At 41.9% G+C, this 270,602-nt stretch overlaps 9 protein-coding genes across 16 annotated transcripts; 4 read left to right on the top strand and 5 right to left on the bottom strand.

The window, feature by feature from the left end:
* Positions 1 to 5,802: 5,802 nt before the first annotated feature.
* On the bottom strand, positions 5,803 to 81,312 carry LOC144605913 (TBC1 domain family member 10A-like). Its single transcript, XM_078421575.1, has 9 exons — positions 80,803 to 81,312; positions 49,354 to 49,453; positions 30,964 to 31,071; positions 30,545 to 30,651; positions 29,411 to 29,525; positions 27,218 to 27,283; positions 24,723 to 24,912; positions 23,241 to 23,395; positions 5,803 to 9,569 (listed from the first exon to the last, which is right to left on the bottom strand). The coding sequence occupies exons 1-9, from the start codon at positions 81,018 to 81,020 to the stop codon at positions 9,078 to 9,080; spliced, it is 1,551 nt and encodes a 516-aa protein (XP_078277701.1). The 5' UTR covers positions 81,021 to 81,312; the 3' UTR covers positions 5,803 to 9,077.
* A 10,723-nt stretch (positions 81,313 to 92,035) lies between these two features.
* sf3a1 (splicing factor 3a, subunit 1) lies at positions 92,036 to 114,137 on the bottom strand. Its single transcript, XM_078421573.1, has 16 exons — positions 113,807 to 114,137; positions 109,390 to 109,502; positions 109,107 to 109,296; positions 106,632 to 106,889; positions 106,326 to 106,400; positions 105,004 to 105,154; positions 104,208 to 104,404; positions 103,306 to 103,423; positions 101,516 to 101,701; positions 100,097 to 100,218; positions 99,315 to 99,554; positions 98,912 to 99,116; positions 95,624 to 95,772; positions 94,644 to 94,745; positions 94,101 to 94,172; positions 92,036 to 92,853 (listed from the first exon to the last, which is right to left on the bottom strand). Exons 1-16 carry the CDS (start codon positions 113,861 to 113,863, stop codon positions 92,752 to 92,754), a joined length of 2,337 nt encoding a protein of 778 aa, XP_078277699.1. The 5' UTR covers positions 113,864 to 114,137; the 3' UTR covers positions 92,036 to 92,751.
* Positions 114,138 to 114,240: 103 nt separating this feature from the next.
* On the top strand, positions 114,241 to 117,321 carry LOC144605910 (coiled-coil domain-containing protein 157-like). The gene is made up of 2 exons (XM_078421571.1): positions 114,241 to 114,308; positions 116,977 to 117,321. Exon 2 carries the CDS (start codon positions 117,070 to 117,072, stop codon positions 117,319 to 117,321), a length of 252 nt encoding a protein of 83 aa, XP_078277697.1. The 5' UTR covers positions 114,241 to 114,308; positions 116,977 to 117,069.
* A 613-nt stretch (positions 117,322 to 117,934) lies between these two features.
* Positions 117,935 to 139,800, top strand: ccdc157 (coiled-coil domain containing 157). The gene is made up of 9 exons (XM_078421884.1): positions 117,935 to 118,045; positions 118,993 to 119,133; positions 121,732 to 122,428; positions 125,188 to 125,378; positions 126,029 to 126,205; positions 128,436 to 128,604; positions 130,020 to 130,159; positions 133,199 to 133,293; positions 135,744 to 139,800. Exons 1-9 carry the CDS (start codon positions 117,935 to 117,937, stop codon positions 135,988 to 135,990), a joined length of 1,968 nt encoding a protein of 655 aa, XP_078278010.1. The 3' UTR covers positions 135,991 to 139,800.
* Positions 139,801 to 140,331: 531 nt separating this feature from the next.
* On the bottom strand, positions 140,332 to 159,590 carry LOC144605908 (RING finger protein 215-like). 6 transcript variants are annotated; one of them, XR_013548897.1, is made up of 11 exons: positions 159,125 to 159,585; positions 154,244 to 154,378; positions 153,222 to 153,293; positions 152,839 to 152,924; positions 150,203 to 150,257; positions 147,532 to 147,636; positions 147,002 to 147,121; positions 145,309 to 145,446; positions 144,711 to 144,813; positions 143,781 to 143,861; positions 140,337 to 143,297 (listed from the first exon to the last, which is right to left on the bottom strand). XR_013548897.1 is itself a non-coding variant. In XM_078421569.1 (10 exons), exons 1-10 carry the CDS (start codon positions 159,280 to 159,282, stop codon positions 143,836 to 143,838), a joined length of 933 nt encoding a protein of 310 aa, XP_078277695.1. In that variant the 5' UTR covers positions 159,283 to 159,589; the 3' UTR covers positions 140,333 to 143,835. The 6 variants fall into 6 exon arrangements, 5 of the variants coding, with proteins under 5 accessions (XP_078277693.1, XP_078277695.1, XP_078277694.1 ...); XM_078421569.1 differs by having other exon boundaries at positions 140,333 to 143,861; positions 159,190 to 159,589; XM_078421565.1 differs by having other exon boundaries at positions 140,334 to 143,861; positions 159,125 to 159,584.
* Positions 159,591 to 162,260: 2,670 nt separating this feature from the next.
* Positions 162,261 to 209,169, top strand: LOC144605907 (SEC14-like protein 2). 2 transcript variants are annotated; one of them, XM_078421564.1, is made up of 13 exons: positions 162,261 to 162,400; positions 167,148 to 167,223; positions 175,203 to 175,246; positions 177,789 to 177,851; positions 178,656 to 178,844; positions 180,848 to 180,943; positions 183,070 to 183,130; positions 187,815 to 187,898; positions 189,817 to 189,923; positions 198,401 to 198,540; positions 201,954 to 202,123; positions 204,036 to 204,207; positions 206,201 to 209,169. In XM_078421564.1, the coding sequence occupies exons 1-12, from the start codon at positions 162,347 to 162,349 to the stop codon at positions 204,182 to 204,184; spliced, it is 1,233 nt and encodes a 410-aa protein (XP_078277690.1). In that variant the 5' UTR covers positions 162,261 to 162,346; the 3' UTR covers positions 204,185 to 204,207; positions 206,201 to 209,169. The 2 variants fall into 2 exon arrangements, with proteins under 2 accessions (XP_078277690.1, XP_078277689.1); XM_078421563.1 differs by having other exon boundaries at positions 204,036 to 209,169.
* Positions 209,170 to 210,406: 1,237 nt separating this feature from the next.
* On the top strand, positions 210,407 to 223,436 carry mtfp1 (mitochondrial fission process 1). Its single transcript, XM_078421562.1, has 4 exons — positions 210,407 to 210,629; positions 215,277 to 215,404; positions 217,718 to 217,950; positions 221,141 to 223,436. Exons 1-4 carry the CDS (start codon positions 210,557 to 210,559, stop codon positions 221,208 to 221,210), a joined length of 504 nt encoding a protein of 167 aa, XP_078277688.1. The 5' UTR covers positions 210,407 to 210,556; the 3' UTR covers positions 221,211 to 223,436.
* A 2,911-nt stretch (positions 223,437 to 226,347) lies between these two features.
* LOC144605905 (zona pellucida sperm-binding protein 3-like) lies at positions 226,348 to 240,312 on the bottom strand. Its single transcript, XM_078421561.1, has 10 exons — positions 240,210 to 240,312; positions 232,323 to 232,507; positions 232,073 to 232,164; positions 231,621 to 231,712; positions 228,678 to 228,858; positions 228,493 to 228,604; positions 227,901 to 227,989; positions 227,568 to 227,653; positions 227,404 to 227,484; positions 226,348 to 226,500 (listed from the first exon to the last, which is right to left on the bottom strand). Exons 3-10 carry the CDS (start codon positions 232,111 to 232,113, stop codon positions 226,391 to 226,393), a joined length of 792 nt encoding a protein of 263 aa, XP_078277687.1. The 5' UTR covers positions 232,114 to 232,164; positions 232,323 to 232,507; positions 240,210 to 240,312; the 3' UTR covers positions 226,348 to 226,390.
* Positions 239,064 to 261,097, bottom strand: gal3st1a (galactose-3-O-sulfotransferase 1a). 2 transcript variants are annotated; one of them, XM_078421559.1, is made up of 5 exons: positions 260,871 to 261,097; positions 255,304 to 255,378; positions 253,529 to 253,692; positions 252,893 to 253,044; positions 239,064 to 247,478 (listed from the first exon to the last, which is right to left on the bottom strand). In XM_078421559.1, exons 3-5 carry the CDS (start codon positions 253,556 to 253,558, stop codon positions 246,323 to 246,325), a joined length of 1,338 nt encoding a protein of 445 aa, XP_078277685.1. In that variant the 5' UTR covers positions 253,559 to 253,692; positions 255,304 to 255,378; positions 260,871 to 261,097; the 3' UTR covers positions 239,064 to 246,322. The 2 variants fall into 2 exon arrangements, with proteins under 2 accessions (XP_078277685.1, XP_078277686.1); XM_078421560.1 differs by lacking the exon at positions 260,871 to 261,097 and adding an exon at positions 260,692 to 260,719.
* Positions 261,098 to 270,602: the final 9,505 nt, after the last annotated feature.

The following is a 270,602-nucleotide window of genomic DNA, read 5'->3' as shown; positions in this document are numbered from 1 at the left end:
ATTTGTAAAGATGTTATCGCAGCGCATTTGGAAAGCAGTGACTGGATCGGTCAAAGTCAGCATGGATTTATGAAGGGAAAATCATGTTTGACTAATCCTTTGGATTTTTTTGAGGATGTAACAAGTAGAATGGATAAGGGAGAGGTAGTGGATGTGGTGTATCTGGACTTTCAAAAAGCCTTTGACAAGGTCGCATACAAGAGATTAGTGTGCAAAATTAGAGCACATGGTATTGGAGTTAGGGTATTGACATGGATAGAGGACTGGTTGGCAGGCAGGAAGCAAAGAGTAGGTATTAAAGCGTCTTTTTCAGAATGGCAGGCAGTGACTAGTGGGGTGTCACAAAGCTCGGTGCTTAGACCCCAGTTGTTTACAATATATATAGACGATTTAGATGAGGGAATTAAATGTAACATCTCTAAGTTTGTGAATGACTCAAAGCTTGGTGGCAGAGTGAGCTGCGAGGAGGATGCTGTGAGGCTGCAGGGTGACTTGGATGGGTTGGGTGAGTGGTCAGAAGCATGGCAGATGCAGTAAATGTGGATAAATGTGAGGTTTCCACTTTGGTGGCAAGAACAGGAAGGCAGATTATTATCTGAATGATGTCAGATTAGGAAAAGGGGAGATGCAACGAGACCTGGATGTGCTTGTACATCAGTCACTGAACGTAAGTATGCAGATACAGCAGGCAGCGAAGAAAGCTAATGGCATGCTGGCCTTCATTGCGAGAGGATTTGAGTTTAGGGGCAAGGAGGTCCTTCTGCAGTCGTGCAGGGCCCTGGTGAGATCGCACCTGGAGTACTGTGTGCAATTTTGGTCTCCTAATTTGAGGAAGCACATTATTGCTATTGAGGGAGTGCAGCCTAGGTTCACCAGGTTAATTTCCGGGGTGGCAGGACTGACATATGATGAAAGAAAGGGTCGATTGGGCTTGTATTCGCTGGAATTTAGAAAGAAGAGAGGGAATCTTATAGAAACATATAAAGTTCTTAGAGGATTGGATAGAGTAGATGCAGGAAAAATGTTCCCGATGTTGGGGGAGTCCAGAACCATGGGTCACAATTTAAGAATAAGCGGTAGGCCATTTAGGACTGAGATGAGGACAAACTTTTTCACTCAGAGAGTTGTAAATCTGTGGCATTCTCTGCCACAGAAGACCGTGGAGGCCAATTCACTGGATGTTTTCAAGAGAGAGTTAGATTTAGCTCTTAGGGCTAAGGGAATCAAGGGATATGGGGAGAAAGCAGGAATGGGATGCTGATTTTAGATGATCAGCCATGATCACATATCTGGCGAAGGGCCGGCAGTTCAATACTCCTGCACCTATTTTCTATGTTTCTATGTTACACAAAAGTGCTAAAGAGACTCAGTGGGTCAGGCAGCATCTCTGGAGAATGTGAACAAGTGACGTTTCAGATCACTTATGTCTTCTATTGTCTATGTTATCATCTCTTTTATTATATGTTCTGTCTTTTAGGTGTTGTTTGGAATTGTTGTAGTTGTACAACTTCCCAGAAGAGGTCACTGTTGGACCTTTTGGATAGCTTGCAACCCAACTGTCTGAACATTAAATTAACCAATTTTAGGTAACTAACCCACAACAATCCTTTCCCCTTCCCCATCCCCTTCCACTAACTCCTCCACCTATATCCTTTCCCGTGGTTTCACATTTCTGGCCTCTTCTCTCCGTATCTCACATCCTTTTGTCTTCTTCCCATCTCTAACCTTTGTCCACCCATCTGCCAAACAAAACCCCCCTCCCTGTATCACCTATCACTTGCCAGGCTTGGTCCAGCCCCACCTCTCTTCCAGCTTTCAAACCCCCACCCCCCACCACAATTCTTCTGAAGAAGAGTCCCGACCCGAAACAGCACCTATCCATGTTCTCCAAGGATACTGTCTGACCCGCTGAGTTACCCCAGCACTTTGTTTCATTGTTGGACCACTGTTGGCCATTTCACCAAACGGTTATGAAAAGTAATGGTTGAAACACCGATTACAACAGGAATTATATTTGAATAATTGAATGCAAACTTTCATTAATTCTTACCTTTAATCAAACCTGAAGGTGAACTTGGGTAGTTTTTTTAATTGTTTCATTGAGCGTTTCCTTCCTTGGTGGTAAATCTGTTATACAGGAGCTCCACGTCTGCAGTGATGATGTCACACGGTTACGTATTACATTTACATAGTGACGTCATAATGAAGAAAGATTACTGCATTTTGATTGGCTTAAAGTTCACTCTTCATACAAACTGCTAAAAGTTACTAGTAATTTTATCGAGGTTTTACCCTGGGATGGCTTTACTCAAACGTTTATTGTTGCATGCTATCCAATCAAGTCAGATAATACTATACATGAATACAATCAAGCCAAACTAAAGTACAATAAGTAGACTGAAGGGAAAGATACCACGTGCAGAATATAGTTCTTAGCATTGTAGCGTGACAATTCCCGAAAGTCCAATATCCACAATAAGTTGAGGTGAATCAGACAGCACCCTGGCTTATGAAAGGACCATTCAGAAACCTGATTACAGAAGGGAAGAAGATGTTCCCAAGTCTGATGGTGCACGTTTTCAAGCTTCTGTAACTTCTGCCCGATGGGAGGGGGGAGAAGAAGGAATGATCGAGGCGGGAAGGGTCCTTGATTATATTGGCTGCTGTCCCGAGATAGTGTGAAATGCAGATGAACTTTACAAACTTTGCAAACTAAGAAAAACGTAACAAATTTTATATTGGGTTTTCTTCACGGAATGGTTTATAAACCAGGAATGGTTAATAGGAATTGATTTGAAGGTTGTCATGTTGTACTGATGACATTTGTCCACCATTCTTTCAGCTTTTTACTGATTTCAATTATTCCACATTCTTATGGGTATAATCTTTCACCTACATTACATAAAACTATGTGGAATGCAGCAGTTCAAGAAGGTGCCTCACCATTGCTTTCTCAATGTCAGTTAAGGATGGGCAATAAATGCGATCTTGCCGCTGGCATCCACATACCAAAGAATTAATATTTTAATAAAGAAAGGTTTCCTATCACACTTGCTCCATGCAGACGTTTGCTGAAATGGTACCCATCCTTTATCTGCAATTTCCTCGATACCCAAGAATAGTCAACTGAAGTCATTTTAAGAAAACTACTCGGGAATTTCTTCTCTGCCTCCTTTAAGGTGGCACCAATGAAGGCTTCAAAATATTGGGCGGCAGGGTGGTACTGCGTGTAGGGCCACTATAGACCTAGGTTCAACCTTGACCTCGGGTGCTGTCACTGCAGAGTTTGCTTGACCTCCCTGCTCGTTCTCCTTGGGTGCTCCAGTTTCCTCTCGCTTCCTAATGACGTGTGGATCAGTGGGTTAATTAACCACGGTAAATTGCCCCTAGTATGCGAGTGAGTGGTAGAATCTGAGGGGAGTTGATGCTGAACATGGCAAGGTTAGTATAGGATTAGTGTGAGAGGGTGCTTGATGATCAGCAGGAACTTAGTGGGCCGAGGGTCTGTTTCCATTCTATATCTTTCTGTCCATACATAAAAGCACATTACTCATCTTCGGTCAGAGTCATACAGCATGGAAACAGGCCCTTTGGCCCAACTTCATGCTAACCAAGATGCCCCATCTGCACTAGTCCCACCTGCCCGCGTTTGGCCCACATCCCTCTAAACCTTTCCTATCCACGTACCTAAGTGTCTTTTAAATGTTGTTATTGTAGCGGCCTCAAATACCTCCTCTGGCAGCTCATTCCATTTTACCCTCCACCCTTCGTGTAAACAAGCTGCCCCTCAGGTTCCTATTAAATCTTTCCCATCACCTTAAAAACGTTGTCCGCTGGTTCTTGATTACTCAATTCTCAGTAATACTCAGAGCATCTACCCCATCTATTCCATTAAATAAATGAGAATCTACAATTGCTTATTTCTGTATGAGATACCCTTCAATAATAACATAATATCAATAAACAAGGGATGGCAGTGGTAGAGTTGCTGCTTTACAGTATCTGGGGTGGAAATGACTAGGGTGCTGTCTGTACAGAGTTTGTACGTTCTCCATGCTCCAGGCCAATAATTTCTAACCAAATCAAATAACTGACATAACTGGACTGCATCGATTAAAAAATAATTCTAAACACATTAATCATGTCCTTTGCAAATTGTATTTCTCATATTGTTTGGGGGTATTTTGAGCCAATAATGGTAACTAACAGCTCCAACCCCCGGTTTTATTCTGGTCATCATGCAAGATATCATCTCCAGAATTATTTTTTTCTTCACCAGGTAGAATGCCCCTTGTCCTAAAGTTGCATTTGTCATTTCTACAGAGCTCACTTTTTTTATGCATGTATCTGGCTCTCAATATTATTATCCATGCTCAGCTTAAAATCTTTCATAGGTTTCCACATCCCCGTTGTTATCAGATTCTTGGATCGACTTCTCATAAGTACTCACAAGACTTCTCATAAGTATGTATTCCTGATCTTCCAATCTACCTCATTGTGGCCCTTGCACTTTTCTTTTATCTTGCTCTGTAGCTCTAACACTACTGTACACTTTGCATATTGTTTCCTTCCTTTTTTGCACTGCCTAGTGTTCCCATTTAGGGAATGATCTGGCTGGATAACACCACAATATTGGTGCAAAAAAAAACCCCAAAGTCCTTCTGCAACCAAAGTCAGTCGATCAAAGTTCATAGTCATGGTCACTCTTTTGTAATGTTCTGAAGGTTGTTGAGAAGAAACTGTTCTTGAACCTGGTGGTCACAGTTTTCTGACTCCTGCACCATCTTCCCGATGGTAGTAGTGAAATAAGAGCACACTGGGTTGGTGTGGGTCTTTGATGATATTGGCTGCCTTGTTGAGACAGTGCCTCCTGTAGATCTTTTTGGTGTTTTAGTTTAGAGACATAGCGTGGAAACTGGCCCTTCGCCCCACGCCGATCAGCGATTACCCCATACTCTAACAGGTTTGGGTAGCAACATGTTGGGTAGCAACCATCTCACATTTACTGTTTGGTATCCTTACTATTATTTTTTATCAAAGCTCCAACCGGACATTGTACCCAGTGTTCATGCAATTAAATTGAAAATGCTGCCGTTTTCACCCTTATGCCAAGATTCAGTGATTCTTTCTGGAAAAAAAAACTTGTCTCACACACATTACTTGATGATTCGAATCTGTGGGGACTTCATTGAATGCATATAATTATCCATAGAAACTTGTACAAACATAAACCAGAGATGCAACTACATAGTCTGGAATATATAATCACAGGTTTGAAGCAAAGTTCATCAGACTAATGTTGCCATGCCCATTGGCTGGCATCTATTAAAACAAACCTTGTTTCTAAATGGTTATGCTCGTGCTGTGGAATTTCCTTTTGGCAGCATTCAGTAGTGGGTTATGTGGCTGAATAATAATTTGTTCATCTCTATTTCTAAAAGTCAGCATGCACAATTTTTTTTTTTTTTGGTGGTCTGTTCCTGACTTTCACTGCTCCGCTGCCGATTTCTATATTGTCAGTTACCATCATTATGTACATTCACCTGTCTGCCATTTTCATTTCCCCAGTGAATCGCCTTGTCAGTTTTTATTTTCACATGTACTGTAGACTCTGACCTGCTTGATAGAAATCTCTGCCATTCAGTAATTGCTGTTCAAATGTTTTAATTCCATGGATTTTTCCCAAGTGCATTTCTCTAAGTTCTTGAATTACACGTGTACAAAAATTTGTTTCCACAATCTTAGTATCATTGCTGTGTGCATTAACGAGAACCAGTGGCACAGTTGTAGTACAAGTGTTTATTCATTTGATAGTTTAGTTGTCACATGTACTGAGGTACAGTGAAAAACATTTGTTGCATGCTATCCAGTCAGCAGAAATACTATATATGATTATAATCAAGCCATCCACTGTGTACAGATATAGAATAAAGGGAATAATATTTACCACAAGGTAAAGTCCGATTAAAGATAATCCAGAGTTTTCAATGAGGCTCATGACCGCTAGAATCCGGTTTGAAATGAACTAATTTTTACAGCTATTAAATGAAATAATCGGTCGCATGATAATACTTTATACACGTTGAATAAGATTCTCACTATTTTTTCCTCAGCAAAAGAACAAAGATTAAAAATATTCTTTAATGCAGGTGCAGAAAGTTACTGCAAGAAAACTGAGAAAACTTTAAAAATACACAGATAACAGTCTTACAACAGAGGTGATGCAATTTAGTTCAGTAATTCTTGCTCTATATGCAAGCCATTCTATGCAATTTTGTTTTCTAATGGTTTAGCCGTTTTATTTTTAATTCCTCTATGGCTATTTGTGAAGATCATGAAGATTTGATAATCCAAAGTCTAGATTTGATTATGAGGTCTACAAAGTTTTCACTGGGTCAGTATATGATAGGCGGGAAAATTGTAAGGATGCAGAGTTTGCACAATTTCAAAAAGGAACGGTTGTTAGGTAGAACAAGACAAAAATCATTGGAACAGATTACACAGGTTCATGGGTGGTAAGTGTTGCCAAAAATAAAAAAGGGCAAATGGAGTGTAATGTGGGGACACGCAAGGCTAAGGACTTTGATAATGGAGAAAACCAGAGGATTGTTTAGTTGGAGTATGAAGAATGTTTACATGGAGAAGGACCTGGGTGTCCTAGTACTTAAAATGTTAGCATACATATAGAACTGATAACTGGAATAAAAAATTAAACTTTGGTCTTTATTAAAGTGGATGCAGTAGGAATGTTTTGATACACAGTGAAACCACATCTGGGGTACCATGTGGTTTAAAGGATGGGCATTCATTTTTTTTGTTTTGAAGCGAACCAATTCTACTTTGTTTAAAGAATAAATCAAATTTCACATGTATCCTTTTGATAGATTTCATCTCCTACACCACGCATGATGCAGAATAAAAAAGACAAAGACCTTCTCAATTTTTGTCTCACAACGTAATCAACTCCATTGAGAACCTCATTGCAAATACTCTGTAATCCCAAGGCTGGTGGAAAGATATTCAACAACAACTTTCAGTCGCAAATTGAATAAGTGCGTGAAGATCCACACCATCCCAGCCACACTCATTTCACTTCTATCAGGAAGAAGGTCCAGGACTCTGAAAACTATGATTACCAGGTTCAAGAACAGATTCTTCCCGACAACCATCAGGCTCTTGAACACCACACAACACCAACTAAACTATGAACAATGTTGGTTGCTCTAAGTACTTAAGGCTTTTTGCATTGGTATTGAGGTTTTTAATTTATTGACAATTTTTGTTTGTTATCTCTCACTACCGTGTTTACAATCTTGTTATGCTGCTACAAGCGAGAATCTCATTGTTCTGTTGTTGGTACATAAAACAATGAAACACTCTTGACTCAAAAAATGCAGAGTTATGGGAAAGAGAAGGAAAAAAATGAATGGTAGTTAGAACTTGTACAAATAGTCCTGATGTACGAATGCAGAGAACCCAAATAAAACCCAAAGAAAAATGTTTTCCAGATTATTTTATTGGATTTAATTATGAATCCATGGTATAAGCACGATAAAATAAACCTGTGTTGCTTCGATTAACTTATTAACACACGTAACAGTTTGAAGGTCAGCTCAGCAACCAGTTATGGTATGTTAAGCTTGTGGTGCTCACACCGGCTGCACAGATTCAGACAACAGTCTATAATGTCCAACCTTGTTCATGGTCCATTGCATGTCACAAAGCAAATTGACACATAATTTATCAGTCTTCAAAAACAGAAAAGCATATCAACTAAATGCCAAGCCCGATAAATTAACCTTATGTTTGTACACCAATAAATGGTGATTTTAATTAACTCAAGGAATGTAGAGCAATAAAACACCATTCAAAACTAGGCTTGATAGGGTATTATGTTCTTATATTCTACACAAACTTGCTTAATCCAAGTGGGTTTACTTCAGAACTTAAATACCTCAACGATAACCTCAAATCCATTGTGCATTGGTAATTATTATTTTTTAAAAGCTGGATTATATCAAGAGCAGCAAACATCCATACCGTTGTTTGTGGTCAGTTTATCAAACCTCCTGTAAGCCAGCTTCAGAAATTTACATTCCTCAAAATTAAGGAAAAAGTGCTAGAAAATTAAATTAGAAAATACATTGCTTCTGTAATGTCTTGTGGTTATTTATCCTTCCCTGTCCTGTACATATGGCATTCTCAACATTATATGGAAAACATTTATTAAAGTGGCATTTTTTAAACTTAGTCAACAAGCTTTGTTCATCAATATTTTAACTGTACATTAGTAATGTTACAAGTAAGTGAATGTAGATGTTGAGTGTTTTGACCACACAACATTAGGGCAACACATCCTTCAAACCAGTCAGAAACACAATTTGACTTGATGATCAGAAAAGGGTACATTTCTCTTCCCATATTTCCCTCCCCCCCCCCCCAGTTCATGCACCTGAACACATACATACATAGGCACGTACACTTAAATTAATTCAAATGATTGTAATTAACACTTTGTGTCAAAGCTAGTCTGAACAAAAGCACAGTCTCTTCCTTGCTAAAGGAAATCATTGATATTTCACAATGGGAATGGATGCAGTACAGGATCTGACCAAAGAATAAATCGAGGCAAAAAGTCCTATAAATTCATCTTAACTTGGAATGAACCCCAAGAGGAAATCTTTACTGCAGAATCTCCACTCAAGTTGTGCAGACTGAAAAATACAATATAAAACTATTTACACTTTCCCCTAAAAAACACTTGACAGCTTACAATATTCACTTAGAGTTTTTAGAGTTGAACAGTAACCCACTTAAAGGTAAACTTATTAACCAGATTACTCCTAAATCACTAGCTGATAAATTACGTTCTTGGTACTGACTCGTGAACTTAAATTTTATAAATTTGATACTGAAGATTTCTTTTGCAAACTCCTTATATTTAAATGCACTGTTAAGTCACATGGGTCACTACATCTTGTTGGTGATATGAAGTATAAACATGCTAGAACAATAGATCCATTTTATGGAATGATTTGACATAAAATTATGCTTTCTTTAGCTACCAGTGATACACTTCACAAGTATGTGTCCTGCTCTGTTCCCTCTGAACTAAGGCTCTGTTCAGACTGTTGGAGTTGAGTGTCCTTTATCAACATTGATTGCTTTATATCCTCTGCAATATCTACAGGTTGTGTTGCATACTGTTTATCTTTCAAAATTCCTTTGGTCTCATCGGGAGCCGATCCATTGGCCATTGGTTCTACTTTCCCTGCCTTTTTCTCCAGTTTCTTCTTTTCCTTCTTTTGCTCCTTCATACTTTTCTTATCCTTCTTCTTTGAATTGCTGCTGGAATCTGAAGAGGGAGAGACAGGTGGCGAATGTATCACAATGGAGGGCATCTGCACCAAGGCCTTGTGAGAATGTGGCTCTGCCTCATTGACGGCTTTGGCACCGTGCAGTCTCGGAGGAGGCTGGTACTTGAGGTCACCGTGCGTATCCTTCCACTTCTTTAACTGAATTAAATGTTCTTTTTCAATCTCTCTTTCTGTGACAGGAAGCTCAATTACCTGTTAAAACACAGTAAAGGCATTTAATTTAATTTTGTATATTCATTTTTTAAATTCACGAGAATGCTGGGAACCATCTCTCTACAAATGTTGTCTGATCTGTTGATCACTTCATCATTGTGTTTTTGTGCTGGGAACAATTTTTGTTCCCTCCATTTTTCAGATCAGCACTTAAACTGGAACCTTGTCTGGCAGCTAATGTAGTTACAAGTGTCACTGCATCATATTGAAAACCATTAGTTCTGACCAATGTACTGGCCAACATTCATCAATAGCACAAAAACAGATGGGGAGACAAGAAACTGCAGATGCTGGAATATTGAGCAGAACACAATGCTGGGGAACTCAGTGGGGCAGGCAGCATCTATGGAGGGAATAGGCAGGTATTTCAATCGTCCCTTCAAGATAAGTCTGAAGAAGTGTCTCAACCCAAAACATTATCTATCCCTTCCCCCCTATAGATGCTGCCTGACCTGCTGAGTTCCTCAAGCACCGTGTTTTCATTAAAACAGATGGTCACTTTGTTGTACAAATGTTCTTTGCTGCATTTCCCATGTTTAAATTGAAGTACTTCAAAAACAACACAAAGTCATGATGTGTGTCATACAGGTGCTTTTTCTTTAATAGGGACATAAAGATACTGAAGATGCTCTACAGGTCATAATTGTGTCATTTTTTTGGTAAACCAGCATCTGCAATTTATTGTTTCTACGGAATAAATAATTAATTTAGTTTAGAGATACAGCATGGAAACATGGAAACAGCCCGCACTGACCATCAATCATTAGTTCTATGTTATCCCACTTTCTCATCTACTCCCTGCACACTGGAGGCAATTTTACAGAGGCCAATTAACCTAAAAACCCACAAGTCTATGGGATGTTGGAAAAAAACAGAATGCCCAGAGGAAATCCACAAACTCCACACAGACAGTACCCGAGATCAGGATCAAACCCGGATCTCAAGAGCTTTGAGACAGCAGTTCTACCACCTGTGCCACCCTAATCGTGGGGTGGTAGTGTGTGACATTCAAATCTAGTGTACTGCATTGCGTTCAGTGTGGTCTCCTATATTGGAGACATTAAACAAAGATTGGGTGATCACTTCCCATTGAATCAGTAAGGGTGATCTTAAGCTTCCTGTTGCCTGCCATTTTAATTCTCAATCCCACACCAACCTATCTGTGGATGCTCCCACCGGTATGGTATCAAACACAAACCAGAACATCAAACGCCATTTCTTCAAAATGGCTTGCTAATGGTCAATACTCAGGCTCCCCATCATCCGATCTGTGTTAACGCGTCAGCATTATAGGCTTTGTCTTGCACCTCACTCCTCCTCCTGATTTTTTCCCCCCAATTGTAAACCCTTCATTCATCCACCCACCTCCCCCAACCAAATTGAGAATGCCTCGCTAACCAAAAGAGTTGTCTGATTTCTCTTTCCACAGATGCTGCTTGGCAGGCAGAGTTCTTGCATCATTTCTGTTTTTGTTTCAAATTGAACAGTAATTTTGAGTTCACACCCACCACATGAAGACAAAATATAATCCTCAGACCCAAACTGTTAGAGACTCCTCCACACTCACCACATTCAAAACATCGCTGAAGTCTCACCTGTTCAGTACTGCCTTCAACCACTGAAGGTCACCTCACCTTCTGTCTCCTTTCTCTGTTCGTTTATTTATTTACTTATTTATCTATTTATTCATTTCCCTATGTTCTCTAAATCTCTGTAAAGCGTCTTTGAGTATATGAAAAGCGCTATATAAATAAAATACATTATTATTATTATTATTATTATTATAAGGATGTTAAAATGCAACCAGGCAAAAAGAGGAAGCAAGTTTCTAATATAAAATTCAAGCTGTTGAAAATGTTCCATCTCCTTGAGAGTTGGTCATTTTTGCCCAGCCACATCTTAGATTTCCATTAAAGACTCCAGATGGCTGTGGTATGTGCTGGGAAGGTGCCAATAAAACAGCAAAGGCTCCAGACATTTCCATACGGCTATGGTGTGTACTGTACAAAAGATTATATTGTGTAATGGATAAATTACAGTTTTTCTAATCGTTACCATACGGTAAGTAGGTAACAGAGACAACATTTAGCTTGGAGTAAATGTAACTGCTTTCTGCAGAGAGAAAAGGTGCTTGTTCAGACTGAGGCAAATACAAAAGGATAATTCTATTCCTGCAGATTTCTAATCTGATTAGCTTTTAAAACAATTAAATTGTGACCTTGGTGTTGGAAAGACTTTGCTCTGAGCCATTAAAGTTAGCAGTGCTCTTTTCTAGACAGAAAGGTGCCTGTGTGTGTGTATATATATATATATATATATATTAACAGTATAACAGTATAACAAAACTTTATTGTCATTCGGTATAAATACCGAACGAAATTTCAGCAGTCACAAGACACAGCAAAAAAGAAAAGAACACAGGACACACGACCCCAACACAAACATCCATCACAGTGACTCCAAACACCCCTCACTGTGATGGAGGCAACAAAACTTCCCCTCTCTTCCCCCCGCACCCACGGACAGGCAGCTACATTTATCAACAATTTTTTCCCCATCAATATTGTTGATTTGTTTTGTTTTGTTTTGTGACCGATCGACTTCTAATTTAATAAACTAATAATCCAAAAATATAAAACTATTTAAAATGGTAATTTGAAAATCTAGTTTTTAAACTAGATGCTGCTGGTACGCCATATGTATACTGTCTCAAACAAAAGTCCTGGTTTAAAGTACTGCGTGTAAATAATGGAAGCTAGAATTAATTTGCCAGTTACAAAATGGAAAAAATACTAAAAGCCTAACCTTCAATCCTTATCACATGATTTTTCGGCAGCACTTTTGGAAGAAAACACTCCCAAAATGATGACTGGCATATTCAGTCTCCAGTCCTCTACCAGAGTTGCCCATTATTGGACTGTCATCTAGAGGTGATTGCCAAGAGGTATTTTGGATTGATCCAGCTTTTGTCATTGCATTCAATCAGAAGCAAATTCAATCAGGCAAGATCCCAAATCTTACCAGGCTACATTGGTGGTTTATTTTTAAATACTTTATGCTTTAAAGTGACAATGAATTCTGGAAGGATTAAAAGATGAAATGTTGAGCCATAGAGCACAATACTCTGTAACTTTCAGACCTGGTGCTTTGCTGGACACCAGGCCTAAAAGACGATTAGTTTAGTTTAGAGAGGTGTGGAAACAGAATCTTCGGACCAGTCCTCGCCAACCAATGATTACCTGTACACTAGTTCTATCCAACACACCAAGAACAATTTACAGAAACCAATTAGTCCACAAGCCTGCATGTCTTTAGAATGTGGGAGGAAACCATAACACTCTGGAGAGAAAACCCACACGGTCACAGGGAGAACATACAAACAGGGTACAGACAGCACCCACAGACAGGATCAAACCCAGATTCTCTGGCGCTGTAAGGCAGCAACTCTACCATGCGCCACTGCCCCACTGTGGTGCTGAACATTTTAATTCCACAAAACAAAGACAAACCAAAAACATCTAATTCATTATCATATTGTAATCTGTAGAATCCCACTGTGCACAAAAATTGTCTGCCACATTTCTGATATTGCAATAATAGTTCTTCAAAAAAACACACTAATTCTTTGAAGAATTGCATTGGCTGTAAACTACTTTGGGATGTTCTGTGGATGAGAAAAACTAATCATATTTTTTGAGATTTCACCTGCACGTGCAGATCGGATAGTAACCCCTATCCTTCCAAGTTGCAGGATGCGTCATAAAACACAAACATGCCTTTTGTCCACCATGCCCACATCTATTTTAATCCTATCTTGCAGTACATGGCCCACAGCCTTCAATGCCGTGGCATTTCAAGTGCTCATCTAGATACTTAAATGTGGTGGGAGTCTCTGCCTCCATCAACATCTCCAGCAGCGGGTTCCAAATTCCAAATGTCCTTCAGCTGCAAAACAATTCTTTTCGACCTCTTTTCTCCTTTACCTAAAAATCGGTGCCCCCTCATTTTAAACATTACTGCCGTGAGGAACATATTGAACAATTTGAAGCTCCTCAAGTTCAAATAGCAATGGCCAAAAATTACATAAGTAGCTCAGTTAGGATGTTGCGGCAGCTGTCTGATAAAGATTTGCCGTGGGAAGTGCTCAGAGAATCTAAATTATGATCTCTGAGACAACACAATTTGAGTAGGTCACACTGTGGATGCAGAGATGGTTCTAACATTTGAAACAAGGAACTGCAGATGCTGGCTTATACAAAAAAAAATGTTAGGAGTAATTCAGCAGGCCGGCAGCATCTCTGGAGAACATGTTTTTGGTCAGGATCATTCTTCAGTCTCAGAAGGGTCCCGACCCAAAATGTCACCAGTCCATTTTCTCCAGAGATGCTGCCTGACCTGCTGAGTTACTCCAATGCTTCGTTTCTTTAGTTCTAACATTAGTTAAGTAGTGGTTAATACCCGATCACAGATAACGACAGAATGCATGGTATGACAGGTCTGCACCCACACCCAATGGGATTGTTTCATAGAAAATAGGTGCAGGAGTAGGCCATTCGGCCCTTCGAGCCTGCACCGCCATTCAATATGATCATGGCTTATCATCCAACTCAGTATCCCGTACCTGCCTTCTCTCCATACCCCCTGATCCCTTTAGCCACAAGGGCCACATCTAACTCCCTCTTAAATATAGCCAATGAACTGGCCTCAACTACCTTCTGTGGCAGAGAATTCCACAGATTCACCACTCTGTGTGAAAAAAAACTTTCTCATCTCGGTCCTTATCCTTAAACTGTGACCCCTTGTTCTGGACTTCCCCAACATCGGGAACAATCTTCCTGCATCTAGCCTGTCCAACCCCTTAAGAATTTTGTAAGTTTCTATAAGATCCCCCCATAATCTTCTAAATTCCAGCGAGTACAAGCCGAGTCTATCCAGTCTTTCTTCATATGAAAGTCCTGCCATCCCAGGAATCAATCTGGTGAACCTTCTCTGTACTCCCTCTATGGCAAGAATGTATTTCCTCAGATTAGGAGACCAAAACTGTACGCAATACTCCAGGTGTGGTCTTACCAATGCCCTGTACAACTGCAGCAGAACCTCCCTGCTCCTATACTCAAATCCCCTCACTATGAATGCCAACATACCATTCGCTTTCTTCACTGCCTGCTGCACCTGCATGCCTACTTTCAATGACTGGTGTACCACGACACCCAGGTCTCGTTGCGTCTCCCCTTCTAATCGGCCACCAATCAGATAATAGTCTGCTTTCCTGTTCTTGCCACCAAAGTGGATAACCTCACATTTATCCACATTATACTGCATCTGCCATGCATTTGCCCACTCACTTAACCTATCCAAGTCACGTTGTAGCCTCCTAGCATCCTCCTCACAGCTAACACTGCCCCCCCAGCTTCGTGTCATCCGCAAACTTGGAGATGTTGCATTCAATTCCCTCGTCCAAATCATTAATATATATTGTAAATAGCTGGGGTCCCAGCACTGAGCCTTGCGGTACCCCACTAGTCACTGCCTACCATTCTGAAAAGGACCCGTTTATTCCTACTCTTTGCTTCCTGTCTGCCAGCCAGTTCTCTATCCACATCAATACTGAACCCACAATACCGTGTGCTTTAAGTTTGCATACTAATCTCTTATGTGGGACCTTGTCGAAAGCCTTCTGGAAGTCCAGATATAACACATCCACTGGTTCTCCCTTATCCACTCTACTAGTTACATCCTCGAAAAATTCTATAAGATTCGTCAGACATGATTTACCTTTCATAAATCCTAAAGATAACAGAGTACACTGCAGCATTTGGATAGATTATTGGAGGCAAAGTCCTTCCCAATTGCATGAAAGGCCTGGCATTCAACCAAAATGCCTAAACCTCAACTCTGGTGAACCATCACGATCATCTGCCTAGAACTGGCAGGAAATGTGTCGATACGTACACTGAGAACAGCTGTGAAAGCACAAAAATGGGAAATGTGGGGGAGTGCAAACTTCCTTAGAACCCGTTCTACAGCACACTGGAACAACTGTTTGATGGAAGAGTTTTAAGACAATTAGAATTATGTACACTCACTAGTGAAATGAGCAACACAAATTAGTTACCAACCATGCACTCATACAAGTTCACTTTCAATCATTGGATGTGGAGTTTAGTGACAATGCCAACATTTATCTCCTCGCTTGACCTAGTTAGGATATATTAAACAGCAATTTAGAGTCAACCAGACTGATGGATTTGGAGTCATATATTAAGGCTCACTAAGGACTGGAAGATTTCTTCCCTGAAGGACATTAGGTGGATTTCTACAGCAATCTGATCAATAACTTTATATTGATCTGATAATGTAAAGGTTATGTGGCTATGAGGGAGGATGAGGTTTATGTATGGAAAGAATGACGGATATATTTGTTTGGAATTGATAAATCTCCTGTACTTAGAACATAGAAAAAAGTGCAGGACAAGAACAGTACCTTCAGCCCAGAATATCTGTGCCAAACATGATGCAAAATTAAACTAATCTCACCTGCCTGCACGTGATCCACATTCCTCCATATCATGGGCCTATCGAAAAGCTTCAATGCCTTTATCGTAGCTGCTTCCCCCATCAACCCTGGCACCGCGTTCCACATCTCCTTTGAACTTTGCCCCTCTTACTTGGCCATCAGTTTGTTTTAAATTTAAAATTAACCAGTTTCCTCACTTTTGTGCTTTGACTTTTAAGAAGACGTGCCTACTCGCCCATGCCAACCAAGGTACCCCATCTAAGCTATTCCCACTATCCCATATTTGGCCCATATATATACCTCTAAATCTTTCCTGTTCATATACCTATCCATGTGTTCTAAATGTTTTTATAGTACCTGCCTCAATTAAGTCCACAGGCAGCACATTCCATATGCCTACCACCCTGTGTGAAACATTTACTGACACCTCTTGGTGCTCCTTTGGTGGCACAGTGGCGCAGCGGTGGAGTTGCTGCCTTACAGCGCCAGAGACCTGGGTTTAACCCTGACTACGGGTGCTATCTGTACGGAGTTTGCACGTTCTCCCTGTGACCACATGGGTTTTGTCCGGGTGCTCCGGTTCCCTCCACGTTCCAAAGACATGTGGGCTTGTAGATTTGTTGACTTTTTGTAAATTACCCCTAGTGTGTAGGATAGAACTAGTGTACGGGGATCATTGGTCGACGTAGACTCGGTGGGCCAAAGGGCCAGTTTCTATGCTGTAAAACTAAAACATTTATACCTCTAAATACCTAAAAGTCAGCATGGATTTAGGAAGGGGAAATCATGCTCGACTAATCTTCTGGAATTCTTTGAGGATGTAACCAGGAAAATTGACAGGGGAGAGCCGGTGGATGTGGTGCACCTTGACTTTCAGAAAGCCTTTGACAAGGTTCCACATAGGAGATTAGTGGGCAAAATTAGAGCACATGGTATTGGAGGTAGGGTACTGACATGGATAGAAAATTGGTTGACAGACAGAAAGCAAAGAAAGTGGGGATAAATGGGTCCCTTTCAGAATGGCAGGCAGTAACTAGTGGGGTACCGCAAGGCTCGGTGCTGGGACCACAGCTATTTACAATATACATTAATGACTTGGATGAAGGGATTAAAAGTACCATTAGCAAATTTGCAGATGATACAAAGCTGGGTGGTAGTGTGAACTGTGAGGAAGATGCTATGAGGTTGCAGGGTGACTTGGACAGGTTGTGTGAGTGGGCGGATGCATGGCAGATGCAGTTTAATGTGGATAAGTGTGAGGTTATCCAGTTTGGTGGTAAGAATAGGAAGGCAGAGTATTATCTGAATGGTGTCAAGTTAGGAACAGGGGACGTACAACGAGATCTGGGTGTCCGAGTGCATCAGTCACTGAAAGAAAGCATACAGGTACAGCAGGCAGTGAAGAAAGCCAATGGAATGTTGGCCTTCATAACAAGAGGAGTTGAGTATAGGAGCAAAGAGGTCCTTCTGCAGTTGTACAGGGCCCTAGTGAGACCGCACATGGAGTACTGTGTGCAGTTTTGGTCTCCAAATTTGAGGAAGGATATTCTTGCTATTGAGGGCGTGCAGCATAGGTTTACTAGGTTAATTCCCGGAATGGCGGAACTGTCATGTTGAAAGACTGGAGCGACTAGGCTTGTATACACTGGAATTTAGAAGGATTAGAGGAGATCTTATCGAAACGTATAAGATTATTAAGGGGTTGGACACGTTGGAGGCAGGAAACATGTTCCCAATGTTGGGGGAGTCCAGAACAAGGGGCCACAGAAAAACTTTTTCAATCAGAGAGTTGTGAATCTGTAGAATTCTCTGCCTCAGAAGGCAGTGGAGGCCAATTCTCTGAATGCATTCAAGAGAGAGCTGGATAGAGCTCTTAAGGATAGCGGAGTCAGGGGGTATGGGGAGAAGGCAGGAACGGGGTACTGATTGAGAATGATCAGCCATGATCACATTGAATGGCGGTGCTGGCTCGAAGGGCCGAATGGCCTCCTCCTGCACCTATTGTCTATTGTCTATTTCTCCATTAATTAATTTTGCAGCTCCGATGAAAATATTTACTAATAGCACAGGTGCTGAGGGTTTTCTTCTGAGCTCAGCAGTTTTGTCTCATAAGTTCGGCAAAGTTTTAACCTTGATTTTAATCTTTTTTGTGGAGTCATGCAAATTCATCATTGACTGAACCCCACTCCTCATTTTAAATATGAGGATGTGGCTTGATACAGTCACTCCAGACAAAGATGAAACTAGTATTTCCATTTGAGATTGCCCTGGCTTCCCACCCTAGTTTCTATCACGTCATTACTAGGTGTGCCTGCAGTTAGTGCATTTTGTAATTAGATATTGCTTTTTGGAATGTTGCACATCAACTTGTTCGACATGCTCACCATTCATTCCTGAACAAAGTTGACAAACGAAAGAAAAATGTTTGCAGAACAAAATGGCTGTATGTTTACCCAAAGTGAGGGACCTATTTAAAAAGCATTTTTTTCAGCAGGTCATGTTCAAAAATATACAGAACTCCACTCTAGCCTATGGACTGATTGAGTTTAGTTTAAAGGCACAGCATGGAAATAGGCCCTTCAGTCCTCCAAGTCCATGCCAAGCATCAATCACGTTGCGTGACGCGAGTCTGAAGAAGGGTCGACCCGAAACATCACCTATCCTTGTTCTCCAGAGATGCTGCCTGACCCGCTGAGTTACTCCAATACTTTGTGGGGGGGGGTTTTCTGCAATTCCACTTTCTCATCCACTCCCTACACACAAGGGGCAATTTACAAAGGCCAATTAACCTGCAAACCCACACGTCTTTGGTATGTGGGGGCAAACCCGAGCACCTGGAAGAAACCCAAGGCATCCACAGAGAGAACGTGCAAACTCCGCACAGACAGCACCCAAGCTTAGGATTGAACCCTGGTCTCTGGTACTGTGAGGCAGCAACTTTACCAGCCAAAGACACTTTATATTACTCTCAAGCAATGAGTCCATAAGTCTAGACACAAAATGCTGTAGAAACTTAGCGGGACAGGCAGCATCTCTGGAGAGAAGGAATGGGTGACATTTCGGGTCGAGACCCTTCTTCAGACTTTAAGTCTGACAGTTCAGACAAGCAATGAGTCTAAGTGCACACAGGAATCACCAACCTTTTAAGAACAGAATATAAAAGCTTTGGCAATAGTTGTTCTAAAGTAACAGTAGAAATAAACATCACCAGAACTTGTCTTTTTAATATTTAAGTACAATTTTTGAATGCACATCACAGAAACTTTATAAAAATTTGATACTGGGTCATTTTGAGAGAATTTGTGATAAGTGAAGAGAAGGCTCAAGGAATACCTTGAAAAGAGGAAGGTAATCCAACCAAAAGAAAGGTGTTGAACTGAAGATCCCGACACACAGAGAACAGAGGAACTCAGGCGAGTAAGATTTTGTTTAAATTAAGATATTGGGATTTTGATAACCCAAGTTTACAAAGGTGAAAGGTGGGATAAAATAATGAAATACTTGACTAACACAACAGGGGCAAAGGCAGACAACTTGGCAGAGGTGGGGATTTATAGTTTTGATAAAGAAGTACAGCACCAGAGAACAGGGCAAAAACGACACCAAGGTTGCAAATAGAACAAAATGGCTGTATGTTTACCCAAAGTGAGGGACCTATTTAAAAAGCATCCTCAGACAGCGGCCAGGGACAAGAATGGAGCTAGGTAGCTGGGAAAAAAAAAATCTGGTGGTGACTGAATACAATAGCCTTAATAGTTATTTGGAGAAAATTTGTGCTCAATACTTATATGTCAGACAAGCTTTGTGATAAGAGGTGATGTGGATATGATCAATGCGATGCAAAATCAGAATTGGAATCAAGTCTTATTAACAAAGACAAAGACAAACAATGATGAAAGGACAGAGGGCAGTGCAGAAATAGAAGCGAGTCTCAAAGATCCCTTGGGACTTAGGACAGAATTAGAAAGAAATGCCAATGTACAGTTTTCTGGCTACAACAGCATAGGTAGAAATTGTTCTGTTTAGCTGGCCAATAGAAACACATAGCAAAATGGTACCAAATACAAATTTGCCAACTAGAAACAAACATTCATTTTATTTCAAGTGATTGTGACCTCTTTCATAAAACAAACCAATTCCTCATCCTAACTTTTGAGCGTTTTCTTGTAAACCTAGAATCTAGCAGTTTATCTTTAAAATGGACTGATTAAACAGTAATTTTTAACACATAATACATCAATCTAACACTACATATGGTTTAGTTAGAGATACAGCATGAAAACAGGCCCATCGGCCCACCCACACTGACTATCGATCATCCGTTCACACCATTCCTACATTTAGGGGCAATTTACAGAAGCCAATTAACCTACAAACCCACACGTCTTTGGGATAAGCACCCAGAGTAAACCCACGCAGTCATAGGGAGACCATGCAAACTCCACACAGGCAGCACCTGAGCTCGGGATCAAATCCAGGAATCTTGCACAAGTTGTTGCCTTGTAAACATTACCTTGTAATCTCATTTTTAAAATATAAATGGAGATATACAGAACAATAAACACTAAATTGTAAATTATTTAGGCATATCTACAGAAACAAATTCCTATGAAAGTTATCCCAGCACTAGCACAATTTAGATTAACTTAAATTTGGATATAATATAAAGAATTAACCTGTGAGTAATTGCTGATTCTGTTGTGAACCCCAAATAGATCTGTGACAAATGAAATGTTACTCTACGGTTAAGTTGTTTTAAATCAAAACAAAACCCTCTGCACAGAAATAGGCTACATCAGCAACAATCAACAGCTTTCTGAAAGACAGTAACATTTAAAGGACTTCCTATACAAGATAAAATTAATAAAAGTAATTTCCTTTTCTGATTATACAAGGGAAATTTACAAACCAAGGAAATATACAAGTGCTACATTAAATCTATTGCAAAAAGTCCATTATTATTGACCCTCAAAACAATTTGGCACAATTAGCTTGCATCAGCATGGCAAATTTTACCAGAAAAAGTTGCCAAGGTCTAGAAGCAAATCCAAACTTCCTTTACTGGAATGCCAGAGCTTCATAAGTTCAAAAAGAGAATTAGGCCATTCGGCCCATGAAGTCTATTCTGCAATTCAATCATGGTTGATCTTTCTCTCTCAACCCCATTCTCCTGCCTTCGCGCCATAGCCCCCCAACTCCCTTACTACCCTCCATGTCCGGACTTCCAGTCCAAGGTGAAGCCTAGATCTACTGGGATCCCTCAGATCTTTGCCAGTTCAGTGGAAATGTGGTGAATAGAGGAATTGAGGGGAGGGGTTAGGTGAACCCACAGCAAGCCAGTGGCTTTAATTTTTAAGGCCCATAGGGTAGTGGAAGAGGGACTAACATGCCAGCCAGCAAGAAAAATCAGGCATACACGATAATTTTCTGGCTTTAGACTTTAGAGATATAGCACAGAAACATGCCCTTTGACCCACTAGTGATCACCCCATACACTAGTTCGATCCTAGACATGAGGGACAACTTTACAGAAACACTCTCTTTGGAGTGTGGGAAGAAACCCGAGCACCTGGGAAAAATCCCAGACGGTCACAGGGAGAACGTACAAACTCCATTCAGACAGCACCCGTAGTCAGGACCCGTAGTCTCTGGTGCTGTAAGGCAGCAACTCCATCCCTGCGCCACCTTGCCGCCCACTGGCAAGGTGTAGTAAGTGGTGGTCCACAGGGCTGATATATTAAATGCCACAGCAGGCAACTCCTTGTCCTGTTCCTAATGTACATTTGTATAATCTTTCCCTGCACTCTGTGGCCTCATGTGCTGCTTGCATTGTTCTTGCATAAATTTCTTTCAACACAATAATTTTGGTCTTCCTGACAATGTCAGCACCTACCCCTCCATCCCTCTTGTTGTTGTCCAAATCAGAGCAAGACGATGTACAACCTCGAGTGTCTGACTTATCTTTAAATGGAAAGCCCAACGTCATATCTTCTCTCCACAGGACATCCTCCTTCCAAAGATAGACAATCTGAAGAAAGGTCTCGACCAGAAACGTTACCTATCCTTTCTCTCCAGAGATGACCCACTGTCACTCCAGCACCTTGTGTCTATCTTTGGTATAAACCAACATCTTCAGTTCTTTGTTTCTACATCCTCCTTCCAGCTCCCTAACAATGATCTTCAATGGCCTTCAGTACAACGGTTGCTGAACTCATCCTTGTTCCCATTGCCTCCAGACAAGACCATTTCCAGCCTCTCCTGGGAATGCCTCCCACCTCGTCCCCTCTGAAAACTCAAGCTCATCCTGTACCAACTTTCAACATGCACCTTCCTTTTAAGATGCTCCTTAATTCTCCTCCTTTGACAAGTCTACAGACATTATTCCCAATACTTCCTTTAATGGTGGTCACATTACTTCCTCCTGTATTGTACCGTCTCAGAATGCAACAAAACGGCAGGTGCTGGAAACATTCAGGATGTTAACAGTTCCCAATGACAGGTTCTTGATCTGAAATGTTGATAGTTTCTCTCTCCAGTGATGCTGCCTAAATCCAACTTTTTCTGTATTAAAATGAACTTCTGTTTTGTGATATTAAGCATCTATATACTAAAACTTGTTTGTTTGTTCCTGAACTACAGCCAAAACTGTACACTATAGCACAACAATTGTAGGCCCACCTTACTCACCGTCATGCCTTTGGTGCTAATGGAAGTTTCATTGAAATGGGTGTTATATTTTTTAAGTTATTCACATTTTAAAGTTTAAATCTATCTCCTAGGGAGGGAGGGAGGCAGGGGAGGCAAGGCGGGGGGTAGGGGAGGATGCTGCACCAATGCAGGAGAGGTTTGGGGCCAACGGGTCCACTTGCTCTCGTACTATCTAAGAGCAAGTCCCTGATATAAAATATTGGACCAATATCTTCCCCATACTAATCAATAGGTGGTGCCTTAAATTTCAGTAGCTTAGCTATCTCTCTTCCCCCACCCCACCAAAAATATCTGATGAGATGTCATAAATTTTCAACACACTTGCATCAAGACTGTTTCAGCGTGGATTGCAATCGATATTACAATGTACGAGTTATTCCATCATGTAACATTTAGATATAAAAAAGTAATGATCAGTTTCTTACCTCTCGAACAAGAAAAGCTTCTTGCATATATCTGGGATCAATGCCGCGAAGTTTTTCCATCGTCTCATATTGGCCCTGACATTTCTTCAGTTTGTCTGATGAGCCAAGAGTGTACTTCAGCAGAATGAGGCCAACACGAAATATCACTTTTACACCTGGATAGAACAAAGACAAAAGAAAGTGGCAATTGACAGAATTCATAGCATCCGGAACATTAGGCTGTATTGAGCTAACAATCTGCATTATATTAGGCGTCTAACAAACGATGCAAGGAACAGAATTGTTCTCAAACCTGGAACTTCTGCCCAGTGATTTCATTTTTTGCAAAGTTACTGCACTGACTAACCTCAAGCAGATTTTAAGAGTATATAGAAAATAAGGTAAAGTAACATTATTAAACTTTAAACATTACACCCTTTATCCCGTATCTGTAAACTATGGATAGCTTGTTTGTAATCATGTAAAGTCTTTTAGCTGACTGGCATAGCACACAACAAAAAGCTTTTCACTGTACCTCGGTACATGAGACAATAAACTAAACTAAAGGAACAAAGATTGTGCTCTTTCCATCAAATGATTAAGGGACGTGTCTTTGTATTCATTATTTTGAACGAGACTTCAAAATAGTCTGCAAAAAGCATTTGCAGAAGTGTAGAAAAGTAATCTGTTCTTGCTAAATGCTTACAAAGCAAACAATCATGATTTCAGGAAAATAATCAAATTCATATCTTATTAGAGAAGGAAAGGATTTCAGTGATTTCAACAATTAAAAGATATTCATTAAATAAACTCTGCTCTAAGTTATCAACAACCATCAAAACTAATCAAAATTAATCACTAAATGTTTTGAGAAATATCCTCTTGGAAAGCACTATTATTCCTATTTAAAAGGAAATCTAATTTTATCCTTATAGGTCTTTCAACGAGACAAGTGCTGCACTTAGCATTATCACCCGCAGTTCTTGGTCAATTTTAGCGTATCAATTTCAGAGTAAAGCAAACCCCAAGAATCATCCTGGGCCCAGCCCCAAAATACCAGTAATGCAATAATTATACTTTCCTTTCCTCAAAAGAAGGGCGAGAACACAATCATTTTTAGTGTCGATTCAAAACAAATTTTATTTAAGACCTAACATTTTCTACAAATTCTGCTAAGATACACACATTCATCTCATTTGTGCAGGTCATGGTTGGTAGTAGCAGCCACAAAAAGTGGACAATACATTTACATACACATTGTTATGGGGAAAGTATTAAATCCTTTGATGAATTCTGAAACCAAGTAGTGCAATTGTAATGGAGCCGAACAAAAAAAACTAAATAAGGGAGAGGAGAGGACAAATCAAGTTAGCAGCCAAACGTTTAAATGCACTCAAGAATTACTGAGCCCCAGCCATCTTACATTGCATCAAGAATTAAGTGTCAAATGTGTTAGAGGCATTAATATATACCAAATAATGCAAAATTGTATTAATTACCTACCTTCACAAAGGAACATGTCCCAAATTCTTAGCACCGACACCCATGGTAAAGTTCTTGAAAAAGCACACATGAACCACTCGGTCATGTAGAGGATGGGGTCAATCTTGTACTTGTTAAGGTGCTTATACGCCGCTGTTGAAACCTTGCGCAACAAGGCAAAGAAGATCTCCCCATCCAACTGAACTGCTTCCTGAAAACACATCACAAAATGCATGAAGTAGCCCATTTCTCTATAGCATTTGCACTAAAACCTTTCATCCATTGCCTTAATTTGATCAGTGTCAAGAAGGGTCCCGACCCAGAAATGTCACCCATCTATGTTCTCCAGGGATACTGCCTGACCCGTTGAGTTACCCCAGCACTGTGCCTTTTATTCCCTAATTTGAACCACTTATATAACTAATCCTTAGAATACTGTACAAACTGCACACTCAACTCAATTTGCATGTTGTTAATGGAGCAATTATGAATATGGAACAAGTGTATCCCGAGCTAGACATCAAATATCTCAATGGTTAATCATATAATAGGTTTACTTGAAAGCCAAAATTGGTGAGTAACTGGCAATGCATTCTTTAACTCAATTCTCAACTCGTTCTAAGGCAGCCCCAGCCTTACAACCAGAGCCAGAAAGTAAAAGAAAAGAGAATTTCAGCTAGAAACTACATCGTGAATAACATCAGGCTCATTTAGCACCTTGGAGTCAAGTCACCCAATTACATTTACTGCCAAGTTCATGCATTAGTAAAGCTGCTTGTGTGACATAGCAAAGGACTTCCAGCAAGTGTGGAATTGCACTGCACAGAGGCAACGTCTTTAGGACAAGTATGCAGAAAATGGAATGCAGCACTTAAATGTGAGTTGTCCTTCTGCAGTGTTGCAGAAGTAGAACTGTGATGAAGTACATTTGAGAGCCAAAATCCAACAAACAGCCAAATGAACAAAGTGGCACTTTTATGTGAGTAGCAACTAGATCCTTCAAGAATAAAATGATGTTAATATCAGTGGAATTTGCAAGTATTTGAGGCACTAAGACAACCTCTTGACACTCAGACATTTCATCTCATTTATTGGGGTTTTATGGCAATCCAGGCAAGGTATTAGTTTCACACAGAGGATTTCTACACAATGCCACTACTGTATTCAACATAATACATTCTAGCTGAAAGAAAAGTTTTAGCAACAGGGGCTGGAATGGCACTGTCTGAGAGCAAAGCTAAGGTCCTTCATGATGGAAAACAGCAGAACTGTGTTGCTGCCAAATTAATAGATAAAGGCAACTGTATCTAGCAACTAGTCCTGGGAAGCAAAATCTAAACTGAACAGTAAAAACTTAAAGGTCAAGAAATGTGCAACAGCTAAGTGCTTGCACAAATGAAGGTTTAAGGATTGAATTCCACCCTTAGGTCTGTCTGGGGGATTGGGAAGATAAAATAAGCAGAAAATAAACACTCTGCTAAACTTACAATAGACAAAAGATATTTCAGCAATATTCTTAAAAATATAAATTAAAAGTACAGGCTGTCAATGTGAAATCAATATTACACAAACTTAACTTTTTACCTGCAGCATCACACAAGGTTTTTAAATCCATTTTTAGATCTGTCAGTTTGCAGCTTTCTTTTAAAAAAAGGGAGTACAATTCTCAAATACACCTCAAGTCACATGAATAAAAGCTTCACTTTTTCTTAATAAAAGATGTACAGATTGTCATATTTCTATGACGTGCAAATTTCTGATTAGTCAAATTAAAGCAATCTGATCTACACCAAAGGGCCACTTTGCTAAAACTCCCCTCACTGTGAAGTGCATCGCTACGGTCACCGACTACCAGGGGTTAATGTCTGGAGAAAATCCATACCCTGATCCACTGATGTTCAAATGGAGACGGGCAATGGAGAGCAGATACACAAACCCAATCCCAAGATTGAACTGCAGTACTTCATTTACAAAGCAACCTTTTACTGATTTTAATAAAATTAGCGCCAAGAAGCTACCATCGATGCACTACAACTTCTTCCCCACTGTTAACAGACTCTTGAATGGACCTCTCATTTGACAACGTTGAATTTCCAATCTCCCTATCCACCTCGTTGAAGCCCTTGCACTTTTTAAAATCTGCACTCTGTGGCTTTACCACGATATTCTGCATTCTGTTTCCATTTTCTCGTGCAATGCTTGTTGTACTCGTGTATGGTATAATCTGCCTGGATAACATGCAAAAAGTTTTATTGTATCACAGTAGATGTGACAATAATAAACCAATGCATCAAATAGGGTATGCAAAGGGTCCATATTTTGATTATATTTCTTTATGATACATGTATTCAGTTACATTGAAATAGCACATCTTGTTATTGTGCATGGCTACAAAACAAATCCTCACGATTTGTCTTCTGTCCTTCACTCCTCCGTGTGTGCCTACTAATAAGGTAATCTCCTTCTACTGTTTCTAAAATTCTATACTGCCATCTGGAAGTTTAAAAAAAACTCACCAATCCAGCACTGTAATATCCCGGAAGGTATTTCTCACAGATCTGAACGAGGCACCAAAAAGCTTGCTGCATGGCAGAGCGAAAAGATAAATCAGATATGTTAATGCAGAGAACAGCAGCAGTACTGAAATAAGTGCAAGATTAGGAAATACTGGCCTATGTTGGTATAATTATTATATAGTCAAATTTATCATATTTAGAGTAGTGCAGTAGTTGACTCGTATCAGTGAGCCTCAAGATACAGACAAACTGGAGAAATGAGGACTTGGACTGTTGAAAGAAGAGCCAAAATGACAAGTCTCTACGTCAGGTTAAATATGCTAATAGTTGAGAGGGAAAAAAACCCCATTCCTAACTCACTTTTCAGAAACACATTAACAATTAGCCCCTCCAGCCTATTCCACCATGCAATAAAATCATGACTGATCTGTCACCCAACTTCACAATGCAACTTTTACATAATTTCATGTAATACCTCCTTAACAACGATCTAACTTTAGTTAGAAGTTAACAAGCGATCCAACATCAGTTTTATTTGCGGAAGAGAGATCCAAATCTTCTTTTAGATTTGTTTCTTAATCTTACCTGGCCTGGGTCTCATTTGTAAATAATTGATTTCCTAATTCTAGATTTTCGTATCAGCAGAAATAATTTCCTTTCCAAAAATGAGCACAACTTCATATCATATCATATCATATACATACAGCCGGAAACAGGCCTTTTCGGCCCTCCAAGTCCGTGCCGCCCAGTGATCCCCGTACATTAACATTATCCTACACCCACTAGGGACAATTTTTACATTTACCCAGCCAATTAACCTACATACCTGTACGTCTTTGGAGTGTGGGAGGAAACTGAAGATCTCGGAGTAAACCCACGCAGGTCACGGGGAGAACGTACAAACTCCTTACAGTGCAGCACCCGTAGTCAGGATCGAACCTGAGTCTCCGGCGCTGCATTCGCTGTAAAGCAGCAACTCTACCGCTGTGCTACCGTACCGTACTTCTTTGCCATTATTTTCCAAACTTTGATTAATCACCTCTTTTACCCCTCCACATATATAATTTCTGCTTGTATTAACTTAGCGATATCATTATAGCAAATAAAGATTATACTAATTCTAGTCACTATATTTTTCCCAAGGTATGGTGTCCAGAACTGACCCCACATTCCAGTTAAGCCAGGGGTTTATTTAACTGTTCATGTTGAATGATCATGTTTCTTAGAAACCCGTTTACAAGAGAAAGTAAAGTTTGACTATTGCAATGAAGGAATCATGTTGATGCACTGTCATTTTGGGGACAAGGAAATGAAAATACAAAGCAGACAGCTCAACTGCAGATCTCAATTTTTTTGCAAGCAGAGAGATTAAGAGAGCAAGACTACCAAAAATAAATACCTTAATGAATTAGTTACAAAAAAATTAAAGGCATGTTTCAAATTGCTATACAAGAGCCATTGTGGGAAGGCTGAAATATTAGAAACCAAAGCAAAAAATTAAAGTTGTAGATGAATAATGGTTCGGAAAAATTGATGTGGCGCTTTGCATAGGTCTGAGATAAGTTTTATACAGTAACTGATTGGTGGCTGCTGAATAGTTTTATTAGATGGTTCTGAACTAATTCACTTCCTCAATTCATCAATTTATTCATCAAAGTTATATTATGATTTGTTAACTTGAAATGTGAACAAATTTGCGATAGATAGCAATGAACACCCGAAATGTTCCTTCCAGGTCATTAACGTTCCATACATTCATTAAAGTTGAATCCCATGTGCATCTTTATACGAGAGAAACAATGCTTCTGCATATTGTACAAGCCAGCTACCAGCTTTGAAACATCAGACAAGTTTCAAACCATCTACAAAAAAGAAAGGGAACTGGCACCATAAACACACCTCTCAGTGTATTAAATGTTCACTTCTCTTTCCATGGCACCATTTCCAGTTAGGTCATGCACTCAGAGTTGGTATTTCTCTGCAAGCAGACACCAAAACTCTGGTGTAAGGGAGAGATCAACTCCACTTCTGATTTTGCCTTCCTGTGAGGAAGTGTTGACCTCCATTGAGTGAAAACAAGCTTGCGGAGCTTCCCCATTTTGCGTACATTTTTAAACACTCAAGACATAATTTTCTCCAAATAGACATTCCACGTTCAATTTGAACAATGAGAAAAACAGGAAGATCAATTACCTCAGCAGGCATGTGCATTAGAAGAACGGCAGCTATTGGAGCCTGTGCCTGACAGTACCCCTCCTCCGGTCTGTAAATAGTGTACGCTTTTAGAATTCTATATAGATCTTGTTGCCTTTAATAAAAACAGAAGACAAAAATAAAACTCTACTGGATCTTGAGTAAAAAGAAAAATGAGCACAACTTCTTTGCCATTATTGTATACGCAAGGAACTGCAGATGCTGGTTTACAAAAAAAAGACACCAGTGCTGGAATAGCTCGACAGGTCAAGCAGCATTTCTGGAGAACATGGATAGGCGACATATTTGGTTGGGTCTGAAGAAGGGTCCTGGCCCAAAACATCACTTATCTGTGCTCTCCAGAGATGCTGCCTGACCCACTGAGTTACTCCACCACTGTCCTTTTTTTTTTGCCATTTTGTATGGCGTTTCAAGCTTGACATCGTGTTTTACTCTTTCTTTCACCTTACTATGAACATCCACAAATTCAATTTGCATTTTGAACACATGAATATCGTTAATAATTGAACGTACATGGTATTGCTATTGCTGAGTTTAACTGGGAGCTCATTTAATTTATGGACACATTCTACATATAGATTCTCACATTTAGCTCACGTTTTAAGCCTTACTTTTGTAAATCAAAAATGGAGAGCTTAAGAGAACTTATGTTCTCAAGAACACTTAAGAATTTACAAGTTATGAATAGTTTTATTTAGCAATTTTCAATGCTGATCAATTATATTAATAATGCAAAGAACTAACTGAGATACTGAAACTTAAAACACGTGATTAAGGTAAATTAATACGATGCCCCAGGTCTCTGAAAGGTCCATCATAAATGGCACCATGGAAGTATATTTTTTTGGGAAAGGACAGTGCATCTCAAATCCTTAAAAAGCACACTCTTGTTCTTCACTGTGGGATTTTTAAAAATTCTGTTGCAAGTTCAAACTGTACTGCCCCATCTCTTAGAGTTGTTACACGAAATGCACCATTTCAGGATGGATTCAAGGTTAATTTCAGATAATTTTAGCACAAATTTAAAAAAGTGCTCAACAGGTAAAAATAATCTTGAACATTGTGCTAAATTTTTTTTAAAAAAGGATCGAATGCAAAAATTATTGCACATACCCATGGCCTCCTCGGGCAATAAACATCTCATGAAAAGGAAACTGGCGATGTAGGTCCCTCTCTATTACATCAAGCCATGTTGGATCTCCGGGTGACTGGTCCATCTCCTAAAAAAACAACCACCTTTATATCACCGGACTTCATATGTTCATTAGTTTGATACAGCAGCAAAATGGTTAAAGTTTTCCAACCGCATTAAATACAACACAACAACTCAAAATATTTTAGTCGAGCTGCACCGAAGGAACAGAATACCATAGAAGGTTATAGGAAATAGAGAGCAAGCTTTTACAAGTGATGGTTTTGTTGTATGTTATCTGGTGCCTTGAAACAGACATTGATATGAAGTCAAACCATTCTAAATAATATAATGGCTATTAATACCAATGACCAATAAAGCATGTTCTCTTGATACTCACATCAAACTTCCCTGGGTTATGTTCCATTTTTACTTTGCTCCCTGACAAATACTGCCAAGCTCGTCCACGTAGTGAAGGTGGAATTCCTTTCTGACATCGCAGTCTTACCTGTGCCACAGAAACATGAAACAAAATCAGTACACACTCAGCTTTCTTTACTGGTTTCTAATTGTGCAAAGTTTTTGTCTTGTATTTTAACTCAAGCGCATGCTTTTAAATGAGTAATTGCATTCGATATTTTTTTACTTTACCTCAAAATCGTCTATCATGTCACAAAAAAGGCTACTCTTTCATTCAAATCCATTTGGGTGGATACCATTCCCCAATTTCAAACCTTTTACTACCCTTAAAAAAAACCACTCAAGTCCCCTTTTAAGTTTACTTTCCAGTACTTTTTAAAAATAAATCCTGGTGATCCTGGTAACATAACTTCCAATTAAGTAGATTTGTGCATTCATCTCAAAAAGCAGCACTTACAACATCTTTAATAAAACAAGATGTTCAAAAGAACTTCAGCAACTAGATGTAAGAAAATAACTGCAGATGCTGGTACAAATCGAAGGTATTTATTCACAAAATGCTGGAGTAACTCAGCAGGTCAGGCAGCATCTCAGGAGAGAAGGAATGGGTGACGTTTCGGGTCGAGACCCTTCTTCAGGCTGCATTTAAATGCAAACTATTGTCACAAAACACAGGAGGGTTATCAAAGAAATTTTGACACAGACTTGGCGCATGGAAGCGAAACATTTGTCAAGGTAGTAGGCGTTATTATTTTTTATTTGCTGCCATTTTTTAAAATACACTCAATGTATTGCATCTGAGCTAAATTTACAATACACACAATGTGCATTGTTAGCATTACATTTCAATCTTTGCCTAATTACTTAACTGATTGAATTCCCCTGATAACAGTTGGCGGCTCCACTCATATTTTAGTACTGCCTGCAAATTTAACTAGCTTGCAGGCAAGAAAGATGTAAATCAACTGAACCGCACAAAAGACTTCATAGTTTACACAAGATTACTTTGCCTCTGGTACAAATGACTTGCTAGATGTAACAAGAATCATTTGTAGCAAAATTATGATCTTGAAAACAAGCAAAAGAAATAACTGACCTTTGCTATTTATTTCACATTGCAGACATTTAAAAAGAGTCTGTTTTCAATTAGTTTCCTAGTGAACTCATAGGTTAGCAAGAGTCCAGTAAAATCACAATGCAAGGATGTAGCAGATTAATTCAGATGATTTTCATTAAACACAAGGGAAGAAATAAAGTCTGATGATATTGCCACGTTTCTGCAACTGATGAGCATCTTTGGAAAATTGCATGCAAAATGAAAAGGACCAAGGAACACATTCAGTATTCTCCCGTGGCACTCCATATCCAAATAAATAAGATAGACCAAGTAATTTAAATTCCAAGAACTACCACAAGTGCCCCAAAACCTTTATTTTTAATATTCCTAAAAAGGGCCAGGGTTTTGTATTTTAAAGTGAACTGTTGTAATATACCAGCTTCAGATTAACAATAAAACTTTCCATCTTTTTTACATAAACCTTAAAATTATTTTTTACATCCTTATCATTTTGTATTGGATTGGACCTACGGAAATCATTTGGGGTACTTCAAAGTTATAGCAGGCTGCAAAATTTTCAGATTCTTTAAGATGAGTTGAATGCATTTAACCCAGCCCACATGGGTAATTGGGTGCTAAAACAAATTATTTTCCTTGGTCACAAGTTCAACAATTAGAGCAACGGTACTATTGTCTGGGTGATGTACATTGTTGTACATGTAATTTTAATAACAAAGTGTAATATTAGACCATTTTAGATATACAGCGTGGAAACAGACCCTTTATTCTGCACCGACCAGCAATCACTCCATACACTAGCATTATCTTGCACACTTGGGACAATTTACCCAGAGAAAATCCACGTGGACACAAGGATAATGCACAAACTCCATGCAGACAGCATCCGTAGCTGGATTAAACCTGGGCCTCTAGTGCTGCAAGGTAGCAACTCTACTGCTACGCCCTGTGGTAGGTGAATGTAGAATGGGTTTATAACAGACTGCTGTTGGTTGAGAGTTAGTGCCTACAATAGACAATATCTTCCCGTTAGTTTATACAAGCAGCAACAGAAGGGAGCCTATATGCACCATTTTGGTGACGTCGTGGATGCAGCTGCCAGAGAGAGAATCAGAACAGTGATCTCACACAGAGAAGATTGAAAACATGATGTTCTAATTAGAGCAGCAACGATGCCTAGTAGCTCAGAGATACAAGTGGACCCAACCATTCGCTCTGCACTAGAACGATGTAAAAATAGTTTTGAGTATGAGAATATTTGTTATCATCATGCACATGAGGTTTAGACTCCCCTGGAGGCCAGATGTCAATGCCACTAAATGGTCAACATCAACAGCAATACACTCGCCAATCCAACAGCCAGAGACAACTTCACCTATGAAAGCTGTGGGGTGGGGGGGGGGGGGGGGGGGGGGGGTGCCTGTCAAGGATAGGACTAGTCAGCCCCAGCAGGAAATCCAACCACAGATGAAACATTCCCCTCTCCAATGCACCATCATCCAGCTCAGGCGAACAGAAGCCAACCAACCATTTTTCCCAAAGTGGAATTTACATTAGGAATTCCTTATTTCAATACACACATAGCTTTGATAAATACTGAGAGTCAAGGTGTCCGCAAGCCGTTCTCCAACTCACTTCCAAAATAGGAACAATCTTGGAAAATGCCAAGCCATGCGTTAGTTTTTTCTGACTTATTCCAAAATGGTGCTACCTAATTGAAATCAATGTTACTCTGCACTAACATATGCTCACCCGGCTGATGTAGGTTATCACAAACTACAAATTCAACTCTGAAATCTTTGTGGAAGTGATAATTATGAGACTGTTACAAATTTATATGCATGTCTTGTAGCAGTACTTCAGATTCAACAGTCAGCATTTCGTGTTATTTTGAGATGCACAAGGTCAAACGTTATGTTTCCATGTTTCAAGGACCAAAAGAAACCTGGAAGGAAATGTCGATAAGATGGCAAGATGGACAGAGAGTGACAGATGGAATCCAGCTACAAACATAGGAGGCATCACATGTTGGGAAATAACAAAAACAACAATGGAGGGAAAATGGGGCAATGGGCAAAAGTCAAGGGGTCTGATGCTCAGCTGCAAAATATTTCAACAATATCCATGATGTATGCAAAGCTCTGAACACTTTAGCTACACAGAGAAAATGAAAGTTTAAATGAAATGTACATCTACGAGCAGAGATGAAAACAATCACAGGAGTCATGTGGACATTTTGAGGATTCAACAGAATAGAAAGCAGCACAAGAAGCAGCCTACATTCAATAAGATGCTGACTGGTGTGAAGGAGATCGGACAAATCGCTGATAATGTAGCACTGCTGTGTGGTCTAAAAAAAAGCAATTGACGCACATTTAACCATCTTAAAGCTTTGCACCAATGCCTGATATTTGGCCAGTTTTGTCAACTTTAGTTTCTCACCTCAGCACTTTGGCCTTCCTGTCCCTTTCCCAACAAATCAATCATTACTCCTCGGTATTCCAACTGCCCTCCGACAATCCCTTGCTCAATGTCCCTTGAATAATGACACATACACCTTCTTATCAATCTCTTAGCATGCTCTGAGGGGCCAATGCTGATTAGTGCTTCCTCATGCAATACTTAGCCTCGAGGATAACCATATCCCCACCTTCTTCTTTGCCATTTCATTCCAATTTATGACTCTTTATGGCCAGCACATATTTCCTTCAGATTAATCAAAACGATTCTTGCCATTTACAATTTTTTTCTGGATAATTGCATTGTTTAAATTTTTTTTAAATTGACACAGCTGGTGCCTTTACTGAACGTTTCCTGGCTGGTGATACTCTCAGACAGAAGCACAGCAGGTGGAGCTGCTGCTCATTGCATTAGAGACACGGGTTCATTCCGAACCACTGGTGCTGTCTTTGTGGAGTTCGCACGTTCTCCATGGCCACATGCGTTTCATCCAGGTGCTCCAGGTTTCCTCCCACATCCTAAAAATGTGCAGGTTTGTTGGTTCATGGCCTTCTGGAATAGTTCAGCGGGCCCAGGCAGCAATTCTGGTGGACATGGATTGACAATGTTTATGTTGCCTCCATCAACTCATACTGGTTGTTCCCTCAACCAATCTCTTCCCTTCTGAAGAAAGGTCCCGGCCAGAAACATCACCCATCCATCTCTCCCGAGATGCTGCCTGACCTGCTGAGTTACTCCAGCACTTTGTGAATAAATCGATTTGTACCAGCATCTGCAGTTATTTTCTTATATTCCCTTTCATTGTCTTGCTTTTCCTTGCGAATTCTCATCCACCATGCACCGCCCAACAAACCATGATTCACCAAGCATCTAGTCACACAAACCTGTTAAGTGTTTAGACTAATAATGCCTGCAGTCATTTCCAGGCATTAGTGCACATCTATTCTGAAAAATCAAATCTTAAAAAAAAAGGTCAACCAATCAATAAGTGAAAAATTATTTTGTAATGACTTGTTCAGTTTCAAATTCAAGCATAGTTTAAGGCGGTGCTTCTTGCATTTAACCATAAGTAGACAATTACTCAGGAAGGAAAACTATTTAGAAACTATGTGCTGAAAGTTTATTTGAACAACACTGTACCAGTCTGCACATTTCCCAAATGCTCAGCAGCAATTTATCCAGAGATTCCTATCTCTCCTTAAGCAATGTGCAGAACACTGGTTCCAAGTCTAGATTAGATGAAGTGAAAAATACCAATAAAAAAGAGGCACCGCCCACCATTAGATAACATAAAAACATTGTTCCTTGCTGAAAATTTAGATGATAAGAATTCTTGTAAGCAAGTGTCATTGAGCGAGAATGGGTGTGATAAGTATGGTTTCAGTCAGCCAGTTATCATAATAATGAACGTTAATACGTAGTTACATTGACATTTTTCAAAGTTCAAAAATAGATTTTGTGAAAATAATGCACACAAGGACCTGAACACTTTTTCTTCTGAACCTTGCACATGAGAAATTAACCCTTTTAATACTGAAACATTTCAAAATCTGGACCTATTCTCTTATTTTAAAGTAGACCATTGGACCTGGAAATCGTTCATGCTCTAAATCACGAGGGATGGCAGTGGCACAGCTGGTGGAGCTGCTGTCTCACAGCCCCAGAGACCAATGTTTGATCCTGACCTCGGATGCAGTCTGTGTGGAGTTTGCACGTTGTCCCTGTGACCGCATGGGTTTCCTCTGTGCTCGGTTTTAATTCCATATCCGAAAAATGTGTGGGTCTGTAGGTTAATTGGCCCTTTGTAAATTGCCCCTCGTGTGTAGTGAATGGATGAGAAAGTGGGATAACATAGAACTAGTATGAATGGGTGATCTATAGCAAGTGTGGACTCGGTGGGCTGAAGGACCTGCTTCCATGCTGTGTCTTTCAATCAAATTTCAGAATAATTCATATTTCCATTTCCAAAATAGTATGGAAATCTACACTGCCAAAATGTGTTTCCTGCCATGATGGTTTTGATTATAAAATTGAAAGGTTTTTAAAATATATACTCTCATTTCTGAGAGTTGAGATCTGATTACAGATTACACAAAATTAAACAATGTCAATTCATGGTTTAAATAACTATTCAATGCTGCTAAAATAATAATAATCGAGAAACGTTAATAAGATATTCAAAATCTTGAAAGAGGGCAAGCATTTAGAAACTAGGGAAAAATGCTGAAGATGGTTAGAATGCAGAATTTCCTCCCACAACCAATTGCTTGAAAGTCCACAACAGTTTACACTAATATACACCATCTTATTGGTACTGAAAGGGTGCAGGTCCATTTGTAAAGCTTAACTATGCTTTTACTGAGGCATTACAACATTCTCAGAGGTGGTGGTCAATGGAAGCTCAAATATAGAGAAAACTATTCATACACCACAAAAGAGCGGCACAGTGGCACAGCTGGTAGAGCTCCTGCCTCGCAGCACCAGAGACTCAGATTTGATCCAGCCCTCAAGGGGCTGTCTGTGTGGAGTTTGCAAATTATCCCCGAGACCCCGTGGGTTTCCTCCCATATCCCAATGATGTGTGCATTTGTAGATTAATTGGCCTCTGTAAATTGCCACTAGTGTGTGGGGAATGGGTGCGAAGATGGGATAACATGAATTAGCGCGAATGAGTGATTGATGGTCAACGTGGACTCGGTGGGCCTGTTTCCATGCTGTATCTCTAAACTAAACAGGATATTATTTCACTGTAGCAAACAGCACAAAGGTCATTCTAACATGGAAAAGGCAACAAAAATTTGACTTGGTTGACGAAACATTACGGACCAAAAATTCAATTTTATCACAGATCTAGGAGTCAGTCATCGTAACGTTCTTCACTAAAACTCTGGTAAATCTTCAAATGCCAACAGTAACTACTACTGAAACTCAGAATTAAAAAAATTAGTTCCAGTCCTTTTTTATTTCATACTTGGGCTTGACTCAGGAAACAAGTCTTGTTGGAATGTATCTAAGTGCAGGAGGAAGAAACCACCAAGAAAAAGCTACTCATTCCTTGTGACGTGTATCCAGGCAGCATGATACCAATGTAGGCCTACAAGTTTGTCTTTAGGAGAAAGGAGTGACTGGAATAACAATATGGAGGTATGAATGCTTCTTCCAGAATGCCTTTCAGAAATCAGCGAACAGGCTACTTGAGACAATGTTCTGGTTTAAATGCAAGTAGAGGATGAGTAGCAGACAAGGCTCTTTTAACACAGTGAAATTATATATAAAGATTATATGGAAGTAAAGGCAAAGTCTAAAGGAAACCAAAAGCATGGAAAGGAATTAGGGGCCCAGGTTCGATCCTCACTAGGGGCACTGCCTGTACAGAATTTCCACATTCACCTTAAGTCATATAGGATTGTAGGTTAATTGGCTTCTGTAAATTGTCCCTTGTGTGTAGGATAGTGTTGGTATACAGGATGATCACTGGTCGGGGCGTACTCGGTGCGCCGAATGGGCTATTTCCCCACAGTATCTCTAATGTCTAAAGAATTCCATGGACACAAAGAAAGGAAGCAGTTTTCATGGTTTTCAAAATATGCAATCAAAAGAACATGCTGTGTTGTGGACAAATATTCACTACAAAGTATGTTCTGTAACTTTGCATTTTTAATGGGATATTAAACATTCTACTGGCCTCAAGCACAATAATACACACTGCATCAGCTCATTATACCATATCTACAGTTTCCAAGAAACAGTGCTGGGTATGAGGCAGTTTGCCCAGTTTTTTTTTTTGAAAAGAAGAAAATTTTCCAAAGAGAGGAGGGGAAATTCAATGATATTAAACTCCCTCCAGCACAGACCTAAAGGAAAATATCTCATCATCAGAGCAGATGTTCTTCACACAATCAGTGCTACCCTGAAGACTTTGAGACAACACTGTTAGCTCCAACTTCCCTTAAATCAGTCACAAATCATCCATTCTTGGAAATTCCTTCTTTGTTGTCAGATTACAATAATGAAGTCCCCAGCCAGATAGCAACAACTATTGAGTACGGGCATCCTCACCACATGAACTTAGTTTAGTTTAGAGATACAGCGTGGAGACTGGCCCTTCAGCCCATGCCGACCAGCCATACACTAGTTGTATCCTACACACCAGGAACAATTTACAGAAGCCAATTAACTACAAACCTGCATGATTTTGCACTGATGGAGACCATCCCCCACCAAACATTGATTAACTGAAGATTCATTGGGTTCTTTTCAAGTATTTCAGTGCTGCTAATTCATTCTACGCCACTTAGGCGGGGAAACCAGAGCACCCGGAGAAAACACGTGGTCACGGGGAGAACGTACAAACTCCATACAGACAGCACCTGTAGTCAAGATCGGACCCAGGTCTCTGGCGCTGCAAGGCAGCAATTCTACTGCTGCGCCACCTATAATTATTTTTACAAAACCAACTCCAGAGTTGTACATTAATTGCTAGCTTTGTTAGTGACAGTCATATCCATACAGAATTGAAAAATGCAACTCGAGCAAGCAGTATTAATTCATCTCTTTCCTTAATGGAAAACAGAAGCAAGTGAAAAATGAAACTAAATTATATGGTTTGCAAAAAAAAATTTGGATACTTTTATCATCGGTAAATGCAGGAAAATTGCTTGTAGATAAATGGACATCACAATAAAAAGGAGAGCAAATATCCAAAAGCAGCTCTCCCATTTTTATTCAAACAGGAGACCTGGTCTCCACCAATGCATTTGAACTATGTCCTTAAATGGAATGCTTCACTCAAACAAAAACACAAGCTAGTTGTACATTATATAACATATAACATATAACAACTACAGCATGGAAACAGGCCTGTCCGGCCCAACCAGTCCACGCCGACCATTCTCCCTGACCTAGTCTCATCTACCTGCACTCAGACCATAACCCTCTAATCCCCTCCTATCCATATACCTATCCAATTTACTCTTAAATAATAAAATCGAGCCAGCCTCCACCACTTCCACCGGAAGCCCATTCCATACAGCCACCACCCTCTGAGTAAAGAAGTCCCCCCTCATGTTACCCCTAAACCTTTGTCCCTCAATTCTGAAGCTATGTCCCCTTGTTGGAATCTTCCCCACTCTCAAAGGGAAAAGCCTACCCACGTCAACTCTGTCCGTCCCTCTCAAAATTTTAAAAACCTCTATCAAGTCCCCCCTCAACCTTCTACGCTCCAAAGAATAAAGACCCAACCTGTTCAACCTCTCTCTGTAGCCTAAGTGCTGAAACCCAGGCAACATTCTAGTAAATCTCCTCTGTACCCTCTCCATTTTGTCGACATCCTTCCTATAATTTGGCGACCAGAACTGCACACCATACTCCAGATTCGGCCTCACCAATGCCCTGTACAATTTTAACATTACATCCCAACTTCTATACTCGATGCTCTGATTTATAAAGGCAAGCATACCAAACGCCTTCTTCACCACCCTATCCACATGAGATTCCACCTTCAGGGAACAATGCACAGTTATTCCCAGATCCCTCTGTTCCACTGCATTCCTCAATTCCCTACCATTTACCCTGTACGTCCTATTTTGATTTGTCCTACCAAAATGCAGCACCTCACACTTATCAGCATTAAACTCCATCTGCCATCTTTCAGCCCACCCTTCCAAAAGGCCCAAGTCTCTCTGTAGACTTTGAAAATCTACCTCACTATCAACTACTCCACCTATCTTAGTATCATCTGCATATTTACTAATCCAATTTGCCACACCATCATCCAGATCATTAATGTAAATGACAAACAACAGTGGACCCAACACAGATCCTTGGGGTACTCCACTAGACACTGGCCTCCAACCTGACATACAATTGTCAACCGTTACCCTCTGGTATCTCCCATTCAGCCATTGTTGACTCCATCTTACAACCTCACTATTAATACCCAACGATTTAACCTTCTTAATCAACCTTCCATGTGGAACCTTGTCAAATGCCTTACTGAAGTCCATATAGACAACATCCACAGCCTTGCCCTTATCAATTTCCCTGGTAACCTCTTCAAAAAATGTAAGAGGATTAGTCAAACATGACCTTCCAGGCACAAATCCATGTTGACTGTTTCTAATCAGGCCTTGATTATCCAAATAATTATATATATTGTCCCTAAGTATCTTTTCCATTAATTTTCCCACCACAGACGTCAAACTAATAGGTCTATAATTGCTAGGTTTACTTTTAGAACCTTTTTTAAACAAGGGCACAACATGCGCAATGCGCCAATCTTCCGGCACCATCCCCGTTTCTAATGACCAGCCCCTGCTATTTCTGCACTAACTTCCCTCAATGTCCTAGGGAATATCCTATCAGGACCTGGAGACTTATCCACTTTTATATTTTTCAAAAGTGTCCGTACCTCCTCTTCTTTAATCCTCCTAATTTCCATCACTACTCTACTTGTTTCGCTTACCTCACATAATTCAATATCCTTCTCCTCGGTAAATACCGAAGAAAAGAAATTGTTTAATATCTCCCCCATTTCTTCCGGCTCAGCACATAGCTGACCACTCTGACTCTCTAATGGACCAATTTTATCCCTCACTATCCTTTTGCTATTGACATATCTGTAGAACCCCTTGGGGTTTACTTTTACATTACTTGCCAAAGCAGCCTCATATCTTTTTTTCGCTTTTCTAATTTCCTTCTTAAGATTCCTTTTACATTCTTTATATTCCTCAAGAACCTCATTTACTCCCTGCCGCTTATATTTATTGTATATTCCCTCTTTTTCCGAACCAAGTGTCCAATTTCCCTGGAAAACCACGGCTCTTTCAAATTATTATTCTTTCCTTTCCACCGAACAGGGACATAGACTCTGTACTCTCAAAATTTCACCTTTAAATATCCTCCATTTCTCTATTATATCCTTTTCATAAAACAAAAATTTCCATTTCACTCCTTTTAAATCCTTTCTCATCTCCTCAAAATTAGCCTTTCTCCAATCCAAAATTTCAACCATTGGTCCAGATTTGACCTTCTCCATAATGATATTAAAACTAATGGCATTGTGATCACTAGACCCAAAGTGCTCCTCAACACATACCTCCGTCACCTGACCCATCTCATTTCCTAACAGGAGGTCCAACACTGCCCCTTCTCTGGTAGGCACCTCTACGTATTGCTGCAAAAAACTATCCTGCACACATTTTACAAACTCCAAACCATCCAGCCCTTTAACAGAATGCGATTCCCAGTCTATATATGGAAAATTGAAATCACCCACAATCACCACTCTGTGCTTACTACTAATATCTGCTATCTCCTTACATATTTGCTCTTCCAATTCTCGTTCCCTATTTGGCGGTCTATAATACACCCCTATAAGTGTTGCTAAACCTTTCTCATTTCTGAGTTCCACCCAAACAGCCTCCCTAATCGAGCCTTCTAGTCTGTCCTGCCAAAGCACTGCTGTGATATCCTCCCTGACAAGCAATGCAACACCCCCACCTCTTGCCCCTCCGATTCTATCACATCTGAAACAATGAAATCCTGGAATATTTAATTGCCAATCGCAACCCTCCTGCAACCATGTTTCACTGATCGCCACAACATCATACTTCCAGATGTCAATCCAGGCTCTAAGCTCATCCACCTTTCTTACAATGCTCCTAGCATTAAAATATACGCATTTAAGGGACCCATCATTTCTTATTCTCAGTTTATTTCTTTTCCCTTCTTTCTCTCCTACATATTGGGTCTGAGTGTTTCCCTTTTCTGCCTCCTGCCTCACACACTGCCTGTTAGCTATCTGTGTTTGAGTCCCTCCCCCCAACCGTACTAGTTTAAAGTCTCCGCAATTATTTTAGCAAATCTCCCCGCCAGGATATTGGTTCCCCTCAGGTTCAGATGCAACCCGTCCTTTTTGTACAGGTCATACTTCCCCCAGAAGAGGTCCCAATGATCCAGAAACTTGAAACCCTGCTCCCTGCACCAGTTCCTCAGCCACTTATTTATCCTCCACCTCACTCCATTCCTGTTCTCACTATCGCATGGCACAGGCAGTAAGCCTGAGATTATTACTTTGGAAGTCCTTTTTTTTAAACTCTCTTCCTAGCCCCCTAAATTCTCCTTTCAGGACCTCTTCCCTTATCCTACCTATATTGTTGGTACCTATATGTACCACGACCTCTGGCTCCTCTCCCTCCCCGTTCAGGATATCCTGGACACGCTCAGACACATCCCGGACACCGGCACCAGGGAGGCAAACCACCATCCGGGTCTCCCGACTGCGTCCACAGAAACGCCTATCTGACCCCCTCACTATAGAGTCCCCTATTACTATCGCTCTCCTCTTCCTTTCCCTACCCTTCTGAGCAACAGGGCCGGACTCCTTGCCAGAGGCCCGGGCACCGTCGCTGCCCCCAGGTAGACTATCCCCCCCAACAGTACTTAAACAGGAGTACTTATTTCCAAGGGGTACAGCCACCGGGGTACTCCCTAGTCCCTGCCTCTGCTCCTTGCCCCCCCTAACAGTGACCCACTTGTCTACCTCCCGTGGTCTAGGAGTGACCACCTCTCTGTAACTCCTATCTATAACCTCCTCACTCTCCCTGACCAGACGGAGGTCATCAATCTGCCGCTCCAGGTTCCTAATACGGTCCCTTAGGAGCCCCATCTCGTCGCACCTGGCGCAGATGTGGATGTCTGGAAGACTATCAGACTCCCAGATTCCCCACATCCGACACCCAGAACAAAAAACTGCCCTGGCACTCATACTCTCCAAACAAAGCCCCGTGCTCGGTTACTAAACCTACCGCCCGGCCGCTACTCCAACCGCTCCAACCGCCCACCCAAAAGAACTGAGTGATCTCCTGGGAGAGGCGAAAAACCGGATAAAAAACCCAGGCCAATTTGGGAAAAAATCCGGGAAATTCCTCTCCGACCCCAAGCTAGGCGATCGAACTTGTCCGGGAGATCACACAGGTCTTACTCCTTACAATCCCCACACAATCCCCACACTACTTCCCAAGCAACACAGCTTGGTGCTGCTTGCTGCTTGCTGCTGCTACTGCTGCTGCTGCTGATTGCTGCTGCTACTGCTGCTGATGATGATTGCTGCTGCTACTGCTGCTGCTGATTACTAAAATCAGCTGCATCATTCCAAGTGCAGATATCTAGAGTTGGACTTTAATAGTTTTTATCTGAAGGTGCTAGCTCGTGCAAAAGTATGATTTAACAGTCCGCTTGCCCTACCTTTGTTTGAGTGAGTCTACCGTCTGACCTTGCATCGCTGTCAGCATAATTCTAAAAAGAATTGCAGTGGAACAGGCACTTTAGGTTATTTCCCAATGCTATATTTTGTATCGACCAAGGCTAGTCTCCTACATTACTAATCCTGCTGAGATGTATTAATGCACTTGTGGCCAATTAATGAACCTAGCATATTTTTCTTTGGAGGTAACTTCCCTCTGAATCCTGGAAATATTCTACTATATTGGATGTGGCAACCTGATAAATTTAAGGACATAAAGTGGCACAGAATGAATAAGCAGCACTGGAATACTTCAAACGAACCCAATGAATCTTCATTTAATCAATGTTTGGTGTGGGGTGCAGCAGGGGAAAGGAGAGCAAAAGGTGGGACACTGGGGCAAAAGAGGCAGGAAAATGTCAGCAAATTATGCATTACTAAATGCATAAGGGTTTGAAGAAGGGTCTCGACCCGAAACGTCACCCATTCCTTCTCTCCCGAGATGCTGCCCGACCTGCTGAGTTACTCCAGCATTTTGTGAATAAATGCATTACTAAATAATGTCTATAAGGAGAAGCTCCAGAGCACAATCTTGTGACTAAGACAGATACGTTTAAGAAACATTACTGAATTCCTTTAGTGATAAAGGGAGATTAGAGAAATTGAGCATTTGAAATGTACAAAAATTATCATAGGCTGTTAACAGATTTTCTGTACAATTACATACAAATACTATAACTTTAACTTGTTCAATGTACCAATTGTGTATACTAATATTCTTTAAGGTGAAATCATTGTTAAAATTGTTTGACAAGACAGAAATTCATATACAGCAGCTCACATCAAGTGTATCATTACATGTCTCTGAAACCATGGCATGGATAAGCAATAAAAGTTAAGAGAAATTACTTTGAAAACCTTGAACAATAAAAGAACGGTCACCACGGGTCAATGCAGCCTACATAAAGGTCATTTATTGGCTGAAGCAGGTCTGGGTTTCAAATGCAACAAATAGTTTAAGACAGAGAAACTTTATAAGGCTAATTCACAAAGCAGTAAGACGACTGCCCACTAAACCTTCTTTCATATGTCCTTGGCCAAGTGTTTAGTGCTACAGCCAATGTTTAGTGCCAACCATTCAATGGAAAATACCAAACGCCAAGTTTAGTTTAGACAATAGACAATAGACGCGGGAAGAGGCCATTCGGCCCTTCGAGCCAGCACCGCCATTCAATGTGATCATGGCTGATCATTCTCAATCAGTACCCTGTTCCTGCCTTCTCCCCATACCCCCTGACTCCGCTATCCTTAAGAGCTCTATCTAGCTCTCACTTGAATGCATTCAGAGAATTGGCCTCCACTGCCTTCTGAGGCAGAGAATTCCACAGATTCACAACTCTCTGACTGAAAAAGTTTTTCCTCATCTCAGTTCTAAATGGCCTACCCCTTATTCTTAAACTGTGGCCCCTTGTTCTGGAACTGTGGCCCTTTGTTTAATATTGTTGTGTGTACAGGGGTACAGTTTGTATGCTATCTAGTCAGAGAAAAGAGTATGTGAAGAGACGGCATGATGTGTTCATGTAAAGGATAAAGGAAAGAGTACACAGCAATGCAAAATAATTATAAAACATGCTAACTTTGCAACAGTTTCCAGATAGTGAATGATTATTGTGAAATGAAAATTTAAAAAATGACTGAATGCTGGAAATTTAAAATAAAAACAGAAAATGTTAGTGTCATTCAGCATATCAGACAACATCTATGGAAAGAGTTAATGCTTCAGGTCAAAGAACTTGGAATGAGAAAACATGTTGGCCTTAAGGTTCAGAGTGGGTGGGGAAAGGAAGGCCAGATAGGATAAAGAGAATTGCTCTGCCAGGGCGAGGCCACATTACCAGGCTGTTGAAGTGACCTGGTTGATATACAAGAAACAAGCACAGACAAGCACAGAGAACATGGATAAGGGAAGGTAAAAAGCTGCAAAATACAGAGTTGCAAGAAATGCCCAGTAGGTTAGCCCATGCTGGTGGAGTCCAACATTCCTGATCAATCTCCTCAAGATTCCTCAGCATTATGCTGGAGAAGTGCCCCTCTTCTATGTCAGTCAGGCCTGGAATAGAATAACAGAGCTTTATTTGTCGTTCGGTACCGAAGTACCGAACGAAACTACCTAGCAGTCATAGAAAAAAAAAAGAACACAAGACACATAACCCCAACACAAACGTCCATCACAGTGACTCCAAACACCCCCTCACTGTGATGGAGGCAACAAAACTTCCCCTCTCTTCCCCACGCCCACGGACAGACAGCTCGTCCCCGACCGACCCGCACAGTCCCTGCACCGGGCACTGAAACGTCTCGCGGCCGAACCGGGCGATGAAAGGCCCGCGACCAAGCCTTGCGCAGCTAAGTCCCGCAGCCGAGCCGCACCAGCGGTGAAAAGTCCCGCAGCCGAGCCGCACCGGGCGGTGTTAAGTCCCGCAGCCGAGCCGCACCAGCGGTGAAAAGTCCCGCAGCCGAGCCGCACCGGGCGGTGTTAAGTCCCGCAGCCGAGTTGCACCGGGCGGTGTTAAGCCCCGCAGCCGAGCCGCACCGGGCGGTGTTAAGCCCCGCAGCCGAGCTGCACCGGGCGGTGTTAAGCCCCGCAGCCGAGCTGCACCGGGCGATGTAAAGTCCCGCAGCCGAGTTGCACCGGGCGGTGTTAAGCCCCGCAGCCGAGCTGCACCGGGCGATGTAAGTCCAGCGGCCAAGGCGCACCGGGATGTAAAGTCCAGCGGCCAAGCCGCACCGGGATGTAAAGTCCAGCGGCCGAGCCGCACCGGGGGATGTTAGGCCCCGCAGCCGAGCCGCACCCCGCGCCGTGAGGAAGAGAAAAGTTCCCCACCCACACCCAGGAATGACTATTCATTTAAATAAAGATTTCCAGCCTAGAATTCAGATGGAATTTGATTTGTGTTTTATTTCAATGCTTTAAATCATTAATATATTCATGCTTTAATGATTTTGCATTTTTAAATGTTTAATAATAAGCCTTGCTGGATAGCAGCCGTCCTGGGCGAGAGGGGGTCAACCTCGCTCTGTCCTCATCGTGCCCATAGCAGGGGCCTTGGCAAAAAAGAGGCACAGACAGGACTGGCAACTCAAACCAGCTTGATTTCACTGTTGTAGATCTCCCAATCCTTTACAGCATTTAAAGACATAGTAGTTCTCTAGGAGAATTATTTGTATATTTGGTGCTTAACCAACTTGCTGACAATACAAATGCTGAACACTCGAGATCCAACTGACCCAGCCCTTGATAAAAACAGACGTCAATAAAGGATCAGTTTCTCCCACAAGGATGACTAAATCTTTGATCAGTGAAAAGAATTGGTGCTTTGCTGTTGATTGCAAAATCTGAGCTACTGTCATTGGATATTGAACATTAAAAATTGATAAATCAAAGGCATCAAGTAATTGATTTTCCATTCTCTGTTTTATACGCTTGCTCAATGTTGATGACAAAAATATCGCCCAACTTGCATTTATTAGTTTATCAACCCATCACTTCTCCATTTTTGCATATTAGCACACAATTAATCCCCAACATTGAGCTATTTGAAGAAAAAAAATTAGACAAACGTCTCATAACAGATCAAATTGTAAAGCCATATTAGATCCATCAAGAATTTGGATTACTGAAAATGGCTCTACGATCTTTAAAAACAGATTGAGCTATGCAACTGGGGATAGTTCTATTCCTTCAGTTCTGCTTAGTAACCATGGCTACAAATGTCTAAATTCTGGCCAAGTTACACATCTGGTGAAAATAAATTACACTCATTCCATATTTAACTTTTCCTAGATGGTGATTTGGGTGGCAGTTGTTCCCTCCTCACAGTATGGAGAGTTCCTTTAGTTTCCAGTTGAAGCATATTGTACTTCCCTTAGAACACTTCAAAGTACAATTCCAAATAGCACTAAATTTGCCCCGTATATCTGATTCGGAAAATTGATAAACAGGATAAATGCAAACTCATCATGCCAGAAACAAATTATTCACTAATGCCAGAAACTCCTGTGGTACATTTAGCAGCAGCCACCATGAAGAGAATGATATCATACAAATGTGCGAGGAAAACATTAAAAGTTATGATCAATTAATTGTGCCGAGTCATTTCCCCATAGCGACTTGTGTGTCGGTGAAGGCACAAGAATCCAATTGCCAGACATCCTACAAAGTTATCCACCATGTAATTAGACAAAGAGACTACAAGTAGTTTGTGATGATTTAGCACATATCAGCCAAACAGTCACGGCTCCACTGTCTCACTGTCAGAACGAGGCCGCACACAAATTGGAGGAACAGCATCGTATATGTCGCTTGGGCAGCTTACAAGTATGAACTTTGATTTCCTTAATTTCAAGTAACACAGCATTCCCTCGCTTCCCCCTCCCCCACCCTAGTTGTTCTACTAGTTCCACTGTTTGCATCCTTGTATCCATTTGTTATCACCTCTTCCCCAGCCAACAATGGGCCATGATGGGTTCTACCCTTCCTTGGTCATTGTTGCCGGCCTGCTTTGTTGTGGCCTTTTCTTGCCTCTAGTTCCCTCCCCTCTACTTTCAGTCTGAAGAAGGGTCCCGACCCAAAACACCACCCACCCTTTTTCTCGAGAGATGCCACCGAGTTACTCCAGCACTTTGTGTCTATCTCAGTTGTGCTCCAATTACCACTTCATGAACAAGGGGAAGGAGAAGAACCATTATAATTTCCACTCCAAATTGACATTAACAACTCCAATTCTAAAATAAATAGAGGAATGACTATTCTTCCAAGTCCCTGCCCATTCTTGTTGAGTAGCACAGAAATCCAAAGGCCAAGTAACCACTGATACTAATGGAAACGTAACGAATGACGTGCAAGCAAATTCAGGAAATTAACAACTCTAAATATGAAGAGGAAGAACAACTATTAATGAAAAATAGGAAGATAAAAATAAATTATATTGCTCATGGGGTCAGAGACAACACCCAATTACAGTGCAGCACAAATATAGACATGGAAAATCAATTACACGACAACTCAACAGGTTAGAATGGAAAAAGATCTCAGAAGTGAGAACATCCTCAGGCTTTCAGATTTTTGTTGATCAATATCCCAACATTGTAATGTGACTCCACAGATTTTTAAGTGCCCATTTCATAAAACTTGAATCCCTAGTAGTATTATGGGAACAAAAGGCAAGACAGATAGGTCCGTTTTCATTTCTTGCCTTCTTTCACAAAAATGTGTATACATTTCTGAAATACTCATACCAGTTTGCATTAATGGCATGTGTCTAAAGTAGGAAAGCATAATTTCTTATTCATCCATGTAGCAGACTTATTTTAACACACACTTAAAAAATATTAATGCCCAGCTAAATAAAGACAATTAAAAAGCCCAAATTGGACTGAAAAAGGAGACATAACTGATAGTTTAAGAAGAATGTAGAAATTATAATGTATTTTTGTAAATTTGTATAAAAAATATAGCAAATTTTGCAACTTTTTAAAAATCCTACTCAGTGTCAGCAAAGGTACAGTATTCACCCCAAAACCAGTTTTACCTTCTTGTGCTTTTTAGCCATCCATTTGTCCCAGTTGTTCAACATGTCCAGCCATTTGGATTCCCGTTGCCGAAGTACCTCAGGTGGTATTTCAGGTTGCCTGGAAAAGATTTGCATATTACTCTTCAGACCGGAAGTTCATTTAAAGTTAAGAACGGTGGCACAGTCACAGACTCACTTTCAAAGATTGTGACGAGTGAGTAAATATCTAGAACTGCTTATTCAAATATTGCCAGAAGAGACTAAAGCACATCCAAAATGAGAGAGAGAAAAAAATGATGAAGACTTTAAAGATGCAATATTTAATGTGTTGACATGAAAGCTTAAACTAAAATATTATTTTAGGCACTGGAGCAAGGATTGCACTACGTAGAATTACGATTAAATTTAAAATGATAAATTTTGAAAGCATGTTCAATAGAAAAATTAAGCACTTATCCCATCTCTCAAATGTCAAAATATTGCACATTATCAAAGCAGCACTGGTACAAGATCTTACGCAGGCAAATACAGCAGCTATTTTATACAGCAAGATCTATGAATGAGCAGTTTATGGTGGCATTGGTGGAACGCTCTGGTACATTAGCTGGGCTTCAGAGTCTACAGATCTATTAATAGTTTCTCACATATTCCCACGATCCCTACAAAGAACAGCAGCTCCAACATTCAAAGGCAGTCCTCCTTCAGTACAGAAATACTTTAAAAGATTTAAGGAAAAAATTACGCACACAAGCACTATTTTTTTCAATGAGTATTCAGATGAATACAGATTTAAAATATCTAATCTACTTGCCAAAATAATGAAATTTCGCTCCAAGTGCCTAGACATATATTGGTAGCTAATTTCACCTTGCAAGTGATTCCATTCTACTTCATCTATTAATCTGGGCCATCCCAGATCTGATGAAATGTTACTGACAGTTCTGCCCGTCATATACCACTGTGAACAAAAAGACAGACACAGAAAGCTGGAGTAACTCAGTGGGTCAGGCAGCATCTCTGGAGAAAAGGAATAGGTGCCGTTTTGGGTCGAGACCTTTCTTCAGACTGAGAGTCAGGGAAAAGGGAAAAGAGGGATAGAGGGCAAAGGAATGGAAGATGGGGAAAAAAGCAATGATAATTAAGGAAAGATGGAGCCCATTGTTGGCTGTGGGATAGGTGATAATGAGTTGCACAGGCACTGAAAAACAACAGGATGACAGTGAAACTAGTACGATGACTAGGGTGGGGGAGGAACAGAGAGAGAGAGAGAGAGAGAGAGAGGGAATCCAATGTTCACATGAAGTTAGAGAAATTAATATTCATACCGCTGGGTTACAAACTGCCCAAACGAAATATGAGGTGCTTTTCCCCCAATTTACATTTGACCTCACTCTGACAATGGAGGTCATCTGCCGTTTCTTCCTACACATTGCACGCAAGATGTTTGGGAACTGTGTCCAGGTGATCTAGAGAATGGTCCAAGCTCAAAAGATGACATTTACTTTTTGATCTTAACGCACTTGTTTCAAATACGTTCTCTCAGTTGTTGCTTGTGGTGTATTGGTCTCGAACAAATAATAGATTATCTGGGCTATGTAAAAGTGGAGTGAGGAATTGTAGCTGCTGGACGCATCCACCACTGCTCCTGAACTAGTCATGACTTCTACTGACCATTTCTAACAGGAGCACATACAATCTGTTTCTTGCCTGCTTTGTTAGACTTTATATTCTACTCCTAATGCTACTAGATAACACACATCTACTTTTCCAACACAGTCCCATTTTCATATGCAGAAATATCTCTATTTTGCGATTGCTTCCTACTTTAGTGATTGTTAGCCCCATTGTTTCAAAGTGGGTTTGCATTAGTCAATACCAATACTAGGTGCATTTTAAAAGCTGAATTTGTCAAAGTATGATCTTTTTATTTTAAACTATAGAAAAAGGAACATTTTTTTCCTTGGTTTCCTACTGAATCAGAAGCCATATTAATTTACTTTATTAAAAACACATTTGAGAGTTTACATCGTTTATCACTTAACTTAACTGAAAGCAAGGATGTTTTACAGTCAAACAGGATGCCATGGCCGACAGAGAAAATACTAGCCATTTCCTTTTGCAGCATTATAAACACCATTTAACACAAATGAACTTTAAACAGAGTGCGAATTAAAACCCATTACTATTTTACTGAAATGTATGATCGTTCTGACTTAATGTTTATAGCAGGACTATAACTGTAATTCCCTTGGCTGGATAACTGACTCACATGAAAGGCATCCTGCTCTCCTCACAACAAAACAAAATGTCGGCGATTTAAATCAATCCAACACCTGCATTATGGTAAACTTGGCACTGGATTATTTGATCTTCTCCAGCTTTGAAATAAGTTCATAAATCATAGGACCAGAATTGGGCCACTCAGCCCATCGAGTGGACTCCGCCATTCAATTATGGCTGATCTATCTTTCCCACCCAACCCGATTCTCCTCCCTTCTCCCCATAACCTTTGACACCCTTACCAATAAGCTTATGATTGTGCCTGGGAGACAGTGTCTCCTGAATTTGAGTCTCATGAATGGGCGGCACAGAGGTAGTTACTGCCTCACAACATCAGAGGCCCGGGTTTGATCATGACTACAGGTGCTGTCTGTACGGAGTTTGTACGTTATCCTCGTGACCTCTTGGGTTTTCAGAAGGAAGCAGAGGGTAACAATAGCAGCTTTATTTTCCAGTCTGAAGGCCCGTGATCAGTGGTGTGCTTTCAGAGCAGGTGCTCGAACCATTTTGTTTGTCATGTATATCATTAGATGAGAATGTATAAGGCATTGTTAGTAATTTTGTAGATGACACGAATATGTGGTATCATAGACAGTGGGGAAGGTTATCAAGATTTATAGAGGGATCTTAATCATCTGGGTAAGTTGGCCGAAGAATGGCAAATGGAGTTTAATTTAAATAACAGGTATAACAGAGCTTTATTTGTCGTTCGGTACCGAAGTACCGAACGAAACTACATAGCAGTCATAGAAAAAAAAAGAACACAAGACACATAACCCCAACACAAACGTCCATCACAGTGACTCCAAACACCCCCTCACTGTGATGGAGGCAACAAAACTTCCACTCTCTTCCCCACGCCCACGGACAGACAGCTCGTCCCCGACCGACCCGCACAGTCCCCGCACCGGGCGCTGAAACGTCTCGCGGCCGAACCGGGCGATGAAAGGCCCGCAACCAAGCCTTGCGCAGCTAAGTCCCGTGGTCGAGCCGCACCGGGCGATGTCAAGTCTGCAGTCGAGCCGCACCAGCGATGAAAAGCCCCGCAGTCGAGCTGCACCGGGCGATGTTAAGCCCCGCAGCCGAGCTGCACCGGGCGATGTTAAGCCCCGCAGCCGAGCTGCACCGGGCACTGTTAAGTCCAGCGGCCAAGCCGCACCGGGATGTAAAGTCCAGCGGCCAAGCCGCACCGGGATGTAAAGTCCAGCGGCCGAGCCGCACCGGGATGTAAAGTCCAGCGGCCGAGCCGCAGCGGGCGATGTTAGGCCCCGCAGCCGAGCCGCACCCCGCGCCGTGAGGAAGAGAAAAGTCTCCCCCCCCCCCCCACACCCACCCCCACCCACCCACACCACCACCCCCTCCCACACATACACAACCAAAAAATATATATAAAAACCATCCCAGTGAGAATTGTTGCATTCTTGGAAGTTAAACAGTAGGGCTCGAGAATGTTGTAAAACAAAATGACTGTGGAGTACAAATACATACATAGTTTCCTGAAAGTGGTGTCACAGGTGGACAGGGTGATGAAGGTGGCTTTTGGCTAGTTGCTTTTCGTCAGTAAGTACACAGAGTATACAATTTGGGTGTTACTTGCAGTTGTACAAGATGTTGGTGCGGCCGCATTTGAAGAATACTGGTCAGTTTTGCAGGAAAGATGCCTTTGAGTTGGAAAGAGTGCAGAGAAGGTTTAAGAGGTCGCTGCCAGGATTCGAGGGACTGGGTTATACAGGGAGGTTGGGCAGACAAGGACTTTATTCTTTGGAATAAGACTGATCCTATCAGGGTGCATAAAATCATGGGAGTGAATGCAATCTCATTTCCAAGGTGAGAGAATCAAATAGTTGAGGACATACGTTTAAGGTGAGACGGGAGATTTAATAGGAATTCAAGGGACACCTTTTTCTACACAGAAGGTGTTGGGTATATGGAATAAGCTGTCAAAGGAAGTGTTTGAAGCAAGTACAATAACAGTATTTAAAAAGACACCTGGACAGGTACATGGAGAGGAAAGATTTAGAGGGATATGGGTCAATCACAGGCAATTGGAGCTAGCTTGTATCGCATCTTGGTCGATGTGGACATGTTGGACCAGAATCCTGTTTCCTGTATTTTTCTAAGTCAGCAGTCAACTGATGAGCACAGCTACATTGATAAAATGTGAATGGTATATCCATCAGATTACTAGCTTGTAGAATTAGCTGCAGTGTTTTCAGTCATTATGCTGAAAAGTGTTGAGGTTCAGTCAATGGTATTCCCTTGCCTTGAATTACTAGAATGACTCAACCTTGTTAAGCATCGGGTAAATGTAAATGACAAACTCCAGGCATTCCCAGGAACAAACCCACTAATGGAGTCAAGATGGATTACAGACAATGCAGCCATGCTGTAATCCCCACCCTCCTGATGCTCAGAACCTAGTTGAGGATTCAGCCCTCAACTGTTGCTCAGTGTTTAAGTGATCTCATTGCCACATGGTTCAGTGCAGAACCAATGAAGCGATGTGCAAATACTGCCTGAGGACCGGGGGGGGGGGGGGGGGGGAGAGCAAGACACGCACCCTATACAGCACAGCGAGTGCGACTAGCACCACCTGCCTCTTGTTGTTTGGACCTCCAACATCATATTCATCACCCCCTGTGAGATGTGATGGATGCTACCCTCTCCTTTTCTCTTTGTTTGGCTACACAGTTCAATGGTGATCACTGGCCCCAGGAAAGTCTAAAAATAAAATCCTAAAAATATTAGAATATAGAAATATCAAATGCTTCTTTTGTTACACTTGGAACACACAATTTTGTCAAATTCTTTGAGATTTAAATACATGTTAATAAATTAAAAGCAAAAGACTCCAAGCTCCAACCAATTGTAACAGCTCATCTTTACTAAAGAGGTACCAAAGATTTTAAGTAAATACTTTTGTATGATATGGAGAAGAGCTTATTTCTGATATTCAGAACTTATAACCAGAGTGAGAAGTGCTCTTGAGATTGTGCAGTAGATACTGGAAATAAAAATATTTAAGTTAAAACATAGAACAAATTCAGATGAAATATATAGGATGGAACTGCAGATGCGGGTTAATACCAAAGATAGACACAAAATGCTGGAGTAACTTAGTGGGTCAGTCAGCATCTCTGGAGAAAAGGAATATATGCTATATTCAGTTGCTTCTTAAAGTGACAAAATAGAACTTAAGACAAGAATATTTTCAGTCGTTTAAAATAATTGAAACCATTTGCCTTAGCACACTGCAAAACAAGCAATTGCAATGGCCAACAATATTATTAGCTCGTCGCAAGCTACCACTAACTACCAAAGCAAAAGCTTAATTCGGGACCTTTTGACATAAGGCCAAGATAGGCAATGGCTAAATGCTGGACTTAAGGGCCTGTCCCACTTAGGCGATTTTTTTGGCGACTGTCAAAGTCGTAGAGATCGCCAAACTTTTCTTTTTCCCGACGACAATGACCACGACAATGCCAAGTCAGGTCGAGATTACAGCGTCTTCTAAAACATCACGAAAATTCCCACGCTGTCAATGCTTCTCCGGCGTCCTGGTTTTCACTGAAATCACTGACAAGTCGGTAAGTACTTGAGAGTTTTGAACTATAACACCTTGTATGGGTTACTTAAAAACCAAGCTTCACTGTAACAAGGAATAAACTGGATTTACTTCCAGTTTACTAAGAGCTGTATTAAAAAAAATTAAAAAAATTAAGTGGTTAAGTGAATTTTTGTGAAATGTGTGTGGGCATTCTTTGAAAATGTAAGGGAGATGTATATCTGGTTTATTCACAAAATGCTGGAGTAACTCTGCAGGTCAGGCAGCATCTCGGGAGAGAAGGAATGGGTGACGTTTCGTATATCTGGTTTCTGGGTTCCATATCTGGGTGTGGAGCTCACTTTAAATGTAATGGCTGAGGCCAAAAACATTGCGAAAATTCCCAAGCTTACCTGACCGTCAAACTGTCGCCTCCAATCTACCTGTCAGATGTCCTGACGATAAGTAAATTAGTTAAACACAAGCATTTTATGGTATTTTGAAATGACTTTACTTATTTTAATATTATGTGCTTCTAAATGCATCTTAAGAGAACCTATCAAACCCGGGGACAGCGTGCGACAGCGACCGCAATAAGCAACGATACCTGGCGACAAGCCAGCTGTCGCCGAGAAATTTCAAACCGTTTGATTTCTCAGCGACGCGCCGAGATCCACTACGATCTTTGGAAGACTCCTCACGATCATGCCTGCGACACCCCGGCGAACTGTCGGCGACAGCCTAGTTGCCGGCAGTCGCCTTAAAATCGCCTAAGTGGGACAGGCCCTTTACTTACAAATTTACAATTCAGACATATTTTCTACCCTTTTAGACCAAGATACTACTACCAGGCAAAGATCTTTATGGGCAGCTTCCACTTAAATCCCCACAAGGTACACGTTATATTCTTCGCACTTTAAAGTGTACAACTACAAAGAGCAACTTATAACAAGCTCCAGTCTTTTGTGAAAACGTCACTTATTCCTTCTCTCCTGAGATGGTGCCTGACCCGCTAGAGTTACTCCAGCCTTTTGTAATACCCTCGATTTGTACCAGCATCTGCAGTTAGTTTCCTACACAACAAATAACAAGCAGTCATTTCCTCAAACAGCATCCCCTACATTCACGAGGGTGACTGCCAACAAATAAAGTGCATTATTTAATATTTGACCACTTCTGTTCCAGAAACAAGCATCAGCTTGCAAAATCCACTGAATTTGATCATACTGAAGTTCTCAACCTCATTTTTCTATTTAATTAAATAATACAAGCTCATGAATAAAGGTAACCCTCTCAATGAAAGGTTTAGAACATTTAAAGATTAAATTGTCTTAATTGAAAATAACTGGACACATTAAGATAGCACCAAGCTTACGATGTCCAACCTGACAGAACTAAATGTGATAAAAAGAGACTGCAGATGCTGGTTTATACCAAAGATAGATACAAAATGCTGGAGTAACTCAACGGATCAGGCAGCATCTCTGCAGAAAATGGATAGGTGTCATTTCAGGTAGGGACACTTCTTCAGACTCACATCTGAAGGAGGGTTTCGACTTGAAACAGGGTGATACAATTGATGGTGATACAATTTCTGGATATTATTTTCCAATATTGTGAACTGCAAAGATTCCTAACTTTCAGCCAACAATTCCTACATCGCTTGTTGGTCAGATCATCCAAACAAATTTCCACCATCAATGTGTGCCGCTAGGAAAATTGGGCAACCTTGCCAGGCATTGAACAGGACATTGATGCCACTCAACAGCAATACATGGGGAGGTGATGTGACTGGATCTCAGGCAAGCGCACCGACAATGCAACTTCCTGTGTTTCACATAACATTGGCGTGGAAATCCATGGAGAAGTTTTCTGTCAGTGTTTTTATGGAGTGGAGCAAGATTGAATACACAGGCAATCCAAAAAGGAAAGCTGAGAAACCTCAGATTTCTACAATCATCTGAATGGAAGCAAAAGTTTAATAAAGTTTATATACTTTTTTTTAAAGTTAGTAGCAGCTTGTAACAATTTACTTGCACAAAATACATCTGTCTTTCTGGAAACTGGGTAAATTACATAGATTAATAGTAGCTTATTTATATTCCACAACTATCTCTGCAACATCACAATCAGGACTAAAGACCGAGAGATTCCAATTCCTGGCATGGCTCATACAATCAACCTACAAGTCAGAAGGCAATCTGACTTGCTACCTTAAAACCAGAAGGAAGCCATGTATTGTCGTTTGTTCCAGCTAATGTGAAGACTGGCCAATCCAACCCATTCCTGTTTGCATGTTGCAATTAAAAATAAAAATACGCATTCTCTTTTTCCATCTCTTCTCCTTCAAAAGAAGATTTTTAAACTAAATGTGATGACTAAGCTTTGTTAAAATCAAGGGACATAACAGGCCAAAGCTGCTGGAAACTGGAGCAAAGAACAAACTGCTGGAGGAACTCAACGGGTCAGGAAGCATCTGTGAATGCAAAGGGATAGTCAACGATTCGGGTCAAGATCCTACATCAGTCCCAGCACTCATTCTAAATCTCACGTTCCTTAGGAGTGAAGGATAAATTAATCTAAAATAAGTATCTCAGGGAGATAGCCTCAGTCGCTATTTTTAAAAGAAAAGGGAATGGTATGGGTGGAGATTTTAGTAACAAGTAGGGTTGGAAGCAGTTCAAATGAAGCATCATACATGTTCAACAGTAAACTCTTGGTTACTGTTATCAAGTTTATCAGTATTATCAAGTTTAGTGTGAAATAATGGCCAGGAGATGGTGATAGATATGGTCAGTACTTTCAATTAACAAAACTACTACTTATTTGGAACTGGATATTGGAACCAATAATAACGTTCATCTCTTCAGACTATTTTCCATTCTTGCCAGAACTTCGTACTTATCAATGAAGTTCTGGCAAGAATGGAAAATAGTCTGAAGAGATGAACGTTATTATTGGTTCCAATATCCAGTTCCAAATAAGTAGTAGTTTTGTTAATTGAAAGTACTGACCATATCTATCACCATCTCCTGGCCATTATTTCACACTAAACTTGATAATACTGATAAACTTGATAACAGTAACCAAGAGTTTACTGTTGAACATGTATGATGCTTCATTTGAACTGCTTCCAACCCTACTTGTTACTAAAATCTCCACCCATACCATTCCCTTTTCTTACCCAAAATGGCGGCGCTGCCCTAGCAGCTGCGGCTTACCTGCGGTCCGTTTGTCTCTGTGTTTTGTTGTGTTTTTTTGGTCTTAATTGTAGTTGTGATGTCGTGTTTTTGTGTTTGTGTATTATGTGTGTATGTGGGGGGGAGGGGGGGGAACTGTTTAATTGTAAATGTGTCCCTTCCGAACGGAGACCCGACCTTTGTTTTCTGGGTCGGGTCTCCGTTCCTGCCGCGGCCTACCATCGGCCCAACTCCTGGAGCTGGCAACCTCCAGGGCTCCGGTTCGCAGAGCCCGCGGACCCGACTCACCATCAGCGGAGCTGGCCGTCCTCGGAGGCTGCGGGAGCGGCTGCGACTCGCCATAGGCTCGGGCCGCGTGGATGCCGACATCGGGAGCTCCGACAGCGTATTCGCCCGCCCCGGATCGCGGGGCTTGGGTCGGCCCGCCGCGGACATTTCACCGTCTGGCGCGGCCTGAAATAGGCCGCGGGATTTTTCTCTGCTCGGCGGGGGCTTCAATGTCGGGAGCCACGACTGCCCCGACGTGCAGCAACAGCGGCAGCGTGTTCGACCGCACTGGATCGCGGGGCTTGGGTCGGCCCGCTGCGGACCTTCCACCGGCTGGCGCGGCCTGGAACGTGGCAACGACACCAGCCTGACCGCGGGGGAAGACGGCAGAGGAAGGGAAAAGACATTCTGGCCTTCCACCACAGTGAGGAGGGGACTGGAGGAGACTCACTGTGATGGATGTTTCTTTTTTTGTGCGTTGGGTGGGGTTGTGTAATTTGCTTGTTTTGTTGCTTTTATTATTGGACTGTGGGTGACTAAATTTCGTCCAAAAAACTTGTGGCACCGTGCTGGTGTCTGGCCTGCAGAGACAGATGCTGGTGAGCTGGGATGAGCAGGGATATTAAGGGGAGATAAAGATGAATCTGAGGTTCCAAAGTCTCAACTAGAAAACTTGCAAATATTTGCATATATGAGCAACTACCTGAAACATAGAAACATAGAAAATAGGTGCAGGAGTAGGCCATTCGGCCCTTCGAGCCTGCACCGCCATTCAATATGATCATGGCTGATCATCCAGCTCAGTAGCCTGTACCTGCCTTCTCTCCATACCCCCTGATCCCTTTAGCAAAAAGGGCCACATCTAACTCCTCTTACCTCAACTACCTTACTGGCCTCAACTACCTTCTGTGGCAGAGAATTCCACAGACTCACCACTCTCTGTGTGAAGAAATGTTTTCTCATCTCGGTCCTAAAAGACTTCCCCCTTATCCTTAAGCTGTGACCCCTGGTTCTGGACTCCCCCAACATCGGGAACAATCTTCCCGCATCTAGCTTCTCCAACCCCTTAAGAATTTTATATGTTTCTATAAGATCCCCCCTCAGTCTTCTAAATTCCAGCGAGTACAAGCCCAGTCTATCCAGTCTTTCCTCATATGAAAGTCCCGCCATCCCAGGGATCAATCTGGTGAACCTTCTCTGTACTCCCTCTAAGGCAAGAACGTCTTTCCTCAGGTTAGGAGACCAAAACTGCACACAATACTCCAGGTGCGGTCTCACCAACTGCAGCAGAACCTCCCTGCTCCTAAACTCAAATCCTCTTGCTATGAATGCCAACATACCATTCGCTTTCTTCACTGCCTGCTGCACCTGCATGCTTGCTTTCATGACTGGTGCACCATGACACCCAGGTCACGTTGCATCTCCCCTTCTCCCAATCGGTCACCATTCAGGTAATACTCTGCTTTCCTGTTCTTGCCGCCAAAGTGGATAACCTCACATTTATCCACATCCAAAGTGGATAACCTCACATTTATCCACATAACCTCACATTTATCCACATGAAGTGACCTGTGCACATAATGAAATGAAATTGGCCATGCTTTTTCATTTGTACTGCCTACAGTCACTACAATGCTTTATCAGAAGGCACCTGCCAAAACATGAACACATTTACCTCCGTAAAACAAGGAAAAGTGTTCAACTCAACGTCCTATCACACCATATAACCTATTTTAAGTCTATTATTAAAAACTTAATAAATCTGCCATCTTTACTGAGTTTGGTACTGTACTGTCTTCAGACTCACCAAGGTGGTCAACTTTTAATTATGTCGGGGAAATTAAGGATGGACAATGAATGCCAGGATTTCCAGTGACATCCACATATCATGAATGAATTTTCTTTTAAACCGGAGATCTGAAATTTTCCAATTTAACATGAAGTATCAGAAACAAACTATAAATATCTCTATGTGTATCTCTAAGGAACTGCAGATGCTGGTTTAAACCAAAGATAGACACAAAATCCTCGAGTAACTCAGCAGGACAGGCAGCATCTTTGGAGAGAAGGAATGGGTGATGTTTTGGGTCGAGACCCTTCTTCAGGCTCTCTATATCTCTATACTGGATTTTAATTGCATTTGTAAAACAGAATCATTTTATCAGAAGGTGCCTTTAAAGTTTTGGAAATTAACTCTTGAAGTGCAAATCAGCCAATGAAGCCTTAACCACTTTCTGAGAAGCAGATTGTTTCAATGCATATCTGAGAAAATGTAACCTATCATGCCACCTTTGAGTCCTTCAATCCCTTACTTTCATATCCGTTATAATCTCATACTATATCTCGCACTCCGATACCTTACTCTCATAAATCTGTCTTTTTATCCTCGTGTTTAGTATTAAAAAAATTTAAGGAACTGTCTGATAGTACAAACTAGCTCATTACTGTCAAGCTCAAAATGACTTAGAAATTTCTCATATCCATTCCCGATTTCATGGCAAAAAACTATAACCTCAATGACTGTACCATACCTAAAATCATCCTGATGAACTTTAACTGTAATCTTTCCAAGGGCTTAACCTTTTCAAAAGATTGTGCACAAAAATGGAATAGCACAGCAGAGGGTTTTCCACAGGTATGCAAAGGTTCACCATTATATGCACCCCCTCTTCAATTCTCCCATCTCAAGTTAAGCATCCTTAATAATCGCCTCAATTTTTCCTATCAGTTAAGGACACAAATGTGCATTTAACTTCCACTCAAAATATTGTTGAGATTATATTACCGGTCACCGTGACGTTTCCAGAGAGTTCAGCACCTTATCAGAACTTAGTAAATGCAGTTTGATGCAGGTATCCATCCATCTCACCAAGCCGTCTGTTTCCCTGAAGCATGTTACCATCACATTCATTGTAACAGGTTTCATCTGCACAATGAATTTCAGCTTTATTTACATTTGAATCACAACACTGTTTCAAAGAATAACAAATGCACAACAGAAGGGTTGGGAAATGAGTGCACATACCATCTAAATGGCAAACCAAACTTCCAAAATTATCAAAAAGACCCAAGGAAATATTACATAACTAGAATAATCAGTCAATAATATTAAATCACAGCTACTACTGGACTTCCTGCAGAGGCCATCCACACTTCTAATTAAGGAGGCCATGCGCAGTTGCAAGTCTTCCGACAAAGACAGGTACAAGAACCTACAGATGCTGCAATCTGGACCAAAACACAAACTATTGACCCACTGAGTTCCTCCAACCGTTTTTAAAAATGAAAATAGTACGTGTAGCTCCACCCCCAGAAGTGCTTGGACAACACATATTCTATCATCAACCGTCACATCAAAACATTGTCAACCTCTCTCACAAATAAAATTAATCAAAATCATCATTATTATGAGTGCGACTTAGGGAAGTTTAAATGTCAAGTGAGGGGGGGGGGGGGGGGGGGGAGACAAAGCAGGAGTGTGGCTGATGGGAAAGTCAAGGTAAATATAAATGTTAAAACAAGCAAGTTTAGCTTGCCAGTACAACAGGAGCAAGACAGTGAATGAGGGAGGTCTGATAGACCAGACTATTTATTTTAATACCCTGATGGGTATGGCAACTAACTCAGACCCACCATGAAGATTCATTTCCTTTCAACATCTAACCATTAACGTCAAGAACGCCTCACCTAGTCCAAGTGACATTAAGGAGGCTTGCACATCATTTAGAAATGCTAACCTTAAACTTCCAAATACACATAATTGGTTAATTGAATGTCAATATTTGTCTTTTCCCATCCTTAGGACCACACCTCACATTAAGGTGTGCCTGGCATTTAAAAAATCTAAGTTAGATGTTACATCCTCAGTTTCAAAATAATGGGAATAGGCTTATTTTAGAATGCACAGAAATGCTCTCTCTTATCTCTGACAGTAACAGAAAGAATCAATTCAGAATATGAACCAACTAAACTTCAATGAAAGCAGTCATCAACTGCATACACATACATTCAGTAGGAAGGAACAACGTAGGAAGAATACATTGTTTCTTCCCCATTTCCTCAACCACTATAAGCCTGTTGGTAAAATTAGTCAAGTCAAGTCAAGTCAAATTTATTTGTCACATCCACGATGTGCAGTGAAATGAAAGTGGCAATGCCTGCGGGTTGTGCACAAAAAGAATTACAGTTACAGCATATAAATAAAGTTAATAAGTTACTATTATTGTCGACAAAAATTTAGTCTCTGGGGTTATAAAAGTTGACAGTCCTGATGGCCTGTGGGAAGAAGCTCCGTCTCATCCTCTCCGTTTTCACAGCGTGACAGCGGAGGCGTTTGCCTAATCGTAGCATCTGGAACAGTCCGTTACTGGGGTGGCAGGGGTCCCTCATGATCTTGCTTGCTCTGGATCTGCACCTCCTGATGTATAGGTCCTGCAGGGGGACGAGTGTAGTTCCCATGGTGCTTTCTGCCGAACGCACTACTCTCTGCAGGGCTATCCTGTCCTGGGCAGAGCTGTTCCCAAACCAGACTGTAATGTTGCCGGACAGGATGCTCTCTACAGCCCCAGAGTAGAAGCAATGAAGGATCCTCTGAGACACTCTGAATTTCCTCAGTTGTCTAAGGTGGTAAAGGCGCTGCTTAGCCTTACCCACCAGTGCGGCAATGTGCGTTGCCCACGTCAGATCCTCTGCGATGCGGACTCCCAAGTATTTGAAACTGCTCACCCTATCCACAATAGACCCATTTATCTCCAGTGGCGTGTACGTCCTTGGATGTTTAGCCCTTCTGAAGTCCACAATCAGCTCCTTTGTTTTAGTGACATTCAAGAGGAGGCTATTGTCCTGACACCAGAGTGCCAGATCAGCCACCTCCTCCCGGTAGGCCTTCTCATCGTTGTTGGAGATCCGGCCCACCACCACAGTGTCATCAGCAAACTTGATGATGGAGTTTGAGCTGAACCTGGCCCCACAGTCATGTGTGTACAGGGAGTACAGTAGGGGGCTAAGGACGCAGCCCTGGGGGGATCCTATGTTCAGGGTGAGGGAGCTAGATGTGTGTTCCCCCATCCTGACCACTTGGGGCCTGGCAGTGAGAAAGTCCAGGACCCAGGCACACAGAGGGGTGCTAAGCCCCAGTTCCAGCAGCTTCTCAACCAGTCTGCTGGGGACTATTGTGTTGAATGCTGAACTAAAGTCAATGAACAGCATCCTCACATAGCCCCCCTATCACATAGCCCATTATCCAACTAATAAGAATGTTGGTAGGGAAAAAAAATGTTGGTAGGGGTTCGATCCAAAACCAGAGCAAGAAAGGGGACTGGCTTAAATTCAATTCTGCACACAGGTCACGCTCACCAAAGTGGCAACACAGCCACAAGGAGACGTTGGACAAACTTGAATTATTTTCTTCGAAACAGAGGAGGCTGAGGGGAGACATGAGAAATATATAGAATTATAAGAGGCAGTCTTTTATAGTGTCTTTTATGCAGAGCCAATTAGAGAGCACAGACAGACAGAACCCTTTTCTCAGGATTGAAATACCAAAGACTAAAGGGCACAGCTATAGGTGGACAGGTAGTTTCTCACTTACACAGAGTGGTGGGTGCCTGGAACTCGCTGCCAGGGCCACGCTAGATTAGGATAAGTGGCTTTTAGATAGCCACGTGGATATGCAGGAAATGGAGGGATATCAATCATATGAAGGCAGATGAGATTTTTGTGGCATCGTGTTTGGCACAAACATTGTGGGCTGAATGGCTTGTTCCTGTGTTACATTTTTCTATGCGCAGGAAAGAATTGCAGATGCTGGTTTAAATCAAAGGCAGACACAAAATGCTGGAGTAACTCAGCTGGACAGGCAGCATCTCAGGACAGAAGGAATGGGTGACGTTTCGGGTCGAGACCCTTCTTCAGACTGATGTCAGGGGAGTTGGCGGGATTCTTCTATGCTCTATCTTATAAAAGAATCCAACAAATATCTTAATACCACAGCTTGAAGTTCCAGAACTTGAAAAATACTATTTTGATCTCGAACTCAAAGCAGAGACAACACACAATTAAGACTTAATCCATTCATGTTTTAAAGTATTCATTTCTGCCCCACCCATTAATTTTGTGGGTTTTGCCACAACATGCAACATGGAAGAAAGTCAGACACCCAGATTCGATTACTACATTTTGTTCTGTTGAAGGGTTACTGACTGAAATATTAGTTCCATTTCTCTCTCTGCCGTTGCTGCCAACATTTGCGTCATGTTTTATTTCAGCTCATTCCCAAGGTTTGCGACAAGTTGGTCCACATTAAGTGAATATATTTTAGTTAAGTGTACTACAGTTATAAGTGCATTTAACAGGCAACTTCAACGGAGCCATGAAAACAGATGAAAATGCAAACACACTGTCACAGAAACCACATGGCCACCAACTACCCACGTCACAAAAGGATTTAGTCTTGATTCCAAATCTTTCCATTTTAATGCAACGCAGCTGGGAATAATATCAGTGATATTACTTCACCAAATCATTCCAAGTAATTGGGGTTAGCAAAAGTTACTAAAAGGGAAGGAGAAAAACAGTACTTTGATTCAATTTATCACAGAAATTCCAGTTAATCACAAAAGTGCAAAGGTAGTGTAGGAAAATAACTGCAGATGCTGGTACAAATCGAAGGTATCACAAAACGCTGGAGAAACTCAGCAGGTCTGGCAGCATTTCAGGATAGAAGGAATGGGTGACGTTTTGGGTCGAGACCCTTCTTCAGACTGATGTCAGGGGGGTGGGACAAAGGAAGGATATAGTCAAGTCAAGTCAAGTCAATTTATTTGTATAGCACATTTAAAAACAACCCACGTTGACCAAAGTGCTGCACATCTGACTAGGAAAAAAAACAAAACATACAGTGGCATGCAGCCAAACACAACGGCGCGGCCATCTTGAACAAAATGTTAATTCAATCACCCACAGTCCAACAACAAAAGCATTAAATAAGCATCAAAATTACACCCCCAAAAAACCCCCATATAGGTGGAGACAGGAAGATAGAGGGAGAACTGGGAAGGGGGAGGGGAAGAGAGGGACTTCACTCAGTCCGCCTTAACCAACCTGACCTTCGCTCAGTCCGCTTTAACCAACCTGACCTTCGCTCAGTCCGCCTTAACCAACCTGATCTCCCGGTGGCTGAGCAATTCAACTCCCCCTCCCATTCCCAGTCTGACCTTTCTGTCATGGGCCTCCTCCAGTGCCATAGTGAGGCCCACCGGAAATTGGAGGAACAGCACCTCATATTTCGCCTGGGCAGTTTGCAGCCCAGTGGTATGAACATCGACTTCTCCAACTTCAGATAGTTGCTCTGTCCCTCTTTTCCCCTCCCCTTCTCCCTCTATCTTCCTGTCTCCACCTATATCCTTCCTTTGCCCCACCCCGACATCAGTCTGAAGAAGGGTCTCGACCCGAAACGTCACCCATTCCGTCTCTCCTGAGATGCTGCCTGACCTGCTGAGTTACTCCAGCATTTTGTCATACCTTCGAAAGTGCAAAGGTAATTCAACCAACTGGCTGCAGGACCTTAACCATAAGGTGGGAATTCATAATTGTTTGGGGTAGCTGTGAGATAGCATAATGGGGTTAAGAGAGCAATAGAGGAAATTACTGATGCATGATTTCCACTGAAACTCAAAAGCTAGGATTCATAATCATCTCATTTTTTCTCTCAATTTCAGCATTTCTATTATATTAATATCCATAAATTCCATCCTCTCCCAAGCATCATTAATAACAAAAATGGAGTACAGGTCCGGGCTAGTTATATATCTAGAGTAGTTTGGGTTCCAGAAATTTTAGGAAGATTTGGCTCTGACAAAGTCAGAGTCATACAGCTGGTTGCAGGTCTTTCAGCTCAACTCAACCATGCCTATCAAGATACCACATCTAAGCGAGTCCCATTTCCCCACATTTGGCTTAAATCCATCCAAACCTTTCCTACCCATGAACATTTCCAAGTACCTATAGCAACTACCTCCTCTGGCACCTCATTCCGCTTACCCATCACCCGCTGAGTGATAAAAAGTTATTTTCCATACTTGCCTTAAACTAATGTCCTCTGGTTCTTGATTGCCCTACCCTGGGTAAAAGGCTGTGTGTTCACCTTTATCTATTCCCCTCGTGATTTATCACATAATTCTACAATTACACACAAAAATAAAAATCCAAATTAAAATAACTACAACCCAAAACAAAATCCAAGCCACCACTATATCACTTCCTTTTAAAAATCTGTATGAAGTAGGTTGTACCAGTTGAAGACAAAATGAAGAAATGCATTTACTATTAACAGACCAAAGTTCAGAATTTCTCTTCAACTACCCACTGTGAAGTTTTACATTATAATTATTGTACCACTGTTTGCACCACAAGATGTTGACAATACATTAAATAATTTCTTCTTCTACCAACAGAAGTACAATATAAAGTGGAAGTATCAATAAGAACAGGTTGAAACTCAGTTCTGTTAGTCCACAATGTTTTTTTCATAATGCTTCAGATGGATTAAAAAGCGATCCAATATTTGGTTTTTAACTTGCTACACAATTCATTGCTATGGTGAACTAAAGATTCTATGTTGGGAAAATGTGACCATTTGGAAAGTTATATGCCAAAATCAGCATGAGGTCTGGCAACATGAAACTCATGGCACATGATGATCACATTCTGTGTCAATTATAATGGGTCTAATTCATCACTAACCCTCCTCTTTCAAGGTTAAAGTTACATTAGTGATTTTGTGACTAACATGCTTTAGTCAAGTCGAGAATCAAGAGTGTTTTATTGTCATATGTCCCGAAACTGAAAAAAATAGCAAAAGTAGATAAATGTAGATCTAGCTTATAGCTAACTAACTTGTACAAAGGTGACTAATGTGCCGGATGTTTGGTTGGAATCTATTGTTCCAAATTTCTCAGCAATCCAATACCTTACATTGTAATGCAATTAAGACGATTATATGGGAGCCTTTAAAAAGGCAAAATTTATTCTGATATACTTCACAATTGAGAATAATGTGAACTACAAAAGTTGGGAAATTAAGAAATTATAACCAAATATGCCATTCAATAATCGAATGATATACCAAGATTGAAGGAATTTCAGTGGAAGAATGTTGGTAGGGAAGATATTTGTCCATACAGCCACGAACATAATGCTCATTGGTTAGATGCCAACAGGAACTAACAGTGGCAAGGGTGGTAAATTAATAGGACTTAGTGAAGATATTGCATAATGCTTATCATATGAAGAATTGGCATGCTTCAGAATGTTCAGGAAGGCTGGTAATTGGAGAGGAAGAACTAGCTGAGACAGTAGTCCTAATAATGGGCGGCACGGTAGCGCAGCGGTAGAGTTGCTGCTTTACAGCGAATGCAGCGCCGGAGACTCAGGTTCGATCCTGACTACGGGTGCTGCACTGTAAGGAGTTTGTACGTTCTCCCCGTGACCTGCGTGGGTTTTCTCCGAGATCTTCGGTTTCCTCCCACACTCCAAAGACGTACAGGTATGTAGGTTAATTGGCTGGGTAAATGTAAAAATTGTCCCTAGTGGGTGTAGGATAGTGTTAATGTACGGGGATCGCTGGGCGGCACGGACTTGGTGGGCCGAAAAAGGCCTGTTTCCGGCTGTATATATATATGATATGATATGATATGATAAGCAATACAAAGCTAATAGTAAAAGTGCCCATTGGTTCCTACCTAGTTGAACTTTCTCAACAGTTTTGTATCTGTATCTAAACCAGCATGTAACAATGATATAAAGATTTAATATCTGTAAAAAGTTCCTGGCATTTTTAATATAAAACATTTATGGCACAGGAGGTAGCAAATAGCATATTGTGCCTGAGCTAGTCAAAAAAGTTACAATGTTTAGTCCAATCCCAACTTCCTGCATTTGTCCTAGAAACATAGAAAATAGGAGCAGGAGTAGGCCATTTGGCCCTTCGATCCAGCACCGCCATTCAATATGATCATGGCTGATCATCCAAAATCAGTACCCCGTTCCTGCTTTTTCCCCCATATTCCTTGATTCTTTTAGCCCTAAGAGCTAAATCTAACTCTCTCTTGAAAACTAGTCCTCCAAACTTGCAAGTCACTGTCCTTCGAATGACCATTCAAGTACTGTTTAAATGTGACCAGGATTTCCAAGCAAGCTCCAGACCCCTTCCACCGCGGGTGAAAAAATAAGGTCCTCTCTACTACTCCTGGTGTCTAGCCCTCTTATCGTTTTATAGACATCATGTCTCCTCTCAGCATCCTCTGTTCCAACATAAAAATAACCACAGCACATGTAATCTTTCCTCATAGCTCTGGACAATCATGAATAAGCAACAAAAAAAACCCCGGTTTTGGTAACACCCCCATAAATCTCGGCACCATCCAGAACATTCTCATCTTTCCTGTAATATGATGTCCAGAATCTCATACAGTACTCAAGCTGTGGTCTAGCTAGCATTATATGCAGCCTTGGCATAACCTCATCATGCTCTTGTACCTTAGCGAAGCAAAGAAAACATCTCGCATGCCTTTATAACACACCAAACCGACCAGTATTATGAGCTCTAAGGATTTGTACACATGCATTACTTCCGTTCCTTCAATATACTGTATGTTCCCTCACTTTTTTGCACTTATCCAAATGTATAACCTCATCTCTCGACTGAATTCCACGAGAATTTTTTCCATCAATCGCCTCTATATAGCAATATACTAAAGTGTTCCTCCTCACTGTCAACCACAGGACCAACCTTTGCATCATCTGCACACTTCATCATGTCCTTAAAGTATGAAAGAAAATCATTAATATAAAGAAAATACAGGTAGAAAACGAGATAGGAATAAACAGGTTTTTCTCAAGGTGATTGGCATCAGCTTACACATTCTACTTTGATGATTTAGCCAAGGGATCAAATAAACATTTCCAAAATTGCTGGTAACACAAAATAAAAAGAGAATGTAAAGGGTGTCAAGGGAATACAAACAGACTAAGTGAATGAGCAATGGCATGGCAGATAGAGAACGATCTGGAAAAACAGAAAGCAGAAATAGAGTATTTTTCCCCCCACAAAGGCCTTGTATACAAGTCACTACAAGTCAATATAGAGGTGTGGCAGGCAATTAGGAAGACAAATTGTATGATGGCATTTCTTGCTTGTAGATTTGAGTACCAGAGTAAAGCTCTGCAAGTACATGTATGCAGACTTGGTGTATTGTAAGCAATTTTGTGGAGGAGGATGTATTCCAATGGGGGGGCAGTGAGAATTCACCAAACTAGTGACACGAGCCTTCAGATGATGAAATCTGGAGCACAAAACAAATTGCTGGAGAAAATCTGTGGTCAAAAAGTATCAGTGGGGGGAAAGGAATTGTCAACATCTAGCATCAAGACCATTCTTTCAAAACCAAAATGGGTTCTGGGATGATGGGTCCATCATTTGAAGTTGAGTATGTTAATCCTCAGTTGCAACAACAGTTGAGAACCATTACCCTCTGCTTCCTGCCACTGAGCCAACTTTGGCCAAGATGCCTGCTGCCTGGCTTTTTTTTTAAAAACCACGTAGCGTAGCAGTAGAGCTGCTGTCTTACAGCGCCAGAGACCTGGGTTCAATCCTGACTACGGGTGCTGTCTGTATGGACTTTGTACCCTGTGACCTGCGTGAGTTTTCTTCGGGATTTCTGGTTTCCTCCCACACTCCAAAGACGTACAGGTTGGCAGGTTAATTGGCTTCAGTAAAATATTTAATTGCCCCTAGTGTGTGTAGGATAGTGTTAGTATGTGGGGATCGCTGGTCGGCAGGACCTAGTGGGCCGGAGTGCCTGCTTCCGCACTGTATCTCTAAAATAAACTAGTCGTGACAAAAGCCTTGTTAAAATCCATGCAAAATGCATCAAATGCAATGCTCTCATCGACCCTCCTGGCCACCTCAAAAATAATTCCAACCAAACTCAGTTTGAAACAAGACCTGCTTTTATACCAAGCTTCAAAATCAATTTATTTAAAAAATTACCCATTCCCAAACTTAAACAAATTGATCTATAATTACCTGGTTTATGCATTCTTCCCATTTAAAATAAAACAATGTAATCACCAGCCACAAGCCCTACAGCCTGGGATGACCGACAAAATTATGATCAATGCCTATAATTTTCTCCAGTGTTTCTTCACACTTCAACCGGGCTTGGAAATGTATCAATTTTTAAAAGATATTAAATGCTTTAATACATTGTCTTATGATTATCGCATAGATGCAACATTAGCATCTATCCATCTTTTGTAAAGACAATTTAACCACGTCCACTGCGTCCAAACATTAGTTAACTTTCTAGTCTGCAATAGCTCTTCCCTTTCCTTTGCTATCCTCTTGTTCTTTATGCACTAGAAAATCTTTTTTTAAACTTACCGTTTTTTCCCTCCCAAACCCTGTTTTCCCAATTTCTCCCACAGGCTCTCTGCAGCATTATGCAAGTTTCCCTTTCCTGCCCCGAAGCCTCATCTCACCTTTACACAACCTGTTATCCAGGTGACTGTGGATTTGGTAATCCCACCTTTTGCCTCTGTGGAAAACAAAATATTCCAAATTTCTCAAATCTTTTTTTAATGCCTCTTCTTGCTCCAAGACAGATAAAGTACTTCATGCAGCCATTTCCAATCTACTTCATGTCAGTAAAACTGAGCCTAATCTATTTTTGAACATTTACTCCCATATTAACTTATCTTTTTTTGTAACCCTGCCAAACCTGAATTATGATCTCAAAGACAAAATGCCCTTGTGGCGCCGATGACTGGTGACTCTTTGCGGCTGGTCCCAGAGGAGGATCTACCATTATCCGATACAATCATCCCACTCTTTTAAATCTCTTTTCCACTTGTAATTCTACTACTATTTCTAGCTGTCGTAACAACATTCTCTCTGGAATTGTTACGCTATAATGTTGAGAACCATATTCTGCACTGGTATCTTTCTCTTCACTAACTTTTGTACTTGTGTATGGCTTGACTGTATCCATGTATTGCAAATGATTTGATTGAAGAGCATGCAAAAAACTTTTCATTGTACCGCAGTACATATGACAATTATAAAACAAAATCTTTCCAACAATCCACTTTCCACCAGCCAGTCAGCAAAGCAATAATTACCAGCGCCAAAAAATTTGCATAGTGACATTAGTGGTCTCCTGTGTAAATATATCACTGCACACTCTTGGCTCACTTTTGTTATACAAATATTATCTAATTGGCAGCCACACTGAATGGGCGGCATGGTGGCGCAGCGGTAGAGTTGCTGTCTTACCACGCCAGAGACCCAGATTTGATCCCGACTACAGATGCTGTTTGTAGGTTAACTGGCTTCAGTAAAAATTGTAAATTGTTCCGAGGGTGGAGGATAGTGCGAGTATAAGGGGATTGCTGGTCGGCGTGGACTCGGGGCCTATTTCCACGCTGTATCTCTAAACTAAACCAAATGGCCAAGATTACAAAAGCTCCAGGATAAATCTACAACATTTTTATAAGGCACAGATCAAAGAGTTAAATATGACATTTACATGAAACCGGAATGTCCAATAGAAAGTGATGACCAGCTTCAACAGTTTCGATAGCAACATGTAGTCCACGTGCATATTGTATTTACTTATCAAGCATCTACCACTATTTAGTAGTAACCAAGGAAGCAAAGAACAACAAACATTTTTTATGTCCTAGCACACAAAAAAGTTGAAGACACAAATCCTGCACCAATACGAAAACTTCATAGCCCCAAAGACAGCAGCTCAGGCTCGATTTATAAGATTATGTTCACTTTACAACCTAGGATTAGATCATGCCTCAGTGGGGATAGAGGAAGAGCCAAAGTGTTTTAGATGAGGTGCTCCCAGATGCCTTCAGCTCTATTTTATGTACTTCATAAATATCCCTCAGCCTCTAGCGCTCTATCGAGGTACAGACCTATCTAACACTGAAGCTCGATATTGGGTTCATTTTTAAAAGACTTTCATTATCTCCTCAACAGCAAGCCCAAGGTCACATTAATGGCTTTCTAGGTAAATATTGATGTTCGCTTAAAGCCTCCAACAGTCAAAGACATAGCCAAAACAAGTAATTTATTGCACATAAAACAGTTTAAAAATTGCAGGGAGACCTGGCACTCGTTAACATAAATTCCTTATTAAATGCAAAAGCTTTTCTATCAGGTCATAAGCGTTCCACCTATTAGGCTCTATGACGAGGAAAAAGGGGGAACATCATGGTTATGTTCCAAAAAATACTCTAGATTCTGGATCTTTTAGGCAACGTTCACAAATAATACATCCTTACTGGATCTGCGTGAACACAAAGCACAGAGGGGAAACAATGAAAAATGAACAGAGCATGAGGATAAGTTACAAAGATAAGATTACAGATGCTGGAAATTTGAAATAAAGCAGAAAATACCATAAATATTTAAGTCAGGCAGCCTTAAACAAGCTGTCTATGAAATGTATGATAAATCCAAGTTAGTCATGAACTAAAAAGACAAAACTCAGTCAGGCAGCATTTTTGGAGAACACGGATGGGCGATGTTTCGTCCGGGTCCCTTCTTCAGACTGGCTAACCACTGAATTACTTCAGCACTCTGGATATTTTTTTGTAAACCAGCATCTGCAGTTTCTATGTCACCACCTCAGTCATTACCAAACTGATGTACTCTCAAGCATCAGCAAAACGTCTCGGTCCAAACCTGGTCAAGAGATGAACTCGAATCGAGCTCGGAGAACATGATGTGCATTCAATTGAGTGTGGTTTTAAGAAGCCCGAATAAAATGGAAGTCAAAGATACTAGAGAGTTATACATGGATTAAAAGTTGTGATTGTTAACAGGCCAACATACTGCAGGGTGGGTTTTCTAGGACAGTGACTTCTACCTGTCATGGCTCCTTCTCTCCACAGTAAGTAGGAAGCATGGCTAATAACTACAAGGTGTTCAGCACCATTCATAATTCCTCATGTAACAAACCAGTCTGGCACACTGGAGAAGGTATCTGGGTCATCATTAATGACACACATTTCTCATCTTCAAAAATAATCTATTCACTTCTTTTCCCAAAAGCATTACAACTGTCAAATTCTCACCACTTTAATGAGATCACGTGATCAGAAACTTAACTTGCAACAGCTACATTGATACTATCACTGTAAGAGGTCAGAGGCTGAATATTCACTGGAGTGACTCAGTATCCAACTCCCAAAAATAATACACCAATGTTTAACAATAGTTTGTAAAACCTTGAACCCCTCTAACAATATTCAGATTTATAAAGAGGTAGCATTTGTCCTCAAGTTTTTTCTTCTGAAACAACACCAGCACATAACACTACCCCAAAGTTGGCTGGTCAAAAGCTTGAATCTCTAAGTGTAATACTGCACAAGAAGAAACAAGGAACTGCAGATGCTAGATTACACAAAAAACAGGGCAAAGTGCGAGAGTAACTCAGCAGGTTAGACAACATCTCTGGAGAATAGAACATGGAAAAGTGTTATTTGTTTCGGGACAGGACCCTTCATCAGGGTGGCGCAGCGGTAGACTTGCTGCCTTACAGCGCCAGAGACCCAGTTTCAATCCTGACTACAGGTGCTGTCTGTACAGTTTGCACGTTCTCCTTGTGACATTGTGGATTTTCACCAATGTGTCCATGATTTCTTGAGCCACCTCCTTGAGTACCCTGGGATGCAGACCAACAGGCCCTGATGATTTATCAGCCTTCAGTCCCATCCGTCTACCCAACACCATTTCCTGACTAATGTGAATTTCCTTCAGTTCCTCCGTCACCCTAAGTCCTCTGTCCCCTAGTACATCTGGGAGATTGTTTGTGTCTTCCTTAGTGAAAACAGAACTAAAGTACCTGACCAACTCGTCTGCTATTTCCTTGTTCCCCATAATATATTCACCTGTTTCTGTCTTCAAGGAACCCACATTTGTCTTAATTAATCTTTTCCTTTTCACATACCTAAAGAAGCTTTTACTATCCTCCTTTATATTCTTGGCTAGCTTACCTTCGTACTTCATCTTCTCTCCCCGTATTGCCATTGTTGTTACCTTCTGTTGTTCTTTAAACGTTTCCCAATCCTCGGTCTTCCCGCTCATCTTTGCTATGTTATACATCTTCTCTTTTCATTTTATACTGTTCTTGACTTCTCTTGTCCAGCAGTTAGCTCTTACTCCCCTTAGAATCTTTCTTCCTCTTTGGAATGAAATGATCCGGCATCTTCTAGATTATTCCCAGAAATTCTTGCCTTTGGTGTTCCACCGTCATCCCTGCTAGGGTCCGTTTCCAGTCAACTTTGGCCAGCTCCTCCCTCATGCCTCCATAGTCCCCTTTGTTTAACTGCAACACTGACGCTTCTGATTTTACCATCTCCCTCTCAAATTGCAGATTAAAAGGTATCATATTATGGTCACCACCTCCAAATGGTTCCTTTACCTTGAGTTCCCTTATCAAATCTGGTTCATTGCACAACACTAAATCCAGAATTGCCTTCTCCCTGGTAGGCTCAGTGCAAGCTGCTCTAAGAATTAATCTCGGAGGCACTCCACAAACTCCGTTTCTTGGGGTGCAGTACCAACCCGATTTTCCCAATTTACCTTGCATATTGAAATCTCCCATAACCACCGTAGCATTACCTTTGTTTCATGCCAATTTTAACTCCTGATGAAACTTGCACCCTATATCCAGGCTACTGTTTGGGGGCCTGTAGATAACTCCCATTCGGGTCTTTTTGACCTTACAATTTATCAGTTCTATCCACAATAACTCTACATCTTCTGATTTTTTGTCACCCCTCGCAAAGGACTGAATTTCATTCCTTACCAACAGAGCTGCCCCACCCCCTCTCTCCACCTGTCTGTCTTTTCGATAGGACGTATAACCTGAATATTCAGTTCCCAGCTCCGATCCTCTTGCAGCTATGTCTCTGAAATTCCCACATTATAGCTACCAATCTCCAAGCTCATCCACATTATTCCTTGTACTTCGCGCAGTTATATATAACTCTTTTAATTCAATGTTCACCTCCCCTCTCACATCGGTTCCTATTTCACCTGACCTTACTCTCTTATCCCTTCATGAACTTTCTGTCCCATTAATTCAGGTGTCTTTCGTAACGTTACCTGTACTCTCTTTCCCCGGATGATCCTGAGGTCATCCAGCTGCTGCTTCAGTTTCCGAACACAGTCCTTCAGGAGCTGCACCTGGACACAATTTCCACAGGTGTAGTTGTCAGAGGCACAAGCAGTGTCCCTGACATCCCACAAGAGTCACACTGCAGCAACTTGCATGCCATTATTTCAGTAGACAAATCCCAATTGGTTGTGCCTCTCACTTTTTTCACTTTTGAGCATAGTTTCCTCACCGAAGACTCTCGAGCCAAAATCTCGCACTTTACTCACCAAGACACTTCACCTCAACAAGGCCACTCCGATACAGCTGCACTTATTTATATCTGTCACCTACTTTAGGGCTAATTTGTATATTACTTGAATCTGGGCCTTTGGCGCTCTTTTAAAATCTTCTTTCCCTCTGACTCACCTACTTTCAACCAATACTCGCTCTCGCTGCTTCTGGCTACTGCTTCTCTCCGACCTTCATGGTAAACACTTGAACCAAGCTCTCTTTCACTCTGACACAGCATATGGAATGTTTCTCGTCATCCATATCAAGATTTTGTGAGAATATGCAAAGTATGGCTAGTAAATATGTAGGTGACATTAAAATATGTGGTATCTTTGACAGTAAAGACGACAACCAAAAATTGCCGGGGGGTCTTAATCAGCTGAGTAAGTTGTCCGAGGAGTGGCAAATGGTGTTTAATTTAGACAAATGTGAGGTGTTGCATTTTGAGGCATCAAACCCGAGCAGGACTTTCATAGTGAACAGTAGGGCCCAGAGGTGTGTTACAAACAGTAAACCCAAGAGTACAAGTACATATTTCTGAAAGTTGTGATAAAGTGAACAGGGTGGTGAATAATACTTTTTGCATGTTAGCCCTCATAAGTAACAGCAAAGAATGTAATGCTAAGATGTTACGTTGCAGTCGTATAAAACGTTGATGAGATTGCATTTGGAATATTGCATTCGCTTTTGGTCATCCTGCTATAGAAAAGATGTTGTTAAGCTGGAAAGAAAGCAGAAAAAATAGGCAAGGGTGTTGCCAGGACTCAAGCGACAGAGTTATAGGGAGAGGTTGGGCAGGCTAGGAAACAGAGAGGTGAACTTATAGAGGTGTATAAAATCATGAGGGGCATAGGTTTCAGGTGAGATGGGAAAGATTTAACAGGAACCAGAGGAGCAACTTTTTCCACAAAGTGAGGTAGGCATATGGAACAAGCTGCCAGAGGAATTGGTTGAGGTAGGTATTTGGACAGCAGCATAAATAGGAAAGATTTAGAGGAACATGCATAATATGCAAGCAAATGGCACCAGTATACTTGGGCATCCTGGTCAGCATGGATGAGTTGGGCTGAAGGGCCTGGTTTCCTGCTGTTTGATTATAACTCCAAGGATACGCAATACAAACAAAAAGGGAAATTTCCACTATAATAGAGCAGAGACCAACCAGAGCGAATACATGTGTAGGAAAATAACTGCAGATGCTGGTTCAAATTGAAGATAGACACAAAATGCTGGAGTAACTCAGCGGGTCAGGCAGCATCTCAGTAGAGAAGGAATGGGTGACGTTTCGGGTCGTGACCCTTCTTCAGACTGATGTCAGGGGAGGGGGCGGGACAAAGATCGGATGGAGTAGGAGACAGTAAGACAGAGGGAGAACTGGGAAGGGGGAGGGGAAAGAGAGGGACAGAGGAACTATCTGAAGTTGGAGAAGTCAATATTCGTACCTCTGGGGTGTAAACTGCCCAAGCGAAATATGAGATGCTGTTCCTCCAATTTGTGCTGGGCCTCACTATGACAATGGAGGAGGCCCATGACAGAAAGGTCAGACTGGGAGTGGGAGGGGGAGTTGAAGTGCTGAGCCACCGGGAGATCAGATTGGTTAAGGCGGACTGAGCGAAGGTGTTGAGCGAAACGATCGCTGAGCCTGCATTTGGTCTCGCCGATGTAGAGAAGTTGACATCTCGCTGTTCCAGGTGTCAACTTCTCTACATCAGCGAGACCAAACGCAGGCTCGGCGATCGTTTCGCTGAGCCCCCTCGACTCAGTGCAGGTGGTGGGAGAGAGGAGGATGATGGCAAAGCTAAGATCGCTGCTGGACAACAACTCCCACCCCATGCAGGACACTGTCACTTCAGTGACAGACTCCTTCACCCCAAGTGCATGAAGGAGAGATATAGGTCCTTCCTTCCCGCTGCTGTGAGACTGCACAACCAGCACTGCTCCCAGCAGACGAGTCAACAATAACAGCTAAGAACACACAGAAAACTGATGAATCTTTTACTTATAATGAATGATCTCTTGCTATCCACTTTGCTGCTGTAACACTGTAAATTTCCCCGGTGTGGGACGAATAAAGGAATATATTATGTTACATGCTGTGATGCAAGGCAGTCGACAGAAGGTTCAGCCAATACACATTTATAAACTCAGGGTATATAATCACTAAATATATTCAAGGACAAGCTTGATAAGTTCTTAATCAATAGGAGAGTCAAGGGTTTATGGGATAAAGTTATCAAACAGAGTCAAGGTCAACATCACCAGTAATGGTCTTACAAACTAGCAGAGCAGGCTGAAGAGTTCATTGGACCTTCATGTACTTATATTTTGAAATATTACATTTTTTGGATTAATTTCCTGACATTATAGGCCTAACTACTACATGGGCAACTGATTAGCTTCAGAAATAAATCTGCAAAGGGTGCATTCAATGCCTTAAACATTCCGACCACAAAAACATGAATGGCTACAATAAAACTCAACCTAGCACAATAGCATTTCTGCAAATTCTTTTAACAATCGATTTTGGTCCCACCCTTCTGTTTCCAAATTGCTCATGAAATGTCACAAGTGTGTTTTAAATAACCCCATGGTGCAGGATGGCACAGACAAACCTACATTTACCCACACTGACAATGCAAGTTCCAGGCAATACAACTTGCACCAGTGGCATATTGAGAGTAAAGGACTTTCAGGTTACTGAGATACTCAGACAACATTTTAGATTTAATTTTCTTTTCTTTTAGCCGACACCCTTGTCTCCTTTTGTTACCTTTTCATATCTAGGCTTTGACGCCAATAAACCACACCCCCCTCCCCCTCCCTCTAATCTGTCCTTTGTCCTACCCCTACGACTTTTTCTGCTTTCTCCCCCTTACTGCAATCAGACTGAAGGGTCCTGACCCAAAATGTTGCCTGTCCATGTCCTCCGGAGATGCTGGCTGTGGTCATGTTCCTTTAGCACTTTGTGTTCTACTTCGATAGTATCATTTGCAAAATCAATTAATGGTTGCAATCTCAACAGCAGCACTAACTCAAAAAATCTGTTCTACTATTCTGGTTTTCCAGCTATTGGTGCAGCACCATCATAAGCAATGTCAAGGGATTTGTGAGTGAGTGGAATATGATACTGTGATAGGGTATCAGCCACAATCATCATCGTACAGTAACACAGAAGGTTCAAAGGCCAAAAGATATTGGTGTTATTTTTTCCCACAGGGCAACTTTTTATCCTTCACCTTTTTTTGTTCAATGTTATTTCCTTAAATCCTCACTCAAATTACAACAAAACCTAGTTTCCATCCCATATGCCAAAGATTTATATTCATTCACAAGACTCCCTTTTACAATACTATTAATAGCTGTTAATAATTGGTCAATAAATGTACATTCAGGAAGGTATTGATTACTGTTTCCTAACACCATTTGCAAGAACAGGATGCATTTTCCAGACTTTCTGACTGAAGTGCCATTTATTCCCAGATCACCACTAAGCAATGATAAATGGCTGTGTTTACACTTGGCTCAAAATGTCCCATTATTTTTGCCCTTATCTCTTTTCTACCCAGTGACTTTGATTTGGGTTTTTGTTTTTTGCAAGAAAGTGGCATTACCTTTCAGCAGTCACTCCATCTAAATCACCGCTGATTCAACAAACATCCTCAATTCCAGCTTTAGGGATAGTTGCGATTGATATTTACTTCACCCCATCATCTGTCAAAAGTTTGGACTACACCATATCTCGTCAGCACTTATTTCAGGAAAATAATATTTAAGACCTTTTATAAATTCCCTCCAGGGAAGAAAAAGTTGAAGACTGGGAGACAAAAAGCATGAAATTTGAATCAAGAACACCAAGTCTTTGGCGATAGGGGAGACAGTCATAAACTCCCCCCCTCCTCCCTCCCTCCTTCCCTCCTTCCCTCCTTCCCTCCTCCCCTCCTCCCTCCTCCCTCCTCCCTCCTCCCTCCCTCCCTCCCCCCCCCCCCCCCCCCCCCCGTAAGAATGTCAAAGATTAAAGGTACCACACAGGTGAGAAGGATAAGTTTAAAGGAGATGCACAGGGCAAGTTTTTCTTAAAACAACACAGATCTGGAACACTCTGCCATGAGTAGTGGTGGAGGCAGATACAAGTGGTGTTTGGATGATTTTAATAGGCACATAGATATGCAGCGAATTGGGGATTATGGATTATGGGTGGGTAGATGAGATTAGTTTAATTTGGCGTCGTGTTTAGCACAGACACTGTGGGCCGAAAAGCACACGAAGTACTGGAGTAACTCACCAGGTCAGGCAGCGTCTCTGGAGAACATGGACAGGTGACTTTTCGGGTCGGGACCCTTCTCCCGAGATGCTGCCTGACCGACCCACTGAGCTACTACAACACTTTGTGTCCTTTTGTCCTGCTGTACTGTTCTGAAGAAGGGTCCCGGCCCTGTCTGTCCACTCCCTCCACCGATGCTACCTGGCTCGCTGAGTTCCTATATGACACTTTGTGTTTTACATTATGTTCCTCTGTGTACTTCCCCAATGTTCTGAAGCGCAGAGGAAGGCGAATGTTGGGAAGAAAGTTCCTCAAAACTTCCAAAGCTGCTGTCTGCCACGGCGCTGGGGCTGACAGAGGGCGGTGAGGGGCGGGGGAGGGTGGGCATGGAGGTCGGTCGGTCGGTCGGTCGGTCGGCCTGACATCGGGCGAAGCCTGGCTACTTACAGCTCGCCAGTGTACTGCGCGCCGCCCACGAAGCCGTACTTGTCGATCTTCTGGTCGCCGTTGCCGAAGCCATTGACCTCGGAGTCGGAACCCAAGGAGCTGACATCGCCACGAAGGCCGGCGTCGGAGTCGAGGTCGGCCAGGTTCTCGGTGGTGCCTCGCGGGTTCATCGCCGCCTCGGGTGTCGCGTTCATTTCGTCCTCCCGGCTCTTCTTCATGGTCTGGGAGGTCGAGGAGGGGGCGGAACCAATCTCTGTGCCCCTGCGACCACCCGGGAACTTTTCCCCAAAACCTTCCTCCCTGTCTCCCTCCGTCCCTCCCTCCGTCAGCCGCCGCGCTTTCAGGGGCTTTCGACGTCGCTCGCCCTTTCCAGGGTCACCTCACGTCGAGATTCAGGTCGCATGGTTCGCTTTAATGGAAGAGGAGCCGACAGACGACGCTGTGGCGGCCGTGAGCAAACCCCGATGACAGTTTCCCCGTCGCCTACTCGCTCGAGCGCCGAGAAAACCCCTCCCCCTGCCAGCGAGCTGCTGCGCGTGCGCGGTCCAGACCTCAGCTGAAGCGCCCCAGGGCAATGCCACAAGAATAACAAATAGCAGATAAGATTATTTCCACTTTTAACAATAAAAAGGCGAAAACCCAGAGGATCTGAGGCAGAAAATAGCATCCTGACTGCCCGATGTGGAATAAACAGGCAGCAATTACAGAGATAAACAGAAAAGCTGTGTAGAATCATTATCCTAAACCAATTATTTTAAATCAAGAATGTTTTATTGCCGTACGTCCGGAAACGGAACAATGAAATTGAAATAAATGAAGCTCTTACTTGCAGTGGCACAACAGATATATAAACATAGTACTCTGTAAACACCATAATAAAAAAACAAAAAATAAGTTCAGTGATATAAAAAAACAAACACGAATAGTGCAAAGACAAATACAATGCCCCCAAGTTAATGCCAAGCTCAGAGCTTAGGTGGAGGTTGCATTGTTTAATACCCTGATGGGTGATAGGAGGACGCTGTTCTTGAACCTGGCTAGTATGCATAAGCTTTTTCACACCTTACCCTTCCATATCTCTGTGTCTCGCTTTCCCCTTCTATCCAGAGATGTTGCCTGTCCCGCTGAGTTACTCCAGCATTTTGTGTCTATCTTATGCATAAGAATAGTGTGTACCAGAAGGAAGAAAAACATGGATGAGGTTCCAAGATGGGAGGAACTAATCAGGTCCTGCAGGATCTGAGGAGGGAATGGACAGTTGACATTTCGGTTCAGGACCCTTCATGTTTGGGTAGAAAGCTGGAAAAGAGGGGTAGGGATGCAACAAAGCCTGGCAAGTGATAGATGGATACAGATGATGGGGAAGATGGGTGGAGTAAATGACAAAGGCTGAAACGGAAACAGATAATGAGAGAAGAATGAAACGTAAAACCAAGCTTGAAAACAGTCTGGTTCTGCCTTGGAGTTGTACCATTGAAAGGATTGGAGTTAGTGGCTAGCAAATTATGGCAAGGAATAAAGACAATGGAAATGGTCAAGACCAGAAGAGGACAACTGTCTTCTCTTTTTCTATTTGGAGTATTTGAATTATTTACTGATAATCATGCAACAATGAAGGGGTCAAGTGAAATAAGATTGTGCCAGCTGTCAAAAGCCATCCTGGAGATGATTTCAGAGGAATGGTCTTTTGGATAACTGCCTGCATGGCATCCTCTGAAGATTTGATTTGCCCAAGGGTAAATCATAGACTCAATGAAAAATTGTATGTCACTAGTTATTCTGCCAAAAATCATGCACTAGATTTTTGGATGAATTCGGTCAGTTTCAATCTCTTGCTCGTCCCTTGTATATCCTGACCAGGATTTATTCCCCATAACCCATTTATGTAATTTCACTATCTCATTTATCTCACTGTCATATGTGAGACCATTAACATCTGCTTATCCCAACAATGTATTCATGTACAGTCTTTTCGCTGACTGGTTAGCAGGCAACAAAAGCTTTTCACTGTACTCGGTACAGGTGACAATAAACTCAACCAACTAACTAATTATAACAGTGACTGCGCTTCAGAAATATTTTGTTAGCCTTGATGAGGTCTGTTCAGAGAGAGTAATATGTGCTATAAAGCTTCTGCAAATTTCTTTGCATTTTTCTTGTATTTTTAGAATTCATATTTAAATATTCAGCGAAACGTTTGGAATGCAAGAGCATCTTGCAACAGCCCTTTGGAAAACCTTGGGGAGCCAAGTCAGAGCATAAGACACAACACCACTGTACCCTGTGTAGGAAGGAACTGCAGATGATGGTTAAAACCGAAGATAGACACAAAAAGCTGGAGTAACTCAGTAGGACAGGCATCAACTCTGGAGAGAAGGAATGGGTGACGTTTTGAGTCGAGACCCTTCTTCGTCACCCATTCCTTCTCTCTAGAGATGCTGCCTGTCCCGCTGAGTTAGTCCAGCTTTTTGTGTCTAACCACTGTACCCTGTTGTGGACTTTCACATGAAATGTATTCTCTTCATTGTTTTTTTCTTTAAATGATTCACAAAATATGCAGGAGCATCAGAGAGAGAGTTTTGAGAAAGGTTTTTATAAATTATTGCAGCAATAACTGATTTCTGGATTCTATGCAATGTATGAATGAAATATTTCTATAGAGCTACCCTTAACCACACATCTAATTTAAGAACAATATGTAATTGGACAGAGGATACCAGTTAATGATATTTTAATGTAATTAATTTCCTGCAGCTAGGTATTAATAGTAATCTTAAGACATGCTGTCTATATTGAACAGAATACCTCTGAAGAGTTGATAATTACCAACGATATACATAATGAAGAAACAATTAACTCAGTTATTATTGTACACATTTGATTTATTCTTGATATTAGCAAGGACACATTTATTATTCGTCCCTAGTTCATATGAGAAGATTTTGTTGAATTTCTGTGTTACCTCTACCTTTGGGTAGTTGTTAAGAATGTTGGAAAAATAATAACAGAATCACTGCTGGAGTAATACTGATGGCTGCTTAATGGTTGGCGTGGTCTTGGTGGGCCAAATAAGCTGCTTCCATGCTGTGTCGCTCAGTGGCTCTACATTGTTGTGTGACTAAGAAGGGGACTAAGACATAGTTTCTAGGATATTGCCATTCGTTCTTCTTGTAATGTAAAGTCGTGTTGCGAAAGTAACCTTGCTAAGTTTTCAAATGTATCTGTTTATTTGTGAAGCAAAACAATCTAACTCCGGGCTGACTTGTTTAGATTATGAGATAAAGCTTCTCATTGCAACAATTTAGCATTATTTTCAAATTGTATGTGGAATTCAAATTGTTCTAGTGATCCCAGTAGTTATTTTAAAAGCACTAAAAATCTTCAGAAAATTACTTGCATCTAACCATAATAAACTTATGATCTTAACAACAGAAAACTCCAAAGGTCGATTGAAAGCAGTGCTAGGATCATTAGACCTATAACTGCAACTACATGTTACGTTTAATGTAAATAGTGTTGTAAGTGCTTCACAAATACATTTGAGAAATAAGCACTGTCAGAGAATGACAAATATAGATGGATGACCAAAAGCTTTGTTAATGAAATACATTTTGAGGTGGTTTTTAAGCTGAGGAGAAACCAATAGCGTCGACAGAGGATATACCGATAATAAGAACACATGAGAGATTTGCTACTTTTAGTGGAATAAAAGGGATACATAAGATGTTAGTGACGCAGGAAGTTTCAGTGTTGGAGAGTTATCGATAGAAATGTGATTGCAGATGAAATTATAAACAAAGATGAACATTTTAAAATTGAGACTTTTGGCCAATGTCTCTGAGTTTAATGTAAGACAAGATACATTGAGAAAAATTATGATAAATTGGTGTTGATGTGAAGTTTATGGAGTTGGAGAAGCGGAAGCCAGGACATCATTCAGGAGCAAGCAGCCTATTTCATTGACACCCCATAACTAATATAAACATTCATTGAGACAAGTACAAAGTGCTGAAGGAACCTAGCGGCTCAGGTAGCATCTGTGGAAGGAAAGTATATACCCTCCACAGATGCTGCCTGACTTGCTGAATGTTTTGTGCTTTGCTCAAGAATCCAGCAATTGCAGTTCCTTGTGTCATTTGTTGCCTTTACAGATGGTGCACTGCAGCATTCAGGGTATATACCATCACAAAATTCTTAAGCTCATCGCTCAGCTCGTCCCACACCTAAGACTTCTACCCCCAAGAAATCTAGGATACGGGAACTGCACCTCTTGTGGAATAGTTCCAAGTGATTCATGAGATAATTAGACCAAAGTAGAATTGCAGAAGTGTATTGGTAACATTGAATGCTATCACCCATTATAGTTCTTTCCAAACACAGTTGCCAAATACTCAGTTTACTTTTCATGACACTCCATATTTTGTAATAACCTTCACAAGTATTGGTATCATTTGCAAAACAAATGTCAGTCACCAAAAACAATTGGGTTGTGTTAAAAATAATTATTCTATTGATTTTCCTTTGCACCTGGTGGAGAAAGGCCAGCAATTAATTCTTGGAAATAAAGTAGCCAGCTTTGCATATTTAGGAATGGTCCATTAATGGGTTAAAATTAAAAATAATTAATTTTATGATGTAGCATTGACAAAATAAAGATCAATAGACAATAGGTGCAGGAGGAGGCCATTCGGCCCTTCGAGCCAGTGGAGCACATTGACCGCCATTCAATGTGATCATGGCTGATCATTCTCAATCAGTACCCCGTTCCTGCCTTCTCCCCATACCCCCTGACTCCGCTATCCTTAAGAGCTCTATCTAGCTCTCTCTCGAATGCATTCAGAGAATTGGCTTCCACTGCCTTCTGAGGCAGTGAATTCCACAGATTCACAACTCTCTGACTGAAAAAGTTTTTCCTCATCTAAGTTCTAAATGGCCTACCCCTTATTCTTAAACTGTGGCCCCTTGTTCTGGACTCCCCCAACATTGGGAACATGTTCCCTGCCTCTAACGTGTCCAACCCCTTAATAATCTTATACGTTTCGATAATATCCTTAATAATCTTATACGTTTCGATAAGATCATTGCATATCGAGTTATGGAAAGACATAAAAACATTGTTAAGCATTTTAGCATGGGAATCTAGGATAGCCTGCTGCTAAATTAAATATCTGTCAATAGTCTATGGCACTCAGATTTCTTCGTTTGACATAACGAAAGGAACTATGTAATCAGTTGAAATAATTTTTTCAGTGTGCTTTGTTTACTTTTTGCTTTAGTTTTAGAGATACAGTGTGGAAACAGGCCCACCGACCCAACGATCACTCATACACTAGTTCTATTCTACGCATTAGGGACAATTTACAGAGGTCAATTAACCTACAAACCTGCACATCTTTGGGATGTAGGAGGAAACTGGAACACCCGAAGAAAAACCATGCGGTCAGAGGGAGAATGAACAAACTCCACACAGACAAGACCTGCAGTCAGGATCGAACTCGGGTCTCTGGCGCTGTGAGGCAGCAGTTCTACTCCTGTGCACTGTGCATTTGTTGAACCATAATTGGAATGGTTTATAGATATACATTTGTTTAGACTCACATCAGAGAAATTGCCACTTATGTGTGTCATTGGCAGCTACTGGCACTGAATCGGTGAAGTAATATTTGTTTGACATGAAGATTATACCTTTGGCATAGATCAGTGAAAATCAGAGTAATTGGCAATTTTGATTCAGTGAGGGCAGAATAGAGATCTGGACAAATTGGGAGCTTATGGAAGGTCGGGATACTGATTGAGAATTGAATGTAAAATTTATAAATGTGAATGAGGATCTGCTTTGTATGAGGCATGAAGAGTGGTGCAATATTGAAAAGGTGCAAGATGAACAGATAGCTAGGCTGTAACAGAGGAATGTTTTTTGGTTTATGTGACCGACACCAACCGGTTTTAAGCTTTGCAAAATGTAATTGTAGAAACTTTTGAACGTCTGAGGTAGGCAGTGGTAATTATTGGTGTGCTGTGAAGATTAAAGCAAGATGTTATTACAGAATTTATGACGATGCCAAGGTCCAGGTTGTGGATAAAGAGAACGACCAGAAAGGTCCGAAATAAAGTGATTTTGAATCAAGCATCCAAGAAATAGAATTGCTTAAAATTGTATGGATTATTTTCATGAATAAATTATTCATTGGTTTATGAAGTAGGGGGAATCTTTTTAGAATGTCACTGAAACAGTGGGCATTTTGGCAAATTATATTTTACTTTTGGTTAGACATTTAGCTCCTCCTACAGTATGTTCCAACAATAACAGCCATAATGATATTTTACAAAAGTACAAAGTCTATTTTGGGAAATACTATGCATAATTGGTATCAGGAATCCACAGTCTACTTTCTCATCTAGGGCTAATTATGCACGTATCCACTTCTTGCCAAAAAGTATTAAAAAAAAATCAGGAAGAATAAAGGATCCACCTTTTTTTTTCTCTCACATTGCTAGAGGACAGGAGGATTTAAAAAAAAAAACTCATTACATGTTCAGGAATGTTATACAGCTGTGTCTCCTCATTGAAACCAAACCTTCCTATCAGCAGTTCATATTATATGCCTGGTTTTGTGTTTTTGTTCTAAAATAACCTCTCTTAAATTGCACAATGTAAAGCTTGGCAACCATAATGGAAAAAATGAAGTCTGCTTGTAAAATACCAGCACAAACTCTTCAAAAAGGCATATATTAAAAGCAAAAAGAAAATAATTTGCCATTGCATTCAAAGTACATATTAGACAATAGACAATTGGTACAGGAGTAGGCCATTCGGCCCTTCGAGCCAGCACCACCATTCAATGTGATCATGGCTGATCATTCCCAATCAGTACCCCGTTCCTGCCTTCTCCCCAAACCCCATGACTCCACTATCCTTAAGAGCTCTATCTAGCTCTCTCTTGAATGCATTCAGAGAATTGGCCTCTACTGCCATCTGAGGCAGTGAATTCCACAGATTTACAACTCTCTGACTGAAAAAGTTTTTCCTCATCTCCGTTCTAATTGGCCGACCTCTTATTCTTAAACTGTGGCCCTTGGTTCTGGACTCCCCCAACATTGGGAACATGTTTCCTGCCTCTAACGTGTCCAACCCCTTAATAATCTTATATGTTTCGATAAGATCCCCTCTCATCCTTCTAAATTCCAGTGTATACAAGCCTAGTCGCTCCGGTCTTTCAATATATGACAGTCCCGCCATTCCGGGAATTAATCTAGTAAATCTACACTGCACGCCCTCAATAGCAAGAATATCCTTCCTCAAATTTGGAGACCAAAACTGCACACAGTACTCCAGATGCGGTCTCACTAGGGCCCTGAAGGGATTAAAAGTACCATTAGCAAATTTGAAGATGATACAAAGCTGGGTGGTAGTGTGAACAGTGAGGAAGATGCTATGAGGTTGCAGGGTGACTTGGACAGGTTGTGTGAGTGGGCGGATGCATGGCAGATGCAGTTTAATGTGGATAAGTGTGAGGTTATCCACTTTGGTGGTAAGAATAGGAAGGCAGAGTATTATCTGAATGGTGTCAAGTTAGGAACAGGGAGCGTACAACGAGATCTGGGTGTCCTAGTGCATCAGTCACTGAAAGGAAGCATGCAGGTACAGCAGGCAGTGAAGAAAACCAATGGAATGTTGGCCTTCATAACAAGAGGAGTTGAGTATAGGTGCAGTTGTACAGGGCCCTAGTGAGACCGCACCTGGAATACTGTGTGCAGTTTTGGTCTCCAAATTTGAGGAAGGATATTCTTGCTATTGAGGGCGTGCAGCGTAGGTTTACTAGGTTAATTCCCGGAATGGCGGGACTTTCATATGTTGAAAGACTGGAGCGACTAGGCTTGTATACACTGGAATTTAGAAGGATGAGAGGAGATCTTATCGAAACATATAAGATTATTAAGGGGTTGGACACGTTAGAGGCTGGAAACATGTTCCCAATGTTGGGGGAGTCCAGAACAAGGGGCCACAGTTTAAGAATAAGGGGTATGCCATTTAGAACTGAGATGAGGAAAAACTTTTTCAGTCAGAGTTGTGAATCTGTGGAATTCTCTGTCTCAGAAGGCAGTGGAGGACAATTCTCTGAATGCATTCAAGAGAGAGCTGGATAGAGCTCTTAAGGATAGCGGAGTCAGGGGTTATGGGGAGAAGGCAGGAACGGGGTACTGATTGAGAATGATCAGCCATGATCACATTGAATGGCGGTGCTGGCTCGAAGGGCCGAATGGCCTCCTCCTGCACCTATTGTCTATTGCCTACCCCCAATACCATGTGCTCTAATTTTGCCCACTAATCTCCAATGTGGGACCTTGTCGAAGGCTTTCTGAAAGTCGAGGTACACCACATCCATCGGCTCTCCCCTGTCAATTTTCCTAGTTACATCCTCAAAAAATTCCAGAAGATTAGTCAAGCATGATTTCCCCTTCGTAAATCCATGCTGACTCGGAACAATCCTGTTACTGCTATCCAAATGCTGTGCAATTTCGTCTTTTATAATTGACTCCAGCATCTTCCCCACCACTGATGTCAGACTAACTGGTCTATAATTTCCCGTTTTCTCTCTCCCTCCTTTCTTAAAAAGTGGGATAACATTAGCTACCCTCCAATCCACAGGAACTAATCCTGAATCTTTAGAACATTGGAAAATGATCACCAATGCGTCCACAATTTCTAGAGCCACCTCCTTAAGTACCCTAGGATGCAGACCATCAGGCCCTGGGGATTTATCAGCCTTCAGTCCCATCAGTCTACCCAACACCATTTCCTGCCTAATGTGAATCTCCTTCAGTTCCTCCATCACCCTAGGATTTCTGGCCACTAGAACATCTGGGAGATTGTTTGTATCTTCCTTAGTGAAGACAGATCCAAAGTACCAGTTCAACTCATCTGCCATTTAGTTCCCCATAATAAATTCCCCTGCTTCTGACTTCAAGGGACCCACATTTGCCTTGCCTATTTTTTTCCTCTTCACATACCTAAAAAAGCTTTTACTATCCTCCTTTATATTATTGGCTAACTTACCCTCGTATCTCATCTTTTCTCATCTTGCCTTTTTAGTTATCTTCTGTTGCTCTTTAAAAGATTCCCAATCCTCTAGCTTCCCACTCTTCTTTGCTATGATATACTTCTCTTTTATTTTTATGCTATCCTTGACTGCCCTTGTCAGCCACGGGTGCCTCTTACTCCCCTTAGAATCTTTCCTCCTCTTTGGGATAAATTGATCCTGCAACTTCTGCATTGTTCCCAGGAATACCTGCCATTGCTGTTCCACCGTCTTCCCTGCTAGGGCCTCCTTCCAGTCAAATCTGGCCAGCTCCTGCCTCGTGCCTCTGTAATCCCCTTTGCTATACTGTAATACTGACACTTCCGATTTTCCTTTCTTGTGAAGGAGATTCACATATTCTCTTGGTATTTAGAATTTTCTTGTTCACTTTAGTGGTATCTTGGTACATAATATAATTCCAAGCACTGTGCATACTATTTGATTCTAATGCATGTATGGTCATCATTTATACTCTATTTAATATATACTAGTATTGTTAACCACTATATAATGCAACATTGTCAAAACTTCAGTGACATACCATTTGCTGTTGATCTGTTGTAGTGTAAGACATTTCATTAGGGTGGGTGTAAGTGCGACTAGATGACAGTCATTGAGGCAAGTCACCATGCTCCTTATGGTCACGTAGGACAAAGGCCCCTTTGAAGCTAGTGGGAACTTCAGAAACAAGAGGTTGAAGATGTCCTTGAATACTCTAGCCCTTTGGTGTTCCCAGAACATGAGACATAGGTACAGAATTAGGCCATTTAGCCTAGTCTACTCCACCATTTGATCGTGACTGATCTATATTTCCCTCTCGACCCCATTCTCCTGCCTTCCCCCGTAACCTGACGCCCAGGTCTTTACACCCAGCCAGGTTCACTGTCTGAGGCGGCTTTATGCCCCCCAGCTTTAGCTGCACTTTCAATTTATGTCACTTTCTTTGTTCATCAATTGCTGCTTTTTAAAATGATTGTTATTGTGCCAACTTTGGTCTGCACCATACTGCAGGCATTTCTCTCCATCCCTCCCACTGAAAGTTAGACCCAGTTGCAATAAAAAATTATTTCCCTGAATGTTGACTATTTCTCACCCCATTGATGCTGCCTTGCCTGCTCAATGCTTTCAGTATTTTTTTTTCAGATTTCTATAATTCAGTAAAAAAAAAATCTAATTATGAGGGCAGAGCTATATTTAAAGTGGCAACAAAAAGGCAGATTCTCTGGGGTGCTGACTGGATAGTTTACAACTTAATCCCATAAGTACGACTGAGACAATGCAGGTTGTGACCTTGATTTGGAGTTTGCATGTAACTTAATCTGAAATGAGGCCATTGCGTAACACGGTGGATTTAATAAGAGACAGGCTGTTTGACTCAAGATATTTACTTCATCCCATTTCCTCTATCCATTTAATTTGTTGTTAAATTATCATTTTGTATTACATTCATCTAATTATTTGTGGATTTGGAAACAACGAGGCAGGAGACTGGAGTTATGCAGGAACTGTGGAATAGGTCTATTAATAGCTGGCACTGACTGTTAGGGAGTAGAGAAATATGGTCAGAAGATATGTGGTTATTGTAAGAATCTTCAAACCATTTCCATTGAATGTATTGAAACTTACAAGGAGTGATAGTCACACCTTATGAAGTCGAAACCCATGTAAACAAAGACTCCTATTGGAACAGCAATGGTTACATAAGTGGGAATGGGCTAGAAATTAAATCACCAGTCATACAGCATGGAAACAGGCCCTTCAGCCCAACTTGCCTATGCTAACCAAGATGCCCCGTCTACACCAGTCTCACCTGCCTGCATCTGGCCTATATCTCTCTTAACCTTTCCTATCCATGGACCTGGTCATTTTAGTATGGACAATGATGACAAGTGGAATCTTTTGTGAAATGTCAAAAATGTACTCATAAATTCACAAATGAGGGATGGCTGTGTTGTATTTTATATTGATCCAATAAAATTGGTAGTTGAATCTATTATGTGGTACGAAGGAGGACTGGAATATACTTAATAATTTCACCGCTTCTGTAGTTTAAGGTAATTAATGAAAATTAAAACTTTGTATATAAAGAGAGAAAGCTATTCACATTTGTATTACACAAGAGACATAATCAAATGGCCACTGAACATTATATATATTTAATAGAAGATCATGCAAGGGCATAAATAAACTTAATTCAAAGAATTTACTTAAATGGCAGAATAAGGAGTATAGAACCAAAAATGATTTTTTGACATGACAGAAAATTCATTTTCACATTTAAAATGTGGAAGCTTTAGTGAGAGTTTAAGGAAAAAGGCTCCACAAACATTCCATAATGGAAGGGCATTAGGATCACAGAATGAATGTGTACAGCAAAGAAAAATACTTTTAAAAATTGTAATGTTCACAAATTATAATCCAGTCACGAGAACTGATATATTTTATTTAAAATATTCAGAGCTAAACACCACACAATAATCCTACATAGGAGCAGGAAAGATAAACTTAACCAAGAAGGCTTTTGTCCACAGAGTTCCACCAAAAGTGAAAATGAAACTTTAGTTTGATCGACACATTTTTTCAGACTTTCTGATCACAGACTATTATAGTGAAAATACTATTCTGTGACCGTCTAATCACAAAGTATAATATTGAAGAAACTACTTTTAACATAACATTTAGAATTAACTTTAAAAAAACTTGAATTATTTATTATTACTGCTCTAGTTTCATTTTTTAAATTGAGAAGCTGCAACTGAATTGCCTATTACATGAGTTAACATTTTAATCCACTGTAGTTTAAGAATGGATAGCTTCGATTCACATTTCCATAATGTGTAGAAAGACGGTGATAATTTGAAGCAACACGCTACTTCTTTCGACCTCCGCGTTCTTTTAAGGCAAGGTGGATAACTGAGCCACTGGTCACATTGTAGTAGGCCAGAGAGTTAGAATCTTTAATAAAGATGCCCTGGAACAAAAATGGAGTTAGAGTTTAAACAGAGTTTAGCAAATTGGAAATGATTTTTAAAATGCAGATACTATAAAGGTGAAATGAAGACACAAAATACAGGAAACACTCAACAAATCATGCTGCATTCATGGAATTACTTAATATTTCAAGATCTCCGTGTTTCCAACATTTTCTGTTCAACTGAAATTTAGTAACTTTACCAACTAGGAGGGTTATTTATAATCTTCTGATGAATGCTCTTCATAGCAAAACAAAGCATTATTTCCATGATTCAAATCAGAATGAAAAGCAATGGTAACATTGAAAAACAGATTCTTTTTAAGAATGTAAAATCCCATGTCTTAACCTTCTGCAAAGAAAGCCAAGTGCATATCACACAACATTATGAACCAATTAAATAATTTCTTACATGTTAACAGTTAGGTTTTTATTGTTCATTGCGCAAAGACCAAGAATTACTGATAGATAATAGACAATAGACAATAGGTGCAGGAGTAGGCCATTCAGCCCTTCGAGCCAGCACCGCCATTCAATGCGATCATGGCTGATCACTATCAATCAGTACCCCGTTCCTGCCTTCTCCCCATACCCCCTCACTCCGCTATCCTTAAGAGCTCTATCCAGCTCTCTCTTGAAAGCATCCAACGAACTGGCCTCCACTGCCTTCTGAGGCAGAGAATTCCACACCTTCACCACCCTCTAACTACCTAACCATAGCTGGATCTACGTGATTATCACTTACTGCTGACCTCAATCAAAGTTGCTCACAAGGATCTAGAAATCATTGTGGGTAGATTTGCCCTCGTTGCTGATAACTTTATCTGAACTCAGCTATGGAGGACCCATGATGCCAGGCACCATTCATTGATCAGTGAAGAATTCTCACAACCAAGAAACTCTTTTGAACAGAATGAAATACTGATTTTAATTTTGTTTAGTAATTCATAAAATGTACAATGAATATAAGCAATTAGAAAATAAAATGACCATTTTAATAACTAAAAAAGTTGCAGTTAAACTACAATCACTAAATTTGCTTTTCAGTAATAGAGATGGTGTGCAGCTTGAATGACTCATGTACCTCCATTTAACAGGCCAATTTATTTTGATAATTTTTAAGTGAGAACGCTTTGCACAGTTGATATTCTCATCATCGATTACAACACCTGTTTTCGTGTTTGGCAAATGCAGAATCCAGAGGTTGCAAGTAGGCTCACAGTCAAACAACACCGTGCAATGCCTACCTCATACTGAAGCTTCTGTTTACCAGCGGGCATTCCTGTAGCCTCGTGGATTTTCACCTTGACAACAGACACCTGAAAGATGCAAAAATTAAAGTAAAATTATATGCATTTCAGAGGGGGGACCACTGGGAGGGAGAGGGAAGAACAATGGAAGAACCAGCATGGGGGGACTGCTGTCAGGGAGGGGAAGGGGGAAAGAACAAAGGTACACCTGGCAGGGAACACTTTTTAACTTTGTATGCAAAAACAAAGAATTTCACTGTACCTAGCTAGGTACAAGTGACAATAAAGTATCATCACCATCAAGTATAATAGGTTAGAGTCAAGGGAAAGATACAGAGCATAGAATATAGTTCTTGCCATTGTAGTGAAGCAGTTCCAGAGATAAAGTCCAATATCCTCAATAAGGTAGAAGCGAATTAGGCTTACGGATGGCAATACATAAAACCAGGAGGTGGTAATCTCAAAGTTTTCATTATTGTTTCAAGTATTATAACCCATATAACAGTTAATGCATCTCACATTTCCAAAATGAATACATACCTGATCTGTAAGAGGGAGTGTGAAAACGAGGACCTGGCCATTCAGCTTCCATTCCGACTTATCCTGCATGTTAGGTACCTGTATCTTGACTGAGACTGGGCCCTGAAAGAAAAACAAGGGGGCACATTGGGAGTTATAACCAATTTTTAAGATAAAAATTTACATTGTATGCATCAAAAACAGTTACTTTCTGAAATAGATCTGTGTCACATCCCTACAAATTTTCAACTGATTCAAAACGGCAAAACCAATGGTTGTATAAAGTGATCTACAAAAGGTTTGATGAAACATTAAAAAATTTATATTCGGCTGTTTACTTAGACATTTTGGCAATTTATATGGTGCAATCAAACAATCCAAAATCAAACAAAAGTATTATTGCCGTTAAATGGTAATACTTTGAATCCCCTCATTTTGGACTGTACAGTTCCATCACTTTTTATTAAAATTAAGGTAAATGAAACTAATTTAGATATGATCAGTCCAATACCTCTCTGTATCCTGGTAATGCACGTTCTATATGTAAATAAACATAGCACAAAAAGTAGGGAAATTTGTGTTTGGTAGATCATTTCTTTGTTGTAACAATGCTTCTTGGCAATAAATCTTATACCGTTGGAAAGCCTGTTTATTTCCTTTTTAAATGGTGCCACATTTGTAAGGAACATGCATTTGTGGGATGAGCAGCAGAGCTGAGTAGGTGGGTTGCGCCCATGAAAAATCTGCCATCGGGTTAAAAATAATATTTAACCGGCAACCATCAAATCTAGCACTATGGCATCGTCTTTCAAAAATCCTCAAAAATTAGTTAATAAATTAAGTGACATATTTTCAAATAATTACACAACAGGTACATGATTTTTTACTGAAATGTCACTAGATACATTTAAACACAACTGATCAAGCAACGGTCATTATAAATGTTACACAAATAACATTAATGTCAAGTTTAAGGACATTGGTTTCTCATAGACACATACCTTGCTTCTTCGTAGAAATTCTTCCTCTGGGATAAGATTTTCCTCGTTTTTCATCTTCTTGGTTGCTGGTTCATCATCTAGTGGGGGAGGGGGTCGTGGAAGTGAAGAAGGCATTGGGGCAGGAACGGCTGGAGGTGCAGGTACGAAGGCTGGACATCCAAGCGGAAAAAAAATCCTGTTAGAACTTCACAATTGTTATTTTTAACCACAATTCCTTTTCTATTGGTATTTTTTTTTTTTAAATCAAGGTCACATCTTTCATAAATTCAAGGAGCAGAATTAGGCCATTCGGCCCATCAAGTTTACTCTGCCATTCAATCATGGCTGATCTATCTTTCCCTCACAACCCTATTCACCTGCCTTCGCTCCATAACCCCCGACACCCTTACTAATCAAGAAACTGTCAATCTCCGCCTTAAATCTATCCATTGACGGCCTCCACAGCCCTGTGTGGCACAGAATTCCACAGATTCACCACCCTCTGACTTAAGAAATTCCTCATCTCCTTCCTTAAAGAACATCCTTTAACTTTGAGACGATGACCTTTTTTTCTAAAGGCCTCTGGACCTAGACTCTCCCACTAGTGGAAATCTTCTCCACATTCACTCTATCCAGCCAATGTTTCAATGAGCTCATCCTTCAGAACTCCAGCGAGTACAGGCCCAGTGCCATCAACACTCGTCATATGTTTAGCCAATCATTCCTGGGATCATTCTCGTAAACATCCTCTGAAACCTCTCCAATGCCAGCACATCCTTCCTCGGGTATGGAGCCCAAAACAGCTTACAATACTCCAAATACATTCTGACCAGTGCCTTATAAAACCTCAGCATTACATCGCTATTTCTGTATTCTAGCCCTCTTGAAATAAATGGTAGCATTACATTTGCCTTCCTTACTACCGATTCGATTTGCAATCCCAAGACCCTTTGCACCTCCGATTTCTGAATTCTCTCCCCATTTCGAAATAGTCTATGCCTTTGATTCCTACTACCAAAATGCATGACTCCATACATTGCTATGCTGTATTCCATCTGCCACTTCTCAGCCCATTCTCCCAACCTGTCCAAGCCCTTCTGCAGAATCCCTGCTTTCTCTACACTACCTACCCCACCACTTATTTTCAAATCATCTGCAAACATGGCCACAAAGTTTTCTTATCCAATTCATTGATATACACTGTGAAGAGAAGCCAGCCCCAGCACTGACCACTGCAGAACACTGCTGGTCACTGGCAGCCAACCAGAAAAAGCCCCCTTTATTGCCACTCTTTGCCTTCTGCCATCCAACCAACCTGCTATCCATGCTAGTATCTTCCCTCTGATACCATGGGCTTTCATCTTCTTTAGCAGCGTCACGTGCGGTATCAAATGACTTCTGAAAATCCAGGTAAACCACATCCACTGACTCTCCTTTGTCTATCCTGCTATTTACTTCCTCAAAGAATTCCAACTGGTTTGTCAAGCAAGATCTTCCTTTCACAAAACACTGTTAACTTTGGCCTATTCTATCGTGCGCTTCTAAGTACTCGGAAACCTCATCTTTTATAATGGACTCTAGACTCTTACCAACCACTGAAGTCTGGCTAACCGGGCTATAGTTTCCACTCTTCTGCCTCATTCCCTTCTTGAACAGCAGTGTAATATTTGCAATTATCCAATTGTCTGGAACCACCCGACTCTAGTGATTCTTGAAAGATCACAACTAATGCCTCCTCAATCTCTAAAGCCATCTCTTTCAGAACCCTGGGGTGCAGTCCATCCGGTCCAGGTGACTTATTCACCTTCAGACCTTTCAGTTTCCGAAGTACCTTCTCCATAGTGATAGTTATTGCATTAACTTCCACCCCCTGAATTTCCGGCACGTTGCTGGTGTTTTCCACAGTGCTAACTAATGCAAAAAAACATTCATTTCATCTGCCATTTCTTTATTCCCCATTATCACTTCTCCAGCATAATTTTCTAGCGGTCCAATGTCCACTCTTGCCTCTTTCTTACTCTTTATATATCTAAAAAACATTTGTTATCCTCTTTTATATTATTGGTTAGCTTACTTTCGTATTTCATCTTTTCTCTTTGTATTGCTTTTTTAGTTATCTTGTTTTTATAAAAGCTTCCCAATCTTCCAAATTCCCACTAATCTTTGCAATGTAATACGCCTTCTCTTTTAGTTTTATGCAGTCTTTGACTTCGCTTGTCAACCACGGTCGCCTCATTCTCCTATTAGAATCTTCCTTCCTCTTTGGAATGAAAAAATCCTGCATCTTCCAAATTATTCCCAGAAATTCCTGCCATTGCTGTTCCACCGTCATTCCAGCTAGGGTCCCTTTCCAATCAACTTTAGACAGCTCCTCCCTCATGCCTCTGTGCTCACCTTTGCTCAACAGCAATACCGACACATCCGATTTCTAACTACACTTAAAGCTCATCCACTTTGTTCCATAAACAAATTCAAATGCATTCAAATATAACGCCTTTAATTCCGTATTCACCACCCCTCTTCTCACATTGGTCCCGACTTTACCTGACCTCAGTCTCTTATCTTTTCTTAAACTTTCTGTCCTATTACTTCTGGAGACTTCCGTAACCTCTCCTGCACTCTCCTTCCCTTTAACTTCCTCCGTACATTTCCAATTTGTTGACCCCACCACCCCACTATTTAGTTTAAAGCCCTATCTACGGCCCTGGTTATGCGGTTTGCCGAGCCCCATGTCCTATCTGGGTTCAAGTGAAATCCATCCCTTCGGAACAGCTCCCTCCTTCCCCAATACTGGTGCCAATGTCCCACAAATTCAAATTTCCTTGTGAATTTGTATGCATTGGAGGTGAGGAAATTAATATCCAATCTGGCAACCATATTTCCAAGTGTGCTTGCAATAGAGTTGGTCAAAGATAAAATGTTGGGGTCAGAACACAAACTTATTCTTTTATCGACACCAGGGAGCACAGACGAGACAATCTAGTATTCCAAAGCTACGCGTGTACTAGCCTGGATTATAGGATCAAGTCCCTGTTTCTAAACTTGCATGTCAGACTGCTTTCCTATTTCCACTGCCATCCAACCCCATTTTCTCAACCATCCCTCTTTATACTATCCCCTATCTTAAAGCAGATGGAAAGATTTTTATTTCTTAAAAATAAAGCATTTGTATTAGTCAATTTCCCGTCACTGCTTAGGACCAAACAGCCTTTTCCTATGTCTTTATGCCTTTCCAAAATTCTCAACAAGGATGCAATGAGAACGACAGATGTCAGATACACATCCAGCTGATATTGTAAATAGCTTTACCAGATGGCACCACCATGGGTGGTCGGGGGGTTAAAATCGGCGGTGCTGAAGAAGACATTTGTACTACATTAATTCGTGGTCCAGGAATCATTCCTGACATGGAAGCTGATAAAACTGATCCTGGCGCTAAGCGAATAATAGGAGACATCGGTGGCCTGGGAATAACAGGCATCGATGACATAATGCTCCGCACACTGGGTGGCATCTGGATAATAAAAAAAAACAATCACAATTTTACTTTCACTAATAGTCCAAAAAATAAAATACTTTAGTGTCAACTTTTCTCATTTTCAGCTTCCATAAAGAATTATGCTCTTAATAAAATGGCCATGCTCAATTACATCGTACCATTAATGGTCTCAGACATACAATCAATCATTCTCAAAATATTTGCCAAACTTACAGAAGGTGGTCTGGGCAGTGATGTGATTGGAGGAGCATTCATTGAAGAATTTGTTGCAGATGAAAGAGATGACAGTTGTGATAATTCAGGTTTGCTGGGTCCAATTTTGTCCTTGGTATCGTCCTCGGGAACCAGTCCTTTGGCCTTGTGGATTGCTTCAATCTGCTCCTGCAGTGTAATGTTGGCTTGCGCAGCCTGTTGTGTACGTGCCATGCTACCAGAATGCCCATCCCAAGTAACCTTTACCATAAGGTAGGAGAAATATAAGCAAAGATTAATGGCTTACTTACATGTTTTAAAGGTTATAGCCAAAATAAGCACATCTACAAATTTTGCAAAATCACTTCACCGGATGTTTTTATACCTTCACTTTGCATAAATTTATCCAGACAAACTGATATAGCTGTCTGCTTTAACGAAGGCAATTAACATTTACTGTTTGATCTTTAAATGACTTTGTAGACTGAACAAGCAAACTGTATATCTGTCAACAGCACTTCCCGTAGTTTCATTTCCGTTACACGCTACTTGAAATACAATATGACTTTCCTACAATCTGGAAAAAGGTATTCGATTACAATATTGTTACTCATTTCCTTTACTATTTTTGTGAAAGGAAACACTTTACTGCCAATTATATATTTTTGTAAAATTATGCAAGGGAAAGATCACATTATTATTTTGAAGCTACAGTACTAATATTCCATAGTAAATCTGCCACAAAATACGATTTGAGCAGTGACTAACTTGTCTAAAATTTGTAAAGTAATGGGCGTACATACCTTTTCTTCTGGCTTCTGTATTTCCTCCTCACCAATCTTCTTTCCAATAGCGGTTTCTTCCACACCAAAGATATCAGTACGTCGTTCCGCCAGCTGCTTCAAGCTACTTTCAATGTCCAGACCTGTTAATAAAAACGGCTCGGATCAAAAGATAGTTGGATACTTTCCCTGTCCTAACTAATAATTGCTTTTGGGACTGAAAGCTCAAAGAAAGGTGTCTCTGTGTTCCTGTAAGGGCAGTTCAGCAGTTAGTGCTACTACCTCAGTGGTACCCAACTTTGATTCTGACCTTGGATGCTGTCTGTGTGAAGTGTGCATATTGCAACTGGGATTGTAAGTGTTAAGGCGTGTTAATAATTTAAATTTCTTCTGTAAATTACCCCCGGGTGAAGTTATTGGCAAAATAATCAAAATGAGAGATGTGGGCACATGGGACAGAATAATTTGAAAGGTTACAAGAAAATAGGAGGATTATGACAAACAGAATTACTCTACTTGGAGCTGGTATGGATTCAATGGGCCAAATGACCACCTTCATTGCCATTAAGTCTGCAAGCAATACTCAATATCTCAATTGTCACATGCACCTAGGTACAGTGATATTCCTTTTTGGCATCCAATTCAGTAAAAATCTTAGTATACATAGGCACAATCATACTTAAGTATAAGAGTGCAAGAATAGTAGTTTACACTACTTATGAAATATTGTTTACTTAAATAAAATGAGCTATTAAATATTAATAAATTAAAATATTAGTGTCAATTACTCCCATTAATTAATCAATAAAACAAAATATCATTTCAGGCTATACAGAATGTATGTTTCTATGCTGCCAATGACTGGCTTGGTTCAAAGCATAGTACACAAGAAGTAATGTATGCCGAGGTAAAGAAAGTGTTGGAGGAACTCAGCGGGTCAAGCAGCATCTGTGGATGGAGTTGATGGAGTGAATGGAGAAACAATGTTTCAGGTCAGGGCTCCACTTGAAACTCAAAATAGAGTTGAAATTGTAGAACTACATTGGATTATTCAGCAAGATACGCTATCATTGAGGATTAAAGTGCAAAGTTCCCATGAACCCAACAATTACAGTTTGATATCTATAGTGACAGTGTGAGGTGGTCCAGACAGGACAAAACAAAAGATGACAAGGTGCCCACGAATAACCCTAGAAGCTATGTATACAGCATGACTGGCAGAAATTTTGGTCCGTTTAAATGCGAGTGTTTGGGTGACTTGACAGCATCAAAAGGGGAAAATAGATTTTTATCCATGATTGCATATGTCCATTATTTTTTAACAGACTGGATAAGTAAGCTTAACCACAAGCATGTAGGAGGGAAAGGACCACCCCCCGCAAAAAACACAAATTCCAATGTTAACAAAGTACTCCGCACATCATAATGAACCCTACTTGCCTGGAGCATATACTTCATCTTCACTCTGCTTCTCTCTGATGGAACGTTCACGCTGCTCCAGCCAACGTGGATCCAACAGCCCAATCCGCATGTGCTCTTGCATTTTGCTCGCTGGGATCTTTTCTCCAGTGATTGGAGAGATGAGATACTCGTCAGGTGCTGGCGTACCAGCCACTGGTTTCGAAGCTAGATGAATCAAATGTAAGAAAACAAGCTCATTAACTCCAAATCCAACCTACACAACAACTTAGTAAAATATACAGAAAAGGAAACTTAAATGAAAATACATGTTCACAATAAAATCACTTTTAAGAAAGGAAACCTGCCACTTGTGAATGTTCTGGCACATCTCTGACATCAGTCCTGCTAAACACAGTTTACCTGTAATGCTCTACCAGCATCTTCAGTACTAAGAACAACTATGTTTTTAAATGGTAGAAACTAAAGGGTAAAGAGATAAATGGTTTGTGTTTCTGATAGTGGTGGTTAGTTTCAGAAATATTGATGAACATATTGGGAGATCACCCTCCTCTTCCCCCCATAGTGCCCTCGTGCTTATTTTTTCACAAAATGCTGGAGTAACTCAGCAGGTCAGGCAGCATCTCAGGAGAAGGAATGGGTGACGTTTTGGGTCGAGACCTTTCTTCAGTCTGAAGAAGGGTCTCGACCCGAAACGTCACCCATTCCTTCTCTCCTGAGATGCTGCCCGACCTGCTGAGTTACTCCAGCATTTTGTGAATACCTTCAATTTGTACCAGCATCTGCAGTTATTTTCCATTACTACCTCATGCTTATTTTAGTATGCGTTTATGCATTGGAAACCCTAGAAATAAATTAGGAGAGTGCAAAAACAGCTCTAAAGAAGTAGCCAAGAGTAGAGCTGTCCGATGTAATAATCACTATTCATACATGTGACTATTTGGAATATTTTGAAATTCTTTCCTGGTTTCTAAATACAATGGCTAAGTGTACAAAATGAAGTGCGTTTACCTACACACAGCACATGTGGCATTCTCTATCAAAATTGGTGCATATGTTCAAAAGGGCAATTCCATGGCTATTCCTATGACTAGGATATATTTTCTCCAGGAAATACTGAGTTATGATGTCATCTTGAATTACTGCCTGAACTCATTATCTGCTGGTTCAAAATGAAAGCTTTATAAACCAAAGTGAACAAGTGTTGCCTGTTCATACACAATCTACTTTTTCTAGCTACAGCAACTTGTTAGTATCGAGATAAACAGAATTAGTAGCAGGAGAAAGCTACATAATTTTGGGGGGAAATTCTGTACAAAAATAATTAAGATATAATTAAAATTATAAACCAATTCAAATCTGTTTGGCTTGAAGTTTAGATTGTACAGTACAAATTAACTGCCAGCTAGTAATGATTTCTGCGTTTACAGATTCCTTCATTGAATTTTGATATATCCCAGTGATCACCAATTTTCTTTTTTTTTTTAATTTCATGGTTCCAAAATCATTTAGATACAAAAAATATAAATTACATGGCCACAGGAGAATTTGGCAGTTGGGTAAATCAAGTTGGCAGAATCGTAAAGACTAAAATTAAATTATATGTTTAGAATGGAAACTCAAGTATACTCCAAATTAATTCAGAAAAATGGTTCGTTCTGTTACACTAATAAATTGTGTCCCATGTTCCCGTCCTTTAATGTCTACCAGGCTACCAGTCCATTCACATGATTATAATCATACCAGATGAATCAACACCCTTTAGACCATTACAACTTAAGTTTACCTCCAGTCAGTGTTTGCAAACTCACCTTTGGGATCATAGTCTTTCCTGATGATAACCTGATCTGGGGTAGGAGGAAGAGGTGGAGGCATTGGATTATCAGGAGGCGGTGGCACTTTCTGGCTTTCGTCTTCTTCATCTGATCCCTAACGTAAAACATTCATAGTTTAAAAAATGGGAAAATATTTCACAAATCAAATATTTGCAATTTTCACCATTTAATATCCTCTACCTATTTTGAAAGCTTACAGCATATCTCTAATGAATTCCGAATCTAGACGACCCACACGCTAGCAGCATTCTTTCCCCGATTGCTTCTGGGGAAATATTCTATCTAAATAGAACTAGACTAAACTGAACAACACACTATTAGGTATTCCACACGCACAAAATGCGACGAGCCGTTTCGTTCATTTTAAACTCTGAGTGTGATTGTATCTTGCAAACAATAAAATAAATGACTCCAAGGAACCTTGCATCCACCTTTATGCCAAATCGCAAATAACAACAAAGAGATTACAAAATCAAATGGTTCCTGCCATTTGGCTGTTTGATGTCATTTGAAGAGTCAGTATGAAGTCAAAAGTAGTTGATAAAAAATGTTCACCTGCAAGTAAAAGCAGTCAATTTTGTAAACTTTTATAAAGGAATTTATGAACGTGGACCAAAAAAATGCTTACTTGCTTTGTATTTGAACTATTGTCCAAGTTTACTTACCCACTTAGTTTGTAAGTAAGTTCGTATGTAACTAAATAAATTTCCATCAGCCATAATCAGATTTTCAACAATAAGCTCAGTTATTCCATAAGTAGTCTCCAATACTGTTGGCTAACTTGCTAGCACCCCTTTCTTAGAGAATCAAACTGAATGAGAAAATATTTAATCAAAGAGATTCTTTAACAATTAGCAGGATCAATTTTACCAGTATACCTCATCCATATCTTGTACTTGCGTATCTTGGTCTAACTGTGTTGGGGTCTCTTCTGGTTTGTCCTCAGATTCTTCAACTTCATCATCAGATTCAACCTCCATTTCAACCTCCTCACTCTCACCAAATTTCTCATATCTCTCCTGCATCAAAATACGAGCTCCAAGTTCTTCTGGGGTAGTTGGTGGAGGGAAATGTCCTTTAAGTAGAAGGGTTATTATTAAGATACACATATTAAAAAATAAAATAACCTTGCTTTTTCCCAGAATTATACTGACTGCAATATATTAAACAACTTGTGTAGACTATAAGAACTGTATTTATATGACACTGGAAAAATATCAAGTATCCTTAAATGTGCAAAAAAGGTTTGATTTTGTTTTGAAAGAACCAAGGCAAGGATTAAATGGATGGATGTGTTTTGGACAATGATACATTATATATCGGCTAAACTGAATTTTAGTATATCTGGCAAATTTCAGACAATCTAAGTTAAATAAATAATTACACAATTTTTTAATATCAATTTTCAAATCATCACTGATGACAAGAGCTTGTATTCGAATTCTTAAAGCAAGCAATCTCAAATGTCTAGAATCTCATCGTTATTTTTTCATTGATCTTTCAAACCAATTTAATGCAACAGCAAAGCAAGTTTAAAAACAAGATGTGCAATTATAGGATGCCAGAAATACAGTGAATGTAAAGCAAAATGTTGGTAATTTTAGAATATTGCGTATTTATTGGTCGTTAAATACAAAATCAAATGACGGCCTAAAGTATGGTATTAGTATTTACCTTGCTCACTTGGCTGGAAGTCAACAGTTTCCACCACCACAAAGTCATGCCAATCAATCTGTGCATAGGCTACTCTCTCCCTTTCCCGTTCTTCCTCCTCTTTCCTCCTTTCACGCTCCTGAAATTTGGCCCATTCCACTCGATATCTCACCTGCCATTAAAAAAACCCACAATACATGCACTATTGAAACACATGGCCTTCCATTCTAATGAAAATAAAATATTTTATTTCACAAAAAAATATTTCCTACGTAACACAGATGCTATTGGTGGAGGGTATGGGTGTTTGGGAGCAGAGAGATAGCAAAATGATGGGGCAGAGTATCTTTGCATTCAGGTAGAATGGCTGGTATAGTAAATGATAAATGGCACTCATACATCCCCTGATGAAAGATTACTGCAAAATGCTGAAACTCAAATTACTGCAAAATGCTGAAACTCAACAGTAAGGCCTTCTGCCATGGCAGGTCCTTCTGCTAACAAATCTCACCATGGCCAGAACAAGTAAAGAGCACTTCAGGAAATGTATTTTGATCCAGAAGTTGATCATAAGTTGAACAGTTGGTCCTGAGAATAAGGTAAAGTTTAAGATGATGGTGATTTTTTCTATTACAAATCTCAAATTGTGGAGTAGAGAGGCAAATAAATAAATGGGTCTTTGTCCAAAACATTATGGAGGGCACTATAGTTGGAGATTAACTTTTTGTCCTCAAATAGATTATTACTTGGTCTCATTTGGATATTTTAGATTAAAATTTAGATTAGGTCGATGGAGAGAAATTGTTTCCACTGTTGAGGAAATCTTGAAAAAGGGTAAATTAGAAACTTTCAAATTAAAAGTTGTTTGCTTACAAGAAAAGCTAGGAAGTAATTCTTCGCAGAACAGGTGACAGAACTTGGAATATACATTCCAAAAACACCTGCCTAGTCTAGGTCAAAACCAAGCATATAAATAATACGAAACAAAGGTGGGTAGATGAAAAGAAGATAAAATCAATAGTGGTCAAAAGTGAATGCCAGAACTGGCCTGAGAGAACAAATGGCCTGCTCCTGGTGCTTTGTTCCATTTCTGATTAAATCTAAAAGTGTTGTGTGCAGATGAGAAAAAGCTTGGGAACCTCTGCATGGGAATTCGACAAAAACAAATTTTCACACTTTTTGCATTAAGAATTTTTTTAAAAAGGAGCATTAATCCCCAAAGGGTTTACGTTAAGATATTTTAGCTTACTATCGATTATAAATATACATTACAGATGCACCAAATGTTCAAGCAAGCATTATGGTTAGTCAAATACCAGTCACGAAAAACACAAATATCTAACCTGATCCAAAACGTCTTTTGGGTTTTCTGCTTCCTTTTTCAATTTCAGAAGCAATCCCTTTGGCGGTATTAAGATCTGTGAAAAGAACAAAAAATAACTCTGGCATTTCAGTTTAAGTCAGGAAAAGTTACCTCGCAGTCAAATACCCAAATCACCAATTCATTAACAATTTATCAAGATCAACTGCATAAATCTACACCCTTCAAGCTGCAACCATTGAATTTCAAATGAAATGATTCAGTACTGTGGCTTAGTTCATTGCAATTGGTTTTATTCACATATAATAAATTGCATTTTAACTTTTACCTTTGTATACTGCTCCACTAGTTTGGTGAAATAGTTGAACAAACTGTGCTGGGGTCGCAGAAAGTCAAACTGATAGTTACGTTGTTCTTTCTGCATCAGCTGAGTCAAAAACTGACGACCATTTCTTGCAACAAATTGAGCAGTTAGCTTCACGACATCCAAATCAAAGGCTGAGATAGACGGAGGATCAGCAACAAATTCATATTCAGGTGGGGGTTCCTTGGGAACAACCGTTTCCTGAATCACTTGAGCTTGTACCTGAGAGAAAATATATATCAGAATTTGTAAGATCACTAATATTTATAGAATATAGAACAGTACAGAGCAGGAACAAGCCCACAATATTTGTGTCAAACCTACTGCCAAGATATACTACTCTCATCTGCCTGCACACGATCCACATTCGTCTGCAACATCAGTAAACATCTCTTCACCCAAGCTTTCCATAAGCAAGGACTCCAGACAGATCCCCGCAGGACATCTCTCGTAGCTTCCTGGCCAATCTGTGTGCCTGAACATTATCCTTGCTCTTTGCATCCCGTGGCTGTTATTACGAACTGAATGAATAATGTTCGTTGGTTTCAACAAACTTCAACTTTAGGCAAGCCTGTCATAAGGAGCTTTATCAAATGCCTTTTAAGTTCATATATATAAATAACATTCACAGATATGTCCTACATATACACTTAACCACTGCAGTCGTCTATTCAAAAAAATTTGACATGCATGATATAACCTGGATCTACATAACCAGCTGAAAATGTTCAACATGTTAACCCAGTCTATCCCAAGTTACAGATTATAGTAAATTCCTGACAAGAGACTAACCAGCCTATAAATCTTTGATTCTCCTCTCATGTTGCTTAAATAAAAGAGTAACATGCTAAATTTTCCAATGGCAAGAAGTATGGAAAATCAAATTTAGGACATCAATATTCTCTCTCACTCTTTTTCAAACCATGAACTGAAACCATTTTTCACTCCTTAATGCTGTGATTTTTCCCGCATTAATTTTGCAAATCCCCATTCCCACAGTAATATTAATTTCCTTGGAAAGGCATACCTCATTAAATATTGACATTATTGTTATTCAACATACCAGTAATTTTTCAAGACAACCATATTCTATCTGACTATCCATTTTGCCCTAATACAGCGATTTTTTTCTTGCAGTTTTGGTATCCTTGCAACTAATTTATCTATCTAATCCTTCCAGAGTAGAAAAGCATCCATACATCAATGTACAACAATATCTAATTTTCCAACACGACCTGATCTGATTATTTCAAACTAAAAATGTTAAAATCCTCCATAAATGGATGATTTAAACCCCCCCCCCACCATTAAAACTGCTCTGCTATTACTACATGCATGCCTTCTTTCTGCATTTAGACAATAGACAATAGGTGCAGGAGTAGGCCATTCAGCCCTTCGAGCCAGCACCGCCATTCAATGCGATCATGGCTGATCACTCTCAATCAGTACCACGTTCCTGCCTTCTCCCCATACCCCCTCACTCCGCTATCCTTAAGAGCTCTATCCAGCTCTCTCTTGAAAGCATCCAACGAACTGGCCTCCACTGCCTTCTGAGGCAAAGAATTCCACACCTTCACCACTCTCTGACTGAAAAAGTTCTTCCTCATTTCCGTTCTAAATGGCCTACCCCTTATTCTTAAACTGTGGCCCCTTGTTCTGGACTCCCCCAACATTGGGAACATGTTTCCTGCCTCTAATGTGTCCAATCCCCTAATTATCTTATATGTTTCAATAAGATCCCCCCTCATCCTTCTAAATTCCAGTGTATACAAGCCTAATTGCTCCAGCCTTTCAACATACGACAGTCCCGCCATTCCGGGAATCAACCTAGTGAACCTACGCTGCACGCCCTCAATAGCAAGAATATCCTTCCTCAAATTTGGAGACCAAAACTGCACACAGTACTCCAGGTGCGGTCTCACCAGGGCCCGGTACAACTGTAGAAGGACCTCTGTGCTCCTATACTCAACTCCTCTTGTTACGAACTTCCTTTCAGTGACTGATGCACTAGGACACCCAGATCTCGTTGAACATCCCCTCTTCCTAACTTGACACCATTCAGATAATAATCTGCCTTTCTATTCTTACTTCCAAAGTGAATAACCTCACACTTATCTACATTAAACTGCATCTGCCATGTATCCGCCCACTCACACAACCTGTCCAAGTCACCCTGCAGCCTTATTGCATCTTCCTCACAATTCACACTAACCCCCAGCTTAGTATCATCTGCAAATTTGCTAATGGTACTTTTAATCCCTTCATCTAAGTCATTAATGTATATCGTAAATATACAATATACAATATACATTTATACATTTTTAACCACATCAGCCATGGGGAGCTATCTGGCCACAACTTTGTTTAATGTTTCTTAATTTTTAACCCGTTAAATAGGAAGTTAGTTGTACATCTTCCTCTTGCAGTGAAATTACTTACTTTCTGTGGCAGCTGCTGTTGTTGCATAACCTTTGGAATAGCAGCTGAAGGTTCTTGGCCTTTTCCCTCCTTGAACTCATTAACTTTATGTCGATAATATGCATGGTAAGGATCATTTGGATTCAAGAAGTTAAACTTGGAATTGTTGATTTCATTCTGACGAATGCGGGCTTCAAATTCAGGGCCATTTCTAATCAACGCAAAATAATATACCCATTTAAAGTTGGACCATCACTGTACGACAGTAAACACACATTCACATTTGACTCAGTGTAGTGCCTACCTGGCTACAAAACTGGCAGTTTTGTCAACAATGTTCCTGACCTCAGGAGGAGGGTAGATAATGCCAACAATGGGTTTGGAAGATAAGGTTTCTTCTTTTGGTTCTTCTGGTACCTGTAAAATAAAGATATGCAAGACATACATTATATGTTAAAAAAATAAATCTTTTTACTAACCCAGGTACTTGTGGTATGAATGAATGAATGATTGTCACAGTGAAATTCTTTGCTTGCATACCCAAGGTATGCAAATAGTCGACACATAAAGGACGCTAACTGAGTTACAAAGTATCCCACGCCAGGGCCTCCTTTGTTGTCCCCCCTTCCCCTCGCTCCAGGTCCATCTTTGTTCTCTTCCTCCCTCCCTCCCAGCCATTTCCCCATGCTGGGTCCTCCTTTACGCTTACCCCCCTCCCTCCCAAGGCGGTGGTCCACCTTCATCAACCTACAAATAGGAGGAACGGCTTATACGTCCCTCCCAGCCCAACCCAGTAGGTAAGATTTGATGTAACCTCGGCCTCAACTCCACTTTCCGACCTGTTTTCCATAATCATTGACCATCCAAAGTTAAAAAAACTGCCCAACTCAACCTTAATATGATTCTATTTACAATAGAGTATTTATTGATCTAATCCTACCCAGGTCCTATCCTTCACCTATTTCTGCACCAGTAATAGCTTCAATTTCCATCTTCCCAACTTCATTTTCCAATCTACCTCTTTCTTGTCAACCCCATCTCAAATAAGCCATTTCAAAACAGGACCACAACTCTCAACTTTGATTCCCTCTTCATCTGTATTTCAAAAGCCATTCTTCTCCTCCAACCGTTCTAATAATGCTACTTCTTGTATCAATGTTCTGATCGCTTTCTTTTATTTCAAAAGTTGATTCCTCTCCATTGTGTCCATTTCATCTTTCTTCCCTCACCTTTTCCATACCCTCAGCTGCATAAAGACATCCTGCTCGTTATTGCTGCAATAGCTTCACGTTCATCATTTCACCTTTTATCATTTCCCATCAATTTACAGCGCAAGGCTACCACATTTTACACGGAACTGCTAAAGTCTTGAGCAGAACATGGAGTGCGTTGTTTCAGATCAGGACCCTTCTTCAGACTTAGATATATTAGGTTGGGACCCCTCTTCAATCTAAGTCTAGAGGAATGTCACGATCCGAAGCGTGGCCTATCCAATCCCTCCACAGATGCTGCCTGACCCGCTGATTTGTGTCTTTTGTGTCTATATTTGGTATAAACCAGCATCTGCAGTTCCTTTTTATTACACAGAAAATGATTGTTGTTCCATCTTATCAATGATGGTTTGTGTGCTCAGAATCTGCTCCAATCCAATGCAGAAATCCTTCCTCATGAGTCTCATAGAAACGGAGCTGTCTATTCTCTCCACAAATGCCTAACCCCCTGTATTTGCCAGCATTTTGTGTTGCACCATAACAAGTATACTGTCAGGTTGCATCACAGATTGCTTTGGGAATAACTCTGCCCAAGACCACAAGAAACTGCAGAGAATTGTAGATATAGCCCAGCCCATCACACAGACCAGACTTCCCTCGACTGACACCATCTAGGGTTCTGAAAGAGGTGGCTTTAGAGATCGTGGAGGCATTTATAGTGACATTTTAAGAATCACGAGAGACAGGAGCGGTCCCAGGTGACTGGAAAATTTGCCAATATTACCCCGCTGCAGAAGGGAGCAAATCAGAATAGTGGGAACTATAGGGTGGTTAGTCTGACTTTGGTGGTTGGTAAGATTTGAGAGTCCATTACAAAGGATGAGGTTACAGAGCACTTAGTTCACGATAAAATAGACCAAAATCAGCATGGCTTTGTGATGGGGAGGTCTTGCTTGACAAATTTGCTGGAATTCTTTGATGAAGTAAATAACAGGACAGACAAAAGAGAGTCAGTAGATGTTGTTTACTTAGATTTTCAGAAAGCCGGAGGTTTTCGGAGGTGCAAAGGGTCTTGGGAGTGCTGGTGCAGGATTCCCAAAAAATTAATCTGCAAGTCGAATCCATAGTAAAGAAAGCAAACTCAATGCAAGCATTTATTTCAAGAGGGCTTGTATGCAAAAACAGGGATGTAATGCTGAGGCTCTATAAGGCACTGGTAAGGCAGCATTTGGAATATTGTGAGCAATTTTGGGCACCATATCTGAGGAAGAATGTGCTGGCTCTGGAGAGGATCCAAAGGAGGCTTACACGAATAATCCCAGGAATTAGTAGGTTAATCTATGATGAGCGTTTGTCAGCACTAGGCCTGTACTCACTGGAGTTTAGAAGAATGAGGGGGAGGGACCTAATTGAAACATACCGAAAAGTGAAAGGCTTGGATAGAGTGGATGTGGAGAGGATATTTCCAATAGTGGGAGAGTCTAGGACTAGATGAGGAGAAATAGGCAGAAGTCAGCATAGCTTTGTGAAGGGGAGGTCTTGCGACTAGGAAGATGAGGATAAATTTCTGAATCTGTGGAATTATTTGCCACAGAAAGCTGTGGAGGTCGTCAGTGGATATTTTTAAGGCAGAGATAGGTAGATTCCTGATTAGCACAGGCAGGAGAATGGGGTTAGGAGGGAGATCGATTAGCCATATTTGAATGGTGGAGTTGACTTGATGAGCCAAATGGCATAATTCTACTCCCATCACTTATGGCCTTAGGATCTACATTTTATGCTGCCTTGGAAAAACAGCCAACAATCGAAGATATGTCCTACCCCAGTCATTCCTGCATCTCCCCACTCCTATCCCGTAGAAGGTACAGAAGCTTGAAAGTGTGCACCATCAGACTCAGGGACATCTGTTATCAGGCTTCAGAACAGATTTTCCATAAGCTAGGGTATTGTCCAATTCACTATTTTGTGAACATTGGACTTTGTCTATGAAACCAATGCGCTCTGTATCTTGCTCTTCGCTTCATCTTTTATGCTTATGACTGACTTGATTGTATTTATGAATGATATCTGATTTGATTGAATAACATGCAAAAAAAAGTTTTTTACTGTACCTCTGTAGATGTGACAATAATAAACCCATACCCAAGCTCAATCGACAAGCATTGTTTTGCACAAGTTGCCATCAATTCATATTGTAGACCCAAGGAAATGCAGATGCTAGTTTACAAAAAAAGACACAAAGTGTTTCTATTCCTTGGAGCACCGGAGGCAGACGAGTGATCTTATAGAGGTGTATCAAATCACAAAGGGGATAGATAGGGCGAATGCGCAGGTCTTTTACCCAGAATAGGGAAATCAAGAAAAAAAATTGATGGGCAAGTTTTTCCAACAGAGAATGGTGGGTAAATGAAACAAGCTGTCAGAGGAGGTAGTTGAGGCAAGTAATATAACAACATTTGGACTGGTAAACAAGTAGGAAAGGTTTAGAGGGAGAAAGGTCAAATGCCAGCATCTTGGTTGGCATGGACGAGTTGATCTGAAGGACATGTTTCTGTGCTGCATGACTCCAAGTGCTGGAGTAACAGCGGGTCAGGCAGCATCTCTGGAGAACATGGACATTTCAGGTTGGGACCCTTCTTCAGAGATACTACCTGCCTGACCTGTTGAATTATTCCAGCACTTTGCATCGATTTTTGTAAACCAGCATCTGTAGTTTCTTGTGCCTATATCTCAATGCACAACCGCTGCCTTGCTAACTGTAATAACCGATGGAGTATGCTTTAAGAAAGTCAACCCAACAACGTTTAACTGTCAAAAGGACACAACGTGCTGTTCAGGCGACGGTTAAGGTGACGTTTTCGGTTGAGACCCTTTTTCATATGTACCGAAAACAGAATGAAATTCTTACATGCAGCAGCATGACTGGTCTCGAAACAATGTACCCATAGATAAAATAAACGCAAAAACTAATAAATGTTTTTTTTTTAAAATACATTGGTGCAAAACAAAAGCATGTACTCCCTTGTGCAAGCATGTCGTAGTTTGTTGTGTTCAAGAGTCAGATGGTTGTTTTGGAGGGGAAGTTGCGCTGCGTCTTCGAGATTCAGGAACAGCTTCTGCCCAACAACCACCAGCAGAACTGAAGATAGACACAGAATGCTGGAGTAAATCAAAGGGACAGGCAACGTCTCTGGAAAGAAGGAATCGCCAGAGATGCAAACTGACCCGCTGAGTTCCTCCAGCATTTTATGTCTATCCTCGGTGTAAACCAGCATCTGCAGTTCCTTCCTACACATCAGAACTGGGTGGGCTTCTCGCTGTGATAAAGAGGTGGGTATTGGCGCGATGTTGCTGCACATTAACATTGGACTGCTCCCGGTCTCGGGCCGGGCGAGACAGCGGGGCCTGGGCCGCGGCCACGACCTGCCAGCCTGGCGGAGGCCGGAGGCGGCGTCAACACTGGAATCACGCATTTTAATTTTTCCCCCCTTTTTTGTTCTCACAACACACCTGATTTTCGGTCTGAGGTGGCTGCGGCGGCAGCACCTGCACCGGCCCGGCAGGCATGGTTACTGCTTCACGGCGGCCTCAAAACAACAGCTCGACTGCCAGCCGCCAACCTCCCTGGCAACAAGATGGCGGCAGCCGGCCCCAGCACCCGCACCCACAAGGAAGGGGGGGGAGAATCGGAGGAATTCTTCCCAGGTCCGTTTTTCATGCGCATTTACGTCCATCAGCACCTCCAATGTGGATTATATATTAAATATTGTGAGGATTCACTCGTGTCTTGTCCTTCTAATGTCACTTCTGCTCACATACTGAAGTTAGAATGGTACGTCCGCACCTTTCGAAGTGAATGTGGGTTTCAATGGTACAGCCATGGACGTCAACACGCACGACGCGGACGTCATCCCGCATTGCGTGCCGGCGTGCATCCATGGCAACGCGCCGAAAACAGCGAGAGGGAAGGCGACGGTGGGCCTCAGGAGGTGATGAATAGTCCTGATCACAGGTACATGTCATGGTGGTCGGATAGTCGCTCAATGTGTCAGTGTCTCGCTGATTTAGAGGAGAAAACAGTTTTCTCCATCTTGGGGATCGAGGGGAACTTGCTTTCACAGCGGTTTGAATTAGTTTAGTCTATTATCACGTGTACTGAGGTACAGTGAAAAGCTTTTGTTGGATGCCTACCAGAGCAACATAGCAAAAATAGGTGCAGGAGGAGGCCATTCGGCCCTTCGAGACAGCACTGCCATTCAATAAGACCATGGCTGATCATCTAAAATCAGTACCTAGTTCCTGCTTTTTCCCCATATCCCTTGATTCCTTTAGCCTTAAGAGCTAAATCTAACTCTCTCTTGAAAATATCCAGTGAATTGGCCTCCAATGCCTTCTGTGGCAGAGAATTCCACAGATTCACAACTCTCTGGTTAAAAACGTTTTTCCTCTTCTCAGTCCTAAATGGCCTACAGTTTATTCTTAAACTGTGACTCCTGGTTCTGGATTCCCCAACATTGGGAATTGTTTTCCTGCATCTGGCCTGTCCAATCCTTTAAGAATTTTATATGTTTCTATAAGATCCCCTCTCATCCTTCCAGTGAATACAACCCAGTCGACCTATTCTTTCATCATATGTTAGTCCCGCTATCCCGGGAATTAACTTGGTGAACCTACACTGCATGCCCTCAATCGCAATAATGTCCTTCCTCAAATTAGGAGACCAAAATTGCACACACTACTCCAGGTGCGGTCTCACCAGGGCCCTGTATAACTGCAGTAAGACCTCTTTGCTCCTAAACTCAAATCCTCTCGCAATGAAGGCCAACATGCCATTAGCTTTCTTCGCTGCCTGCTGTACCTGCATGCTTATTTTCAATGACTGATGTACAAGCACACCCAGGTCTCATTGCACATCTCCTTTTCCGAATCTGACATCATTCAGATAATAATCTGCCTTCCTGTTCTTGCCACCAAAGTGGATAACCACAATAGACAATAGGTGCAGGAGTAGGCCATTCGGCTCTTCGAGCCAGCACCACCATTCAATGTGATCATGGCTGATTATTCTCAATCAGTACCCCGTTCCTGCCTTCTCCCCATACCCCCTGACTCCACTATCCTTAAGAGCTCTATCTAGCTCTGTCTTGAATGCATTCAGAGAATTGACCTCCACTGCCTTCTGAGGAGGCACAAAATGCCTCACATTTATCCACATTATACTGCATCTGCCATGCATCTGCCCACTCACCCAACTATCCAAGTCACCCGGCAGCCTCATAGCATCCTCCTCGCAGCTCACACTGCCACCCAGCTTTGTGTCGTCCGCAAACTTGGAGATGTTACATTTAATTCCCTCGTCTAAATCGTTAATATCAACGTTATTAAATAATCGTTAACCAGTCAGCGAAAAGTCTGCACATAATTACAATCAAGCCATCCAGTGTACATATACAGGATAAACGGAATAACGTTTAGTGCAATGTCCAGTAGAATCTGATTAAAGATAGTCCAGGGGACTCCAATGAGGTAGATGGTAGCTCAGGACCTTGCTCTCGTTGATAGGATGGTTCAGCTGCCTGATAACAGCTGGGAAGAATCGGTCCCTGAATCTAGAGGTGTGCATTTTTACACTTCCATGCCTCTTGCCAGATGAGAGATCGGAGAAGAGGGAGTGTCCAGAGTGAGACTGCTCCTTGATTATGCTGGTGACCTTGCCAAGGCAGAATGTTTTGTGGGTTCTTGAGCAAAATACTAAGTGCTGGAGGAACTCAGTGGGTCAGACAGCATGCATGGAGGGAATGGACAGGCAATGTTTCAGGGCTGGACCCTTCAGACTTACAACTAAATGCAATATTAACTCCGAATACCATTTGAAGTACTAATATTTGATGGTGTTACAGGTTACTATATAACAATGCTTTTCCCCCTACCCATGCAATCAGCATTTTCAGTTCCTTGTTTCTATATTTTACCTATTCCAACTTAAAATCTCCACAAGGTATGCCTCTTTTGAAGAAGTTCCCCTCCTCTCTCTGACAGTTCCCCTCTCCCTCCCCCCCCCCCCCCCCAACCCCTGCATCAGTCTGAAGAAGGGTCCTGACCCACACCTCTGTCTACACAATCTCCTGGTTGCTAAATACTTTAACTCCCTCTCCCATTCCCACACTGACCTTTCTGTCCTGTGCCTCCTCCACTGTCAGAGTAAGGCCCAACGCAATTGGAACAGCACTTCATATTTCGCTTGGGCAGCTTATAACTCAGTGGTATGATATTGATTTCATGATATTGAAAATTGATTTCTCTAACAAGTAACCCTTGCTTTCCCTCTTTCTCCATCCTTCCCCCACCCTAGTTCCCCAACTAGTTTCACTGTCCTAATTAATTTAACTGATTGTCACCTAACAATTCCGTAGCATTATCTGCTTTGATTTGTTGTTTTCATACCTTACCCTTCCATTTCTCCCTCTCCCCTGGCTCTGTCTGAAGAAGGGTCTCGACCCAAAACATCACCCATTCCTTCTCTCCAAAGATGCTGCCTGTCCCGCTGAGTTACTCCAGCATTTTGTGTCTATCTTCCAAAACATCACCCATCCTTTTTCTCCAGAGATTCTGCCTGACCCGCTGAGTTACTCCAGCGCTTTGTGTCTATTCTTGACCTAAATACTTTCTCATTCTTACAGGTGAATTGTGCTTGATCAACAGTGGCAGAGGAGTTATTGTATGGTCGGAGAATCTAAATTTGCAGTGAAATAGCTCGCAGAAGAGCATTTAAAATGACACTACTTCTTGGAAATCAAAACTGTTTGGATGGTTTGCGTAAGGATGTCACAGATGTACAAGGGGTAATCATCGATGTGTTTTCGCGGGTTGGTGCAGTTCGTTATCCATCGTGGAAGTTTCCAGATAAAACTTCATGTGATTTGGATCTTGTTACATTATTGGAGCGTTTTGATTATATGGAAGATGACCCAGAATTCACACAACACTCCCATGTTGTGCTGTTTGAACTCGTGATTGACAGGTAAAATACAATTAATTCCTTGGCCCTTCCCCCGTAGAATGCACTGATTCTCAGTGGAATTCCAACCAATGTACATGCAGTGACTATTCATCGAGGACTTATTTCTAACCATTTCATAGGTAAAAATAATTGTAAAGGACTAAAATCTTAAAAGGAGAAGTGGAGAATGAGGTCAAAAGTTAACAAGACATTTGTTTAGCTGCCATAGGGGTGGTTTTGAAGGAAAGCCGATCATAGGGATGTGTCTGTCGGAGGTGCATGATTTATAGCTATTGTTAGAGCATGCTCGTCAACTCCTATACAGAGTTCTGTCACAGGGTGAGAGGAACCCAAGGTCTCCAAAGAAACTCTTCAAAGACTGCATCAAGGACCACCTCCAGCACGCAGGCCTATCCCCAAAAGAACTGGAAACCCATGCCCGTGACAGGCCTGGCTGGCATACAACCACTGGCATTCAGCAGTTTTGAAGATAATCGCCGAAGCCGACTCGTTAGTGCCAGAGACAGGAGGAAGGCTGCAGCCCTAAATCCCCCCACAGCGGCCTTCGTGGGCCTCCACTGCTCCCGCGTGTGTGGCTAGCGCATTGGACGCGGGAGCCGCACCCGATCCCACAAGAGATGAGACTGCACAACCGTGCTAACGTCATCTACGACGGGCCACTATCACCAGAGCATTCTGAGAATGAGGAATGCTGCAGTGCCTGTGTGAAAGCTGTTATGGTTAATAGTGTAAATAAATACTAGAGAGAAGAAAATTGTACAATAGATCATAGGAATCTTTGTTCGGCGAGCAGTCTAGTTTGACTGTTCCCAATGGCCGTTCTATTTGATGCTCTTACATAAAGTATAGCTCTGATTGCCTTACTGATCCTTGCGTGTTTTAAAGTTTTCTTTAACACAAACACACACCACTCCTCTATTTTCCAATAAGTTGCAGAACATATTTTGCATTGAATAAGATTGTACTTACCGATGACGTATCTTTTATTTGGTCAATAACTAGGGAAAATTGCATTACTTTGATAATTTTTCAATACGCCATTAACGTATATTTCCATATCTGCGTGTTTTGCTCTGGTCTCCAGTAACAGGACGGCACAGTGGCGCAGCTCATAGTGCCGCTGCCTCACAGCGCCAGAGACCTGGGTTCGATCCTGACCTCTGGTCCATCCTCCCCATTTGAGGATTCTGCATGGACATGATCTACAATTCTTTGAAATGTTTCGTCTTCTACACTACCCCCTATAAATATTCAAATGATTCTAAAAACTAATTTGCCTGTTGTAGAAAGGATGTGTAAACCTATGACGGACCAAAGAAGCCCGCGCAAGAGATCGCAGGAATACTCAAAAATTGATTAGTTTAATTAGATGGTTCCATCTTATTTTTTAAAATAATCAAAGTAATGTAATTTTTTCCGTTATTAACCAAATAAAACTATTTTTCCATTATTAACCAAATAAAACTATTTTGTGATATATAACATAGCTTATTTAGTTCCCAGTCTTATACATACATTGCATAGAATCCGGCATTATTTGCAAATAGCTGGATTAAACAGATAAACGTAATAAATTTGAATAAAATATTATTGGAATAGACATTTACAGTTAAAAGTGGTCACCATACCATGCAAACCTTGTACTTCTTTCTGTAGGCTGGTGCTATTGCTTCAGAGTTTCACGCAGTACGTTGATGCTCTGATAAAGGATCAGGGTATCCCTGTTTCCAAGACAGTAGGTCCATCCATGTCCGTGGGCCTGGTAGTGAAGAAATACTGGAATTGCCTGCTTAAACTTGGCTCCCTCCACCTGCAGGTAAGCACTGGCTTCTTATAATTTAAGATTTACAGTCACATTATTGCTTTACTTTCAATTCATTGTTTATAATCATAACAATAAAAAATGAATAGTGATTAAAAATACCAATTCAAATGCTCAATATTACAATATTTATTTGCTTTATAACCTATCCCTGTTTTTCCTTGGGCATTCGATTTCTCTTGAAAGGTATAATGTTAAGATCAAAGTATTGAACCTGGATTGTCCTCTCTTGTTTGCCTCAGTCATTGCCAATTGCTCTCATCATCAGCTTAATCTATTGCACCAAACTTTTAATTCAATTTCAGGATCATTGGCACGGTGAAAATGTATTGCCCATTATAAATTACCCTTAAGAAAGTGGTAATGAGGTACCAAACAATGCTAACCAGAGATCATAAAAATAACAATATAGAAAAGTAATAACAACATTTAAAAGATATGAAAGGTTTAGAGGGATGTAAGCTAACTTGGACAAATGGGACTTAGATGGGGCATGTTGGTTGGCATGGGCGAGTTGGGCAGAATGGCCTTTTTCCATGCTCTATGTCTGTTGCCTTTTTTTCCCAAATTCATCAAACTGGGCCTTAAAGTGAGAAATATAAGAAATTGCCTATCTCCTTAGGCCAAAGATAGGAACAGATAAGGTAAATGCACAATGTATTTTACCCAGAGTAGAGGAATCAGGAACCAGAGGACATAGTTTTAAGGAGAGGAGGGAAAGATTTAATAGGAACCTGAAGGGGAACTTTTTTTACACAAAGGGTGGTGGGTGTAAGGAACAAATTGCCAGAGGAGGTAGTTAAGGCATGTATTATCACAACATTTACGAAACATTTGGACTGGTACATGGATAGGATAGTTTTAGAGGGAAATGGGCCAAACGCAGGCAGGTGGGACTAGTGTAGATGGGGCATGTTGGTTGGCGTGGGCAAGTTGGGCCGAATGGCCTGTTTCCACACTGTGTGACTATATGACTCTAAGATCGGACTTTTCAGAGACTTGAAAGATGTAAGATGGCACCAGAACAAGGCAAATCTCTGCGTGCTGTTCCAGAAGAAAATTTATTGTACTCATGTATAGTATAATTTGTTTGGCTAGCACGCAGAACAAGCATTTCACTGTACCTCTGTACATGTGGCAATAAATAACCATTAAACCATTGAAACTGGATCTACTATAAAATAAATGTCCTCTTTCCCATGGCTCTCGGTCCGAAGAAGGGTCTCGACCCAAAAGGTCACCTATTAAATTTCTCCAGAGATGCTATCTGACCTGCTGACTTGCAGGGCCTATTCCTGGGCTGTACTGTTCAGTGTTTTATGTCAAACTTCTATGTACATTGGTGCTGTCTTGGTTTTGGCTAAGACATAATATTAGCTAGCGATACAGGGGAATCTCCCTCTGCTCTTTGAAACAATGTCATAAAATCTATTGTATCTATGTGGGAGACATTTAAGGCCGCTGCTATTTTTATCAAAGACAGCACCTAAAATATGCAGCACCTCAATAGTGCACCGTGACAGTCTAAACTATGTGAAATGTCTGGAATTTGCCCAAGGTCCTCCAGAAATGTTGTACCCCAACTTAACCAACCTTTGTCCATCATCTGCGTATCTAAAGCTCCCATCCCCCCACCTGTTTCAACCTATTACCTGCCAGACTTTATCCTCCCCCTCCTCTCACCCAGCTTTCTTCCTCCTATAAATTATTATGAGGAAGGTTCCTGAACCGAAATGTCACCGATCCATGTTCTCCAGAGATGCTGCCTGACCCGCTGAGTTACTCCAGCACTTTGTGTCTTTTTTAGACAACCTCTCCCTCATTAGAAACTCAGCTGCCATTTCCCATTTCACATCAAATTCCAGATGCCAGTCATCCCAAGATGTCTTGCGAATCAGGCTTTCATCCTGTTTCTAGTAATCCATGCCAATGGTATGACACTTAACTCAATGGCAGCAAGAAAAGACTCAAAGTGCTGGAATAACTCAACGGGTCAGGCAGTCTCCCTGGAGAACATGGATAGGTGACATTTCGGGTCGGGACCCTTCTTCAGACAGATTGTAGGGATGGGCGGAAAGAAAGCTGGAAGAACATTTCAAACTTTCTAGCGTTCTTCCCTCCCCCGCATCCCTGCAATAAATCTGAAGAAGGGTCCCGACCCGAAACAGCACCAATCCATTTGGGAGGCTGCCTGAGCCGCTGAGTTATTCCAGCACTTTGTGTCTTTCCTTGATAAGCATCTGCATTTCCTTGTTTCAACACCAGGTAGCTTAAGATGAGTTGCACATTTGAATTTGGTGTGGGCATTGGAAGTGGTACCAAACATCAGCCGAGGCTTTTATTCAAAGCGGAATTACCAAGGTGGGGTTACGTGGCAGTCTTCACAGTAACACAGGAAGGTGCGAATGCTACATTCAGAAGTTCATCCTACCAGTGAAAAACAATGGTCTTAAAACTTGAAGTTTAGTTTGTTTCATTTTTACATAAGTAATGAAACATCACTCACCTTGTCAAAGTCCTACAATTTGCACTTGTTACCGTTCAATGGGCTGGACTCACTAAATCGGTTGGATTGTGTTTTTATATTAATAGAAAAAATTAATGGTGGATGACCTTGCTAAACTACAAAGTGATCTGATGAATTCCAAGGCAGAGATTGAAAAGCTGAAGAATTGTTCACCTGCAGCTTCCAACTATTCAACCCCCAGCAACATTACATCTACTGTGCCACAATCAGCAACACCTACCCTTCATTCTACGCTGAATGGAACGCCAAGAAACCCTACATCTGGTGTAGCCACAGACACCAGGAACATCGGCTCACAGACGGTGGAATCCGCCCTGGTGCCGTGCGATGCCTGTGCACGCACACAAGCCACTCTGAAAAATGTCAGCAATTCCATTGTCACTATTTGCCACAGTCAGAATATTCCATCGGCAGTGAGCCACTTTCAGGAAGTGGTAAAGGAAACCCTTGGGGATGGAACAATGACAGCGACTGATGTGGCTTACTGGGCCTCTGAGCAGAACAAAGATTTAGCACGAATCAACAAACACCTTAGTGAACTCATGGACAGCATTAACCCACTCAAGGCGGAGCTGCAAGCCACAGAAGAGCAGCGAAGCACAATGAAGATAAAAATCGATAATTTTAACAAAGAACTTGAAAAGGAGAAAGAGCAGCAACTCTTAAAGATAAAAGTGCTTAATGACCAAATGGAGGAGATTAAACAGAATAACTCTCAAACAGTAGCAAAACTTGAGAGTGATAAAGAGACACTCAGAAAAGGTAATCCCAACTTTGACATATTTATTAGATGGTGAGAAAGTAAAATACATTTTTTACTGCAAGCAAACCTTGTGCCTCTTGCATGCGGGTTCAATGGACTATTTTTGTACACTTTGCTAATTGGGGATTGTGCTTAGGTATGGCAATATACTGGACACTATGTGAGAAAATAATTTCACTGTGTATTTGCACATGTGGCAATAAACAACCATTGAACCATTTAACATTGAACACTGAATTTGGCATTCATGCCAAGGATACATTTTATTCAATTAAATGTGATGGCAATTCAACATGATTTAAAGCAGTTGTAATTTTATAACTGCAATCCTGTTTATAATTTGCTTGCCAAAATCTCCATTCCCACCTTGAAATGACTAGCTCCTTCCTGGTATGAATATTGAAGTCTCCAATTTTAGGTAACGTACATACAAACAACCCCCCCCCCCCGTCCCACTTTTCTTACCCCCTCTCTTCCCTGGATACCACCCATTTCACCCTTTCACCTTCCTCCTCTACCTGTATTCTTCGCTCCGGCTCACATTTCACACTCCTTCTATCCTTATCTTACTCTTTTTATCTTTTCATCTCTTGACCTTTGTCCAATCATCCACCAATCAAACTCCCCCCCCCTCACCTATCATTTACCATGCTTTATCCCACCTCACCTCTCTTCCAGTTTCTCCCCCCTACTACAATCAGTCTAAAGAAGGATCACTGCCTGCAATGTTCTCCAGAGATGCTGCCTGACCCACTGAGTTCAGGACTTTGTGTCTTTTCTTGTAAACCAGCATCTACAGTTCCTTATGTCTATCTCCTTCCCCTGATGGAGTGATAAAGAGACACTCATAAAGAGTATGCAATAATCTATATCTCAGGTGAAACCTATGAGCTATTCTCTTTATCTTCCGCTGATGTTAATTCTATAACTCCATTTTAGGTAGTTCTACATTGGAAGAGAAGCTATCAATTCTGAAGGAGAAACTCCAGGGGCAAAACATGCTCATTGGAGAGCTTGGTAAGTCTGCAGTACACCTTTCCTGATATTCCCCACATCTTTTGGGACTGAGGAATAATTTAGTTGAGGTTCATGGGGAAGGAGCAGTTGTAAATGAAATTTAAGAAAAATATCTTGCAATTTAAAATTCTAGGTCCAAATTGCTTTCTAGTTGTTGAACTATCCGATCAACAACTAGAGAGTAGTCCTGAGCTAACAACTACCACATTGGAGACCCTCGGACTATCTTTAATCGGACTTTACTGGACTTTACCTTGCACTAAACATTATTCCCTTTATCCTGTACCTGTACACTGTGGACGACTCGAGTGTAAACATGTATAGCCTTTCCGCTGACTGTTTAACACGCAACAAAAGCTTTTCACTGTACCTCGGTAGACATGAAAATAAACTAAACGAAATGAAATTTGAGATAAATATCTAGTGATTTCAAATTTTAGGTCCAAATTAGATTTTGTGGAACGTGCGTATTTGGATGTGCGGGTCTCAGGATTATCAGGTCTCATTAATTCCCTCGGTGGCATTTTGGTATCACTTTATGTATATCTGCAGTTCCTTGTGACTACACGTACTTTGGGGCACTTGAAAAACAGGACAGTGTTAACTTTCAATGTCTGTAAAGGCACCCTGACTTCATCATCATTGATAGAAACACTGGCGTATTGCTGACCTCATTCACTGATCCCCCACACTATAAAGGTTGGCAGGTTCTCACAATGCCTTTAAATGTGGTTCATCAATCCTCTCTGCGGGGTGGGAGCTGCTTTACGTCCTCGTCATCCACCCTGGGTAGTGCTACAGAACTGGCAAAATGTGCAGCAGAGCGCCAACTACGGTTCTCTGAAGCACCAATTGCCACTTTCGATTGTTGAAGTTGACATACGAAAGAAGAATCCTCTCTGCGAATGATCAAACCAATGACTAATAACGTTGGCATTGGTATTGATTTATTATTTTGTGTCATGTGTCAAATGCGTTTGTTTACGTGCTATCCCATTAAATCAGATCATACTGTACAAGAGTATAATTAAGCCAGAGACAAATAAAACAGGTTTTAATAGAATCGTACAGTGTGGAAACAGGCCCAACTTGCCAACACCGACCAGGCGTGTCCCATCTACACTAGTCCCACCTGCCTGCATTTGGCCTATATCTCTCTAAACCTATCTTATCCATATACCTGTCTAAATGTTTCTTAAAATTTGCAATAGTACCTGCTTTGACTACCTCCTGTGGCAGCTTGTTCCCACCACCTCCCTTTTTGTAAAAATGTAACCCCTCAAGTTCCTATTAAATCTTTCCCCCCTCACCTTAAACCTATGTCATCTGGTACTCGATTCCCCCACGCTGGGCAAGAGACTCTGTGCTTTTACCCGACTTATTCCTCTCATGATTTGGTACACTTCTTTAAGATCACCCATCCTCTTGTGCTCCAAGGAAGAGAGTTCCAGTCTGTTCAACCACTTCCTATAGCTCAGGCCCTTGAGTCTTGGCAACGTCCTTGGAAATCTCTGCACCATTTTCATAATATTTAGTTTAGTTTGTGGAAGACTGGCATCCAAATGTCTTGCATTTGCATTGTCAAGTAGGATAAAATCTTAGATCTAGCTTATCGTGATTGTGCTTCAAATAAAGCATTCAGTAACAGATGTCGGAAGTGTATTCATCAATCCTGGGCTCCGAGAAATACAAGAGGAAAGGGAGCCAAAGTGTTCTTATTGCTGCTGTTATTCCTGGACAGAGGATTCTAAGCAGAGGCTGCTGGAAGAAATGAAAACTAAGATGGCAGACAGAAATGAAGTGCGGACTCTTGAGGAACAACTTAAACTAATCACGCACCAATTGGAGAGTACAATGGGGCAGCTCAAAATGATCAGCGGTGAACTGGAAAAAGAAAAAATGAAGATCAACAACATGCTGAGACATGAAGAGGTAAATGGCGATGTACAAATCCCAACACCTTTGTGTTGCTTAGAGTTTACACTCACATTTATTGATTTGATCATACAAATTTCCTGATATTGCACAAGAACTGCTTTGTTTACAATAAGGCCGATTCCTGTAACATATTTCATGAAGCAAAAGTTCATAAATCAAAAAGATAAGATGAAATCCAATAAGTCTGAAGAAGGGTCCCAACCTATCCTTTATCTCCAGAGATGCTGCCTGTTCCGCTGAGTGACTCCAGCAATTAGTGTCTGTCTTTGGTATAAACCAGCATCTGCAGTTAAAATGCAATATGGATATCTTGGTACTTTGTATTATTGTCTACTATTTGTTTAAAATATATATATATATACTGAAGTATTTTTTGGTTGTTTATTGTGGGTTTTACAGAGTACTTTGTTTACATATCTGTTGCGCTGCTGAAAGTAAGAATTTCATTGTTCTGTTTCAGGATATATGACAATAAAACATTCTTCACTCTCTTAACTCTTAACCAAAGCTTTTGGTATCAGTGAAAAATAGCTTGTAAATTGAAGACAAACAGAATAAATTACGGTACAAATTGTATAAATAAGACATTGAGGATGCACGGGGAAAGATTTCTATCTTGAACTGTTTTCTTTAACTTAATGAAGTCTCTGAAAGCGAAGATTAAAGCTCTGCTTCAACAAGTGGATGGATTGGATGAAGAACGTGAAGGGCTGAACACAAAGTTAGCTGAGTCAGAGGCTGGAATCGACCAGCTGGAAGAGCAGCTGACGACAGTCAATGCCGAGAGGAGCAACCTCCAGTGGCAGCTCCAGGGGCAACTGGTGAGTGCTCGGCTGGGCGGTTATTTCTAATGACATTAAATGACTCCATGTTGCAAACTCCTTTATTTGGATTATGTACATATTCCCCTACAGTCTTCTGAGTCATTTTCCCCTGGAACTACTAAAAACAATCCATCTGAAGAAGATCCCGACCCGAAACGTCGCCTATCAGTGTACTCCAGATGCTGCCTGACCCGTTGATTCACTCCAGCATTTTGTATCTTTCTCTGAATGTGAAGGTTGTCCTTAGTTAAACAGATTACCACACCACAGCTAAACATAACACTAATCCTACCCTTACCCATTTTATTCTCCCCATGTTCCCATCAATTCTACCACACACCTATACTAGGGGTGAATTACAGTGGGCAATTACCCTGCAAGGTGCACATTTTTGGGATGTGAGAGGAAAACGATGCACCCAGGGGAAACCACAGATCATTCCTAGCAACCGTGCGTCACCAGTGGGTCGGCGTGGACTCGGTGGGCCAAAGTGTCCATTTCTACACCGTATCACCAAAATAAATTAAACTAAACTTAACTAAACCTAACGGAAGTGTAGAGTCATTGAGAAACACAGCAAAGAAACAGATAACTACTTTTACTTTAATCCTACCCTAACTCGTGTTATTCTCCCCACATTCTCATCAACTCTTCCCCCTCCCCCCACTCTGCCGCCAGCTGCCCCCACTCCCACCCTGTGGCCCTCTCTCTAAATTCCAACACTCGAATTTACTAGTGGACAATTAGCCTACCAAGCTGCATACCTTTGGAATGTGAGAGGAAATCGGAGTATCTGGAAGGAACCTAAATTATCACTGGGGACAATGCAAACTCCACACAGCAGCAGTCAGGGAGGGGGGGGGGGGACAGTTGGGGTTAATGGAACTATAGGGCAGCAGATGTGTCACTGAGCTGCCCCACTGTATTACCCATGTCCTTGGGTCAATGTTACTGTATATGTAATGCAATTGTCAGTGAAGAGAGAACCAAGTAACAGTTCTAATACTTCATTTAATATACTGTAGAATGTAGAACATAGAACAGTACAACCCACAATGTCTATGCCAAACCTGATACCAAGTTAAACTAATCTCCTCTGCCTGCACATGATCCATACCCCTCCATTTTCTACATTTCCATATGCCTATTTAAGTGTCTCTTAAACGCCACTATTGTATGTGGCTCAAACGGCCCTGGCAGTTGCAGGCACCCACCATGGTGACACAATGCGTTGGAGTTGCAGGATATTGTTACCATAAAGTAGCACCTGGGATGATCTTTATCCCACACTTTTGTATCCGTTCCCTACACACGAGGCAATTTACAGAGGGCCAATTAACCTACAAATCCGCATGTTTTTGGGGTGTGGGAGGAAACCGGAGCACTGGAGGTAACCCAAGCGGTCATGAGGAGAATGTGCGAACAGACTGCACCCGAGGTCAGGATCGAGTGCAGGTCACTGGTGTGTGAAACAATAGGTTTATCAACTGCACCACTGCACTGCCCTGTGCTGCAACAGCATTACAACAATTCAGACAATGCTGCAGCTAAAATATATTCTCACACAGGGTGGATTAAAGGTTTAGGCAAAATGCAACCTCTGAGTCAATATCTATTGAATCTATTGAGTGCCAGCTAGTATCCATCATCATCTCTGGGAAAGGTGAGAGCCTCATTTATGCCTCAGTGTTGGCCCAACTATAAACAAGCACAGCCCTTGTGTTGCGGAACACCTTATGACCTTCACGTCATCTGGACTATGTACCGCATTAGGGTGGCACAGTAGTGCTGCGGTAGAGTTACTGTCTTACAGCACCAGAGATCCAGGTTTGATCTTGACTATACTGTCTGTACCAAGTTTGTATTCTCCTTATGACCGCATGGGTTTACTCCAGGTGTTCTGGTTTCCTCCCACATTCCAAAGATGTACAGGTTTGTAGGTTAATTGGCTTCAGTGAGGATTGTAAATTTTCCCTTGTGTGTAGAATAGTGTTAGTGTGCGGGGATTGCTGGTCGGCACAAACTCGGTGGGCCGAAGGGCCTGTTTCCACACTGAGTCTCTAAACTATACTAAACTACAGCAGACATTCAAACTCTGAGCATTCATACAGTCCTTGGGTTATTTCATCCACCTGCCAATATTATATGGAGGAAATCCAGATCTAGAAATGGCAAAGATGCACTTTGCAGATTGATTGCTTTTTCTTTATCTCCTTTCGTATTGCAGCAACACACAGAGCAACTACAGGAAGAAAAGCATGGTCTGGAGAAAACCGTGTTGGAGCTGAAACAAAACCTGACCCAGCTGGAAGGCCTGGTTCAAGAATATAAGGAGCAGCAGAGGCTTCTCGTAACTTTCCCTGACTTAAACATGCCTCCTGAAGCTCAGTGTGAGAGTAAGAAATCATTTTAAATGGTTTAACAGCAGCACAAGATAATCATCTACAGAACATGGAGGAAGGGATACATTACAGAATTAGTGTAAATGGGTGGTGATCAGTGCAGCCTCAGTGGGATGAAGGGCCTTTGACCTATATGTCCCTCCAATAATACTCTTCTAAATGAAACATGAATTACTTGTTATTTTGGTTTGTTCTTGCAGTAAAACCTTTTGCCGTGTTAGTTAAAATTGCAACAAAAAAAACAAAGTGCTGGAGCACAATGGCACAGCGGTAGAGTACTGCCTCACAACACCAGAAACCCGGGTTCGATCCTGACTACAGGTGCTGTCTGTACTGAGTTTGTACATTCTCCCAGTGACCACGTGGGTTTCCTCCCATATTCCAAAGACATGTAGGTTTGTAGTTTAATTTGCTTCTGTAAATTGTCCCTATTGTGTAGGATAGAATTAGTAAATGGGTGATCGCTGTTCAACACGGACTCGGTGGGCTGAAGGGTTTGTTTGCAGGCTGTTTCTCTAAACTAAACTAAACCAAACTCAGTGGGCCAGGCAGCATCTGTGAAGGGAATGGAGAGATGATGTTTTGGATTGGGAGCTTTCGTCAGACTGTCCATTTCCCCCGACAAATGTTGCTTGACCTGCTGAGTCCAGCCTTTTGTGTTTTGCTCAAGATTCCAACATCTGCATTTTCTTGTGTTTATTTTGAAATGGATATTATGGAGTTTAGGGCACAATTAACAATTTGCAGTGTGGAAACAGGCCCTTCGGCCCACCGAGTACACACTGACCAGCAATACCCTGTACACTTGTTCACATTAGGGACAATTTACAGAAGCCAATTAACCTACAAACCTGCACATCTTTGGAATGTGGGAGGAAACCGGAGCACCCCTAGGAAACCCACGCGGTCGCAGGGAGAAGGTGCAAACTCCGTACTGACAGCATCCGTAGAGTCAGGATCGAACCATGGTCTCTGGCGCTGTAAGGCAAGAACTCTCCCGCTGCACCACTATACTGGCACTTTGTTTGAGGGGGATATTTTTTGTACAGGGTGGTTGGAACCTGGAATGCACTCCTTGAGGAAGTAATGGAGGCAGGTACTCTTGCAAGCATCGAAACAACCACCACAAGTAATAATCAACTCATTGAAGCTGTGCACAAGCATGATTGAGGTTCGACCCTTATGGACATTTATATGTTCCACTGATACGCGGGGGAAAGCTCACATATTGAAACAGGCATCTGGGTGAGGTAATGGAGGATGATTGACCAACATAACCCATACTCCATTAAGTGAGCCAAGGTTTTCAGGAGAATGGAGTGGTAAATATTGAGAGAGAAAAAACTGAAGTTGTGTTGTAAGTTTAGAAGGTAAATGCAGTTGATCAGTTGTGATTTTATTCCTGTTAGGTACAGGTGATGTTGCACTGGACATGGGGAAACAGTTGCAAGCCAACAGTTTACGTATAAGTATCCTGGAAGAAGAGAACTCTCGATTGAGAAACACTCTCACAATGCTGCAGAAAACTGCCCCACAAGAAGTTATGAAGGTGAAATTCAACGGATGTACTTCAGCTAAATTCTTAATTTCCTTACATACTGCTGTCAATTCTTGTTAACCCGGCACAATTATGTCTTGTGCATGTCGGATTGTTGAGTATGTGGGATTATCAAGCTTTTTGCCGGGGGTTGAGGGAGATTTGATAGGTATAGAAAATTATGAGAGGCATAGACAGGGTAGACAGTCAGAACCTTTCTCCCAGCGTGGAAATGTCCAACACTAGGCGGCATAGCTATAAGGTAAGAGGGGTTGAGCTTAAAAGAGATGTGCGGGGCAGTTTTTTTTACACAGAGAGTGGTGAGGGCCTGGAACGCATTGCCAGGGGTGGTGGTTGAGGCCGATACGATAGTGGCGTTGAAGCAGCTTTTAGATGGGCACATGGAAGTGCAAAGAATAGAGGGATATGGATCATGTACAGGCAGATGAGACCATTTTAACTTGGCATCATGTTCGGCACAAACATTGTGGGCTGGAGGGCCCATCCCTGTGCTGTACTGTTCTATTTTTTATATTCTTTACAATCTCCATGGTAACTGACAATGCCGACTGACAATAATAGAGATCTCTTAGCTACATTTTAAATGTTATTTTTACTCAGAAAGATGTCCAATTTATGATAGAAACAGCAAAATGGGCTCTAAATATACCCTGCTCATCTCCATAAAATATGCAGAATAGTTCACTCAGGGTTAACTATAACCAGGGAAAACATTGGCCAGTGTCCTGAAAAAATAGAAATACACACTATAAATCTCCAGAGTATGGTGCTTTAGTTTCAAAATGATTTTAAAAATTGTCATTGTTAGCCTCTGTACTTTGGAAAATGCAGAAAGAGGCTTGGAAAACCAAAATGCTGCCGGAGTGTTCCATTCTTCAGACTCTTTAGATTCTTCAGACAACCAGTATGAGCGTTCCGACCCGAAACATCAACTAGTCCTTTTCTCCCGAGATGCTGCCTGATCCACTGAGTTACTCCATCAATTTGTGTCTACATTCGCCCCACAATACCCCCCTCTTTCCTGTAGCTCCCAACTCCAGTACGCATACATTTCTCCCACCAACGCCCCCAACTTAATCCTTTCCCTTCCTTCCCACACCTTCCATCCGAGTCCAGCACTCCCCTTCCAACCACCTTCTTTCCTACCCCCCCCCCCCCCCTTCACCTCTCCCCTCCACCCATATTTCCCGCTCTGGTTTTACATTTCCCTGCTCCTCTTCTTTCCTTATGTGACACCCTTTTGTCCCCTTTTCTCCTCAAGCCTTAGTCACTTACTCCACCCGTCTGCCAATCAATCCCCCTTGACCTGCATCCACTATCACTGACCAGGCTTTGTGTCTCCCCTACCTCTCGTTTCTAGTTTTCTCTCTGTTCAGTCTGAAGAAGGATCCCAACCAGAAACAGCGTCTGTCCATTTCCTCCACAGATGCTGCCTCCAGCGAATTATGCTTTGCGCAAGCATCCAGCATTTGCAGTTTGCTGTGCCATAAATATATTTGATTGCCTATGAGTTGAATGAAGAGTTCACAGCCTGAACTGGTTATTTGTGCATTATTTTCCAAAACCAATTTAGCATTATATTTCAAATGGTTAAATTATTGTAATATAATGCTGAATTGGTTTTGGAAAATAATGTACCACTGTTCTGAATATAAATTTGTTGAATTAACATACGTTTATACTGCATTAAGATCTGTTACGCACACATTAGTGCCAGTGAATATTCTGACGTAACGAATGTCGGATTAACGAAATTTAATTTTTAAATTTCTTTAAAAATTCTGGTTCTTTATAATTTCTGGTTCTATTAATAGTTCAACAGTGCTTTATTGTCATATGTGTGAAGTGCAAAGGCACAGTGAAATTATTTTCTTACAAACAGTCCAGTAGTTTTGCCATACCACCCCCGATTAGCAATTGTACAGAAATAGTCTATTGAGCCCGCATGCAAGAGGTGCCATGTTTAGGCAACATCTACCAAGTCCAGTCCACGCTCCGAAGATAGATGAAAATGCTGGAGTAACTGAGTGGGTCAGACAGCATTTCTGGAGAAAAGGACATTTCGGGTCGAGACCCTTCTTCAGACTGAGAGTCAGAGGAAAAGGAAACGAGAGATATAAATGGTGGGATATAGAGAGATATAGAACAAATGAATGAATGATATGCAAAAAAGTAACGATGATAAAGGAAACAGTCCATTGTTAGCTGGGGCTAGGTGAAAACGAGTTACAGGCAATGAGACTCAACAAGACATCTCGCCTTCATTTGCCCCCTCCCCCCATCCGCACTCCCCATCTTTCAGTCTGAAGAAGCGTTCTGACCTGAAATGTCATCTATTCCTTTTCTCCAGAGGTGCTGTTTGAGCCACTGAGTTACATCTGCTTTTTGTGTCTCTATTCAGTTTAAACCAGCATCTACAGTTCCTTTCTACCCAGTCCACGCTCCAGTTGTTATGAGCAGTGCCCGATTCAGGCAAGCTCCAGGCTGCCACGGGCTTTCAGTCATCGCCTTCCCTTGGTCGACCAGCAACCGATGTCATCTCCCCATCCATCCAACTTTGTTCCCCGAGAACCGCAGCTGACCTTGAGTGCGTGGTCGGTCAGACCTCAGTTCCCTCTCCTCTCCTACTGGCCTCCTTAGAATCTTTAACTTCAATAGGAAAGCAGCAGAACCAAACTGCAGAAAAGCCTCCTCCTGCTTTTTGAGCTGATGTTCTATCTTTATTGGAAATATTTATTTCAAGCAGACAATATTCCTCAGCATGATATTGGCAATATTTGTGCAGTATGAATAATACAATACAATGTGGGTGGAAGTTGCTTTACGTCCTCGTCGCCCACCCTGGGTAGTTCTACGGAATGGGCAACATTTGCAGCAAAGCGTCAACTACGGTACTCTGAAGCACCAATTGCCACTTTTGATTGTTGTAGTTGACATACGAAAGAAGAAAGAAGAAGAATACAATGTACACAACATAAAGTTGTTCATTTTAATACAAACATTTGTGTTTTTTCTCCATCACGGTTTAAGGTCTTTCCACAGACACAACTTTGGTCATTCACAAGGCTGTCAGAAAATGGACTGAACCCAGATGGGAGTGCAGAGAGCAACAATCATAAAACAGTGTAAGAGAACCACATCCGTCTCTGGGGCAGGGGAGAGGAACGGCTTGTCACTGACTAGCATGATTCCATTAAAATATGCAGAAAAAATGTATACTCCTTTAAGATACAAACCCAATGGGAAAAGTGCCCCAATCGTGGCTGATAGGAAAAATTAAGGATCATATTATATCTCAGGCGAATTTGGATATTAAAGATAATATTAAATCCAAATATCAACCAAAATCAAATGTTTACATTATATCCAAAAGTTACCAGAAATAGCAGTAACTGGAAGCCATGTAGAACTCAGCAAAGCAGGACTAATAAATTCATAAAGATCATCAAGTTAGAATACAAGAGTAGGCTGGTAAGAAATATAAAAATGGATTGCAAGAACTTCTATGGGTATTTATAATGGGAGATAAGAAGTGGGAGAGGAACCAATCAATTACTTTGTATTTGTGTTCATGCACAATTGGATCACATATTTTGAATGTATGAGAAAATAAGTTCTAAAAAAACATAGGAAACACTTGTATACCAATTTATATACTTTAAGAATGCATTTTCTATTCATATTTGTTTTTTACTTTCATGATTTAACAACAGAAATGTGACATAGTGGTGCAGTTGGTAGAGCTGCTGCCTCACAGCGCTAGAGACCCAGATTCGATCCTGACCTTGGGTGCTGTCTGTGTGCAGTTTGCACGTTCTCCCTGTGACCATGGGTTTCCTCATGGTGCTTTGGCTTTCTTCCACATCCCAAAGACGTGCAAGTTTGCAGGTTAATTGGCTTCTGTAAATTGCACTTAGTGTGTAGGGAGTGGATGAGAAAGTGGGATAACATAGGACTAGTGTGAATGGGTGATTGATGGTTGGGATAGACACGGTGGGTCGAAGGCGTGTTTCCACACTGTGTCTGTCAACTAAACTAAAGGCATTGTAGTGGATGGTCTTTCTGATGGACTGGACAGAGGGAAGTTTCTACAAGAAACATGCAAAATTTAAGGGAGGTGTGCAGGGTAAGTGTTTTACAAAGAGAGTGATGGGTGCCTGAATTATACTGCCAGGGATGGTGGTGAGGCAGATACATTATTGGTAGTTAAGACAGTATTGGATAGATACATGACTATGCAGGGAATAGAGCGATATGGATCACGTGCAGAGGACATTTGTTTAACACATCATGTTTGGCATCATGTTTGGCATGGCCAATCTGGGCCAAAGGGCCTGTTCCTGTGCTATACAGTGTTCTATGCAGGACACATGTTAATTTCTTCTTCTGCAGACTTTCATGCTCTCGTTTATTCATTGCTTTTGAAAAATCTTTCATTCCTGAGCTTATTTTTTTTTAAAGGAAATGCGTTAATGTTTCATTACCTCCCTTGCAAAGATTTCAACTCATCCAGATATTTCCTGGATGCCTTTGTAATATATATAAATGCACTAGACAACACGGAGGCAGTGCTGTAGGGAAGATGCTGTGAAATACTGCTGGAACAGGGGTATTACTGCAGAGAAAGGGAGTTGGAGCAGAGAAAGAATTTACCAGCTGAAATGTTAAGAGAAAGGGGTACTGGACAAATAGGACTCCTACAGGATGTTGAGAACGTGTGTTAGTTGGAGGTCAGGTTCAAAGCAAGAATAGTACTGGGGAAATGGAACCTGCAAGTCAAGAAAGTGGGTATATTGGTGTCAGATCTAGGAGTGAAGGAATGCTAGGGGCAGGCATAAATGATTCTACTGACCGAGAAAATATGGGATTTAAAATGCAGGTTTGAAGGAACATGACAAAGTGGTTGTAAACCATATGATTCGACTTAACAAACAGAAAGGATTTACTGATGAGAAACAAACCTGATGTCTCTTAGTCTTCCTCTTGTTCAATGTTTAGTTATGAACATTGTTCAGTTATGTTCAGGACGGCACAGTGGTACAGTGGTAGAGTTGCTGCCTTACCGTTCCAGAGCCCCGGGTTCGATCTTGATTACGGGTGCTGTCTGTACGGAGTTTGTACGTTCTCCGTGACCATGTGGGTTTTCTCTGGGTGCTCCGGTTTCCTCCCACATTCCAAAGACGTAAAGGTTTGTAGGTTAATTGGCTTTGGTAAAATTGTAAATTGTTCCTAGTGTACGGTGATCGCTGGTCGGTGCATACTCGATGGGTCAAAGGGCCTGTTTCCGCACTGTATCTCTAACATTTGAAATGTCATTAAACAAATATGTTCTTCAAATTTATGTCGATAGCCTTATATATAACCAGTATAGAACATTGAATACGACAAATTGCAAACTGTATCTGTATCAATGATTTTTTTGGGATAAGATGCATATAGAATTTTATTTTAATACCTATGGTATATATGGTGCTTAAAGTATTGCAGTATGACTTTAGATGTGCTTTCTTCACCAAATAACTCTTTTCACTTTTCTGGTATCATTGTAATGACAAATATAAACTCTTGTTTGCAGAGGGTCAATAAGAGCGACAAGAAACGAAGATCGAAATACCAGGCCACTCTCTAACCAGAGATCGGAGAATGGGCAAAGGGAAATTTCCCCTTCTATTGAAGAACGAAAAGAAACGGCGGCCAATGTCTTTTATCCTCTAGAAACAACTGCCATTGGTGTTTATGCAAGACTTAAGAAGACCGGAGCGTTAATGGGTAACAAAGCCATATCTGAGAATATAAGGAAGAACTACAAAAAATCCCATTAGAGTTATGTAATTATGTGAACGGCTCTATACAATGGAGGATAGAGACCTTGAAGTGGTGCAGTGGAGATTTTTGTATTGTTATAAAGAAAACGTAGCAAAATTTCACGAATTGCAATCTAAGTATTACATTCTTAGGACAAAAGTTTGGAATGAAGTTAAAAATGAGTGAGGGCAGGAAATTCCCCAAATTGGATCCTTGCTAATTGTTTCTTTACATTGCAAATGAACACAGAATATTCACATCAGAAAGTAAAAGTGGGAAATTATTCTTCTGCAGTTAATGAAATCTACTGCCTTTACTCTTGGACCATTTTATCTCTGTGCCTCACAATCGCTGCTTCTAATGCAATCAGAAACCAGATTCAAAGGGGAAAACACACAAACAGTATGACCCGTGGTCCACAACAGGATTCAAAGTGACAGGGACATAAAACTGACCTGGAATTGAATAATAACAACTATTTGAATGATCTAAATTTAATATGCTAATCTTGTTCCAAACACAAATCCAAGCAATTACTTGGCCCCTGTAAAGAATTCATAAGTTAAACACTAGTTTGTTTTCTGTTTCTCAATTAAAATAAAGAACTCAGCTGCATAGTTAAGTAAAAACTGTCTAAATAATTAACTTTGTTTCACAAAATCTCAGATCTATAATGGAGCAGTCAAACCAAATCTGAAGCAGCAATAATCTCATAAAAGAGACAAATCACTGATGAGTTCTCCTAATGCATATTTAGAGTTATACAGCACGGAAAAAGGCCTGTTGGCTCATCTCGTCCACACCGACCAAGATGCCCTGTCTAAGTTAGTCCCTTTTGCCCGCGTTTGGCTCATATCCTTCTAAATCTTTCCTAGTCAATCTGCAGCCAGAAATAAAATGCATCAAAATTAACGCAAATGTCACAAAGTATTTACAGCAGAGAAACAGGACATTCATCTTAATTGATTAATGCTGAAGCATTAATGCTCATAGGGATACTCTGCCACCCTCTAACCACATTAATATATTTTTCTATTACTTCCCAAATTCCTCCTCACCTCACCTTCGTCTGCTGCAATAACTGGGGTAGCACAATGACAGGTTTGAAGGTTAATTTGGCTTCGGTAAAAATTGTAAATTGTCCCTAGTGTGTAGGATAGTGCTAGTGTATGGGGATCGCTGGTCGGTACGGACTTGGTGGGCTGAAGGGCCTGTTTCCAAACTGTATCTCTAAACTAAAACTAAACTAAACTAAACGGGTCTGGTAACATCTCTGGAGAAAAGGAATAAATGACATTTCGGGTCGAGACCCTTCTTCAGACGTACTTAACACAGGTTGACAACCCTGGAAACTAGGGTCCCATCCCTGGAATGAAGTGTCCTGACCCAAAACAACACCTATCGATGTCTCCAGAGATGCTCTTGACCAATTGAGTTACTCCAGCACTTTGTGTTCTATGGAAAATGTCAGCATCTGCAGTTACTAGTGTTTCTGAAAGTTATGTACTTTGCATCATATATGTATAATAACAGTGAAACAATGTTACTATAAAATACAAGAAATTTCCACACTATTTGAAAGAATGGGACAAACGTATTTTAATCATGGATGTTACTGATTACCCATTCATGTACATACTCCATCAAGAACCATGTGCAGTAAAATGAACATTGTAATCAGGCATATGTTTATTTATTGGAAGAGTTGTAGTGTTCCAATGTAGCCCAGGGATCAATGTTGGGACCTCTTGTTTGTGACATGAACTGGATGAATTGTAAATAGATTGATTATTAAGTTTGCAGATGACACAAAAATTGGTGGAGTTGCATACAGTGAAGAAAGCTGCCAAAGGATACAGCAGGGTGTAGATCAGGTACATCTATTGGTGGAGATAATGCCGATGGAATTTAATCTGACAAAGCGTAAGTGGAAAGTATGCAGTTAATGGCAGGACCCTTAGCAACATTGATGTACAGTGGGATGTTGGGGTCCAAGTCCTCAGCTGCCTTAAAGTAGCACCAAGTAAATAAAAGTGATAAAGAAAGCACATGGAATGTTTGCTTTCAATTGTTAGTTGCAACTTTATAAAACTTTGGTTGGTTACATTTGAAGTATTGTGTGCAGTTCTGCTCAACCCATTACAGGAAGGATGTAGGACCTGTGAGAGGATTCAGATTTTTTTTTAACCTGATAAAAGAGAACCTGACAAAAGTGTAAGCGATAAGAGAAGTTAGACAGACTTGGATTTCTTTCTCTGGCACGTTGGGAGGCTGAGGAACAACCTGATAGAAGTTTATAAAATTATGAGAGCCGTAGATAGGGTAGACAGTCATAATGTTTTTCCCCAGGGTGGAAACGTCGAATAACAGAGTTTAATGCGATCGGGGGAAACTTTAAAAGGAGATGTGCAGGGCAAGTTTTTGTTTTAAACGCAGAGTATGATGCTTGCTTGGAATGCACTGCTAGGGATGGTGGTGTAAACTGATACGATAGTACCATTAACAAAGGGTTTTAGATAGCCACATGAATATGCAGGGGATGAAAGTTATATGGATTGCTTGCAGGCTGAAGGGATTAATTTAATTTGGCATGATTGTCAAGACAGACATTGTGGGCCAAAGAGCCTGTTGTTATGTGTTCTGCTTTATACTGTTTTGAAAGTTGTTACCTTGTGGAAGGTATTGAAAAAACCAATACTGCTCAAAATCTGCTTAACCTCTTACCAGCCAATTGGTGTTGCAAATGTATCTGCCCATGGCAGTTATAAGTAAAAGAGCTTATGGCATCGGGGCTCTCCTCTCAATGACAGACACAGCCGTGTAGAGTCTGCAACCTTGTTGCCCTCAGTGCTTCCTCCAAGCCTTGGTATGATGGAAGAATATTGATTTTTCAACTGAGAGAGGGTGGTTGGTGGTAATCCAGTGGTTTGCTGATTCCACAGCTGCCAAATGTACACCAGTATTGCACTCTCTTAGGTCAGTTGCCTTGCATCGATGACTAGAAATGGGCATGTATGATAAAAGAATTTGTGCTAATTGCTGAAAGGTTCACTATGGGATCATGACCATGTAAGGATTTTGTTCGCCCTGCAGCTCTCTCAATTTTGGCACACCCAGATGTTTACAAGGAGTGCAGGATAGAGCAGCCATGTACTTGCAAATATCCATATTTGATCTTGGTTTATTTGTCCAGTTTCATTCTTATATTGGCTACAGCCGTCTGGTACAACAAAGTGGTTTACTACCACTCCGGCATGGTGGGGCAGTGGTAGAATTGCTGCCTTACAGCGAATGCAGCGCTAGAGACCCGGGTTTGATCCTGACTACGGGTGCTGTCTGTATGGAGTTTGTACGTTCTCCCTGTGACCTGCGTGGGTTTTCTCCGAGATCTTTGGTTTCCTCCCACACTCCAAAGACGTGCAGGTTAATTGGCTTAGTAAATGTAAAAAATTGTCCCCAGTGGGCGTAGGATAATATTAATGTGTGGGGATCGCTGGTCGGCGCGGACCCGGTGGGCTGAAGAGCCTGTTTCCGCGCTGTATCTCCAAACTAAACCTTTTCAGCAAAGAACAATCGTAATAAATTGAGCCTGAAGTCACATACAGGTCAGGCAGGGCAGCAGTTCTCCCTCCCTCTCTAACAGGAGGATAGAGAACTAAAAAAGATCTTTGATTCACATTTCATGAACACTAGCTTTTTACTTGAGGGATACAAGGAATTGGAGGTGCTGGTTTAGACAAAAAAGATACAAAGTGCTGGAGTAACTCAGTGGGTTAGGCAGCAACTCTGGAGGGACCCTTCTTCAGACTTTTAAAATCTAGCTGTTTTTTGTGGTAGTTACAAGCTCTCCCTGTGGGTGCTCCAGTTTATTCCCATATCCCCAAAATGTATAGTTTAGTAGGTTATTTTCCTCCTGTAAATTATGCATGGTCTGTGGACTGGCAGAATCTGGGGAGAATGTGGATAGAATAAAATGGGGATTAGTGTCGGATGAATGTACTTGATGTCAGAACAGACGTGGTGGGCTGAAGGGCCTGTTCAACGCTACGTGGCTCTGTAGCATTGGTGCAAGAAATGATTTTGGGGAGAAAAGAGGGATGGGAACTCTATCTTCTGAAAGGTATCTTAGTATGTGCAACAAAACACTGATCTTGTCATCATTACACATTCCAAGAACAAATAGAATCAAAGTCATTCCATAAAAAAATTAAGAGATCCTAATGTATATTGAGTTCATATGGATTAGTTGTGCTGTGGATAGTTGTGCTGTGGATAAAGAAATTAATTGAAATTAGGTCCAACATGTGTTGCAATAGAAGATTGGAAAATAATTGATTCTCTCTATATATTTTATGTGTAATGACAACAAATGAAAAGGTAAAGAAGAAACTTTATTTTAGACTATTACACAGAGCAGGGATATTTTGAAGAATACCAAAGACATGAAGGCGATAACACAAATAGTCAGCAGAGCAGTACCAGAAATAAAACATTTTCAGAAAAAGTTGCAAAATCTAGTGACTGTTCTTGTGATGATCTGATGGAGTTTTGTAAAATTATGAATTGTTTTCAGGGTCTATAATCAAACACCATCTATTGATTTCTATAAATCCAACAAAGAAAGTCATACAATCTATGGATTTATCTCCATGCACAATGGCTATTGATGCAGATACATTGGGCTGAAGCACACTTGTGGCTAGCCAGCATTGCCATGGGGAACTATTGCACAGTACAGCTACAGTATATATGTGAACACTTTACTTCTGCTGGTTGATCTGACATCCCTGCTGTACCCATGGTCTCAGCACTATGCTATTGGCAGCTCTGCAAGGTTCCAAGCTGAGAAGTGTTTGTATCTGCTTCCTCAGCTTCATACTAGACAAAACTGATAAGATCTTCCCAATCTCATGCAATCCTCCAATCTGGACAATTGAGCATTTTGGCTTTTTCTTCTTTGTTTTAATGCATGTTAATGTCATAGAGCCGTACAGCATGGAAACAAGCCGTTTGGCTCACTATGTCTGGACTGACCATCCATCACTCGTCCACCTCAATCCTGCACTAATCCCATTTTGCCTCCTTCATCCCCATCAACTTCTATCCTCCCCAATTCTCCGTCTAACCAACGACACCGGGGCAATTTACGTTGCCCCTTTACCAACCAGCATGTCCTTGATATACGGGATGACAAAAACTCCTGGTCACAGGGAGAACACACAAACTCCACAAACGGAGCCCCAAGGTAAGGATGGAACCCAGATCTGTGCAGCCATGAGGCAGCAGTGTCACCTGCTGCTCCACAGTTCATTCAGTTCAGTGCATTATTCAATTATTTTTTGACATTGTAATTTATTCATGATGATTTTAGTGAACTGCATTTCAATAAATGTCTGATCAGTAAGCATGGAAAGCAGACGTGGCCAGGTTGCTTTGTGGTGATCCCGTTTGATTCTCAGTGTTTGGTGCCCGACACCCATTTGCCATTCAGACGTCTCCACTTTAATAACATTGGAAACTACCTGCAGGTAATAGACTCAAAACAAGGGCCTAGTCATGCATTATCTTCATAACTTCTCTTAATTGTGAACTGGGTAAATATTTTGCGGCATGGTGACGCAGCAGTAGAGTTCTTGCCTTACGGCGTCAGAGACCCAGGATTGATGCTGTATAAGGGTACTGTCTGTACAGAGTTTCTATGTTCTCGCCGTGACCATGTGGTTTTTCCCTGGGTGCTCCGGTTTCTTCCAACATTCCAGAGACAAGGTTAATTTGGCTTTGGTTAAAAATTGTAAATTGCCCCTAGTGTGTCCCTGTGCTAATGTACATGGATCGCTGATCAGCGCAGACTCGGTGGACCGAAGGGCCTGTTTTCTGCGCTGTATCTCTAACCTAAACTAAATTTTAAAAGGAAGAATATAAATGGAAAGACAGTGAAATAGTATGAGAAAAGAACGAGAACTGATAGATGGCAGTTATCATCTTTTTAATTTATTTAGAGGTATTTGCATCAGTCTGAAGAAGGGTCTCAACCTGAAACGTTACCCATTCCTTCTCTCCAGAAACGCTGCCTGTCCCGCTAAGTTACTCCAGCATTTTGTGACTACCTTCGATTTAAACTGGCATCTGCAGTTCTTTCCTACACATAATCAATAATCCTTATGCTCTTTCGTGTTTACCGATTGATTCTGTATTCCTATACTTTGCCATATTATCCATGCCTTTTGACATTAAATATTTGAACTTCAACTCTTCAATCTCGTCTATTCCACTAAAAATTATTTAAATGATCTATACCCCAAGTTTGTGGTAAGGGCATGAATACGTTAAGCCATTCTTCTCTGGCCTCCCCACTGCATTAAGGTTGTTGGAGGGTCGTGTACCACAAAATATAAAGGATATGAACAATGTGGAGAATCAGCAGTACGTCACACCAAATGAGCAAGTGGGAGAAAAATACAGGCAGAACAAACATGCAACAGATTGAGAGGCCCTGAATGCTTCAGATACAAGTATAGTTTTAAGTAACAAAAAAAATTAACAGTGTTATTGCAGTTCTTGGCTTTTCCTCCATATTAGAATGCAATGCACTACAAAATGCACACTCTGGGAATTTGACCCTTTGTATTTTCTGATCAAAATACATGCTTTTAATATAACTGAACCCTTTTTTAACCTTTCTGGAAAACAGTTGGGCAGATTTGGAACCTCCATTTTATCAGCTGTTGGGTACAGCTCTGGGGCAGGGAACCTGGGTTTCTGAATAAACACAGAAAGGTAAGAAAGGTCGTACAGCCAGCTCCCTCCCTGGATTTGTACAATACCAGCAGCTGATCACTTTGCAGCAGTAAAATGCCATGTATTCGAATGAGGAAGATTAGCAAACAAAATTTTGGATGATAACATTTAAGAACTACAAGCCTCTCAGTAATTTGAATTTTCTTGAAGATTGCAAATTAAGAATACAATATTTAAAGGGGAAACTAAACTAGTTATTTAGAATTAATTCTTGAACACACCAACAGTTAAATCACAAATGGAGGTGCAAGGAACTGCAAGTGATGGACTCATGAGCAAGTGCTGGAGGAACTCAACGGGTCAGGCAGCACCTGTGGAGGGAATGGACAGGCAAAATTTTGGGTCAGAACCCTTCTGTAAGTTCCAATCCAAAACATTGCCTGTCTATTCTCTCCACAGAGGCTGCCTGACCCGCTGAGTTCCTCCAACACTCAGATGAACTACAAAGTTCCACTACAAACTACTAATAGTTCAAAAGCTTTGGAAGGTTTTAGCGTTCCAGGTGCAGATGTGTCCCATCATTTACCTGTAAGGAACACAGGTAGACTGTTATTTTCTTCACCATCGTTACCCACTAATGATTTCTAGGTCAGAAGTAGTAATAATACTAAGCACATTTCAGCAATGTTTTTTTTACAATATGAAAATAACTACAAGAATACATATACAAAATAAAGGGCAGAATGAGCATCACTACTTTTAGCATAAATAAATTGCAAGCCATTGAAGATTTTCAGTCCCCTGTTAAATGTTTTACCACAAAACGCAAAGTACACACTCAAATTTCCTGAATAACCCAAAACAGTTCACTTTGCATCACAGATTTATTATAGCCGGTATACTTCACATCATGTTTGTGCAAGTCAATAAACCAAGAATTCCAAACATGATTACAGGAAATACCTTGCTCTGAAATTTTAAATTCAAGCATTGACTTGATCCCCACAAATGTAATTGGGTGTGCAGAATAATATAAATAAAGTGCAATGTAAAAAGTCATATAATTTACATAAATGGAGTCAAGGTAGCTTCATGCTTTTCCTTCTCTTGAACGAAGAATGAAGTCAGCTGTGGCCACATGGATCACCTTCTTTAAAATAAAGTACAAGATAATAAGTGAAGTTTAGAACATAGAGCAGTAAAGCACAGGAACAGACTCATGCTCCAGGCACCTGTCACCTGTGTAAATAACTTGCCCCGTATTTTCAAATTTTGCTTCTCACCTTATTTTGTGTATTTTCACTTTTTTCATATCTACGCTGAATACAGTAACGTACAGTAACAATATAGGCCCAGATTTTTTTTTTAAACTGCAATATTGGTAAACAGCATAAACAGTGTAATAATTTACTGCATTCATTGGTAATTATAGAACCAAGGTCCTTTTTTAAAATTATCTTTATAATCCGACACACTACTCTCAAGTACTTTGTTAATATGGTTCCTCCCCATCTCTATCATATCATATCATATCATATATATACAGCCGGAAACAGGCCTTTTCGGCCCTCCAAGTCCGTGCCGCCCAGTGATCCCCGTACATTAACACTATCCTACACCCACTAGGGACAATTTTTACATTTACCCAGCCAATTAACCTACATACCTGTACGTCTTTGGAGTGTGGGAGGAAACCGAAGATCTCGGAGAAAACCCACGCAGGTCACGGGGAGAACGTACAAACTCCTTACAGTGCAGCACCCGTAGTCAGGATCGAACCTGAGTCTCCGGCGCTGCATTCGCTGTAAAGCAGCAACTCTACCGCTGCGCTACCGTGCCGCTCTATCTCTCAGTCTGAAGAAGGGTTCTGACCCAAAACGTCACCTATTCCTTTTCTCCAGAGATTCTGCCTGACTCGCTGAGTTACTCCAGCATTTTGTGTCTATCTTTGTTAATATTAATTTGGTCACTTTTTTTTGTGCAAGTTAAGGACACTTACCAAGTACATTTCGCTTACACAGGGGGCAAGTCTGTTGAAGCAGCAACCAAGGATCAACACAATCCCTGTGAAACTCGTGTAGACAAGGCAACACACGTAAACACTGGGGATAAAACAAAAATCAAACTAGCTTCACTTCTCTTCAACAAACAGGGCTTAATCCAATATTCTTAATTTTTTTCTCATAACAATGTCACTCAATTGACATGCTCAATAGAAGCACACTAATAAATAACCCTCAAACACATTTTAGTCTGGCTTGATGGCATTATAAGCTTCTAGCATAAATTCATTCAGTTAAGGGAAGTCAAATCAATGAATAAAGTGTTTAAAAGAAAACTTAAAACGATGCAAATTTGAAACAGAGATAAATGACAATTTGAAAAATTCTGACATTTTTGGTATTCAAACAGAAACCTGATCCAAAAATTTCCTAACTTCACTAATTACCACTGAAACACAGCAGAACCACAGCTAATGTTTTAACTCATGTCTATATCAAGTCATTAGATGATTAAGATGTTAACAGCAAAACACAACCCAAGCAAAAATAAGTAAAAGAGTGAGAGAGACTCGACTTCTAATCAAAACCACACACCTGATTTTTGTGGAATTCTTCCAAGCACACCGCACAACTTTCATGCTCTTGTGACTGTGTTTTGTGTCTTTTATTTGGAAAATATTTTCTAGTTTTCATTGCCGATAACTGCTTTAAAACTTGTTGTTTTAAGTTCATCTATGAATAAATATTTTAAACAAATCAATATTCTCATAAAGATGGAATTTTAAATTGGAGATTTTGTTGGCCTGAAACATTCTTCCTTCCTACCCTTCCGCAGGGAACTACTTACTGTCGAGAGCTTTTTTTGTCAGGTCAACACATCTCCAACTTCTATACCTGGGCATTGTGGCTTGGAAGTTGGAGACTGCCTGGAGGTCAGATGTCAGCACACCCCATTTCCTACGTCACTTCACAACTCTGCAGTGAGACAAGGGGTGGATCACAATTGGACTGAGCTGAGGGAGCAGGATATCTGTTGCATCTAGCTTCTCGGTTTTCAAAGAGCCATGCCTGGATTATATGGCATTAACCCATTCATTTGAATGGTCTTGTCAATCATGACTGTAAAGATAAGCCCAAATAAAAGGGTTTTTGTATTTTAAATTTTACTTTAGTTATTTTTAAATATACCTATAATTTCTTTCCTTTAGCTTGTGTTTTAATTATTGTAATCTATTTGATTATCAAAGAAAAGTTAAAACAGTTAGGGTGACATAATGGCACAGCTGGTAGAGCTGCTGCCTCACAGAGCCAGAGACCCGGGTTTGATCTTGACCTGAGGTATTGTCTATGTGGTGTCTATGTGGAGTTTGCACGTTCTCCCTGTGACCGCATGGGTTTCCCCCGAGTGCTCTGGTTTCCTCCCTCATCACAAAAACGTGTAGGTTTGTAGATTAATTGGCCGTCTGTAAATTACCTATAGTGCGGAGGGAGCGGATGAGAAAGTGGGATAACATGGAACTAGTGTGAAGGGATAACTGATGGTCAGCGAGGACTCCGTGGCCAGTTTCCATGCTGTATCTGTCAATCAATCAGTTCTTTGATTGCAGCGAGCCACCGGGAAGTTCATCAAAACAGTCAGCGGCGAGGATTCATGGCTGGGCTGTGGCAGATAGCACTTCAGCTCAATCAGAACGGCAGGGAGCATTGAGGAAAAACCTGGTAGTGTTGAATATGAGAGGCAGGCATGATCAATGCCATCTGGTCCCGAAACATTATTTCACATAAAGTCTATAAAATTACCTAATACCAAATGTGGCTTCTGATTTAATTTTAATTTAGAGATACAGCACTGAAACCAGCCCTTTGGACGACTGTGTGCGCAGGTGAATGATCATCCATTCCCACTAGTTTTATGTTATCCCACTTTCTCATACACTCCCTGCATACTAGGGGCAATTTACAGAAGTACCCTGCATTAATTAACCTACAATTAACTGACCAACCTGCATGTCTTTGAAATGTGGGAGGAAACCAGAGCACATGGAGAAATCCCACGCAGTCACAGGGAGAATGTACAAACTCCACACAGACAGCAAGCACCCAAAGTCAGGATTGAATCCAGGTCTCTGGGACTCTGATCTCTACTTTAAAAAAAGTAGTCCCATATTTTCTTAAATAGCTAAAACAAAAATTACAAGAATACATTATATAAATACATGTTATAAATATATTTCCTTAAATACATTTTCAGCATGTTTGACTGCTTACACAAGGATGGGACACAAACCTCCAAATCTTCAGAACTAGATTCGTAGTGTCTATATTGCCACTGGGCCTGTACAATGACTCCAGTACACAGGATTAAGCCCACCAGTAGAACAGTGTTCCACAGCTGATGCAGATATTTCTGCAAAGGATAATGGAATTCATTTCAAATGGAATTCATTCATTCAAACCATAAATGAGACAACATGGATGACTCTAATTTAATAAAGTATCATCTTTGATTCCAATGCCTTGTGCAGTTTTCTAATTTATAAAGCCTCAAGTTTTCTTCATTCCATTCTTTGTTCTTGTTTTGCAAATATATTTCTCAATTAATTCCAAAGTCTTTTGGCTTTCCTACTGAAAACTTCAACCAACGCAATGTACCAGTCAGATTTAAGGCCTAGGCAAATAATAAATCAGAGATAATACCAATTGTACAATAGCCTCAAATAATCTCAACTTTCCTTTGTTTTACTGAAACAGTTGTTAAAGAGAAATTAATGATGTCCAAGGGAAGCTGAATGGAAGCTGCATTGTACCATTGCTTACCTGAACCTGAGAGCTGTTCTCTCCTGTACAAATCACTCCCTGCCATTCCCCATACAGCCCACCTCGTGAGCGCCCACAGGTTGACCACAGCGTTAATGTTGCTCCCTGGTATTAATGAAAAAGATGTTGGTTGTAATCGGTTTACACGATGGGCATCTCAGCAAGGCTAACATTTGTTGTCCAACAATAAATGCCTTTCATCTGCATCAGCTGAACTCAGGGTGGCACAGTGGCGTAGCAGTGGAGTTGCTGCCATACAGCGCCAGAGACCTGGGTTCAATCCTGACGACGGGTGTTGTCTGTATGGAGTTTGTACATTCTCCCTGTGACCGCGTGAGTTTTCTCTGGGAGGAAAACCGGATGATGTAGGTAAATTGCTAATTGTCCCTACGTGTAGGGTAGTGTTAGTGAACAATGTGATTGTTGGTCGGTTCGGTGGGCAGAAGAGCTTATTTCCATGTTGTATCTCTAAACTCTAAAAGTGAAGACTCAGTGAATTGCTATAGTCCTCTAGTTATAGTCCCGCCACAATTGGGAAGGTAGTTCGTGAGCTTCAGTAACAACGAAGGACAGCGATATATCTCCAGATCAGGAGAGCTTGTAGGGGTTCCTAGCTGCCCTTTGTCTACTTGGTGGGAGATGTAGACCATTCTCTGCATGTTTGTAGTGAACTTTGCAGAAGTGAATATGGTTTGCCATGTCCTAATTCAGGATTGATGAATTTTATGTTTCACCACAGAATACACTATCCACTGAGTGCAGTGTCTACAGGATGTGAAGTTCAGTAAGCCGAGGGCAACGGTGTACTTTTACATTTAAATAATTAAATAAATCAAACTAAGACAGATAAAGACAAAATGCTGGAGTAACTTAACATCTCCAGGTTGCACAGGTCATCTCTGAGCCAGCATCTCTGAAGAACATAGATAGGACACATTTCAAGCCGGGATCCTTCTCCACAGATGCTGCCTGACCCGTTGAGTTACTCCAGCATAAGTGTCCAACATCTGCAGATACTAGTTTCTAAACTATGATAGATAAGGAAGTGAAAAGGAATGTGGTGATGATATATTCATCGGTGGATAAATACTGGTGCCTGTTGAACTGACTGCGAGTTTGGAAGACCACGCTGTCAACAGTTAAGGACATCTCCTCAGGGCTGGAGTGGAAGGAGGATCCAGTAACAAAGATTCAACATAGGGTCAACCATATCAGTGAGAGAAATGTGTGGCTCAAGGATTGCGATGGGGTTTCAATTCCTGGGGCACTAACACCAGGAGAGAAAAGAAGAAGCTGTTCCTTTGGGGGTTCAAGCTGTAAATATATTTCAAGAGACAGCATTTTATTTTAAGGGTGGCATGGTGTCGCAATGGTAGAGTTCCTGCCTTACAGCGCTGGAGACCTGGGTTCGATCCTGACTATGGGTCTGTATGGAGTTTATACGTTCTCCCTCTGACCATGTGTGTTTTTTCCGGGTGCTTCGGTTTCCTCTCACATTCCAAAGACGTACAGGTTTTTAGGTTAATTGGCTTCAGTAAAATTGTAAATTGTTCCTAGTGATAGAGCTAGGAACATTGATCGGCACAGACTCGGTGTGGCAAAGGACTTGTTTCTGCGCTGTATCTTTAAAGTAAACTACGCATTTTAGAGGGGGAAATTTTGGAAAGCGGAAAGATAGGGTGAGGCAAAGGGTAATGATAACCATGACCAATACCCGGAATCTGTCAGCAGAGGTCAGTATATACAAGCATACACCTCCAATTTGAGAGAGAAAATTAACATGAAATCAAAATTAAAGACTTTTCATCTGAAGGCATGCAGCAATTGTAACAGCATAATTAATGACACAAGGAGAAATAAATGGGTACAGTCAATATGCATTTTGGTTGCAAAGTGACAAAAGTTAGAAATTCTTGCATATAAGCTAACTGGAAAAGATGGCGCTATCGTCTTGATAGAAAAGGGTGGGATAAATGCAGTAGAGAGAAAGACTCTTAGGTTGGGGGGGAAAAAGAAAATCAGGAAATAGAATCTGTTTAGGCAGAGCTAAGAAACAGCAAAGAACATTAAGCATTGGAGTTGCATATAGACCCCTACTGTGATTGCATCCTGAGGCTTTGTGCAAATCAGAAAATAGTGGCCTTCCTTCTGACAGTCTTCTTCACTGTCGACAATGACACCTAACAAAACAACATTAAAGCAAACTAAAAGCTAATATATTTGCAAAAAGAAAAGATGAACTAAGATCGATACAGACACCTTACAGAATAGATAGCCTTTGACAAGTTATAGTGAGGAATAGGCAATCGACAAAAAAAAAATTTAGGTTTCAAATAAATCAGAATTAGTAAAATAAATGTATTGGGGAAAAGCAATGGGACCCTGCTTGATGGATGGCATGGACATGATGGGCCAAAGGGCCAGTGTCTGCGTTGTATGATTCTACAACCGTTGTATTATTGAAAACCGATACATCCCAAGGACGTGATGAAATGAATACCAAGCTTTTAAATGAGGTGGTGAAGGAGACATTGGATCCAAAGGTTCCCATTTCACACTGTATATTGGCCACTCAGTATCAAGTTTTATAGTTGCCTCATCTCAAAGACATGGATATATTTTATGATTATTCAGATCTGAAACAAGTGAAATAAAATACATTATCACATACCAGATCATTCTGAATTATGCTTTTAAAAGTTATTTTGGCAGATGCACGAAGCCCACTGCAATTGAAACATAATTTGAAGGAAAAATTACTTTTAGCATGCTCAAAATTCTCATCATTATGGTTATAGTTTATCCGAGTAAGATTAAGACATTTTACTTACCATCAATTGCCCAGTCCTTCTTTTAAGATTTGCTACATCATTAAAGAAGGCCAGCAAGAATGTTATTGATGGCTATGCTTCTTCAGTGATGTAATAATCCACTCCCAGGTTTAAAACAAATAGTCACTTCATAACCTCCCGATACCATTGGAGTACGACAGCATCCTAAAGAAATTTAGTACTTGTACACCATGACGCAAACAAATTTGGCAATGCTATAAACTGCAAATTCTTTCCCTTGTTTGGAAGATATATTTGTTGGGCTAAAAGCGCAAAGTGCTGGAGTAACTCAGCGGGTCAGGCAGCATCTCTGGAAAACAGGGATAGGCAATGTTTCAAGTCAGGGTCTTTCTTCAGACTGATTGTAATGGGCAGGGGGCGGCGGAAGAAAGCTGGAAGAAGAGTGGGATCTGGCAAGTGATAGGTGCATACCGGTGGGGGAAGGGGGGGGTTGATAAGCAGATGGTTGGACAAAGGAAAGATGAAAAACCAAAAAGTGTGAGACCCATTGAGTTACTCCAGCTCTTTGTCTTTTTTTTTGTCAACCAGCATCTGCAGTTCCTTGTGTCTGCTTAAAACCTAAAGGCCTTGCTTCAAGGCTTGCACTGAAGGCCTTGATGCAAAATTTAGGGACTACATATCCAAAAATTAATCAATGACCCAATATTACCTGACATATGGGAAGAGAGAAGATGAAAACACAAGTTCTTCCTTCATACGTGGCAAATGAGTTGCTCGAAAGCCTCTCGTAGTATGATTTTCGTTAATGCAAACCCTTAGCAAAATCTATTGGTTTTTTTTCACATTTCTTGTTTATTTAGTTATTCTTTGTCCAGGAGCAAATCTTTGTTCTGTATCTCAAGTTTTCTGATGGTGACTTGTGATTTCCGCCAGGATGAACTTCCTGAAATGTGATGATGTGGGGGGGTGGGGGGTACACTGTAGTTAACTTTCTCTGCCATTTCCCATTTTACAGTATTTTGTCATATCTGGACTTCAAGGAAGAACAAAAGAACAAGATATGTAGGAAGGAACTGCAGATTCTGGTATATACCCAAGAAAGACGCAAAATGCTGGAGTAACTCAACTTGTCACGCAGCATCGCTGGAGAAAAGGAATAGCAGGTATTTCAGGTCGGAACCCTTCTTCAGATTGAAGGGGGGGGGGGGGGAAAGAGAAAAATAGAGGCATGAAAAGGCTAGAATCATCTGTTGCCAGCACTGATTTGTACTGGCCTTTTCTCACCTCCAGATCCCCCACCCTCAGTCTGAAGAAGGGTTCAGACCCGAAACGTCACCTATTCATTTTCTCCAGAGATGCCGTCAGACCCGCTGAGTTACTCCAGCATTTTATGTCTATCAAAGGAACGACCTGCTGTCGTGTGTACCTCACTTTACAATAGGGATAAATCCCTTTCCCCCCTCGTTCTCCACAAGACAAACACCACACAATAGCTAACCTCAGAGGAAGGTACAGAGCAGCAAGCAGGGTTATATATTTACAGAAAGAAGAAGTGAGAAAAAATATTCTCTCGCCATTCTTATAGTTTCCAGTTAAGTCCCCGATTGTGGGATGGCAATTGCCACCGGTGAGAAGGGACTGGGGAATATAATAGTATAGTACCAATAAACAATACCATTAGGTGACACAAAAAAATGATGCAAGCAATTCTGCTATAATGCAATAGTCGTGTTCCTAGGTAAACGTTGTGTCCTTAAAAAAAATCGCATTAGAAAAACTATTCGGCCTAAGGGATAAAGAGGTTAGTGGCTAGAGAATTTCAGACTTCCAATAACCAAGATATTTTTCCTGGAGAATTTTCAAAAATGAAGATCTTTAATAACTACAAGTTTATTTTTGTTACTGCAAGCTAAAAAACGATTGTATGCTGTATTATTTAATCATTGCAAAAGTATTACTAAAAGTGATTACTTGGCAATTTTAATGGCCACCATTAATGTGTTGGCAACCAGAATGCGTTCTCAAGAGGTAATGGTCTCTTATTATTGGGCGGTGGTGTGCGGGGGGGAGTGAGGTTACAGGTTACATGGGATTTTTTTTTCAAAGACATCTTTTTTCTGTTTGCCAATTTCCAAAATGTTTAAATAGTTCTTCAATTCCTTATTGGAATTGGATTATAACCAATTAGACCCAAGTAATATAAATAGTGTTCCCCAATTCATCGATTACGTTATATCTAATTCAAACTGTGAAAACACATAGCAAAACTACCTATATTAATGTGGTATTTTGTTAACTTTGCAAGATTAACTATCAAAGTCATAAAGGTCCATTCTATTTTTTTTAATGATTCATTATCTTGATTAGTTATTTAGTGTTTATGTAAATGGATTGATTTGGAAAAAGCATATTTCCTACATAATATAAAAATATTTCAAACTGACTGTAATCTGTGATATATAAATGTAAATGGGATCCACTCAACAAAACTGAATACAGTTATGTGCTTGCTCACCTTAACAAGGCTCCCAGAAGTTTTGTCACATTTTCGGAGCTCTGCATTACAACTACAGGTTTAGAAAGTACTTGAGAGATGTCCATCTAATATAATAATTTTAAAAGAATCTTTCATTATGGCAATAATCATTTGCATCATAATATGCTCAAAAAACATTAAAGCTGTTTAGAATACATTTCACAACTACCATCTCATTAAGTAATTGCTACAGCTTCTTAACGCTCCACACATGAAGGGCTGAATTGGCATTACTTTGTTTCAGACTTTACCAAGTTATGGTAAAATAAAATGGTGTCATGCTAAACAGCACATTTAAACAATTCACCACAAATATGCAAATCATTGTGAATAGAATCTGTAGCACAAGACGAAAAATTTACCTCAGTGAAGGCATTTTGATTCAAAACCAAAATTAACAGAGCTGATGCTCCTAGAACAAGTGCTCTTTTCATCTGTAAGAATAAAACAACCATCTTTTACTTGAGGGATGAGAAAGCATGGCACTAAGAATGACTTAACAACAAAACATCAGATCAACATTCTGTAATGTCTTGCCATTAATGAGAAAGATATCTTTACCGTTCTCTTAAAATTCCAAGCCAGATTTACTTTAAATTTTAATCTGAAGTAGTATTTGAAATTTCTACCGATTTATTCATCAAAATTGAAATTCACCTTGGAAGAGGTTGTGCTAATTCCCTGTGGACAATGATTGTAGACAATGTTTACTGGCCACAGAAAGCTGGGGATAGATGGTGTTTATCTATTACCTTACTCCAGAAAAGTATATATGATTTAAATTGAATGTGTATAACTTATGGTAATTTATCCAAACAATGTTTGTAATGAAACTATCTTATAAATAATCTATAGTATTCATTTCTTAGAATATATCATAAAAGTATAAACAAAAGGCAAGGATACTCGTGTAGCATCTACTTTGCTTATAATCTTTCTGATCTCCTCCCAAGTATAAAGTGACTGGAGGATTAGTTTAGGGATACAGCATGGAAACACAGGTCCTTCGAGTTAGAGTCCACACTGACCATAAATCATCAGTTCTCACTATGTTTTCCCACTTTCTCATCCATTCCCTACACACTAGGGGGCATTTATAGGGACCAACTAAACTACAACCCCACACTTCTTTGGAATGTGGGGGAAAAAAAGGAGCATGCAGAGGAAACCCATGCAGTCACTGGGAGGACTTGCCAAGACAGACAGCACCCAAGGTCAGGATTGCATCCGGGCCTCTGTGCGGCAGCAGCTCTACCAACTGCGCCACAGTGCCACCCTTAATTTCTACACAGCAAAACATAATGCACAAAATATGGTTTAGCAATCTTGTTTAATCTGGTTTTAAAACAGACTTTCAAAATTCTAAGCACCATATGATACTTGCCTTATTAATAACTGCAGCAGCAAACCATTCCTGCTTGCTGCTTCCTTTTTTTTCAACCTGGTCATCATCAACAGAAACGACTCCAATCCATTTCTCTCCCTTGCTTGGCTGAATGTCCAATGGTTCATCTTTAACCTTAAAAATAACGAATAACCACGGCTTTATTTTTTGTTTAAACACACCAAAAAGCCAAGAAAATTGTATTGAAAATAATGATTCAGCAAATTTGTAATGCAAAGATACTTTTCCGTATAATATTAGTCTGGTGGATTAAAACCATAACTCAAGACATTTTCACATCATTTTCTGGAAAATAACTTTCTGACGTATCTACACAAGGCGGCTTTATGAACCTTAAAACACAAATATATTATATGGAAATGTCAAGCCACTTTATAACTTAACTGTCTTAATACAAATGAGTTTAGTCATTTTGATGCTTTAATTTGATTTATATCTAATCTAAATATTGAATTAAAATAATTGAACTTTTCTATTAACCATTAATCCACATCAAAATGTAACCTACAATATACCATTCAAAATGTATCAAGAGCCTGGATGTTCAGCGATAGTCCATGACCTAATTTTAGATAAATCAGATTTAGATGTGAAGCTTATTTTATTATGGTTAATTAACTACCACCTTCCAACCATTCACAGATTAATGCATCTCTGTGTTGCCTAGACTTTTGTTTTGCTCCAATGTCAACTAAATTAATGCTTTAAGATGCTATCAAATCCTCGTACGCTATTTTTTTTTTAAACAGAAAATAATTAAGTTCCAGAAAAAATATATAGCGTCTATCCTGCAGGCAGAAATATACAACCTCACGTATTTTTTGACTGATTCAAGACCAGCACTTTGGCAATGAACCGATCACAAAGGAGGTATAACCTCAGTTCTCCTCAAACCGTGTATGACCCCTGTCCCAACCCGTCCTGTTTTCCATGGAAGCACAATTTCTCCTACCATCTCCCAGTCTCCCTGCTCCTTTTCATACACTCATTTCCCTTCTCGGTCCAGTATTTCCCTTTTAATCCCCCGTCTTTCCCTTCACCCATGTTCTTCCACCCATATCCCTTTTTTCCAGCTGTACATTTTATTCCTCCGATTCTTTCCTATCCGACACACTGACTCGTTTTCACCTCTAGCTTTTGTCACTTACTCCACCCATCTGCCAATCACCCACCTCCCTCACTTGTATCCACCTGTCACTTGCAAGAATTTGCCCCATCCCTGTCTTTCTTTTCCAGTTTTCTCTCCCCTTGTCAAATCAATCTGAAGAAGGGTCCATCCCCACCACATATGCTGCCTGGTCCACTGGGTTCTTCTAGCATTATGTTTTTTGGGTCTTTTTTTTTTTTACAGTGCATTGAAGGTTTGTAAACAATCATAAATAATATAACGGTGTATAAAAATGAGTTTTTGAAAATGATTTCTTCTGCCGGCAAACCAACATGGGAGAGACCATAAACCAATACCACCAGTACACTACAGCTCGGTGGCAACTGATATGTGGCTCCTTCTGAGTTCTTGTATTCAGGACAGCTCTGCAATTAAAATTAAATAACTTCATTTCAAACGCCTAATTTTAGAGTCATACAGTGTGGAAACAGGCCCTTCGGCAAACACATCCCATCTACACCTGTCCCACCTGCCTGGTTTAGCCCATACCCCTCCAAACTTTTCCTGCCCAAGTACTTATTAAATGTATTTTAAACGTTGCAATATAATCTGCTTCAACTACCTCCTGTCATGGTTCGTTCCATACTCTCACCACCCTTTGCATATAAAGTGTTACCCCTCAAGTTCCTGTTAAATCTTTTCCTCCTTACCTTAAACCCAATCTGGTTCTCGATTCTCCTACTCTGGGCAAGAGACTCTGTGCATTTACCGTTCGATTCCTCTCAGGAGTTGTTTATGAGAATAGTTGTTTAACTAAAATTCTATAAATTCTTCAAGATCATAGACATGCACAGAAAAGGGGCTACAGATGTGGGGTTGGTTTATAGCTATCATAAAGTTCACATCAACTCATAAAGTTCACATCAACTCATATCCACAATTTATAGGGAACAGGCTTATTCATATCTCTATACATGTAATCCGATTGATTGATCACAATTAAATTTCAAGGAAAGAGTTGTGCGATAGATTTTCACATTTCATTTCAGAATAGTAAAAGTTATTACAAAACATAAAAGACAACTTGTAGAAACATGGAACTAGTTTATACAAAAGGACACAAAGTGCTGGAGTAACTCAGCAGGTAAGGTAGCATTTCTAGAGAACAAGGGTAGGTGACATTTCAGGCTAGGACCCTTCGTCAGGCTCATTGTGTGGGGCATGGGGATGGGGGAGAAAGCTGGGAGAGAGGTGAGGCAGGACACAGCATGGCAGGTAATAGGTGAACACAGGCAAGGGGCATTGATAGGGAGATGGTTGGAACAGAGATAAAATCAGACGGTGTGAGTTAGATGGGTTGAAGAGTTTGCAAATTACAAAGCAATTACATTGTAAAGGCAAGTACATTGCATAAACTGAAAGGGAATGAGGAATTCAATTTAAAGATGGGTGGTAGTTTGGGTGAGCAGTTTAAACCACTAGATTAAGGCTATATTCTCTTGGGGAGCAATGGTTTAGATCTCATCACTGTATTTTCCAGGTGACAGGTGGCAATGCAGGTCGTGTAGTGATCCACATCTCCAGTAACCTGGATTTGATTCTGACTGTTCAGACTCACGAATAAGCCCCTCATATGCAAGGAACGAATGTTCGATCTTCCAATCTACCTCACTGAGAACCTTGTACTTAAAAAAAAAATCTGAACATTCTCTGTAGCTGTATTACTATATTTTGCACTCTATTTTCTCTTTTATACCACATAATGTGCTCATGTATGGATTGATTTGCCTGGATAGCACACAAAACAATGTTTTGTACCATATCAATAGACCAATACCAGTAGCAATCCCTCACATAGTAAAGCTGCTTGTGCTTCCATGCTATGAGGCAATGTTCAGGCATGAAATGATAAGTGACAGTTAACATTAATGGCACACCATGCAATGAACATCTTAACAACAACAAAAAAATCACATCCTTTACATTCAATAATACTGCACTCCCCTAAATTTCCTGGAGACTATCAGACGCAAAATTTAACCAAACTACCGCCATGAAAACAAGGCTACTAGACTGGATCAGATAAGATATTCCGTGGAGAACGACACACCTGATTCCATAAAGCCTTTTCACTATTTACAAGAACAAAACTAAGATTGCAAGAGAATATTCTCCAATTACTTTGAGGACTCCAACATCCACAACCCTCCAAGAAACCCAACAGCATTCAAGAGTGAGCAGCCTTGACTCGTTCTCTATCTGCCATAAATTCATCGCCAGCACTCCATGTACAATCTACAAGATGTACTGCATCAACCTGTCAAGGCTTCTTCAAAAGTATTGCCCAATTCTACCCAGATGCACATGGCCATCAAAACACCTTTAGGTTTGCATTCAAAGCACATGAACCTGACTTTAAAATACTTTTCAGTTTCTTAATTGTCACTGAATCTCCCTACCCAACAATATCGAGTGAATTTCTTTGTCACAACATCTGCTGTGGAGGGTGGTTCATCATCATCCCTATGGGCAATTAGGGATGATCAATAAATGTCGGCTACAACAGTGACAGTGCATCCAACAAATTAATACAATGATCGAAAAAGTTGTACAATTTTTATAATACCCAGTAACCAAAAACAACTTGCTGCTACAGAAAGAAAGGACTGATGTTACTGTAAACTGTTTGTTGTTGTAAACAATTCGTTCTCCTTTGGGTATTTTGTAAGTGATCCAAATAAAACACAACATTTGAGAGATCATTCAATGTGTATACATATAGCACAGGGTGTTCTGTCATTGTATTCATCTAGTGTTAGAGAAAGAAACACTTGCATCTACTACTTTACTGCACAAATGCAGCTTTACATGCATTGAGGTTTCTTTGACATCTCTTTTTGTAGTGTAAAGGAATGAAGCAGCCAACTCACAAAGCAAATTGCAACGAACAACAATGTGACATAATTAGATGGCGACACAAGAAACTGCAATGCTGAAATCTTGAGCAAAACAAAGTGCTGGCGGAACTCAGCATCTGTGGAGGGAATGGATAGGTGACATTTCAGGTCATGACACTTCTTCAGATGCAACATATCTAAATAATTGTTGTTTAAAGAAAATTATCTTTGAGGTTAAGAAGTCTTTAAGAAAACGTCCCTGTTTTTCCAGGAAACAACATCACAATATTTTTTCCATCCCCTTAAAGAGTAGCAAAAATAAACAGACTCACTATTAAGGAACAAATTTCAGGGAATAGGAGAAGAGAAAGAATGAGTTGGAGGGAGAAAAACAAGCAGCTGATATCGTGTTCAACTGTCATATGTACTAACAATGAACAATTCCAGTTTTCTCTTCCTCCCCACTCACTACAAACAGACAGAAGAGTCCCGACCCAAAACGTCGCCTATCCATGTTCTTCACAGATGTTGTCTGACCCGTTGAGTTACTCCAGCACTTGGTGTCTTATTGTGTAAACCAGCATCTGCAGTTCCTTGTTTCTACAATGCTCTAACACTTTGTGTTGTGCTCAAGATTCCAGCATTTGTAGTTTCTTGTGTCTGCAACGATGTTCTTACTTGCAGCAGCAGAACAAGTCTGTAAACACAATGCCCACAGATAATAGATAAACAGTCAGTAGATTAATAACTCCAACGCTAGTACAAACACAATATAGACTGTGCACAAAGATGAGAACATTCATGAGAACGTTTGATGCATCAGGCATCCAGAGATGGACGCAATGCAACACTTACTAATATTAAGCTTCCTTCTAAGCTGTCCGGGTTATGTTTGGGAAAGGCGCACAGCCCCTCGTTACCTTGGCCGCTGCCAGGCGCCAGCACCGTCCCCTGCAGCCGGTAGTTGCTGCCCGACCTGAAGCCGAACTCGGCCGACCAGCCCCGCTGCGCATCCATCAGCAAGACGTCCACCAGCGCCACCTTCTCGGCGGCCGCCGCCGCGCACCAACGGAGGAGGGAGGCAGTGAGGAGCAGATAAAAGCCGAGCCGCTTCCAACACACGTCCACCATCTTCTTTCGTCCCGACTGTTGGGCGTCTGTCGCCCAGAGCTCGGCGTCGGCGGCTGCTGCTTCCGGGTCACCCGCCCCTGACCCTGGTGGCGCCGCCCGTTACCAGGGACAACGCTGCCCAGCGGCCTACGATTCCCGGCCCGATCCCTTTCACAATGAGTTAGGGCGAAGCAGAGCGCCGAGCGTGGGATGAAAATACCCCCCACCAAAAACAAAAAGACGAAATTAGTCTCTTATTGGCATCAGGGAGCAGCAATATTAACCCCTCAATATTAACATTTTTTTTCCTGCCTGAGCTGGCTGTCAGTTCATGAGGCTAGGAGTCTTGCTGGATCACCGGCGTCTTGTCAACGCAACGGATGGTGGAGGCAAGTGATCACAACCCGAGCATCACGTCAAGGGGTTTGGCTTGAAAGTGATGGCTCTCTGCAGCTGCTGGAGATCTGAAACAAACAAAAAAAACAAACAGGGAAATGCTGGAGACAAGAGGGGGCTGCAGATGGTGCAGTGCTGAGCCAAAGCAAAGGCACACTGCTCTAGGAAGTGAGCGGACCAGGCAGCGTCTGTGGAGCGCAGGGGGGCGTGATCTTATATAGAGGTGTACAAAATCATGAGGGGAATGGAGAGGGGAATGCACAGAACCTTTTACCCAGGTAGGGGGGGATTAAGAACGAGAGGATATAGGTTTAAGGTGAGAGGAGTAATATTCACTGGGAACCGAAGGAACAACTCTCTTTTTTTTTTTTTCGTATGGCTGTCTGGTAATTCGCATCTCACTGAACCTTAATTGGTACATGTGACTATAAAAGACCTTTGAAACCTTTACACAGCAAGAGTAAGGGTGTGTGAAAGGAACTTCAGAGGAGGTGGTTGGGGCATGTAAATTGAAAAGACATTTGGACAGGTAAATGGCTAGGAAGGGTTTAAAGGGAGATGAGCCAAATGCGGGCAAATGGCACTAGCGTAGATCGGGCATCATGGCCAGTATGAACAAGTTGGGCTGAAGAGCCTGTTTCTGTGCGGTGTGACTTTCTCTGTGGACGGAATGGACAGACGACGGATCCCTTGATACAGCATAGGAATAGGCCCTTTGGGCCACAATGTCCACACCAAACATGATGCCAAGTTAACCTAATCTCTGCCTGCACATAATCCATATACATGCCTATCCAAAAGTCTCTTAAATACCACTATCATATCTGTCTTCACATCACCCCGACCATTGCATTCCAGTCATGCACCACCCTCTGTGTATACAAAAAAGCACCCATACATCTCCCTTAAACTTTGCCCCTCTTAATCCCGCCTTAAAGCTGTGCTCTCTAGTCTTTGACATTTCTAACCCGAGAAAACTCTTGTAATGTTATTATCAGGCCTCCCCTCAACCTTGGTCTAAAAAGCAAGTTTGCAGAGTGATTTTCGATATGTAACTTGGGTGATTTAAGACTTTAATCCCAATGTCAAGATGAAGGAAAAGATGGCAACAGAAGCAAAACACTGTGATAGTGGGCGAAGAGTGACGTACGAACAGTGTTGAATTTTGGATTACCATAAGTATACAGAGCGTTAAGAGTGAGAAGCTGGCGAGTAGAGTATTGAAATAGTCCCCCACACTACAATCAGTCCGAAGAAGGGTCCCGACTCAAAACCTCGCCCGTCCCTGTCCTCCTGAGTTACACCGGCACTTAGTGTTCCATGATTGAAATAGTCAAGTTTGGAGGAGGACAATATTTTCAATAGCAGACTGTATGTAGGTAAAGTGAAAGGTGTTGGCGTTGTGGAGGGAGAAATGATTGCATTTCAAGGATATAATGTTTATGTTATGGTGCAAAGACAATAACTTCGTTCTTCCCTTATTGGGTAATTGCAATTCATTTAGAAGGATGAGAGGAGATCTTATCGAAACGTATAAGATTATTAAGGGGTTGGACACGTTAGAGGCAGGAAACATGTTCCCAATGTTGGGGGAGTCCAGAACAAGGGGCCACAGTTTAAGAATAAGGGGTAGACCATTTAGAACTGAGATGAGGAAAAACTTTTTCAGTCAGAGTTGTGAATCTGTGGAATTCTCTGCCTCAGAAGGCAGTGGAGGCCAATTCTCTGAATGCATTCAAGAGAGAGCTGGATAGAGCTCTTAAGGATAGCGGAGTCAGGGGATATGGGGAGAAGGCAGGAACGGGGTACTGATTGAGAATGATCAGCCATTATCACATTGAATGGCGGTGCTGGCTCGAAGGGCCGAATGGCCTCCTCCTGCACCTATTGTCTATTACACACGCTCTCATGGCAAAGTGGGCGTCGCCGACATTGCTGCCGACTTCAAGCTAATTACATTATATTTTAATAAGGAACTGCAGATGCTGGTGTACACAAAAGGACACAAAGTGCTGGAGTACCTCTGTGGGTTAGGCAGCATCTTTGGAGAACATGGATAGGTGACATTTCGGGTCGGGGCCCTTTTGGGTTGAAGAAAGCTGGAATTGTTGCATTGTCGGTACATATGACAATTAAACACTCTTAACTCTTGATATCAAGTCAAGTCAATTTTATTTGTATAGCACATTTAAAAACAACCCACGTTGACCAAAGTGCTGCACATCAGCTGCTTCTCTTTATATATATATATATACTACCATCGTTCTCTTCTACCAAATTTGGACTTTGTTTCTGTTCATTTTGTTTTGAGACTGTGAGGCATTTCTTCTCTGGATAAGATAATTGCAGTTTGCAACCTCGGTTACAGTGGATGACACTGTTTGTGTTTTGGGACAGCTTTCTGTTTTTCTGAGAAAGCCAGCATGACGTTTGCCGTGTATATACACACACCCGTGTCAGGCCAGCAGAGGGAGGAGAGAACCGGAGAGGCGGCGCGATGCGTCAAGGGCGAGGCGAAGCGTAGCAACATTTCACCAGAAGCGAGTTGTCAGTTGAACCGCGGAAGCTGCAATGAGCGGTCGAGTCGGCGACCTTAGCCCCAAGCAGGCGGAAACACTCGCCAAGGTAAGCGGGTGAAGTACTGCGAGCCAGTGGGCAAATCAAGCCAACGTGCGTTTTATATCTCGTATATATCCCAAGTGGATCCTCCGACACATGGATAGGCGAGGAAGTATTTATTTTGTCATGGCCTCATTGAAAGACTAGAAAGATGTAAACTGACTGCGGTCTGCAGGCCTTGGAATAGCGGACAGCAACTGAGGATACCGGGTTCACAACGTCTGCGATTGAATGTACACACAGGTTTTAGAGAGTTGTACACCACACCAGCTAATCCCAATTCAATACCAATCAAAACTAGTTCCCTAAACCGGGTTGCGAGGTGGAAGAATTTTGTGTGCAAAAGGCAAGGACGAAAGTAATTACAGGTTACCCTGGGTCATAAAATGAGATTCCGTTTTTCCACACGCACTGCTCTTGATAACATCTGAGATGGTGTCGCTATCCTAGTGCTGAGATTTGAAGGGTCCCGATCAGAAATGTCACCTATGCATGTTCTCTAGCGGTGCTGTCTGACCCGCCGAGTTACTGTTTTAATGAGATTTAAACCGAAAGTAGGTTTGGAAATGACCGTGGATCAACGCTGAGCTTGTTTCATATGTGGCGCAACCTAATTATATTGTCGTTGTTTTATGGATTTATTGTCTAGACTTTATAGAGATACAGCGTGAAAACATGGCCTTCGGGCAACCGATTTCATGCAGACCATTAATCAGGTTCACAGTAGTTCTGCGTTATCTCACTTTCGCAGCCGACACACTAGGGTCAATGTTACAGAAGGCAATTAACCTGCAAAGCTGCTCGTCTTTTGGAATTTGGCAGGAAACCGAAACACCCGGTAAAAAACCCTCACGCGGCCACAGGGAGAACGTACAAACTGCACAGACAACTCCCGAGGTAGACAGCAGCTTTACCGCTGCGCTACTGTGTCACCCGTTTCTTATGTAATACTGCATAATGATTTTCTCTGACTGTGATTTAACATGACATTCCTTCAGAAGGTGTTTGGTTGTAAACGTGAGGTGTCACGATTTATTCTAATGAACCACGGGTGCTGTCTGTGTGGCGTTTGTGTTCTCCCTATGACCACGTTTGGTTCCTCCAAATGTTCGGGTTTCCTCCCACATCCCAAAGACGTGCGGGTTTGTAGGTTCTTGTGGGGAATCTTGAACGAAAATAACACAGTGGACAAAAAAACATAATAATTTTCTGGAACCTTGTGTACAGTTAATTGCGTTGAAGCACTAAAATCTGCTGAACAAGTATTTCAGTTCAGCTTTCAGTTTTAGTTTGTTGTCATGTGTACCAAGGTACAGTGAAAAGCTTTTGTTGCATGCTAACCAGACAGTGGAAAGACAATACTGTACATGATTACAATCGAGCCATTCATAGTGTACAGATCTGCAGGAGTGAGATTCAAAAGTGTGGAGCGATTGTAATATGTGATTTGCAGATCTGCTTCTGTGGCTAGTACATAAATAGTTGCCTGGGTTGGGCACCATCCCCTTTGTTCTGAATTCTGGAGTGAATTCATGATGTAGCCTCCCTCATCTGGGAAGAGGTGTGGATGTTGGTGGTCTTGGAGAACCAGTGATATGGATATCATAAAGAAAGGAAGCAAGTTTGATTCTGCAGTTAGCAGTTTTTCTGTTATCTGCCACCTGAAAAGTTATTGCAAGGATCCTCCTCAAATATCTCCCAGCAGCCAAGGAGTTCCTCCTGAGTTGCAACTAGGATCCTGTCTACCAGATCTACTGTGCCACATCTCCAAAATTGCTGTTTTATCTCTCTTTCTTTATGGACCATACCCAAATCATCTCAAGTCCACTCATTGGTTTAGAGTTCACATATATTGTTTCTGTATGGGCACATCTAAGATATTTGAGCTCCTTCATTGAAGAGGATAACAATATGGACCTTGCACTAAACATTCAGATGATAGGTGTCCTCAACAATCTACCTCCACCTCACAAAATTCCACAGAGATGGAACACGTGGGGAGATACTGAGCACTTAGAATTATTACAACAGAAGCACATAGAATAAACATGCACAAACAGTGGAAGAATCTTGGAACATCCCCCAAAACCCATCAATTCCAAGCTGCCCCCATTGTGAGCAGAGCCTGCAGTTCCAACACAGGCCTTAGCAGCCACCTCATTTCCTATTGAAATCGAGGGATTGCCTATGAAGAAGATCCACTGCTCTTTCCAAGAGTTGTTGACCAAGTGATCTAGACCAGTACTTACACTGTACTAGAATTTCCTGGGACACTGCTCTACTCCCTTGTTAACCCTGGCAGAAAAGTAGGAATTTCATTCTACACTCTCCCTAACTATAATTTCTCCAGTAATGTCTAAATTGTGAATTTGAGAGTTCGTTGTTGCCATCACAGAATAAACCACCCAATAGCCATTACTGTGGATGTTTAGTTTAGTTTATTGTCACGTGTATTGAGGTGCAGGGAAACGCTTTTTGGTTGTGTGCTGTCCAGACTGCAGAAATGCTATACATGATTACAATTGAGCCTTCCACAGTGCACAGATGTAGGATAAAGGGAATAACTGAAGACACACCTTTCAACTCCTTTTCTTTAAAAATATTGTAACTGATTGGTTTAGAATATAAGTACAGTTAAAGTGAATTACAAAAAAATTGTAGTGATTATTTACATAATCATTGATGGGATTTGTTTCTGGGGCTGAGTTTTAAAATAGCTTATTTGGCACTTTATTTAAATGCTGGCTTAGCCCCATTTGCAATGGGATTGTACATTTGGGCCGAATCATTACTAGGATCTTTACTACTCTGCATTCCAACTATAAAGATGTTTACTGATGAGCCTCTCTCTTGGGCATTCACTAAGAAAGAGAAAATGAAATTAGTTTTGTTTATTTTACAAATACAGCATGGAAACACTGAGCCCACACCAATCATTGCTCACTCTTTCACACACTAGTTCTACACATGCCCTACACACTAGGGGCAATTTACAGAGTTCAAATAACTTAAAAACCCCTTTGGGATGTGAGAGGAATGTGAGAAGAAACATGAGCACTCGGATGAAACCCACGCAGTCACAGGGAGAACTTGCAAACCCCAGGCAGACAGTAACTGAGGTCAGAATCGAACCCAGGTCCCTGGACCTGCAAGGAAGCTGCTCTACCAGCTGTGCCACTATGTGGCCTGTTAAATAGGTCCTTGCTATAATTTAGAAAATAGTCAATTTGCACTCTGCAATCTAGTTTAGGAATGATAAGTTGGGAATGAAACATTTTTGTTTTTGTGACCATTCCCAGAACTGGCATTGCATTATATACTCAGTACAGTTCACCCTGCACTTTTCCAAAGACATTATTCAGCTCAGACTTCCGGAAGCATACTCACTGCATCTGTGCGGTACTTCCTTTCCCTGCACCGCCAATTATTACAGTGTTTCCTTGACATGTACAATGCAAGTAAAAAGAAAATGAAATATCAAATATAGAGGATATTTCGATCACCCAGAGGTATCTGGACTATCTATATCCCAGATGGCCCAGTGATGCAGCTGGTGAAGCTGCTGCCTCACAGCGCCAGAGACTTAGGTTCAAACCTGAACTCAGGTGCTGTCTGTGTGGAGTTTGCTCATTCTTCCTGTGATGGTGTGGGTTTCCTCTGAGTGCTCCTGTTTCTTCTCACATCCCAAAGACATACAGGGTTTGTTGGTTAGTTATCCTCTGTAAATTGCCCCGAGTGTGCAAGGAGTGGATGAGAAAGTGGTTAAACGTAGAACCAGTGTGAACGGGTGATTGATGGTCGGCGTGGACTTGGTGGGGCGAAGGGCTGTTTCCATGATGTATGTTTCAATTACTAATTGGAGGTAAAGGTGCAGTTCATCAACAGTTGTAGCTTCATAATAACTTAACTTATTGTTGCCATTGGTAACTATTTGCAATAACATTGATGTCCACCCTTGATCAATTTTGCATGCTCTAACAGAACATCATTGACTTGAAAAGCGAACTGATTTTTTCTTTCCATAAATACGTCTTGACCTCATATTACTTTAACTGTTTTTCGTATAGGACATTCAGCATGTGATTTTGTTCAATGGAACTAATTATTCATCGAACTAAATGACAACATGCACATTTTGAGAATGCCTTCCATGGACATAACAATTATTCTGAAAACCTTCTAGCTTTCAAAGAAATTAATGTCATTTGTAATTACATTTGAATGTATGCAGAAAGATTTGGACTTTAATCTTCTCAGAAATCTGCATTCCCTTATCTTCATTGATCTTTCATTGCAACAAATTAGGCCGTGCTTAATGCAATTAATTCAAGCCTCCACGAGTGTAAAATATATATTCATATGTATGTTTTATGATGTTATTTGATGTTTTATAACAACTGACATATATATTCGGATATCATCTGTTTAGGGTAAATTCAGTGTTTTCTCAGAACTATGAAGAGCTCTATTTGTTTTTGCAAATATTTGTGTTGCTTGCCAAACAGAAGTGGGTGTGCTGCTACACAGATCCCTTTGGCATGGCTGTCAAGCATTTCATGAAATCCTCAGGGATCCTTAGATGCTTGTGGTTTAAAAGAACTGGCTATAAGGCAGGACAAAGTGCTTTCAAAGCATTATTAGCGCTTGTTCTGCGCTTCTAGGTTCCACAAATGACCAGTTAGTACTACAAATGTACCATTTAAAATTGCGCGTGTGATGTTATTGTGATTATATCTTTTTTTTCTGTTCACAGTTCCGAGAGAATATTCAAGATATTTTGCCAAATCTTCCTGTCCAGGATGACCACTTCCTGCTGCGATGGCTTAGAGGTGCCTACTTTAACATCAATTGTGTTGCTTCTCTCCATCTTACCTTCCAGTGCTTTGCACACAGATTTAGTTTTCACCAAAATGCACAGTACTCCACGAATTTAAAAGATCAGACCAAGACGTCCCAAGCTAAATTGTGAGACTCTTCTCCACTTGCTATTGTTGGTATTGGGTAAACTAACAATACTTAGTTAGAGTTCAGAGTTAATATGGATCTGTATCCACACAAATGGGGGGCAGAGCAGTTGTTAAACTCAATTTGCTCTCTCAGGTTCCAGGCGTTTCACACACTTTGTTCCGTAATCGCTAAAAAAAAATCACGAGTCATCATCATAATTTATCCCATTGTGTTACTTAATTTTAAGCAAACCTACTTAAATATTTTTATTACTGGTTTGGCAACTTTAGAGAATGACAATCTGACAACCAGTTTATTTTAGTGTGAGGTTTTGTTATCGTTGTGGACTGCACAGAAAATTCTTTTGAAATTATTGTACATGGAGGTCACTGGGTCATTTGTGTGGGTGCACTGGACACTTTGCGGTACAATGGTAGAAAATCTGCTTGTTTTGCATTTCTGTCAGTTCGTTGTGATTTTTGCAAGTCACATCAATATATGTGTGGAATCTAGATTTTTCATTAGCTGCTGAAGTTCTAGTAATTAATTCAGTTGGTGAAGCCTTCCTAACTATTAGAGCTAAGTGTGAACTCATGAATACAAAGCAATATTATTGGAATATGAACTTTTACTTTGAGGAATCTTTATATTGCCGTTGCATCTTTACCGAAGATGGCAGCACAGTGGTGTAGCTGGTAGAGGTGCTGCCTCACAGCGCTAGAGACCCAGGTTCAATCCTGACCTTGGGTGCTGTCTGCATGGAGTTTGCACATTCTCCCTCTGACTGCGTGGGTTTACTCCAGGTGATAGGGTTTCCTCTCACATTCCAAAGATGTGCGGGTTTGTGTGTTAATTGGCTTCTGTAAATTGCCCCTAATGTGCAGGTACAGTGGGATAATGTGGAACCACTGTGGTAGAGTGATTGATGGTTGCCATGGATTTGGTGGGCCAAAGGGCCTGTTTCTAGGCTATGTATCAAAAAATAAACTCTTTGAGGGAGCGATTGGAACATAATTTGCTTTCTACAGCTAACAATGTGTAACTGCAAATGAAAATGTGACAATAAATGGAACAGTTTGAAATATAAAAATATAATTGGGCAAAGTTGACATGGATTTATGAAAGGGAAATTGGGCTTGACTGAACTGTTTAGGACGTATGGAGGTTGTAATCAGCAGAATAGATGAAGGGCAACAAGTTGATGTACTGCAAATGGTATTTCAAAAGATCTTTGATCAACCAAGAGGCTACGGAACAAAATTTGAGCACATGGAGTGGAATAATAAACTGTTGAGAATGGGAAATCATATAACAGACAGGGAAAAGGTGCAGAAATAACAGGGTTATTTTTTGGCTGTGACAAATGGGGTGCATTTGAGATTGATGCTGGCACCCTCCCTGTTCAAAGTCAATGATATGGATAAGGGGGATTACATACATTTGGGGTTGATAATAATGCAAAGCTGAGTGGCATTGTGGGTTGTGAAGAAGATGCAAGGGATATTTTACTGGCTAAGTGAAAAGACAAGGGTATAGTAGGTTGAAAATAATGTGGACAAATGTGAAGCCATCTACAATGAGTATTTTTTAGAGGATGGGGGTTTGAAAAGTGTTGCTATTCACAAGGATATGGCCATCTTTGTTCCAATGATCATTATAAGAAAATGTGCAGCATAGTCAGCAGCTAAGGAGGCAAACACCATGTTTGCCTTTATTGCTAAAATCAAATAAGCTCTCTATAAACTGCACATGGAATATTGTGCATTGATCAGGCCTCCCTACCTAAAGGAATATATGATTGGGTTAGTTGGGTTTATTATCATCAGTGCTGTGAGGCTTCTGATTGGAAGCAGTAAATCCATTTTCTAGCCAGTGCAGATGTCACACTCTGGTTACAAATAATCTTTAAAATTTATAATTTCCTCTCCAAAGTGTGTGCTATCTATTGGTATTGTTCTCTCACCAATTGGTGGGACTGATGGATCGATTGATGTTTAAAGTAAAAAAATGTAGATGCTGGAAATCTAAAATAAAAACAGAAACTTCTAGAAACATTCAGCGGGTCAGGCAGAATCTGTCAGAAGGAAGAAGAGAGTTAATGTTTCAGGTCGAAAACCCCTTTGTTGGGATGGATTGATGTTGTTGGGTAGGGCAGCAAGTGAAAGGATAAGGGAAAGAGTGGGAAAGGTCCCGCGATGGCATTTAAGAGACACATATAGTATTTACTCGCAACTTGCACCTCAAAAGCTTTAAGCAGCATGGTGGTCCTCATTATGTCAAATTACAAATCATTTAGTATCAAAGGAGAAAAAGAAGCAGAGGTCAATAGATGATGATGAAATAATCAGAGGTTTCAGGGGATGGAGATGTGGAAGAGAGACAGAAAGAATCTCTGGTTTGCAGACGTCAGGTAGGTAAGAGATTGAAAATCCTTTGCAGTCTTGCAATTTGCAACACAATTTGGGATATCAAATACTAACAGGCCATATGCAGTAAATCGCAGGAACCTTAGGGGAGTTGATGTACAGAGGGATTTTGGGGTGCAAGTTCATAGCCCCATGAAATGGTGACACAGGCAAACAGGGCAATGAAGAAGGCACTCAGCAAGCTAGCTTTCATAAGCTAGGATACTGTGCTTACGAGTTGAGATATCACATTGCAGCTATGAAAGGCATTGGTCAGGCCACACTCGAAGTATTGTGTACAGTCGTGGTTGCTACATTGTAGGAAGGATGTATATATCAGCAAAAATCACAGAAGTGATTCACCCGGATGTTGCCTGGAATGGAGGGCTCTAGTTACAAGGAGAGAATGGATAGGCTAGGTCTAATTTCATTGGAACGAAGCTGATTGAGAGGTAAGCTTATACAGTTTTATGTAAATATGAGGGAGGTGGACATAGTCAGTCTTTTCCTAGTGCAGGGAAGTCTAAAGGAGAAGACATAGATCTAAGGTGAAAGGGGAGAAGGGCAGGATTTTCGCACTGAGGATGCTGTTTATATTGTATGAGCTGCCAGAGGAGATGGTAGAGGAGATACAATTACAACTATTACAATTACAATTTGGACGTACTTGGATAGAAAAGAAATGGAGGTATACGAGCCTAATGTGGGCAAATGAGATTAGTGTATATAAGCATCACAGCTGGCATTGTACTTGAGTTTGGCTTATTTGCATTTATGTACAGTACTATCTGATTTGATCAGACAGCATGCAAAACATAGCTTTTCACTGTACCTCAGTACACGTGACAATAATAAACCAAAACCTGAAGTGGATCTTTTGGGCTAAAGAGTCCGTTATTTTTAAAGTTTTATTTTAAATTTCTCCGGTGTGGGACGAATAAAGGAATATATTCAATTGAATTTGGGGAATTTGGACAGAATTTAAAGTTAGGAGTCTAGAGATGGAAACAGGTCCTTCAGCCCACCAAGCCCATGCCGACTATTGATCACCCATACACTAGTTCTATGTTATCCCACATTCACATCTTGCACGCTAGGGGCAATTTACAGAAGCCAATCAACCCATACGTCTTTGGAATGTGGGAGGAAATTGGAGCAGCAGGAGAAAACACACGAGGGAATTGTACAAACTCTGCACAGACAGTACCTGTATTCAGGATTGAACCTGGGTCTCTGGTGCTGTGAGGCAGCAGTTCTACCACTGCGCCATTGTGCTGCCCTTATTGCTGTAATGGATCTTAAGAGGATAGTAGTGAACTGTAGATAGACACAAAAAGCTTGAGTAACTTAGCGGGACAGGCAGCATCTCTGGAGAGATGGAATGGGTGACGTTTCGGGTCGAGACCCTTCTTCAGACTGTACAGTAGTGAACTGTACTCTTAAACTATTGCAGTCCTTCAGTTGTAGATGCCCTGGAGGTTTATTGAGAAGCTAAAGAGCCCTGGTGAAGTATCAATGATATCACGCACACATGCACACAGTTGTATGTTGCAACCATACTAGGTTGGCATTTCATTTTTAGATATCTGAGGTAATCATCCTCAATGATTCACAACGATCCCCGTTTTTATGAAAAGGAGATCCTTCAGACCTTAGAGAATTGTATTTTTGTTTTTGTTGCCTTTGGTGCTCAAGGAATTTCTATTTGAATTAGAAATTTGGTGGCAATGAATTTGTTTGACTTTTCCTAAAAATTGAATCCTTCACCAGAAGTTTCCATCATGTATGCTATTGTTGTGAGAAAGCGGAAGTAAATGAGGTAATATGACAAGCCCTATTAGGCAGAGGGGCCTGACGGCCATTTTTACCACTTTTAGTATATCTCATGTTAAGAGAAAAAGCATCTAAAATTAGATTAAAATGAACAGATTGTGAGCTTTAAACAAAAAGGGAACTGCATTTGAAACAATTTCTGATGTGAGCATTGAGGAGAAGTGGTAAAATTAGACAACTGCTAGAAAATAGGGGGTAAATTATATGCATTGGCTGCAACCCCAAAATAAATTGTGGATAGAAAATGTATATGATCTTATTTTTTATTTATTTCTATTTATTGTTCCAGTATCTCTTGCTTGTGTGTGTGTGTGTCTAACTTTACAGAAACAATATGATCAAGCATATCATCTCAATTATGACTATGATTATTGCTTCATTCTTGCACTGAATACAAGTTTTTAACACATTTAGCCAAATAAAATAGCATTCTATGTACAAAAGTGGACTCCATAGTACACAGTAAGTGAGTTGGCTTTAAAGCTTTATTCATGTTATATTACTTTGATATTTTTATTTTCAGTTTTACTCATTTGAAATTAGAATTTTGGCTTTATGTGAAATATATTCACCTAAATTGGGGATTCATTCTGTTTCCACAGAGTCCGAGGTGTTATCATTAGAACTTCTTGACATATATTACTTCAATTTTTAATTTGAGGTCCCCGTCAAATGCAAACAGGTTATCCAAATCATCACTGTTCTAAGTAGCTTTTTATCCCAGATCTATCTTTCGTGCCAAAACATTCACAATATAACCTAGTAAGAGAAATGGTTCCCAGCCTTCTGCCTAAATTGTAAATCAGAGATCAAATTCTATTTTCACTGTGTATGCACACAGAGATAGGTCTTTACTTAGTTAATTATGACTCAGCCTTTCAGGACTATGCTATTTCCAGCAAAGCACTCCATTTATCTCAATGCAGTCCCAAATTCCTTGTACATTCACAACTTGCTCTCTCCCGTATATCCATTCGTGGTCTGATTCTCTTGCCACTTGCCTACACTAATGGGTAATTTGCAGTAGCTGATTAATCAACTAACACATCCTTGGTATATGAGAGACAAATGGAGCATCTGGTAGGAACCCATTTATTTATTGAGTGAACATGCAAACTACACCCAGTAAAGTGCCCGAGGTTAGGATTGAACATCAATTGCTGTGGCATGCGAAGCAATAATTATTTAGGTATGAAAATTTCTTGCTGTAATTTCAGTGGATTATCAGCAAAATGCCTGGAGCAAGGGCATAAACTGCATTTTATTCCATTCTTTCTCTCAAAGTTGTAGTGGGAAATCAGGACCCTTTCCACAGAAAATCAAAAACTTGAGATGGTGAAACTCTGAAATAAAATCAACACTGGGCATACTCAGTGAGTCAGACAGCATTTGTGGAGAAAGAGGGATAGAGTTACTGTTTCACAGGCACTGCAACCTCATTGATGTGAGACATTGACTCTTGTCCTCCATCTTAGAAACATAGAAACATTAAAAAATAGGAGTAGCAGTAGGCCATTCGGCCCTTCGAGCCAGCACCGCCATTCAACTCGATCATGGCTGATCATCTAAAATCAATACCCCGTTCCTGCTTTTTCCCCATATCCCTTGATTTCATTAGCCCTAAGAGCAAAATTCTCTCTTGAAAACATCCAGCGATTTGGCCTCCACTGCCTTCTGTGGCAGAGAATTCCACAGATTCACAATCTCTGGATGAAAAGGTTTTGCCTCATCTCGGTCGTAAATGGTATACCCCTTATTCTTAAACTGTGACCCCTGGTTCTGGACTCCCCCAACATCGGGAACATTTTTTCTGCATCTACCCTTTATATGTTTCTATAAGATCCTCTCTCATCCTTCTAAAGCCTTCATAGACGCTGCCTGACCTGCAGAATATCCTCCACAATTTATACTTTTATTCTAAATATCCATAGCAAGTATCACCTAATAAATGATCTGATTGCTGGGGTATGTTCATACCAGCTTAATACACTATGAACGACTCCATGGGTCATCTTCCTTGATTTTCAACTTCTTGCATTATTCTGAAAATCCATTCAACTTTAGAATGAAATTACAAACACATTTTTACTTTATTAGCCTCTTATATTGTGGATAGAACTGAGAAATTGTAAGAGTAAAAAGACCCTAATGGGAGTTATCTACAGCCCCCCAAACAGTAGACTGGATACAGGGTGCAAGTTGAATCAAGAGTTAAAACTGGCATGTCGCAAAGGTAATGCCATGGTGGTTAAGGGAGATTTCAACATGCAGGTAGACTGGGAAAATCAGGTTGGTACTGGACCCCAAGAAAGGGAGTTTGTGGAGTGCCTCCGAGATGGATTCTTAGAGCAGCTTGAACTGGATCCCACCAGGGATAAGGCAATCTGGATTTAGTGTTGTGTAATGAACCGGATTTGATAAGGGAATTCAAGGTAAAGGAACCATTGGGAGGTGGTGACCATAACATCAGAATCAGAAGAATCAGAATCAGAATTACCTTTATTGTCATCCAAAAAAAACAAGTCTTTTGGAAGAGATTTCATCACCCACAGTCCAACAATAAGAGCAATAAAATAAGCAATTACACACACAACCACAAACCAACACAAAACAAAAAAAGAAACATGATAAGTTTCAATCTGCAATTTGAGAGGGAGAAGATAAAATCAGAAATGTCAATATTGCAGTTGAACAAAGGGGACTATGTCAGCATGAGGGAGGAGTTGGCCAAAGTTGACTGGAAAGGGATCCAAGCAGGGATGACGGTGGAACAGCAATGGCAGGTGTTTCTGGGAATAATTCAGAAGATGCAAGGTCATTTCATTCCAAAGAGGAAGAAAGATTCTAAGGGGAGTAAGAGGCGACTGTGGCTGACAAGGGAAGTCAAGGACAGTATAAAAATAAAAGAGAAGACGTATAACATAGCAAAGATGAGCGGGAAGCCAGAGGATTGGGCAACCTTTAAGGATCAACAGAAGGTAACTGAAAAGGCAATATGAGGAGAAAAGATGAAGTTTGAAGGTAAGCTAGCCAAGAATATAAAGGAGGACCATAAAAGCTTCTTTAGGTATGTGAAGAGAAAAAAAATACTTAAGACAAATATGTGTAGGAAAATAACTGCAGATGCTGGTACAAATTGAAGGTATCACAAAATGCTGGAGTAACTCAGCAGATCAGGCAGCATCTTTGAGAGAAGGAATGGGTGATGTTTCGTGTTGAGACCCTTCATCAGACTGATGTCAGGCGGGGGCGGGACAAAGAAAGGATATAGGTGGAGACAGGAAACACTGACAAGCTACTGCATGGGAGGCTGGTCTGGAAGGTTAGCATATTGGATCCACGGCGAGTCAGCCAAACGGAGACAAAATTGGCTTGAAGTTAGGAGACAGTGGATGGTGGTAGAGGGTTGCTTTTCAGACAGAAAAGTTTGGATGGATGTGAGCCAGGCAGCTAGACGCTGGGTTAAGCAATAGGTTGTCATATATGAGTTGGGCCGAAGGGCCTGTTTCCATGCTGTATAGCTCTATGACTCTAAACTAAAGCTTAACATTTACATTTTGAGAAAGGATTTGGTTCTAATCTGAGAACAAAATCAAGTGACTGCAAACTTCTTGTATTTACAGCCAGAGCTTTCAATCTTCAGAAAGCAGAGCATATGGTTCGCAAGGTAAGAAAAACTTAAAATATGTTTGCTGATGTTTCTCCTTTCTATTCAATAGAAATCTTCTGGGGCCAGGTCTTCCCTCTTTTTTATTTAGTCTTCTCTCCCAATTCATTTCCTGGATGTGATGGGAGGAATGGGCAAATATTGTATTTAAATAATTATAGATATGAATTGATTAACAAAATTGGTAAAAATGTGGCAAGTTCATTTAATTGTAAGCAAATGTGAAGTAATTCATTTTGGACCCAACCAGGAGAGACAGATTGCCAAACGGTTAAAACCTTGATGAGATTTGAGACCGTTCAAAGAACAATTTTCTGTTCCCAATGCCTTATCCACTGCCTATTATTCTTGTAATTTAATAGTCCATGTGGTTATTTTCCATTTTTCTTACTCTACCACCGTGCGTGTTCCCCTTAAAGCCAAGTGCCATCCTGAATTCAAAATAGACCATGATTCTTTAGCAAAATCCTGAACCCTACCCTACTTCCCCCAACTGCACTGTGGAGTTCCCTCAATGCTCAGACAGGAGCTGTTCAACAATATGGATTACCACCACCTTCTCGTGAAATTAGGATGGGCACTGAATTTGAGCATTGTCAGTTAATGCAAATTAATTAAAAATAGACTGGATGTGAACAATTGGAAGATCGTTAAATGTGATGACAAATCCCCGACTTAATAGTATCTGCATGGCTCGTGAATTTATCACAACACTCAGTGGATCATGTAACCACCTAAAACACAGACAGAGCGCTAAAGCAGGTCTGCAAATGTACTAGACAGTAGATCCCCAATGCGGAAGATGCAACTGTGAATAATTTTACGATTTATGAATTTATCCACTGTTACTACTCATACTTTGCACATATAATTATAGGATGAAAATCTGGACCTTAAATTACTTAAACAGTAGGCTAATGATTTTGGCCCAGGCTTAAGGTGAGTGGAAGGAGTTTTAAAGGCGATTTGAGGGGAAATTTATTTTACAACCAGAGAATGGTTGGTGTCTGGAATAGGCAGCCGGAGAAGGTGGTGAATTCAGATACAATCACAATGTATAAGTGACATTTAGACAGGTCATTGAATAGACAGAGCGTAGAACATACAGATATTATGTGGGCAAATGAGATTGGTGTAGATAGGTAAAAGGGTTGGCATGGACGTGATGGACTGAAGAGCCTGTTTCTGTGCTGTGCAACTCATTGACTTTATGACTCAAAGGTACATTTGCAAATTGTCTAGATCTAGGTTGTTTGTCTAGTAGGTTGTACAGCTTGCAGTCATGTGCACTGATGGTGAAAGAATGGTTGGGATAGTAAAGGGGGTCCCAATTAAAGCAAGCTTCCTTGTCATGTCTGCAAGGATTAAGGTTTTGGAGAATAGTTTTTGAGCTTCCAGGAAAATAGAGCATATTGCATAATGGTCCTGCTTTGTACCTTGGAGTTTGTGGAATGACTCACACCAGTCAAGATGAGAGTCATTACATGTGAGGGATTCAGACTGTGAACTGTGTCTGTAGTTAAAGGATTTGTGTGATACTGATACTAATAGTTATTGTGATAAACATTGAGAAGGTGCAGAAACAAAGAACTGCAGATGCTTATTTACACAAAAGGACACAAAGTGCTGAAATAACTCAGTGGGTCAGGGAGAATCTCTGGAGAACATGGATAGGTGACGTTTTGGGTCGGGACCCTTCTTCAAGTCTGAAGGAAGATCCCAACCTGAAATGTCACTGAGTTATTCCAGCACTTTGTGTCCATCAAGAGAAGGCGGTTAGTTTTTTGTTGAGGATGGTCTTTACCTGCCACTTGCAGAGTGTGAATTTTACTTCCCATGTAATACTCATACCTTGGTGTAGGGAGGAGTTGCAGAGGCTGATTTAAACTAAAGATAGAGTAACTCAGTGGGACAGGCAGCATCTCTGGAGAGAAGGAATGGGTGACATTTTGGGCCGAGACCCTTCTTCAGACTGAGAGTGAAGGGAGGGGAAGATACAGAGATAAAGTGTATGGTGTGAGAACGAGACATCAAAGGGGGTGGGGATCAAGGAAAATCTATCTCCTAGCTAGATCATTGTTAGCCAGAAGGTAACAACAAAGCAAACAGAGTTAAAATGTAATCAAGGACAGTCAGACAGGTCAGAGAACTGGGAAGGGGGAGTGATGGAGAGAGAAGGAAAGCAAGGGTTACTTGAAGTTAGAGAAGTCAATATTCATACCGCTGGGGTGTAAGCTGCCCAAGCGAAATATGAGGTGCTGTTCCTCCAATTTGCGCTGGACCTCACTTGAACAATGGAGAAGGCCCAGGACAGAAAGATCAGTGTGGGAATGGCAGGGGGAGTTAAAGTGTTTAGCAATAAACACTTTATAAATAAATTGTCTACACCCTGTTTTATTGTCAGGGCATTACCAAAGTAAGCTGTATGGTGCTCATAAAGTTTCTGTCTCAGTTACATAATTTTACATGAATTGATAGTTGTATTCAACCGATTAACGTGAAGCTGCATGGAATGGAATGTTAACTTCATGTTTATTTTTAGCATGTAGAATTCAGAAGACAGATGAAAGTTGATACACTCACTACCACCTGGGAACCTCCTGAGGTAAGACAGTCATACTGTGCATGAAAGGAGATGGAACTTTCGATCTGATTCAAAGCTGATTAAACAGATTTGTGAACCTTGAACATGGAATCGAACCTTATCAGTGCTTATATAAATTACATCATTTACCTCTGATTAGATTTTTTATTTTTTTTAGGAAAAGGTTATCACCAAATATCTGACCATACTTTCCAGAAAAGTGAATACAGTCTTGCAATGAAATAGAATACAATTAATTTTGAGGGATGTCCAGCGATATTAACTTTTTAATTTCGCGAGGAAGTAAGAACATAAGTGTGTTTGAAAAGAATAATAATAAAATCTTTATTATGACTTTTGAACAAGAGGACCTGGATACGAACCAATATCTGACAATTATTAACTTTGTCATCATTTTCCAGGACAGTGAAAATGAAAAATTCGAGAAGTTCAATATGGGAGAAACGCTTCATGGAAAGATTAGCTAGAAGTTTCCTAATTTATACATGCTTTTGTAATCCTATTGAGGGATTTTTAGCTTAACACACTTTTGGAGAATGTGAACAATATGTTTTTGGTCCATTTTAAAAACTAAGAAGGGCCCCAAGAAAAGAATGTTATCCTCTTTTCTTTAAACAATTATGGAAGTTGAGATGACATTAACTGTGGAAGCTTCTGCAAAACCTACCTATCAATGTAATGGTTCATTAGGGTAAACCACTCCATTCTGAGAGATCTTCGAACAGGTTGAAAAAAATAGTGAAAGTGAGGGAAAATTAATGAAATGATTGATAGGAATGTTGACTGTGGGTTATTTTTTGTCAGGTTATGACTCGATACTTTGCTGGAGGAATGTGTGGCTATGACAAAGAAGGCAGCCCTATATGGTATGACGTGATCGGCCCTTTGGATCCAAAAGGCTTGATGCATTCGGCTTCTAAACAGGACTTTTTGAAAACAAAAATCCGAGACTGTGAACTTCTACGGGAAGAGTGTATTAAACAATCTAAAAATGTAAGTTGGGCAGAATTTTCACATGGGAGACATCTGGACAAACAGTCCAGAATCTCAAATAATTGGTTTTGGAACTTTTAGGGTATAAAGTTAGAATTATGGAGCTCCACAAGGCGGTGTGCTGAATTAACATCACAGATATTTCATTTTAATTTGTCACTTGTTTCAAAGTATTCCAATAAAAGCAGCATTTCATTTTTTTAAGGAATCTAGTACAATGACAAATTATCGTTGTTAAGTACAGAGCCTGGCATATTCAGTATTGTAGATTAAGCAGTTGAGGATTTTAAATTTATACCATTTGATTGGGTAGATAGTTTCTTTTTCTCGTGAAGGAATTTAAAACAGGGCAAAATTATCATGAGGAAAACTGGAGTTATTGCACCTGTTGGTGGGAATCACTTCTTCTCGAACACCAGCTTTAACATTAATTAGAATTTTACATTGAATAACTGAGGCAAATACTTCTGCATTGTAGGTTAGTTCTGTCAAATGTAACTATAGTTTGCATGGTGAAATTACATGTTTTAAAGCAATATATTTTCAGGTTTCAGTTATTTTCTTGTGAATTATCTATTACTTAATTGGTCGTAGAACATAGAACAGTAGAGCACAGGAACAGGCCCTTTGGCCTACAATGTCATGCCGAACATGGTGCCTAAATAAACTAATCTCATTTGCCACAACATGATCCACATCCCTCCATTCCCTGCATATCCATGTGCCTATCTAAATGTCTCTTAAATGCCACTATCGTATCTGCCTCCACTCGTCGCCTGGCAGTGTGTTCCAGGCACCCACCACTCTCTGTAAAAAAAACTTTTCCTGCACATCTCCTTTAAACCTTTCCCTCTCACCTTAAAGCTAAGCCCCATAGTCTTTAATTTTTCCACCATGGAAAATAAATTCTATCTACCCTGTCTATGCCTCTCTTAATTTTTATATACATCTATTTGGTCTCCTTTCAACCTCCGGCGTTCCAGAGAAAACAATCCAGGTCTGTCCAACCTCTCCTTATAGTTAATACCTTCTAATCCAAGCAACATTCTGGCAACACTCTTTTGTACCCTCTCCAAAGCCTCCACAGCATGCCTGTAAAGGGGTGACCAGAACGACATGCTATACTCCAAGCATAGCCTAACCAAAGTCCTGTAAAGATGGTATGCTTATCATAGAAGACCATTGTGTTTGGGAGAGAAACTTTTCTACAGCAATTGATGAGTTCTAGCAAAGAAAAAAAATTGTCCATCTCCTGCTATGATCATTCATGAAATTTTTAACTAATTGCTGAGCCCATGTCTTTTGTGACCCGAACCAATTTCTGACCCAAAATAGCACCTATTCCTTTTCTCCAGAGATGCTGCCTGACCCGCTGAGTTACTCCAGCATTTTGTGTTTATCTTCGGTATAAATCAGCATCTGCAGCTCCTTCTACACATCTTTTGTATCCCTCTTGACTGTGCATGGGCTTTCATCTCTCTTTTGTTGCGTTGCATTGGTTTTTATTTTGTTTTTAAAGTATGACAAAGAAAAGTATTTATAAAAGTAAAGAATAGAGTTGAGTGAAAAAAGTAAATCAGACATGAATGAATGGTGGAGTAGACTCGATGGGCAAAATGGCCAAAATCTGCACCTATGTCTTATGGTCTAGTAATAGATATTACTAATAATACCAGAGTTAATATCTTGAGCTAAGATATTATTGAATCTTAAGATACTGTTGAATCTTCTCATGGCAAAAGCAAGTCAATAATTCAAATTATTTTAAACTCTTAAAGAGCGAGTTTATTCAACTCTGAATAAGGTTAGTCTGAAGAAGGGTCTCGACCCGAAACGTCACCCATTCCTTCTCTCCAGAGATGCTGCCTGTCCCGCTGAGTTACTCCAGCATTTTGTGTTTCCCTTCGATTTTATTCAACTTTATGTTTGGAATAATAAAAAAAATACGGGATTGATATATTGGCTGGTCATCTTAATATTGATTCTGTGATTGGATTTTGCAGCATGGGAAACATATTGAAGCAATCACAATGATCTACGACTGTGAGAATCTAGGATTGAAGCATTTATGGAAGCCTGCAATTGAACTTTATGGAGAGGTAAGGCAGCTTATATTTCAGGATTTTCAAAATCTCTATACAAAAGAATAGAATGGGATTATGTTTACAGGATACTAATCCAAGGTTTTGGTTATATAAAATTTAATGCATAAAAGAGTGACATGTTCAGAAGCAGTTTTGTATTGATTTACACATAATTTGTCACCTGATGCTGGAAATCAGTTCACAATAGTATTATTAACACGTAATATATTTTATGTACTCTGCTTGAACTTGATTATACTAGGTAAATTATTGTCCTATGGTTGCCATCTGTGTGTCTTTAGATTTTTTATATGTAGGTTGTTTGCTAGCCCATATCTTTGCTGCGTTTTGCCATACATAGAAAAAGGCAGGGAATATAATTCCTGCTGGAAAAATAAATATTTATAGGGAAGTGTTAGGTACAGGTAGTTCTATAATGTATTTTGCCATAATGTGAATAGACACAAAATGCTGGAGTAACTCATTGGGTTGGACTGCATCTCTGGAGAAAAAGAATCGGTTATGTTCCAGGTCAGAACCCTTCATCAGACGCAACCTGATTCCGACAAAAATTGTCACCTATTCTTTTTGTCCAGAGATGCTGCATGTGCCGCTGAGTTACTCCAGCGTTTTTGTGTCTATCTTGGGTATAAACCAGTGTCTGCAATTCCTTCCTGCACATTTCCATAATGTGAATTATGCGATTGATGAATTCAATAATGTTATTTACATTACGCGGACAGAATTGGTTATAACGTGATTTTTATTGGGAACTAGAGAACCACTTAAAAGTTACTTTGGAAATTGATAAGCAGAAAAAAAATCCTGCAGGGAAAATAACTTTGTTATTGTAAGTCTGAAACTCTCCGACCCCTAATCTGTTTTTTCACCCACTGACAAAGATGTTTTTATAATGAAATATTCCATAATGCAAAGTTTCAGAAATGCAACTACCGTGTTATAGTAATGCTACTTGTATTTAGAAACATAGAAAAATAGGTGCAGGAGTAGGCCTTTCGGCCCTTTGAGTCAGCACCGCCATTCAATATGATCATGGCTGATCATCTAAAATCAGTACCCTGTTCTTGCTTTTTCCCCACCCCCTTGATTCTGCCAGCCCTAAGAGCTAAATCTAAATCTCTCTTGAAAACATCCAGTGAATTGGCCTCCACTGCCTTCTGTGGCAGAGAATTCCACAGATTCACAACGGTCTGGGTGAAAATGTTTTTCCATATCTCAGTCCTAAATGGCCCACCCCTTATTCTTAAGCTGTGACCCCTGATTCTGGACTCCCCCAACATCAGGAACATTTTTCCTGCATCTAGCCTGTCCAATCCTTTAAGAATTTTGTATTTTTCTATAAGATCCCCTCTCATTCTTCTAAATTCCAGTGAAGCCCAGTTGACCCATTCTTTCATCATATGTCAGTCCCACCATCCCGGGAATTAACTTGGTGAACCTACGCTGCACTCCCTCAATAGCAATAATGTCTTTCCTCAAACTAGGAGACCAAAATTGCACACAACACTCCAGGTGCGGTCTCACCAGGGCCCTCTACAACTGCAGTAGGACCTCCTTGCTCCTAAACTCTCGCAATGAAGGCTAACATGCTATTTGCTTTTTTCACTGCCAGCTGTACCTGCATGCTTACTTTCAGTGACTGATGTACAAGCACACCTAGGCTTCGTTGCACCTCCCTTTTTCATAATCTGACCATTTGGATAATAAGGTAGACCCAAGGGTCTCGACCTGAAACGTCACCCATTCCTTCTCTCCAGAGATGCTGCCTGTCCTGCTGAGTTACTCCAGCATTTTGCGTCTACCTTCGATTTAAACCAGAATCTGCAGTTCTTTCTTACACATTCTTCCTGTTCTTGCCACCAGTGGATAACCTCACATTTATCTACATTACACTGCATCTGCCATGTATGCATCTGTAGATGCATACCATCTGCATCTACCCACTCACCCAACCTTTCCAAGTTACCCTGCAGCCTCATAGCATCCTCCTAGCAGCTCACACTGCCAACCAGCTTTGTGTCATCTGTAAAATATGAGATAATAGTAAACCGACAAGTCTTCTAACCATGTAAACATCCACTGAAGCTAATGGATCAACATAATTGTTTTTATTTAAACAGGTACTTACCATGTTTGAGGATAATTACCCTGAGGGTTTAAAGACATTGTTTGTTATCAAAGGTAAGGCACTTTGTTTTTAAAAGGTTGCCAACTATGTTGCAAATAATGCTTGCAAATTCTCTGGCTCTTTTTAAAATCTATTTATGCTCTGGATGTCTACACTCGAGTAAAATTATTCTGATGTTCCAAACAAAAAGAATGCCTAAGATTTCCCATGTGTCTGCAAAGAGTCATTAAATGGTTGCTGCCTTGTGAGACAATGACCATTTTGGTTGCAGGTTTCGATTTGTAATTCCGTTAGCACTTGCAACGAAAGACACCGGACACTACTGAATTGTCCTTACTTGAGATAAAGCCTTTCCAATCTGCGCTTATATGGAAGACAAGAAGGAAATTGTTTGATAATGAAGCCATAGTTTGTGGTGGAGTTAGGGACAGTGTTGAGAGGAGGGATGGCTGTCACCAATCAATGGTGATGATTGTGGGCAGGTGGAGGTCTGCGATTGCCAGTTAAGAATAGGGGTTGGTTGAATCGTAACGTGTCATGTTGAGTTCAGGCTGGAGTCATCTGCTGGGATGCAGTGAGATTTGGTTCTCGAAGGGAAAACAATGATAGGTTTTCTCCCACATCCCAGTAAAGTGTGGGTTTGTAGCCTAGTTGGTCTCTATAAATTGTCCCTAATATTTAAGGACTGGATGTGAAAGCAGGATAATATAGAACTAATGTGAACAGGTGATCAATGGTCAGCATGGACTTAGTGAACCGAAGAGCCTGTTTCCATGCAGTATCTTTGAACTAAACTGAACGAGAGATGCCAATTAAATAACCTGCCAGTCAGGTTCCCAATAATAGATGGGAAGCAACTTAGTGACGCCCATTTCATCAAGAGTGTATGCATTGGAAGCATTCTTTTGCAGAAGTGGCCTATGAAGAACTTGAGGAATTTGTACATGAATGAAAATCCCAGAGGTGGGATCTATTCATGCACTGGGGTACTCAGTGGTTTGTGAAGTAGGCATATAATGAAAGACAGAATGGAAATCAAAGACTTTATGATCCATGCTGTTCATACCAAATTCTATTTTTCTTAGAAGTTGAATTGCACAATACATAAAAAAGTGTATCATCCAATTTATTAGTCAATAATGCTCAATTTGACACAAATGATGACACAAAGCTGGGTGGCAGTGTGAACTGTGAGGAAGATGCTGAGGTTGCAGGGTGACTTGGACAGGTTGTGTGAGTGGGCGGATGCATGGCAGATGCAGTTTAATGTGGATAAGTGTGAGGTTATCCACTTTGGTGGTAAGAATAGGAAGGCAGATTATCATCTAAATGGTGCCAAGTTAGGAAAAGGGACGTATAACGAGATCTGGGTGTCCTAGTGCATCAGTCACTGAAAGGAAGCACGCAGGTACAGCAGGCAGTGAAGAAAGCCAATGGAATGTTGGCCTTCATAACAAGAGGAGTTGAGTATAGGAGCAAAGAGGTCCTTCTGCAGTTGTACAGGGCCCTGGTGAGACCGTACCTGGAGTACTGTGTGCAGTTTTGGTCTCCAAATTTGAGGAAAGATATTCTTGCTATTGAGGGCGTGCAGAGTAAGTTTACTAGGTTAATTCCCGGAATGGCAGGACTGTCGTATGTTGAAAGACTGGAACGACTAGGCTTGTATACACTGGAATTTAGAAGGATGAGAGGGGATCTTATTGAAACATATAAGATTATTAAGGGGTTGGACACGTTAGAGGCAGGAAACATGTTCCCAATATTGGGGGAGTCCAGAACCAGGGGCCACAGTTTAAGAATAAGAGGTAGGCCATTTAGAACGGAGATGAGGAAAAACTTTTTCAGTCAGAGAGTTGTAAATCTGTGGAATTCTCTGCCTCAGAAGGCGGTGGAGGCCAATTCTCTGAGTGCTTTCAAGAGAGAGCTAGATAGAGCTTTTAAGAATAGTGGAGTCAGGGGGTATGGGGAGAAGGCAGGAACGGGGTACTGATTGGGAATGATCAGCCGTGATCACATTGAATGGTGGTGCTGGCTCGAAGGGCCGAATGGCCTACTCCTGCACCTATTGTCAATTGTCTATAATTTAAGTGTCAGTCTTTCAGAGGTCAATTACAGTTCTGGCCTCCAATAACAGCTTGCATTTATGGGGTATCTATCTGGCAAAATATCCTAAGGTTGCAGGAGCATAATACGAAAGTGCTGATCAAAGTCAAAATAGTTTGCAACTAAGAAGATAACTTGTAGATGGCCGCATTTCTCTAAACCCTATGCCTTTATCTTTCAAGGGAGATAGAGATTGAGAGTTTACGAATTGCTGTCAAAGAAGACTTAATCAAATCCTGCATTTTGCATATGTTATATTCTGCAGTTGTGCTTTGAGAAGGGAATGTGTAGGAAAATGGATACACTGGCAATCATGGGGCTACTTTGTCTTGAATGATGTCTTGTGTATTGTTGTTGTTTCACTCCTCAAAACATCTTTTGTAATTTGTGGCTTGGAAGTGATAGAGTCAGATGAGTTGCTCCCTACAGGAACAGTTGGCTAGTTTTGTGATTAAATTATTAGGTTAAGAGATGAGCAGATTCCACCAGAACAGGTGGCAAAATTAAATTCAGTTAATAACATAATTGAGGATTAAAGGATAATATCAAGAATAGTGACCAAGAAAGTACTAATTGCCATCACAGCCAAAAGGCTTGGTTTTATCCAGTCCATTCAGTTAATTTGAATGATTAACCCCACTGCTAGCTTCTGTGTTAAATGGGGATTTCAGGAGGAGGCTTAGATGGATCATGTAAATGTCTCACAGGAGTCTTAAAATATTTTTGCTGACTAGGTTTTATGATCATTTATCTCACTTGCTGTTTATGAAATATACCTACATAGATTAAACGGTATCTGTCTATGATGCATGGTGGGATGTCTTGAGGATGTGAAAGGGATAATACATGTATATTATGTCATGTATATTTATTCAGACTAGATGAATTATTATTCTGTTCTTGTTTTATACAGAACAGCACATTATTTCAGTGTTCTAAAATTTAAGAACATCAGGGATCTATAAAGGATACAAAATTAAACTATTTATTAGACTATTGCCTCCCATAGAATCAAAGAGCACGAAAGCAGTCCCTGCAGTCCACTATGTCCATTCCCACTATTAAGTACCCATCTATACTAGTTCCATTTGCCAATTGAACAAGCTGCCAGAAGAGGTAGTTGAGGCAGGTACTATAACATTTAAAGGACATGTGGACAGGTACATGGATAGGAAAGGCTTAGAGGGATATGGGCCAAATGCGGACAGCTGGGACTGGCATAGATGGGGCATCTTGGTCGGCATGGACATGTTAGGTTGAAGGGCTTGTTTCCATGCCGTATATCTCTATGAATCTTTACTTTAGACCAGTGGCGTCCAGTTTTAGTTACAGGCAAAGTTTTCCACATATTCCTCTTATAATTTTGTATACCTCAATTCCGTCCCCCAGAGCCTCTACTCCAAAGTTTATAAAGTCTCTCCTTGTAAGGGAAATGCTCTATCCTAGGCACTATCTTCATAAATCATAGCTCTACCCTCTCCAATGCAATCAAGTTCTTCCCATGGCGGCGTGACCCTAACTGTGCACAGTGCTCCAGCTGTGGTTTAATCAATATTTTACAGGGATGTACTGCAATCTTCCTTCACTGGCTAATGAAATCAAGTGTCCCATATGGTGCCTTCACCATTTTATCTACATCTGCTGCCACCTTCAGGGAACCCTGGACTTGTCCATCAAGGTCCCTCGGTTCCTCAGTCATATCATCCACTGTGTATATCTTATCCAAATTAGTCCTTCCAAAGTGCATCAAGCCACATTTATCAGGATTAAATTCCATCTAGCATTATTCTGTCAATCTTACTAATCACAAATATTGCCTATCAATGTAGCCTAACAGTATCCTCCTCCTGATTAACCACATCACCAATTTTCATGCCAACTGCAAGTTTACTAATCATACTTCCTAAATTCATATTCAAATTGCTAACATATAGAATCAATGGTAGATTACTGGTCACACCTATCCACCATTACTTTCTGCTTCCAATAACCAAGCAAAATTTGGATCCAATTTTCCTCAATTTTCCTTGGATCCCATGGGTGCTAACCTGTCTTACTTTTCAGACTGCTTAAAACAGATGCTTAGCCTAGCATTCCCCCCATGAGTGGCATCATGGCAAGATGTGGATTAAATGAAAAGTTGGGCATAACATTGGCAGATAGAACTTAATCCTGACAAGTGCAAGGTGATGTATTTGGGAAGTTCGATAGGGGTAGGATGTATACAGTAAATGGTAGGTCACCAAGGAATGTAGATGGGCCTTCGGGTTCAAGTCCATTGTTTCTTGAACAGAAGGTGACAGCACAGGAAGATAGGATGGTGCAGAAGGCATATAAATTTATAAATCAGGGCATTATATATGAAAGTTAAGATGTGTTATGGAGCTTTATAAAACTTCGCTTGTAGTGTTTGTCTCACCCTATTGTAAGTATGTGGTTGTGTTGGAGAGAGTCTCTTTAAGATCACTTAAAATTAATATCTCGTCTAACGGGTGACCTCTCATGCATAGTGCAGAACTATAGTTGCCTGTGAGAATCATTACATTCAGGAGAAAAATGTTGGGTTAGTTTGAATTCTAAATGAATTTTCAGTTTTCAGTCCTTTGGTTACTTACATTTTCGTATTCTTTACAGCGCCAAAGGTTTTCCCTGTGGCCTACAACCTTATAAAGCATTTTCTTAGTGAAGACACACGTAAGAAAATTCAAGTTTTAGGTGGTAAGCTTCTTCTATGCTGGCTATTGCAAATTGTACACATTAAGCTTTTCCTTTGTACTGTGAAGGCAAAAGTAATCCTGGAAACTGTAGAGAAGCCATTCAAGAAGCATCGAGAATTGCAATTGTGTTTGGTAAGGAAGGTACTGACCAGGTGTAAAGTGGGGGTGATGATCATCTCTTAACAAGAGACAGAGTTTAACTCTCTACCCATGCCATTCATATCCCTTTATTCTATATATAAAATTTTCTCACCAACATAGGATGCCATTCTGCCCATTGAGACTATGACAACATGTAGCACAATCCTATTCCTCCATCTGTTTTGCGATAATTCATTGGCATGTCATTGTCACATCTTCCATCATACATCCATGGGGAGTGGGAAGTGGAGGTAATTAACAGCACTGGCTAACTAACAGGGCAGGGCACATAAGTACTGTGGCTGGTAGAACAATCCTGAGCTTGTTTGGAATGAGTAACTCCCCAAAGCTTTTCCACCATCTAAGAGGCACAAAGAATGGCAATGCAATATACTCCATTTGCTTGGATGAGATGAGCAAAGACTGAGATGGCACAGTGGCACAGTCTGTAGAGCAGCTGCCTCACTACTCCTATGTCCCAGCTTCAATAGGGTTTTTGTCTATTTTTTTTTTTAGAGATACAGTGCAGAAACAGGTCCTTCGGCCCACCGGGTCCGCGCCACACAGCACATTAACACTATCCTACACCCACTAGGGACAATTTTTACATTTGCCCAGCCAATTAACCTACAAACCTGTATGTCTTTGGAGTGTGGGAGGAAACCGAAGATCTCGGAGAAAACCCACGCAGTTCACGGGGAGAATGTACAAACTCCGTACAGACGGCACCCATAGTCAGGATCGAACCTGAGTCTCCGGCGCTGCATTTGCTGTAAGGCAGCTACTCTACCGTTGCACCACCGTGCCGCCCCATATTTGCTGACCGCAGGGTCACATTATCCTCCTGCAATGCACTTACAGTGGACAGTTACATGGAGACAATGGGAGGTTGTTAATTAAGCAACCAAACATCAACAGTACAGAAATAAGGCTAACCAAACTTTGACGGCTCTGTAAGCATGAAGAGTACATGTAATATCTATAAAAATAATAGATATAATTCCAGGTTGTGTGACTTGAGGATTTATGCGCTGCATAGCACAACAGTAAATGTTGAGGCCTAGTCCTCTTCTGTTGGGATGATATTCATCTGCAGCACCTTCTGAACAGGTGTTGGCCAAAACGTATGTGGCGATCCCACAGGGATGTCAGCTCCGAACCCACGTTCTCTGCCAAAGTGCTAACCTCACATAGTTTTTGTGTGGTGTTGTGCAGTGTAAATCCAAGTTGATACCAATCTTGGGTTACAAATTCCTCACAATCCATTGGGGCCCCTTGCCCATTAGGACATATACAATGTATTTTTACATTTAGGCAGCATAAACATTCATTCTCTTCATTTTGAAACGTTTACATTTTAATTATATCAGCTCATGATGGTATTTGCACACATGGACAGCTCTTCCTGAGCAAGATGGTTAATTATCATTAGGCAGGCTTTAGGTTACATGGAGCCATATCTGCTGGTAGCAACATGATATTTAAACGTGATAATTTAACAGAAAACTTGTTGTTGCTATATCACAAGAGGGTGGTGGGTAGATGGAGTGTGCTGCCAGAAAATGTAGTTGAGGCAGGTACCATAACAACATTTTAAAAACATTTGGATAGGTACATGGAAAGAAAAGGTTTAGAGGGACATGGGCCAAACACGGGCGTGGATGGGACATGATCAAGTTGGGCTGAAAGGCCTGTTTCCAGACTGTATGACTCTATCTGTACAGGCCTATTACAAATGCCCTTTCTCAGACTCCGCTTACTTTGCTATTAATTTGCAGGTAATTGGAAAGAGGTGCTATTACAAAATATTGATGCAGAACAGCTTCCTGTTTATTATGGTGGAACTCTCACAGACCCGGATGGCAATCCTCGATGCATGTGCAAGGTAATAATTTCTTTAGTGCTCTTTGTGGACAAAGAATAGAATATGAAAATAAATTGTGAATTCCATCAATGTTATGTGCTTTGAGCCATCTAACACAATGACAAATTTCTCCTTAATAAAATCCACATCATGTTTCTGCCAGAGGATATATGTACACGTAACTTAGACCCTACCTAACGATAACAGTAATCGTCTTGCCCAGAAAGAGCTGTTCACCTGTGCAGATACCATCAGGAGCTGAGAGCAATTAAACATGTTATTGATTCATTTTCATCATGATTTCAAGAATGAGCATTTCTACCTTACCAAATCTATACTCCTTGAACCTACTTACTCTTATCCTATTGCTCCTGGTGCTTCATTATGGTAAAATTTGATGCCCAGTTGGGAGATAATAAGCTACGTCCCTGACACAGATCCTTAAAGATATTCAACTTTGCATTATAGGTTTGCAGTGGGGAATTCCACATTTAATTAACTGATACTTATAATGTTGCACATATAAATATTGCCCGTGTTGGTGCGCCTTTATCATAGGGTGGGTGGCATATGGAGAATTGTAGAATTTGTCTGGCGTGCAATATTCATGATATTCAAAATATTCAATATTCAAAATTAAGATCTTCATTGTCATAACATATTCAATAACACAAACAACTTTTGTGTGATATTTCAATATGCTAAAACTAACAGATATCTTTAGCCTTGAAGATGTTTATGCTTGTGTCTGCAAAGAACCAGGGATATATTGAATGTTGGCCATTCAGCCCAACTAGTCTGGCTGATAATTGTACTCAGGGGTACACAACGTACAGAAAAAACAGGCAGGTGGGGAGAGGGGGCGGGGTAGCTCTGTTGGTAAGGAATGATATTCACTCCCTTGCAAGGAGTGACATAGAATCAGGAGATGTAGAATCAGTATGGATAGAGATGAGGAATTGTAAGGGTAAAAAGACCCTAATGGGAGTCATCTGCAGGCCCCAAACAGTAGCCTCAACATAGGGTGCAAGTTGAATCAGGAGCTAAAATTGGCATGTCACAAATGTAATGCTGTGGTGGTCATGGGAGATTTCAACATGCAGGTAGACTGGGAAAATCAGGTTGGTAATGGACCCCAGGAAAGAGAGTTTGTGGAGTGCCTCCGAGATGGATTCTTAGAACAGCTTGTACTGGAGCCTACCAGGGAGAAGGCAATTCTGGATTTAGTGTTATGCAATGAACCTGACCTGATAAGGGGACTCGAGGTAAATGAGCCATTAGGAGGCAGTGACCACAATATGATAAGTTTTACTCTACAAATGGGGAGGGAGAAGGGAAAATCGGAGGTGTCAGTATTACAGTATAGCAAAGAGGATTACAGAGGCATGAGGCAGGAGTTGGCCAAAATTGACTGGAAGGAGGCCCTAGCAGGGAAGACTGTGGAACAGCAATGGCAGGTATTCCTGGGAATAATGCAGAAGTTGCAGGATCAATTTATGCCAAAGAGGAGGAAAGATTCTAAAGGGAGTAAGAGCACCCGTGGCTGACAAGGGAAGTCAAGGACAACATAAAAATAAAAGGGAAGAAGTATAACATAGCAAAGAAGAGTGGGAAGCCAGAGGATTGGGACTCTTTTAAAGAGCAACAGAAGATAACTAAAAAGGCAATACGGGGAGAAAAGATGAGGTACGAGGGTAAACTAGCTAATAATATAAAGGAGGATAGTAAAAGCTTTTTTAGGTATGTGAAGAGGAAAAAAATTGTAAAGGCAAATGTGGGTCCCTTGAAGACAGAAGCAGGGGAATTTATTATGGGGAACAAGGAAATGGCAGAAGAGTTGAACCGGTACTTTGGATCTGTCTTCACTGAGGAGGATACAAACAATCTCCCAGATGTTCTAGTGGCCAGAGATCCTACGGTGACAGAGGAACTGGAGGAAATCCACATTAGGCAGGAAAACGTTTTGGGTAGACTGATGGGACTCAAGGCTGATAAATCCCCAGGGCCTGATGGTCTGCATCCCAGGGTGCTTAAGGAGGTGGCTTTAGAAATTGTGGACGCATTAGTGATTATTTTCCAATGTTCTATATATTCCGGGTCAGTTCCTGAGGATTGGAGGGTAGCTAATGTTATCCCACTTTTCAAGAAGGGAGGGAGAGGGAAAACGGGAAATTATAGACCAGTTAGTCTGACATCAGTGGTGGGGAAGATGCTGGAGTCAATTATAAAAGACGAAATTGCGGAGCATTTGGATCGCAGTAACAGGATCGTTCCGAGTCAGCATGGATTTACGAAGGGGAAATCGCGCTTGACTAATCTACTGGAATTTTTTGAGGATGTAACTAGGAAAATTGACAGGGGAGAGCCGGTGGATGTGGTGTACCTCGACTTTCAGAAAGCCTTCGACAAGGTCCCACATAGGAGATTGGTGGACAAAATTAGAGCACATGGTATTGGAGGTAGGGTACTGACATGGATAGAAAGTTGGTTGACAGACAGAAAGCAAAGAGTGGGGATAAATGGGTCCCTTTCAGAATGGCAGGCAGTGACTAGTGGGGTACCGCAAGGCTCGGTGTTGGGACCGCAGCTATTTACAATATACATCAATGACTTGGATGAAGGGATTAAAAGTACCATTAGCAAATTTGCCGAAGATACAAAGCTAGGTGGCAGTGTGAACTGTGAGGAAGATGCTATGAGGTTGCAGGGTGACTTGGACAGGTTGTGTGAGTGGGCGGATGCATGGCAGATGCAGTTTAATGTGGATAAGTGTGAGGTTATCCACTTTGGTGGTAAGAATAGCAAGGCAGATTATTATTTGAATGGTGTCAAGTTAGGAAAATGGGACATACAACGTGATCTGGGTGTCTTAGTGCATCAGTCACTGAAAAGAAGCATGCAGGTACAGCAGGCAGTGAAGAAAGCCAATGGAATGTTGGCATTGATAACGAGAGGAGTTGAGTATAGGAGCAAAGAGGTCCTTCTGCAGTTGTACAGGGCCCTAGTGAGACCGCACCTGGAGTACTGTGTGCAGTTTTGGTCTCCAAATTTGAGGAAGGATATACTTGCTATTGAGGGCGTGCAGCGTAGGTTTACTAGGTTAATTCCCGGAATGGCGGGACTGTCATATGTTGAAAGACTAGAGCGACTAGGTTTGTATACACTGGAATTTAAAAGGATGAGAGGGGATCTTATCGAAACGTATAAGATTATTAAGGGGTTGGACATGTTAGAGGGAGGAAACATGTTCCCAATGTTGGGGGAGTCCAGAACCAGGGGCCACAGTTTAAGAATAAGGGTAGGCCATTTAGAACAGAGATGAGGAAAAACTTTTTTAGTCAGAGAGTTGTGAATCTGTGGAATTCTCTGCCTCAGAGGGCAGTGGAGGCCAATTCTCTGAATACATTCAAGAGAGAGCTAGATAGAGCTCTTAAGGATAGCGGAGTAAGGGGGTATGGGGAGAAGGCAGGAACGGGGTACTGATTGAGAATGATCAGCCATGATCACATTGAATGGCGGTGCTGGCCCGAAGGGCCGAATGGCCTACTCCTGCACCTATTGTCTATTGTCTACTCTGTTTAGCTCAAGCACAATTCTAATTCCATCCTGTCTACTTCATTGCCTTTCAATATATCTTTTATTCTTATTTTCATAAGTTCATAAATCATAAATTCATGTCATACGACCAGAATTAGGCTATTTGGCCCATCAAGTCTACTCCGCCATTCAATCATGGCTGATCTACTTTTCCATCTCAACCCCATTCTCCTGCCTTTCTACTTTTGTAAATCTTCAGTTCCCTTTCAGATCATATTGAAAAGAAACTGACAATTTGTTATATAATGTTGGACACAAAGTGCTGGAGTAACTCAGTGGGTCAGGCAGCATCCCTTGAGAACGGTTGGGTGATATTTTAGATCTGGACCCTTCTTCAGGCTCAATCCTTTTCAGACCCTTCAGAAGGATCCAGACCATAAAAGTCAACTATCTGTGCTCTCCAGAGATGCTGCCTGATCCGCTGAGTTACTCCAGCACTTTGTGTCTTTTGTAAAACAGCATCTGCTGTTCCGTGTTTCTGATTAAGTTATGGTGTTGCTTGTCATCATTAAATTCACTTGATGTTGCTATGACCCTGCAGGCTGTATAATAGGCATGAGCAATTTCAATAACATTTAACTGCATAATTAGGAAAGTGACGGAGAACATGAGAATGTGTCACAGAAGCACCGATGCAATATTCTGTGGCGTGATCGAATGGAGATTTATACTGTTGCTCATCAGTTCGTGAATTCCTGATTTTGATTATGCCACTGGTGAGCCAGGGGTCGATTCGTTCTCACAATGAGAAAAGGAAAGCTGAAAGAGCTTGCTAATTGTCCATCATGTCTTCCGTCTCTGGTAGCACAGCTGTCAATATCAGGAAATGCTTAGATTTGAGATTTATGATGATATGTAAGATTGGACATAAACTACTTAAGCACACCAGTAAAGTTATCCACTGGGATTCTGATAAGTTTTCAAGGAAATTTATGTAAGTTACATTTTGAAATCAAGACATATGAAAGTTTTATGAGTCATCTATGACTTTAACGTCGACATTATCAGGGAACCGCAGCCAGATGGTCAAACCAAACAAATGCTCCAATGTAGTAATGTCCAAAAATGGAATTCAGGAAGTCAGAAAATAAACCAATGAGAAATAATTTAGCGATGCAGCATGGAAACTGGCCATCGGTTAACCATTCACACTAGTTCTATGTTACCCTATTTTCGCATGCACTCCCGAAAAACTAGGAGCAATTTTGCAGAGGCCAATTAATAGACAATAGACAATAGGTGCAGGAGGAGGCCATTCGGCCCTTCGAGCCAGCACCGCCATTCAATGTGATCATGGCTGATCATTCTCAATCAGTACCTCGTTCCTGCCTTCTCCCCATACCCCCTGACTCCGCTATCCTTAAGAGCTCTATCCAGCTCTCTCTTGAATGCATTCAGAGAATTGGCCTCCTCTGCCTTCTGAGGCAGAGAATTCCACAGATTCACAACTCTCTGACTGAAAAAGTTTTTCCTCATCTCAGTTCTAAATGGCCTACCCCTTATTCTTAAACTGTGGCCCCTTGTTCTGGACTCCCCCAACATTGGGAACATGTTTCCTGCCTCTAACGTGTCCAACCCCTTAGTAATCTTATACGTTTCGATAAGATCTCCTCTCATCCTTCTAAATTCCAGTGTATACAAGCCTAGTCGCTCCAGTCTTTCAACATATGATAGTCCCGCCATTCCGGGACTACAAACTACAACCTACAAACCCGCACGTTTTGGAATGCGGGAAGAAATTGAACCACCCGGAGGAAATCCTGTGGTGAACGTGCAAACTCCACACAGACAGAACCCGTGGTCAGGTTTGAACCCAGATCTCTGGCATTGTGAGGCAGAAGCACTACCAGCTACGTCACTATGCCGCCTTAAATAAAAACTTTTGCAAGCGCCTCACTTTTCTGTCAGACCTATTGCTTTTTAAAGTACTGCCTACGAGTTGAATTTGAAAGAAAGGTAGACTGGATTATAAACTATCTTCTGGTTAATATTTCAAACTCATTAATTTTAATACGAGTAGTTTTGCCAACTACATTTGATCATAGCAGTTCACTATAATTTGTAAAGGCAAGAATTTTGACCCAAGTTGCAAGGGAGTTCATTTTTGCAGACAAAGGATTGATATGCTAATGAAAGACCGCATTTGTACAATAACCCTAATCATTTGGGGACATGTTGAAGCATTTTACATTCAGTAAAATAATTTTGAGTATTGTGGCAGTGCAGAAATACAGCAGCCAATTTACACAGAGAAAGTTCCTACTAAGTGCAATGCAACAATTATCATTTTAATTATGTAGATTTAGAAATTGATATTAGTTAGGAAATTGTGGGAAACTGCTGCTTCTACTTGATATAGTGCCTTGGGATCTTTGACATTAATCTGAAAGTGGAGAAGAAGCTTTGAATAATATTTAATCCAAAGTGTGGTATCATATATATACAGCCGGAAACAGGCCTTTTCGGCCCACCAAGTCTGTGCCGCCCAGCGATCCCCGTACACTAACACTATCCTACACCCACTAGGGACAATTTTTACATTTACCCAGCCAATTAACCTACATACCTGTACGTCTTTGGAGTGTGGGAGGAAACCGAAGATCTCGGAGAAAACCAACGCAGGTCACGGGGAGAACATACAAACTCCTTACAGTGCAGCACCCGTAGTCAGGATCGAACCTGAGTCTCCGGCGCTGCATTCGCTGTAAAGCAGCAACTCTTCCGCTGCGCTACCGCGTATCTGTAATAGTGCAGCACTTCCTTAGCCCTGCATGACATTGTCTGTCTAGTGTTATTCATTTTAATGTTGAACTATTCATCTACATTATGTTTTTTTTAAATCCCATTACTCTAATTAGAATTAGAGCAAAATTCAGACAGAAATGTAAGAAGATTATTCTAAGGTAATGTACATTCTGTTTGATACCAGGCATGGACATTAGGTTTGGGTTTATTATTGTCATGTGTGGCGAGATACAGTGAAAAGCTTTTTGGAAACATAGAAACATAGAAAAATAGGTGCAGGAGTAGGCCATTCGGCTCTTCGAGCCAGCGCCGCCATTCAATATGATCATGGCTGATCATCTAAAATCAGTACCCCGTTCCTGCCTTTTCCCCATATCCCTTGATTCCTTTAAATCTAAGCTAAATCTAACTCACTCTTGAAACATCCAGTGAATTGGCCTCCACTGCCTTCTGTGGCAGAGAATTCGACAGATTCACAACTCTATGGGTGAATTTTTTCCCCTCATCTCAGTCCTAAATGGCCTACCCCATATTCTTAAACTGTGACCTCGGATTCTGGACTCCACCAACATTTTTCTTGCATCCAGCCTGTCCAATCCTTTAAGAATGTTATATGCTTCCATAAGATCCCCTCTCATCCTTCTAAATTCCAGTGAATACAAGCCCAGTCGACCCATTCTTTCATCATATGTCAGTCCCGCCATCCCGGGAATTAACCTGGTGAACCTATGCTGCACTCCCTCAATAGCAATAATGTCCTTCCTCAAATTAGGAGGCTAAAATTAGGAGGCCTGCCATCGGTGACGGCGCCACCCGCCACCACTGGGTGGCGCCGTCAGCGATATCAGCCTGGCCTACAGTCTGTGTGTCATTTTGTCTTTTTTGTTATTTTTAGTGTGTTTTAAAAAGTATGTGTTAATGTTCTCTGGTTTGTTTTATGTGGGGGGTGAGGGGGTTGGGGGAAACTTTTTTTCAACCTCTTACCTTGCCGGAGATGAGATTGTTTTCCGGATCATATCTCCGGTCGCTCTGTGGCCTAACATCATGGCGTTGCTCGAGACTAACTTTGAGCCCCAAAGTGGGGCTGTGGACTTACCATCGGAGCCTGCGATCCCTTGCCTGGGATCGACGTTGAATGGCATCAGATTAGGAAAAGGGGAGGTGCAACGATGCCTGGGTGTGCTTGTACATCAGTCACTGAAAGTAAGCATGCAGGTACAGAAGGCAGTGAAGAAAGCTAATGGCATGTTGGCCTTCATTGCGAGAGGATTTGAGTTTAGGAGCAAGGAGGTCCTACTGCAGTTGTACAGGGTCCTGGTGAGACCGCACGGAGTATTGCATGCAATTTTCATCATAATCATCATATTTTATTAACCAAGTATGTTTTGCAACATGCGAGGAATTTGATTTGCCATACAGTCATACCAATAAAAAGCAAAACACACGAAATACATTTTAACATAAACATCCACCACATTCCTCACAGTGATGGAAGGCAAAAAAATTCAATCTCTTCCCTTCTTTGTTCTCCCGCGGTCGGGGGCCTCGAGCCTTCCGTTGACGGGACAATCTTGGCTCCCGTAGCCGGTGGTCGGCCCCTCCGCGTTGGGGCGATCAAGCTCCCGCATTGGGGGGAATCTCAGGTCCCCCGCGCAGGGCGATCAGACCCCGGGTCAGAGCTTGTCGAACATCTTGCGACTTTGGATCTTCCCGACATCAGTCTCTACCCGAGACTGCGAGTTCCTCGATGTTGAAATCGACCCGTTAATTTCTACTCTTTGCTTCCTGTCTACCAGCCAGTTCTCTATCCATGTCAATTTCCTACCCCCAATACCATGTGCTCTAATTTTGCACACTAATCTCTTGTGTGGGTCCTTGTCAAAGGCTTTTTGAAAGGCCAGATACACCACATTTACTTTGTGAGGAACTGTTTAACATTGTTTTCAATAAATGTGTAGGACTATTTGAAAAAGTACAATTTATATTTACATGGTGCTTTTAAATTAAAATATTTAAGCAATAATTCAAAAATAGAATGGTGGGTGTGCGTAGTAATGTTTAGTAACTTTAGTAATTTATGCTTAGTAACCATACATGTTCACTCAAAATGAAATATCAAAATTTACACTATTACAAATCTGTTTTTCTTTAATTAGATAAACTTTGGAGGTGATGTACCAAAGTCATATTACATCCTTGAGTCCATCAAACAACAATATGAAAGCACAGTAACTGTCAATAGGGGATCATCTTTCCAATCTGAATACGAGATTCTCTTCCCCAGTTGTGTTTTGAGGTGAGACTAAGCCAGTTGCATTATTTGTGCTGAAACATTTGGGGTAAAAATATTCTTCCATGATGCTCAAAATGTATGTATTTTGTATTCTGTACTAGTATCTTATGAGAAAGATGGAGAATTTCTAAACTTGGAATTATTATTTGTTTTATCAACAATTTTTTTTTTTTTACAAAGGAAATATTATGCTACTCTCACAAGCCTATTGAACCCTCAATAACAGGGGTTGAGTTTAAATCTTATCCCTGACTAGTACTTGAGTCTAACAACCTCCAATAATTAAAGTTGTTTTCAGTCAAATAGCTAGACATCCATTGGGCCGAACAGTCTGGAGTAGAAATTTATAGAAACAGCATAAAACTAATCACTGGCAATTCTTAATACCTGTGGCTAAGACCATTCCAATCTCTCGATGAAGGGAAAGGATAGTAACTATTAGAAGTATTATATGGACTAGATGGACTGGGGAATTCAAATAAGTGGATGTACCAATTTATTATTTACTACAGATTTACGCATTGGTTATATTTAAATAGTTTTACTTAGTTCCGTGACGATTTTTAATTCATTACACTGCTGTTTTTATTCAGTCAATACAATGGTTACGAAAACATTACTTTAATTAAAAATGACAATAATGCAATCATATTGCTGCAGTTCGAAACTGAACTGAAATAACCATTGTAATATTTGTCTGGCCTGGCTCATCTGAAAGGAAATTATGTTAGCTTTAACAGATTGTGCACTGGAAATACTTGAGCAACAGCAACATTTATAATTATGGTTTGCCTTTCATGTAGGAAACAGTTTCTAAATGCTTCACAGAACTGTAATTGGAAAGCCAAAGTAAACCCAAGGGAAATGGCAGGAGAATAACAAAAGCTTAGTTATTCTGAAAGAAAGAGAAGGAGTAGTGGCTGTGTTCTGCAGCTGCGGCTCACCGGCAGTCTCTCCGTTTTTTTTTTGTGTTTTTTTTGTCATTGTTGATGTTAAATGTACGTTTTGTTTTATTTTTAATTCTGTGTATGTAGGGGGGTGGTGGGGGGGTTGGGGGAAACCTTTTTTTAAATCTCCTCCTCAACGGAGATGCGACCTTTACCGTGTCGTATCTCCGTTCGCGCAACGGCCTAACATCGTGGAGTCGGCGGCCTCCAGCTGGGATCGACCTTGAAGACTCCGGTCGCAGGGCCTGGACTTACCATCTCGGAGGCTTCGGCCGTGGGCCCTGCAGACCGCAACATCGGGAGTTCGCAGGTCCCTGGCTGGCGACCGGCTTTTGGGAGCTCCAGCCGTAGCAGCTTCGACCGCCCCGAAGCACGAGGCACGATCAACCCGCCCGCAGGCCCTTCATCACCCTGCGTGGCCCGGCCGCAGCACTTTACATCGCCCGGGGCTCAGGACTCTCATCGCCCTGCGTGGCTCGGCCGCAGCACTTTCCATCGCCCGGTGGGGGCTCAGGACTTTCTTCGGCCTGCTCGGCTCGACCCTGGGACTTTCCATCGCCCGGTGGGGGCTTCAAGGGGTTGGGAGCCTCGATCGCCTCGTGGCGCCACGGGAGAAGAACGAGGAGGAGATAAGACTTTGCCTTCCATCACAGTGAGGGTATGCCTAGAGCAATCACTGTGATGGCTGTTTTGTGTAAAAAATTGTATCTGTGTGTCTTGTGTTCTTTAATGTCTACTGCCGGACCCTGACGTGAGAGGACGCTGGCGTTGATTATTCGCCGCTTTTCCGTCAGGATAGTTTGTCTGTTTGTTTCTATGTTAATTGTATTTGTAAAGCGCTTTGTGCATGTGTTAAGGCGCTATATAAAATTAATATATTATTATTATTATTATTATTAGTATTGATGGGGAATGGAGATTGCTGGAATCTGGAGCTAAAAACAAGCTGCTGGAGGAACTCGGTGAATCAGGCTGGATTATGGATTATCCTTTTCCACAGATGCTGCTTGACTCCCCTAGTTCTTCCAGCGGCTTGGTTTTTGTATTGATGGGAAATTTCAGGGAGGGTTTTCCAGAGCTTGTGTTCGAGAGAGTTGAATGCCCAGGCATTTCTATTGTGGCTAAAGGAGTAGGGGATACACGTGGTCACAGTTTGAGTCATACAGCATGGAAACAGGCCTTTCAGCCCAACCTGCCCATGCTGATCATGATGCCCCATCCACACCAGTCCTATCTGCCCGCATTTGGCCCATGTCACTCTAAACCTTTCCTATCCATGTACCTGTCCAAATGTAATTATAGTACCTGCCTCAACTACCACCTCTGGCAGCTGGTTCCATATACCCACCACCCTCTGTGAAAAGATTGTCCCTCCTGTTCCTGTTAAATCTTAATAGAGAAATGCAGTCAGTGGTAAATTTTAGAACTGGAGATTAAAGAGATAACAGTATAACAGAGCTTTATTTATCATTCGGTACCGAAGTACCGAACGAAACTACATAGCAGTCATAGAAAAAAGAACACAAGACACATAACCCCAACACAAACGTCCATCACAGTGACTCCAAACACCCCCTCACTGTGATGGAGGCAACAAAACTTCCACTCTCTTCCCCACGCCCACGGACAGACAGCTCGTCCCCGACCGACCCGCACAGACCCGCAAGGAGATGGAAGTCCCCGCGGCCGAATCGCACCGGGCGCTGAAACGTCTCGCGGCCGAGCCGGGCGATGAAAGGCCCCGCGACCAAGCCTTGCGCAGCTAAGTCCCGTGGCCGAGCCGCACCGGGCGATGTTAAGTCCCGCGGCCGAGCCGCACCAGCGATGAAAAGTCCCGCGGCCGAGCTGCACCGGGCGATGTAAAGTCCCGCGGCCGAGCCGCACCGGGCGATGTTAAGTCCCGCGGCCGAGCTGCACCGGGCACTGTTAAGTCCAGCGGCCAAGCCGCACCAGCGATGTAAAGTCCCGCGGCCGAGCCGCACCGAGCGATGAAAAGTCCCGCGGTCAAGCCGCACCGGGCACTGTTAAGTCCAGCGGCCAAGCCGCACCGGGCGATGTAAAGTCCCGCGGCCGAGCCGCACCGGGCACTGTTAAGTCCAGCGGCCAAGCCGCACCGGGCGATGTAAAGTCCAGCGGCCGAGCCGCACCAGGCGATGTTAGGCCCCGCAGCCGAGCCGCACCCCGCGCCGTGAGGAAGAGAAAAGTTTCCCCCACCCCCCCACCACCCCCCACCCACACCACCACCCCCCACACATACACAACCAAAAAAAATACAAAAACCATCCCAACACCGACACACAACAAAAAAAAAGGAAAAAAGACGAACAGACTGCTAGCGTGCCGCAGTCGTTAGGCGCCGCCACTTCCGCGATGGGGAAGGATTTGAAATACAAAGATGAAATGTTGAATTTCAGGGGCTGTGCAGTTTCTCAGTATCTCAGTATCTCCATTGTTGTTGCATGTTTCCAGGTGGCAATTCATGACTGAGAGTGCAGACATTGGGTTTGGTGTCTATCTGAAGACAAAGATTGGAGAACGACAAAAGGCTGGTGAAATGGTGGAAATAGTTTCCAAACAGCGATATAACAGTCACCTGGTGCCTGAGGATGGAACACTTACCTGTATGGAACCTGGAATCTGTACGTCAGTAAGCTTAATGATGATCTGCCTTTTATCAGTTCATAATTTCAGTACTTTCAGGGTAAAAAATTGCTGTGGCCTATTGGTAATATGTCAATATATTTGCCAATTTTAACTATGTTTGATTGTCAGCATTTACAGTTTCTGCACACAATAGCTTTCCCCCATCAATCCCTAACTGTTTATAATAGTAAAGCATCATCCAAGACATTGTTCATAGACATGTAAGAATGCTTTGTAGGAAAATAACTGCAGATGCTGGTGCAAATCAAAGGTATTTATTCACAAAATGCTGGAGTAACTCAGCAGGAGAAAATTCCTCTCCTGAGATGCTGCCTGACCTGCTGAGTTACTCCAGCATTTTGTGTGTAAGAATGCTTTTATGCTTTAGTTACAGTGGTTAAGGTGGGTGGACCCCAGAAGATATCAGTGAAATCCCCTAATGGCACGAGAGACTGCAGATGGCGGAATCTGCAGTAAAAAGAGCATCGAAAGCAGCTGGAGGAATTCAGCGGATTAGGCAGCATCTGTGGCGGGAAATGGACAATTTTTGGGTCAAAACTTTTCATTGAGACTCCATCATCCAGTCTAGATGAAGGGTCACAGCCAGGAACATCAACTGTCCATTTCCCTCCACGGAGTTCCTCCAGCTTATCTTTATTTGAATAAATTCCTTGTACCATTTAATGCTAGGAGTAAGAAAGTATAGGGACTAAACTTTACACCAGGTAATGCAGATCAAGATGAATGATACATAAGAGATTCATTATTTTCAGACCAAGCACTAATCCCAAATAAGCATCTTTGCTGATCACTAGATTTAGATTTGGTTAAATTTGAACTTTACAGCTGTACTGTTTTCAGGGAAAGACTATAAATGTAAATGTCATTTTGCAGTTTCACTGAGAAGATTGAGGTGTAATCTTTAATTAATAAGGTCACAAAACCAGCACAACATTGTGCCATTTTTAAAGATTTTTTTAAATTTCCAGTTACATCTCCATTCATCCCCTCTTACATGCAAACACAACTCAACATCTGATGTGGAAGTCTGAAAAAGTCCAGTTGGATTTCAACAACACAAAAAAAATCACCCTGGTTTCTCGTGCTTTGTTTATTTATTTCTCATAAATTTTGGTATGTTCTTATTCCCTCCTGACAGACAGATATACTACAGATATATCTCCATCTTAATGACCTACCAACTACAAATATTGTCGGAGGTGTGCATGGGATTAACTAAACTTTCTGTTAATGCATCCAAACCCACCTTCCCCAATACAAACTCAATATTGACAATAGTCATCGATAGATGTACACTCCTAACAAATTATTTAAGAACCACAATTTACCTTCAGTATAATTTTCTATTAATAGAATATTGAACACATAATAAGCACAGGAACAGGCTCCTCTGCCCCACGATGTCTGTGCTGAACATGATGCCAAGACCAACTCTTATCTGCTCTCACATAATCCACATCCCTCCATTCTCTGCGTATACATGTGCCCATCTAAAAGTCTCTTACATGCCACTATCATATCTGCCTCCACCACCATCCATGGCAGTGTGTTGCGCACACTCAACATCCTCTGTGTAAAAAAAAACTTGCCCCGCACATCTCCTTTAATCTTTCCTCTCACCTTTAGTATTTGTCTTTAAAAAAATTATTATATTCCAAATAGTTTACAAACTGTGCAGATTTTGTTTATTAATTTGGATTACATCACAGGCTAAAAATTGGAACGTAGAAACAAGGACTGCTGGAGTAACCCTTTAGTCCTGACCCGAAAAGTCACATATCCATCTTCTCCAGAGATGCTGCCTAACCCGCTGAATTACTCCAGCACTTTATGTCTATAAATTGGAATGCTTACCTTATTGTCATTTTTGATGTTTATTTTCCCCAGATGTTTTAAGATTTGACAATACATACAGCATCATTCACTCCAAGAAGGTTAGCTACTCAGTGGAAGTGCTGCTGCCAGATAAGGGATCGGAAGCACAGATGGATGGTCTTGGGAAGAATATCAAAAAAATGGATATCAATGAAAAATAGCAACATCACTATTAAAGGAATCTGTAAGGCTATTTTACTAATGAAATGATTTCATTTTTTTGTGCTGCATAGACAGTGAATGCTATGGCATGTTTGATTAGTCGATTGATTATTCTCAACAAGCAGAGATATCAGTAGTGTGTACACTTTGTCCTTAATGGGATGTAGTTGAATAATCCATGGATGATCATGACCCAGTCAAAACTGGAACAAATACATGGCTGATTGTGCATGCTACTTGTACCATCGATAGGATCAAGTGGATAAACCCAACACGTTTTCCTCACCTAAGATTCAGTATTGACTACTATTTATAGTAAATAGCCAAATTGGTCTGGGGTTAAGGATGTAATTGGATATTTGACTTCAGTGTTGTCCAGTACCATAATGTCATACAGGATAGAAATGGGCCAATCATTAAGCACCCATCTATACCAATTGCATTATTCTTCTCTCATCTCCCTTGGAGGTCACACCTGTAGTCCATATAATTCAGTGTGGAAAGAATTGCAAAGACTTTTACTAAGTGGTGCATTTTACTGTCAAATTAAATGGGCGGTTCTTAGGTGGTCAAATGGTATTAACTTTTAACCAAAGATATTATTACAATTAGTTGTTTCTAAATGTAGTTTATGAATTTCTAATTTACTTTAACGGTAAACATATCTTTCCATATATTTTTTATTCTAGGTTAATAGCAAACTGCTTTTCACTGGCCTTTTAATGTCCATTATCCCTGCCAATATTCCGATGATGAATAATTATCGCTGCAATGTCACACACAAGAAAATAAGAGCTGAAGATCTGGAAACACTCAAGGTTACCTCACGATTCAGTAAATCAAAGCTATCTATCCCAGGCCACAACTCCTCCCACTGTACCAGATCCCTACAGTCTTCAATCTTGATCTTTTTTTTATCATCTACCTCCACTTTAAGTATTTATATTGAGTTAGGCTCCACAGCTCTCTGAGGTAGAAAATCCCGGAGATCCACTACCCTCTGTGAGAAGAAATTTCTTTATATCTTGGTTTTAAACGATTGGTCTCATATTTTGAAACTCTCCCATTAATGAAAACATCTTAACATCTACCTTGTTATGCTCCCTTAGGATCTTATGTGTTTCAATAAGAGCACACCTCTTTCTTCTAAACTCTAATAAATACAGACCCAATCTGTTTAGTCTCTCTTGATAGGATAATCCTTTCATCTTAGAGTAAACTGGTAAATCTTTTTTGAAAGTCTTCCATGCTACCTTGTTAGGGAAAGGAACCAAAAGTACTCCAAGTGCAGCCTCAACAACACCCTGTACAATTATAATAAAATGGCATTATTTCTAAATTTTACAATAAAAGCCAAATGCCATTTGCCATGTAACTACTTATTGCACTTACTTTCTCCATTGGCAACATACTTGTCTCTCAAAGACCTGACAAATGCCAAGTAGTGCAAGTATCAGCTACCATTCCTTGAAAAGACTGGCTTTGTAGTGGTACCTAGTTCATGTTTCTCAACTTGTTGCAAACAAGAATTGCAGTCTTGTGCTGAAACAAATTCAACTTACCATTATCCATTTGAATGTAAAATATTCAAAAGTGAAATATTGCAGATGCTGGAAATCTGAATAACAAATGCAAATCAGGCAGCACTGGAGTTAGATTTAGGCTTATGACCTTCTGTTAATTACCCTGATTATATTAAAATCAGATTCCAATCTTTTTAACCTTTGAACATATGTCGAAGGAAGTTGCAATGTGATAAATTATTGTCTTAAGAATTAAAATTCAAGAATTAAATCGCTCTATCTATTGAACTAACTCCAAAATAAGCTGACATTTTAATGGGTACATTTGTCTCTAGCTTGGGATTATTCTACATGATGGGCTCTGCTCTAGTTCAGTAGTCATTTAAAGTTGCTCCATTCTTTCGGATGTCTCTCAAACATTCCCTTTTATTTCCTTTCAGCTTGCTTCCTTAATATGTAAATATTTATTGCGTTTCCTCTTCCTCCCATCAGGAAGAAATGATAGATGAGGCTGAGTAGATCAACATGAATGCCAGAGATACTTTCCAGAGACTGCAGCTTAATTGAGACTCCAAAGTCTGCCGCTTTGCTTTGCACTAACAAAAAAACTACCTTGGCATTGATCTGCAATGAATAGGCTGGCTGAGATTGCGAAAGTTTACTCAAATGACTTAACTGAGTCCAAACAGTGGTCAGTCATTGATGACTCATTACTTAGGAATCAAGTATACAGTCTTTAAAACTATAGCCATGTTTACCAGTGTATTGAATCATCATGAACATGTAAATGGCCATTGCATGATATAAATTGGCAATGATGTCCACCTTCCCAAGAAAAAGAGCATTTAGGTTGCTGGTGGTGTATCTCAGAGGAGAATTATGAGTCAATTTCTAAACTTTTTGACATTCCCAATGGTTCTGGACTTGCTCTGGAGGAGTCTCCAAATATTCTCCCAAGCGTACTGAGTTCGTTGATCACACACCAGAAGTTGGGACCAATTGATTTGTTTTGGCCTCATTACTCTCCCCTTTCTTTTGCCTGTGAACCCTTGTATCTAGGTTAATGATTGAATGACCACTAGGCCAAGATGCTGAATTAATTGATGGCATCCATGGTACAGTATTTAGCATGCATCCACTACATCAAGAAATAAAATTAAAAAAAGAACAGTAGGACATCAAAAACGATCACATTCCCCCAGTTTATTAAAATTTCATGCCAGCAATCATCATCTTGAAAATAAAATATTAATTATAAATTTCTAGCTCTCCTTTCACTTGCCAGGAGCACTAATTCGGGTTAACACTTTGACTGTTCATTTTCAACGGCAAGTTCCCTCTGCAAGGAACAACGTTTGCTTTGTGTAAGGCAGTATTTTCTTCATTGGCAATTACATTCCAAAGTAACTAAAGGTTTGCTTCTGGTGATTGAGTGCAGCAGATTTACAGCAGTTGGTTCTGCATCAGTGCACTGGTTTAAAATGCAGACATGCACTGCACACCACTGTCAAGGTTCCATTATTCATAACTGTTTTCATTCCAATATCTCTGCCACTTGAAGGTCCATTAATTTTTCAACTTATTTAATCAAGTACATGCACCTGATATTTATTTGTCGAGACTGATGCTTTGTAATTAAATGTACAAACGAATGGGTAATTTGTAACCAAGAGACTTTTTAAAACTTCTCCAGGTCTACTTTCTTACTTGACAATATGAATGAATGGATTAATGAACATCAGGTAGTTATCTAACTTTGGTTCTTTAAAAAATCGGCGATAGCAAAAATAATTTATTTGACTTCCAAAATTATGAACTTGTTCCCCCCCCCCTTACCCCCTTCCCAGATCCTTAAATGTAATACTTGACAATTTACTTGAATACTACTTACAATTAATGTCTTAATCATTATATTGTGGTTCTGTATTTCAATGATGTTGTACTCTAATGTTTTTGGTGGACATATATTGGATTAAAATAGTTAGTTAATTATTACAAAATTAGCCACCTTAAATTGATTTAGGTAAAACGCCCAATTTCAGAACTACTGCTATATATTTTGAAAGAGTGTATCTCAATTGTACAGTCGCAGGAGAGTCTGTGATATCTGTGCTGCTGTTTACAAAGAAATAATGTGCAATTGAAGTGAATGAATCGAATATCTGGTTAGATTACCAGAACAAGAATGTGGAAGTAGAAAAAAAACTATCCAGCTGATCTAACTGGCTCCAATATCCACGCCTTGCAGGACCAAACCTCCTTTCAATGTTCATTTGGTGATTTAAACTTCCACCATGTAAATAGGAATATGAAGGGAAATATTTTCTACAGATGGTATTTGGCCAATATAAGACGATTCTAAATGCAAAGATGTTATCTCTTAAGCTGAATTTAGTTTATGGCTTTTCTCAGTTTGTCCAACCATGCCCACTGTCCCAATAATCCTTGCTTCTGTTTACATTTACTGTATAAATTTACTGTGTCGTAGGATTACTGAACTTCTTGCATTTTGGTTTGATCAAATTTATACTCTTCTCATAACTCAGCAGGCTTAAAGCCTGGAATATTTCAAAACCATCTCCCTACTTCCCCTCATCTTCCATTCGTACTTTAAACTTCAGACTCAACAACCAAGGGGTGGTTGGTTCTCCTCCTGCACAGTGAGATTTTGGACACGAGGACAATTTTTATTTTGGAGCATCCAGTTAGAAATGAAAGCAATTTAGTTGTATCTTAAACGGGATTGAGATGTCTTATTGAGAATCAGTACAGGGTGCTGCTACATGCAACACATAATTCAGGCCATAATCACATAAATGGCATGGTGCCTTGCACAATTCCCAAAATTATTAGCTGGCATGTGAAGGTCACTGGAGTACAGACTTTGTTTTTTCCAGAAACTAGTTGACTCTCAATGTACATTGATGGAGAACAAAAAGTGTTTGTTCCATTGGATCCAGCTTCATGTCAGCAACACAAAGAATGACCATAATGTTTTGGTGAGACCAGTGAATTTATAATCGGGATTGTGTTAACATTTTTTTTCCGTTCTCAGATGATTACTTTAATGCACTGTACAACATACTTGAAGTGGTGTGTACTCCTCAGTTGCTGCAATGAATTGGAATGCTAATTTTATAGAGTTCCATTTTACCACTGGAATTGTTAAAATCTTCTTGCATTTTTGGTGGATACTGTATTTGCCTACATTTGAAGCATATCAAGGATTATGTGAGCACCACCCAGAATGGGGTGCTTGGGTAGCAGAGATCACAGTCATGGTTAACACAGCAACTCATAGCTGTCCAAGTTGGGCTGCATAGCATCGCAAAATCACTTCTGTTCCAAAACAATGCAACAACAAATTTATTTTCTTTTCCAATAACTTTCTTTGAAAAAATCTGTCATGCAAAATCAAGTGTGTGTGCTGTGGAAAATAATTAAATAATCCATGTACCTCACACTGAGCTGGTATTTTCTTTGTCAGCGTTTGTACTACATTGTATTTTAAATAACAAATGGCACCATGCTATCTCTGCCATTCAGATGCCCACTCAACATTCCACACGAACCTGGCAGCTGGAATGCCAGTATCAGGGTGAAACATTTGGGGAACAGCTGGATCACCGCACAACGCAAGGTTGAATTTGTGATGTGTCATCAGGTGTGTTTCCTATTGAAACCATCCCACATCATCACAGAACACCTTGTGCTGCCTGACAAGAAAGATGAATGAACGCGCACAGGTAGAGTAGAAACAAACAAAGAACTGCAGATGCTGGTTAACACACAAAAGGACACATAGTGCTGGAGTAAGTCAGCGGGTCAGAGGCTGGAGAACATGAATGGGTCTCCACCCGATACTTCACTTATCCACATTCTGCAGAGATGCTGCCTTACCCATTGAGTTACATTCTGTCCTTTTGTCCCTTGGGTACAATGACAATAAAGATATATTGTATATATTGTATTGTATTGTAAAAAGAGTGTTTATCACTCTCTGCATATGCTGTCTGAATTTACAGCAGTTGTTGTAATGCACCAACGAAAGGTGGTGGGTGTATGAACTGATCTGCTGGAGGAGGTAGTTGAGGCAGATACGTTTGCAAGGCTTAAGAAACATTTAAGATAGACATAAAATGCCGGAGTAACAACGGGACAGGCAACATCTCTGGATAGAAGGAATTGGTGACGTTTCGGGTCGAGACCCTTCTTCAGACATATTTTAGACATGTTCGTTAAACATGTACATGGGTGGGATAGGTTTAGAGGGATATGGGCCAAACGCAGGCACGTGGGACCAGCGTAGATGGGACATGTTGGTTGGTGTGGGCAAGTTAGGCCGAAAGGCCTGTTTCAACGCTGTGTGACTGTCCTGCTGAGTTACTCCAGCACTTTGTGTCTTTTTTTTAATTTTTTTTAAAAGCCACACCAACATCTGCAGTTCCTTATGCTTCTTCAGACCCTGTTCGAGTCTTGTTGGTGCAGTAGCTTGTGTGTTACACGGCGTGTGCGTTCCTTTTTCCATCAAGGTCGCTCTCGTGTGTGAGGTTTTGCAAGTGGAGACAGCGCACGGGTTTGGTTGCCTGGCCTGGCGCGCGGTCTCATTCAGATTGCCGAGGGCGGCGTGGGCCAAGGGCCAAGGGTTGGGTGTCAATCCCCGGCGTCATATCGCTATGACTCAGCTGGACTGCGGGAGCTGACGTTAACTGGTGGGAGGCAGGGAAAGAGCCAGGCCTGAGGTGAAGGCCGGGAGCGGTGGCGGGAGCGGGAGCGGGAGCGGAAGCGGGAGGCGGAAGCGGGAGCCGGGAGCGGAAGCGGGAGCCGGGAGCCGGAAGCGGGAGCGGGATGGGAGCCCCTGCGCCTGCGGCCAGCGAGAAGACAGTCGACATCTACCGGGACACCTGGGTCCGATTACTGGGTAAGAGACCCCCCGAAGCTGCCGTGAGTCTGGAGCTTCCCCACTCCCGTCTCTAACCATCCTAATTATATCTTTCACCACCCAAGTCTTTTACTCGTTATAATACGACCTTGAGTGAAGATATCACCCGTGGTCGTGGTCGTGGTCGTGGTCGGGCCCGGGCCCCTGCCCTGGTTCATTATTTCACACACCGGCATACAATGATCCCTCTTAAACCTCCACATCGCTCAATTAAATTATTCATGTGTAATGAGTGCAATGCTGCGTGCAATACGAGACCCAAACCAGACGAGGAATGGCACAGAGTCCCGTGCGCCATTACCAAACATGGTTTAAATAACCACACACGCAATCCAAAGGCCCCTCCCTATACATGGATAGTAGGAAAGGTTTAGATTCAGGATATGGGCCGAACGCGGGCAAAGTGTGGGAATCAAGCACCAGAGAACATGGGGTTAAGGGGTGAGGGGTAGGATTTAATAGGAACCAGAGGGACAGCTTTATTTCACACAGAGAGGGCTGTGTGGGTAGAAGGAACGAGCTACTAGAGGCGGTAGTTGAGGCGAGTACTATAACAACATTTTAAAGAAATTTGGACTGCTACATGGATAGGAAAGGTTCCGAAGGGATATGGGCCAAATGCGGGCAGGTGGGATTAGTGTAGATGGGCATCTTGGTCGGCATTGGCAAATTGGACTGAAGGGCCTGTTTTCATACTGTTCTGTGATTCTAAACAGCACTAGCGTAGATAGGACGTCTTGATTAGCATGGACAAGTTGGACCGAAGGGCCTGTGTCCGTGTTGTACGACTGTATGAGCATCCATCACTGTCAAAGGATGTCATTATGTTGGAAAGGGTGCAGAGATTTGCCAGGATATTACCTGGGCTTGAGTTATGGGGAGAGATCAGATAGGCTGGGATTTGTTTTTAGGGTAGGAGGCTGAGGGGTAATCTTATTGAGGTGTACAAGATCATGAGGGATATGGATAAAGTGAATATTTAAGTCTGTTCCCCAGGGTGGAGGATTCTAATACTAGGTGGCACTAGTTTGTGGTGAGAGTGGAGAAAATTAAAAGGGGCCTCAAGGGCAACCTTTTCACTCAGAGGGTCGTCCTTGTATGGAATAATTTGGTAGAGGAAGCTATGGAGGTGGATACAATTACAACTTTAAAAAGCCACAGACCCAGATATATGGAATAGGAAGGGTTATGGGCAAAGGGGACTAGCCAACATGGATAAGATGGGCCAAAGGGCCTGCTTCTGTGCTTATGGAATGAGCTGCTGGAGGAGATAATTGAGGCAGCTACTATAACAACATAATTTTATGAACTGTCAGTTAACTTGCTCTTTGCAATAGTTTCTCTGGAGTTTCAGTTCTCTTGGTTTTTGTTGGGCGGTGTTTCTGTACTATATGATTCACAAGATCAGGATTCACCAAACGTTTGCACTTGGCTGCCCCACCCAGAAGCCCATCCGTCTTGCTCCCTCCACCCCATTGATCTGCAGGACCAAAATGGTCTGTTTTTAACATCTCCTTAATGCTAATAAAATTCTTCAGATAGACACAAAAAGCTGGAGTAACTTAGCGGGACAGCTGAGTTCTAAAATTCTTCTGAACAAGGGTTTCGACCTGAAACATTGCCTACTCAGTTCCTCCACAAATGCTGCCTGACCTGCTGAGTTACTCCAGCTCTTCATCGTGCAGCGTGGAAACAGGCCCTTCTGGTTCTGGCTGATTACTGCGTAAACACCTCATAAGTGGTTATCTCGCGCAGTGGTTATCCCTTCAGCCCAACTTTCCCTCGCCGACCAACATGCCCCATCTACAGTAGCCCCACCTGCCTGCCTTTTAAACCCATATCCTTTTAAACACGTATCCTTTTAAACCCATCCATGTACCTGTCCAAATGTTTCTTAAGAAATGCAACGATAGTACCTGCCTCAACTACCTCCTCCGGCAGCTCGTTCCATACACCCATCACCCTTTGTGTAAAAAAAAAAGTTGTCCCTCCAGTTCCTATTAAATCTAACCCCCCTCACCTTAAATCCATGTCCTCTGGTTCTTGATTCCCCTACTCTGGGTAAAAGACTTTGTGCATGTACCCTATCTATTCCTCTCATGATCTTGTACACCTCTATACAGTTTTTGTGTTTTGTGCAATAAAATCTGGTTGTTCAAGAAAGACTGGAAAGGGCAGTGAGTTTATGGTATGAGCTGCTGGAGGAGATAATTGAGGCAGCTACTATAACAACATTAAAAAGTAGATAAAACTTTAGTATCCTGTGCAGTACACCCTCTGCAAAGAAAAAGTGGCCTTGATTGATTACATTCCCCTTGCAATGGGTTGAAGCAAATATCAAAACTAGTTCATATTTCCCCCTTATCCCAGCCAGTTACTTCAAATCAGCAGTTTATATTAGTTTAGTCTAAAGATACAGCAAGGAAACAGGCCCCTTGGCCCACGGAGTCCACACCAACCATCCACTCCCTACACACGAGGGCAAATTTTACAGTGGCCAATTAACCAACAAACCTGAATGTCTGGGATGTGGGTGGAAACTGGAGCACCTGGAGGAACCCAAAGGGTCACATGGAGAACGTGCAAACTCCACTCAGACAGCATCCGAGGTTAGAGGTTGGGTGGTACAGTGGTGCAGAGGTAGAGTTGCTGCCTTGCAGTGCCAGAGACCCTGGTTCAATCCTGACTATTGCGTGCCGTCTGTATGGAATTTGTACATTCTCCCTGTGACCATGTAGGTTTTCTCTAGGTGCTCCAGCTTCTTCCTGCACTCCAAAGACATACAGGTTTGTAGGTTAATTGGCTTTGGTAAAATTGTAAATTGGCCCGAGTGTGTAGAATATTGCTGGTGTGCACTGCGTGATTGCTGGTCGCTGCGGGCTCAGTGGGTGGAAGGACCCGTTTCTGCGCTGTATCTCTAAAGTCAGGATCAAACCTGGGTCTTTAGCATTGTGAGGCAGCAGCTCCACCAGCTGTACCACTGTGCCACCCAACATTGTAGAAGTGTCTTGATCTGTTTAGTATTTAGCACCTTATAAACAACAGATGGGAATATTAAAACATATGCTGCAAGTCACTCATTTGTGCTTTCCAAGGCTGCTGAGTATTTCAAGCATTCCCCCTTTGGAATTCATTCTAGTTTCTGAATTAAGTTGTTTATCTTCATCAAGAAACTGACCTTTGGCTGTGTTTAGTGTGAGGTACTGTTTCTATCCGAATAGTTACTCCTGGATGAACAGAATTTTGTACCGTCGAGTAAAATGGAGTCCGGGGAGCCAGTGACATTACTGCACCATGGCTGGCTGAGGTTCCTGGAGTGACAAGCACAAAGCTCACAGTTCTGCTGAGGCACAAGATGCCTTCGAGTGAAAATTCCCGAGGGAACCTTGGAGCTCTAAAATGTTATGAAAATATAGAACTCTAATCATAACAAAAAATTGTATTCCTAAATATGGGAAGGGTTAGAAATCATTTACATCACTTTGCTTTTTTTTCCTCCTCCAGATCAGCTTGCATCACCTTCCTTTTCTGTAGCAAAGTCAATTACCCAGAGTAGGAGAATCAAGAGCCAGAGGGAATAGGTTTAAGGTGAGAGGGGAAATATTTAATGGGAATCTGAAGGGGATTTTTGTTACCCCCACAGAGAGGATGATGGGTGTGTGTAATAAGCTGCCAGAGAGGGTAGTTGAGGCAGCTACTATAACAACATTTACAATAATTTTGACAGATGCACAGGTAGTAAAGGTTAAGGATAGAGAGATAGGAAAGAAGATATGGGCCAAATCCAGGCAGGTGGCGTTAGCAGAGATGAGGCATGTTGGTCAGCATGGGAACATTGGGCCGAAGGGCCTATTTCAGTGCTGAATGACTATGACCCTCTTGCTTTATGGCAAAATGGAGTTTATTTCAATCCAATTTTGCTAAAAATTGCTGATATAATATTCCAGTTCTATGCAACGTTTAGGAGGTTTATAAATGGGTAGGGAGTGTTGGTGGTGTCTTTGAAAATGATCATGTCATCTCAGAGGTCCATGTCCCATGTGCTACCATGGTTACAGTACATGACCTGAGTGGGCGTAGGGTCCAATGATACGGAGAGATTGTCCGTCTGCTAATCACATCTAAACAAAGTGAGTGAGAAGGAGAGATTGGATGGGCTGGGTCTGTTTTCCCGAGAGCAAAGGAGGCTGAGAGGTAACATGATAGAAATATATAAAACTGTGAGGGGCATAGATAGGACAGTCAGAGTCTGTTTCCTGTGATAAAGGCATCTAAAATTAGAGAGCATAGTTTTAAGTGATCCGGTTTCAAGAGGATGGCAGAGTACATTTTCCACACAGAGTAGTTGGTATCTAGAATGTTCTGCCAGAAATGGTGGTTGAGACAGGAATAGTTACAACATTTAAAAGGCATCTAGACAGGTGCTTGAATGAGCAGAGCATAGAGGGGTATAGAATTAATGCGGGCAAGTGGGATTAGTTTAGACTGGCATAATGTTTAGTAAGGACACAAAGGGCCGAATAGCCCTGTTTCAATGCTGTATGATGCTGAGGCAAGTTGTATTTAGACGGACAAATGGAACTGTTCATTGCAGCAAAAAGCTTATTGTCTTCTCTTTGATTTAAGGATATGCCAACGAGGTTGGTGAGGCATTCCGGGCACTGGTCCCTGTGGGCGTGGTCTGGGCCAGTTACGGGATATCAACTGCTTATGTGACGGCTGATGCAGTGGACAAAGGAAGGAAGGCGGCTGCTGTGAGTACCGACCCTGTGCCACTTGTAACAGGCTGACAGCACAGACATTGTGGGCCGAAGGGCCTGTTCCTGTTGTACACCCCTCTACATTCTAACTTTCATCAGTATGCTGTTTTAGATTTGGATGTCCACATGCATCTATCAGGATTTTCTGATTGAGTGCTACTTAGATGCTTCAAACTGAGACACAACAGGTCCACTACTGGTGAGTATAGGCCTAGAGTTTCACACTCTGCAGCTCATCCCTGAGCTGTATCACCATAGATCTCAATTGGTTCAATAGCTGGCTTACTCATTACGTTACTGGGTCTCCTGCTCTCTTTCCACCTATCATTTGTTCTATAGGTCTCCAGTTTTCTATTGGACCCTGGTATGTTTCCCCACCACCGACTCCATCTACAGGTTGCCTCGGAAAAGCATCCGATACAATCAAAAACTTGCCCCACCCTAGTCATTCCCGCTTCTCTCTGCTCCCAACTGGCAGAAGGTACAGAAGCTTGAAAGCGCGCATCACCTGATTTGGGAACATCACTTCCCCTCTCTCAGGCTTCTGAACGGTCCTTCTGTATGCTAGGGTACAGTCCGATTCACCTCTACCCCATTGAGCATATTGGACTTTGTTCATGTTCACATGTCATAGAAGCAGAATTAGGCCAATCGGCCCTTTGAGTCTACTCCGCCATTTAATCATGGCTAATCTATCTTTCCCTCTCAACCCCATTCTCCTGCCTTCTGCCCATAACCTTTGACACCCTTGCTAATCAAAAACCTGTTAATCTCTGCTTTAACAATACCCAATGACTTGGCCTCCACAACTGTCTGTGGCAATGAATTCCACAGATTCACTACCCTTTGGCTAAAGACCTCCTCATCTCCATTCTAAAGTTACATCCATTTTATGCTGAGATTGTGCCCCCCTGGTCCTAGACTCTCCCACTAGTGGAAACATCCTCTCCACATCGACTATCCAGGCCTTTTGCTATTCTGTAATTTCGATGGATTTATTTGTCTCTGGAACTGATGTGCTACAATGCTGAGAACTATATTCTGCACTCATTATCTTCCCCTTTGCTCTTCCTGTTGTACTTGAGCTTGAGCTGATTGTATTCATGTATGGTTTACTTGTTGTTTGCATCGCATGCGAAACAAAGCTTTTCACTGTACCTTGATGCTCGTGATAGTAATAAACTTAAACCTGCCCCAAATAAAAGCATGTAGGAAGGAACTGCAGATGTTGGTTTACACCAAAGGCCACCAAACCTTTCAGCATGAGGGCCACGTTATATATTTGGCACATGTGTGGGCCGCAGGAAAAAATAAAGAAATGTCAGTCTTATAAATTTAATGAGGTTTATATGGCAACAAATAAATTATATTCAATTTTTAAAAAGAGCTTGAAATATTGGAATATATATATATACTGTAGGTATACAATTATTTATAAAACAGAAAAAATATAGTGACCTCTAGTGGGCAAGCAGACAGTATAGAAATATCATATGATATAATGGCAGAGTGACCACATGGGTGTCACCGTCGCAGTGACTCACGGGTGGGCACTCTGCTAAGAAATCATTAAACTTTTAAATTATTATTAAGTCGGCAGCTGCATACAAGCCCTCAACTTGACAGCCTACCTGACGTGTAAGTTCGGAAACTGCCGAGATCGGCCCTGAAGAACAGTTTGGAGAACCGAAGAGGAGGGAGCCGCTGGCGATGACGGACGTGATGAGTGGGCCAGTAGGAGAGGGGTAATGCAAGGGCCTGCAAGGTCGGCTGCAGAAGGGTTTTCCCCCTGGACACCCAGGCGGTCGGTCGGGCGAGTAGAGGGACAGGCCAAGCCAGTCGAGGGCGACGGAGGAGGAGCCGCTCCAGTACATCCAGTGCACGGACCCGACTTTGGACTTTTGTAAACGGTGCCAAAATATGGTGGTGACTCGTGCACGTGTGATCTATGCTGAAAAAATTCCACTCTGCAGTGCACACGTGACAATAAACCACCAATCATATAGGCCGCTAAAAAACAAAAGTTCCCACGCTACCACAGAACCCACAGCACGGAACGTGCTTGCTGCGGGCCGGATAAGATCTCGTGGCAGGCCAGATGTGGCCCGCGGACCACAGTTTGGAGACCGCTGGTTTACACCAAAGACAGACACAAAGTGCTGGAGTAGTTCAGTGAGTCAGGCAGCAACTCTGAAGAAAAGGTATAGGTGACGTTTCGGGTCGGAACCCTTCTTCAGACTCAAATAAACCACACTAATTGAAGACATTGTTTCTGATGCTGATCATGCTCTCTGTTCCCCTCCCCAGGATCATGGTGATGGGCCTGGAAAGACCATGAGGGTGGGTGTGGCGGTGGTGGACACTTTCATCTGGCAGGCCCTGGCGTCGGTGGCAATTCCAGGGCTCACGATCAACCGACTGTGTGCAGCGTCCCTGTTCCTCCTGGGGAAAACCACGAGGTGGCCTCTGCCCATGAGAAAGTGGACAACCACTGCCATCGGGCTGTCCGCCATTCCGGTCATCATAACCCCCATTGATAGGTAAGAGCATGTCAGAGTCACACTGCACGGTATCGGGCCCTTCACCCCAACTTGCCCACGGTGACCAGCATGCCCCATCTATACTAGTCCCACGTGCCCGCGTTTCGCCCATATCCCTCTAAAACTATCCTATCCATGTACCTGTCTAAATGTCTTTTAAATGTTGTTGTAGTACCTGGCTCAACTATCCCCTCTGGCACTTGTTCCATATGCCCACCACCCACTGGTGTGGGAAAGTTTGCCCCTCGTGTTGCTATTAAATCTTTCCCCTCTCACATTAAACTTGCATCGAAACAGACAACTGCAGATGCTGGTTTACACAAGAGGGCATAAAATGCTGTTTTCCAGATATGCTACCTGATCTGAACTACTTCAGCACTTTGTGTCCTTTTAAGTCTATGTCCTTTGGTTATTGATTCCCCTATTCTGGTTAAAAGATTCAGTGCATTTTATTCTACTCTGGGCAAGAGACTCAGTGCATCTACCCGATCTATTCCTCGCATGATTTTATACACCTCTATAAGATCACTCCTCAGCCTCCTGCACTCCAAGGAATAAACTCCTAGCCTGCCTAACCTCTCCCAAAAACTCAGGCCCTCAAGTTCTGTGGCAACATCCTTCCTGTATAGAAAATAGGTGGAGGAGGCCATTTTGCCTTCGAGCCAGCACCACCATTCATTGTGATCATGGCAGATCATCCACAATCAGTAACCTGTGCCTGCCTTCTCCCCATATCCCTTAATTCCACTAGCCCCTAGAGCTCTATCTAACACTTATATATATACAGCGCGGAAACAGGCCTTTTCGGCCCACCAAGTCCGCGCCGCCCAGCGATCCCCGCACATTAACACTATCCTACACACACTAGGGACACTTTTTTTACATTTACCCAGTCAAATTAACCTACATACCCGTATGTCTTTGGAGTGTGGGAGGAAACCCACGCAGGTCACGGGGAGAACGTACAAACTCCTTACAGTACAGCGCCCGTAGTCAGGATCGAACCTGAGTCCCCGGCGCTGCATTCGCTGTAAAGCAGCAACTCTACCGTTGCGCTACCGTGCCGCCCGACTCTATCTAACACTTGCGTAATATGGTTGAGCACTGATCAACAGCTCAGCGTTTTGGTGGAGTTCACATGATGCAGAACCTAAACTCTGGAGAGGAGCAAAAAATTGTAGGGACCCAAGTAGGTGCTTTACAGTGGAGAATGCCTGCCCTGCTTTTAACATTGCTTCAGGTTCAGTTTCCTGGGATTATTTACACCCCTGACTGATTTTACTTTTACTTTCCCACATTTCTTGGTATCTGGTATGCATTGAGTTAACCTTCAAGGTAGAGCTTTGAAAATCTTTTGATCAAGGAATCAGGACACGGCACCCCATTTTCTGTGTTCAGAGGTAGTCCATTTTCCTCTATCTTTTATCTTGTTAAGGATTCTCTAAACAAGTAGTCTCAGTGGAGCTAATCATTGAGCTAATGTAACGACAGTGCGAATGCCGATAGGCTCATTAACCATCGACACTGGGGACATGCTTGTACGTTTGTTCAGGAGAATGAAAACTAAAGACCAAAGACATGAAGTTTAACAGTGGTTTATCCCACTATCTCCCACCATCCCAGTCACCCTGCACCTTTCCCCTCCTTCGTAGGCTCATCTCCCATCCCCGAGTCCTTAATTTCTCTTTTATCCCCCTCCATCCCCAACTCTCCCTCTGGCTTTACATTTCACTCCTCTTCTCTCCTTATCTGACATCCCTTTTGACTGGAACGGAATACTTTATGGTCACATGTGACAAGGCACAGTGAAATTCTTTGCTTGCATACCCAAGGTATGCAAATAGTCGCCACATACAGCACTGATAAAGTTACAAAGTACCCACGCCGAGTCCTCCATTGTTCTTCCCCCTCCCCCTCAGTGGTTCCCCACACTCTCGTCGACCACTTCATCTCTAGACTTTGTGTTTTACTTCACCTAGCTTTCACACGGTGGCGCAGCTGTAGAGTTGCTGCCTTACAGCAAATGCAGCGCCAGAGATCCGGGTTCGATCCCGACCACGGGTGCAGCCTATATGGAGTTTGTACGTTCTCCCTGTGACCTGCGTGGGTTTCCTCCCACGCTCCAAAGACGTACAGGTTTGTAGGTAAATTGGCTTGATAAATGTAAAAATTGTCCCTAGTGGGTGTAGGATAGTGTAAATGTGCAGGGATTGTTGGTCAGCGTGGACCCAGTGGGCCAAAGGGCCCATTTCCACGCTGTATCTCTAAAATAAACTATCGCTGTATCTCAAAATCTCTGTAAAGCGTCTTTGAGTATATGAAAAGCGCTATATAAATAAAATGTATTATTATTATTATTATTATTAAATTAAACTTCCAGACCTGTATCCACCCATCACTTGCCAGGCTTTGCCCACACTCTCATCTCTTTTCTAACTTTCTCCTCCTCTACTACCAGTGGGAAGAATGGTTCTGACCTGAAACGGCACTTATCCATTCCCTCATCAGATGCTACCTTACCCGTTGAGTTCCTCCAGCAATCTGTTTTGCTCAAGTTTAAAAGAAAGCTTAACCTCCGCAATAAGTGTGGGTGAACAGAACCCCACATTCTCTGTACGATTATCATATTTTATCTTTTACTGTAAGGTTTCCACATGTAATTTGAGCTAACAATCCACTAAATAGCTGTCTAAGTAGAAGCAAGGAACTGCAGATGCTGGTTTACAAAAATTTCAATGAGAGATTTTGTTTGGAGAAACTATTGAATTGAAAGATACAGCATGGAACCTTGCCCACTGAATATCAATCACCTGTTCACATTAGTTCTAGTTCTACGTTATCCTACTTTCTCACCCACTCCCTACACACTAAGGACAGTTTATAAAGGTAAATTAACCTTCAAACCTGCACGTGTTTGGGATGGGGAGGAAACTGGAGTACTCGGATGAAACAGGGAGAACCTTAACTCCTTAGAGAGAGCACAGTCAGGATCTCACCAGAGTATCTGGTGCTGTGAGGCAGCAACTTTACCAGCTGCGCTGCCCTGTTGTTCGGTGTCATCCCTGCAGAATGTTAAAGAGATAAGTCTTATAAGAAAGCAATGCATTAGGTGAGTATACAAGATGGTACCAATATTTACAGCAAGGCTTCTTCCTGTTTTATTAAAAAACATTCCTCTTAATCCTTGCAGGTCTGTGGATTTTCTTTTGGATTCCACGTTACGAAAGTTGTATGAAACAGAACGACAACACAAGCCATAACAAAAGCCAACGGGAGCCTTTGCAATACGGGAATTGGAACATGAAGATTGATATACACAGGAGCTTTAAATACCATTGCAAGGCAATGAATTGTTCTCCAACTGTGGAGCCTGGTCTCCATTTTTCAAAGAATGGACCAGAGGTGAAACCCCACCTTTAGAAATCAAGAGTCAGGTGCTTGTTTATATAGTGGACGTCCACTACCAAAGTATAACAAAATGTGCCTTGCCAATGTATACTTGGAGAAAATAATTATCAATGGGTGAATAACTATGTAGAAAGACATGTTCTATTTAAAAAGGTATCATGCTTGTATAACAATATAATGGGACGTATAGATTTGGTTACTTTGAACTATTTAAACAAATAATTGGCAGAATTTACTTTCCACATATCCATGTCAAAGTTTTATACGATCTCTTCTCTGACACTTCAGATGTATCCCTACCTCTGCCAAGTGCGGATCAATTCAAAGTTTAAAAAAAAGTTAGCCATTTTGTTTGTTCCCTGGAAATGTAGAACAACTCTGTGTGAGGCAACTTGTTTAAACGGTTGTAATTAAATTGTGTTTTCAAATCATTATATTTAGTTCAGGAAATTTAACAAGCTGTTTTCCATTAAGAGGAAATACTGATATCAGCTCTCTGGCGAGATAGTTCAGTATTTTTCTACGATCCTTTTACATTAACCAACCTGTTCCTTTAAGCAATCCACAGACTATAACTTCTAATGTTCATGATACTTTCACAAGGTATGCTGAAAAGCAAGCCTCCAACTGTACTGATAGAAGATTACCACTTAAGTGCACAATTTAATCACAAAGTGGAAACTATGCACAAATTGTGACACTGTGGTAAAATGGAAATGGACAGTTTCTGATCTGCCATTGACCTCTGCATGGTATGCACTGGTCATGAGGAACCAGCTTACCCTTCATACCACAATAAAATTGTAAGGAATATACCTCAGTGGCTGGAGAAATCTACTCTGTAACATGCACCTTCCTTGGCGAAATCATAGATCCGAACAGCAGTATAAGCCAGAAGCCACAGGTTGCTTAAAGGCAGTGGGGAAGAAACAATTATATGTGGATTAAGAAGAAAGGCAAATGGTAGTAACTCAGAGGGTCAAACAGCAGCTATTGCTGGAAAATATGGATGTGACATTTTGGATCAGGACTCTTCTTTGGACTCTTGGTGGCCTCCTATATTGGATTTTCAGACGACGACAATATCTGTCCTATTTAGTTGAGGAAATGTTCTTTACCCAGCAAGGAATGTGGTTAGATACACCAACTTGTATTAGCTCCTATTGGTATGATTTAGAGTTTTGTCTTCCATCTAAAACATTGGTCTCTTGCGCAAACTGATATCCCTGCCCATTTTCATTTGAGAAAAGGATGGTTTTGATGCACTACCCATCCTACCGACACACCAGCAAGTGTTTAGCAACTTGCTGGATTGCCAAAAATACTCAATGTTAGCCTGCACTGCCATCTGTGGAAATGAATTCCACAGATTCACCACTCTCTGGCTAAAGAAATTCCTCACCTTTCTAAAGGTACATCCCTTTATTCTGAGGCTGTGCCCTCTGGTCCTAGACTCTCCTACTACTACAAAACATCTTCCCTGCATCCACTCTATCCAAGGTTTGTTGGGCTGGTCCCATTTACCTGCATTGGGTCCATAGCTCCTTAAACCCTTTCTATCCATAGTCAAGATTTTAATATCTCATTCTTGAGTAGGTATGCAATAAAAACGTTATCTAACATAGTTTGTCTGTACCTAAAGTGTTGAAGTGCTGCCCGACTTGCTCCAGCATTATTCCAGCACAGTGTTTGTCTTCAGTATAAACCAGAATCTGCAGTTTTCTACATGTTAATGACTTAACTGACCAGAAAAAAAGTTATGCTATGAGCAATCAGTTTAGTACTAAAGGCTCAACTACATACATTTTCCATTTACAGCTCTTGTTCCTGTAATGAAGATGCCTGAAGGAGGATCTCAGCCCAAAACCACCTATTCATTTTCTCCAAATATGCTGCCTGACTTGCCTCAGCATTGTGTACATCCTTGCTTATGTTTAGGGAGTGGATGCTTTTGGAAAGAAAGCAGCTGCGGAAAATCTGCCATCTCCAAGCTACTTCACGAGTCGGGTAGCAGGTAGACACAAAATGCTGGAGTAACTCAGCGGGTCAGACAGCATCTCAGGGGAGGAGTGGGTGATGTTTCGGGTCGAGACCCTTCTTCAGACAGGGCCTCGACCCGAAACGTCACCCATTCCTTCTCTCCCGAAATGCTGCCTGACCCGCTGTGTTAATCCAGCATTTTGTGTCTACCTTCGATTTGAACCAGCATCTGCAGTTATTTTATCATATCATATATATACAGCCGGAAACAGGCCTTTTCGGCCCTCCAAGTCCGTGCCGCCCAACGATCCCCGCACATCAACACTATCCTACACCCACTAGGGACAATTTTTACATTTACCCAGCCAATTAACCTACATAACAACAATTTTCCTACTCATGAGTCAAGTACCTTTATTGATGGTCGCAACTATTTTCAGGTAATGTGTAATACAGGGAGACAAGGAACTGCAGATGCTGGAATCAAAATCAGTGCATGTGGGTCAGACAACATCTGTGGCATTTACCCAAACTAATGCGTGGCTTCCTTAGAAGTCCTTGTCACTGATCCTGTGCCAAAATGTACATGTTATACCAAACAGGCTGTTCAGTCATGGCCAGAGGGCAATAGCACAGCCAAAAAAAAGTGTTCGAGTACTCCAGCACTGTTTTTGTAAACAAAAATCTGAATTTACTTGTGCCCATTCGTAAAGTAACAGCAGTGGCAAAGCATTCCTTTACTGAGGAGTGGGATGGAAAGGAACTGGGATGAATGTCGGCACAAATGGGAGCATGTTTATGTAAAACTAGGCTGTTGTATTGAAGAAATAAAACTAGATGCTAGATACATTCAGGTCAGGCAGCATTGCCAGAAAGACAATGAAATGCTTCTGATTGGAGAACACGGTCTCACCTCAAACTACCATTACCTTTTCCATAAAAACAGCCTGGTCTGACTGCAACGATGTGGACCTGTACTTTTTAAAATTAGTAAAACATCAATAGCTAACACCAAAATACGATACTATCTGAACGGGTCAAGCAGGATCTGGATAGATGGAAAAAACAAGGAACTGCGGATGCTGGTTTACAAAAAAAAATGCAGGATTAACTCAGGTCAGGCAGCATTGCAAACATGGATAGCTGATGTTTCAGGTCAGAAACCCCCTCAATTAATCTGAATGGTCCCGACCCAAAATGTCATTCATTCATGTTCTCCAGAGATGCTGCTTGACCTACTGAATCACACCAACACTGGACAGATGGGAGAGTGAAATTGGGAGAGAGATGGGTAGATGAAAGCAGTAGAAGGAAACAGGATGGAGGATGATGAGCAGGTATACAAAAGCTACACAAGCTGGGTAGGACAATTATGGGAATCATTTTTAGGAGAGATGAGCAGATGGGGAGTGGATCTGGTGGATGAAGTGTACGAGTAGTAGGTAGGTAGAATGAGGATCAGGAGGGGAAGACAGGAGGCAAGGGCTACCTGAAATTGGAAGATTCAATATTCATGCATGTGGGTTGCAGACTAAGGAGGGAGGTGTTCTTTCAGATTGCACTGGGCTTTGTCCTTGGCCTCTTCTGCCAGGATGGGCAGTCCAATGGGGGAATGGATGAGACACAACTAGCTTGGGTTGGCCATTGTGGGCAGTGTACAGGTGCTCTGCAAACTCATCACCTATTCTACACTGTCCTGATCAAGGAGATCATACAAGGAGCACCCAATGCAGCAGACAAGGTTGGAGAAGGTGCATGCAAGCCTTAGCCTTACCTGATCCCTGGATATTGACAAGTGAGATGGAGGCACAAGTGCACCTCCCATGGTTGGGGATGGGAGGGAAAAGAACAGAGAAAACACTAGCAGAGAATCAAAGTCCAGGAAGTGAGACTCCACTCCCTCAGTGGAAGGGAAACCACCAGGTTTTCCCAGAATAGGTCGTGGAAGGGAAGGCTTCATCTTAAGAACACAAGTGCAGCAGAAACAAACTAGAAAGGGTGGCATCCAAAGCAGGGTGGGAAGACGAGCAGTCATGATCGCCACAGATCAGTGTGTTTACAACAAGTGTCAACAGATAGTTTCTCGAGATGGAGACAGATCAAGAAAGAGTTCAACTGAATCTGAGAACAGTAGAAGTTAGTAGCAAAGCTGAAAACTTATACATTTGGCATAGGTGGCAGAAATACCAACAGTGCAGTTGATGCAATGTATAAATGGAGTGGTACCAGAGATTTAGAACAAGGACAGTTAAACATAAACTGGCCCATCATCACAGCTTTGATTTCTAGAAAGTGTAAGGAATTAAAACGAGAAGTTCAGGGTAATGGGATCTGCCAGATGGATGTGGAGGAGGGAATCTGGTTGGATCTTTGTTGCAGGAAGCAAGAGCTTCCTCATGGGGATGGAAGTGTCAAAGGTTTGCCTTCCATAGCAAGGAAGTGGAAGAGGGCAGGCATGCAAGAGGATTGGTAGTTGACAAAGTGGTAGAGGGCACGTGTAGGTGGCCTGGATGAGGGTGGGAAGGGTAGATAGTCAAGGTACAAGAAAATAGTTCAGTGGGGTGAGAGTATGCAGATACAGTAGGTTCATCACGATGGTCCCGTTGGTATATCTTGGGCAAGAGATAGAAGCAGGAAGTTGGGACACAGCTTAGAGGTCAGATCGCTTGGTATACACGTAGCAGTGGTCTGCTGTTTGGTGGGGTCATGGTCTGGGGATAGGCATGATCAAGTAATCAATAGCTGATCAAACCTTTAAAAGTAAATATTTAAACTCATGAGAATTTTAAGGAAATCCAATATTAAGCAAATTTAGTTGCAAATGGGTAGACTTAAAATTCACTGTTCAGTAAATCGGGCCTTTGAAGTTAGAACTCTAAACTTCTAAAGTGCCAAGTTCATTGCCTGCTCCGAGTATTAATTTAGAGATTGAACAAAACCAAAGTTGAAAACTATGTCTGCAAAATGTAACTTTATTCAAGTTAAGCACCAACATCAAGCAGTTGGGATCCAGTTGGACTAATTCAGCTTTTGTAATCTGGCCTTTGCCACTTCAACAGCTGTGGTGCACATTCCTGATCTTCCATTTGTACAGGAACAGAAAAACCATTCCCAAAAAACAAGCCAACAGGGGTGTTGCCAGGAGCATAACCCTTTGATTTTCTGCAAAAGAAAAAAAGTCAAAAAAATGTTAACGCGCTACATATAAGTTTTGATGTATTATCAAAGGCTTATTACAGGAAATATGGCCGCTTTGGAAAGGGAGAGGTTTACCAGAAGGGGCTGGATATGGGGACATTAGCTGCAGCAAGAGGTTGGAAAGCCTGGCATCGTTTTCTCTTGAACAACCAAGGTTGTGGAGAGACTTGATAGAAGAATAAAATTATGAGACATTAGGGGAGACAGTCAGAAAAGAAACAATCAAGTACTTGGAGGCATAGCTTTAAGGCAAGAGGAGCAAAGTTTAGAGATAGGAAGGGCAAGTTTTTTTTTTAAAATAAAGAGGGTGGCAGATATAGTGACATTTAAGAGACCTATGGAGAGGTGTATGGATATGATGAATGGAGGGATATGGACAAGTGGGACGGCATTATGTTTGGCACAGATATTTAGATTTAGAGATACAGCGCAGAAACAGGCCCTTCGGCCCACCGGGTCCGAGCCGCCCAGCGATCCCCGCACATTAACACTATCCTACACCCACTAGGGACAATTTTTACATTTGCCCAGCCAATTAACCTACAAACCTGTACGTCTTTGGAGTGTGGGAGGAAACCAAAGATCTTGGAGAAAACCCACGCAGGTCACGGGGAGAACGTACAAACTCCATACAGTACAGTACCCGTAGTCAGGATCGAACCAGAGTCCCCGGCGCTGCATTCGCTGTAAGGCAGCAACTCTACCGCTGCGCCACCGTGCCGCACCAATTGTGGGCTGAAGGGCCTGTACTGTTCCATTAGTTTTATTAATCTAATAAATACCTTACTCGGTATTACAATAGATCATTAGATTGGACAAAGCACTTAATGTTAAACTGCCACAATAACTTTAAATCTGGTTTCTTACCCAAAGGTGTGGATCCATGTTGTTTACTGAGAATTCTCATGGGACCCACTTTGATTACATGGCCAACACTAGTTTCTGGCTCTAAACAAGAAAGAAAGAAAAAAAAGGGTTGTAACACCAAGAAAAGGTATTACCCAAGCAGATATCAGAAGTGGGAATATTACCTGTGGCTCGTTTATGGCGAGATTGGCAGATTGAATTACAGCAGTCACACAAGGAACTTTGTAACGGGGCATCCAGTAGCTGCCAACTAAAGAGAACAAAGTCAGGATGGTCAGTATCAAATGACAATGGTTAGATCTTAGTGAACTTTGTCAACTCTGGGGATGGGAACTATCTCTTGAGGTTACAATAGAATTCAAAGCCAAGATACAATCATTAACGTGGGGCATAATAAGAAAGCATTTGCTTTACTCCAAAGTGTAACGTTAAATGTTAACTAGGTTTTGGGTCAGAGCTTTAGGAAAAAAGGTGCACGAGTTAATGGAAAGTGTTACCTTTGTGTTTGCTGGTCAAATGAGCATGCTTTATGCACAAGATCATCCCCACTAGGGTCCCATACCTTGACCTTGCAGTGTATAAAAATCTGTAAAATGCAAGTGTAGTGTGTCAAATTCATCAGGTATCACATCAAATTCAGCTGTACATACAACTTTATTAGGAATGATTTCAGATTTAACTTGTGTACTTCCATCAAGAAATGCTTCCAGTTATTTGTAGAAGTCACAAATCAACAATGCTTTAAAGTTGCAGATAATTTTTAAAATAGTTACAACTAGTTTAAGGTGGAGACACAAGAATCTGAAGATGCTGGCATCTTGAGGAAAAAATGCTGGAGGAACTCAAATCTGGTAGCATCTGTAAAGGAAGTGGACAGGTGATGTTTTGAGTCACGACTGAAGGGTCCCAACCTGAAGTATTGTCTGTTCATTCCCTCTTCAGATGCTGCCCAACTCAGAGTTCCACCAGAGGTGTTTTAATCGTGGTAGACATACATTTTAGTACAATACCACAAACACTACCACTTATTTGGACTAATGGAGTGGTCATTACACTTTCATGATTTGCAAATAAAAAATATTAACTCACTTCAGCATCCTCCAGACTGAGGAATTTGAATGCCTGCACAACAAATTGAAGGACTGTGCCATCTTGCCTGGGCAAATACTTGGAATTTCCAGTTTTTCCATCAACAAGACATCTACAGAATGGGAGAACATGTTTAATCTACAGTCAAGTTGACACTCCCCAACTAACAAACTCTTTATCCTTACCCATGATTGGTTATGATGGTATAATTCTCTGGAGACATGGCCAGTGAGCTTGTTGGTGTGGCAATGCAGTCCTGTACATAGAGACGGAGGGCCTGATGATACATGGCCACAACAGAGGCTTCCAGGTTAATTGAAGTTCCCAAGAAGAAGAGGGAATTTGGTCGCTGAGCAGTCCAATCATCTACAGCAAATGTCATACCATTAGGATGATGCAATTGTTGGTGTTTGTTCTCCATCTCACACAAAGGATCAGCCTAGATTTATACAGGCTAGGTCTAGCCAGATGAAATAGTTACTGTTCAAACAGTCAAGACAAATGTTTCCATTAGTAAGTGTGGCCAGACTCAACCATTTAAAGTAAGATTTTCCTCCCCTCTCTCAACGTTGACAATTCAGCTCTGCTTGTACAAGTGTTGGAAAGATCCAAAGTAAAGTCCAAAGTAAATTACTCTTTACTGTAAAGTATCTGCAGAGAACAGGAACACTATTCCATTGGAATAAACCAACATCAACCATGGCCCATCCATCAGATTCTGTCTATTCCATCCACCTGCATTAGAAAAATACAATAGACAATAGACAATAGGTGCAGGAGTAGGCCATTCAGCCCTTCGAGCCAGCACCGCTATTCAATGCGATCATGGCTGATCACTCTCAATCAGTACCCCGTTCCTGCCTTCTCCCCATACCCCCTCACTCCGCTATCCTCAAGAGCTCTATCCAGCTCTCTTGAAAGCATCCAACGAACTGGCCTCCACTGCCTTCTGAGGCAGAGAATTCCACACCTTCACCACTCTCCGACTGAAAAAGTTCTTCCTCATCTCTGTTCTAAATGGCCTACCCCTTATTCTTAAACTGTGGCCCCTTGTTCTGGACTCCCCCAACATTGGGAACATGTTTCCTGCCTCTAATGTGTCCAATCCCCTAATTATCTTATGTTTCAATAAGATCCCCCCTCATCCTTCTAAATTCCAGTGTATACAAGCCCAATCGCTCCAGCCTTTCAACATACGACAGTCCCGCCATTCCGGGAATTAACCTAGTGAACCTACGCTGCACGCCCTCCATAGCAAGAATATCCTTCCTCAAATTTGGAGACCAAAACTGCACACAGTACTCCAGGTGCGGTCTCACCAGGGCCCGGTACAACTGTAGAAGGACCTCTTTGCTCCTATACTCAACTCCTCTTGTTACGAAGGCCAACATTCCATTGGCTTTCTTCACTGCCTGCTGTACCTGCATGCTTCCTTTCATTGACTGATGCACTAGGACACCCAGATCTCGTTGAACTCCCCCTCCTCCTAACTTGACACCATTCAGATAATAATCTGCCTTTCTATTCTTACTTCCAAAGTGAATAACCTCACACTTATCTACATTAAACTGCATCTGCCATGTATCCGCCCACTCACACAACCTGTCCAAGTCACCCTGCAGCCTTATTGCATCTTCCTCACAATTCACACTACCCCCCAGCTTAGTATCATCTGCAAATTTGCTAATGGTACTTTTAATCCCTTCGTCTAAGTCATTAATGTATATCGTAAATAGCTGGGGTCCCAGCACCGAACCTTGCGGTACCCCACTGGTCACTGCCTCCCATTCCGAAAGGGACCCATTTATCCCCACTCTTTGTTCCAATTTTAGTTTAGAGATACAGCATGAAAACACACCTTTTGGCCCAGAGTCCATGCTGACTATTGATCCCACACACATTAACACTATCCTACACACACTAGGGACAATGTAACCAAGCCAATCAGCCCACAAATCCACACATCGAGTGTGGGAGGAAACCCAAGAAAGCACACAGGTCACAGCAAAAATGCAAAAACTCCATGCAGACAGCACCTAGTCAGGATCAAATACAGGTCTCTGGCACTGCAAGGCAGTAACTCTACCACTGTGCCATGGCAATGAATGGTCTTTAACCCAAATTGTCAATTGTCCATAGTTTGTCATCGCCCCCCCCACCACCACACAGCATTGTTTGTCAGATTTTGATACATTTTAAAGGGCTCAGCTCCATGCAATCCATGGTATTAGAGTACAAGGTCTCCTGGCAAAGCAAGTTACTGTGCACATCTTTGTACAAAGTTGACTTTGTCACATGGCTTTGTGCAGGGCTGCTGCTCATTAACAGTCCCTGTGCAACCATAGACCACAATCACATTAACTTCAATCTTGCAAATTGGGACAGGCATTCCAAAGCAAGGATTTATAATGAGGAACAATCTACAAAGATAAGAAACGTGGCTAAACTTTGAACACCACCCAAGCACAGCCAGCTTTGAAAAATATTTTAATTTGGTCAAGATTGAAACATTAATTGGCCATGAAATAAGTGCCACTTGGACAACAGGTAAACCAGGTAAAGATAATACAGCACAGGTTTAGGTTTATCACCACATGTACCAAGATAATGAAAACTTTGTTTTGCAGGTTATCAAATCAGATACAAATATAATAATGAAGCTAAACAAGAGTGCAATGGGAGGAGCAAAGGGGATGGGTAGCATAACCAAGAATGGTCCATAGATCATATTTGCTGTGAGTCATGTTAGTTCAAGAACCTTAGGTTTATTATTGTCATATGTATGGAGATAGTGAAAAGCTGTTTTGTATACTATCCATTCAGATTAGGTAATACTATACCCAAATACAATCAAGTCAAACTCAAGCACATAGACCAAGCAAAAGGGAAAAGTACAGAGTACAGAATAGTTCAGCATTGTAACACCAGCTCCAGAGACAAAGTCTAATGTCCAAGGGGGTAAAGGTGAATCAGGCAGCATCCTAGCTTACAGAAGGACCAAGAGGCCATGTCGTCAGTGTAAGAGAGAGTGTGGAAAGAAGAGATACATAGAAAAATAGAACCAAGTGTCACACACTACAAGGTGCAAGCATCACCACAAGCCAGCATGTTCATGGACAAATTCTTACCAGTCATTATCATCATGGAAAAGATCAGGTTGCCATCTCCAGCTAGAACCCCAGTTGTTGGAATGGTTGTCAGAGATATTGGTACCTCATTCCTGAAGAGAGAAGAAACAACTTATGCAAGAGGCTTCAGTGGCAGGAACTAAACATTGCAATTTTGGCTTAAATGCAGAGACCAAAGCACAAAACATTCAATTAAAACAGGATTGAGTGTTATCACTTTGCAACTTAGAATTTATCTCATTACTTTAGTCCATTTTCAAATGGAAAGCTTAGATTGGCCACTGGACTGATATATGGGTAGGTTCAAAGGGATATGGGCACAAACGCAGGAAAGTGGGACCAGTGTAGATGGGCATGTTGGTAAGAACGTGCAAGTTGGACCGAATGGCCAGTTCCCACATTGTACGACTAAGACCGAGGCAAATATGCTATTTACAATGCCGGATCCTTACACTGGGTAGATGCATTCCAGGCGAACGCTGAATACTTTCATCCCATCGCCAAACTTCAGGTAGTTTGAGAAAGTTACCTCCTTGCCGGTCGTCTGAGGGAGGGGGGAGGGGGGGGGGAGGGGGGGGGGAGGGGGAGGGGAGGGGGGGGGGAGGGGGGGGGGGGAAGAGAAAAGGAGAGAATTTAAAAAAAAAGTGACCAGGAGTGGGGCCACAAGGCGGAGTTTGAGCGAGAGCAGAGTGTTAGACCCACCAGCCGCACTGCACCGCAGTCCTGCAGCCCATACTGGAAGAGGAGACCTCGGGGAGAGCTGGTGTCCGAGGCCGGGCAGTTCCCCAGCCGCAGACCAGAGGCTGGAGCGCCGGCCAACGCGTCTCTGGATACAAACACCGTCAGGGTGAAGTTACCGCAGGAGTAGGTGATACCGGGCGGAAGGTCTGGAGGGGGAAAAAAAGAGGCAAAGGTGGAAAAAAAAAAAAAAACACACAAAATTCAAAGCTCCCTGCAAGTCAACAGGCACCAACCAACCCACCTGTTTGCAGCTGCCCCATCACAGCGACCACCATCAGCAACGTTACACTCACCACCGACATCATCATCTTCTTCTCAGCAGGGCAGGCTACTTACTGAGTGCAACTGAGTGCAACAAGACCACCAGGCGCTTATAACGAGCTGCTCGACCTTGCTCGTTAAAATTCCTGGGCCAAACCACTACATCCAATTTACTGGACCAATCAAGATCTCCAGAATCGGGAGCAAAACAATTAGGGGGAGAGTTTGTTGGAGAGAGGCACACGTGGTGATCCCCTCCCACCTCATTTAGTGTGGCCTGAACTGTGACAACGTGCACCAAGCCCCTGATCATCAACATCCTTCCTCCGATTCTATATTTCACTCCCCATCCTTGCTCCTTATCTGATTCCACGTCTGCCAACTCAAATTCTCCAATTTTAGGTAACCTCTAACTAACCCTGTCTCTCCCCCCCCCACACTCTCCCCCCCCCCCCCCCCACTCTTCTTCCCCCCCCACTCTTCTCCCCCCCCCCCCCACTCTCCCCCCCCCACCACCCCCCTCTCCTCCCCCACCCCCCTCTTCCCCACTTCCCCCTTCTCTTTCCCCCCCCCACACTACCCCACCTCTCCCCCCCCTCCCCCTCTCCCCACCCCCCCCCACTCCCCCCTCCCTCTCTTCCCCCTCTCCCCCCACTCCCCTCTCTTCCCCCCCACCTCCCCCTCTCTTCCCCCCCCACTCCCCTCTCTCCCCCCCCCCCCACTCCCCTCTCTCCCCCCCCCCCCCACTCCTCCCCTCTTCCCCCCCTCTTTTCACCCTCACACTTCCACTCTCTTCCCCCCCTCCTCTCTCCACTGGGCCCCACCTGGACTCCCACCTATCTCTTCCCCCCCCAGCCCCCTCCCGCTACCTTCCTGCCCCACGCTTCACAATCTACAACTCTGAACCTGTCTCACACCTATTGTTCCTATCACTGGCCTTTGATCCAACCACCACCTTCACAAATCCCCCCTGGCCTGTGTTGATCTATTAGCTGCCATGCTTGGTTCCCCCTCTCCCCTTTTCCAGCTTTCTCCTCCCCTCCTACAATCAGTCTGAAGAAGGGTCTCAACCCTAAACGTCACCTATCCATGTTCTCCAGAGATGCTGTCTGGCCCGCTGAGTTACATCAGCACTTTGTGTCCTTTTGTGACACACTTCTTTTCTTCACTTCACCTCATGAGTGTTTACTTGTCATATGTACTGACAACACTGAACAATGAAATTCTTGCTTGCTGCAGCTTAGTGGGTCTGTAAATGCAACAACACACAGATAATCTATACTAATCAAAAATGCTATGAATTATTAAACATAATACTAGGTAACCATATATGAACAAAGACACAGTTCATAGAAGATCATACTTGCGATGTTAGTGTTGTGTGGTGTTCAAGAGCCTGATGATGACCTTCGATAGCCAAGAACTTTACATTAAGATCTAGGTTTATTATTGTCATGCGTATCGAGGTACAGTGAAAATTTTTGATTGGCATGCTGTCCAAACAGATCATATACTCCATACATAAATACTATAAGGACAAACTCAAGTACAATGGATAGAGCAAAAGGGAAGATACAGAGTGCAGAATATAGTTCTCAGCCGCCAGCATTTGTTACTATCTCCACCCATCTCCCATTCACCCCTCCTCTCCTCAACCTCCCCCCACACGTCACTTGCCAGCCTCTACCCCACCCTTTTCCCTCGCCCCTCTTTGCCAGCTTTCTCCCTCAGTCTGAAGAAGGATCCCGACCCGATTTTCTTCCACAGATGCTGCCTGACCCACTGAGTTCCTCCAGCACTTTGAATTTTGCCCCTGATACTCCATCCGTTTCTCATGACATCTGCCTTTGCTTATTGTACCTCCTGCATCCGATATTACACAGTTAATGCTAAAATTGTGCAAAGCTCTAGAGATCGAAAATAATAGGAAACACAATGTAAAATTCTGGAAGTGCTCGGAAGGCGAGACAGCTTTGGTGGAAAGGGGAAGGGTTAATTTTCAGGTCAATACTCTGTTATTGCTTTATTGTTGTTGTAATTCAGCCAACAGTGTTGAGAAGCCAAGTCAGCACAATGGTAAAAGCAGAAAAAAATAATGCCCTGTCATTCATAAAAGATTTACAACTTAATTAAAAGGTCGTAGTTATGAATCATTATTCCTCTCAAGATATTCTCATGTTTTCTTCGTGGGATAATTTATTTACCTCGTTCCCAGTTTCAGCCTGTTGACCATGTAACACCTGGCCCAGGACCGAGCAGCCAAACTACTCATGATTTATCTTTACTTTGGCATGGCCAGGCCATCGGTACAATCTCAGGCTGTGCCATTTCACAGTTTGTTATTTACTTTATGAGAAATTTTGATCTCATTGATCGCGCTCTCTCGCACACCCGTGTCTCCTGTATAAAGACATAAAGTGCTGGGGTAACTCAGTGGGTCAGGCAGCATCTCTGGAGAACAGGGATAGGTGACGTTTCGAACCCGGGTCTCTGGTGCTGTGAGGCAGCAGCTCCGCCAGCCGTGTGCCACTGTGTCTTCCACACGGTCACCTGTTGAAATTTGTCAGGTGTTAGTCTGGAATTAGTCAGGTGTTTGTCAGGTGTTAGTCTGGAACCTGTGACCAGTCAATCACAAGAGGCCGAGCCCAAAGCTTCCCCCCTCCTTTAGCGAGTTGTACGCAAGCACGTCCTTGTGTCTTTTCTACACATATCACCTCTGACACAAGGAGTTTGAACTAAGGACATAAACAACCTCAGGGGGGCAGACATGGGGGGCATGAACACAACTAGAGGAAGCTCTGAGGTCACTGTATTCTACGAATGACTGAACTCTTCAGGCTGGAAGCTCCCTGGGCTGAGAGATGTTTTTCCATTCTGCTCACCCAGTGTTATTATCAGATAGAGTGTAGGCATTGTGTTCCAATACAATGCCCTCAAGCTCACAATTCAACCTGGTAGCATTTCAATCACTGTTTCATTTCTCGTGGGCCGTGGGTTTTATTCCAATTAGTGCTAGTTTAGGGACGGCGTTTTCTTGCAGATAGTTAGATAGTTTTCTTCAGACCGAAGGGTTCTAATCCAAAATGTCACCCTTCCATTTTCTCTAGAGATTCTGCCTGGCCCGTTGGCATTTTGTGTCTATCTTCGGTATAAACCAGCATCTGCAGTTCATTCCTATATGCGTTTTCTTGCAGATTCATTTAGTAAATGGTTTACTGGAGAGTCTAATGTAAAATATGTCAATGCTATTCATGCCAATGCTTTGATGGGGCTAAAGAGGTTGCAGATCTATCTTTAAGGATGACAAGCATTTATTTTTCTGCATGTTACTAAAACTGGGTTGAATGAAAGCTAGACACAAAGTGCTGGAGTTACAGCGGGTCAGGCAGCATCTCTGGAGAAAAAGGGTGGGTGACGTTTGGCGTCTGAACCCTTCTTCAGCTTTTTGTTTTGGGAAGAAGGTAAAACCAAGCCGCGCGGGGGTGGGGAACGATAATGTTGGAGGCTATGGAGGGCAGACAGCCGGAAAGTGATAAAGTCAGAGATGGTCTGAGAGACAATGGCCTGGTGCTCTTCTGCGTGGTCCAGGGGTAAGTAGGAGGAGGTGTACGAGAGCTGGCACCTGATCTTAGCTCGGTAGAGGACAGCCCGCCAGACTACCACGGCACCTCTCTTGTCAGCGGGTGAAAGCTGATTCCCTCTCTTTACCACCGGCGCACAATGACTGCATTGTGTAGCATTGACATAATCAATGCAGCTGGACATGACCTCCACCAGCATGGACAAGGGGCTTCAGGAACGTGGAACCACCAGCAAGGTTGCCACCCATTGTTACTTGGAAATATCTTAATATTTCTTCATCGTCTCTGCTCTAAATCCTAGACCTCCTTCCCCAATTCCACAAAACCTTCACCAGAAGGACTAATGCCGTCCAAGAAGGAAATGTACCAACTCCTACCAATTAGGAATAGGCAATTAATAGTCGCCTTGCTTAAAGGTTCAGGGTGGCACAGTGGAGCAGCAGTAGAGTTGCTGCCTGACAGTGCCCAAGACCCTGGTTCAATTCTGACTGCGGGTGCAGTCTGTACGGAGTTCAAACGTTCTTCCACACTCCAAAGACATACAGCATTATAGGTTAATTGGTTTCTGGAAATCGTAAAATTGTCCCTAGTGTGCAGGATAGTGTTGGTGTACGGGCTGATGGATGGTCAGGGCTGAAGGGCATTTCCACACCTTATCTCTAAAGTCTGCAGTGCAATGCCTAAAACTCCACTAATAAAAGAATAGACCAATAGGATGTCACGAGTGAAAAAGAGACGCAAAGTGCTGGAGTAACTCAGCGGGTCAGGCAACATCTCTGGAGAACATGGATAGGTGATGTTCAGGTTGGGCACGGGGGGGTTGTTAGAGGTTACTAAAAATTGGAGAATTCAACGTTCATACCGTTGGGTTGTAAGCTACCCAAGCAGAATATGAGGTGCTGCTCCTCCAGTTTGTGTGTGGCAATGGCAGGAGACCCAGGACAGAATGGTCAGTACGGGAATAGGAAGGGGAGTTAAAATGGTTTACAACCGGGAGATTCGGTAGGCCTTGGTGGACCGTGTGCAAGTGTTCCTGGGCCTCCTACATTGCCAGAGTGATGCCGCACGCACACTGGTGAAACAATCTCATCGTCCTCTCCGAGATGCACAATTGACAACCGTGAGTTGAATTTCCCTCCCAGATCCACCTCTATAAATCAAATTGAACCTAGCACTCACCTCCAAACCATTTTTCTTTTAAATCTGGACTGTGTCTACAGATAATTTGATATTTTAATTAAACTAAGAGACACAGCTAACTTTAGTTAATCCAATGAAATTTTTGATTGGTACATAAAAGGAGGTGCTGCTTGAAGCAGCCAATATCATCAAAGACCCACTCCACCCTGGCCACGCTCTCATTTCACTCCTGCCTTCGGGAAGACGGTACAGGAGTCAGAAAATAATGACCACCAGGCTCAAGAATAACTAACTTGTACACCGCACAACATTAACTTCAACTAAGGTATTTATTTCACAAAATGCTGGAGTAACTCAGCAGGTCAGGCAGCATCTCAGGAGAGAACGAATGGGTGAAGTTTCGGGTCGAGACCCTTCTTCAGACTGAAGAATCTGCAGTTATTTTCTTAACTTTCTCTGTAGAGTTTCAAAGTCTACAGAGAGACTTGGGCCTTTTGGAAGGGTGGGCTGAAAGATGGCAGATGGAGTTTAATGCTGATAAGTGTGAGGTGCTGCATTTTGGTAGGACAAATCAAAATAGGACGTACAGGGTAAATGGTAGGGAATTGAGAATGCAGTGGAACAGAGGGATCTGGGAATAACTGTGCATTGTTCCCTGAAGGTGGAATCTCATGTGGATAGGGTGGTGAAGAAGGCATTTGGTATGCTTGCCTTTATAAATCAGAGCATCGAGTATAGAAGTTGGGATGTAATGTTAAAATTGTACAGGGCATTGGTGAGGCCGAATCTGGAGTATGGTGTGCAGTTCAAAATGGAGAGGGTACAGAGGAGATTTACTAGAATGTTGCCTGGGTTTCAGCACTTAAGCTACAGAGAGAGGTTGAACAGGTTGGGTCTTTATTCTTTGGAGCGTAGAAGGTTGAGGGGGGACTTGATAGAGGTTTTTAAAATTTTGAGAGGGACGGACAGAGTTGACGTGGGTAGGCTTTTCCCTTTGAGAGTGGGGAAGATTCCAACAAGGGGACATAGCTTCAGAATTGAGGGACAAAAGTTTAGGGGTAACATGAGGGGTAACTTCTTTACTCAGAGGGTGGTGGCTGTATGGAATGGGCTTCCGGTGGAAGTGGTGGAGGCTGGCTCGATTTTATTATTTAAGAGTAAATTGGATAGGTATATGGATAAGAGGGGATTAGAGGGTTATGGTCTGAGTGCAGGTAGATGAGACTAGGTCAGGGAGAGTGGTCGGCGTGGACTGGAAGGGCCGAACGGGCCTGTTTCCGTGCTGTAGTTGTTATATGGTTATATGGTTATAACTTCAACTATGACCATCTATGGACTGTCGTACTTTGGAGTTTCATTTTTTAGAGGGGTTTTGCACCAATGTTGTGGTATTAATTTATTGATTTAAAAAAACATATATCTATGTGTATCGTGTTTACAGGCCTGTTATACTCCTGCGTGTAAGAATTTCATTGTTCCTTTGTCAGTACATATGACAATTAAACACTATTGAGTCTTGACTCTTGATGACTTTCTGTAAACTTACCAAATAATGAGGAGAATATTGTATTTTGGTTAGACATGTAAAGCAAACCACTTAAGGAAGAATTCAAATATCTCGATTGTGTAGAAAAGTGTAAAGTAACTTTCAATGCAATTCTCTAGATACTTGTTATTGCAAAATATCATTTTATTGAATAAATTACATTGCAAATGTACAAGCAAACAAAGTGCTCAAACAGAAAATGCTCACAAATTTTAATACTGTTTACAAATCTCATTATGTACCTTTGTACCAATATCATAAATCACTTCATGAATGTTCTGGACACTCACCAAGAACAGTCAGAACATTTAACTTTGTTTGTTCATTAGTAAACATTCCTACTAAATATAATTTGAATAGTCTTAAAAGCAAAGAAACTCTAAAAAGATCATAATGCAAAATCTGTTGTTTGCATCAATAAAAAGTCTGATCATAAATAAAATAAAATAATTATCCTATATTAAATAATGTTATTTTGCTGCCTGATGTTAGAATTTATGTCACCATAATTAAGGTTTATTACATGTCTGGTTGTATTGTCATATGTATAAATTAAATTTACAGAAGTGTTTAAGAGAAATAGATTTGGTAGCATTACAAGAATGGATGTTGGTCTGGAATCAATGCAAATAGTGACAGGGACAAATGGGCAGCACAGTGGCACAGCGGTAGAGTTGCTGCCTTACAGCACTTACAGTGCCAGAGACCCAGGTTCGATCCCAACTACAGGTGTTGTCTGTACGGAGTTTGTATGTTCTCCCCGTGACCACGTGGGTTTTCTCTGAGATCTTCGGTTTCTTCTCACACTCCAAAGACGTAATTGGCTTGGTATAAATGTAAAATTATGGGTAGGATAGTGTTAATGTGTGGGGATTGCTGGTTGGTGCGGACTTGGTGGGCCGAAGGGCCTGATTCCGCACTGTATCTCTAAACTAAACTAAGTATAACCTGTGAGAAAATGTAAAATCTTACAACCACAAATCGCCGCTTGTAAAGCAATGCTGTGATAATTCATTTCAGTGCAAAGGAATAATATTGAGGATGCTCATGATTATAATGTCAGACACCTAATCACAAAAGGCACAGCCAAAGTGAAATGCAGCTATTTCACAATATCGTTTCTGCACAGTAATTTTACAAATGCATTTAGCGTTTCATTGAATTATTGACATCCACAAGCCACGAACACAACACAAATGTCTACTAATCTTTTCACATGCCAGTCTTGCATTTATGACTGGGATTTCTGCTTGATAGCGCCAATACAGTTTCTGTTTAGATCCACAGCAATCTTATTAATAATGTTCAGGGTGATTTTACCTTCAAGCAGATTTTCAGAGGAACAGATTTCAAATGAGCTGAGACAAAGTGAATCGTTAAAATGAATCCCTTGTGGAACAGACTTGTGTTAGGCTATGTATCACACCGGCATATATGCAGCATATCCATTGAAAATCTGTTTTACATCAGCAGAATTAGTAAGTTGTCATGGGAACAAACATCACTGCATTTAGATGAAAAAGCTTCATGTATGATCTGTGTTTGTCCCTGTTACAGACTATACACAGGATAGATGTGAACATTCAGTCTTTAATACCACAAACTATATATAGTTCAGTGGCATAGTGAGGCAAAATGCAAAGAACAGCCCCTTGTAAATCCCTAAAGGGTTAAACAGTACAAACCAGCATGGGAGAAGAGGTGAGTAGAATTGAATAGTCTGGGGTTCATGGCTGCCTTTGGTCTTGAGTCATTCAAAGCAGGCAAGGTGTGTTGAATGGTTCATATCACATGCTGTGATTCCGAGTCGGACTATTTTCTGGATGTGTCGGCTTATTTTTACATCTAACGGGAAACAAAGGCCAGACTTACCATCCAGTTGGGAAAGCTCGAGAGATTGTTGCAATGGGCTAACTGGCACAGTTTGGCTTTTCCTGTGTGGAGCTTCACGTGGCAGTGGGTGGACCGGGGGGGTGGGGGGGGGGGGGGGGGGGCAGGGATGGTCAGGAATACAGACTGAAGTCCTATTCTGCACAATTTTTTTAATCTATTTCAGTCCGAACCCTTTGGCTGGATTCCTTTGCAATGTAATTTGACATTCATAACACTGAGCAACATTCATTGTACTTAAAGGCATTTAATGCCTTTTTGCTCAAGTGTCAGCATATAAAAGGGCAATTTTCCTCTCTGTTAATTAACAGAATACCATCCACTCAGCAGTACATTACTTTTTAAGTTTGTTGTAACCATGACAACAGCAGCAGCAGTATATCTTTTCTCAGTGAATTGATTACAAACAATTTCAGTGTAGTGAATAAATACATAATCTAACTTCTAAAGTTTGCACTTTGTGATAGATTATCACCGTTTGTTTATATTATTACAAAGAAATTGTATCGTTTTGATGATGAATGAGATGATTGAAATGTTTTGCAGAGATATGGCTTCTGTAATTCTGTGTAGCAAACCATTAGAAAAGTCCATGTGACTGGCTCTCTTACTGAGAAATGTTTAAGAATTGTATTATAAATGATCTCATGCTACTCATCTGGCACGTTTCAATTGCTTTTAACATCTCAATGCCATAGAAACTGAAAAGGGACCATTCAAATTAAATGAGGAAATTTATTTTTGCGATAAGACTAACAAATACTAACTAGGAGTCCTGAATTGTCAGCACAAGTGCGGGCTCGGTGATCATTTTGCTGAATACCTCCGCTCAGTCTGCCTAAACCTCCCTGATCTCAGCACTTTAACTCCCCTTCCCATTCTCACACTGACCTTTCTGTCCTGAACCTCTTCCATTGTCAGTGTGAGGCCCAGCACAAATTGGAGGAACAGCACCTCATATTTCGCTTGGGTAGTTTACCCCCCTAGCTGCATGAACATTGACTTCTCTAGCTTCAAGTAGACCTTGCTTTCCCTCTCTCCCCATTCCCTCCCCTTCCCAGTTCTCCGACCAGTCTTACTGTCTCCGTCTACATTTTATCTCTGTTTGCTCTGTTGTTACCTTCTCCCAACTAACAATGATCTATTTTACAATTTCCTTGATCTCTATTCCTTGTCCTGTTTTCATACCTGACGCTTCCTTATCTATACACTTCCTTATCCATGTACCGCCCACTCCCCTGACATCAGTCTGAAGAAGAGTCTCAACCCGAAACGTCTCCCATTCGTTCTCTCCCGAGATGCTGCCTGTCCCGCTGAGAAACTCCAGCAATTTGTGTCCATCTCCGATTTAAACCAGCATCTGCAGTTCCTTCCTACACAAAATAAATGTGTGTCCTATCCGCTACTCAGAGATAATCACAAGCTGTACAGGCCAGACACCACAACTAAACTGAGACCTTTCTCTGTTCTGCCATCATAGAGTCATACAGCATGGAAATAGGCCCTTTGCCCTACTTGCCCCTGCCGACCAAGATGTCCCTTCTACACTAGTTCCACCTGCCTGAATTTAGCCCATAACCCTCTAAACCTTTCCTATCCATGCACCTGTCCACATGTCTTTTAATATATTAGCTTCAAACTCTTTATGGTTACTTCATGAGTTCCCACCACTCTTTCATGCAAGCTGATAATGTCTGTCTGTCTTGTTTCATAAATCAATCTTCCTGGTGCACACTGACCTACAACACACTCACAAGGCCTCCAGAATGCTTCCAGATCTTTGCTGTGTGACAAACATTGTCCAGGAAGTAGTTTGTAACAAATAAAAACACACAACGTACTGGAGTAACTCAGTGGGTCAGGCAGCATGTCTGGAGAACATGTACCTATCTATGTGCCTGTCCAAGTGTACTTTTAATGTTCTGTACATTTATGAAGTAGAATTGTAAGATTGCAAGCTTATATCTGATCCACAGATTGTGTGTGAGAGCCTTTTAAAAGACAAGAAGCAAAGAGAGAACATGCATTTATGTTCAACTTTCATATCTTACGTCCCAAAGTGTTTTACCGCTAATGATGGTGTTTCAAATGTGCGGCCCCTGTTGTAATTTAAAGAAATGTGGCAGGTTTTTCACCCTGTACAATTCCACAAAGAGCTGGTACCTGACTGCCTCCTTTTGGGTGTCGATCCTTGAATAAATCTGGGGTAGAATCTCCACTCTTTCTGCATTTGGGTCTTTCGGGCCCACTGGTGGGAGCAAACATTAATTTGGTTCAACGTAGACACAAGGAACTGCAGATGCTGGGTATTTTTTCAATTAAAGTGCTGAAGTAACTCAGTAGGTCAAGTAGCATAAGAAAATAACTGCAGATGCTGGTACAAATCGAAGGTATTTATTTCACAAAATGCTGGAGTAACTCAGCAGGTCAGGCAGCATCTCAGGAGAGAAGGAATGGGTGACGTTTCGGGTCGAGACCCTTCTTCAGACTGATGTCAGGGGGGGCGGGACAAAGGAAGGCGGGTCAAGTAGCATCTCTGGAGAACACTGATTGGTGAACTATCAGGCCTTATCCAAAATGTCGCATATCCATGTTCTCCAAAGATGCTGCCTGACCTGCTGAGTCACTCCTGCACTTTGTGTCTTCTTTGGATTTGGTTTAAAGTCTTACCCACAAGAGCAGCACTTCCTTCCTAAGGCTAAGAAGGATCAGACTAGATTTTTGTAGACTTTTGGACAAGACTTTGCCAGTCACTCTTTGCCAGTCACACAACACTTATTGCTCTGTTTTTTTTTAGTTTTAGTTCTAGAGGCGCAGCACGAAAAAGGGTCCTTTGGACAACCGAGTCCGTGCCGACCAGCGATCACCCCGTACACTAGCACTATCCTAAACACCAGGGACAATTTACAATTTTACCAAAGCCAATTAACCTACAAACCTGTATGTATTTGGAGTGTAGGAGGAAACCGGAGCACCCAAAGAAAACCCACCCGGTCACGGGGTGAACGTACAAACTCCATGTAGACAGCACCCGTAGTCAGGATCGAACCCAGGTCTCTGGCGCTGTAAGGCAGCAACTCCCCCACTGTGACATTGTGCCGCCCTCAGTACCCTGGTGCCGTTGAGTATACCCTGGTATATGCAAGTGCCCTGGTGTAGCTCTTGTGGCCTTCTGATTAAGAGGCAAGAGAGCTACTGATTAAAACTGATTGCCTTCAATTCATCTGTTCCACCAATAACGACATTGATTTAAAAATTATTGTCCCTTTCCAACCAATATTATCTTATACAAATAAATCAATGTCAAGGTCCTTTGAAGGAAACACAAATTACGGAGTGGTTGAAACAAAATAAATAACACTGTTGCAGCTATTTGATTAGGAGAATGTAAATCCTAGATGTAGAAGCAAAGAACTGCAGATGCTGGTTTACACCAAAGATAAGACACAAAGTGCTGGAGTAACTCAGCCGGTCAGGCAGCATCTCTGAAGAAAAAGGATGGTGAAGTTTCGGGTCGGGACCCTTCTTCAGACTGAAAGGAGGGGGGGGTGGAATGAGCTGGAGGTGAGAAAAGACCTGAACAAATCAGGGCCGGCAGTAGATTGCCTCAGGCATCTTTTCTTCCTAAATCCTGTCTTATAAATTAAATAAATCCCATCTTGTTGCTAACTGTTTGCATTTGCTCCAGTTGCAAATGATTAGTGATAAGGATGTGCACCTGCTATAATAAGCATGTTTTTCTACTGGATCAAATTAATGTTTTTCCTCAGTGTCTTAACCAAACCACCAGTCATTGGCTACTCAGATAATCTAAAGTCTTAGCAAAATGCGAAATAGACATTTCACTTTGTGATGAGTTGCATTTTATAACAAATGTTCTCAAACTAAATTCTAATCCTGCAATTAATGTTATAACTAAGAGTTGTATATTTGCATTGCGTATATATAAATCATTTCATTTTACAGAGAGACCTGTACATACAGAAGCTTATTCTGTTCAATCAACTTATGAGAACTTCACATCGACTGAAAGTTTCTTCTTTTAAGAAGGCACGGAACTGTAACACTCTAAGGCATTGTGACTGATATGATCATGTTACATGGCGATGTCATTGAAATGGTTATAAAGCCTTCAAAAACGGGTGGGTTCTGTTAATAAGATGAGAAAAATCACATCTGAATTCAAACTCTTTTAGAACTATGTCTACCTTGTCAGGCATTATAAATGCCATTCTGCAGGGACTGCACAGTGGCGCAGCTGTAGAGCTGCTGCCTCACAGTACCAGTGACCCGGGTTCGATCCTGACCATGGGTGCTGCCTTTGTGGAGTTTGTATATTCTCCCTGTGACCACGTGGGTATCCTCTGGGTGCTCCGGTTTCCTCCCACGTCCCAAAGACGTGCAGATTTGTAGGTTAATTGGCCTCCGTAAATTGCCCCTGGTGTGTAAGGAGTGGATGCGAAAGTGGATTAACATAGAACTAATGTATGGATGATGAATGGCCAATGTTGACTCAGTGGGCTGCAGGGCCTGTTTCCATGCTGTACCTCTAAACCAAACTATTCTCTAAACCAAACTGGATTTCATGGGCTGGTAGAAATGTCCTTACAAATATGTACCAAATCATTACATAAGTCTGACGTTATTTGCTAGGCATCAAAGTTGTTGGTTTGTTGCGGCCTTTCATGAGTCTACATGGAAGCATTGGCATTAGATCTTTAAGCACATAGTTTTTATCACATTGTATGAAGTTCTGATTTCTCTGATTACACTATTAATTCACAGTTATTATTTAATTTGTGATCATTCACAAGTTATGGTCAGGACTGTAAATAGCGATGGATATTTTACAGATAATAGAATGGTGGGGTTTTTGGTTCCAGATGAATTACTATTTTACAAATAAAACTTAAGGGAAATAAAGTAAAATACTGACTGTAATATGTTGAAAGACTGGAGCGACTAGGCTTGTATACACTGGAATTTAGAAGGATGAGAGGGGATCTTATCGAAACATATAAGATTATTAAGGGGTTGGACACGTTAGAGGCAGGAAACATGTTCCCAATGTTGGGGGAGTCCAGAACCAAGGGCCACAGTTTAAGAATAAGGGGTAGGCCATTTAGAACGGAGATGAGGAAAAACTTTTTCAGCCAGAGAGTTGTAAATCTGTGGAATTCTCTGCCTCAGAAGGCAGTGGAGGCCAATTCTCTGAATGCATTCAAGAGAGAACTGGATAGAGCTCTTAAGGATAGCGGAGTCAGGGGGTATGGGGAGAAGGCAGGAACAGGGTACTGATTGAGAATGATCAGCCATGGTTACATTGAATGGTGGTGCTGGCTCGAAGGGCCGAATGGCCTACTCCTGCACCTATTGTCTATTGTAATCATGTTGTGCTCCACATTTTAAATGCGTGAATGATTGCCGTTACAATCACTGGCAATCTGGAATGGCATCCATGTAATGCCCATGGATTTCTTCAAAGTGCTGTTCCTCATGCCTGTGGCATGGTTGGCACATGAGTGGGAAGTCCAGCGTCAATGCTACCATTTGAACAGGTCCCTGATGTAGGACCATAACTTTGTTATCCATAGATTAACCCCTAATTCAGTCAAGTATTGTAGCTCTGGAGTGAGCATTTTCCTGCAGAGTTTCCTGTGCTTTCGACTAATGTTCTTCTTCAGGTTGTAGCCCATGATGGAGCGCTCCCCCAGAGGTTGCCACGGCTGCAAGGACGCCTCCTGAATGGCGTTCGCGTCCACGGGTCGCCCGCCGTCGATGCAGATGGACTGCATGCGATCGTTGCGCTTGCGCAGTTCCTCCACGTCGCGCTGCATGCGTTCGAAGCCATACTGCCTCACCTTCCTCCAGAATGTAGCGTTGAAGTATCCATACAACATGGTGTCTATCCGGTTCCACCTCGTCGCCTTCTCGTACAGCTCTCCGTTCATTCTCGAGATGGTGGAATCCTTCCTAACATTCAACTTGAAATACAGGATGTCGTCCATGTCCCAGCACATCACATCCTTCAGGAGAATGAGGGACTCGTCAAAGTACTCAAGAAGCATCACCAACTGGAACCGGTCATCAATGGCTTTGAAGTACTTCTCTACTCTGGGGTCACCAAACTCCAAGTTATTGTCATAACCAAAGTCAAAAAACAACAAGTTCTTCAAGTAATGAGAGTTAAAGCCACTCGGATCGTAGTATCGGCCAGGCTCCCTGAGGAATTCGGCGAGCTTGTCCTCCCCACTGACCTTCCAGGTCAAAGGGATCACACGACCAAAGTAATGGAAGGACGATTCAAATAAATAAGCAGGGTTCCTGAGGATGCTGAAGTAGACAGTGTCTTCAGGGAGCAACTTGTGGACCTCTTCACTGTGGAACCTCATGTGGTTACAGATGATGTTGAAGCAAGTGCCCGGCTTGTAGTCCTTCACCTGGCTCCTGTCAAAGAAGGATGGGTAGTAGAAGTCATTCCGGCCGTTGGGAAAAGCAAATTTCAACCGGTGCCTCTGACCAAAGCGGAAGAGGATGTTGAGGATGGTGCTGCTGGCCGTTTTGTGGGTCTTCATGAACATGATGTCCTCCTTGGGAGTGCAGGCTTTGCTCTGCTCCAGCGACGAATGGGTGTTATTTATTTGGGGTACATGCCTGGGATGCACAGGTTTGTAAGAGCAGGAATAAGGAACGGGAACTCTGTTAAGAGACAAAATGTATTGATAGAAATAGACACCACCTGACACCATGCATAAAATAGGAACAGCCTTCACGCAACAAAAGACCATTTGCAATTAATTCTCTATACACCCCCCTCCCCCCCCCCCCCCCCCCATAAAAATGTACACTCCTCTGTCACAATTCTACATATTCTTGCATAATCAAGGACAATCTTGCATAATTGCATAATTGCATATTCTTTCATAATCAAGGGCAATTCTTGCATAATCAAGGACCCCGGTCACTCCCTCTTCTCCCCTCTCCCATCAGGCAAGAGGTATAGAAGTGTGGAAACGCACGCCTCGAGATTCAGGGACAGTTTCTTCCCAGGTGTTATCAGACTATTGAACCAGACAACGATTAACAAAGTAATAAATGGTGTCAATGCAAAGCCCATACATTTATTGAGGAGCAAATGTTTCAGTCACTTGCACTGAGTGATTACTACACACAATTTTCCTTTGACTTTAATTGATCTTTCTCTGTCATCGTTAGATGGAAACTTCAACAATGTCGGTTAACATTTACCACTGCACATGTCTGCTGAACATACAGCAAAGTGCCGTTTAAAGGACACAGAGTGCCGTTTAAAGGACACAGAGTGCCTCAGCGGGTCAGGCAGCATCCCTGGAGAACATGCACAGGTGACATTTTGGGTCGGGACACTTCATCAGACTGTCTGAAGAAGGGTCCCGACCCGAAATGCACCTATCCACGTTCTGCAGAGACGCTGCCTGATTCGCTGAGTTACTCCAGCACGGTGTCCTTTTGCATCTGCAGTTCATCGTTTCCACAAAGTGCTGTCTAATGTGTATTGACAGGAAGACTGAGAGGCAATGGAGACAGAATGGGACCCTTTTAATAGTAACGCATGAAGGGAGAGTCCCAGGGTGTGGGTGGACTAATCTGTGAAGATCCTTGGAAGGATTGAAAATCACTTGGGAAATTTGTCTTTATAAATAGACAAAGATTACACAGGCAGACATCATTGTAAACGCCCCAGCTGTAGCAGGTATTTATATGCATAGAACAACAAGTGTATTTCCCAGGCACAGACTTTAGGAAGTGAATCAAGAGTTTTTGAGAGAGTACAGCGTGGAACCAAGAATTTTAATTTAGATAAATGGAATATGAGTGACAAACGATGAAGAAAATATGGAAATGGAATTTGGCCCCTGTAATATTTTGTTTTATTCTCTCAAAATAAAATTTAGGACAACTTTAGAAGATTAGGCAAACCAATTTTCTTTTAATACCATTTTACGATAGAGTAAAGTGGTTTAAATGTTCTTCAACTGAGCTGTAAAAGTATATTTGTGCAAGAAATAGATTTGGACACAAAGTGCTGGTTAAACTCAAAGGGTCAGGCTGCATCCCTGGAGATGATGGAGAGGTGATGTTTCGGGTCGGAACCCTACTTCAAAAGATCATCTTCCATGTTCTCCAGAGATGCTGCCTGACCTGTTGAGTTACTCCAGCACTTTGTCTCTTTTTTTGTAAACCAGCATCCGCAGTCCCTTGTTCCTACAGAAATAGGAATGGATGGTATATTGGTTATGTTTGCTGGACTTGGATTGTATTAATGACTGTGTGATGAGTTGAATTTTACCCGAGCAGCTAGGAATCAATTAAAACATTTGGTATAAAAAGCTGATATCGGTCATGATGAGTGTGTCAACTAGATTGCCGCAAAGCTCACACGGTTCACCCTAGTTCCTTCGGAAAAACTCTGGAAGTCAGTCTGCCAATATTACCCAGTTTGACCTCGATGTTACTGCAAGTTCCCAGGAAGATGGTGGACATTGCAAGGTCCTCCATGTGAACATCTGGGATCATACACAAAATGGCAGAGTGTGAGATGTAATTGACCTATGGAGTGGTCAGTCAACAAGCCGACACTGTGATGCTCCTGGAATGATACCTTTGTGCCATTCATCTCAACTATCATCCTTTTCACTACCACTGGCAATGAAACTCACCAGAGTTTGGTGGCACAATGGCATGCAACTTAGAGTAACAGAGTCATACAGCATGGAAACTGGCCTTTTGGCCCAACCTGCCAATGCTAACCAAGATGCTCCATCTACATTAGTCCCACCTGCCTGCATTTGATCCATACCCATCTAAACCTATCCCATCCATGTACCTGTCCAAATGTCTTTTAATGGAAAGAGATTCATCAGGGCCTTGTCCTGAGAGAGGAGCGTTTCCAATTGGAACAGAGGCTAGATAGTCTGTGTTTGTTCTCCTCGGGGCAAAGGAGCTTGAGAGAGGGGGGTGATAGTGCTCAATAAAATGATGAGTGGCGTAGATAGGGTAGATCCCTCATGGCAGGGGTGTCTAAAACGAGACTGGGTAGGTTTAGTGCATGGGGCTAGAAGCTTAGGTGGGATCTGTGGAGGATTTTATTTTCACCCAGAGAGTAGTTAGAATTTGGAATAAGATCATAAGATTAAATCCACAGGAACAGGTAGGCCATTCGGCCCATCAAGTCTAGTCTGCCATTTGATCATGGCTAGGTAGATCGTGGCTAGATTTGTTCATGGCTGTTCGATTCTTCCCTCTCAGCTGCACTCTCCTGCCTTCTTTCCATAACCTTTGATGCCCATACCTATCAAAAATCTAGCAATCTCCGCTTTAAAAATACCCAATGACGGCCTCCACGGCCGTCTGTGGCAAAGAATCCCATAGATTCGCCACCCTCTGGCTAAAGTAACTTAGTGGGTCAGGCAGCATCGGTGAAAGACATGGATAGCCGAGTTTTGGAGTAAGTTCCGTTCAGTTCAGTTTATTGCAACATGGACAGGCAACGTCTCGGATCGGAACCCCCTTCTTCAGCCTGTCCATGTTACTCCAAAACTTTGTGTTCCACACAAGATTCCACCATCTGCGGTTCCAATACGATGCGATAGAACTGTGCTCATCCCCGGAGGGAAATTGTGTCTCCGTTCTACAAATGGGTTGTGCTACAGGTCGGATGTGCATGATTTGTGCTGCATTGCATAAATCAACTCTGGCTATCTTTTATTCCCATTATTCTAAGGAACCTGGGGTGGGGAAATGAACAGAAGCCAAGGCCTGTGGAATGTTCACAAACCTGTGATAAAATCTGATCTCAGACGTTACACAGTTGCCACCCCCAACGCCTCTAAACGTACAAACTCCGTACAGACAGCACCTGTAGTCGGGATCGAACCCGCGCTTCTGGCGCTGAGGCAGCAACTCTACCGCAGCACTGTTGTACCGCCCTCGTCACTTCGTTCCAGTTACCTACGTTGACCTTTTAGTGCACGCTGTCCCAGTCTGAAGAAGGGTCCCGACCCGAAAGGTCCCCTACCCATTTTCTCCAGGGATGCTGCCTGACCCGCTGAGTCGCTCTTAGCACTATGCGTCTTTTGTTTTTGTCCCAGTTTTAAAGTTCTTTTGCCATTCTCTGTAAAACCTGTTTCGTGAACATCCACTTCAATGCCTCCTGAAACCTGGATGACGTTTTGAAATCCAACGACTTGCCACTCGTGCTCATTGACGCACTGAATTATTAGAGCGCTGCTCTTCTACAAAGAAGGTGTCAAATATAAAGTTGATGATTGGGGTTGAAAAAAGCGGGATCTTTTTTTTTTTTAACCTGTGGCCAACAGCTGAAGAGTCGAGACAATTTATCCACAAACCAACAAGCAAATTATTGCTTAAAATGCAGGTTGAAAAGTCCTTGTACGTTTTAAGGGCATGAGTTTAACTTTTTTACATTTTTTACCGCTGAACACAACGCTCTTAGTGTCCAGCCTTCTTTAAAAGGGTCGCTTTAAAAGATAAAATCACAATGCAACACTTTGTATTAGTGGTACATTATATTAAAAAACATACTGTGATGGTTTAGGAAAAAAAACAAATACAGTGGATAATAGTAACATAATGCACTTGTCGATAATCTGACTGGGTAAATTAGAGTTAAGAAAACTGGAGTTACAAATAAATAAGACAGCAATAAAATCGCTTTAAATGCGTAGGTATTATTTATTTTCGTTACGGATCGTGTGTTATAAATTATTACGGAAAATTAGTATGATGAAGGGTCGCGACCCGAAAGGTCACCTATTCCTTTTGTCCAGAGATGCTGCCCAACTCGCTGAGTTACTCCAGCATTTGTGTATATCTACGGAAAATTAAAATTGATGCATCTGTCTAAAGCTTTTAATAAACGAAAACGTCAGATGTTAGCAAGAAACGCCTCGAAGGGAAGGTAGAATGAGACAGATGTGCAAATCCTCCCTAGTTATATTCTGTTTTATTTCTTGCAACAATTAAACTTCGGTATTACTGCCAGCAGGGGTCGGTCGCCACCCGTACAAGGTCAATGTGAAACCTGGGAGGAATTGGGATGAATTTGAAAGATATTTAGTGCACGGAGGCACAACAAAAAACACACACAGTGAGGTGTGCACTTCAACACGCCGCTCACAATTTGGAGACCCCATTCAAAAGGAAACAGAACTGATTACTCAGAGCAAGACACAAAGTGCTGGAGTAACTCAGCGGGTCAGGCAGCATCCTTGGAGAACATGGATAGTTGATGTTTTGGGTCGGGACCCATCTTCAGTCAGATGCTGCCCAACTCGCGGAGTTACTCCAGAATGTCGTGCCCTGCTCCACATTTCACCACACGCAGTTCAGTGTGTCCGCATTTGCATTCCCTTGTGTCCACATCCTGGTGTCCACATCTACAGTCCCTAGTGTCCACATCTACAATCCCTAGTGTCCACATCTACAGTTACAGGTGACCTCGTCTACAATCCCTAGTGTCCACATCTACAGTTACAGGTGACCTCGTCTACAATCCCTAGTGTCCACATCTACAGTTACAGGTGACCTCGTCTACAATCCCTAGTGTCCACATCTACAGTTACAGGTGTCTACATCAATAGTTCAGTGTCCACATCTATAGTTACAGGTGTCCACATCTACAATTCCTAGTGTCCACATTTACAATTCCTAGTGTCCATATCTACAATTCCTAGTGTCCACATCTACATTTCCTGGTGTCCACATCTATAGTTCGGTGTCCACATCTACAATTCCTAGTGTCCACATTTACAATTCCTAGTGTCCACATCTACAATTCCTAGTGTCCATATCTACAATTCCTAGTGTCCATATCTACAGTTCCTGATGTCCACATCTATTGTTCAGTGTCCCCATCTACAGTTAATGGTGTCCACATATACAATTCCTAGTGTCCACATCTACAGTTTCTGATGTCCATATCTATAGTTCCTGGTGTCCACATTTACAGTTGCTTGTCAGTGATTACCCAGACATTGTTACACATGCTTCCCACATCACCTGACATCTAACCCCAACAGAGACCCGCGGTAAAGACAAAGACAAGGACTTACTCTTGGAGGTTGAGTTGGTGAGGCGACGCGGCGAAAGAGTAGAGCAGGATCATGCAGGTGGTGAGCAGAGTTCCCAGGACCAGCCCCTTGCACATGGACTTCCATTGCCTGGCTTGCTTCAACATCGTTCGCTGCCGTCCCTCGCACAGCCGCTGCAAACAGGAGACCCCAGAGGTCAGCTTCTTGGACGCGATGCAGCTGAGACGGAGCAGGGAGCCGGAGGACCTCGCCTCCCGCTTGCACAGCTGTCGGCGACCCATGGCTCTGCCGCTGTCCCCGACCCTGGGCCAGGAGAAGCCGAGAGCCGAGCAGCCCAGAGCGGTGGTGGCAGCGCCCAGCGCGGTGGTGGCAGCGCCCAGAGCGGTGGTGGCAGCGCCCAGAGCGGTGGTGGCAGCGCCCAGCTCCCAGCTCCAGTCCCTGCGCACAGCTGGCCCCTTGTGCTATTTTTATTTATTTTTTTGCCTGTGTTATTTTTGTTTCCACCCAGCTGCAAATTGTCTCACTTAAGGCAGTTGGGAGTTGCTAGGAATCCAACCCGGGCGGCGTTTACTTTCCGCTCCAGTCGCTGCTTCTGCATTAAGTAACTTGCAACCAAAGGGGTTTTAGTTCAGAGATGCCGCGTGGAAACATACTCACCAAAGGGTCTCGCCCCGTAACACCGCCCATTCCCTCTCTCCAGAGATGCTGCCTGTCCCGCTGAGTTACTCCAGCATTTCGTGTCTATCTTCGGATACCAGCATCTGCAGTTCCTTCTTCCATGCCGATGATGTTATTCCACTTTCTCGTCCAGTCCCTGTACACTAGGGGCAATTTACAGAGGGCCAATTAACCTACAAAACCCGCACCTCTTTGGGATGTGGGAGGAAACCCGGGGGGGGGGGGGGGGATCCACTCAGTCACAGGGGGAACGTGCAAACTTCACACGGACAGCATCCGAGGTCAGGATCGAACCCGTGACTCTGGAGTCACTACTGCGCCACCTTCTCCCGGCGTGTAAAACATGAATTGCTTCAAACTTAAAACAGGAAAATGCTGGAAAGAGAGCGAGAGAGAGAGAGAGAGAGAGAGAGAGAGAGAGAGAGAGGAGGGGGGGGGGGGGGGGGGGGGGGAGGAGGGGAGGAGGAGGGGGGGGGGGAGGAGGGAAAGGGAAACAGTTGTTGTCGAAGATTCAGCGAAACACAAAGTCCTGGAGGAACTCAGCGGGTCGGGCAGCATCTGTGTAGGAATGGACAGGCAACGTTTCCTCAGACTGAAGGGTCCCAGACTGAAGAAGGGTCCCAAACCAAAAGACCGCCTGTCCATTTCCTCCACAGACGTTGCCTGACCCGCTGAGTGCCTCCAGCACTTTGCGTTTCGCTCACGATTCCCAGCATCTGTGGTGTCTTTTGTGTCTTCATCTTTCCCCTTCCCCACCCCCTGGAAGTGTCTTTGACCAGAAACATGGCCTCTGCTTCTCTTCCCACAGATGCAGGCTAGCAAGCTGAGTGTTTCCAGCATTTTATGCTTTAATTTTTCCTATGAACTAGAGGGATGGAATGAAGGAATGTTTGTGGTGAGGTCACCCGATGATCACCAAAGTTGAGTTGGACACCTCCTCGACCACTTGGGTGGCTTACAACTCAAAGATATGAACATTACATTCTCCAGTTTTGGGCACAAGTGAATTCCTCCCCCCCCAAACGGCGACCCGTAACGTCACCTATTATTTTTCTCCAGAGATACTGTCTGACCCGCTGAGTTGCTCCAACTATTTATGTCCACAAGGTTGGTGAGGTCTGCTGTATGCTTTTACTGGGTTGTATGCCTAACAAAGTATTTCACTCTACCTAGTACACGTGACAATAAAGTATCATTGGATTGAATAATTGAATCATTGAATTCTTACTTGCAACAGGTCTGCACACACAATATGTACTCGCAGATAATCACAGGGCTCAAAGTACTCAATGAGAGTCAATGGGTAAGGGGAGAGAGCGGGGAGGTGGTGTTGAACCTAGGATGGAATCAGCTATGATTGTGATGAATATGGGAGCTGGCAAGGAATTAGACTGCCCCCCTCTCCATTCTCCAGTTTCTTATGGTCCAAGCAGTAACAAGCCATTTAGAACGGAGATGAGGAAAAGCTTTTTCAGCCAGAGAGTTGTGAAGCTGTGGAACTCTCTGCCTCAGATGGCAGTGGAGGCCAATTCCCTGGATGCTTTCAAGAGAGAGTTAGATAGAGCTCTTAATGATAGCGGAGTCAAGGGATATGGGGAGAAGGCAGGAACGGGGTTCTGATTGTGGATGATCAGCCATGATCACGGTGAATGGTGGTGCTGGCTCAAAGGGCCGAATGGCCTACTCCTGCACCTATTGTCTATTGTCTATTTGTCTAACACTGAGGATGTGAAAAACTGAAAAGCTTTTCCTACCTTAAGTAGCAGTCACAGCATGGATATCCAATGCCCTGCCGACATATCCTCATGGGGTCCAGTGTTAAATTCCACCTTGGTTATGGAAAATAAGTGAGTTAATTGCCAGGACAGAAAGGAGAATTACAATGGCATTTTTGGAGGGAATAGACCTATCAATTGTAAGATCCACGGTGTAAATGGAAACTATTTGGATTATACGTGACATAGGATATTGAAGTTATAAAACATATGTCAACAAGGCAACAACATACCACAAAAGATACACCCCCCAATTTCCACGTTTACAAATGGCTACATATAGATTACCATCCCTTAATAGAGCATGAAAACAGGCCCTTCGGCCCACCGAGTCCATGGCGACCATTGATCACCCGTTCACAATGGGTCGATGTGATCCTACCTTTGCATGCACTCTCTACGCACACGGGCCAATTAACTTACAAACCCGCACCTCTTCGGGATGTGGGGGGAAATCGGAGCATCCGTGTGGTCTCAGGGAGAACCTGCAAACTCCACACCAACGAGGTCAGAAAGTAGCCCGGGTCTCTGGCGCTGTGAGGCAGCAGCTCTACGATTTGTACCACCCATACACTGTTTATTATTAATTATTAATGTCATTATTGATTATTAGTGTAATTATTATCACATCTCTGGACTTTGTCCAGGAACAGGTGCACATTGACTGTGGAAGGGAAGATTGGCAAGTTAAATTGATACATCTTGCAAAATAAAACTAAAGTACACGTGACCTTAACTCGGTTTCCAATTAGGTTTCATATATTTCAAAATTTTAGTGATTGGCTTTCAGCCTAGTTCATTACTTCAGAAGTAGATGCTGAGTTAAATACCATTGAACAATGGATTTCAGGGAACTTCTGAGACTAGACATGAAGCAGCAGAAATATCCTAGACACAAGGAACTGCAGAAGCTGCAATCTTGAGCAAAACACAAAGTGCTGGAGTAACTCAGCAGGTCAGGCTGCATGGATAGGCGATGTTTCAGGTCAGGGCCCCTTTCTTCCACTATCTCAAGGGCCTTCCCTTCTATCCCCTTCCACCTATATCCCATCATCTGGCTTCAGAATTCATGCATCTTCTCTTCTTGTATCACATCTTTGGTCTTTTTCATTTATGGCCTTTGTCCACCCTTCGGCCAATCAACCTCCCTCACCTATATCCACCGATCACTCGCCAGACCCACCCTCACCCTCACCTCTCTTCCAGCTTTCGCCCGCCTACTGCAATGCAGTAGGTATCGACAGCGTACTCAGCTGTATACATGTGCCCGCTCAGATTTCCAACATTTGCCCGGGAGCCAAATAATGGACTGATATGTGAAATGTATTTCGTCTCTGGGACAGGACACGCGACTGTGTGTAACAATCAGAAACCAGGGGAACAGGAGCCATTCACAGGATCTTAGCTTGGTTTAGTTTAGCCCGACCAACACTCACCCGCACATTAGTTTGGTTGCGATATACAGCGTGGAAACAGGCCGTTCGGAACGCGCGGAACACTAACGCCATCCTACACACCAGGTACAAGTTACCGAAGCCAATTAACCTCTTTGGGAATGTTGTCTTTGGGGTGTAGTAGAAAACCGGAGCACCCGGGGGGAAACCCACGCAGGTCACGGGGGAAACGTACAAACTCCACACGGACAGCACCCATAACCAGGGCGGAACCCAGGAGATTGTCAAGGGGTATTTTAATGTGTCGGACGGAACTGCAGATGTTGGTTTGAACCGAAGATAGACACAAAAAAACTGGAGTAACTCAGCGGGACCGGCAGCATCTCTGGAGAGAAGGAACGGGTGTGTCCATGAAGGAGTATTTTAACGGAGTGTGGTCTGTCCCCTCCCTCCACAGACGCTGCCTGGCCCGCTGAGTTCCACCAGCACTTTGTGTCCTGCTGATTGCTGGAGTCGGGGATCCCACAATAGACAACGACACGGGGTCTGGTGTCAACCCCAGTCGGGAACACAGCGACCTTCCTCCGCCTTACTGGCGTCGTAGAATGGCAGATAGAGTGTGAACTGAGCTCCAAGTCAGAATTAGAGGCTGCACAGCTGGTAAAGCTGCTGCCTCACAGCGCCAGACACACGGGTTCGAGCCTGACCTCCTCGGGTGCTGTCAGAGTGGAGTTTGCACGTTTTCGCTGTGACTTCGTGGTGCATCGGTGTCCTCCCGCGTTCCAAAAGACCTATACGAAAATAACTGCAGATGTTGGTACAAATCGAAGGTATTTATTCACAAAATGCTGGAGTAACTCAGCAGGTCAGGCAGCATCTCGGGAGAATGGGTGACGTTTCGGGTCGAGACCCTTCTTCGGACTGACTTCCAAAAGACGTGCCGGTTTGTAGGCGAATTGGCCTCTGTAAATTGCCCCGTGCGTGTCGGGAGCGGGTGGGAAAGTGGGATAACATAGAACTCGTGTCAAGGGGTGATCGATGGCCGGCATGGATCTGGTGGGCCGAAGGGCCTGTTTCCACGCTGCATCTTTCAATTCCATTCAATTCGTCTGGAGGGGATGACTTTAAAAATAATACAACAGCAAGAATTGGGCTTAAATGTTTACAGTTCGTTGAAAAAGGCCAAGTTAGGTCGAAATTTGGTTAAAATGCACACGGAACAGTGGGCATTATAAATAAAGGTTGAATACAAAAATAAACAAGATTTATGACAAGTGTACAAAAGGGCACAAAGTGCCGGGGTAACTCAGCAGGTCAGGTAGCATGTCTGTAGAATATGATCCATGTTCTTTCCCCATATACTCCTGAGATGCTGACTTACCTGCTAAATTACTCCAGCACTTTGTGTCCTTGTGTACATTAACTGGCATCTGCAGTTCATTTTCTCTACTTTAATTTAGTTCCGTTTATTTTCACGTGTACTGAGGTAGAGGTCCATTTAGCGGAAAGACTATATATGATCATAATCAAGCCGTCCATAGTGTATAGATAGAGGTGAAAGGGAATAACGTTTAGTGCGAGATGAAGGCCAGTAGTCCGATTAAAGATAGTCCGAGGGTCTCCAATGGTCTCTCTAGTTGTTGATAGGATGGTTCAGTTGCCTGATAATTGCTGTGAAGAAATGATCTCAATTCAGTCTGAAGAAAGGTCTCAACCCGAAACGTCGCCCATGCCTTCTCTCCTGAGATGCTGCCTGACCTGTTGAGTTACTCCAGCATTTTGTGAATAAATACCTTCGATTTGTACCAGCATCTGCAGTTATTTTCTTATACTATCAATTAGTATATGTGTAGTCAGGTTTAATAAAGGTTTAATACACGAAACAGGGATGTGGTGAAACAGAGATAGGGAATCGAAGAGGCGGGGGAACACGAGAGGCGGCAGATGAGGAACTCAACGGGCCAGGCAGCAGCGTGTGTTACTGAAGAAGCTGGGATTGTTCTAGGAACTCAAGAGTGGATGTGATAGGGTTATCTCAAAGGCAGAGAAAGGCAGGGGACAAATTGTTTCCTTTGGCAGAGAGTCAAGAACCAGGAGAATAAAAGAAAATGGGTAAAAAATAATCAAACGTGACGCCAAGTGATTTTTTTAACGCAGGGAGTGCTTGGCAGCTGGAATGTCTTGTAGCGGGGAGTGTTCGAAAGGTGACCCGATAAGTATTTGAAAGGGAATAATTTGAAAGACTGAGAGTCAAGAGTGTTTTATTGTCATACGTCCCGAATTGCAGCAGCACAACAGACATTTAAACACAGTACCCTGTAAACCCCATAATAACCAACAAAAAGGTCAGAATGGAGAATAAAACAAAACTGGCAAAAAGAATCAAACGTGAAGCCAAGTGATTTTTTTTTCACACAGGGAGTGCTTGGAACTATTTTTGTTCATATACTGTTCAATATTGTACTTTTTTTTGGTGTGTGTGTATTATATATATATATATATATATATATATATATATATATATATATATATATATATATATATAGTACGCACACACACACACACATCTATATACTAAAACTCTCGTTTGTTATCTTGTTTGTGACTGAACTTCAGCCAAAACGGTACATGATAGCGCGACAATTTTAGGCCCACCCTGCTCACCGTTGTCACATTAGTGACAATGCAAGTAGTTTGATTGAAATCGGTGTTATATTTTTAAAGTTATTCACATTTTAAAGTTTAAAAGGAGAGAGAGGGGAGGAGGGGGGGGGGAGGAGGGAGGGGGGAGGAGGGAGGGGAGGGGAGGGGGGGGGGGTTGAGGAGAGAGGGGAGAGGACAGGGTTCTGCATCAATGCAGGAGAGGTTTGGGCCCAACGGGTCCACTTGGTATATATATATAAGAACAACAAATAAATAAATAAATAAATAGATAAATAAATGTGTGTATATATATATATTGAACTGAAGCACTATCATTGTCTATTTATTTGTCTGCATATAACAATATATAGACAATAATAGAAGAAGGGTCAGTCTGAAGAAGGGTCTCGACCCGAAACGTCACCCATTCCTTCTCTCCCGAGATGCTGCCTGACCCGCTGAGTTACTCCAGCACTTTGTGAATAAATATTGTAGAGAATAATAGAGCTTTCTCATATAGAATGGGCTGAGAACTAGCAGTCTATGCTACAACCCTGTAACCTGTCTGCTGTTCTTTGTGGCGGGCGGGGGATATCCGCACGCGGTTTAAAACGACCCACCCAACGAGGTCGCCATTACCTTCACAGCAGAATGGGGATAGACCCTTGGGAATATCCCAATCCATCCACATTACAGACTGCCCGTGCAAATAGGTCTTATTCTGGGAAAAGGGGAAAGAAACATGAGCGGGCAAAAGAGGCCGTTTGGCCCGTCAATGTCTGTGCTGGCTCTTGGCGTTATCGAGACCCAATATCTTTCCCCAAAGTAAAACACAAAGTGCCGGAGTAACCCACCGGGTCGGGCAGCGTCTGTGGAGGGCGCTGGTATATTGGGACCTCCTCACCATGACCTCGGCCGCCAATATTCCTTTCTCTGGCGTGAGGCGATAGATATTGTGTGTAGCTCTCGGCCCTCCTCTCCTCTCCTCTCCTCTCCTCTCCTCTCCTCTCCTCTCCTCTCCTCTCCTCTCCTCTCCTCTCCTCTCCTCTCCTCTCCTCTCCTCTCCTCTCCTCTCCTCTCCTCTCCTCTCCTCTCCTCTCCTCCCCGTGTACTTACAGCCGGCTTCCCCTCTGCGCCGCATCCCGTTGGCAGTGGGTCACTGACCGAAGTTCTGTGTTCCTCTGCTGGCCCCCACCTCACCCTGAACCCCCCCCCCCCCCACACACACACACATCAGCCTCTCGCACTTCCAACAGAGACGAGACACGACTTCCCCACACAGTCACAAGCCCCACTTCCCAACACCACAACTGCGCCTGGTCAAACGCACATTCATTGTTTTAAACCAGTGAAGAGAATCGTGGCTTTGGGAAACATTCGGCGCTGTAACAAGGGCATTGTGGTGAAACCTCGGTGCATTCACTTATATCAAAGGCCTGAATTAATCATTAATAACCAGGTCACTTGGGAGCTGCGTCCGGGCGCAGTCTAGCGGTGGGCAAACCTTACCTGCTCCCGTTCACGGGCTGTGGCTGTGATCGCTCGGACTGCTGGACTTTGTGTTCCCCTAAAGCCAAGCTGTAATGTGTTCCCCCAAAGCCCCTTCCTTCACTGGTGAAATGCTGCCATCGCCGCCGCCGCCGCCGCCGCCGCCGCCGCCAACACACTCCTCATCCCGAGAGTCAGTGAAACTCCCCTCCTCAAACTGGCCAAACCGCAGCCAATTCAGGCGCGGATCCCGTGGCGAAGTTTAATGAGCTGGTACAACTTGTCACCAGGTCCCCGAGCTAAGTGGGACCTCCCCTTGGTGCCACTCGCTGTCTCGTCAAGCAGTGCACGCATCACCATTGAATGAAAGCTCCCAGCGTCTGTATTCCCCAGGAGCCGAGCCATTCCACTTAGTCCCATTCATCTCTGGAGAGTCTTAAATATCACCCTCGGGAATTCATAGACATAGAACATAGAACACTACAGCACAAGAAAAGGCCCTTCAGCCCACAGTGTCTGTGCCCAACATAATGCCAACCAATTCTTAGCTGTTTAGTATAGTTTAGTTTATCGTCACGTGTACCGAGGTACAGTAAAAAGCTTTTTGTTGCGGAGCCATCAACAGTATTCAGATGCATGATAAAGGGAATAACGTGAATAATAACGTTTAGTGCACGATAAAGTCCAGTGAAGTCCGATCAAAGATTGTCCGAGGGTCTCAAATGAGGCAGATAGTCGTTCAGGTAGCTCTAGTTTTGTTGTTAGGATGGTCCAGTTGCTTGGTAACAGCTGGGAAGAAACTATCCCTGAATCTGGAGGTGTGTGTGTTTCACACTTGGATACCTCTTACCTGATGGGAGTGGCCGGGGTGAGACTCATCCTTGATTACGCTGGTGGCTTTGTCGAGGCTGCGTGAGGTGTAGATGGAGTCAATGGAAGGGAGGGTTGGTTTGTGTAATGGTCTGGCTGCGTCCACAATTCTCTGCACATCTGCCTGCACATGATCCATACCCCTCCATTCCCCCTCCATTCCCTGCCTATCCAAACCCAAACATGATCCATACCCCTCCATTCCCTGCCTATCCAAACGTCTCTTAAAGGCCAATATAGTATCTGCCTCCACTACTATCCCTGACAGCAAGACCCAGACATCCACCACCCTCTGTAAAAAAAACATGCCCCGCACCTCTCCTTTACCCCCCTCATCTTAAAGCTATGCCAACAACCCACCCCTCCACCTGTATCCAGCTAGGATGTGCAAGGCTTTGTCCCCTCCCCCCCCACACACCATTACAATTTGTCTGAAGAAGGGTCCTGACCTGAAACATTGCCTTTCAATGTTCTCGAGAGATGCTGCCTAACCCGCTGAGTGACTCCAGCACTTTGTGTATTTTCTTGCTCTGAAGAAGGGTCCTCACCTAAAACATCGCCTTTCCATGTTCGGCTGGGGGAGGGGGGGGGGGGGGTGGGTGTTGGTGTTACTGTATTGTTTTTTAGAGGTACAGTGCGGAAACAGGCCCTTCGGCCCACCAAATCCACCCCGACCAGCGACCCCCACGCATTAACACTATCTTACACACACTAGGGACAATTCACATGTATATCAAGCCAATTAACCTAGAAACCTGTACGTCTTTGGAGTGTGGGAGGAGACCGAAGATCTCGGAGAAACCCCACGCTGTCATGCGGAGAACATGGGTAGAGTTGCAAGCGCTGTAAGGCAGAACTCTACTGCTGCGCCACTGTGCTGCCTCAAACCTGTAGTGTGTGAGGGTGGGTGATAAACCACCTAGCTCAATCTCTCCCTCAGCATTGTAGGAAGGACTCTGATGCATCCCATCCAACAACACTGGTGCTGGTCCTTCCACACAGACTGCCGTGATCCAGGAAGATGGATCACCAAAGACTGCACCGTTGATTGCAAAGGGCAAGCCATCTACTACTGTCTTCGTTATTGGAGAATGTAATTGCAACTTGCCCACGCCTGCATTATGTCGGTTTATGACACACCCACTCCCTAATGTTGGAAATGTTCCAAATAGGACACCTTCTGAACGATATGCAAGGACAGTCAATAACGATGACCTTGCCAGCAGTGAATGGAGAAATATAACTTGGCACGGTGGCGCAGCAGTAGAGTTGCTGCCTTGCAGCTCCAAACACCCGTGTTCGATCCTGACTTGGGGTGCTGTCTGCACAGAGTTTGTGCATTCACCCAGTGACCACATGGGTTTTCTCCGGATGCTCCGGTTTCCTCCAACATTCCAAAGATGTACAGGTTTGTAGGCTAACTGGCCTCTAATTTGCACATAATATGTAGTTTGCAAAACTGTTCTAACATAAAATTAGGGTGTGGGTGATCATTGGACTCGGTGGGCCGATGGGCCTGTTTCCATGCTGTATCTCTGAACTAAGCTAAACTGAACTAAATCCGAGCGGTTCGCAGGCTACAGAGGGACTCAGGTAAAATACTAGTCGAACAGCTTTTAGCAAAGTGATTGTTCTCGTGTCTTCAAGCACTCCGAGTTTTTAGCCCGCGGATTGTTATCTGTGGGAGTGGGTATCTTTCTGTTGAATGTTAGAACTTTCGAAATAGTGGCACAGGTAAATTGACCGACAGGTACTACACACAGTGATTGAACTGTTCACTTGATGTGTTAATGATTGATTCATGGTCATGAATATATGTTACAGAGTTAGCTATTCCATTACTCCAAGCAGAATGTACACTTAAAACAGTGAACATCAGAGCAAAGTGGTTGAGTAAGCACAGGTGAGGGGGTCTTGGTGGGACCCGGTGGGATTTGGTGGGACGGTTGGATGATGGGTCTTGGTGGTGACTTTGTGGGTCTTGGTGGAGCTTGGTGGTGACTTGGTAGTGACTTGGTAGTGACGGTGGTGACTTGGTAGTGACGGTGGTGACTTGGTAATGGCAGTGGTGACTTGGTAGTGACTTGGTGGTGATGGTGGGTGGTCACCCATGGGATAGACAATAATAGACAATAGACAAAAAGTGCAGGAGTAGGCCATTTGGCCCTTCGAGCCAGCACCGCCATTCAATGTCATCACGGCTGATTATTCACAATCAGTACCCCGTTCCTGCCTTCTCCCCATACCCCCTGACTCCACTATCGTGAAGAGCTCTATCTAGCTCTCTGTTGAAAGCATCAAGAGAATTGGCCTCCACTGCCTTCTGAGGCAGAGAATTCCACATGGTGGGTGGGTGTTGGTGGGACTTTGTGGTGAGCTAGTGGAAATTGAAGGGCCGAATGGCCTCCTCCTGCACCTATTGTCTATTGGTGGCGACTTGGTGGGGTTTGGCGGGTCTTGGTGGGGCTCGATAGATTGGGCTGACTGGTTAGCACGCAACAAAAGCTTTTCACTGTACCTTGGTACACGTGGCAATAAACTAAACTCAACCGGGGCACATGGAGAAAATCGACACGGTCACAGTGAGAACGTACAAACTCCGTACAGACAGCACCCTTAGTCAGGATCCCTGATCCCTGGCGCTATAAGGCAGCAACTCTACCGCTGCATTGCTGTGCTGTCCCCTTTATAGGTTTTGGATCTAGAATGCAGTGTCAGTCCTGATCAATCACTAGAAGAATGTCAATGTGTTGGACTCAGCACACATTTCTGGTAAATGCCTCCAGTTTATCATTCTCAGCCTATTGATGGGACTTGGTGGGACTTAATGTGAACTGGGACAAGAACAACAGAAGTTTGGATGACTACAAATTTGCAGGATTGTGTATAGCCAGTAAGTAGGAAAGCTGGAAAAGACACAAAGAGGACTAAGTCAGCAGGTCAGGGAGCATCAGTGGATTGGCAGCATTTTGGGTTGGGACCCAGATTGTAGTGAGAAGCGGAGAGCAGGGGGCAGAATGCTAGAATAGAGAGACAGGGGCAGGATAAAGCCCTGCAAGTAAGGGTTACATACAGGCTAGAGCGAGAGGGGGTGGAGGGGGGGGGGGGGGAATGATTGATTAGCTGATGGGCACCAAATGTTAGAGATGAGAGGGAGACAAAGGATGTCAGGCTGTCAGATAAGGAGAGGAGGGGAGATCAGGAAAGCCATCAGGATGCTAATGTAGACACAAGGAACAGCAGATTATGGTTTACAAAAAAAGACACAAAGTGCAGGAGTAACTCAGCGGGTCAGGCAGCATCTCTGGAGAACATGGATAGACAATGTTTTGGGTTGGGACCCTTCTTCAGATGTTCAATGCTGGGGGAATTGAACACGATGCAGGGAGCTTATCTTTCAGTGGTAAAGAGCATTGATGAGACCCCATTAGACTTTAGACTGACCAGCAATAACACCATACACTGACATTATCCTACACACTATGAACAATTTACAATTTTACCAAGGCCAATGAACTTACAAACCTGTACGTCTTTGGAGTGTGGGTGGAAATCGGAGCACCCGGATAAACCCATGTGGTCACTGGGAGAACGTACAAACTCTGTATGAACAGCACCCGTTGTCAGGAACGAACCCGGGTCTCCTGCGCTGTGAGGCAGCAACTCTAACGCCGCGCCACTGTGCCAGCGGCCCTTTATAGATTTTGGACCAGGAATAGTGTACATCCTTCACTTGCAGGATGTAAGTATATTGGACTGTGTACGCATTTCAGGTAAATGCCTTTAGCTTATCATTCTCAGACTATTCAAATATTACAGGTAATTATGTTTTCCTAGAATTTTTATCTGCAGTCTGTGAGCAAACAAATAATATAACTAAAATAAAACAGTGGCCTTAAGGTAATGCATTAATACAATACTCAAACTCTCCTCAATCTTTGACAAACACCAATTCATCCTTTCTCCATGTATCGCTTCATCCATCCATTCATCATCCATCCATCCATCCATCCATCCATCCATCCATCCATCCATCCATCCATCCATCCATCCATCCATCCATCCATCCATCCATCCATCCATCCATCCATCCATCCATCCATCCATCCATCCATCCATTCATCATCCATCCATCCATCCATCCATCCATCCATCCATCCATCCATCCATCCATCCATCCATCCATCCATCCATCCATCCATCCATCCATCCATCCATTCATCATCCATCCATCCATCCATCCATCCATCCATCCATCCATCCATCCATCCATCCATCCATCCATCCATCCATCCATCCATCCATCCATCCATCCATCCATCCATCCATCCATCGCTCCCTCCCTCCCTCCATTCCTCCACCCCTCCAATCTTCTGTCGGAAAACATTGACAATCGGCAGATTTTCAGGACCTGCAGGAAACCAAATTATTTTTTGGTTCTTTAAATGATCATTTTTTGGCCATTTATTCTTGCAGAAAACTGCTCAGTATTTTTGATGCTTCTTCTTCGACTGCATCTTTGTGGCCATTTGCAGCTCTCAAACATGCTGCGCCAAGGCAGATGAATGGTTTCTAAATTAGTTTAAATATTAAACTCAGAAAGGAACTATACTTGCGTGGTTTTTGCTTTCTCAGGTGATTATGCTAATTGATGCTTTTTTTGGTGCTTATAAAATGGAATTCTGCTCTTGGATTGACATTGGAAAAATGCCTTTGGGTAAATATACTGGCCTGGTGTCTGAAGAAGGGTCCCGACCCGAAACGTCACCTATCCATGTCCTCCAGAGATGGCCGAACCACAGGCAGTGATGAGTCAGCGTACAGGAGAGGGATCGGACATCTGGTTGGGTGGTCCCGCAATGACAACAAACCTCCTGCTCAACGCCTGCAAAACCAATAATCTATTCGTCGATTCCACAAAGGGGAGATCAGGAGATCACGTGCCAGTTTTCATTGGAGGGTCATTGAGTGGAGAGAGTTAGCAGCTTCACATTGCTGGACATTAACATCACAAAAGACCTGAACTGGGCCCAACACAGATATAATCATCAAGAAGGCAATCCACCACCTCTAACAAACTTCTACAGACTCTACAGTTGCAAGTATCTCACTGGTTGCTTCATAGCCTGGTACAGCGATTCCAATGCACAGGATCGCAAGAGGCTGCAGTGAGTGGTGGACTCAGCACAGTCCTTCACGGGGACAACCCTCTCCATCATCCAAGACATCTACTACCAGGCGCAGCCTCAAGAAGGTGGCATCCACCATCACGGACCCCCACCATCCAGGCTGTGCCCTCTTCTCGCTGCTACCGTCGGGCAGGAGGTGCAGAAGCCTGAGGACCTACACAACCCGGTTGAGGAACAGCCACTTTCTTGAAAACGTCATGGTCTTGAAGTGATCTACACCACCCTTCACCCATCTCGGCAATGAAACACTATGGACCAACTCTTAAACTACCATGGACTTGCTTTTCAATTATGTTTTGCAGTGATGTCTCCTTCTTACACAGTATTTTTCTTTTCATTGTCTCATATTTACATATAATTAATATTTTCTATGTGATCTGAGTCTATGCACCTATTAATCTGCTGCAAGCAACGTTTGCATTGTATCAGTACCTCGGTGTACTTGTGCAGATGGCAATAAACTCGACTTGACTTGAAATGCACCCAATTTAGTCTCACAGTGGCTGAACCACAGCCTAGTATCACAATTATGTTTGAACTTTTCCACTGATGGTTTGCGTAAAGAGGACGGGAAATAACGCTAGATAATCCTGTTCATTTATTTGTCATAATCAGATTATTGCCCCATTAATTGTAACTCATTAACCTCAATGGCAGGCACAGGGGTGAACCATGTTCCCGCCACTGAGATTACTGAGTTGCAATTATCTACTTTGTATTGTTTAATTGGATTGAGTAATTTCTGCAGATATTGGTTTACTTTCCTGTTTGGAAATGCTGCAGTGTTTACCTATATTAAAGAAAACAATTCTGGCCTGTCCATGGCACAGTGTTAGATTTTACTCGATTATAAAACAAGTTGCCAATGTTTCATCACTTATTAAGGAAGTGCTGCCTGAATAACTGCATGCCCTCTTGTGAATGAGTTTAGATTCTGTGGTTTCACATGTAACCCAGCTATTGCAAGTTGCTTTGTCAAGTGGAAATGGTTCAATGGTGCTTTATTTGCCACTGTTGCAATTGCACAGTGAAATGTTTTGGCTCCGTTTCTAAGTCCCAAGTCCGGTCTATCCGTGCGTTTGGACTACTGGAGCAGTTCCCGATCCAGGTAAGCTCCAGGCTCCTGTGTGGCCTTCTTCCATCACCCTTGACCGGATCGGCCCATGAACCAATGTCTCTCTCCTCCCCTGGCCATCTTTGTGTCCTGGGGGAGCCTCCTGCAGCTCACCTTGAATGCTGGAGGCATTACCCTGGTTTACCCTCCCACCGGCACCGTCTCTAGTGGCTCTCTCCCGGTACGCCGTCCTTTGGCAATGGTTTCCTATTTATTTCACGTCTCAGCTCAAAATACTTAAGTTCTAATTGTTTCTCTTTCACACACAATTGCAATGCATTTTATTTTGGCTTCCTATTAGCAATGGTTACAAAAAATCGTAACACTACAGGTGCTCCAAATTTTTCCCACATTCCAAAGACATAAGGTTGTAATCCAAAGGTTGTAAGTTGTAAATTGTCCCTAGTGTGTAGGATAGTGCTAGTATCGCTGTTCGGCACGGTCTCGGTGGGCCGAAGGACCTGTTTCCGTTCTGCATCTCTAAAACTAAAACTAAAGAAATAGAGCAATTAGTGTTGTGTGACTGGCAAAGAGTGATGTTAAATGAGCGGGAAAGGGAGAAACTCTTTGTAACAACTTTAAAAGGTGGAGGTCTCCATAGACCTTATCCAGTCTTAACGCTTGATTAATATCTGCAGATTTAAACTGAAACATGTGTCAAGTTGCTACCCAGGTAAGTAAAAAATGGTTGGAGCTTGGGCTCAGCTGTGAATCTTTTGCAATAAGCCTGGGAGACTAGCCTTCACACTAATCAGTGCTCACTGGAGCTTAAACTGGTAATAAGTTACATGTGTCACTACTGAAGGCATGAGGGCAGGCACACTATCATTGAACATACTCATTGAGGCAAAAGGATCTTCTCCAGGTGTACGGTGGAGAGCATGTTGACTGGTTGCATCATGGCCTGGTTAGGAAACTCGAAAGCCCGAGAATGAAGGAGATTACACAGACTGGTGGACAGTGCCCGGTCCATCACCACCATTGAAGGGAACTATAGGAGGCGCTGCCACAAAAACACAGCCAGCCTCAGCAAGGACCCACACCACCCTGGCCACGCTCTCATTTCCCTCCTACTATCGGGAAGAAGATATAGGAGTCTAAAAACCGTGACCTCCAGGTTCAAGAATAGAACCTTGCCCTCGCCTATAACCACTTTTTAAAATGTGTTCTACAGGTAGCTTGATATATTAATGAAAACTACTTGCCTCTGCTCACTCTAATTAACTCAATGTACATTTTGATTGATACACAGTGGAGATGCTGCCTCAAAAAGGCAGCCAATATCATCAAAAACCCACACCACCCTGGCCACGATTTCATTTCACATCAGGAAGAAGGTGCAGGAGCCTGAAAACCATGATCTCCAGGTTCAAGAACAGCTTCCCAACAACCATCAGGCTCTTGAACACTGCACAACACTAGCCGTAACTATGAACATCTGTGCACTGTCTGTGGTTGCTTTGGGTTTTTTTGCACTGGTATTGGGGTTATTGATTTATTATGCTTTTGTTATATATCTGTGTGTATTGTGTTTACAGGCATGTAATCTGCTGCAAGTAAGAATTTCATTCTTCCTTTGTCAGTACATTTGACAATTAAACACGCTAGATTCTTGAGCTAAAATGAAATATTCTATGTGTAGAAAGGAACTGCAAATGCTGGTTTATATCAAAGATAGACACAACAAGTCGGAATAACTCAGTGAGTCAGACAGCATCCCTGGAGAAAAAGAATAGGTGACGTTTCAGGTTGGAACCCTTCCTCAGACTGAAAGAGGTGGGGGAGGGGATCTGGAGGTGAAAAAAGTCCAGAGCAAATCAGGGCCGGCAACAGATGACCTCAGGAAGGGTGGGGTCCATAATGGCCCATTGTTGTCTGAGGAAGATGTGCTACCAGGAGGGATACAAGGATGCAGACAGTGGAACTGGTAGGCCAACTAGGGTGGTTGAGGGGGGAAAGGGGTTGGGGAGGGAATGCAAGAGTTACTTGAAATGAGAGAAATCAACACTCATACTGCTGGGTGGTAAGCTGCCCAAGTGAAATATTAGGTGCAAAGCTCAAAACATTCTGTGTTATGGGGAGAAGGTAGGAGAATGGGTGTGAGCGCAAATGATAGATCAGCCATGATTGAATGGCAGAGTAGACTCGATGGACAGAATGGCCAAATTCTGCTCCTATGACATATGAATTTACGTTGCATGAGAAACTTGTAGCTGGTTGTTTCTCAATGAATTGTAATAATTCAGGCGCCAAAGAAATGAATCCAACAATAATGGGGCAAAAATAACTGCAGGCGTTGGCACATACGCTGAAAATGTGCGCTGGAGGCAGCACGCTGGAGGGAAAGAGAGTCCAGAATTGTTTTGTTCTTCACGTGCAGATGGTGCAACATTTTGTAATGGGGGGAAGGTGAACACGCATCTGCAGAACATTATCAGTCCAATTAAACGATGATAATAACAAGTGTAGGCTGTTACATTCTTTGTTCATCCATGTGCCTGTCATTGCCTTTAATGAGTTGCAATTAACAAAGCAATATTCTAATTTAAAAATAAATGAATTGGTTTCTCCAGAGCTATT

Source organism: Rhinoraja longicauda, chromosome 25 (genome assembly GCF_053455715.1).
Source record: "Rhinoraja longicauda isolate Sanriku21f chromosome 25, sRhiLon1.1, whole genome shotgun sequence".
Taxonomy (NCBI): Eukaryota; Metazoa; Chordata; class Chondrichthyes; order Rajiformes; family Arhynchobatidae; genus Rhinoraja; species Rhinoraja longicauda.
The sequence above is the reverse complement of the archived record's forward strand: the minus strand, read 5'-3'. Positions and strand labels throughout refer to the sequence as shown.

What these genes read in the sequence shown, in the direction of transcription:
- ccdc157 (XM_078421884.1), top strand. Translation starts at nt 117,935, where the DNA reads ATGAGACTGCACAACCGTGCTAACGTCATCTACGACGGGCCACTATCA. An exon ending in GGCAGCTCCAGGGGCAACTG is followed by an intron (nt 126,206 to 128,435) that starts GTGAGTGCTCGG and finishes TTCGTATTGCAG; the next exon opens with CAACACACAGAGCAACTACA. An exon ending in TCCTGAAGCTCAGTGTGAGA is followed by an intron (nt 128,605 to 130,019) that starts GTAAGAAATCAT and finishes TATTCCTGTTAG; the next exon opens with GTACAGGTGATGTTGCACTG.
- LOC144605913 (XM_078421575.1), bottom strand. Translation starts at nt 81,020, where the DNA reads ATGAAGAAGAGCCGGGAGGACGAAATGAACGCGACACCCGAGGCGGCG. An exon ending in ATTGCCCGAGGAGGCCATGG is followed by an intron (nt 29,526 to 30,544) that starts GTATGTGCAATA and finishes TTTTTATTAAAG; the next exon opens with GCAACAAGATCTATATAGAA. An exon ending in AAGCTTTTCTTGTTCGAGAG is followed by an intron (nt 9,570 to 23,240) that starts GTAAGAAACTGA and finishes GTGTTTTAACAG; the next exon opens with GTAATTGAGCTTCCTGTCAC.
- LOC144605908 (XM_078421565.1), bottom strand. Translation starts at nt 159,400, where the DNA reads ATGGTGGACGTGTGTTGGAAGCGGCTCGGCTTTTATCTGCTCCTCACT. An exon ending in TAGAAGGAAGCTTAATATTA is followed by an intron (nt 154,379 to 159,124) that starts GTAAGTGTTGCA and finishes GTTATTTTTAAG; the next exon opens with GTTAAAGATGAACCATTGGA. An exon ending in AAGAATTCCACAAAAATCAG is followed by an intron (nt 144,814 to 145,308) that starts GTGTGTGGTTTT and finishes TTTTATCCCCAG; the next exon opens with TGTTTACGTGTGTTGCCTTG.
- mtfp1 (XM_078421562.1), top strand. Translation starts at nt 210,557, where the DNA reads ATGGGAGCCCCTGCGCCTGCGGCCAGCGAGAAGACAGTCGACATCTAC. An exon ending in CACCTGGGTCCGATTACTGG is followed by an intron (nt 210,630 to 215,276) that starts GTAAGAGACCCC and finishes CTTTGATTTAAG; the next exon opens with GATATGCCAACGAGGTTGGT. An exon ending in AAGGAAGGAAGGCGGCTGCT is followed by an intron (nt 215,405 to 217,717) that starts GTGAGTACCGAC and finishes TCCCCTCCCCAG; the next exon opens with GATCATGGTGATGGGCCTGG.
- gal3st1a (XM_078421559.1), bottom strand. Translation starts at nt 253,558, where the DNA reads ATGGGCGGTGTTACGGGGCGAGACCCTTTG. An exon ending in TTACGGGGCGAGACCCTTTG is followed by an intron (nt 253,045 to 253,528) that starts GTGAGTATGTTT and finishes TCCTGTTTGCAG; the next exon opens with CGGCTGTGCGAGGGACGGCA. An exon ending in CACCAACTCAACCTCCAAGA is followed by an intron (nt 247,479 to 252,892) that starts GTAAGTCCTTGT and finishes GTCTCTTAACAG; the next exon opens with AGTTCCCGTTCCTTATTCCT.
- LOC144605905 (XM_078421561.1), bottom strand. Translation starts at nt 232,113, where the DNA reads ATGAAAGTATTCAGCGTTCGCCTGGAATGCATCTACCCAGT. An exon ending in TTCCATGATGATAATGACTG is followed by an intron (nt 228,859 to 231,620) that starts GTAAGAATTTGT and finishes CATTTGCTGTAG; the next exon opens with ATGATTGGACTGCTCAGCGA. An exon ending in ACATGGATCCACACCTTTGG is followed by an intron (nt 226,501 to 227,403) that starts GTAAGAAACCAG and finishes TTTCTTTTGCAG; the next exon opens with AAAATCAAAGGGTTATGCTC.
- LOC144605910 (XM_078421571.1), top strand. Translation starts at nt 117,070, where the DNA reads ATGACACTACTTCTTGGAAATCAAAACTGTTTGGATGGTTTGCGTAAG.
- LOC144605907 (XM_078421564.1), top strand. Translation starts at nt 162,347, where the DNA reads ATGAGCGGTCGAGTCGGCGACCTTAGCCCCAAGCAGGCGGAAACACTC. An exon ending in GTATTAAACAATCTAAAAAT is followed by an intron (nt 178,845 to 180,847) that starts GTAAGTTGGGCA and finishes TGGATTTTGCAG; the next exon opens with CATGGGAAACATATTGAAGC. An exon ending in ATCCTCGATGCATGTGCAAG is followed by an intron (nt 189,924 to 198,400) that starts GTAATAATTTCT and finishes TTCTTTAATTAG; the next exon opens with ATAAACTTTGGAGGTGATGT.
- sf3a1 (XM_078421573.1), bottom strand. Translation starts at nt 113,863, where the DNA reads ATGCCTGCCGGGCCGGTGCAGGTGCTGCCGCCGCAGCCACCTCAGACC. An exon ending in AGATGAAGTATATGCTCCAG is followed by an intron (nt 100,219 to 101,515) that starts GCAAGTAGGGTT and finishes TTTTATTAACAG; the next exon opens with GTCTGGACATTGAAAGTAGC. An exon ending in ACCCATGGTGGTGCCATCTG is followed by an intron (nt 95,773 to 98,911) that starts GTAAAGCTATTT and finishes TTGGATGTCCAG; the next exon opens with CCTTCGTACCTGCACCTCCA.